The sequence below is a fragment of the Argiope bruennichi genome, chromosome 8 (genome assembly GCF_947563725.1).
Source record: "Argiope bruennichi chromosome 8, qqArgBrue1.1, whole genome shotgun sequence".
Taxonomy (NCBI): domain Eukaryota; kingdom Metazoa; phylum Arthropoda; class Arachnida; order Araneae; family Araneidae; genus Argiope; species Argiope bruennichi.
The window spans coordinates 129,144,333-129,432,690 of NC_079158.1; the positions used below are offsets into that span (position 1 = coordinate 129,144,333).

General features: G+C 31.6%; 1 protein-coding gene across 1 annotated transcript; it reads left to right on the plus strand.

The window, feature by feature from the left end:
* Window positions 1-44,027: 44,027 nt before the first annotated feature.
* LOC129980571 (uncharacterized) lies at window positions 44,028-235,577 on the plus strand. Its single transcript, XM_056090928.1, has 3 exons — window positions 44,028-44,666; window positions 130,030-130,174; window positions 234,065-235,577. Exons 1-3 carry the CDS (start codon window positions 44,525-44,527, stop codon window positions 234,489-234,491), a joined length of 714 nt encoding a protein of 237 aa, XP_055946903.1. The 5' UTR covers window positions 44,028-44,524; the 3' UTR covers window positions 234,492-235,577.
* Window positions 235,578-288,358: the final 52,781 nt, after the last annotated feature.

Consider the following 288,358-nt stretch of genomic DNA (forward strand, 5'->3'; position numbering starts at 1 on the left):
GATGAATCAGTAAAAAATTTTATTGAATAGTTTTTCAAGATGATGTATAAATTATGAAAATTATTCTGTACTGCACATGACATTTCAATCGAAGCGACTCTGTTTTCTGTACCCATATTTAAAAAGGAAAACTTGGTTGCACCAAAAATTGATTTTGTGGTATTTAAACCTTAATCACTTGCATTTTAATTAAAAGTTTCAATTTTAAGGAGCTGACAATAAATTAGAAAGAGAGAGATACTTAGCATTTCGAACAGAACGGTTTAAGGCCACCGTAACAGCATAAGTGAATTAAATGGCTATCAAAAATAGAAGCTTAAAAATATTTTGATGAAGAAGCTATTAAGAGTCAAATTTACACAGAATTTTGAATTGAAAATTTTAGAGAACCTTAATCCAAGGATGGTCGGCCAAAAGTGGCTGGCGCGCACACACAGCTATATATATATATACAGAAAGAGAGAGAGAGAGAGAATTAGTAATAAATACAAAGTTAAAATGAAAAATAGAATCAAAATTAAACCAAATAAAATAAGAACCCGGCCTGCAGACTTTTTCAAGGATCACCCTCAGACAAGGATTCAAAATAAGGGATTTTTTCTATGAGGAATCAGATTTTGGTCCAACAGTGTTGAGCCGTCGTGAACGAAATTCGACTGAAATTAAGGCCTAAGATATGCACCATTTTTTACCGAAAAAAACAAAACAATAAATTAAAAGAAAACGACCACCAATTAAGCAAAAATACAATATAAAATAAACTATATAAGAACTCTCATAACCATTGTTGAACCAAAAAGGAAAGCACATACCAGTATATATATATATATATATATATATATATATATATATATATATATATATATATATATGCATTACCTTTGCTCCTTTAAAGTTAAAAATTATTTTGGATTTAATGAAAAATATTACCATACTAATGAAAACAAAAGTATAAATTTTTCTTTGGCATTCGTATTCAACATAAGCGTTCTTTTCCTCATAACATTCAACCTGACTAAAACACAACAAAGAAAAGATTGAATGGAAAAATAAATCAGTTTAGTTTTCTATATCACAATAAAAAACATTGTTATGAATCTTATATAAAATTAATTTTCAATCAACATTAAATTGTTCAAAAATAAAATTATTGTTTTTAAACAATAATTTTATTTTTAAGACATAAGTTTTGTATCGTTAATATGTTGTAGAAATGATATTTCTGCTATAATATGCTCTAAATTAATTGGAATAAAACTCGATTATTTCTAAATATGATTATTTTTTTTTTGATAAACTGTTTTGAAATTTATTTTTGAAAAATAATGCACATCTGTTACTCAATAAGTAATTACATGCCAACTTTGATAATTCGTGATATAGTTAAACATTGCTTTCTTCGTCATGATTTCCGTATAATGAAATAAACAGTTTAGTTTGTTGTTCTTATATTATACTTTAGAACGTATGTATTATTCTGTTAGTAGAAAAAAAAATATTATTCTGTAGTAGTGTTATTTCTGAGCAATGCGATTTGGGTTATATAATTTTTGTAATAGTTTAATCAAGCTAAAGGACATAAAGCGTCCTTTTGTGTTTCTATACACAAGGACAAGTAAGGATCATATTTGAAAGAAAGAAACTATCCTGAGTTTAATTAACTTTTTGAAATGTATTTGGATTTTCATATCAGAACAGGAAGAATTCCGTTAGCAGAAAAGGCAAAACTAATTCAATTGGTTTGTCTTGCAAACAGAAAAAGATTCATCAGATGAAATTTGCTCGCTCTTCCTTTCTAATTTAAACATTGCTTCAGCGAGCCACACTGTTTGAACAAAGAAGTAAAAATATTTATAGAAACAGCGGAAACATTTCTTGACAAAAATTCTTTTTATTTAAAAAAATTATTTAAATTCTGATTTGCACGAGGTCAGAGACCATTCCTTAAAGCTTAGTTGATTCATAGAGGATAAAAAAAAAGTTTTTGATTTTCAGTAATCATAATATATTTAATAAGCAGATATATAGAGATAATTTTAATACAAAAATAGTTATAGAATGTTTCTGCAATTTTTAACTTTTAGGGAAAACACATTAAATTAGAAAAAAAAAGCCTTAAAACCTGGAACATTGGTAATTCAAATTGAATCAGAGAACCCCGATTAATGCAGAGTTAGAGTCCATCTGAGCTCCATCGTTCGATGGATCATCAATTTCTTTAAGCACAATTAAAGAAAATATTTTTTTAAAGTTTCAATTTAAACCAGCACATGATGTATGAACGCAAGTATGATATCTCATATACTCTTTTATTTCATCATATTCCTTTGTTTTATTTTCATGACATAAAATCAAATAGCTATAAGTTTTAAACCAGAATTTCATGTTTTTATGCGTAAATAGTTGTTCATTTGCGTCTCCAATCTTTTTCTAAATTTCTGAGGAATACTAGCAATTGTAAATATTTTCATAGTTCTTCTTCTAATTCAAGATAATAATACTTGTTCTTATTTAAACAATTCAAATCAGGTAATTGGATTGTTTATCTTTGATTACCAAACCAGACACCGAATCAGGTAATTAAATTTATACTCTGAGCATCTTTTGGAAAATAACGATATAATAATTCTTCAAATCTTATTTATATTTAAAAAAAATTAATGCAATTATCCTATCATATTACATGAACGCAGATTTCTCTCTGAGAACAGGAAAACATTTTCTATTTCTTATTTCGAAACAAATATAAAAAGAGAAGTTTTAAAAGTAAAATTTAAGGGGTGGCTTAATTTTGATCAAATTATTTAATTAGTAAGTTGTAAATGTAAATGTAAATAATTTTTAAATGTACTTTGTTGTAACATACATTGTCTGTTTCACAACTCTTCATTGTCTTCCCTTTCTTTATCGTAAGAATTAATTTAAACCTATGATTCATGTTGATTTATTATTCCTTAAATTATTTTCCTTTACAAAAGTCCCCAACTGAATTGTGTTATTGAGTAAAGCAAGTAATGCACAAGTCACTTCTGAAAATGTGCTTCAAACCAGACTCTGATGTGCTAAATGTGTTTTTTAACCAGACTACGAGAAAATAAAATGATACATAAATTAGTATAGTTATATACAATAGAAATTTATATATAATTACATACGTTTGCAAATAATAGACAACATTTATGAAAGTTGAATTCTGGGGGTCTCTTTTCGATATTATCGTTGACTTTTACAATTTCCAAAATTTTGTATTGAATATAGCAAAATAATGAAAAACTAAGGATGCATATTTTGTTCTATATTTAAACAATAGAAGCTAGAATTTGATGTCGATTTATACGTTTGAAATCAAGATAGTTTGCCAACTTTCATGTTTGACGTTTGCTGAATCTAAGAACCCATGAAAACAACGATGGAGTGTTCAAACATATGGCTGGCTTGATTCACAATTTGATTCAAATTTATTTGTTTAATGAAATTAGTCATAATATTTCATTTGTCTAGTTTATTGCGATTTTGATCTATCCTGTTTACATCCTCATGAGGTCAGATCTATGAACTCTCTGAGAAAGAATGTGATAGAATTTTTGACGGAATTTTACAACATTGGTATACTTTCTGTATAAAAAAAATGCAGTTTGCATAATTTGCTGAATTTATAACTAATCTTACTCTACAAAATTAATAGCAAACATAATTCAGGAAAAAAATATTTTCTTCCAAACTTATAGAGATAAAATATTGGTGACATTCTCTGAACACTATTTATATTAATATCTGTGCAGAATATTCACTTTCAAATACTTAAAAAAAGAGTTTATAGTTTATGAAATTTTTTTGCTGAAAGTTGAAATCTGTAAGATCAAAATGGTTCAGTGCATGAAGCGTACCTTCCTTTAAAAGAGAGTCGAATTTTATAGTTTAGAGTCAATATACATTTTTAATAATGAATAAAATTCGTGAAAAGAATATTTTTGATATTTCATTTGAGAAAGAAAACAACAGTGATTTCTTTTAGAAGCAAGCAACAATTTCATAAAATAAATGAAACAATTTAATAAGTTTTGAAGTTGTAAAAATTCTGACAACTTCTATAAAATCTAGTGAATTCAGTCAAGGCATTTCGTGAGGGAAATTGTTAAATTCTGTATCGAATATACATTCATGAAGCAGAAATGAATCACTATCCATGCATCAAAATTCCTTTTTTTGAAATTAAAAAACTTACAAGACTCTATCTGGAAAGTTGAAAATTATTTCTTACACTAAACCATTTCCATCTTGTTTTAGGAATTCAAAAGTCAAGCTTAACAGATATTTGATACTATTCGCAATAAAATTCTAATGAATTGATCAAGAAAATAAAGATATGATGGATGATAAAAAGTTACATTGATTTGCTATTGTTTTGGGTTGACACACTTCCTTGAAACTGCGTGATATGAATTGTATCACATAAAATACGACATCTGGCAGAGAAGAGTTCCAAATTTGGCATATATATTTATGCATGCATACGTAATATTATGTATACATAATATATAATATATATACAAGTTTTTATACGTGTTTATTTATGTGAAGTGTGCACATAAATAAACACGTGTAACAATTTGATCGCAAGTCTTCAATAAGAACAAAATTTTGAAATTTTTTTATATTGAAACTGAAATAATTATTAACCAGTACTTATTTGATTAAATTTCAAATGTTTTTCTCTATAGCTACGCTACATATAATTTTTCGAAGATATTTGTGATACTATTTTAAAATATAGAAACGGAAATCCCTTGCAATAGTCCGAGTTACAATTTCGTCTAGATTTTTCTAATTGCATGATAATTTCAAAGTTGATTTTTTGATACAATTCGTAAAAGTACAGAGTTAGCAAGAAATGAGTTACCCACTTTGGAGAGCTCTAAAAAGCATTCTATTGATTCAAATGAGGTAAAATTTGAATATTTGAGTAGGTTTGACGGTTGACATTTAAAATCTTTATTCTTTCTAAAGTTCTATGCAATCTTGTCTTCCGATTATAAATCTTCCAATTTTATTTTACTTTCATTTTTTCTGATTAATTATTATTGAATATGAAAATGTAACAAACGTTTCAAAGACCATGGAATTTTTTCTAATGAAAAAATAAATAAATAAAAGGGAAACATTATTAATAAATAACTGTAAAATAAAAAAGCTATTAATGATTAAAGAAATGAAAGTAAAGACGACCTTTTACTTCTGAAAGCAAGCAAGCTATTTTAACAAAAATCTCTTTTGATTTTTAGAAATTCAAAAGTGTAAAACAAAGAAAAAAAATGTTTGCTACTTAAGAATTCAAGTAAAATAAATTTATTGAATATTTTGCATTAAATTCTCGGAAAAGGTTTTGAAAATTATTTTTAATACATATCTTTTGATTTTTCATCTCATAAAAATAATAGAGAGATTTATTTATAGATTTATTTGAGTGGAGGCACAGTGTTATTGAATTGAATTGTAGAAATGTACATGTATCTGGGTATTAAAATTTCTGTTTCCTATTTAAAGAAAGATCCATTTCATTTGGAATGTTGTATATATAACAAATTTTGCAATGATAGTTATTGTCATTCATTTTTCATTCCATAACATTTTTATTTACTGGTTTTCGCATTTCGCATAATTTTGTAATATATTTTATTGTTTGATTTGAGTATCACATTCATGGAAATACTGAGAAATATTTAATCCGATTTTTTAATTACAACGATATTTCAGGTTTCATTTAAAAATCAACTAGTTATAATAAAGCTGAAAATGAAAAGATACTAGTTTTAACTTTGATTCGAAAAACTTTATTTAGATATATTGAAAACAAGCAAAAATAATTGATAAAAATTAAGTAATTAATATTCATATTTGAACTTTTTGTGTCTTATCAAAACAGTCTTTAATTTAGATTAGTTATTTTATATACCTCAAAATTTAGACTATAGAGATTTTAATAAATTATTGAGATGAATTAAAATAAAATATTCAGATTTCTCCGCATTGAACTACAATAGAATAATGATTTCATTAATATATATATATTCTCAATAAAAGTAAATTCACATGAGTCACATTTACAAGATAAATGTCATTGCGCGTGCCATCAAGCTCTATCAATTCATTTTCTAATATTGTGTAATTACGTTGCGGCTTTCTTTATCCCAAATATGAAATGGGTTTCGGATTGAACTCTGATAACTTGTGTGAGTTTTAGGGACAAAACCCCATTTCATATTATTTGAAATTTTTATTGCTTGAAAAGTAGCATCGTGAATCTTCATATGAAACAAACAGCAATTTTGTGTTTGTAATAGATTACATTTTTTTATAGAATTTTAATAATGGAAATTGACGATTTTTTTTCAAAATATAGTCCCGTTTACTCCATTATGAATTTGAAATTTCTTAAAATATTCCCAAAAATAGAATTAAATTGAATGGAGTTTGAATAAATCAAAGATTTTGAACAGAAATGGGCATCAGTGTTTTCTGCTTGTAGTTACTTTCAATGTTTTAACTCTAGAAAATTTACACACACACACACACACACACACACACACACACACACACACACATATATATATATATATATATATATATATATATATATATATATATATATATATATATATATATATATATATATATATATATATATATATATATATATATATATATATATATATATATATATATATAAACATTTAAATATAACATAAAGACATTAAATAAAGTAAAATATAATTGAAAAAACTGGAATTCATTTGATTATAGACAAATCTTAAATCTACTCAAGTATCAATTGTGTGAACACACAGAATATAAAAATGCATAACTTTTAATTGAATCAAAAAGAACTGAAAAAGTTTTAAATGTCGTTTTCAAATATTTTTCAATTGAAATATACTTTCATCGACATTGCAAACATTGGCTGTGAAGTTAGAATAAATGACGCATTTCTGTTTCGTTTCAACTGTAAGAACGATCCTAGAGAGTCACATTTTACTATTTGGGTCACGTTTCCTTCAAGATCGCCATCAATGGAAATTCCTCCAAGCGGTGGAATGGGATTATCTTGCAAATTTCATTTAACATTGAAAAAGGAAAATACAAAACAAAACAATTCAACTCCTTTCACCGAAAATGAAATTATTAATGAGGATCTCAGAACATCTCTTCTTTCATTTCCTATCTGCGCATATAAGTCTGAAGTTTACAGTCTAAGCAGTTTCGTGATAATCAAGAAACGTTCCTGACAGAATACAAATTCTACTTATTTGATTTCAAGATAATTATACTTATTCTACTTATTTGATTATAGTAGCGTCTATTTTTAAAGCAACACTAAGCCATTTGGGGACGGTCCTCGTAATTTTAAACCGCGGTCAGATGACGAGGATGTCACCAGAGCTGGGAACCCCCTCTCCAAACTTCCACTCCACAACAGCGGGAGGAAGTTAGGTCTCGATGAATATAAATTTCACGGAGCCCCCTTCCACGAGGGTTCTTTTTTGGAATCGGGTATCCAGCCTGAAAACCCTCTGGTTCCGAAACCGAGACTTTACCGTGGCCCCCTAACTTTTATGTAGAATGATATTTTAAAGACCTTGATATCCTTTTGCATTTTAATGTTCTATAATATTGACTCAGCTTAAATTCGAATTAAAAGCGTCGCATTTTGAATTAAATTCTGTAAAATAATGGAAGACACTCGGATACAATTCGTATTAATACAAATTAAGAAGAATAAAGAACCACAAATGGAATTTCATTTATATAGATTAGGGTCTTTTCAATTTATCACATATATCTATGCACCTTCAATTTATCACAATCAAACTTGCATACACATGCATGGATTTTGTTTCAAAGATTTAAAGTTTTTATTTTATTTCTTTATTTTCTAAAAAAACTTTTTATTCTAAATAAATGAGCTGCAGAAAGTGCCTGAAAAATGTATCGCATTTCTTCGATTAAAATTATTTACAAAAAAAAATGCATTACTAGTTAGATATTCTTTTTTTGTTTTAAATTATCGTGTAAAATTTTTTTATAAAAATAAAAATAATGAAAAATAAATTTAAAAATTATTCTAATTTTTATTCCATAAACCTTTATATATATAAGAAAGATAAATCAAATATATTTACAAGACCTTTGGACAAAAGATATATTTACAAGGAAATAATCTAAGAAACATCAGTTAACGTTTTTAATGTTACAGAGATAAATTATAAAAAGTTAAATTTTTTAAAAAATGTAGGTTTTTTTTTTTTAATTTTGGAACGAAACACGATATTTAGAAAAGAGATGAATATGTAAAATACTAGTCAGTTTAAAAAAGTTCTTTTTGTAATAAAGCATTTTTTTTTCTTTAAAAATGTGATAGATTCAGCAGAAGTATCTGCTACAATTTATTTTACCTCCCAAAAAGTAATAAGATGCACAATTATGTGGGCGTGAATGTCAAGATTCCTTGAAATTCAAGAAAGCGCAAAAACCGTGACATATTTATTATAACTCCTAATCAGTGGGAGGGAGTTTTCGTTATTTTATGGCTTTAATAACATTCATTATCGAGTTTAGTTTAGTTATATTAACGTCCCGTTTTTAAAGCGACACTGAGGGATGGACCTCGTAATTTTTAACCGCGATCAGATGACCAGAACGACGCCTGAGAAGACATCCACTCTCCAAACTTCCACACAACACTAAAAGGGAGGACGATTATCCTCGACTGATTTAACATGGACCAGACCCGTTTATATGAAGGATTCAGATCTTGAACCCCAAGCTCTCCGGCTCTGAAGCCAAAACTTTACCACCAGGTTACCGCTGCCTTAATATTTATTAGTGAACCAAAATATAAAGACAATACATCCTTTAGAGACGGTAGCCAGACTCGACCTATTAGGGCAAAGGGTTGACGGAAAAAGAGGTTAGAGTCAGTTTAGAAAGAAATCTTTTCAACTCAATGGATACAAACGTAAATACAGATTTGAAAAGTAGCATAAGTGATTGCAGAATATCCTTCTTGTAGATACATATTTTTTCAAAAAGATATATATATATATATATATATATATATATATATATATATATATATATATATATATATATATATATATATATATATATATATATATATATATATATATATATATATATATATATATATATATATATATATATATATATATATATATATATATATATATATATATATATGCTGAACACGTTCCAAACTTTAAATCTAGAGAATAATAGAACCTAATATTCGTTAATAAAAGAATACTAATATTGGGTGATTCAAAATGTCATGAAATATTTTACTACATTATCCTGAATTATTTTTATCTATATAATTATTTATTATATAGATAATATTAACCGCTCAATATATGAGTGATATAGCATTTGTTTTATTCAAAAAAAAAAGAAAGAAAAGAAAAGATAGAAAGAAAGAAAGAAACGAAATTGTTTAATGAATTGCACAATTCATCATTTGTGCTAAAACGTATTTTTATCGCTGGTGGCAAGATTAAGATTCGGACTAACAACATCATTCGAATCCCATAATTCCGCCGGACAGTTGCATTTTGCGCATATTTCGTGCCAGCCTGCATCGGAGTTTTAAAACAAAGCAAGGATAAGAATTGAATTTTTTAAATCACACGACGACTATTGAAGACAGATCTTAGAATTATGAATTCGTTTGTCAGATCCCCTAATATATTTGGTTAAAACGAAGGTTAAATTTTTAAAGGTGAACTGTTTCCTTTAAAAAAAACCCACAAAGAAGGTATCTGAATGGATTTCTGATCTCCGATCGCGATTTTGTATTATGAAATCACTGCCGAGAAACTGAATTCAAAGTTTCAAACTATCTCTACATGAACAATAATTTGTATTCTAGAATTTTAAAAGTCTAATAACATGAAACATTATTTTTGCCATATTAATATTTTATTAATATCATAATGCACCAACACATAGTAATTTAATGCAGACGGTTTGCATACTTAATAATAATTCTCCATTAATATTAAATATATCTATATATATGAATTGGAAACATTCACCAATTCTTCTTAAAACGAATTAGATGCAAAGTACTTCTTAGAAGCCAATTTTACATAAAAAAATTTACATAAAAAATTGCCATAATGAGACTTTTTAATAAATCTTATTAATAAATAAAACTATAAAGCCAAAACGATTCATTTTAAAGACCTTTGGAGTTATCACTTAAAATGTATAAAAATGTATGTCAATTTCATTATTTTTGTACAATAATTTTTAACAAGCATCGATTTTTTGGATAATATAGGAGATTTTGATAATAGTTTGATATTGCTATTTATATATCATGTACAATAATATAAAAAAGTACAATCAATCAATCATTAATATAAAAATGAATAATCATGTACAATAATATATAATCCAAAAAGGGCAAAAGTTCGATTGCCTTTTTACTGATTGGAGCTACACAGATAGTACAGTTCCAAAAGTGCTAAAAATAATCCCGTTGTTAATTTTCAAACAGTTTTTTAATTTTTATATGTTGCCACTAAAAAAATTTGTCATTTCATTCTGCAAAACTGCTGTTGAAATGGAAATAAAAAAATAATCATTAATCTCAATAGTTAACTACTATCTGCCTCATTTTCTCTGGCGAAGTAAGATTTTTAATCACTCAACAGTCTCACCTTTTACCAAATTTTTTAATTACGATTTACAGAGGAGTATTTTATTTTTTCACTTTAATAAAGAATTCTATATTCCATCATTATTATTATTATATAGCAGCCTTATCTCTAATAAGAGAAACCAGGGATGTGAGTGTGTTTGTGAGAGACAATATTAAAATTCTACAGGCCAGACCGTTTGACCCAGAGATACCATATGTGGCACATATATACTTTGGAGAGTGAGAATGGGCATTATAATAACTATAAATTATTTTTAAATTTCCATTATACTTTTAATTACTTAAAAATAAAGCAAAATTTTAACTTTTTTACGCGTCAACAACCGAAACTTTTGCTGCACAAAATCGAGTTTGACATCATAAAATTTCGTTTCAATGAAACTAACATTTTTACCCGAAATAACTTTTATTTTTAATTAGATTTTATAGGGTATGAGATAGAGTTTGTGTGTATTTTTAAACATATATCTTGAAGTGAATGTCAAATTGTTTTTATTGTTTCTATTAATATTACATTTTGGCTTTTTTTCATTGTTAATAATCAAGATGTAAAGTTTCAGCTTCATTTTCTTCTTTTCAATGCTCCCATTTTTCAGTATTGCTGCTGTAATATAATTGGAGTTTAGAGATATAGACAGGAAATTAGGAGAAAGGATAAACAATGAATTGAATGATGTGACTCTTATAATGGCACGAGTCATATGTCTATCAGAATTCGAAGTTTAAATATATTTTGTTCAGAAATCCATTAAGACGTAATTACACTAGATATATGAAATATTTAGCTGCCATTAATCTTGGTAAACCAACTGATTGCTAAAAGCAGGAAGGTATTAATCTACATTTGAACTAACGGTCTGCATTCGAAGACATCAGCAATTAAAACATTTGAATAAAGTGATGCATCTCAATCACGATCTGAAGAGTGACTTCCCTGGTTTATATATTTCATCTATCTTCATCCATTTTAAATAATAAAGGGATTAAATAATACTCAATTTTTCTTCTTCTCGGTAATTCATTCAGTTTTGAAGATGTGGGTTGTCAGCTTTCTGAAAGAACTAGTTGCAAAAAAAAAGGTGAAAATTTTTCTATTAATTACTTTTTACTTTGAAGGGACTTTTGTTACTTTTTGTAACTTTTTGTTATTGAAAGTAAGGATGATTCATTAGCATTTAATTAAACTCATTTACCATAGTAAAAATACTTTTATAATTCTAAAATGTCTGCTTATCGCCCAAGGGTAAACCAGATTTCATGCCCGGTGAGTTCAAAGAAAGTTCGTTTCTGTCTAGTAAAGTGAGGAATTAAGGAAAAAATTTTGAAGTGCACTTTTATCGGTTTGTGAAATGGCAGGGCATGTCTTTAAAAAATGATTGAAGCATAAAGCCTAAAGGAACATTTTTAATCCAATTGAAATTTTATTCGCTATTTATATTTTAATTTTAGTGAAAGTTTAAGAATTTTCTTTTTCTTATAATACTCATTGAGGCTTAATTTCTTTCATAGAGTTGGCACTCTCGTCCTCAAGATTTTATAAATTTGGTTTGAAAACCTAATCGCGAAAAGGGATTTTTTTTTATTCTTTAGTTTTTATTAAAACACTTTATTTTAAATACTTTTTTACCTTTTGGAATTTGTTATGCTCACTACACTAAATATGAGGAAATTTTTAAATCAGTTTTTGCTACGTATTCTCTGCAGATGATACTATTTTTATACCATCGAAAATGAATTGATATTAATCGAATTATTTCTAATTCGGAAACGAATAAAATTAAACGCATAACTATGTGCAATTTAAGATATCTTGTGCTTGGAAAAGTAAGTGAAAAATTAATAACACAGTTTTATTTTTATTATTATGTAAGAAATTATGCGAATAAAAATTTCTAAAAACTGATGAAAAGAATGACAAGTTTTTAGTCATTTGTTTTTGTTCTGATTAACGATTAAAATTGAAATTATTTTCAATGAAGCAATGAGTTTTGTTAGAAATGCAATGTAATGGGAAAAGTAGGATTTGGGATATGAGGGAATAATGTTCTTTCCTTTGTCTCTCTTTCTGTATGTGTATATATTAGCGATTTGAAATAAACTCATAATATGAAATAATAATTCATAAATATTTCATGGCACAAAATTTGTTTCATGAATTTGAGAATAATGAAATTTTTAATTAAAAATTAAAATAAGCCATTTTTAAGTAATAGTGAATAGAAAAGGGAGGCTTTGAGAGAGAAACAAATAATAAAATATAATTCATAAAAAACTAAAATTGGATAAAACTCTTTTCTCTTAACGATTTTTACAAAATAATATACAAATTCTAAAAATTAAAAGTGAATTATTACTCAAAAAAAAATTTTAATTTTTCCATTTCAGCTTTAATAAAATCAACTTATTCAGTTTTAGGTTCTATCTCTTTTATTCTTAAGGAAATTCTAAATGTATGATATTAAAAATGCAGTTGTCCGTCATCTCTAAGAATGAAGCAAATAAAAATACATTGCATTGAGCTCAAAATGTAATGGTATCCTTTTCAGAAAAATAGAGCTGTATTTGGAAATACTTTTATTAAAAATTTCTAAGTTATTTCAAAGAAGCGTAACTCTTTCAAAGATCTATAAGAAAGTTTTAACGTGTTAGATGTCCTCTTTTGAGTCCTGACAGGATGTATAAGACATACAAAAAGTATCTTTACATTATCAAAATTTATTTAAAAAGAAACAGTGATAAGCATTTATAGTTTCTAGAAATCAATGGATCATCAAATTTCAAGCCTTTATTTCATTCAATGAGTGCAAAATTATTGTAGGTACCATACTGAGTCGATAAGAGATTAACAATACTAACTATATAAAAAGCTGGAGAATTAATAATAAGCGCCATAATTCGATTTAATTATATATCGACCTTAAAGGTAATATTCTATCCCATTCAGTCTGATATTTAATCCGTACCTGCATTTCAGATTTAAATTTTTTAAATGAATGTAAATGAATGAAATATGAAAACAAAATATGATATTTAAAGGAATGATAATATGAATGGCCTGATATCATTCAGAATGTACTTTAAAAAAAAATAACTTTGATTCTTCATTTTTAAAACGTGAAAAACAGAAATATATTTTCTTACAAATTATAAGTTAACAATTTATTTTTTAAATTCCGAAGATACTTTTCTTGTACTTCTGAGTTATGTAAAAAAGTCTATGATTCTTCTTCTCTATCATGAATGTCTACTTTACAGAATTTGTATAAAATAAAAGAGTTGACACATCTTGCACTGAGAGTGAAATGACTGCTCTCTCAAATTCCTTCGATTTGTTCTTTTAAAGATAAAACTAGAAATGTTTAAAGAAAATCATGCATGAAATTAAATTACATTAAATGGTGATTTGAGTTTGGAATTCCTAGCGATATTTATTTAAATTTTCCAAAAAGATATAATTACGATGTTTTATTACAGGAATCATAAAATGCATATAAAACTGTTTTGTAAAAATACTATTCAATCAGTGAGCATTTCTTGTAAAGTCTTATTTCTTCATGATAAGTTTTTTAAATAAAGAACTGGGTGTAGTTTTTGTAAAGGAAAAGATACAATTATAAAAATACATGTAGAACAATAGTTTCTTAAATATATAAAATAGGGCCTAAAATATTGAATGTATAATCACTGTTGTTTGATGTTTATATTAATGGGATAAAATCTATTTTAAAACAAGAATTTCGAATAAAATCTTATTGTATCGATTCTGACTGAGGTGTATAGATAAGTTTCTGATGAAACTATTTGAGCTATTTTTTATGGAACATGAATATATTTCTTTTTTTAAGTAAATAAAATCAACCGATTTTGAAGGAAACGTTTTACTTTACATAGATAATACTACGAAACTATTGAACAATTTGAATTTCAAATATGTAAAGAGGGATATTTATTACATTTATATTTTAATTAGTAAAGAAACTTTATATAAATGCAATTTAAGTTAAATTGAAGATCCCTGAAATAAACAAAATGCCAAATATTTTTTAGAAGAATTATCCTGTCATTGACGTTTTAAACAATAACCCTTGAATTTCTTCAAATTCTCAACTTTGAATGAATAAAGAAACGACACATTTTATTCCGTTTATAAAGATGAACTTGAATATCTTTTTTTTCTATCTGGGACAGTTTTCTTTCCCTTTTTGATAAGTTTTAGTTATATTTAAGTCCCGTTTTTAAAGCAACTCTAAGGCAATTTTAGGACGGACTTCGTAATTGTGAACCCATTATCTCATTACTTTGCCTATCAATACCAAAAAGAAAAGGTTTTGTACTAAAACTCGCTATTATAATACTATCTTCTTACTTCTTATTCAGTACAAAGCCCTACAGTTTTCTTCAACCAAGTAGACTGATGCGACCCGGTGAATTACAGAAGCAGCAGTTGCCAGTTTTTATTGTTACATCAGAGTCTAATCGCTGTATAGTGTGTAATTTCTCCTCCATAATCGCTACACGTTTTTTTCGTTTATCTCCCAATTTGAAATATTCCTTCTGGTACACTTAAAAAACATTTAGCGTTACTCCAAGAACAATTTACAAATATTGTACGTACTGTGCAGTTATGATCAGGAGCAGCAGCAACAATTGAGATCCGTTACAGGCTGACGGAACAATGAACAACGAGCAGAACGTTGCTTTTTTTCTTGTAACAATTTGTAGTTTACACATGACGTGCAGGAGGATAGTCGTGAACGGGGTACCCGACAGTGTACTGTCTTTCCGAAAGAATATGTTTATAATATATGATAACGTAAAATAAATGCCATTTTGATAACATAATCATGCAATAGAAAGTTACATGATTAATAAATTAGTTTTATCCATTATTCTTCACTTTAAAAAAAATAGCACACCATATTTTCAGATAAATAAACTGTTTTGTTAAGTTTTCTTCTTTATATACGCAAGTCTTTACCTGATCTGTGCTGCCTCTGTCAATCCTTAAAGACAATTGAAAAAATCTTTGTTACCTTCAAAGTGTTTTTGGAAACTCTAAACCAATCCGTCCATCCATTAGAGATTCTTTAACCTCTACCCTTAATGCCGGCCATTCATTTCTTTTTTAGAAACAGCGCTCTATCATTCCTGTCGTCCGAAACAAAAACCTTTTCCGCCTTTCATCAGCATTCCATTTTTTTCTTTTCTTTTTGAAAATTTATCTTTCTGTAAAAGGAAAGAATTTCTCAAGTAACATGTATTGAAACAGAAATATCAGAACACAATATACAATTCTTTTACTTTCTCATGAACTCTACAGTCGCGTAAGTGAAATATAAGAGCCGACTTATATGTTTTAGTCTTCACGTTAAACACTTAAGAACTTCAACACTTTGCTATTCCAGGATTTAAGGTTTCAGATTAAAAAAAAAAAAAAAAATCAACGACAGTAATTCGTACTTCATATACATATTGGAGTTTTAAATAAAAGTAAATAAAGGTTTCAATGAAGAAACTAATAAATACTAAATTTGGCCCAAATATTTTAACTTTTTTTTATATGAAGTATTCAAAGAGGAAGTTGTGAGGAAAATACTGTCTTAAAAGTATAAAAGTCTCAAGTGAACGGCCTGGAGCTTTCAGTAATTTCTGTTTTATTTTATCTCCCAAATATTTATCTTGATGCTTATGACAACTGTTTTCGCAAATTTGTATTTTGACAAAATAAATCCTTAAAAAGGACTCAGAAAAAAAAGTTTTGGCTTGTGGTGTGGTGTGTGTGGCTTAATTTGAATTGGAGACTATTTCAAAGTTCTTAATTGAATATTTTTGAAGTTCAAGAAATTGGATAACTTTCCAGTCAGTAACAAAAGTATTGTAATCTGAATCGAGTTCAGAAAATTCATCGAGATTTTAGCTAATCTCCATACTTCAGATCTCCCTGAGTCTGAGTAACATATTTTTTGGCATCATGTATGTTTGACTGTCCGTCTATCCGTTTGATTGTGCTTTCTTTAGTTTTTAATAAGCTCCATCTGCTCGTGCGTCTGTACCAAACCGGAAAGGTACCACATGAGCTCTAGAAACCGAGGTGTAGTGTGGCGCTGAACTTTAAATATGAGAACTCAAACGTGCTTTGAGCTGAATGGGTAAACTTTTGTATATGGATTTAATACTATATTTGACGACTGTCATCTAATTTTGAAAGAAATGCATACTGAGGCTTGTTCGGATTCCGACTGTAAGTTAACAAGCGATAAATACTACATGAAGAGTGCTAGATGGATAAGATTTGGCACACATTTTTAACATTTAAAAGGTAAATATATATCAAATATGGAAACTAAATGCATCAAGGGATTAACCTTCTGTGAGACCCTATTTTCACAAGCATGGAAACACGATAATTCAGTAATGCAACATAAATATATACGTGTATGTGATTTTCAGATTACAATCTCAAATCTTTTTACAAGTAGTTCTGTGTCAAATTTTTGAATTTATTTGGCGGAAATAGATATTCAACACGCACATCTAGTGTTTGTATATTAATTGCATTCTGGCGATTAATCGCCATCCCCAAATCGCCAAATATCACACTCTAAGGCTTTTTTGTAACTACTTATCACCAGTGTCATACGATTAATAATGCAGAAAAAAAATTTGTGACAGTATGTGAGAAACTTTGTCGGAAACCTCTCCTACTGCATGGAAAGCAGGCAGAACTGAGGATTCAAAAATTTTATTTATTAAAATTAAACAAGTTTTTTTCATTTTTACAGGAACAGTTTTAACAAAAAAATAGTATTGCAGAATTCTTATACAACAACGAAATTTACAATTGTGTTTTTCAAAAATACCAATTTAATTCTCCTTCAATATTATCAGTAATTTTAATAAACATTTTTTTAAATTATGCTTAATTTACAGCGGTTCTTTAAACTCTTGCAAAGACATTCAGCCCTATTTTTTGTTTAGGCTAATAAACATATTTTTATATATTATAGCAATGTATGTATATCTTAGCATATTTTGTGAATGTGTTTGTTTGGGTTCTGCCAAATAGATACTTAGAACTGCAGGTAACATAAGGAATACATGTATACAACTGTATTTATAAGAAAAAAAAATTGCACAGTAACGTTGTTGTGTTTTAAAAAGTGAAACCTTTAAATTTTAAATTGGTATAAATTTTTTTCCCCCGAAATAATTCTCTTCGAAGTTTCTGTGGAAAAATGGCAAAATATTCTCTAATTTTTCAAAGTCTCAATCCGCTGCTACCTTCGAATATATGTTTAATTTGCCCGTAGAACTTTACGTTTCTTTTTTTGTGTTTACATTATTGACTTATATCTGCTTTTAGAACATTGCTAAATGACTTCTCTAAAATAAAAAAAGACCTGATAACAAGATATATATATTAAAAATAATGTTAAATTAGGTCAAAGCATAATTTTAATTTTATAAAATTATTAAGAAAATGAATAATTTTTCAAAAGATTTCCGTGAAGAAAAGGTATTGAGAATTGAGATGGTAGAATTTTGAACTTTAAAATATTTCTTGTTGAATATTTTTCCCTGAAGTTGTTGTAAAGGAAAGCGAAATTTTATTAATTTCTATAAAAAGTTCACAGTACTCTTTCTCTTGTCTTAAAGAATAAATTTGTAAATTTTGATAGAAATCGGCTCAGTTGTTTGGAATGAAATGCTGAATATGCATACGTACAATAATTATTAATCTTTTTAAATTTATAATATTTTTACTTAACGATATTTCTATATAAAATAATATAAAAAATTTCCCATTCTTTTAAAATTTTTAACGTCTGCTTTTAGATAGAATATCATTTGAATATTATTATAATCATATCATGTCAAAATTAGGACATCTATTAAAATTAGGACATATTATTTTCAATATTACCGATAACTATTTCTCTCTATAAGTTTCTCTCTTATAAATTTTTGAAATGTGTTTTATTAGTATTGTATATTTTATTCAAAAATACTGAGGTATAGAAAAAATAGTCTATGTATGAGCGACAGCTTTATGCTTAGTTCTAAACTAAGAGTTAAAACTTAGTTCTACCAATAAGAGTTACATCAAAAAACATATTAGAATAATAAAGGAGGAAATATAAAAAATAGTATTAAAATATATTAAAAAAACAAACAATGTTTTTGTTTTGTACCTTAAAAATCTGTCGAAATTCTTTCTCATGCCTTAAATAGTGTGCAAAATGTTGTAATGAATTATGCACTGTTGTTTAGGAAGAAATGTGCAACATTCGTACAACCATACATATTATGTATGCACACACAGTCAGAATGACTTTTATTTACATCAAGATAATTTTACATAAAATAAGCATACATCATAATTTAATTACTGAACAGGGACTTTCGCAGAAACATTCGGAAATAAAACATGGCTTAAATTATACACAAAAATGCAGCTGAGACTATGTTTTTCAATTTCTTGCCCAAAAATATTTCGCATTTCCGAAGAGAAGGCATTCAACTGAAATCTAATTTCCTCCTAGCCGCATACCAAAAATTGTTGAATTGTCTAAGAAAAGGAAGTTGGTTTCGTTTTCCGCTTGAGTTGTGCACAAAAGACGACTTGTGCTGCTTATAAATCCTGTTTTATATTCTTTACAAAAAACAAGGCTAAAGAAAAGTCAATGACATTTAAAAGGAAAAAAAAAACTATAATCAGTGTCAATTTAATTAGTTGACGAAAGTTAAAATTATATTCTGTCATTGAAATCTTCGAAAGGAAGAAAAATATGTAATATATTAGAATTGAGAAAGCAAAAGAATAATTTTGTACATCTGTGTACTGTTTTCGATGCAAACATGCTAGTATATAGTTATTTAACACTAGGTTTACCATGAGTTGGCAAATATCTATTTCTACCAAAGGGGTCAAAATGACCTCTTTCTATATTTAATAAGAAAAAATATAAATTGACCTCTCTATTATGAAGTGAAAGTAGAAAAAGACTTTTATATTTTCAATATATTTGTTGATATGTGGTGTGATGTAAAGGCAGTTTCTCTGTTTTTATTTACTAAAACAGTGCTTATTTTCTAATCTAGGTCTTCAAAACCAACTATTTTTCTACCATCATCTTCTACCAAAATATTGCCTTGCATGTCTTTTTATTAATAACCTATAATAGCTTTTACGGATGGTTATCAAAATAATGGAAACACCTGTGAATAAAAGTGACATTTTTGAATGCGCTTCATAAGCATTAAAATATAATAATAGCCATCAGTTTTTTATATATATATAATTAACAATGAATATTTTCTGGTAGTATGTATTAGCTTTATTAAAGTTCTGTAATTTTTAGATTTTTTTTGTCGGTACTCTCAGATTTTTAAAGGGGCAGATTGTAGGAACATATTTATTTCTATATTTATACCTACAGCCACGTGAAGCCGTCATATATTTAAAAATAAATGTATGTATTCTGAACAATATTTATTCGAATGGTCAAAATGGCTCCTTCGGTAAAAGTAGGTATACTATATACATTCCTCTGAAACTAGAAAAAGAAAAATATAATATTTGTGATTATATGTCATATAAATATAAGTAAAAATTAATTAAAATATTCTCATAAAATACGGCAGTAATTTTCTTGAAGAAAATTAACGAAAGGTTTACTAAGAGAGGTCAAACTGACCTCTTGGTAAAGCCAGTATTAAAAGGAATTACAATCTAATTAACGATATTTCGGCTTTTCGGCTTCATAATGAAACAGTTAAATAGTGTACAAAAGCCTCATTTTTGAATCATCATAAATGGATGCTGAACACTTTTTGAATCTAATATTACGGCACTCTGATAGAGTTATTTATCAATCTAAATAAAAAAATTTATCTTCATTAAAATCATAAAAAGTTTATTTAAATTATTTCATTAATACTATGATTGTGTTTGATTTCTCATAACATATTCTCAAATTAAACATTATTATTAGTTTCTAATTATGTTATTGAATTAGATGTGAAGCAGTATCATTAAAAGTTAAAATGTTGCCCTATTTTGACCATGGATCAAAATTATAAACACTTTCCGAACAAGATCTCTTGATTCTTCAAAATAACGCATTAATATTTCTAAATGAAAATAATTAAATTTTATTTATAAAAAATTACATGGAAATGCTTAAATTACGAAATTCCTTAAAAAACAATCCTATTAATTTCGATTGTTGTAATGTTTGATTTTCGATTCAATTGAAATCGTTAAAAATTTTGTGTCTCGGTTTCGGTGGCTCATTATCCAATATTTATATTGTTACAAAGATTTTTTTCATACTGAAATAAATCGGAAGAAATAAGTATCACAGAAAATGATTTATTATTTGATATACGAAAAGGATTTCTTTTAGTTTAATTTATTATTTAACTTAATAAGGAATAAATTAAAGATCACTAGCAAATCCTGAAAATAAATTTATTTTGCAAAGGCATTTTTCTAAAATAATTCGCAGCAAGTCAAACTATTTTTAATAGTCAGAGAAAAAGCTCACCAAACTAAAACTATGAACACTTCTCCTCAAACTAAAGTTTTACTGTCGCATAGTTCCCATAACAACATCTCATTCATATCTAATCTTCCAGTCAAGTAACTGGTATTTCCTGACTCGGGGCTCCGCAATTAAACCCTGGAATTCAGAAGATGCATTTCAGGCAGGCGCGATGTCAGTTGGGCTGAAACTCTGCTATTACACCGAATACTTCTTCGCTCCTGTCCTGCAAGAAGATTAAAATTAAATTCCATCAATTGTCTGATGATTCTTCTCCTAAATCTAACTTCGTGAATCGCTTCTCATTAGAAAGAAATGGGGAAAAAATGATAAGTCTCACCACTGCGATAAACAATTTCTTTAGATTCATGTACTAATTTATTTTAAAATTGCTAGAAACCATTTTCTTACTTCCTTAGAATAAGTAGTGGTGGAGTAAATTAACTATTTCTATAGAAGGAGTTTTTTTTCCTTGGAAGGAGGAGAATTTGAATGCTGAGAGTATTCAAGCAAAATTATAATAATTTATATGTTTTTTTGGTTCTTATTTTAAGAAAATATATTGTTTTATATATGATAAAACAGCCAGATCTCACTTCTCATATTCAGTATTCACGTATTAATTCCTTATTCATTTTTACATAATAAAACATGTTAGGAATTTACTCTCATAATATTGTACATACTGGGTGGCCATAAAGTAACTTTCTCTGTTTGGTGCAACGAAATGAAACCACATTTTAAATGCGGACTGTGAAAGTAATGGAAAAATGAATTCCGCAATAATAATAATAATAAAAACTACCGATAGGGGAAATACTGGCGCTGCTGTCACATACGATCGAGGAAATTTGCATATTGAGATGGATTACATAAAATTCATAGTGCGGGCTGACAGAAGCTCCATGCATTCTTTCTAAAAAGGGAAGAGCAAACGATCTGTCAGCAGTTCGTTCTTGACCATTGTTGTATTCTTCACTGTTGTTCGTGATTAACTGTTGATGTGTGCTTAATGTGGGCACTGCCTTACCCGGCATGCTTTACCGGTAAAACCCTTCTACTCTAAAACAGAGTAATGCCGTGGCTGCTCTTAAACAAACTTGCATGTCTTGAAACAGAACATAAGACGGGTTGTTATGAACATTGAAACTGAAAGTTCACATGCTGCAGTGAAGAAGGTCATATACCGTATGCAATATGTTATGCACAAGGAAGGACAAAATATTGAAAATGTTGCACGGCGCCCATTGGATCTTAATATTGAAGAAACAAAGAATATTTTCTGAGAATTTCATGAATTCATTCATAACTATACTCCGACTGCACCAGTACTTCCCCTATTGGCAACTTTTGACACTCATTTTTTTTCTGCGGAATTTATCTTTCCATGCTTTCCGCAGTCCGTACATGAAATGTGGTTTTATTTCGTTCTTTTGTTTCAGCTGCAAATGCTGCCAAACAGGGAAAGTAACTTTATGGCCACCCTGGACATAGTATTGATTAACTGAAGCAATTCTTCTTCTGCTGGTGACTCTATAACTAAGACAACTAAGTTGTTCCATCATAATTAGAATCAAGTCTATTCAAAGAAGTACGTATCAGAGAGATAACGAGATGAAGTAGGGCACCCTGGCACAGCTAGGAAGTAAATCTGTTGCAGTGGCTAACTCAAAGAAACTATATCAAAGATTCTTAGCTTGATAGAATACTTCATCCAAACTATCATTTCATGTCACAGAATTGTTTCAGATATTCTTCGGATTTCACATCGTAGAAAAAAATTTGTATACAGAAACTGTGGACTGCATCGACAAATATGTTATATCAGCTGTTATCATATAATTACCAGCATTTAATTTTCGATTCTTGCAATTAACACTGTGCTGTCCGCATTTCTGATTGGGATTCTTTTGTATGGCGCCAGTAGAACATCGGTCGCCGGCGTTTTTTCGAAGTTTACAAGGAATCATAAATTCTCCTTTTCTTACAGAAAATGAATAAATATAAATCATTTTCATAAAATAAATAATAATTAATCAAAATAAAATTTAAAAAATCATAAAATAAATAAAGATCGCTGGATATCAACGTGATTTCGTCGATTAGCATAGTGTTAAAACACACAAGATATGTGTATAATTGAATTATAATAATGAAAGCATAAAGCATACAAAAAATATATTTATAAGAAGCTGACGTTTGCTGTTCCGCTATTTTTTTAATGGGACAGTATTATAATTTTATACCTATCGAAAGAAACTTTTCCTATTAATTTAAATCTTTTGATCTCCGCTTCTTAACTAAATAGTTTTTGGCGGATCATCAACAGTTAAATGCATTTGCCGTTTTCGGCAACTTGCCAAGAAACCCTGAAGAAATGGCTTCCACAAACTTTAACTTAATTTTCTTTCAGCTTTGCATGCAAATTGCAGTTCCAGGGTTTGGGTTTGGATGAGATGGTGGTAAATGAAATATATTTTCATAATTTGATCTTCGCAACAAAGCCATATAAATTTATACACCGAATGCTTATTCTTAATCAGAAGAATAAATATTATAAATAAAATCTTTCTCAGGGCATTTATTTTTCTTGTCATCTCGTTCTATATTGGAAATGTATATTCTTTTATAAAACAAAGTTAGAAATCATTTTGGAAAATTAAAACATATTCTATTAAAGCTATAAACATATCTACAATTATTTGCATTTTATTTAAATTCATAACGATATCATTTAAACGTTGAGATGTTACAGTTAGATGAATATACAGAATAAAAATGAAATCGACGTTAAATATATCTTTCAGTTATCATAAGCCAACTTGAATTTGGATATAATGGTATTTATTAATGAAACTCTTCATTACATCGGGTTTCACTTTACAGATATTCTTGGAAGACATTAATAATGGCAGCCAGTCAAGCCATCTAATTGAAAAATGTTTCTTTACATTTAAGTATTCTTTATACAGTAAATTTCAAATTCCCCGATATTGCGAAGTAGATGGGAAAGCTAATCTGCCCTTACCATTAAAAACCCAATTTTTATTTTTAAAAAACATTTTTATTTTTATTTTGAGATTACTTAGTACTGGACAATGCTAAATAAATGTATATTATTTGCTATTCAGTGCGTTTAAAAAAGTTTATTAAGCAAAATAAAGTTAAAATGCATTTTTAAGTAAATTAGATTAGCCGATGTTCATTATAAAAACATAGATTATTTGAAAAAATCGGATATTGTAGGAAGTATCAATAATGTTATGACGATTTTATATATATATTTATAATTTTTAGAGTGAAAACGGAATTGCTCGCGGATCGCCGAGTCCTGTTTCCTGAGCTGAAATTGTATTATACTGTTTCACTTTCTTGAATCTTCAATAACTTTAAGACCCAATATGTCATTCCCCTATCCCCTCTCTTTCCATTCATGTATTAACTAAGGAAATAGAAGTAGGTGCCCCAAAGGATCACAGAATGAATGCATTTCATCAACGTCCCTATTTAAAATAATATGCCACTAAAATGTCATTTCATTAATTAGTTAAAAGTGGATGCCATTTAAAGGAACTTTTAGAAAGTTGTAATTTATATCAGGTCCATCATTTACATCAATTAACCTAAGTATCATTTTTTTAATATTATCAGCTGTATTCAGTAGGAGAACAAAAATTTTTCTTACTAACGTTTCATTTGTTCTTATCGATCATCATTGAGTTTTACCTCTTCAGGATCCGGCAGAAGAAAGATGGTGTTTTTCCCTGTTGTTAGGAATGGAGTTATCAAAGAGGATGAATGATTTGACAGTGAATCAACATTGTCAACTCTCCATGTTGTAGCTGTATTGGGAGACTTCCTGAAGCGCAGCCTCTTGCAGTAACAGTTTAAGTTAGTTTAAAAGAGTAAGTTCTTACATTACGACAAAAGAAGTTTGAAGATTTTAAGTTATTCAGTGGAGAATCGGCCTTGGCTCTTCTGTGTCCTGAATCCTGCCGAAGGAAGATGATGCTTTTCTCCAAGATTAGGAATGACGTTATCAAAGATGACAGAAGACTTAACAGTAAATCAATATTGTCTTCATGCTGTATCTGTATTGAGAAGTTTAACTCAAGAGCAGCCTCTTGTATTAACAATTTGAGTTTTTAAAGAGCAAGTTTTTATACTATGACGAAAGAATACTTAAGATTCTAGTTGTCCAGTGGAGATTTTGCTTTGGCTACTCTATGACCGGAATTCAGCAGAAAAAAGATGATGGATTAGGAATGGATTCTCCAGGATTAGGAATGATGTTATAAAATATGATGAAAGACTTGTCCCTTTAAAGTAAATCAATAATTATTAATTCTACATGTTTAAATAAATCGGGAAGCGTTTTGCTCCTAGAAGCCCAACCTCTTGTAATAACAATTTAAATTTGATTCAAAAAATTTATATTGCTGGAAAATATTAACTCTACTTTAGCAATCGGAGGATTTGAATTGGCTGTTCTAAGTTATTTTTCCTTCTCGATTGGAAAATGAAAATACTCAAACTAGAAAGCCCTTTTAATGTGAAGAAATATTTTCCATATATTTATACAAACTAGATACAAATGTGGTTCAACAAATATGGACGTGACAAATTAGATACAATTATGAAAGGCCCTATATAAGCACAGTTGAATTCTCCTTGATTCCACAACAACTTGTCAGTTTAATCTGAACGAGCTTGTAACGATTTAGCTGTGCTGCTTCGCATGCATAAACTCCACTTAGTAACGCTTTTCTCCTTAAAGATTGAGTTGGTTGAAAGGAAGTTTCTGCTCAGAATAGAAGTTTTATCCTTACCTAAAAATTTCACATTATAAAACTCAAAGTTTTACCAAATGAGGTATTAATTTCATTGTAGTGATGCAGTTATCATGAATCGAATGATACCCAAAGTTCTAATATAATTGACACAAAAAGGATGGTTGGGAAAACATCGAAACTTTTATTCATATTAGATATACAGGTGGTCTCAATGCACAATTCACTTCGTCAAATATTTATGGGTGAAGAATATTAAACCCAGTAACTCAAATTAGAAAAATGAATTTGGAGGGAATTCTTTGATATTATAGCTGTGATGATTATTAGGTAAATCTAACGACGCTAAAGCCACCACTGAAGATGATTCAAGATATCGAAAAGATATGTAAGAAAAAACATCATAAAAACTTTTTTTTATATATTAGATATGTTTTTTTATGTTTTATCTCCAACCAAATAAAAAAAACCAAACAAAAAATATTCTTTTTAAGTAAATAAAACATAAAGGTTTAAAAAGTAAACCTAAATTTCATTAAAAAATTTTTAACTTTTTTTTAAGTATACTAATGTGAGAAAATAGACTTAAGAGATACAATTTAAAATTAACAGTTCAGGTGTTAGGAATATGCAATACCCTGAAAAGATAATTTTCCCCTCACATTATTAAGGACTATTATTTATTTAGCCAGATCAGATAGTAAAAAGTCTGTTGTATTTTGTATTCTCCGTGTTTTGAAAACATCTTTAAGAGTGATTTTACTGCATTTGTTTGTCTAAATGTGAACCGAAAAAATAGGAATATTTCAAATTCTGGTAGAAATAAATTGAGGAAGAGTAAAAAAAAATCCATATTCAATTTTCTTCATTATGATACGAAACTCAGCAAAAATTACCGCTTTATGCATTTAATGAAGAAAGACGAGGACAGAATTCTTCTCCAGTCCGTCGTATAGAAATGGATTTATGTAAAAAAGGAAAAAAAAAAAAATTAAGGGAACACGATAAGTAAATAACGGCAATAAAAAATTTTTATTCTTATAATCTATCTACCGATAAGTAATTGATAATATTAACCTATGAGAAAAGATATAAACACAATTTATTCATATTCAATAGCTGGTGGAGCCTCCACCTGAAGCAATTACAACCTTAACATTACGGGGCAATAGCTTTCCACTAGTGTTTGGATGATGGATAGTGGTACATTCTTCCATTTGGTTTGGAGTAGACGTGAAAGTGCTTTGACCGGTTTTGGACGGTTCCGATACCCCTTAATTAAGGGATCCAACTCGTTCCAGAAGTTTTCTATAGGATTCAATTCTGGGTTCTGGATAGGCCAATCCAATAAATTCACCCTATTGTCATCATACCAATCCATGGTGTATCTTGCAACATGACAAGTGGCGTTGTCATCTTGGAAATAATAATTACCCAACTCATAAAATTGTCAAAAAGTAGTAACCACATCGTTGTCTAAAATAATGGTGTAGGAGTCGGTGTTGAGCTTACCCTGAATTGGGATCAAGAGTTTCAGTCCATATCACGAAAAACATCCCCAGATCATAATTTCAAATCAGTCAAACTTTACTGCAGGCACAATGCATTCTGGTAAAAAAGCGTTTTCTATGCATATGCCAAACCTAGACTCTGCCCTCCGATTGGTTAGATATTGAACCTTGATTCATAACTTCAGAGAACCTCTTTCCATTCATCTACGGTTCAATTTCGAAGTGCCTTGCACCAACTCAACAGCGTGGTATGATTTTGTAATCGGAGGCTTTTGGGTGGCAGCACGACTATGGAAACCGAGCAAATGTGCATCCTTGCAGTTGGTATTTATTGAAACAACAGTCACGGATGCTTGTCGGAACTCCTGGATTATGTGGTCTATCGGTTTGATGCGGCCTTTTCGAATTTCTATGGGCAGCACTCGTCGATCTCTATCGCTAGGTCGAAGCACATTCCAACAATCACCATTCATCTTCCAACTTCTTAATCAAGAAAAAAAAATGCCGATTTTGGAATGTTTAACTCACTGAATATGTCCCTTAAGGATTTAAGTCCTCTTTCTATGACATCCTACAATTATGCCTTTCCCGAAATCATATAACTCTACAATTCGAAGCATCTTGCATGCGACTAATGCCAATGCTGTTTCTTACACAATATTTATGTACAGAAGAAATGAAGTAGATCAGGACAGCAGATATACTCATTTGCATGGGTGACCATATACTTATTGGTAGATAGTGTATATATAATCATTTTTCTATCTCAAATGTAGAAATTCATTTCATTATTTTCATACAAGTAATAGACTATGAAGTATCCTATTATATTATGCCATAACATTTAATTTTCCATAAAATTAAAAAAAAAAACAAATATCTTAACTATACGCATGACTATTAATTAATGATTAGTTCTACAATATTATAATAAACTAATTACTATCAAAAGTATAATTTCGTTCTTTTTTTTTGTTTCTTAATGAAATTGTAGCCTAATTCATTCAACTGAATCAATTGGAAGTCATCCAAAACAATTGAAATAAATTGGTAGAACAAAAATTTTTGCGATTTTCTTTATAGAGAAAAGCAGAACCTTTATAAGGAAAAAAGGAAAACTGATAGTAAGTTTCCACAAATAGTTTGCTCTACCAGGCTGAAATATTTTTTCAGACACAGTGGAACGTGTTTCTTCATAGACCGAATATTCTACAAAGATGTTATCTACGCCTATAATATTTTATTTTGTACATTGAACATCAGAAAATCGAGACTAATCTAATCTCGATTTTCTCATATATTCCTGTAACAGAAGATCACTAATGAATCTGCAGGGAAAAGGTTCCGTCTATTGCGTAAAGCAACCAATAGCTCTCGATTAATAACAGTAGAAATCTCTTGAAAGTATTAAAAATCAATGAACCGCAGAAGAATTTCCACATTTATGCTGGATGGGCAGAAACTGCACCAACAAACTTCTATGAGGGATCACACAAATCAATACCAACAGTTTCTGCAATTCAACGTAGTATTATAAGAAAAAAGAAGGAGAAAAGTTATCTGTTGGTGAATTAAGTAAAAGTGATCTATACAACAAATAAACAGCACAGAACAAATTTAAAGGTTATTTAATAGAGACGAATAATAGACGGGATCATAGATGCATAAACAATAGTAAATCTTATGCAGCGCAATCAACACAGTGCGAAGACTTTCTGTCGCCGTGTGACAGACTTTTGATGTAAATAAAGTATGTGTTCAAAGGACTTGCTATAAGGAGCAATATATAATTTGCATGCTAATATTCCAGAAATTGTGTTGGTATGAATTTGAATTCTATTAAACTATATTAAATACTTTAACTTAACTTGTGTTCCATAATTTATTGGTAATGAATCCCTTTAGCAATCTCAGTTTGTTTTTGGAAACTCATGCGTCATGGCAGAAATTATTTCTTTTCAATTTTACAAACATCCTAAATATCTGTAGAAAGAACTCCTGCACGCCCTCAGTTTTGATTCCTTAAATTGCAACACCTTATGGACTGTATGTAGATTTTGAAATGGCGTACACGAAAATGGAAAGAAGTAGAAAACGAGACAGAAATTACTAATCCATTTTAAAACTCAAACAGTTTTCCTGTTAATTATCCTTGCTTGATATCATTTCATTTCCTTCAAGGTTTGATTCTCTGATTGCTGTTTTTACATTATTTCCTTTCACAATGCGAAGAGGTAACACATGTAATATAACAGTATAAAATAAATTGTTTTTGAAAATATTTTTAAATGCAAACAAAAAATGTTTAACACTTTATTAAAAAAAACCCGGGGGGGGGGTCGCCTCAAAATGAGGATGAGATGCTTCCGGGATGATGGTTGGATCTGGTCACCTTGGAGGTTACTCCTGCCATCGAAGATGGGACGTACTTCCTTAGGGAAGGGTTTACCACGGCCGGTGGGGACCCTTAGAACTCAACCACAGTTCCCACCAGTGTTGCTGTTGCGGCGGTCCAACCATTCAGTATTATTTGTTCGTGTGCTTTAGGGTGGATCGGAGAGTCAGTGATACGACTTAACACTTTATTAAGAATCAGAGATTGTAAAAAAAAAAATATTTTTTTTTATTCATGACAGGTAAAAAGATACAAATATAAAAATTGTGTTATTTTAATTTGTATACATTTCATTCGTATATAAATTTATATTCAAAGGTATAAATTTGTATATAAAATTTCTAAATGATTTCTGTATTTGTATAAAAAGTTTTATATATAAATTTTTATATTTGTGCATACTTACCGTATACAAATATCAAATATTTTGATCTATTGATTATTCAGTGTACATATAAGAATTTTTTAAATGTACCTACAACTTAAATTCTGCTTTTCTTATATCAGATTTAAGGCATCTCTTTTCTAACCATTTATTCTGAAATGCATTCAACCCAATCCAAGATCTTCAGTGTCAACTATAAAGGAGGACAAGAGATGTCTATTGCGTAAACGACGTCGACCAATCAAGTCGTTCCGCAAAACATGCATAAAAGAGGGGGTAAACACAGAACTGAAAGGTCCCAGTTTGGGATATCTGCCAATTAGGTCAAGTACACCCCTTTGAAACATCCCTGTGTCACTTCTCTGCAAAGAACTTTGCCAAATCTTCTGGCCCGTGTTTACTCGAAGAGTTTTTATCTGATCTTCTTAGGATCATAACAATTAGTTAGAGAGGATCTGGTTGTTTGTGACTTCTGCCGGGACGCAAGCTGAACATAACATTCCAGGAAGTTCTCGATTCGGTTAAATTGTAGAAGGAAAAGGCTGAGGGAAAAAATAATTCGAAGTCTGATTAAAAAACAACTTTCTTCCTTTTCTCCTTTCTTGGGATGGATTCATTTCCGTTACCGGAATAAAAAAATAAAATAAAAAAGAAGTACAGCTTCGCCAGCCAGAATTTAGCTCTTGATTTTATCCTCATCTACGAGATTTAAAAACCAAAGAAATGTAATGGTTGAAAATTCAATCTTGATAATTGCTAAACTTTTGGAATTCTTGAAATCTAAAAATCAACAATTTCGTAATTACGATTCAGTACGAATAAAATTAAAAACAATAAAAATTCTCTACGGATTTTCTTCAAAATTTGATTTATATTTGTAATTTTAATGATATATCTATGATGAAAATCTTAATTTATCTAGCTGCTTAACTGTTTTTTTATCCATCTTGCATACACGTTGATAGACCGATAGACTTCTTTCAATGGATTACGTCAATTCAACAATTCAGTTTTCCTTAATGGGGCGTTTTCGAATTTTTCTATTCACATAAACACAGCCATCATTTCAAAAATGTTTTTTCGTATTCAGGGACGTCTAAAATGGGGAGATTCATCTGAATCTCACGGTAGGAGATTTTATAAATGTTCATAAAATGCAAAGTGTCATATATGAAAAAAAAAAAACAACATTGATCACCCATATGCATTTTTGTTACATTATATGCTTTTTAACACGGAAGCCTATCAGATTATGAAAATTATTTAACTAAAAACATAGCATTATGTAAAAAAAACAATAACGACAGCTTTCAACTATCGTTGACTGGGAAATATCACAACCCTTATTTTCCTCAGAAAAATGTAATTATTTTACAAATATTTCAGAATAAAAATCTTTGATTAAACAATTCGTTACTTACTACATATGGCAAATGAGGTTCAGTCAATTATTCATCTTATAAATTATTTAAATATTTTCCATTTTAGCACATTCCACTATATACAATTAAAATGGATGCAAGTACTCATTTAATTTTTTTTTAAATTTCAACATGACCGGACATGCTGATTGTTTATGAGTATTATGATTAGCATTATGAAACTCATTTAATGCTTTTTCTCTATTTTTCGACAGATAAAATAAGTTTGAAATGCAATCTTTAATGTCATAAAATCATCAATGTGAAATAAATGTACTATTAATATTCATTTCAAAATGGCTTACTTTGCTTTTTCTATAAGCATGGTTCCCCTTTAGTGGAAATTTTATGCTTAACATTTGCGCTTTTCATGAGTCAAAAACTCTTCAGAAAATTGCCTTCTTTCAACATTTTAGTTCCTTAAAGCAGAGTTCCTCTGAGCTTCTGCCTTATCCTCGATTTTTTTTCTGTTATAGAACAATAGTTTTCAAAATAGGGATTGGAGAATGAATTTTTTCTGCTTATTTTGCTTTTGTTGATCCTCTATTCATGATATATTATTTTAGAATTTCTTTTAATGAAAGTGCTTTATTTTGGGACATTTTAAATTTTTAAGAAACAAAGGTATTTTTTAAATTTCTGTAGAAAGGTATAGGCATTCAAGAATAGTGTTCTTATCAGACAGACGAGTAGAATGAGGCGACTCAGAATGGATCCTCCAGTTTCCTCTCCACTTCTAACCATGGGATGTTTCACGTCCCTCTTTCTTTATTTGAAAGTGAGAAAGATAAAATATAGTATTTCTCCAAATTTTCAAGGAAAAGAAGGAATGATGTAGAAACTTCCAGAATTTTAGAAAGGTATAAAAGTATGAATTTAGTACTTAATCATTCCGATGATTAAGAATGACTGAAAATTATGATGAAATGACACATGCATAAGAAATGTACACACAAGTCTCAAGTGTTTCTTGCTTGTATAACAAAAACCAAAGAAACTCTCAATATAAATAGCGTCTTACCGAATATAAAATTGAAATAAATTCACTATTAAAATTTAGAATAAATATTTGTTAAATATAAAAAAAATTTTTTTTTCCCTTATTTTTATACAAACAAACAATTTTTTCATTGCTTTCAGAATGATGTGAAGATTAAAATAACTTTTATCTTTCAATTGATAATATGAAGTTGATTGTTCTAGTACCGTATTGTTTTGCACTGATTTCCATGACCTGGAAAAGAGAATTTAGACAGGAGTCACGCATTTTTCTTTGAAAACAGCTAATTTTTATTTTTTGTTTGTTTGAGCGATTACAAGAAAATATATATTTGTTGTGAACTTAAATGGAAATATCCAAGAAAAATAAATTTTATCATCTATATGATTAATATAGCCAATTATACGTCGTTGAATAGTGCCAAATTAAGATAGAAATCCCGGTCTCCAAGCATTTTTGTTACGTTTTTAATAAATATTTCGTTTTTTTTACCACACATTTTACTTGCCATCAACAAAAATTAAACAAAGACACACGGTTTATCTATACAAACTGTACAATGGGGAATTCATACATAGAATTCTCCACTGCACAAAACCAGTGGCCTTCCTACCTTTTCTCCCATGAAATATTTTTCTTCTGCTACAATGTGTTTACTTGGGGAAACACAAATGGCTTCAGTTTCACACTTTGAAACGGCATTAAGGAAGGTTTGTATGTCTAAGTGGATTAATTTATAAACAGAGAGTCCTGAACTTCCTTTACTTACTCTTGCCATATCTGGGACAAATATAAACATTGTTGTCACAATTAATTAATGATCAAACGATCAAAATCAATTAAAACGCTAACTGCGGTTACATTGCAAACTTCTCTTACTGTATTTTTAATATTTGTAAGAGTAAATGGTTTATAATGGACAAATAATACAAGAATGATTTAAAATTTTTTATAATAATTGAAAATAAGGAATTCTAATAAACGAACAATATTGCAGCAAATTGCTTAATAATATTTTTTTTTGAAAAACAGTATTATTTTTTTTATTTATTTAGTTTATGATGGTTAATTCTCTAATAGATGGATAAATTGTATACTAATGACTGTTAAATTAAAGCAAATTTATACAATGGTGATTTATTTAGGCTAAGATATATGGACTTTAAGCATCAAAAACCTTATGAGGTTAAATTCATTGAATTTCAATGAAAAATGTGCTGATTTATTGAGATTGAATTATTAAATGTTATGTTTAAATTACCTTATATACTATCTTATTAAAATTAATTACATGAACATCAACTGTTATTTTAGTTAAACATTAAATTTATTGACTAAGTAGCTATTAATTTTATTTCGAGTGTAATTTGTACTCGCATGAAATAAAATATAATATAATTAATTCAGAAGTAATTTCTATCATAATGAAGTTGAAAATAAATATTGAATACATTTAATAAGAACTTTAAAAAATTATAAACTTACTTTTAATAAAGGTAGAAATTTTAGTTTAATTATTTTTTTTCTGCTTATCCTTATTATATATATTATGGGATATTGAAATCATTTTTTCTCATAATCATTAACAAGTGGCATCATCACTCCAATTAAGTTACGAAAATTTTAAAATAGCGTATTCTTATAAAGAAGTCACAAAATCAATAATTAGTCAAAATCAAGAAATGAGAGAAAAACCAATTTAAATATTGATTTCCAGAAATATGAAACAAGTCGAATTAAAATAAATGTTTTAAAAATACGCTAGAGTACATTTCATTTAACACTATAACGTATTTGGCATTTGGCAAGGAAAAATCTTATTGTTGCGTATATATGTATACTGAAAAAAAATCGTTTTATTAGTCAGTTTGACTTGTAAATGGATTAATTTAATTGATTTTGTTTCTGCACGTGCTTTATCTAGCTTGTGTCAGACTAAACATCCACCAGAAGAACCTATTGACATGCATTATTATTCTATAAGGTTTCTGTACTGTGTTCACCTCCAGAAACGAAGAAAAACTAAAAGTAATCTCAAATTTTGTTATTTCATGATACTATTAGCCTTAAAGATATGACACAATTTGAAGTAATTTAGAGCATGGAAAAATTTTCCAAATTCTATCGGGAATTATGTTGAGGTTAATAATTTTTCATTTCTCGTGCTGTTCGCATTCTAGGAACTACAATTTATTTGTTTCTTTTTTAAATAACGTTTTTAGATAATTCAAAAAGATTTTTTTTCATTTATTCCAAAACTCTTGAATATAAAAGGTTCCTAAAAAATTATCAAATTGTATTCATTATGGGTATACGGAATTTGTTGAATACATAGAACGGAATCATAAGCAATACTATAAACTCTCATCTAAATGGTATTCTTTACATAGAATTTCGAACAAATCTCTGTGTCTGCACAAAACTGAGAATATTTAATCAGCGATGAAATTATTTACTAAAGGAAACAATCAGCATAGAAAAATATTTTGATAAAGCTAAATGTAAGTGAAAAAAGAAAAAAAAAGTAGTTGTGGGTCGTGCACTTCTGTACGAAATGTTGAAAGAAAAATGAAACACTTTTTAATCAATCCGGGAAAAACGACATACGAAAACCTGTGGAACTAAAAATTATAGCATTCGTAGACTATATAGCAAGCTGAATATAAAATAGTAGAGAATGTATTATGGTCAGAAAATGTAATGAGAAACAGGTGAAATATGCTTATCCAAAGCTGAAAATGATTGTGAAATTTCGTATCATATTTCAATAATTATTTACAAATATTCGTAATCAATGCAGTCATATTTTACTATTTCACAGCTTGATAGACATGAAACACTTAATATCTTAAAGGCTCATTGCGAAATGCATTCCACATTTTCTATCAGCTCACCTAAAACTTTAATTTGAAAATTAGCAGTAATTAAATTTCAATAAATACAAATATTTCCTTGTTGAAACTAAATATGTTTATTTAAAGCAAGAGTGCACAAATTATAAACATTTATCAATGACATTTTATGTGCACTACGCAGTATATTCTCTAATATATGTAAGAAATCAGAGGATCATTTAATAAAAATTCTTCTGGTACAACAAAAAAATTTAATGACTTTTCTGTTTATTCAAGAATAAGATAAATATTTTCCTATGTAATATGCGCAGCGTTAATTTAATTTGGTATCCATGGCAGTTTTGATAAAGAAAAGGTCACTACCTCTTTACATATTATAGTACAAATATCTGTTAATTTGATGTTGAAAACCATGTAAAATTATATTTTCGCATTCAAACTTCACATAAATGGACTTCAAATTATATGAAACATTTAATCCAATTTTATATACATTTTAAGGCAACTAGTATTTAGAACACCTTACTGAATTTTGTGATAGGATAAAATAATGCTTAAATTTTAGTTTCTAAATAAAATGTATATGATGTAGATTTTAACACTGATTGTTTTAAAATTTGGTTGTAGAAAGTATTTTTGAATCATGTTTTAAAAAAGTGTGAAAACGTCCACAACCCATCCACTTTCTCGGAAGTTTACGCCATTGGGTGAGCCGCGATGACCTGGTGGTAAGATATCTGCTTCAGAACCGGAGGGTTTCAGGTTCGACATCCGATTCCGCCTAAGAACAGTCGTTTAAGCGGGACTAGTGCATGTTAAATCCGTCGGGGCTAAGTTCCTCCCGCTGATGTGGCGTGGAAGTTTGGACAGGAGGTCACTAACCCAAGTGTCGTCCTCGTCATAGCGCCAGGGTTTAAAATGGTGAGGTCCATCCCAAAATAGCCCTTGTGTTGCTTTAAAACTGGACGTAATATAACTAAATGAAATAAACTGAACTACACCATTCGGCATATTTCTTGATCATCCATTGTTGTTCAGTTTCGTGTGGGCATCTCTAAACAGTAAAGGTTTCTGACTTATTCAAAAATTAACAAGTTGAATGAGATTAACAAGTTGAAAGGTCCCCTATTAATATTTCTTATCTGGCATGTTGTATTTTTTAGTATTTCTTTTGCATCCATAGAAATAGATATAAATACAAATAGTAAACAGTGTGACAAAATTTGATAAGCATTTACAATTCTAACTATAAAAGAATAATCCGAATTTTACTTATCTAACTTGTTTCGTTTTATTGAATTATACTTGACATGTCCATGCTAATACATCCCTCTGATCGAAATAAGCAATATACATATTTTGGTATAAAAACCTCATATCAATTTTTTTCACTTATTTCATTCTGCTTTTATCTTATTATTTAACCGACTTATTAACTAGCTTATTGAAAGAAAAACCAACATAAGTTTTTTTTTTTTGTTACAATATTTTTTTATAGTTTGGAAAGAGAAGTAACAAGTCAGCACAACTTACACAAAAAAGTTAACTGAATTGGCAGCTGAGAAGAGAAAAAGAAAGATAAAAAAAATAGGGAAACGAGTGAGCTTCTCCTTCTGCTGAAACTGTAAGACGCCTAATTGCGTTTTCGCCTACTCGTTCATGGTTCGATTTCCACGCCACTAAGCCATAAGGCAAGCAATCGAAACCTAAGAGCTCGCAGAAATCGATTTTTCCGTCAAGAGATCCGGTATTTTCTTTTCAAGCATAAACCTCGCTTAAGTTCCGCTATCGATCATCTATCACTTCTGAAATTTCTGTAGGACTCGCAATGCTTTCAAGGAAAACATCCCCAAAGATAGGATTCATTCTCTATCTCACGAATTTTCCTCGACCATTTTGGAGTGAATAATTTATTTCGAATACTTCGTGTGAGTATTCCGAAATGGAATGTCTGTTATAAGAAGGCATGAATCACTTAAGGCTCTCTTAGATGGAATCATTTGTCTCTTCTAACGTGCTTTTCTATATTTTCCATTTGTCTAGTACGGCCTTCACACAGAACACCCTATAAATGGGATAACTTTTTTTTTGCGTTTTTGATGACTTCCCTAATATTTGTATAGATAAAAAAAAAGCTTGTGACTAATTTTTCATTCCTTTCATGAAATTTTCCATTGTGTTCGAATTATAAAACGTCGACTTTTTTTCACTCTTTGATGATAAAGAATGTTTAGAGTCAAGTTATCAGTTCACCAACTAATTTCAATCATAATTTTATTCCTTACTAGCTGGTACCCGGCGTATTGCTGCCACAAAAAAAATAATTTTGGAAAAGTCGTTCGAAATTTGAAATAGCTATCTTGTTTAATTTTTATTCTATTATTCAAGTATACTTTAGGGTAAAAAATTTTTTTCCCTGTCTTCAGAAAAAAATAAATTTCTTGCCTGTCCAACATCGGAGCGTTCAACATATAACTGGCCATGTGAAAAACATGAATTTTATAAGTTCAAAGCAATAAGTTGGCAAAGTTCTATCGCCATCGGATGAATGGTACGGCAGTACATAAAATAGGAACAAATATTTATCTTTATTTAATAAATGAATGGTGTAATTTGAGAGATTCGGGAAAAAATAATTTTTAGATTCAACAATACTATTTTAATGAAGTATGACTACATATAAATGACGGGCGATCTGTTTTAAACAGCAAACAAATTTAAACTTTTCTGTGTTCATTTTCTGATTTCTTGTTTACTCATTGAACTTTTGTATGTATTTATAAATAATATGAAGAAAAAGATTATTTGTTTTTGATCAAGCGTTATTGAAACTATAAACGTGTGTTTAGAAATATTAATCGCTGTTACTTTGACCATGGAGCAAACATCGCAGTCTACATTGTATTTTCCAATTCTAATTTTTTATTATATCTACACTATTCTTCTTCCATTTTACGGAGATTCGGATAGAAAAGGGTGCAAATAAGTGAAATCAGGAGAGGGCTTTAAAAACATCATGAACCATTCATTTTATGATTGAAAGCATCGATATTCACAACATTCGATGTCCTTCATACATTCGGATATAAATTTTCTCTCGTGTTGTCACAAAGAACAGTCGACAAAAAATAGTCAGAAAAAGGATTTTTGCTAGTGTTGCAGAATTTATTCGAAATCATTTATAATTCAAATGGAAAATTTTGATTTATCTGAAATCAAAAATCATTCTAGCGATGAAAATTAACCATCTTCGGTAAACGTTCTTTTCTTTTGTAGGATTACAGAAATGATTCAGTTTGAAATTCGAAGCACAGTAGAATGTTAAAAACAAAAAAAGTCAAGAACAAACATTTTTTCTCAAAATGGCAAAAATAGGTGAAAAGAAAGAAAGAAAAAAAAAAGAAAGAAAGAAAGAAAGAAAAAAGAAAAAGAAGAAGAAAAAAATGATGCAAAAGTGTGAATTACAATTCTTAAGATATTCCTTCTTTAAAAAAACGGTAACAGCAGAATATATTGAGATAAATCTATAGACCCAATGCTTTTGCCTTAAAGCATGCAACGCTTTAGAATTTTACAAATGCAAGGAGACACTTTATAAAAGAAAAAAAAAGTTTATCATTTCTTTGTTTCAGAACCACATTGGAGTTATATTTAAACAAGTCACATTCTATCAATTTTAAGAGGAAATTATTTTACTTATTAAGATATATGACTAATTTGGGGAATTAAAAAAAAACTCTCTAAAATGATTAGATTTTTGCTTAAAAAATTGAACAAACATCTATAAAACCAAAATATACGAGTTAAATAAAAAAAAATGTTATAAAGGGGCGAAAAGATTTTTTTTGGCTAAAAAAAATATTAAGCAAAAATTTTGAAGTTTAAAAGTTTACCAAGTGATTTGCTTAAAATGTTGTAGAAATCTTAAGAAATATATTACCTAATGCCTGAATTGAAAAGGAAGTTTTATCAGCTTTTTAATTTTTGAAGTTAGATTGATAAATAAAATGATTTTTTTTGTATTGTGAAGTATTAAATTAAATAGAGTATTTCCTAAGGAATAGATTTTTTTTCTTGTTCAGGAGGAACTGGACATATTAAGAAATTATTATAACAAATTGGAATTAAAAATATGCATTAGATTTTCATTTATGAGGTTTTTTGTAAGGGAATTCTTCTAAAGATTAGAACTGTAGAAAATAGAGTTAAAAGTGAAATGTCATTCAAATGTATTTGAATGCAAATATAAAAATCAGTGTAAATTCTCCCTCAAAAATACACTGAGAAATAAAATTAAAACGGTTTTAAAAGGAAAACTGTTCAAACATTAAATTAAAAGATATATTTTCTCAAAACTTCATCTTTTTTATGTAATAAATTGCTTTCGATTAACAACTTAGTATTCTAACTTGCAGAACTGTATTTGAAATCTATCCATTTTTTATGAAATAATGGCTCAAATAGATTCAAAGAAATGATGTAATATTTCCTACTTAATCTGATGTAAACAAGCATCGTAAGTTTTCAAATACAGTTCTGGAACAAACTTATTGAAAACTAGCAGCCTTTATCGACTATTGAATGTCTTATACGTAGAGTAATGTTCATGAATTTTCCAAGAAAATAATTTAAGCGTCAAATTGGGACAGGCATCAAAATCAGATTATTTTAATAGTCTTATATTTGTCAAATTATTGTTTTTTCCTTTCCTTTTTTCATTTGTTTGATCGTATATCAGATATTATTTTGAAGTATTCTTAGTAGGAATGTCTTTGTTTTTGGTAGCATATGTAGTAAATTTAAATAATCCTGAATCATTACTATTTGATTATCTTCTTGTTATTTCATTGATGTCGTAGCTTTTGACGATAAACATATGAAAAGCATTTAATTCGCACTTACTTCCAATGTTATTTGATATAAATATCTTTAAGTAAGTTAACAGACAAGTCAAATGATAGAAGAAATACTGAAAACATTCGGTGACATACGCATAGCTGATGACAATAAATATAAATGAAAAGCAAGAAAACTATAAAGAAAAAAATTTCAAAATTCGAATGTTAAAAAATGAATTACATTGTATAAATATAAGAAATAGCCAACAAATTTAGAAAACTAAAAAATAAAATCTTTTTTTTTAATTTTATTTAGTGAATTATTTTTATTTTTTTCAGTTTAATAAGTTAAAAACATGAACTTTATATTATTTTTCTCAAAATGTGGTGTTTCAAAAAAATTTCATTTTTTTAAACATTCATATGACTAAAATAATATTATGAATATATCTCTAAAATTTGACATACATGTAGTTTATAATACTGTCTAGGGAATGAACCAAAATATAAATTCAATGAGTTATTATTAAGTTATGCATCTTTTAAATTTTGATAAAATGTCAAAATGTCCAAAAATTCTATTACTTTACATTAAATATCTTATAATTTGTAGTAGTTTTGTGCTATATTTAATCTTTTACTTCAGTCTCTGACCAATGCATCTGTCATTATATATGAGGAAGTATAGAGCATTTCTTTAATTTGTTTTTAATTAATTTAATTTAATTCTAAGTATCCTTAAATATTTAAATAATAATAAAATTAGAAAACATTTTTGGATGCTTAAGTTTTGTTATAAATGTCATTGGGAAATAGAAACATAGTGCTTCAAACATCATTAAAAAAAACCCCAGAGCTTTACCAGATACATTAGAAAAAATACCTGCTGTAAAAGCAAATTTTGTGCAATAGTAGCTTCGGAATAGTAGATTCTTCTAAGATTTCGCATATTCTTTAATTAATTATGGTTTTAATGGCATTTACAAAAACGCTTAGAAATTTGCATTTATATTTTCAAAAGCATATTTGTGACAAATTTGGTATATCTTGGTCAAACGGTCTGCTCCGTAGAAAGCTAAAATACTTACCCACACACTGAGACACACAGATTCTTCATTACTATTAATAGGGATTGACATTGTTTACTTTGCTATGCAAGTCCAAAGGCTACGGTAAATGAGTAAACTCTCCAAGGGTTAGTACAATGCGCAAAAGAAATTCCGATAAATTTCAAGATAAAATTCTGAATAGTATTTCTTCAAAAGTATTTATTGAATTGCTTTTTATATTTAGAAAAAAGATGGAAATAAACCCTTAATGCAAAACATGAATCCTACCGCTTGGTAGAATCATTTTATGTCACTTGAAAGAACACTGCAACTTGCATTTTTTTTAAATATTATTATTACATTAAGTCTGCCATTAATTTCCGAAATGAAAAATGCCATTGCCTTTATGAAAAGTATAAAATAAAAAAAAAAAATATCTGAATCATTCAAGCTCAGAAAGGGAGAACAACATTTAAATAAAATTCTCACTCGCATTTTCTTTTATATGTAGCTCATATGACATATTAATTAAAATAGTAAAAATATAAAATTTAATAAATAATAATATTTAAAAACCTATTTCTCCAAATAAATCTTGAAAAAAAAAATATAGTTTTAAGTAGAGCTTTAAAGTGATATATTCTAGTCTTTTTAGGTATAAGGGAAATGCTGCTTTAGAAATGATAAAGATTAAAAAGTACCAAATATTCATAAAAAGTTTTTAAAAAATCCTTTTTATCAATTTTTATCAAAAGGCTTTTATTTTTAAACGAAGAAAATTACATTTTAATTTAAAATGAGGTCTTCACAATGAACACTTAAAAACATGAAACAATATAGCAATTAGAAAATTAAGCAATTTTTTTTAATTTAATGTCTTGATTACAGCAGGTGTGAGATGAATAATCGGCTTGTTCGGTTGTGGTATGTAAGTATCTTGTAAACTGAGTGGTTTTTGATATAGTCTCAAAATCCTTACTTCAGCTTTATTAATGCCAATAAAAAACAACGCAAATTTGGGACCGTGGGTTAGAAGCATTGTTCCATTAATGAGACGTTTGAGATTCTCGATAGATGACTGTGTATAGGAACAAAGCGGCGTCAGAGATGTGAGTGAAACACTACACATATTATAAAACATCGTTTGTATCAACATACGATTGAATAGATCCGGTTTTCTCAAGATTCAAATCGCTGCATTGCTGGTCATATATCCAGTCCCATACACATCCGAGTACGAATGCCAGTTTTATTAACACATGCTGCTGACAAGGATACTTTTTAAATAAATCCACGTTCCATTTTTTTGTCTCTTTGTTTCATTTAAAGAATTACCGATATTAACCGATTTGGATCACTTTTCTTCTAATATGCAGCCATCTAACGATATTTATCGCTGTTCTGGCATTTGAACAACCTCCACACTATCATTTGGGAGGCCATATATATTTACTGCATATAAGAGTTTTAGCTTCTTTTTATCTCGAATATATGTCGCATTTTTAGTTATGCTGTTTAGTTGAGAACATATTATAAAATATCAAGATTGTTATACTAAAGAAAATAACTTGCTAAGAATATAAAATATTTACACATTGATTTTCATTTTTATAAAAGTTGTTATTTTTATTGCAGGTTCGTTGGACGGATATCCTGGATGAAATGACGAGGCGAATAAAGGTCCGATCATAAATTAACAACATAATTCACAGAGATTTATTTTCTGTCTATCTTCATAGTTAATGTATCGTTAAAAGTGGCACTCAAACACTGGGTGATAAATAAAGTAGAGGGAAACAAATACTGTTATTATTACATCGTAGAAAACTATGTTGTTTAAATAATTTTTAGAATATCTGAAAGAAATTCTAGGATGATTTTAGTTAAAGAGTTTCAATTATGAAATAACATGCTATTATACATATTTATGAGATCCCATAAATAAAGCAGATGATGCGTTTGACATTTATCTTCTTTCATTAATGCAAATTATGCGGAAAGCTTCTTTCAGATTCCGAAAGTTCAAGAGAATTTATTAAAAGAAAATATAATACAATTTTTCTGTAGATGCAACATTTCTAAAGATGTATAATTTTTGCTCGAATATACGAAATGTATTCAATATTTTGTCCATTTTAATTTAGAAAATAATTAGCTGTTTTATAGCAATATATTTCTGAAGGAAAGACTTATTTGGAATTCAAAATATTTGATTCAGTTGCTGGAATAGAATATCAAAGTTTCCTCTTCTAAATGTTTAAACGAAAACTGTTTAATAATTATATTCAATTCCTTATTATTGAATGAGAAATTCATTTTTATTGAAATTTATTCCTTATTATTGACGAAGGAACATTTCTCTCAATTCTGCTCAGAAATTTATATAATAGAATATGTATTTATTTGGGAATGTGAAACGTGATATAATCGGAAATCTTTGAAAATTCTAGATTATAGAATGCTGCACTGACTCTGTTTACTGTAACCATCATTTGCAAAGCAAAACCCAAGAAATTATTCTGTGTATTATAATTATTGGAGTACTTTTACCATTATCATACTTGAATAAGACTGGTATTACTTAATAACAATCTTTGCATTAAGAAGTGACAAAATAAACTTTTGAGACTCAGATTTGTCAGAAAACAATGTTTGAATTCAAGAATATTTCCGAATATCTGAACTAAAATTTAATCCATTTAACGAAATTCAGTTGAAAAGACGTCATTAAATAATACAATGAAGAAATGTCAGTGACACTTCAGCTGATTATGAAACTCAATTTTAATTAATTTCAGCAGTAGAGTGACAGGACTTTGAGAAAACATTCGCATACTGTTAATGCAGAAATGTTCTTAGGGCCATTTGCAAAAAAGATATTTTAAACAGCACTCTACAACTGTACGTGGTACAAACAGTTTGAATGCTCCTGATCTTGCGCGTGATCGACAATGTCGCGGGTCGTGAGACACGCCGGGCTTGATGCACAGCAATGACTGCATTGTTGAATGAACTGGAGCACATCAATAGTTTCAACGGTACGCATTCGTTCCAGGATTTCACAACAATGCCTTCTTACGTGAACGTCCGCAATCCCATGGGCAGAATGCACCCGCCTCATCCACGACCAACAGGTAAGAAAATGCGGCAACTTCATTTTTCTCTCTTTTTTTTAGGACACATAACTCCAGAAACTCCAGATGTGATGTTCCATGTCACTAAATGAGTACTAAACAAACAAAAGTTAAAAGCTGTATGCACTAATTTGTAAAATCATTAAAGGTCATAGTGGAAATGTTAAGTTGTTCATAATACGTTTTCTAAATTTAATAAAATTCATACAAAATGAAAGAAAAATTCTTAATATAATTAAATTTAAGAAAAAAATTCTCAAATCAAATACGATTTTTTTCTGCAGTTGTTAGGCTCAGCGCAGTGACTGATGGCTATAACAAAACAACAAAACAAAAACAATTAGTTAAGTCATATTCAAATTTCGAAATGTCGAAACGTATTTTGCAGATTAGATGAAGATTATCTTTAGAACAAAGATAATTTGGCTTGCAAAATCAATAACGGGTGGAAATTATAACTCCTGTAAAACTGTTTTTATATATTTATGGTATAAATAAAAAATAATAAGATGTAAATATTCAAGATTTGAATCGATAATGCAATACTATCAGAGCCATTAAAGCTTATTCATTAGAAAAGTAATGAAGAAGCTTAAACATAAAAAAATGAAGTAATTTATAAGTAAACTACAAGGCATAAGAAAAAAGTATCACTTTTTGCTTTATGCTAATCTGGGTAAGAATATGCTTAATCGATGTTACGCATACATTGCAATGAGTCAGAAACACTGTCATCCTGATTATTGAGATACTATTTACATAAAGAACAGGATGATGATTAATCATCAATGACTATAAATGCCATTATGTTTTTCTAATAACTATTTTTTGTTTTATGTAAAAAAAACTCCAAACTTCTTATACGCTTTTGAATCATTCCATCTATATATATATTATGATAAATAAAGGATGGTTTTCTTCTGTTATAGTTACGTATTTAATTTCCAATTATTGTTATAATAAAAATTGTTTTATTTTATTTTAAAATCTTTTCTCTGACTTTAATTTATAATTAATTCATTGTTATAAATATTACATAATCACATGCCCAATAAATTTTCAAATTTCTAGAAGGGGTCACCACTTATTTTTAAACAATATTTAATTAAGTTTATTGATTAACACATTAACAAACTTTGAAAATATTTATGCAATTTATTTTTATCTTATACAATTTATTATATTCTTTTATTCATATGTATAAAATTATTGAAATCGAACGCATCAGGGATTAAAAAAAATTCTAAAATATTCTATCTCAGTAATCTGAAGCAACTAAAGAATAAAATTCGCTAAAAGTCAGCAGCAAAATGGATTATAAGCGAAAAATAGATATATTTGTATTAAGAATTGATACAAAAATATAAAATGGCGTGGATTTCTGCAAAAACAATGATTTTCAAATGTAGCATCTTCAATTGGAAGGATGAAATATTCTAAATTAGGAAAACAATAATTTTGCAGGGAAACTGCAAGCGGTATAATCAGTGAAGATATCCGAATGTCTGATATCTCGGTGGTCAATACAAAAATATTGTTTTTATTTCAAAACAATAATGAGTTTCTTTATCATTATTTTGTAGGGCATGTAATATTCAATTCTGCATTTGGAAAGATTATTATGCTATCTTTTGACGCTATATTTTCATATCACTAATATTTTCTTACTTTGATTACAACTTAAGTTGGAACCTTTGCTGCTTAAGACGTGAGACTTCATTGCTTAATACAAAATATTTAATTCCAAAATGAATATTTTCCCCTCCTGAAGTTTATCTATGCAATTTTATTGAAATTATTATTTAATAAGATAAATACCAATAAGAAGTAATAAAGATGCTAATTATTTTCTTGAAATCAAATTTATGAAGAATAATCTTTAATTCCCACTGCTTAAATTTATTACAACTTACTAGTGTTTTGTGAAGTGATGTAACTCATTTTAATGACGTAGGTGAATCTTTCTAAAGCTATAATCAGGTTATTAGAATTGTTTCGAATGGAATTCTGGGGAAGAGACATATTTGATTCTAGTTCTGCAGAATGTATTTTTGTTGAAACACACGTATTCAATAAAACTTATTTGAAATACCTTACTTTTTAAATCAAAGAATGATGAAGTTCAGGGTTATAGAATTTACAAGGAACTTCTTTTTGCTTTCTAAAAATTTGATCAAAATAATAAATCCCACTTAAAATTTTTGAATACATAAAAAAAGAATATCTCTAAAAGGGAATTTTCATGTGCATTTCTGACAAAAACATGTTTGATTCTAATTTTAATAACTAATCTAATCTTAATGATTTACCTCATTTCATTGATTTTCTTATTTATCTGAAAGTAATACCGAATTTATAACAGAATATTGAACTTATTGAAGACCACTTATTTGACAGGGCAAATCAAAAAATTCTTATAAAATTTTTTAAAGTTAGTCAAACATACATGATCATATACTGTACAGCAACGTGTGATCAGAAATGCAAAATACGAAAGGATCACTCTACAGGCTACAAGACCTATCCTCAACATGTTTTGGCTTGCATTTATTTCTCGTAGAAAGGAACCATTTTCATTCAAAGGAACAATTTTAGTTGGAAAAAAAATTGAAATTTTGTCAACAGATTTTTCCAACAGAAATACGAGAAATAAATGCATTTAATCGTGTCATTTAATGGCCATTTACAAAAGCATTTGAAGAATTTGCAGATGCTTCAGCTGTAGCAATTGCAACTTTCTCCACAACTGCTGGCTCCGTTGCATGTCGTCCCCTTCCCAGTGAAACATCCCAGGTAAATGGTTTCTTCAAACTTTATTGACATCATCTATTTAACTGCACTTAACGATATGAGTCAATTCCTTAAATTTTTCATCCGCTGTTAGGCACAGAGTGCTTTTGGAGCATTGTTTGAATTCTGATGAAAGAATTTTCGGGCTCTTTCTTGGTCAGTGGTATGTTTACCTCTCGCGAATGATTTCGTCGAACCATATGCATCGTTTTTATAACAAAACTAAATTAGTTATTCATTAACGTATGGTTTTTAAGAGTACGACGGAACCATTTGGCAAAATTTTAACTAATTTTTTTTCCAATGGAAACTTGGATCTCATGATCTAAGTAACAAATACCCATTGATTTCTATCCTGTTCTTTAGAAACAGAGCTTCAAATCTCTTAGGGCCATTCAGTATAATTTTAACCACCTTCTATATCATGTTGTTATTGACAGAGCTGTATTCCGATATTGTGAATTTGTATCACACTATGCTGTGTTGTACCTTTTACCTAATCATTTTTCATATTATGTAATTAGTTCTTCCCTGTAGTAAAAACGGTCACTTCTTTGCATCTGGGGTCAAATGTATTATTTTACAAATGATCTGTAACTGTACGCTTGAACAGTTATAACTTATTATATAATCACAACTTAGGATAAATCCTTTTAACTCATTTTTTTCATTCTTTTCTGGATAATTTTGCGATATATCTTCTTCTTGGACTTGACATAAAAAGTTTAGTTTAAGGTTGAAATTGCGTTGCCTATTCATTTTGGCGGTTCTCCTTCATCAAATTCTCAAAACAATTATTAACTTACAGAATACGTTCAGAAGTAAATCCCGAGAACTAAAATTTGATTTGATCCAGAAGTAAGAAACCCTAAATACTCTCCGTGACATGATCTCCAATAAGACTTGACGCAGTAATAAGATCATAGTGAGGATTACTCTTCCACACGCCCACGCGGGAGAAAACATTCGTTCCATTGATCGCCTAATCAATGTCCAGAATCGTCCGACTCGCAGCTACACGTGACAGATGCTGGGGGAAGAAAATTAAAATCCCATTTATCAGACTTCAACATCGGGTTAGAGCGGTGTTTTATTATTTTCTAAAATTCAAGGAAGACTCGGAAATTTCCCTTTGAATAATTATTAAAAGCGCATTGCGTTATTCAGCCCATTTCTGCCATTTCAGATATATTGAACGGGTGTCATGGAAGCATTTACTGTAAAAAATTGTTTTATACTTTAAATTTGCGAGAAAACAAATTGTTTTATGAAGTACGCGAATGAAAGAAACTGTCACTTGAAACTCTAATGTAAGGAGACGTGAATCATTAAACGTCTCTTGGAAGGGATATTAAATTTGCTAAGGACGAAAAGAGAATGTTTTAATTTTATTCAACCTTTAACCTTTCATGAATTTCCACGCTTTGGTCTTCCTTTGAATCAGAAAAACTGTTTTCGAATATCAGTTTATGAGCAAAATAAAAATGGTAGAAATATATATTTCAAATTTGCTCCTAATATACTGCAAAATCTGTCTGTAGTAAGATCGTTTAATCATTTGAATGTGAATATAGTTACACGAAACGTTAGAAGCTGAATAAATCAGTTTGATAATTCAACTTTTCACCAAAATTATGGATTGAAATAGAAATTTCTACCCGATTATAAAAGGAAAAACATTTAACAAGCGTACTTGTTTTCAGTTCCTAGCATTCGAAGCATACAAAATAAAAATTAAAAAAAATCATGGTCAAAAATTTTAAAGATTTCACGATTCTCCACTTCCAGAGATCTATGAATTAAACACACACACACACACACTTTTAGAACTATACATGTCTGTCTGTGAACACGACACCTCGATGAGCTTTAAACTAGATGAATGGAATTTGGTTTATGGTATTTCCACTAACTCCGTAGATTTCTATCAAATTCAGTGTCATTAATGTTGATAATTCTCTATTTATACATTTTAATTAAATCTGTTCAGAAGAAGTTTATACTTCCGAAATGCAAATAAACGCAACAACTAAAGTATAAAGTTGTAGAGAGAAAAATAAAGTTAGATGAATAAATTTTGTTATATAGATTTACCCTTTAAAATGTAGATTCGCGCCAAAATCCGAATGAAAAGCATAAAAGGTTTAACAGGTTGTTGGTATGCGTTTTTGGTTGTATGTAAACGCGATAATTATAACATACAATAATTTAAATCAAAGATATTGGATGTGATAACTTGTTGCAAAAATTGTCACTCCATGCCAATCTGTGGTTTTAATGAATCGGAAAAAAATACTTCCACAATGTACGTTCGGTTTTCTTCATTACATTGCGAAGCTCAAAACTTTCATCCACGAATATTTCTTATTGAAAATATGCTTTTCATTATATATTTTTTCAAATACAGAATTTTCAAACGTTACATTGAAAGCAAATGAGAACAATGACTCTTTATTTATCACGAGATAAATGATAATGTGCGGTCATTGCTTCTTAATGGTCATTAACTCTCAAAATGTAATTTTTTTAGTTTAAAAATTGTCTTTAATGATGGAAATATTAAAAACTATTTTTTTTCTATATATATTCTATTTCTTTCAATTTCTAAAACATTCTTTTTTTAAGTTTCTACAAGAAATTAATTAAATATTAAAATAATGTCGGTCCATTAATTTAATGTGATTAATAAATTATCCAAGGTATGAAAAGAATTATTTATAAGATTTAATAAAAGATATTATATTTATTTCATTCCGCAAATTATTTTTAGACAGAAAATTAATCCTGATACTAGTTAATTTGTTTTCCACAGAAGTTTGAATGCAATACATAAGTTACAGTGAAAAACAGATATCTGACAAATGTCAACTTTCACAGGTGAATATCAGCATTCAAGGGTTAGAATGCCAACACTCACTGGAGAATGGCGGCATTCTCTTATTTTAATCTTACATGTTAACATATTCTCTGTGACCATAAATTAAGAGATAAACATAAAAAAATTAAGTAGTTTATAAGTAAGCTACCAGACATAAGAAAAAAGTATCACTGGTTGTTTTATGTTAATCTAGGTAGGAATATGCGCAATCAATATTAAGCATACTTTGTAATGAGTCAGGAACATCCTTATTGTTGAGATAAGATTTATAAAATAACAGGATGATGATTAGTCATTAATGACTATAAATGCCATTATGTTTTTCTAATGTTATGGACTATTTTGTGTTTATATTTTTACTTTTAATATTCTATTTTTTATTTTTTTCAAAGTTTCCGTATTCTCCATTCTTACTTTTTTACTATCTATAGTCTGTTGTTTGAATCTTTCAGTTTGAGCTGATCATCGGTTTTACCCTTTGATAGATTCCATTTTTCTCGATACTTCCTTATCGGTTGTGTTACTTTGTAGCGACCAATCTTCTCCCGTTTCGTTACAGGGCTATTAGTATCTTGTTTGATTTGCACACAGTGGTTGACGCATACTTCACGGATATTTCATGAAATGAATTTTAATTAATTCCTTATTTTCCCTTTACTCATTGTTACAAGTGCAATAAATTATTATAGTTACTTTCTTGTACCCTAAATTTTCAGAACATTCTTATAAATCTATTATTTTTGCATTGTATTTTTACTTTAAATTAGTTTGTATTTTGTATCTTTTGTTTTTATTAATACAAAATCGTATCAATGATTTAATTGCAAATTGTAGCAATAGTTTAATTTAAGAATATCAGTGTATAAAAAATTTAAAAATTGTTCTGTGAAAACATAGCAGTTCGTTTGCTGTATGATGCATATCAATTCCTTCCGCTACCCACTTCTAATTTCTCATTTTTGAATGTAGTTTGTCTAATTTTAGAGTAGTTAATTAAGCTAATATGTTAAAGAATTTCACAGTTAGTAGTTTTAAAAGCGTGAAATTTCGCATTGAATGAAGAAAACTCAAATAAAAAAATTTCAAACAATTGCTAAGCCTGACTTCATCTTCAATCCTGTTCATTTATTTAATTATTTGCATACAAAATTTATCATTTTGATGTTGTCAAAAATACCTAAAGTGCCTAAATGTTGCTTTTTGATACTAAAACCTGCTTGCAGATGATGCATTTTAAAAACAATGCTTAATTATAAAGAATATATCCGATGAAGTCTAAGTTAAGTTTTAAGCTATTTATTTAAATTAGACTATAGCATTTCTTCCATTAAGTCTCGTTTTGATATGTCAGTCAAATTGAGACGCTCTTATAAAAACAGAAAGATAGTCAACAGCCTAGCTTTTATTTATTTAGTGAATAAAATTATGATAAAAAATAACTAAAATTAAAATGGACAGCAATTCTTAAAAATATCTCTTTAATATTGTGAATTATTTACTTATTATTGCTGATAGAATTTAAATTCATTATCATCTGAGACACGATAATATATTATCAAGATTATTTTTCTTTCTTTAGAGGAGCTAAGAAATGAAAGTATAATGAAATATTTTTTAAATATTTATTACAAATAAGCAGACTTTAAATTCTGAAATACTTTTTACGTCTTTTTCAGTAGTAGTTGGGATTATTTGTCAGAAATGAAAGCAAGTCGAGAAAAAGTTTTCAGTTCTTAAGAATTAAAGTCACAATGAATTTTTTTTTTATTCTTTGCTAATCAACAGATGCAGCGTATGAATAATAATTTTCTTGCTTGGAATTTCACATAAAGAATTTTCGATTCTTCTTTTATTATGGAAATGTTATTTCATCATGAAATGGGAGCCTGAAAAATTAATTAACATGTGTTTCTTCTACATAAAAATCTAAAATATAATTACATTATATCTCATGTTTTTCGAGAATTAAGAAAAAGTAACGAATAAATTAATCAGCAATTAATTTATGCTCAGATGCTCCTCTGCACTTTAATTCTGGAATTCAACATCAGACACGCAGAATGTTAAAGGGTGTGCCGCCACAGCATCTTTTATTACAATGTTATTTTTGATTTTTGATTTCGAACATTTATATTTGCTATGTATTTAGCATGTCAAGGTATTCTATAAAAATGATGAAGAGAAGTGAAAAGGAATTATTTCAAAAAGAATTGTGCTAATATATTTTAACATACAATAATGAATATTACTAAAGGATTTATTGTTAAAGAACAGATTGAATTAGAAATATTACATTCATTTTAAGTGCAAAATCCACAGTTAATTTTACTAACAGAGAACTAAAAGAAAGAATCATCGAATAAACAAGATTTTGTTTCATAATAAGTCTCTATGAGAATAAATATTTCGAATCTCCCCTTCTGTGAGATTCGATATGTCCGACATAATTCTTGAACTTCTTTTATTTACTTTATAAATAAAAATAACTATATGACATGTTCTTAGGTGATTCTCTATTTTATAACTTTCAGAAGAATTTTCGTTTCTAGCATGACATCATATATTTAGTTTACCTTAAATATGTTAGTCCTTTGTAAAGATAAAACCTTCTTTCGGAGTATTTAATCTTTATTTATAACCTAAAAGACTTGTAAAATATTTAATACTTCTTCGTTAAACATTTCTCATGATCTCTGTCTTAATTTGGTCGAGAACTTCCGTGCAAAATATGTCTCACTGTATAAAGTTTGGATAAAATATGCTCACCGATCTCAATAATTTAATGAAATTTGTGTAACATATTTCAATGCCTTTCTTATTGTTGCTATTGAAACAATGGTACTTCCATATGTAAAGAATTGAAATTTTTCATTTAATTATTTTAAAATAACTTTCTTTGGTCAACAAGTGAGAAAGTTAACTTTTTAATTAAAATATTTGAGAAGGATTATTTTGATTTTTTTATATTAATTGGTCTTTGACAACTGTTGAGATAAAATATGCAATGTCACGGAAATTTCATATCATTTTCAGTTCAAACTAGTACTTTTTAACAATGAATTTTTCAATAATTCGTTAACAATCAATCACATAAAGTATTTCAATAAAGGAAGCACAATAATGTATTTTTTCCTCTAATTGCAACTGTAGTTTTTTTTTAAGTAGTTAATAATCTTAAGCATGTTTACGAATAGATTTCTTAAAACAATGCAAGAAAATTAAAAATAATTAAAATACCTGAAATTGTGAAGAAAATTATCTACATTACAATACTTTATTAAACGTTTTTATTGAATGCAAGCCTTTAAAATATAATAAAATTTTGTAAATGAAACGTTCAAAAATAAAGTATTGATATCATCAAACAATTTGGCCTTCAGTTTGTGATGTATCTCCATGGTTCAGATCCGATTGAGTAAGAAAACATCAGTTTTGAAGTCATATCTCTTTTTCTGTGGATACGACAACCCGAAGAAATAATCTTTTAGATTGAAATGAAAATGAAAAAAGTAAAAATTATGTAAAAAGCCGTTTGTAAGTTTTAGAATTATTATATATATGGACACGATAATTCTTAAATTTAAATAAGCTCCATACATTAAATTTAGCCTGCTACTTTCTATTCAGAATGACAGTACCAATTTTTGAATCAAATCTGACAATTTATCGGTTGTTATTGCCACGTGAATGTTAAAATCTGCATTTATTAACATCTTGAAACGTCATATATTTTACCTCTTTTTTTATTTGTCTGTTTCAGTTTATTCTTATTAAATTTATTTTTTTCAGAATACGATCTAAAAAAAGATAATAGGACTAAAAAAATAATTGTTAAGAGAAAAAAAATATCCAAGATAAGCGACTGTAAAAGCATTTTACAAAAGCACATTTCTTTCTTCTTTTGAAATAAAAGAATCGCCGTATTACTTTAAAAACCTTTTATTTAGCTTTACTGGTTGACTTCATATCAAAGTACATTAAAGATTTCTTTGTTATTTGGTCGATCGCTCTATCAGAGTGCTTCAACTTTTAATATAACATTTAAAAGTTCCACATTTTAGCGAAAGCTCTGCACAACTTTTTATAAAAGTTAAAAAGAAAGAGAAACAAGAAATCAACCGGGCATAAGATCCTGAAAGTCCCGAATTTCAAAATCTTAAAAGCACCGGAAGACCATCGTTTCAGCGGACTTCAGACGAATCTAATGGATTCTGAAAAGCAAAAATGCTTGCTTTCAAAATGCGTACTGTAAAATGACATCCTAATTGAGATTTTGTAATTTTTATTTAGTAATTTAAAATCTTAAGTGCATTAGAAATTATAAGTAGCGAGATCTGGTTTGAGTTTTACTCGTTTAAATGCAACCTTAAAAACTCGTACATTTAACCGCATTCTATAGTTTCAGTTCGGAAAGGGTTTTAATCCTAGCAGTTGAACAAAAGCGCATTATTTTTTCATACCATAATCATAAAATACATTTACGGAAAATCGATATAAATGCATTTTTCAAAATTATATTTCATTCTTTTTTCTTCATATGTTGAAGAGCCTGAAACGAAAGATAAAAGCTTTTAGAATAAATAAATAACATTTTAAATTAATTTAAACTCCATTTCTTTTTTATTTTCTTCTTTCTCTCTTTTTCATGAGGGGTTTTTCAATTTTTTGCTGATATAGACTAAATGAATGTCCATTGCATCAGCAGTTTTGAAAGTAAACAAATCATAAACGTTGGTATTATTCTGTAGTTTGATGCATAAATAGATTGATATTCATAATGAAATATACATCGTTCTGATAATTTATTAAAGAAAATTTGAAAAAGGAATTGATAACAAGCGACGCGCTATTTATTTCATGCTTCTATATTGAAACTTGTCCGATTCGAGGATGGCGTGAACGCAATTAAAATTATAATTAAGAATAATTGGATAAACAAATTTAAAGAAACAAGACAAAAATGATTTTTTTTGTTTTAAAAATGACAGTAATAATATATTTTTATGTTAATAATTTTATAAAATGTAAATAAACAAAAAATAAGTAAATAAATAAACAGTAAATTATTTTTAATTATTATTTTTATTTGTATACATATATAAATGAATGATATTTGTTAGACTCCATCTTATACAATCCCACACTCCTTGATTGGTTTCTGAATAATTTCGAGCAAATGTTCGTTTGCAGCTTGAAGATTTAATTACGTTATGTAAAAGTTCCAAGCTCCTAACATCTAAATAACGAATGAAATGAGAGTAAGTAGTGGAATTTTTGAAGTTATTCCTTCATGACTTTGGGATATATAATCGCTCAAAACTATTTTAACATTATTCTAAAATGCAAAAAATTAAGCTTAATATTGTGACAACAGCTTGTTTCAGTATTAATATTTCTCTAATTTTTAAGCAATTTTATAGTGTTTATTTAACTATTATTTTCAACATTCCTTCTTTTATTAAAATATTAAACATATTTTATTGTTTAGTAACATCTAGAACTTGTGCACTCTTACCAGTGTTTCTTTGAATGTTTTTGCTCTTATTTTGTAATATTTATTAATTTACAAAAAAGTGCGATATAGAGAAATTTCCATTTATAGAGTGCTCTAAAAATGAAACATGAAAAGAACAAAAACAACGGCGAGTAAAGTAACAAAGAGAAAATACATTATTAAAAAAAGTTCAACACATTGAATACATAAAATAATAAAATTTGTTTAACCGAATATGCAATTTCAAAGCGAAAATACATCATAACGAATACACTAAAACATTTAAAACAAACAAGGGATTCTGTATAAATATTATTTTTCCAAAATTAAGAAAAAAATTCAAAACACACATCATCGAATTCGTTAAAAAATCCCATGAGTTTAAAAGCCCCAAAAATAAAATAATTAAAACTATGACAGTTTTGCAAATACAGCGATTGAGCTTGAACGTGCCAAAAGAAAACGGTTTATTTTACATATAGATTAAAACGTTGAGATGAGTTTCTATTGTAAGAACACTGCATCTTTTCAATTTATTTATTCTGTTGATCATGATTCACTTAAAAAGAGAATCAAGATCCAGATCAGTTTGCAAAAGAACACCATCTAAACTGGAATGAAATGAAATAATTTACCAACATTTGCGGCATAAGAAAGCTAAGAAACATAAAGCTCAAAAAAAATTTTGCTAAGGAGTGTGGCAGAAGACTTTTTAAAGAGTTTTTAATAAGAATAAGAGAATAAATTAACAGAAAATAATTAAATAACTACAACAACAATTGAAAATGAAAGGAAAAGAATTTGCAAACCTACTTCCATTACACAATAAGAAATTTAGAATTATCTCTGAATTTTTATAAACTGAGAAATTAAAAATAAGAAAAATGGTAAAAATATTAAAATCAGACTTAATGTACTGTCAAGGGATGCTTTACTTCTTATATTTATAGAAGAAATTCAGTTTATTTATCTAAGTATCTACTCTATCAAGTAAGTAATACTCTATCAAGACAGAGCTACAATTCAAACTTCAAAGAACACCACCTGTGTCGCTTGGAAACACTAATACAGGTATTGCATGAATACTTTTTCAACTGTTCCGACCAAGTCCTCTGACATTTCACTTGTAGGTTATTGTACCTAATCCTGTCGATACTGCCTCATTCAATGTTGGTAGGGTAGTCATATGTACACAAGAAGAAGAAGAAGACTTTTCTTTTGAAACGATATCTTTATATCTTTATCTATCTATCTTTTATATCTTTTTTCTTTTGAAACGATCTCTTTCTAAACGTAAATTATTGATGATTGATAAACTCTGAAAATTAGTAGAAGTGCCCATCTATCATGGGAGTCATTTATCAATTGCACTCTTACAGTCCATAAAAAATGGAATAATTTTTAAAAGTAGACTTCAAATTTTAAACATTAAATAAATGACCCCAAAACTACTTAAATGTGTAAACACCTTCTGTATAAATTGGTATTAATGATAGAGTTCTCGAGATTTGCCTTGCCTTTTGACATGAAAAGTAATTTCGAGGGCCTGCTACAGAAAGAGAGAGAGAGAGAGAGAGAGAGAAAAGCGAATAGAAAGATAAATTAAAAATAAGAAGAAATGATTGTTGATTTAGACAAAAACGGAGTAAGTTGAATAAAAAAGAACATCGTGAAAACAGAAGAAAAGCACAGCATTCAAATCACTCTAATTACATGCCAATAAATGCTGTGAATTTCAGCATTAACGATTACAGCTATGTTAAGGATTTTGATGATATATCTGCTTTCTTGAAACTAATCATAAGCATTCCAAAGATCGGTAAATTAGTACATGGCCAAGGTCTGATAAAAGATGGGGTTTTCTCACCGAGTACTATCTATTTTAATACCAAAATTATAAAACTTTACCTTACTTTATAATGACAGCATGTAATTTCTATTATCATGAAGTTTTATAAAATTCAGGGCGAAAGTAATTTCCAGAAAAATTAGAGATGCTTTTCTAACTCTGTAATGCTCATAAAAATAAAAATAAAAACTGTTTTTACTATTTAAGATAATGCAAACAAAAAAAATCTGTCTAAGAAGGTGCAAAGATTAATATGAGAAAAATAATAACCATGCTTAATGGAAGGTGACAGACAATGCTATAAACAACATTTCTTCAAAATATATTTCGAAATATTAGTTTAAATTAAATAAACTGACAGCATTGAAAGAAAAATCGAAAGACGAAGGCCAAGCTACTACTACTACAAATTTCCCTATTTTAAGCTTATTCGCTGCTTTTCATTTTATTTCCATAATAAAAATCAGTATAATTTTTTTTTTCATTACTCTCTATCGATTAAAAAAAGTAAACCTTATGTTATGAATTTCTAACTGTCATGAAAATATCTCTCAAAATAAAAACTTCACAAATTTTCCTTTTGGAATAAAAAACGAACTGAGGATTATTAGAGTGTTTTTTCTAATGATTTTGAATGTTTGGTTTCTTCCAAAGTTATCAAACTATTCTTTAACAAACCACTAATAAATTCTAATTAATGTTTAAAGTAAAATTCTTTGAAAAAAAGTCATTAAACTAGAGCCTTTAATCCGGAACATTGCAGTATGAGTTCGTTAAGTTAGATTATTAGAATATCTTGTTTTGGCCTGATCGTTGAATTCGGTATAATAAGATTTTATATCTCACAATTTACTGTAAGGATTGTAGTCTAAAAATATTACCGTGCAAATAAGAGTGAAAGTAGATATTTTACTTTTTGTTTTATATCTCAAAATATTAAATAATTTTTTATCATCAAATGACAGTGGCAAAAATTTGGTGAAATAATAAAATTTATTAAACAGCATTCTACAAAAAAAACAAGGAAAAAACAATTGTGATTAAAATGAATACAGAAAATTTATGAATGTCTATTAAATCAAAGAAAATATTTCATAACAATAAGAAATAAGTAAAAAGAAAAGTTTTCAGTTTTAAAACGCATGAAGATAAATTTTGTATGAATGTATGTAATATGAATTATTAAGAAAAAGTATTAAAAACTCCAATTATTTCAATAAATCAAAAATTTCATAACAATTTTGAAACTCTTACCTTAGCTTCTACTACAAAATATGTCATTACAATAAATTACTATGCAGCTCTACCTATTCCTATTTTGCAGCCCTATCTTTTGCAAATACTTTAATATTCAGTTTGATTTCTTTTCCTAATGTTAATTTTCGTGAAGTCACATGAAGAATTAGGATTGTGCACATATTTATTCTATAGGTAGGAAGATTATACATTTGAATATATAGCTAAGTAAGACCAGGAATCAGAGAAGGAAGAGAGTTTATTAAAACCTAGAAATTATAATATATAAATAGCTAGATTCCCCATATTCATCAAGCACTGAAACAATAAATGTCTTGAGAGTTTTTTAAATCCATTCCATTCTGATTGCCAAGTATTTTTACAGTTTTAAAGTTTTCTTTTCAGTCAAACACTACCAGGAAGGCTGAATTGTAAAACAAGCTATTATTGGCAAGTTATCATCATAGACAACATCCATCATTGTTTGATGAATATATCATTATTCATATATAACATCATATATATATATATAATATCATATATAACAAGTATTTTAACTTAGAAGGAAATTTCGTTTAAGTATAGTATATGCTATCTTCATTCTTTAACTAAAATCTATTTTATTCCATTAAGGTATCCCTCTTTAATTGAAGCTTACTCCATAGATATCATGAATAATTTTCCATATACATCAAAATTAAAATAATATATTATTATTCAGGAATGAGCAAATAAAAAGTTTAACGGCAGCATTTTATCAATATGCTGTAATGCATATGAAATTTTGATGCAACATCAGGAATCATTAATGATTTACGGAATTTTGTGTCAAGATATAGCTATTAGAGTATATATATAGCTCATCTGTTTAAGTTTCATGTGTAACTGAAATGTTTGGAGCAAGCAACTCTTTTCATGACAGCAATATTTCTCTATCTATTTGTTTCCATTTTCAAATTGTCATAATAACGATGATATGTGTATAAAACAAGTTCTAAAAAAAGAGAACCTCCGTGAATCATTTGATAATAAAATGTTAACTTCCATTGAAAGCTAGGAAGTTATCGAAAGGAAAAAGCATGCAATGTCAAATATTCAATATTAACTAATTCTCAAATGATATGTTCAAAAATATTTCATATTTGTTATTATAGCTTTTATATTTAAAGATATTTTCATGTTTTTTGCTTCTATTAGAATTAGTTTAAAGAGTAGGGAATGAATTTGCTATTCGTATGAAAACAAAATTAAATTTTTAAATTCATTTCCATTTCATATACTGGTCCTAAGTAAAGAAAGTTCCCTTCAGTATTGGATTTTAAGCAATGAGTAGCTTTGATTCAATAAATCTGAATATTCCAAGCGACGAATGCCATCCATGAACTGGAAATGCTGCAAAGAAGATGATCGACAGGAGGATCTTGGCCAAGTGGTCGTATCTGAGGATTTGGAGGGCTTTAATAACAGGAGCTCTGCTTCTGACTTGATGTCAGAGCATTCATTGATAGCGCATTTATCAGTTTCTTGATGACGTCGTTCACTTCATAATAACATAAAAGGAACCAAAAGAATAAGGAACATTATTTAGAGTTAAAATGATTTTCTAGAGGATGGATATGAAATTCGTTAAGACTAGGTGGAACATCAAGAATAAAAAGCGATGAAAAGTAAAACATTATTCAAACGAAATCTATATCAGTTAGAAAAGTTATTTCTTGTGGGATTTATATCAGGATTTTCCCAACAACAGTTATTCAAGAAATAAATAAAATTTTTGCCAGAATTCTGTTTTAAAAAGAAAAATAACCTTTCTAGAAAATTCTTTATTTTGCCATTGTGATCGTCTGATACATAAATATTTTTAATTTTTCCCAAAGAGTCGAAAGATGGAGTGTTGTAATCTCCAAGAAATTTTACCTCTAAATTGTGATGAATCTTTATATAAAAACAAAACGTAACATAAAGAAACCTTTTATTTTGGAACCATATTTCTCTGTTTGTGAACACAAAACATAAAGAGTGAAATAAATTAAGTTTAAGAAATTAAATGGTCTTTATAACGAATTTGGAGATTTCTGTCGAAGTTTGGGAAGACGGGTCAATGGGAAGTATATTCGTTAGAGTCGATGTGGGCGTGATAATCCAAAAACGGAAAAATCTATATGCATGAAATTCGGCATGTGATTTAACTATCATAGTTGTTAATGCAAACCCGTCAATGGAGTTTACTCTTTGGTTGGAGTTTTTTTTTTCGTTGGATTTTCGAGCGAGTTAATGAAAGACATGACAACTGTTTAAATGAAATTCTGTGCGTAATTTCGACATTAACAGACATTATGAATTTGCATTATACTCTGAACCCAATGAATGAAAGTTGGACAAATACATACTTGCATATAAGATGCAGAAAGTCAAATACATAATCGACTTTTTTCAAGCTGCATCATATTGAGTATCAAAAAATGAAAATTGAAAATACCATTGCAGATGAATGAAGCAGTTTTAACTGTTACTATTTTATCAACTCTTCTAAATTTTCAGATATTATTCTTAACAAAATGTATAATGAAAAAGAAGAAAAGAAAGGGAAAAAGTATTTTATTTGTCTCTTTTACTATTTATTTATGCATCAGTACAAGAAAACTTAACAGCATTTCTAGAAACGCAATGAAAAGATTAATTATTGTACAGACGAATGATATTATAAAACATTTTTAAATATTTATTATTTTTAAGGAAAATTTGTTGTCGTCTTTTTTAAGTATAGTGAAAGGGACCACTATATAGTATAGACCACTTTATTAAACTGATATTACAAGTATGTTGTTAACTTCTCTTTGTAATGGAGATTTTCCTGCTTTAGTTTCAAATAAAGAAACAGAAATGTACATCACATTGAAAGTATCTGAGGAAATACTGAAATTAAATAAAAATATTTTTCTTAAAAGCTATCAAGATGCTGTTTTCAATGAGGTGCAAAAAATCAAATATACTCATATTGATTAATAATTCTATTCAAAGGAAGAAAATTTAAAGATAACCGAAGTATGTTCAAATTTATAAAATAATACTGCATAAGATTATGTCAGTTTTTATAAAAAGGAAAATTGTAATTTTGATTTTAATGTCTTTTAGAATTAATTTGTCACATAATTTTTTCAAGGATTTACAACTATTAGAAAATTTAAACAAGTATTGTAACATTTGACGGGAACATGAATAAAATAAATACTATATTTAAATAAAGAATAATATTCAAGATTTCTCATCTTATTTAAAAAAATGTTTTTAACATTTTTATAATTCATTGGTACTTTTCGTTTCCCTAATAATTTTTAATGAAATTAAGTATTTTGTATTGAATATTTAACAATCTAATGGACTTTTTGTTACATTAATATTATATAGATTTTTATAATTTTAAGTAAATAAATTTCTAATAAGCAATAATTTTGTTTATTTCTTTTATTCTTGAACAAACCAAAAGTCCAGTTAATGAATACCAGACATTAAAGAATGTACTTTTTCATTGATTTTGATTTGTGCTTTCTCTTAACTGCAATGATATTTTTATTGCAAGCCAATTTATTATTTAGGAAACTGCATCGAAAGTGTCTATGAAGAAGTAAATAAAGAAAAATAACGCAATAATACTAGTTTTTTTTAAATCTAATTAATACTTGGCAGCCACTTTTAATAATTTTTATCTTATAAAATATATCTGTTTTTTAATAATTATATTTTTCTTTCTCGTAATACGAGTTTTTATAACACTCTAATGGTTTATATAAACTCAAAAGGAAGAATAAGGATTTTCGAAACTGGATATTTGTCAAAACACACAGCTTGCTAAGAATGAATGCTTTGATTGTTGGAATTTGGTTAGAAATTTTTATTACATAATTACTTTTCAAAATGCTATATATTGAAAATGCGGCATTCCTAGAGAAAGGAATGTATATACTTATTATTCTCCTAAAGATTTTTTTATTATTTAATAACATTTTCATGCAATCTCAAGGATAAATGAGTCGCCAGCAACAAAAACTAATAATATATATATATATTTTTAAATTTCATATACATTCAATGGACTTGTAGTATGTGAAATTATTAATTTCGCAAGCAGTTTTATTGCTTTTGGAGAACTGCTGGAGATGACAGAAATAACACTGAAATTATTTCTCAGAATTTATTTGGGATCGAAGTTTTCTCTAAATGTCAGGAACTTCCTGGGCGATATGCTGAGTCATATTATAAGTCCCGAGAAATCAATAAGAAATTTACATTACCTTCTTTTTTTCCTGCGGTGACTGACGTAAAACGCTGGAAATTAGATTCCTTTCCGAGAAATATGAACGTCGTTATTTCAAAAGAAAAAGAAATTGATCTTTAGATTAATAATTAATAACAGAACACATTTAATATTTGCATAACTGCTATTTAAAAATGTCGTTAACTTTTTTAATAGACTAGTATGAAATTAATAAATTTAATATGCACTTATTTATATTCAGATTTGTATAGGTTTATAACATAAATTTAGCATTTATGTAAAATTTAAATTTATATACATAACAAAACTTCTATGCATCTTAATTAAGGATTAATATTTGATATCTGGCTGCTGGCACTTTGTTTAGTCACTCAGATATGAAATACTTCCAAAGTTCTTTCCCTTTTTTCGAGCTTTATTAGTGCTTGGAATAATCAAAACTTGTTCTATTCATTTGCATGCATTCTGAGCATGTGAGAAAGATAAATCATTTCACTATAACGAATCTGCCCAAGAAAAATAATATTTTCCACGAAGAATTGAATATTTTTCTTCATTATTGTTTTTTATTGTTTGAAAGCGAAAAAAATGTACCTGATTACATAAAAACCTTTTTAAAAACGTTCTTTTACCAGTAATAAAAAGCAGATAATTATTTTCTTTTTTAATTTTTAATTTATAGTTTATAATTCATTATTATAAATAATATGGATTTTTCAAGTTATTATTTTATTAAATTCCTTAAAGGGTTATGCATAATGTATTCTAAATTTAAATAAGTTCTGAAAATATCAAATTAAAATATTATTATAAATAGTAAAATTTCTTAATGAAATCCAAACTTTCCAGCTTTACCAAACATGAAACGGGTGTCATAAAAAGAAAATGTATTAAAGGAAAACCTGTTAGGGAAATAATAACTCAAAAGCACAATCATTCGAGTTTATCTTGATTCTTGACTGAAAACAATGCATAATCAAACCATTTCGAAAACCCCGTGTATACCGTTAAGCATGAATGCGAGCATCCCAAATCTGCTGATCCAAAATCTGTATTTCTTTGATGTGGCTAAAATGGTTATTCCAATTCCTTTGTGAACGATTACAGAGTAAAAAAAGGAATACACTATGTGAGAAGATTGCTTTGATGAAAATGGGCGTGTTCATTTCAAGTGCTTAAACGTCTCTTACGCAATCTCTGCTCTAAGCGTGAATCATTTCACTTCTCAGTTTTTAAATACAAGTTCCACTGAAGGATATTTTTAAAGTAGGAAAATATCTCTCTCTACAAAAACTTTTTTTGCTCATTATTCTGGGGAATGTAATTCACTCAGATAAGCATCTTTACGTCCTGAGAAGCACATTCGTCTTGTGCTTTCTTTAGAAACAGGACAGCCAACACTTAGTTCGAAATGTCAAGAGTCAGTGACGGTTTGGGACACCATTTCTGACACGAAATAGGGCGTGTCTCACTTCAGGGTTGATTTAATAGATGCTTGTGGATTACAATGATACATAAGCAAACTATTAACCCTTAACTGGGGACGTGCGGTCTGTGAGACCGCTAGCGATGGATTTTCTGTCACCCCTATTCTATTTTTAGCTCAATTGAATGGCTTGACTCTTTAGCTTCCTGTTTTGTGACCTTCAATACACGTGCACTTTTTCAACCCATTTCAGCAGAGGCTTTTTAAAATTATTCAGTTATTTCTTCGAGCGCGGTCTCTAAGACCGCATCTCCCTGTTAGTGTTCCAGTGAAAAACAAGACTTAGCAGATGGCGCTAAAACTTGAGACCCGAAATATCATCTAGTTTACTGATCCTATTATGAAGCAGTGCTCCAGACACTTTTAAATGAAGCAGAAAGTGATTTTAGTGATAAGGATAATTGTACAGAAAAGTTTTTCGATGAAAGCTCGCATTCAACTGATTTTGATATGTATATTCAAACATAATTAATTTTTCAAGTGATAATGCATTTTGAAAAATTTATAAAATATATTAATATACCAAGAGATATATATACAGAGTTTATAGGTTGATTTTAATACTAGTTCTTAACCTGTATGTTTAAAATGTCCTAGAAAACTGTGCTAAGAAATTCACACAATCTGATTAAAAAAAGAGCCAATTTTACCCATTGTCATTTTTTTTATTTTTCATATAATTGTTGAATTTTACACTATATTGTCTTCTATATACCTTCATATACTGCAGAAATAAATAGGATTTAAAAAGTAAAAAGTAATATGCTTTTTCAAAGTAATATGCAAGAATATTATTTATTGTAACCTGTCATTTGAGAAGAAAATGTATGTTCCAACGCATTTACTTTTTTCAATGATAATATAGTATGAAAAATTTATAAAACATATCTATATATCAAGAAAAATATCTGCAAAATATATTGGCAATTTTTTATACTAATACATTTATAAGAAAATTTAATTTGAGTGTAAATGAAATGTTGTATCGTAGACCGCACCTCCCCAGTAAAGTCCTAAAATTTCACCTCCCCAGTTAAGGGTTAATGATGCCATGAAAATAAAGCAATCTATAGTAGCTTAAAAATTTACAACAGGTTTCACAAATAATGGTATGTGTACTATAAGTGGTACATTCAAGTATTACCCAAAAAATGTAAATGAATGGTCAATGAGTCCCATTATTTGCAATAATATATAGTATGGTGTTATCTTATGATGTTAAAGTTTAATTTACGCTTTCAATTGAATAATCTAACCTTAAAATTCTTTATTATTTCATGGTAAATATTTTATTGCGGCTATATTGTTTTTTACCCTATTTTTTTATGTAGATAAATTATTTTTGATATTTATGTCTTAGCTGTAAAATAAATTTAAAGTATGTGAATTTCTGTTTTAGAATATTTCCAAGGCGAAACAAGGCAGTGTATTTGAAAATAATATTCAGACGCATTTTCCTTTCTTTAAACTTCAAAACATTAAAATTGAACAAAAAGTTATCATCTCAACATGAAAATAATTCAGCCAGCAGAGAGAGAATGTTGAAGGATAGAAATAGACTGATAGGATGGAAATGATCAGTCACGTTTAGAAGCAGTTGATAATTGCATATTTATTAATAGTCCTTTCATTTTTTTATTGTTAAGGCGAGTGAGTTTGCTTAAAACATTTATCCATTTCTGGAATTTTCTTTCATAAACTAAGTTAGATGCAAAATGTTTGTATAATGATATCTTTCATAAATTATTTTTCAAATGCTTATTATATCTAGGTATTGTAAACTGATAATTTGCATAATTTTTTCCATTATTAGCTGACTGTACTTATAAAAAAACAATTTTTAAGGTAAATCAAGTATGCATAAACACCCTATGGAGCTTGAGATTGCATACACAAGTGTAAGTTCTTTGTCAAATAATTTAATAAAAGGAATGGATACACAATGCCAAGGTATTCACTTCAAATTTCAGTGAATACCTATTTAAAATAACACAAAATTCTCTTTCAGTGAAAAGCAATAAACATATAAGCTGAAAATGATAACTCCTTAAAACATTTTTTTAAGTATTTAAAAGTTTGTAATCTTTGCTGCTTCTTTCTTATCACTGCATCTATAATGTTTCTCTCAGCGTGTAAATCATATTACTTTGTTCTTAAGCTTTTACGAAGTTGAAATTCTTTTCATTCTGTACTACTACCACTTTAATCATTGAGGTTATATTAGCACTAGAGTGATACTATAGACGAAACAAATCGATTACTTGAAGAGCAGCTCTGAACCAGGCGCTGTATGTTGTTCATGCCACCGGCTTCAAATCATTACCATCTGAGATTTTAATAATACCCCGTTGGAGCTAATTGGAACTCCGAGTGGAAATTTGCTGCGGTCTCTAATTAGAGCCGTTTCTTGTTGGTGCCAGTCCTAGCCATGTGCTTATTAGAAAAAGACAGGTTAGGTGCTTGGACGCCAAGCTGCCTATGACGTGGAGACACACCAATAGTTAAAGTTTGAGGAGAATTTTTTATGCAAGCAGGAGCATTCTTTTTCTAATCACTTGTTCACCAAACATTTTTCCAACAGGCTAAAGTTTATCTCTGTGCTCCTGCTGTCAATCAGCTTCCTTATATGATGTTAATATCCTGTTCGTTTGGCCTACAAGATTACTAAATCTATCTCCTTACGAAAACAATATTGAAGACAAATCCAACGTCCTGCACGATCAGTGTGGATTGCTGCTGATTTCATTGACTAAGTGAAACAAGTATGGAACATCCCATAAAAGGATATTCGTAGACATAGTGCATATTCCTTTGAATGCTTGCATCCAGAATCATGTCTGTTACAGCGATTATTAAAGTATAAAAATTTCACATTTGTTATGTTTTTTTTCTGTTTTTGTAGTCACTTTTAGTTAACTAGAAAATACTTTGTTTAAGTTTCACTTCTCTAAATGAATTTCTTCTTGTTTTGGGTCTTAATTTTTTTTGACAGAACATTTGTAAATTGAGGTGGAACTGCTACAATTGAAACTATCACCCTAGTCAATTCCATGAAACTTCTGATTATTTTATATTACGAAATAATAGATCAGTATCTTGATACAGTAAACATTATTTCTGTTATGTTCATAGAGTTGCTAAACGTAATGCGAAATATAAATTGCTCAAACTTAATATTTCTAAATTGGGATTTAACTGGCTTTGAAACAATGATTTGATTTGATTTCTATAGGTAATAATTCACAAAAATTACCAATAGTTTGATATTGCGCAAGTTTTTATCTTAATTTTTCAGAAATTGTTTGAATATAATGTATTTGTTCATTTAGTTCTTTGAAATTTTCATAAAGGCATTAAAACCACATTTTAATAATTAATGGTTTAATTTTTGAATTAACCTGTAGAATTTCATGATTTACAAAGAAATATGCTATATGCTGCTAAAACTAGTACCAAATTTTGGTGTGTTTTTTCCGTTGTAATGGATGTTTCATATTTGGTTCACGTCGTCATTTCAGTATTCAATATTTGATATTGAATACTGAAAATTTTGAAATAAAAATCTATTGTTGGTTTTTCTAAAATCAATAAGAAAACGGGTACACAAAGTAGCAGATTTGAAAAACAGATTTAGGAAACAAGAGAAACACATAAAGGGAGCTCAAAATATTCGTTTAGGAATTTTTATGTGTTTGTCAGACACACATGAATAAGTCAATTTAACTATAGATCTATTTAACTAGAGTCAATTATATGATATACAAGTACAACAAATAGTGCACTATTTAATATTACACTGATAGGAGAAATAAAAATTCACATTAGATCGATAACACAATGAAACGAATAACAACATTACATGTCGTACATAGTATGACGAACAATAACATGTAGAATACTGTAACGCACAGCGAATATTTGGCTCAAAAGACTCGTTTCCCTCGTTTTTGTCTGTGTTATTCACAACTGTTGTAATAATATAACTGAATTGCTATATTATTATAATTTGTTTTTAAATATGTGTATAAAACTTAAAAAGTGTATCATTTTCCCTTTTTTAATGTTCGTACTAAATGTCCCTTCAGCGACGCATTTTTTTCGGGTGAGAATAAAACCACTTGTTCTATAATATAAATCACTCATTGGCTAAAATAAAACAGATTGTATTTGAAAACAACATTAGGGTAACCTGCATGCTTTCAGCAATACAAAGAGTCAATCAGAATTCAGTAGTGAATCAAAAATAGGTAATGATATCGGGAAGGGGTCATATGATATTTTTCAGTCATGAAAAATTATTTTCCAGTCATGAAATCTGATTACCCTCATTATTACACAGCAACCATTTCATATGAAAATGTCAGTTTAATCTTGTTTAGATTGTTTACAATTTCAATAGATTTAGGATTTTAATTCATGATATAATTTAATGCAAATTTACTCTCAGATTAATATTACTTTAAGCTGTTCTATGTTAATTACATTTATCTTCCAATTCATTCGAGAATTTTGATACACTTTGTGACACATGCGTAGGACACCAATGATTCTAACAGCTGCGGTCGTCTTGCACTTCAGACACATTTGGGAAATTATTGGCCAACTCGAACATCGCAACCGGGCTTATGGCTATGGACCAAAATGCATAATTACGAAGTGGTGTGTTTATCGAACTCCTCTTGAAATACCGTCAGAGGATTAGTCAAATATGACAGAATACAAGTTTGAAGGCCAGTTACAAAACAGAAATGTTTAAAATTATTATATAGTAACTGTTTAGTGATGATCAAGATTAAAATACAAAACAAGTGAGTTTTTATCTGAGAACATCACCTATTAATAAAAATATACTTCACAAAATTTTATAATTACGAAGAAGCCATTAAAAATTTTCAAATACTTTTATAATTGTTTTAATTTGAAAATGCATTATACACAGGTTGTTTCAAAATTCGCGAAAACTGTGTTAAAAGATAATGTTAGATAGATTAACATAAATCCTTATTTAATGTCTGACAATCAACTTAAGAACAGTTAAGGTGACGCTGTCTGTTCCAATTAACTTGTGAACTTGATAACTCGGTCCATTTTTGATTTGGTTTCGAACAACGAGTGATATGTTGCAGGGAAGATGAAAATCCAGAAGGAATTTGTAGATGGATCATCCGTTTCTCTTCCAGATGTTCCATCCAAGTTGTTTCCAGTTCCATTTCCTTTTATAATCCTTCACATTTAAGATAGAAAACTATTCAAATTAAAAGAATGATTTCTTCATCATAGTGACCATTTTCCTTATCGAAATTTTCTTTGTAGGTGTTTTTACCGATGCTTGTGATGCTGTTTTCAAATATTTTCCATCCATCAGGACCCATTGTTCTTCCATGGGTGCGATATGCAGAGAAAGTGCCAGCTCTGGTATCTTTCTCGTCATCTGACCGCAGTTCAAATTTACGAGATCCATCTCAAAATTGCATTTGTGTTGTTTTAGAGCGGGACATACATGTAACTAAACTAAAAATTGAAATCACTTCTTCATTATGAAACCTTAATAAATTCTAAACTGGTGGTGGAAAGAGAAATTAATTCGAATAAAAGAAATCTTTCAGCGGCAACATTTTTTTGAATTCTATTTTTTCGAGCATATTACTGAATGTTTAGTGGATTAGATTTAAGATAAATGTAAAGAAATATTGCGGATTAGTTTAACTGTTCCTTTTCTTTTATCAATTTTTTTTCTGAACGAATTCATTCGATATTTCTGATTCCAGATTTTATATCACTACCCGGTTAAAATGGAAGCAGAATCACTCTTACAATCATATTCAGAAGGTATCATGAACAGATTGCTGAAAAGTTCACTCTAGCGCTTCACATGTGGTGGAATATGGGATAATGGAAAATTAGGGATATAAAAACAAGTATCTTTTTCGGTAGGATATTGGGTAGAAAATGTGACTACATAAATATTATAGTAGGTACTTTGTCACTGAATTAAGTAAAAACAAATGATACACTAGAAAAATATGCATAAGTTAATAAAATGTAAATAAGTGATTGATAGATTTGTAGAATGCGTTCAACATCAAGGATTGAATACCAGCATGCGGAATATGAATAAAATGAGACGACAAGTTTTCCTAGTTCTTACTTTAAGTACATCGAAAATTTGTTATTGATAATGTTTCGTGTTTGCCATTCTATTTGCCATAATGCATATGAATTTCAATGTTGTTTTCCGTACAAGTTCGTTGCTACACAATTAAAAATTTGTTTTCAATTAAACCTATATTATGAATGCCATCTGGTGTATCCTTTTTTTATTCAATTAGCTAATCGGAAAAGAATCTTTTATGTTTATCGCGCTTTAAATGATAAGCACTCCTGGAGCCCATGCTTTGATTGAAAATGAAAAATTTTCTATATGACAAATAGTTAAAATTTATTAAGAGCTCTTGGGAACATATTGTGCATGACCTTAAAAATGGCAAGACATATCTTTGTTACTTTTTTATAAAATCATAATTAAACATCTAAAATCTGCATTATTAAATTAAAAACTTTAATAAACTAGGGCATAATCGTATGTTATAAATATCAATGAATAGAAATGGAAAAATGTCTATTTCTAAAACATATTATTAGATAATAATTTTATTGATGATAATAATTCTAAATTTCTTTATAATATAAAACATGTTATAAATAAAAATTACAAATAACCTTTAATTTATCAAAAATAATGTATAAAATAATATTTTAAATTAATATAAATTAATCTATTTATTATATTTTTATATGCCAACATTATTTGGCTTCGCGCTGAAGATTGAAATTGTCAATAAAAATATGCGATCTATATGTCCTTAAAACTTTAATGATCGTGGTTCATAAAAATTTTTGTCAAGCGAACGCATAAGAACAAATTTTAATTTATTTAAGAGGAGTTCTACATTTAATTATCTTTAATAATTTTTTCTTTGAGTTTCTAAAAGAATTGATAAAAAATTTTCATCTTTCGATTCTATACAGAATTTAGGTATTTTGAAATTAACCTTTTAATGCCAACAGCATTTATAATGTTTCATTAAATTCCTCTAAAAATAACTGAAAACTTTTAAGCAAATTGTTATCCATTTAAGGCATATCTAATTAACTTTTTTTCTTCTTGCTTTAAAATTACATGTAGTCCGTTAATGTGTTTTTTAACGTTTCCAAAATGGAAAGATGTTGACTTTTTTCCTTCAAAACGAGTTTGATATTTGAAGACATCATCATTTACTTTTCTTTTCACAGAAATTGCAGACTTAACGTAACCCTCATTTCAATCATTGAACAACAACAATTTAAATAAAAAAGATTTTCTCGTAAATATTCTTTTTTGTAAACAAAATGGAATGAATTAACTGGAGCTTTGAGCGCTTTTGCTTAATGGCTTCATCATGGCTTGCTGGCTTTTGGATTTCGCAGTCGGAAAAAGTAAGCAATTTAATGGAATACGAGCTCACGCATCTCAAAGCCATGCTTTCGTGCGGATTCTGTTTTATCCCTCCAACCGGAAAGAAATCCAAGTTTAGAAATTTACTTTGCCATTTTTTATCATTTTCTTTTTTTCCTCCAGAAACGCCTAGAACAATAACTGATTGTTAAATATTCACTTCGTAACTATATCACTTAAATTGTTTGAACTTGAGACTTTTAAATCAATTCTTGCTGATTCCTTAAGAAATATTAGCATGAACTGAGTATTTATCTCTATCAATGCTTTCTAAATTGATTTTGTGAAGTAAAATTAGGATTAGAGAATCATCGAATGAGTTATTTTGATTTTAAAATTATTTCTGAAACGCTAGTTAATTTGTATCACTTTTTGACTTATGTTTCTAAGCGAATTTCCAATAACTATCTTGCTATTTGTTGTTTAAAAGTGATTGATTAATTAATTCATTTTGAGTTTAGCTGATTTGATTATATGGGAGAAATGAACTAAATATTCTAGTGATAACTATTTGGGAATATTTTAGTTATATTTCTGAATATCTATGAGAACAGTTTTCATCGACTGGTTTGAAATTTCAATGAGTAAAAATCATTGAAAAAAATAATAATAGAAACAATTATTTTTATTGCATGATAGAAGATGGAAAGTAGAAATTTTCGATGTTGAGGAGGACTTTTTACTTTCTCTTATCTGAAATATACAATGAGAATGTTCTATCCTCGTCAAAAAATTTAAATTTGAGATTCAATCGCACCTCCACGTTTTAGAACTACATAAATCCTAAAACATATTTTTGGAATTATGTCTGTCTGTGAGCACAATAACTCAAAAAGAGCTATGTGCTATATGGATGGAATTTGGTGTATGGTTTAAATTTCGAATTAATAGAATTTTATCACATTTTGAATGAAATCCCTTCTGTTTGTCCGTACAGATAAACGAATATAAGTTAACCCTATAAATGCAAAATAAAGGTGGATCAAATTTGGCACACAGATTTAATGTCCAGCGTTTATATATGTAATAAATTTAAAATTATATTTGTCAAAGGGATGACCATCTATTGATATGCACTTTAACTAGCATGTAAACGCTATAACTTAAAGCCGATGTGACTTAAATACAAGAAAATTGGCACGTGACTACGTTTGCAATTCCGCATCAAAATTGGGTTTCAGTCTGTAGAAATAGAATTCCGAAATGCATGTTCAGCTTTCTATTATTTATATTTTAATACTATTTCAGCAAATAATGGCCAAAAAAAATTCTACACATCACACTTGAATAGACTCGTCCGTGACTTTTGTTTGCTTACAATTGAAAGTACGCAAGAACATTTATTAAAGAGTATTTAAGAAAGTTTTCAAAACACCATTCTCACTCGTTTTATTTTCAAAAATAAATTTTATATACATCATTTGAATGTCTGTGTACTATTTATAAGCCAATTTGCTGGTTTGAATTTCATACAATTTTCCGCGCCCCTTTACGCAGCCAACTTGGTGATCTTGTTCCTTAGACTCTGGAAGATTAGTAATGTTATTAAAAAGTTGATGCATCCCCTTAACATCAGAAATTTAGGGTTAAAAGAACAGGGTAAGTTTCTTCACCGGAAAATATATATTTTTTAAACTGAAATTTTAAAAAAAAAATAGCTTTTTAGACAACAATTCATTTCTGTTCAATCATTTCTTTTATTTTAATCACTTTTTCAAAATTAATTTAAACGCAATATATAACTATTCCATTTTTATGTTTAAATATTAAACCGTTTTACGGTCTAATGACATCTATCATTCGTGTGATTTTGCCAATCTTAAAGTTCCTTTCTTCAGACATTTTGGTTTCATTTTTATTTTGTAGAGTAAACATCGTTTAATATGGTAGGGTAATAATTTATTTTAAAATAATGTCTCTTAAAATTCGTGCTTTTTTTTCTGTTTGCATTTTTTTAATCTCATTTAAAAGTATGCGCCCAGTAGTAGTATCATTTTTTTTCTTTAGTGTTTTTTTTCTCTTTTTGACGTTCCAAACAATATTCTATTTCATTTGATAATTTCATTAGTTTTTATTGAATATTGATATACTTTTATCTCCTGCTTTAGAGTCATACATTTTAAAATGCGTCAAATACACAATCTTTGGGTTTGTATTTTCTGATTAAGAATTTTCGGATCTTTTTTTTCCAATTCTTCATTATCAGAAATTGAAGTATTTTTTTTTATTCTTGTAACCATTACAGCTATATCATTGGGTCTCAAAATCCAATTTTTGGATTTTGATATATTTGATACAATGATAAAAGAAAATTTTATGCCACTTTCTCTAAAGCAATATGAAGGTGAACGCACAAATTCTCTCACAAAATCATGAATGTTTCGATGAAAAAATTAACACAACAATAGATATTTTTGGAAAATCTGGTAATTTTCATCCGTGCTGGCTTTCATTTCATTGAGAGATCTTGTATCCTGTTTTATGAAAATTTATTTGAGTTTTGTGACAAATATATTAGTCTTTAAGTAGACACTATATAAAAACGTCTATTTTTATTATTTTATTTCTAAAACGCCTATTTCTTTAAACACGAGAAGTATTATCTAATATTGAAGAGACTCTAAGTTCCCTCTTTTAATCTTTTAACTTAAAATTGAATCTATTAAAGTTGTTAGTATAAACCAAGGTAAAACTGAAAGATTTTTCTTATTTTCCCCCTGATCCGATACATTTTACCAAGTTCTGGAATTTTAAATCCAAGTGTTCTTCACATTTATGATCCACGATGAGACTAAGAAAATTGTTTATCCAAAGGCTTTACATTAGTAATTGAGTAATTATATATATATATATATATATATATATATATATATATATATATATATATATATATATATATGTAATTGAGTAATTATATATATGTATATATATATATATATATATTATTTCAAATTATAATATATATTATTATTGAAAATTATTTAACATTAAAATAATGCAGCAGCTAAATTTCTAAATTTTAATCCCATCCGATGGTTTAGAAGAAGATAAAACAGTTTTAGAGTAAATCTGCATTTCTGTCTAATTGTCATTTTATTTGAGAATAATCACCTAGTATTTACTATTGGTATTACTATTGTAATGCTCACAGTACGTAGAACGCTGTACGTACGTACTCTGCAATAAGACTCTCGACAGCACAGTGTCCATTCCTCCTTGCGGTTTCAGGAGCCTTCAGGACAACATCACTAGCAGCTCTGCAAGTAATAATAGGCATATTTCCTCTGTACTTACAACTCTAAAGGGAAGCGCGCGCTACTTCATTGAAAAAACTTAGATTTCCCATTCTGTCAAATGACATATCCAACAGGCCAATTGAAATTGAAGAAAAGCTTTAGATATTTGTTGGTTAGGGCATCCAACAGAAATCTAATATCAAATCAAATATTCCTTGAAGACGGAAGCAGAAAACGGTGTGGGAGCATTATTGTATGTTTTGACTCATGATAACGTCACTCAAAAATGGTTCCTTACGCTCTTTTCAAAGAACACATCCTCCTCGGTAGAAATTCCAATACTTTAAAAAGCAGTGAAATAGGCCTGAACCCTCCCTACAGAAAAACTAGCTATTATAGCGGACAACTCAGCCACCATTCAATCAGCAACCAATCCAAAATGCCACAATAACACTATTTGGAAATTCTTCAGGCTACTATCTCTTCCCTCACATCAAAGTGTCATGGATCAAAGTCCATATTAGCTACACCAGAAGTGAAGTAACAGGCAGACTGGTTGAAAATGCAACAGAAAATAAAAATTTATTTGAAGTAATTTTTATTTATTATTTATTACTTTATGAAAATTTATTTATTTTACTCGACTTACCAAATTTTTTCATCAAAATATTGAGTCAGAAGAGACGATATTACTTGGCAAATGGCTTGGGGTGATGGAGATACGAGAAGGCTCATTTTCCTAAAGTAAGCCTGTAACCAATCAACTGGACACGAACCAAAATATTACTTTTTACAGGGTAGTGGCCATTTTATCTTATCTTCATAAATTCAACTTGACCGAGAACACATGTTGCTCTTGTTGCGGAACAGGCATCCCTGTCTATTATTCATGGAATATCTGCTCATGGTGTCTTATCATTTGACACTACTCAATGAGTCTGTCTGGTTCCGCAGGCGGCCACGAATGCAAGATCAAGAAGAAAATACACGGCATCTAATTAATCTACTCCAAAACGAATCCTATCTTATTAATCTGATTCCCATTTAATTCAATAAAAGTTTCCCCTTTTTTTCTATTTTCTTCGTTTAATTCGTTTCGATCTAGACTTAAATTTTTTGCTGGATTTCATATTTACAACTTCTTCTGAAAGATGATAACTCGTTTTCAGCATCAGCATCCTCTTTTGATTAGAGAAAATAAAACCAACCTAGAATAAAAAGCTCTCCTTGCATTTTCACCCCTTTATCAACTCATCAGTGAAAGTAATTTAGATTTCCTTCACTTCATTTGCAGAGCTTTACTATAAGGTGAAGTACAATTCGCCTTTCTTAAAGAGAACCTTTTCACTTCCAAACATTTCTTCAGAATCTGATATTTGAACTCGCTACAAATCAATATTTTTTTCACTTCGTCTTGAACCTTTCAATAAGTCCTACTTTACATCCAAACTACATGTTTTTTTTATCAAAGTCTTGTACTTATATTACTACAATTATTCTTATTTTGATTGCATAGTTTTTTGCATTTTTTTTATTTTCTTTCTTTTTGGCCCTTGTGGATTTGTGGATTTTATTGGCACAAGAGCCATGATTTTGGCTATGCTGCGCCAAACTGTATACTTTTTGGCCCTTATTCTACATTTTTAAAATTATCCTCTTTATTATATATATATATATATATATATATATATATATATATATATATATATATATATATATATGTATATGTATAATAGGATTATCCTTCTTATTATATAGATATATTAGAAATGCATTTTTGTCTTTCTCATAAGACTTTCTAATAAACTCTTGAGAATTCTCTTTTTTTTCTTTTGATAGGGAATTAATAGCTAATTTAAAAAGTTTAATCATGTTTGAAATGTAATTTATTAAGATAGCTATAGAAAATTAAGCGTTCTATACATTAAAAGATTGGTGATCTAATTGAATTTTTTTTCCCGTTTTCTAAATAGCATTTATTCTCCACCTTCAGTTCGCTCGTTTTCTGTTTTCATTAATCTATTGTTTTTGTCATACACATTTGCGTAATTTTGAGTCTCCATTGTTTATGTTACCAACACATTTTTTTCCAATATATTTTACATAGAAGTGTAATCCAACCTCGTGTATCCGATACTAATGAATATTTTCTTTTATTTTAAACAATTAAAGTTAGGCGCTGGTTGGCTGGCATGAACTAAGAAACATCACTATCCTCAGGAAATTATGATATATCTTCCACTTCATGTTCTCGAAACTGTTTAAATAGCCTTATTGTTAAAGCCGCAGAGGGATTGAGTGGCGTTATATTATGTTTATATGAGAACAGAATAGTTTAAAAATTCAATTTTCTATAGAAGTGAAAACAGGGCCACAGTGCTTGTACTGAAATGACAGATTACAAATATATTTTTTATCTAATCTGTCCTGCAGAAAGAATCTTTCTTGTTTATAAACAGGGCAGTTCTCCATAAATTCGTATAAGCAGCAGCACAAATCAGGATTATATAAATAGGCTGATATTTTTAAAATGTGCCACTACATGCATATTGAAAAGAGTAATGTATAAATGTTTAATGATTACATTAATTTATATCGCTTTGACATCCACGTCTGAAAATGTATTCAATACATTTTTTTTTAATCTGAAATTTAGAATGGTTGCAGATAAAAAATATTTTGAAAAACTGTGGAAACCACAGAGATAATTAGTTAGCAATCTGTCAGATATTGTATTGTTTTCGAATTCAAAGAAGATGTTATTTTCTTTTTCCTGCTCTTTTATTTAAATAAATTTCTTAATGTTGTATTTTATGATGCATTTTTTTTTTTTGATGGACTTGTGTTCTTGGTGACAGCATACTTTTTAAATATCTTAGCATTTTCTTTAATTCTAGAAATAAATGATAAAATAATTGATAAATTTAATTGTTTTCATACGATTGGAAATAACCAAATTCTGAACTTGAAAAAAAATCTTGCTTTCAAAGTGCTTTATACTTTTAATGAGGAATTATAAAGACTAAAAAGCGAAAGAAAGATTGAAATTCTAAAATTGCAACTATTTAGCAAACTGATATCTTTAAAAAAAATTCTTATCAAATTTTCTTCAGATAATAGCTCCCACCCTTTTAAATCATTGAAATTTATGAGTCTCAATAGTATTATAGGAAAAAAGATAATATTGCTGGAATTATTGTCTTTAATTTTTAAACAATTTCCTAACACGTATTATCTATCGGTTTGAAAATTCAAATGTGGAAACAGCATTTTTAATCTTTTATTTATTTACTGTAAGTAGTTCCTGTATCGGAGAATAGTTCATTCAATATCATTCTTCTAGGGGTTGCAATGGCACGACTTTCTCTTCACCATGAAATTAATAAAACTTAATTACACAGGAGAACAAAGTTACAATGTTCAACACAGAATTTAACCAACAGAGTTAGCGTCATTCATTTATTTAACCGTGTTGTTGCCTACAACTCTCTTCATTTGTCTGCATTCTCGGAACTCAAAAGCGGAAGTAACGGATTCCAAAATGTCATGAATGGATCCTTAATGCTGTTTGAAAAGTAGCCGGATGCGTTGCGCATTGCAGGGCATTTATAATACTTTAACTGAATATAATTTACATTATAAATGGCATGATTCAAAATTTTTACTATTCAAAATAGGAATTGTATGCATAAGGAAAATTAACGATAGAAAATTTATGCATATTTATTACGAAATCTTATCAAACTCAATTAGCTATTTTAGAAATATTAGCTACAATGCAAACAATACTTAATGCAATGCATTAAATGTTTCTTAGGAAACATAAATGTTTATATATATTTTTCGTTCTTTGTGTGTTTAGATTACTTCCTACTTTTTTTCTTTTAGAAATAATCCAAAATTTATTTAGGTTCATAGTAACTAAGGGATCGTTCTTTAAACATAAAATTTTTAACATCTTAATTATAGGTTTTCATTCTTATAATGATGAAAATATGACTTGTGTATTGTAAGTCATTATTTAATGAAGGTTTTATAAATTTCCGAAAAATGCGACTTTAGAATAAAAACTTTTTAGTGTTTATTTTTTTAAACCTAGCATAAAGTTTTGAGCAATAAAGTTAGACAATTTAATATTCATATGAACATGAAAATGTCTACATTATCACTTAAATTAATCACTTTACAAAAGCGAAAAAGAAATGAAATTGAATAAAACATACATCAATTATTATGTTTCAATATTTACTTTAGTGTACATGAACTCAAATGGAGATATTGCTTACATATTTGATGACTGATGATTCTGAAAGAGTTTTGAATGATTTTGACTGAACAACAATTTTTTAATGCTTAATAACCTTTGTAATGTGTCGCCTTTCAGATAAATGTTAGAACATAAAAAACACTAATATTTCTTAAATATAAAAAAGGACTGCCTAAGTTCATCACGAATAATCTCTTTTCGGAATTCTTGTATATCTGGGCTCTAGAGAGATGACCGATGACGAGAATCAGCATCGTTTCATATACAAGAAGAGCGACGTCAATTATTCGACGATTCAAACTAATAACACCGCATAGTCTCTTCGCATGCCTTCTAGTCGGAACAAGATGCAATGAGGATAGCAGCTAATAGGGCTGAGTAGCCCTTTCTCGGTGTTTGCATTCTAATCAAGAGAGACGTGAATCTTTAGTCGTAAAGAAAACCAGTAACGAAAACAACGCTAAGTCCGTCCTTTCTTCATGTATACATGGCACTCCAGAGTGATGGAAATGTTCTATTTCCTGAATTTCCCTAAATATGCACAGGAGTCAAACAATGGTGATGGGGACCATTTCACTGTTGATGAGAATGACTTAATGAGAATGACATTACTTCTTAAGGAAGTTAGAAAGTTTGAATGATATCACAAAGCCCTTTCCTACAGGGTTCGTGAACCGGACAGAAAAGAACTGCTTGCTTGGACATGGGTACAATTTTTTCAGTATATAATTATGAACTACTCAGTAAGAGTCTACTTTCATTAATTTATATATATTATCATTAATTTATATATACATGTTTCGGATAACTGTTATATAACATAACTACATTTCATAATTCACATTAATTGTTGCATTTATGAAGTATTATCAGTTATTAAAAATCCACAAATTGACCGGTAGAGTAGTGAATAGCCGGTGTCCAAAAAGTAAAATTTATCGCCGTCCCTTTCCTTTGCTTATCTTGATAATCACAGATCAAATTACCAACCTAAAGCAAAACGGAGCAAATTGGAAAAACCAATCACCGGAAACACATAGCGACGCCATATATTATTATTACATTAAGGGAGAAGATGTTGGTGAAGATCTATTCTGTAAATAATAGCGTATTCTCCTTCCATTTCTTCCTGCAAATAGTCTTGAGTCGGGAAATAAGCTTAACGATACTTTCGCTTTCATCTGAGTCGATACATTCCGAATTTCTCAGCTTCTTCTGTTCAGGCCTCCGGTGTTTGCAGGGTTAGAAGGAAGCAAATAGCAATGATTCTCCGGATAGTCAACCACGCCACCCCTCCTCCCGTGGATCCAGAAGCAAAATTCATGAATTGCCTTCATAATAGAATCCGTGCAATACGTCTGAAAAACATTAAGGTATTTTCTGCATTTCTGTTTTTAGTAGTATGAAAATAATGAGTTATATTGTATTTTAGGCTTTTTTTCCACATTTTATGCCTACGGAGATATAAAAAAACAGCAACGCATTTATCCGGAAATTATTACTAACTTCCTACTTTTAAAAGGGCAGAAAATAAACGCTACATAGAAAGTACAAGGAACCACAGGTTTCATATAACCGTTTTTAGTGTCGGTTTTTATCAAACTGTTCAAACAATCGTCGCCATGAGCAAAAAGAAGAATATTCGGAAGTATGTGGATTATAGATATTCCAGTCTCAAGAAGCATTTCCTAAAGCTTTTTCAATAATTGAAGTTCCCATCCTGTTATGCGCAATGCACAACCAAGTCTATAAAGGAATAGTGTCTTCTTTGTCTTTCTTTCTTTTTTTATGAATACTGAACTTGCGTTCTTCAGTATAGTGGGAAAAATAATTCATCGACTATTTTAATATTAATCTACATCGAGTTCAAATTCATTTTATTCCCATTTGAAAGCATTGTTTTCTATATAAATGTTTCAGAACTAATGGCCATGCAGTTAAACCATTACGTTTTCCATATTACAACAAATTATGATATATTTATGTTGAAAATTATTTCTAATTTGCGTTTTGGCCTTTTGCTAGTTAATAGAAGTAATGAGAATAAAATAATCAGTCGTTAAATTGATTAAATGATGATACGTATTATTTATTCTTCCTTTATTTGAAAACGTTAAAACAGAATAATAAGTGTGTTCACAGAAAAATGTTATTAAATCAATTCAAAATGCCCCAGATGCAATAACAAGTAGTGAAAAAAGTTGCTGAAGAATAATATTGATTTCCGGCAATTTTTGCCCAAAGTTTGCTTATATACGTGTATTAAAATAAAATATAAATACATTTACTTATTGAAACAAATTATTTCAAAGTATTTGTGTTGTAATTTACAAATTTTTTCACAAAATTCCTTTTCTAAATTTTTTTTTGCAATATAATTGATTATTACACAACAAAATACACAACAAAAGCCTTAATACACAACAAAATATCCCTCGCTTATTAAATGAAATTTTCTTAAGTTTCTTTGAATCGAAGCTGTTTCTAAAACAGAAACACTCTTTCCACCTCTGTTTTCAGTGGAAATTTTGCACATGCATACAAATGATGTAAAAAGTAAATAAATCTTTATTTATAATGCCTCATTAAGAAATGAAACTTTATTTACAGAAGTTTATAATTGAAATCATTTAACGAATTTGAAAAAAAAATTATAATACTTCGTTTCATTTCTATTCTTTCCATTCTGTTTTGATTCATTTTTTTTAAAAATGATAATAGTTCGATTCTTTCTTTTGTTTTCAAATAATCAAGAATTCGATTGATAGATTTTGTAAATGATTAAAAAAAAACAAAATTTTTGCACTGTTTATTTTTAGATGGTAAGGCAACGATGATGATTTATGATCCTTTTAATACAAAATTTGAATATTCAAAAATTATTTTAGCATAATTTATAATAATTGTTGATTAAAATAAGTTTTATCTTATCCTCGTCATATTTTTTACTACAGTCTCGCTTTGGAATTCTTCGAGCATCTCCTAGATTCAAATGCGTGCGACAACAAAGCAAAAGTGAGAAAACTTTAAATTTGTTGAAGAATTTCATCTTCAGTTCCATTTATTACGTGATTTATTTTATTTACTCAAATTGATTCAATTTTTATTAATTTCATAGACTTGATGTTTACACATTGGTACGGTAGGTAAAAAAATTGTACATGAAGGTGAATAAGGTAAAATCTGTATATTACAGAGATTTTACTTTATTATTACTCATAGTTTTATTAACGTTTTATAACGTGAAAATAATTCTTATTTTATATACAATATCGAAGTAAACCAAAATCTAACGTATCTTCTGTCGCTTATATTATATAATCCTAAAAAATAAATTTCACCACAAAATATAATTTATCATATTTATTATATGCTTTATTTTTTTATAAAAGCTCAACTGCATCCTTACTTAAGATATTTCCTGTGGCATTATTTCTTAATTATATTCATTTTAATGTCTTTACAGTTCATAAGCATAAAAAATAAATATTTCCCAGTTCATAATACGCTAATAAGAATTATTTGAAAAAACTTTCCCTGATTTAAATTATTTTAGTGCAAATATTGCTATATTACAAATTTATTATTAAAACAATTATATAATGAAAACCTTTTAGAGCTCTACAAGATTTCAACAATTGCTTGAAATCAAGATGCGTTCAAATTCATTTGATTTGCTGATAATTATGTTCTAAAAATATTGAAGCATTCTATCTTTGGCAATTTCAGAATCCTAACTTATCAGTATACGAGAGAAATTGAATATAAAGGCCAAATTATTATAATTCGAGATAAATAGCTATAACTAATTAAAACCACAAATATTCACATTTCAAAAAAAAAATGTTACACATATAAAGTAATATGCTATGAGTAGTTGAGACACTTAAGAAGAAGGCTTTACTTATAAAAATTTCAAAAGATATTTTTGAAATATATTTATTTCGCAGCTACTTTAATCTCAAAAATATTTTTTAATAAAAAAAACTATTTTATTTTAAAACAATTTCTTGTGTTTTTTTAAATGTTTCATTAAAGAGAAATTTTGCAGAAAAAAGAGCTATCAAATTGATATTTAAAAAAAGTTTCAATATAAACTTTAAAGCTTCCTATTTTAAATCAAAAACTGATAGAAAAAATAATCCTTTCCTTTTTAAAAAATAGAAAGTAGAATATTTGAGTATAGTCATTGCAAATTAAGATTTTATGAGGAACTTAAAATGCTTCATCAAAAATTACCGCCTAAAGTGTTCAAGATTTTCAAGCATAAATTAATTGCAACATTTACTTTGGGAAAAATGTTATGTACTTAGTAAGTTGTTTAATGTCGAGGTTCCCTTGTAAACTTGTTTTACTTTTAAGCTAAAGTGTTTTTGGAGGGACACTCTTTTAGCTGTATTGAACGTTAATAAGAAGAAGAATTCGAGAATTGCTTTTTTAAATGTATTTATTTTCAATAACTTTAAACGTGATGTTCTGAAATAATTTTAGTAAAATTTTAAACATGAATTAAATAAGAAGCATATTAAAACATTATAATATATAATAATTTTTTCAATGTGAGAAAAAGTCATAAAATCTTTGTTATGTATATCATAAATATTTTTAAGCGAAATGTTATTTCTAGTATCTTATTTTGATCCATTTCTATTGAATGCTTTCAGCTATTTTGAAATACCATGTCTTTGGCTGTGAACCAAAGGGTAGAATGAAACCCGGCATATTCCCTTAAAATTAAAAAAAAAGATAATTTCATGTTAAATTTGGACAAAATTTGTCTATAAGAAGTCTATTTGTTCTTCTATAAATAAGAAATGCGATAAATTAAAAAAAGTCAAAGATCAATTAAATTTAATATTTGGTATTGCCATTTGCTTACCTGCCTCAAATTTTTAATAAAATCCTAAAATAATTGGCAGTTCGTCTTTCTGTGCTTTTATTTGAATGCGAAGATGATAATTTCAAAACACAAAGACTCAGGCAATTAAAATTCGATAAGTTGCCTTCATGACAAAATTGCAGATCTGCATCAAAATTTGTTTGTATTCGGTGAAAAAAAAAGATGCAGATTTTAATCTCGGTTTTATTAATTAAGCCCTTAGTGTATGTATTCCGTAGCAGTCAGCGAAAACAAATCCTGTCGATAATGCTACGTTCAGTGGTGGTGAAGTGGTCGGCTGTATGCAAGAAGAAGAAAAGTATGTATTCTATAATATCGTAGGAAAAACTCCGCTACTTATTCGGATAAGATATTAAAATAAGATATATATAAAACATCGTTTTAGAACTCTATTCTGGATCTTTTGTACACATTAGTGGTATGTGTTACTTCCTTGATAATTTCTCGCAGTAGAATGTTTTTTTTTTTATTATATAACACTTTCTTCCTCTAAAAGTACTCAACTAGACCACTGATAGCTTCTATAAATCTTCAAACATTTTAAGTATTAGAAGATCCAATACATATCCAACTACTACCTTCGATTTACATACAGTTCAGCTATACAAAACAGCGAAGTGCTCTTATCATCCAATTATCTTATTCGCTAAAAAGTAAACTCGATAGTGGAATCGTCGATAGTATCAATAGTGGATTATTATGCTTACATAATCAGTCGTTTGTTTTCGTATTGAAAATGATGATAAATCATTTGTTGGCAATAAATAATGGTTTTATTAAACCAATAATTCTGTGTAGTGATTTTTACGTCATCTCATTAAAAATTCATCTGACATTTTCTTACAATAATTGCCAGCTATATTCAAAAAGATATGTGTTGAATTATTATACTTTTTTTAATTTATTTAATTTTTCTCTGATTGAGAAGAGAATAAATAATTGTTAAACCTGCTCCTTTCTGATGTTCATTCTACTTGCAATAGTTTCATTTCATTTGATGCATTAGAAGAAAAATTTTCAAATAATAAATAATGTTTCAGCATATTCCAAGTACTTAGCTCACGTCATTGTAATAACATAATGTTTTTGAATTGATTCGTCTATTTGCCTTTACCTGACTCAACCTTTACATTCTTACGTTATACTGCAGAAAGAATGCCAGTCGAGAAACATTATTTAATACATCAAAGTATTCTAATCTTTCTTTTACTTTTTTCTCTCATTTTTGGCACTCAAAATTTGGGGAAATTGGGTAATACTTGTGACATTAATATGTATATTTATTTTTAAGAAAACATTTTTTACCGTTAAAGAGGAAATTAAAGAAAATGTCTTATATGATTTCATTTAATTATTTACTGCATCAGGAGGGATTTTTAAAACTAAGAAAGAGTTATCTCTTACATTCAACTATTTAACCACTGTTCCTGCTTTCCATATTCTAATACAGATTTATTTATCAAAATACATTACTTTTTTAAAGTAGTATCTTTGTATTATTTTTAGACAGTAACTATTAATTACACCACGAAAACATTTGTCATTCGAAGAAATTTAATAGTCATATGCATTCTTTCGTATACGAATTCCTTTTATTATTAGTTTTCAATTTGTGGCAATATTCCAGTTCTTCTGCTGCTTATCTTACGATTACCTTCAGGCAAATAGTAATGAAAACATGTACAGACGTTTTCTATGCAAAAAATATTATAGGAATGTTTATATTTAAATGCCCTGATTAGTTAGTATTAGAAGATTTAAAAATAAAGTTTTAATATGCAGGATAAAGGCATGGTTAAATCCGTTTTACATATTGATTTTACATCTGTTTACCCATTTTGAATTCACTTAATGTAAAAATAAAAACAATTAATATTTTTTCAGACGAAGTATTCAAATTGAAAATATTGTAATCCTTTAAAAAAAAAGATGAAGAGTTTGAGCTTTTACTTTAAAATCTCCCTTCAACTGGAGATTCTATTTTTGGAATTATTTTTATCTATCTATGAACACGAACACTCCGAAACGGATCAGGCTAAATAGATGAAATGTGGCCAGCACAGCGAAGCTGTTAGTTTCCATTTAATTTCAGACTAAAGCAATTCACTGGAAATATGCCGATGTTTCTGTCAACATGCGTTGGAACACAATAGCTTGGCAACTATTTCTACATGCAAAATTTTTATATGTTTTTATATTTAACATTACAGATTGTGAAATTTTGAACAGAATAGGTACATTGGTTGACTTCTACCGGTTTTTTGCTTCATCCAAAATAGAACATAACAATTCAAAACCACAGCAAGTCAGAAAAAGGAGATTTGATATGTTGCTACGGTGCCAATATTGAAAATATGTATCAAAGTTTGGACTGATGTGAAAGGTTCAAATTCCCTATTCAATGACTCTAAATGTTTTATTCTTTTCATTCTTAGTCATCCAATGACTTTTCATCTTCATACTCGCACTGCATTTGTTCTGGAGAAAATAAAACATTTCGTATTGTGAAAGTATAAGTTGAGAGCGGAGTGTGCTCTCTCCAATTGTTTTTTATGCAATCATATTTAGCAAGCTATATATTAAAATGTAAAATAATAAATGATTTGCCTCTTTGGTTCTCTAAAAAGCTTCTCAATAATGTATTCAATAAATTGTTTTAAAAGCTTTATGAATATACGTTGGTAGATTTGCTATCAAAAGACGATAAACATTTTTAGCTGCACTAATTTTATTTCTATTTATCTGGACTCTTTAGACGTCATTTTTTTTATATTTTAATCAAAGAAATTTTAAAAAAGGCACTTAAGAAAAAAACCCATAAACAACATGCAGCAGAATTTTGAAAAAAAAAAAAAAAAAAAAAAGAGAGAATTCAAGTTCGCATTTGTGAGAAAAGCCCCAAACGGGATGGATTAAGATTCATTTTCTGAATCAGAGTATTGCAGTTCTTGAGGAATTTCACTAAGGTGCTCACAAAGAGATGAAATAAAATCAGAGGAAAAGAATGAAATCGTGTAATATATATTATTTAAACAGCGAAAAACTGCTTTCGCAAAATTGTGATATATTCATAAATGAAATTGAAAATATTCATATCTCTATTTCTTGAACACGAGTGCTGAAACTCTTACATATTTTAAGAAACATCCTTTAAATACACATATCTTGTGTAAATTAAATTTTATACTTACGGCAAATATATACAGATACGTCTTTGTTATTATTAATATTTATTTTGAGTGCTACTTCTCAATTACTAATTTTTTTTCAAAACTCTTCGTTTTCAAATTAAATTGAATTAAAAAAATGCTGCCATGTAATTTATCTTCTCTTGTTAAATACATGCAATAAACAAATGTATTTGCATGAATCTAGCTGTAACAGCATTTCATAGATTTTCCTATCAAAACTAGCCGTTTTAATCGACTTCTTTTTAGCACTTCATATTTGAATCTTTAATCGTTAGTTTTAACAGATTTATTCAATGGAATGGGTGAGGGGATAGCTTCGAGTTGAATCTCGACAACAAAGGCTTCCCTCCAACGAATCGAATTCGGAAATCAGTACTGATACTGAAGCATCTTAATCCACTGCGCCAAAACATAATATTCAATAATTGCCTCTGAGGTGTAATCGAACGAGGGTCTTTCTGGAAATAAAGCGCGTTCAATCCCCATAATATATTTTCTATTGGAACTGCAAATTGAAATGAGTCTCCCCCTCCCCATGTCTCCATGAATCATTTAAAATTTTGAATCTGTTTTGTTCGTGTTATTGGATGGAATGACCATCCTCAAAGACTTATTGGAAGAATTTAATGATTTAGTGAAATGAAGTGGATGTTTGTTCTATTGAAGATGTCATTTATGTGCCATTCGATTTACCTGGTGAAGAGAATAATACGTTGCTAGAAATGCAATTTATTGAGGCAGGGCGATAAAACAAATTATATTTATAAAATTGTAAGAAAATGATTAAATCTTATGAATGCACAATAGACAATCCGTTATATCACAAGTTAGAAGGTTCCTTTTTTTCAAACTGAACACCGTATGATTAAATTTATATACGGATAAGTGAAATGGGGGATCAAACGTTAGTTTTGATTGAATAATGGCTGTTCTACATAGAATTTTGATATTACATATATTCCCTCTAGGAATTTCGTAAAAGTGATTGACTTAGTTTAGCTACTCGATTCTATAATCTAAATGCAATTTTGATTGCGCTAGTATGAGAAAAAAAAATAGTCTGCAAAGTTTATTTCTTTTTGGAATTTGATTTATATTTTATTCTTGAATTGTGTGGCGCCCCTACTTTGTGCGTCGTAAACCAACGCTGATATATATCATTAGGCATCACATTAGAGATATGAAGTTAATTTGACACCATGCGGAAAGTTGGAGTAGTTTATGAGAATAATGTTCATTTATTAAAAAGAGAACAAAAAATGTGTGAATTACTTTTAACTGAACTCTTGGTCGCGATTTTTGGAAAGAAGATGCAAGTAGAAAATCTATCTATCAATGGTATGAAAAATGAAAAACTACGGGTGGTTTGTGCAAAGGTTAATTCTGGATGACTGATTGTATCGTAAGAAGTCGCCGATACAGTTTGCACCGCCATTCAAAGAAGACCATAAAAATCAACGCTGAGGGTGAGTCGTAATGAGCAGAAGAATTTTAAGAAAGAAGGTGGAAATGATTTTCTGCAAGTACAGATCTGTACAGCAAAATCTGTTTGACTTTGACAAACAAAAGAGTTTTGAATTTTGTGTTGATATGCAGCTTGGGTTTGAAAATGACAATTTTACCAATTGCTTAGTTTTCACCAATAAAATACCATTGCATGTCAATGGAAAGGTACATAATGTTTGCATTTGGAGAATTTTTTCGATATGTTTATTCTTTGTATAATGCCATAGTTGCAGGACGGCAGTGATACATTCATTCTTCAATTGGATATTACACAACCAGACTGGATGCCAAAGTGCGAGATTAAATCGATGAATATCTCCCTCACCAATGGATTGGACAAATCGCGAACTACATCACGCCACTTATACCATGGGCAGACCTAACACCTTGCTATTTCTTCCTGTGGGACTACATAAATATGGTACACATCCCTCCCTTTTCTGTTGATCTAGCGGAGCTGAAACAACGTATTACAGCCACTTTTGACTTGATTCAGATACCCTAACACGCGTTTGGGTGGAAATAGGTTACTAGCTCGACATGTGTCTTATGACTAAGAGGTCAGTCATAGAACATCTGTGACTGTCTCTAACAAAACTCAAAATAATCCCATACAATTTTGTTACACATAACGTATAATATCTTACTTTTTTATTTATAGTGCATTGCAACTGTATACTTCTTTATGAATCACTGTGTAGAGTCATTAAATATAGATGTGTTATAATATTTTAAGTGCAGCTAAGTATCTGTTAACGAACAGTAACGCATCAAAACTACCAAATCAGTTTTTAAATTTCACACTTCATCAAAAATAAATCAAATATTAAACCACATTTTAGCCTTTTCCCCTTCAGTAATTCATCATCAAGCCACAATCGAGAATAAAAGAAAACATGACCGAGTCTCAGTATTTAGAAACGTATAAAGAAAAACACTTAGAATACATTGCAAATTATTGTCTTGGGGACATTCGGGGACAATTAGGGAAGGGCGCTGCTGTTGGGATGGATCAATTTTCATTAAACCTTAACTATTCTCCTTTCGCCTCATAAATCAAAAATCAAGAAAGTGGAAACACGAGATGCGCCATTGATTTCCTAAGATTAATATTAAACAGAGACAGGAACTTAGTTCTGAGAATACGAGAGCTTTCAATCGATCTGTATGAAAAAAGGCCCTTCTCGATACATAATGATACATGAGGTGCTTCATCTGAAATACGACTGCAGAGGACAAAGCATTGAAATTAATAGAATTTTATGAATGCTGTTTGAATGCAAGATTTCCGTAAAATTAAAATTCTATAGTTTCGTCGTCAAGTTTTATTTCCAGCTTTGAATATCGGCATTAGATAAAGAAATTTAATGATTGGATCTGATTGAAAAATTTCCCTTTTGCATGGTAAAATTCATTCAGAATTATTTTGACTCTATAGATACCTATGATTTTTTAAAGTATTAAATTATATTTATTTACCTATTTTGTTAATAATGCTACTTTTTTTAATTTGAAGGTTAGTATTGTTTGACCATAATGCAGAACAATATTTCATTATATCTGTTAAAGTTATCAACTTTAAAGAAGTCAATAGAAAAGTAATATTGTATATAATGCAAAATGTATTCAAGTCTTGTTTAACTTTAATCTACTGACGAGAAATGCAAATTTGAAAATTAGGACTTGTTAAGCAGTTATCATTTGTCCCGCATTTACTAACAATATTAAAATTTTCAATTTTAAGGTCCAAGCAATTTTTATCTTATTTGAGATGCTTAATTTAATTTGTTAAAGGTAGGTTAATTTTATCAAAAATTTATTGTTATATCAGCATTAAATTTTATGTTCTCTAGTCACATAGGCTGCTTATTTCTCTGCCGTTTTACAAATCAAATTCTGATTATTTCAGCACGTAAGTTTAATCGAACTGTGGTTGCAGTTATTACGACAAAACTGAACTCTTAGCCTTGTTCTACATTATTAAAGGAACCAAGCGAATAGTGAAGCAAAACGTAGGAAATTCAAAATTCTTGAGACACTTGTGCATATAGTTTTCCAAAATTGTATATTAAGCATTGGTTTCTTTAAACATTTTACCTAGACATGCATTTCCAGTGAAGAAATTTTAATAAAAAAGATAGACAATTGTGTGAATACCCTTTGAATTCCATAAAAATTCATTATAAATGTCTTTATTTTACATTATTCAAGGAAAAAGAAGAATAGTGGAATAAAGAATAGGAAACAGCAACTTCCAGCGAAACGTAGGCATGCAAGATTTCCAAAATTGTGGATTAAACATTTGTTTCTCTACGTACTGTAACTAGACATACATTTACTGATACGACTTTTCACTGATCAGGATGGCATTTGTGTGAAAATACTTCCTATTTTATAGAAATTCATATAAACAGTTGTAGAAATGAATTTTTATGCTGCCCCTTTATAAAAAGAAAAGTATCGATTAGTAAGATACTTATCGTACATTTATCTATGTACATTAAAGTTTTCCCATCTTTATCTATCTTTATCGTTCTATATATTTACCTTTAAATATAGAGGTTCTCATCACAAATTCAGATATAGCTCTTTTTTAGATTTCCAAATTTATTCAATACAAAAAATTATCATAAAGTACTGTTTATCTTAACAGAACGTCTTTCAAACACCGTGAATTAAAAGAAATTTCCTACAGGTACTGCTGTACTCACGTACTGCTGTCGTTCATTTTGAAGTTTTACAAGTGAAACTTCGACTTAATAAAAAAGGATAATTCCTGTAATTGAGCATTAAAGTGATATTAAGGCTCTCAATCATATGCGTGATATTATCAAACGCTCTAAAAATGCATTTTAAAGGTGATAAACATTTTGAAATATGTGACATTTATAAGACGGATCACATATCCGTATTGAAAATATGTATTTTTAAGAAGTTTTATTAACACTTCAATTAATGTATTTATCATTTGATCATTTTTTTTAAAAATTTAATAAGACTAGCAAAATTCCAGGAAATGCTTGACGTGACGTAAATATGGAAAAATACTATATATGCCAAAATGACCCATCTAATTTGTTGAAGTTTTGAGCTACCGTGTTCACAGGCAGACATTTTTTAAAGCAGTTTTTCTGACTCCATAAGGTTATACAATTTGGAATATGAAAATATAGAATTTTTCAACAAATTAAAGGGTACATCTCAAAGGCTTTGATTACACATGCACTAAATTTATGTCGATAGCTCTCACATTATTAAAAAATCACACCACAAGAATAAATTTGGACTCTTTTTTCCTTTTATTCTGGTCATCATTGCTTAGCAGGAGCTGCCCTGCTACCGCACACACACTCGCTAACGCTACACGATACACTGAAGTGTTTTTCCCTTTGCCGCAAGAGGGCAGCACAGTGACAGGTCGGAACATACCGCCCGCCTTGACATAATGTTGTCAACACACACACACAAGGAAAAACTATGAAATATCACAATTCAATGCACAATGCTGAATAAAAACACACAAATTCAGATTTTAAACACTACACATTACAAGGTAATAACATTAATCACACAATAAAGAACACTAATATAAGATTACACATCAATAGGTAAAATACAAATTTTTGAAATGGGTCTTTTATAAACTCCAGATTGAGTTTTAACTTTTACAACTCTGACCCTTTTATCTTCACCCAGATAACATTCAATTATTCTACCTAATGCCCATTTTTGAGGGGGTAGGTTTTCATCTTTAAGAAGCACTAACTCATTGATTTTTACATTATCTTTTTCTACCTTCCACTTGGACAAAGCTAGAGAATAGAAAATATTTAATAAAGTAAGTAATATGCATAACAAAATAAATATATTTTTCTATATATTATTAACAGATATTAATCTCATATTCAATTTTCACATGAGTTTGATATAAATAGCTGCATGAATTTAAATCAGAATTTCTTATGCAATACTATGAAGCAGTTTAACAGGTAATATATAAAAATTTCACAAAATTGCTATAACAGAATAATTTCCATAAAACAGCAATTCTATCACATTACCATAATGGTGAAACAGAATCTAAAGTTGTATAATTTTCATCAATCCATAATAATATTAAATCTTTCATCCGGTGACATACTTTTGCCAAGAACAGGATTATTTTTATTTAAACACCTTAACTCGTCTGAAAATTCCCTACTCTGGATTTCCTTTATTATGAAGGTTTCAGCCTTCCTAATTTCCTCTGTTTTCAAGGGACCCAGTCTCCTTTCAGTTGGACTCCTCAAGTTGTGGAGAAATCTGAAAACATAACTTATTACATGCAATATTTTAGTATAACTATTACAACAATTAATAATATCTGTAACACATGAATTGTTCAATGTAGTAACTAAAACACTTTCACAGTCAACTTTTTTGAGTTCACAGTCTACATCGTCCTTTATCACAGAGTCAGAGATTTCTCTGCACGGATACTCACTGTCTTTTAGAAAGGCAGGGCCTTCCCACCACAAGTTACTCTTGAGCATTTTGGACGGATTTACACCACGACTGATAAGATCAGCTGGATTATCTCCTGACGAAACATGTCTCCACTGCTCCTGACACGAAAGGTCTTGAAGTGTGGCTACACGGTTTGCCACGAAGGTTTTTAACTGGGACGTCTCTTTTTTAATCCATGACAGCACAATCATACTGTCGCTCCAGTAATAGGTATTGGACACTTTCAATCGAAGAGCCGACTGGATACGCTGCATCAATTTCACCAGCAGCACAGCAGCGCAGAGCTCCAATCTCGGGATCGTGAGCTTCTTCAGTGGAGCCACTCTGGATTTACTGGCCACCATCTTGACAACAACCTCACCAGCAGGTGTTTGGGATTTGCAGTACACAACAGCTCCAAAGGCAGCTTCAGAAGCGTCGCTGAAACCATGAAGCTCTATAGCTTCGACGTCGGAAAATGGAAGAATACATCTGCTCACCTTGATGTTGTTAATGCACTGTAACTCGGTTGAAAACTTCTCCCATTCACTATGATTTTCAGGAGGAAGCTGATCATCCCATTGAAGATTCAGAAGCCACAATTTTTGTAGAAAGATTTTCGCTAGTGAAATCACAGGACCAAGGAGGCCCAGAGGGTCAAACAACTTGGCTATTGTGGATAGAACTGTTCGTTTAGTATGAACATCCGTTGAAGTTATGGACACCTTAAAACAAAAACAGTCATTAGTATGGTCCCACGTGACACCTAAAGTTTTGTTATCACAGTCTGCAAAGTCGTAGTTGCATCCAGAAGTGGTAGAAAACTGAGGATGATTGCCTCGCCATTTATGCAAGTTCATGCCAGCTCGTTTTAACATGGAAGTGAGCTGCTGTTGCATATCTATGCATACGGGTAAAGTCTTAGCACCAGATAGCACATCGTCCACATAAAAATCTTTCTCAACAACGGGTGCTGCAAGGGGAAAATTGTGTCCCTCATCCCTTGCAATTTGAATTAGCGTTCGAGTAGCTAAAAATGGGGCACTAGTAGTACCGTAAGTAATTGTCGACAGTTTAAACTTTTTCACTGAACCAAACTCACTGTCCTTCCAAAGTATTCTTTGTAGGTTTCGCTGACTGGGATGAATGTAAATCATCCTATACATTTTCTCAATGTCCGCAATAAATGCATATGGATGTTTGCGGAATCGCATCATAATTGAAATTAAGTCCTCCTGCACAATTCCCCCATTAAATTGTAAGCTATTGAATGATGTTCCATTCGTGGTTGCACTAGAGGCATTAAATACTACACGAAGCTTAGTGGTCATTTTCTCTGGTCTATATACTCCATGATGAGGCATGTAATACACTGTTTCTGGTTCTGTCTCATGCGTCACGTCTCTCATATGTCCCAACTTTTCATACTCATTAATAAATTCTTCATACAATTTTAAATAAGTTTTATCACGAGATAGTTTACTCCAAAGTGAATTTAACCTTTTTAATGCTATACTTTTAGACTCGCCTAAACAACTAGGTTCCTCTTTAAGTGGGATTGTGACTACATATTTTCCACTAGGCTCTCTATAATGAGTTTTAACAAAATGTTCCTCAGCGATTTTTGCCTCATGGGATTTAGGGGTCTCTAACTCAACAGTTTCTAGTTCCCAGAATTTTTTCATGGTATTGTTTAAATCTTCATCCATAATTAACCCACAATGATTTTTTGGGGAATCAAATTCCATTACACTACCGCAAGCCAAAAATCCAAAAACACTATTTTGAAAAAATAACTCTGCATTTGATGAGTAGATCTTTTCAGGCCTCAACAAATGATAGAACGATTTAGCACCTAGGAGACAATCAACTTTTTGGGGAACCATAAAATTATCAGCCAAATTAATATTAGAAGGAATTTGTTCTTTAACACTTAAATATTTAACTGGGGTTAACTCAGTGATTTTATCTACAACAAGAAACTCAAAATTTTGCTTAAAGCTCTTATCAGCATTTGAAATTTCAGCTTTAATAAATTTGGTAACAGTCATTGAGGAATTATTTAAACATGAAATTGTTACATTTATTTTTTCTTGTTTTAACCCTAATCTGTTTGCACACTCCGAAGTCATAATATCGGACTGACTTCCTACATCCAGTAACCCTCTAACACATTGCAGATTCCCAAATTTATCTCGAATATAAAATTTAGCCGTGCTTAACAATACAGTTCTCATTTGTTTATTTTCAACCGTACTCGTAGCTGAAAATGTCGATTGCACATTTTCATTAGTTGCGCAAGAAGTTGGATAAAAGGAATTAACTTCCGGGTTTAAAGTTGAACTTTCCCCTTTATTAACTATGGTACTAGTTTCGTTTTTACCACTCCCACTGAAACGATCAAACTCTCTGGGATAATGAAGTAACCTATTATGAGGTTTATTACAAAAGCAATTTCTTGCAGAACACTTTTTCACATTGCACATTGGTGAGAGGCATTTAAAACATAAGTTTTGGGATTTCACAAATGCAACTCTATCACTAACAGAAAGTTTTTGAAATTCCTGACATTTAAATATTGAATGGTTGTTCTGGCACATAACGCATTTAGAATTAGTATTCGATAAGAACACTTTAGAAACATTTCTATTACGATTCTCAAAATTTCCTTTACCGAAATTCCTTTGCTCATTTCTATTCGTAACGAATGCGCGGGAAAACTCAGTTTTGGTTCCGGTTTTAGAAGCCACAAATAAATCACATTCTCTACTTAATTCCTGCACATTAAAAACAGATTCTCCTTGTTTAATACTGATATGACTTTTTAAATCTTGAGGAAGAGTGCTAAAAATCTGATCAGAAACCATTAACTCACACAATTTAGAAAAATTATTCACATTACGAAGTTGAATATAATACTCAAAAACAGATCTAACTCTTGAAGCAAATTGCGCATAATTTTCTGTTGGCAATTTTACTGCACTTTTAAAATGTTTTAGACATTCTTGATAAGTTGGTTGAAATTGTTTTAAGACAATAGATTTAATTTTTTCATAGTCACTCAACTCTTCTTCTTTGATATAAACCATTAAATTGCCAATTCTATCCCCTAAAAGATTTAATAGAATTTCCGCTTTAAATTTATCACTAACTTCTTTTGTTTTGAAAGCTTTTTCGAGCGAATTGAAAAAGAGATTAAAACATTCAGCATTTTTGGGAACAGGAATCGTCAAAACTTTGATACTCTTAATTAAATTCTCTAAACTAAAACTCTGTTCATTATCGTTAAGCTCACACGATGAGGATTTGAGCTTTAAAAGCTCTATTTCTTTCTCTACACGCAAAAGCGAAAGCCTTTCAATCTCCAATTTTTGTTCTAATAAACGCCTTTCGTTTTCGGCTTGATCCGAATTTTTACTTCTTTCGTCTGAAATCTCTTTAATTAAATTTTTCACAACCTCAATTCTTTGCTTATAAATGTCACTATTCTCAATTATACTTATCAAATCTACAACTTTAGCGGAAGATGCAAATTTAATATTTAATTCCGTACACAAACTCTTTAATTCGTCTTTCTTCAAACTAGACAAAGACATAACGAAAATTTAAGTAATTGAACACTTACCCACAATAATTATCCTTGAGAATTGGGACGAGAGAATACGCGAAAACACAGAGAACAGAAACAAAAAACACCACTCAATCACAAGTTTCGTTTCCTAAGCCTACGCTAATCCACTTCGCATATTTTCACACACAAAAAAAACGTAATACATCGCTGATCGCTATTTCAACTCCGGCTCGACGGACCATATGATTACACATGCACTAAATTTATGTCGATAGCTCTCACATTATTAAAAAATCACACCACAAGAATAAATTTGGACTCTTTTTTCCTTTTATTCTGGTCATCATTGCTTAGCAGGAGCTGCCCTGCTACCGCACACACACTCGCTAACGCTACACGATACACTGAAGTGTTTTTCCCTTTGCCGCAAGAGGGCAGCACAGTGACAGGTCGGAACAGGCTTGTTGACTCTGCTGTAGTTTTTTAGTCCAACTCGTTTTTCATTTCGACATTTCCTCAAATTAAAAATTTTAATCTTTTCAGGGGTATTAGGGCAATGACTGTTCCTCCCTTTTTTAAATATTTCTTTTGGTAAAAGTTGTTTATGTCATCTTATCATCAAATTATTTTAACAGATATTTGAATAGTTCTTATTTTTAAGAATTACATTATTATAAAAAATTAATCAACATTTTCTAAAAATAATTTTTCATTCATTCTGAATGAAAAATAGGAAATTCCTTTTCATTTATAACGGGAAAAGGGTTTGCCGAGTAAATAGTTGCTATAAAAGAGATCTTTAAATCAGTGGATTTATCAAAAATAAACTGAATCATCAAAAATGCAATTTATATATCAGCTATGAAAATTGAAAAAGTTGAGACAAAAAATGTTTCTTTACCATTCAAAATGTTGTCGGATTGTAAGATGTAATCCTTGATTTTATAGATAAGTTTCGTCTGAATGCTATAATTAGATTATCATTTCACTAATAATAAAATGATATATGTACAACGAAATTAAAAAATACAATTCAAAGAATAAAATAGAAATAAAACTATTTCAAAAGAAAAATAATTTTTGTTGTTGTTGCTTATGACTCTTCGATTTTAAGCCGAGTTTTAGCGTCTCTTGTTTCGTTAGTGCCATCTAGGGCCAAGAATACGTCTTAATTACTCATATATCACAACCCTTTTCACAGGGTGGACTTCATTCATATATTTCCTTCACTCATCCACAGATCGTAATGCAGACCTGAATCAGAGAACGATTACCTGTCATCCAGTACCTCCAGTAGTATTGTTTTGACTTGGAGGACACGACAAATTTATAGTGCACCACTCGCCTTGTACACGGAAAGTCTTCGGCAGGCAGGATGCGAAAGAAAAATAATTAAAACATAGATCCCTTTTTAAAAAATTTCTATGCTGGAATTAATTTTGAGCGGAAGTGACGAAATATATACTCCTGTTTTGTATCTCAATAGATCATATAAAAACCAAATTATTAGGATTCATTCTTCTTCATTTTATCTATTTATTTCTTCTTCTTTCAACAAAATGAACAGAGATTTCTAGAAATGGCTGAGTGTCCCTTTCGGGTGATCGTTTCTTTCTGCTTTACAAAACTGTCCTAAAGTACACTGTATTGTATATAGTGTATGTGGGATATGTGAAAAAGTCCGCGCTACTTTTCTTTGTATGACAATTTACAACTACAACGAAGGGTTGTAATACGGCTTTTCATTGAACTTAGTATTTCTAGTGAGTTTTGAGTATAGTTTCTTTAATGTAACTGAATAATGGAAACACATGTGCTGCTAAGGAATTCCCGTTTCTACTGTACTAAAAAGCGAAGTAGAAGGGAATGATTTTGCTGATAGCAAAATCCAGCCACCTTGCTACATTAAAAATTTCTATTTTGCTATAATAGAAATAAAAAGTTCACTGTTGTTCTTTAAAGTAGAAAATATCTTTTATATCAAAGAGTACATATTTCAGAATCTTGAAACTTTACAAAGAAACATTTTATGAAAATTGAAACCTTAAACGCATTGGAATTAATTTTTGATGAATATTTAAGGTTTTTCTTTCTTATGATATTCCTTGTAATACAATTTTCTTATTGAATACATTTCATCGTCCCCGGCATTTGTTTGATCAAATGTCGAATGATTTGTCTTTTGTCTGATTTGCTACAAAAAATTAATTCTACTTTTTAATTCCCAAACAACAGAATGCTTTTCAAAGCTTCTGTTTATTTTACGCTTCTATATATTTTTATCTTTACTTTATTGTCATTTTATATATATATATATATATATATATATATATATATATATATATATATATATATATATATATATATATATATATAAGTAACCAATCTAAAGTAAGAAATATTTAGAAAACGAAACGAAATAGTTTCGGAATCGCAACTAAAAATTATTTCTTATTCAAACTAAAACCAAAAAAGGAACAGGAAAAACTTCATGGTATTTAGAGAGCGCAAATGCAGCTACTTCTAAAACGTAGATGATTTGAGACAAAAGTATTAAAATCAAGTTAATAGGAAAATCATATAAACCAAATAAAAAAAAAGAATCGGGCCTGAAAACTTTTTCAAGAGTCACCCTCAGGCAGGGATTCAAAAAAAGGGATTTTTTCTGTGAGGGAATGCAGACAAAAAATTCTAATATTGATTCCTCGTGACCCGAAAATCCCCTGAAATTAGGCCTAAGAGATATACCATTTTAACTGAAAGGACAAAACAAAACAGCAAATTAGAAGAAAAAAATCCACTAATAAGTAAAAAAAAAAACAAAAGCAAAATAACAATAAACACTTAAAACACTTAAACCATTAAAGAAAACAAAAAGGAAAGTACATACCAGCAGCAGGCAAGGAAATTTTACGCTATCGATTGTAATTCCCGCTTTTTAAAAACACAAAGCTAACGTATTAAAGGTAAATAATAATTGTATTCTCCCAGCGTCATCTATTGAGTGATCTAATATAAAAGGAGAGTTCTATTTTTATTTTAAGTAAAGGATCAATCCTAAACCATACCTTGTTTAAATAAAAAGTTGACCTTACAGTAATTTTTCGGAAATTCATTTTTAATTAAATTTTTAATGAGTTTATTTGATGCATCAATATAGGAATTTTTATTATTGCAAACCTTTTTAATCCTGTTAACTTGTGAGAAAATTAAATTTTTGAAAATTTTAGAGTTTAGATTGGAATGATAGTTACAAAGTTTTGTAATTTTAAAGTTGAATTCATCCCTTTTATCGTAAATACCAACTATTGTTTTATCATTAGCAATTTTGATTTTTAAACCCAGAAAGGTAGCCTCAAGTTGATTTTTATTTACTTCGGTTAGAATTAAATCTTTTGGATAGCAATATCGGTATTGTCTAAGTTTATCAAAAGTAGGTCATCAATATACCTCCACCCGTTTATTAAATTATATTTAATTATTTTTTTCTCATAGTAATGTAGGAAAATATTAGCTAAAACACTTGAGAAAGCTGTTCCCATTGGAATTCCCTCAACTTCTTTATAAAAATTAATACCATTAAAAACGTACAGTAATATTAAAATTACATAACTCAAGCCAGTTATTTTTAGGAATGATATTTTCATTTAAATATTCGTCATATATAAAAGTGCAGACCTTTATTAATTTTTCATGAGGTAGATTAGTGTATAAATTTTCGAAATCATAAGCATTAAGTTTATTAATGTTGTTATTTTTAAGAAAATCCAGAACTTCTTTGTTACTAGAAATAATAAAGTTGTCTTCATCTTTGATCTTGTTTGGGATAATTTTTAACTATTTAAAGAAATGTTTATCCATATTAATTATAACTGCCAGTTCTACAGGTAACGAATCTGAATTTTAATGGATTTTTATGAAATTTAACAGTTGGGAATAAATAAGGATTGTTTAAAAAGCAAGTCTTAATTTTTTTTTTTCGAAAGGTAGCATTCTTTTATCTAATTCTTTTTTCCCGGTGTTCTTTACCGTATAAGTTGCGCTAGAGTTATATTCATAAATTAAAAGTTCACAAATTAAACAGAAATTATTTGCTGATTTATCTATTACTGTAATATTTTTTTTAATTTTTTATTTCGTTTTTTAATGTTTTACTAAAATAAATCCCACGTTCTTAAGATCTGTCAAAATCAGTATTCATTTTTATTTTAATTTCCTTTAAAATTCTCACTTTACATTCTCCGAAATCTTCCGCTGTTTTAAGTGTTCCGGTTGAAGTGTTTTAAGTGTTTATTGTTATTTTTTTTTTTACTTATTATTGGTTTTTTTCTTCTAATTTGTTGCTTTCTATAGTCCTCTCTGTTAAAATGATATATCTCTTAGGCCTAATTTCAGGGGATTTTCGGGTCACGTGGAATCAATATTAGACTTTTTTGTCTGCATTCCCTCACAGAAAAAATCCCTTTTTTTGAATCCCTGCCTGAGGGTGACCCTTGAAAAAGTCTTCAGGCCGTATTCTTATTTTATTTGGTATATTTGATTTTCCTATTAACTTGATTTTAATACTTTTGTATATAACTTTTTAATGGAACTTACTACGATTTGTCCTCATTCGTTGGAATAAATATGGATTTAAAATTCAACAAATAGCATATATTTAAATTAGGAAGACATTAAACTCTTGCTTTTTGCATCAGGCACATTCAAATGAACAAAATATCAGAAAAATATTAGTTCATAAGCGGGAATTTAATTCCTAAGTTCAGTTCATGGAAGAGAAAAAGATTAATCCTAGCTTTACAAAACGTGAAATAACTCCAGATAAATAAAAATGTGTTAAAATAGACATGAAAGTTTTATATTCCCAAACGGAATATGTATTCCTGTTTAGAAGGTATTTGATAAAAAATTATCATTCTATAGAAAAAAATGAGTCGTTACAGGTCTTCTGAGAGTCGTCCAGAGAGAAAAGAATACTCTAGAATAGGTGTTTTCATTTTTGGACAACATGGGTTTCTCCTTTCCAATCAATCTCTGAACTCATCGCACTGAATGAAGACTTCATCGTGGAGTTCAGTCACGGAAAAAACGATCAGCGTCAGCAACAACTGCAGATTTCCTTCTCATTGTGAAAACTTTAAAACCATCTCGTTATAGACGACATCGGTCTCGGCTTTATTGGGAAGATTAGTAAGTGGAATCCAGAAGTATCCAGTCTTCCAGGAAAGATAAGAAGTTTCTTTTTAAGAACTCATTTCGAATACCATTTTTTATATGATGCTCTTTAACTTGACGGTTTATGCTCGTGTAGGTGGAATTTCTTAACTGATTTTTCACTCCTCTATTATCACTAATTTTCAAGAGCTCTGAACTTCAGTACAGATAAGTGTTCTCATTATTTTTCAGTCACTACAATTTTTTCTTATAATTTTCTTCACTTAAATATCAGTTGATCGATTCATTTTAATGTTTTTTTTTGTTTGTTTGTTTTCTTTTACATAAAAGTGTTTACTTCTGATATTGAATTTGAGAAGAACTAATTTAAGATTCTTCAGTATATATAATATAAAAAATAATCTACATTAAAAAGTAGGAAATAATTAAAATAAATACGGTTTTAAAGGATGCTTTTATTTGAGCATTAAAATATTGAAAGCATTTTTTGATATATACTTTATCCTTAGCCATCGTAGCTCTATTGTAAAGTATTGAATAATCGGAATTAGATTACACAAAGTTATTCAAATTCCATTTAATTTTTGGAATTCTTTTCTTTTTTATTTCCTCTGTAACAGCTTATAAATAGAATACAAGCTCTTGTACAATTTTTCTAATAAATAGAATTTGGTTCCACGAATTTGCAATTTCATTTATATCATCCTGATATTTTTAATTTTATTGTAACAAATAAAAAAAAATATGTCTAATTTCTGATTTGGAAGAAATGAATCAACCTCTAAAGTATTAATTTACTTTTCTTGTTAAAATAAAGTCTAAAGATTACTGATTTTTCCTTTATGTATTTTTCAAAGTACTGAATCTTATGTAACATGTTTGCTAAGTTTCGTTTCTACTGAGTCTTTTCTCTGCAATTATTTAACTATTTCCAAAAGAAAAATGTCATTCAAAAGTTACTCAATTTCGGTGATTGAAAGTATTCAATATTTCATACATGTGCAATTTGCTTTTACTTTTCTGGTTTCTAAAACTGTTGTGTAGAAAAATGTAATTTATAAACAATAGTACTGAAGGATTCACAATTATGTTGCTTATACAAATATGGCAGACAAATATATATACAAATATGTATGTATATGAATAAAGACATACAAATATGTATGTCTCATTTCCGTCGTGCTTTTTAGAAAAATTCTGTATTCTGAAATTGCATAAGTTATCTTCTCTAATCACCCTTTCTCAGTGAATTCTTGTTAATATTGCTCCAATTTAAAAGTTTACAATAAGCGGAAAGCTGCTTATGAAAGATATCAAAGAAGAATTCAGCATTTTAAGCAAACCAGCAGGTTTAGAAATTTAAATGCTAATGACCATTGTTATCAACGGGACCTAAATCTTTTAAAAATAACAAACTGGTCTTCAAAAACGTTTATTTGAACATAATACATTCTCTTTTAACTTAAGGATACTGTATCTGACATGTTTTATCTATTAAGTTTGCAAATAGGAATTGCTTTTTTATTCAATATTTCTCTTGCTTTTTTATAATTCGAAGTACCTTTTCTCCAAAGTTGAAACTTCAAGTGTCATGCGGAATCTCACGGTTTGGATCAAAACATCTAAAAAATATTCTTTAGAAATTTAATTCTAATCGGCAACTTTTAACCCAGCGAATGAATTGAATTTAAAAAGTGTTTTGGTCTTTCTTACTTTTTGAAAATCAAAATTATTTAATCGTTAACTGTATTTTAACATGACCAGCTTTCTATTATTGTACCGATACTTTTATCTCACTTTATGTCTGAAAAGGTACTGCTTCAAGCTCAAATATATATAACTAAAAAAATTAGGCTAATTGCCCTTTTTATGACCACAATTACATTTGCATTTTCTTGATCTGATTGGCTAATATGAAAGACTTCTTCAGAATTTCTTAAATCATGCTACATGTGCCATGCTCATTTTTTAGAACAATACTGTATTAGTAATGGCAATAAATTATTTTTATCAAAATAATTTACTGGTTATAATATTTATTTATTTATTATTGTATTTTAATATTTGTCTTTGAATTCTACTATGGTAATTATAGCAAATAAATAATTCTAAAATTTGAAATGTGTAAATTTATTATACAGAATGTTTCGCGTTGGACTCTGAATTATTACTTTCTCGAATTTTGATAAAGGGAGCCTCGTCCAATTGGCTGGAGTTGAAAAATGCATGACATTTATGAAACGGTTGTGAAGCTCAAGGACTGCAGTATTATCAAGTAGAAACATTTCTGTATGAAAGGACTTTGACAATAATTAATATTATAAATTAACAAAAAATTTTTTAAAAAGATCTTTTCAAAACACAGATTCTATCTAAAAGCACAAAAAACTGTTCTCTTCCTTCCCAAATCATTTGAAGATATTGTCTATAGTCACTTTGAACATCTCATAACATTGATTATCCTCATTTCGTTTTTGGTTAACAAGCAAATTAATTACACACGGAGCAAAAGATTACGATGGAACAAAAAAAATAATGAAGGAATGATTAGAGGAAAAACGAATCAGATCCGTAGCAAATCTATCTCTTCTCGAAATCTTAATGATAAGGCTAAAGTAATACAGCAGTTCGATTTCAAATAAATGTCAAATAATAAAATAAAAAATGTCCTTCGCGCAGCTTCATTATCTCATGTTAAAATACATTTTACGATTAGATGGTTTTGATTTTCAAAAAGTAAGAAAGACCTATTACAAATTTATAATCCAACGTTTCACGAAATTGACATTTTAAATCTTAGTTATTGAGTTGGGAAAAAGTTTTAAAATGATTATATCAGCGGTAATTTGATACTTAATGCAAAAGTCGAAATACTGCAAATAAATGTTGCTATCTATCACTTTCGCATGGTTTTTACAGATTCCACTTCGATCGTATAAAAATCAATGGCCGTTTCCCTTTTCTCTAACTCTTAGATTTTAAGAGACTTCTAAAGCCACAAACAAAAGAACGATGTCTTTAAGTATCTTCCACGCCATTGCATTTCAAGAAAAGTAAAACCGCCCAAACAGCGGGAAAAAATTTCCACAAAACTTTTAAATCTGTAAAAATCGGATCAACGGTGCACAATTCTTTTCTTCCTTCCTATTAAAAAAGATAAGCCGAGAAGATTGAGCCTGAAATGAAAATCGGAAAGTACACGGTATCTTCTTGGCGGTCTCCGGAAGTTAGCCTGATGCTTCCTAACAGGCTTATGTTTCCATCCGCAAAAGGACGATCTCCGGAGAATCGTAAGTCCACATCCCTAGAGAGGGAAGGATTTATGGAGGCTCCTAGAGCGTCCTGGAGAAGTCCAACGGAAGATAAGTCTTTCTTCATTGCGCTGACCCTGGGAGTGGGCATAACCAATAATTTTCATTGTTGAAAGTTATGATAAAACGCTGACTTGTAAGGAATTAAATTCCTTCGATATATTGTATAGGGAGGGTTTTTTTCTGATATTTTCTGAGTTTCATTTCCTGAAATTCAATTAAGATTCTATTATCATATTTTGTCCTACTAAACAATTTGATTTCTAGGTATACAAAGTGGTTAATTAAACTCAAATACATGTTGGAGTATTTCCAGATGATCTTAAGATGACCAAATCTCCTTAGTCTATTAATCCATTTAATATTAAGTTGCTTAAATCAAAAGATTAAGCAACTTAAAGGAAACTTTATTTAAAAATGTAAATGCGAATGTGAATTGTAAAGAGTTGTGAAGCACAAACACTACTTATCTTAAAAATAACTTAAACCTTTTCCATGATGTGTATAGGTGCATAACAAGATTTACCAATTATGAATGTCCATTTAAAATACGATTGTTGCAATATAAGCACAGTTTTTTCTATATTCGATAAGCTTTTTCTTTCAATTCGGAAAGTCTTTTTTTTTCTCTCTTTTATCGTAAACTTATAATTCTATTTCCTAAGTAATAATAAAGTATATAAACATATTGGTAGCGATCATTGCACAAATGGACACGTTCTTGGAATCCATTAATGCGGTTGAATGACACCGAGGAAAAAACTAAATTTTATATGAATTCCTAGATTTGAAGCGAATTTCAACGAATTGTAAAATCGGGGATTAAAAAGTTGAAAAGATTAAAATAATTAGAGTTTTTCCTTTCAGTTTACTTTGCTAAAAGTTTGCTTTAAAAGCATTCCATTAAATTAATTATAATATCATCGCGTATTTAAAAATGGGTTTTATTCTTTCTTTATATTTAAAAAAACAAATATTAAATCATTGTTCATTCCTCATGAAATTTTCCAAACTATAAGATCTACGAACTCAAATACCTGATTACATTCATTCATGCGCCATAGGTTCTCTCTAGGAAATCCTCTTTCGAAACTGTAGTTAGAAAGTTTTAACAATTAGATTTTTTTTGAAAGAATTTCGGCACATAGCGTTTAAAAAACGATGCTGATGTCTTTTTGCATTTTGAAATTATTTATCAATGATATCGGTATAGTATCCATATTATCTTCAAAAATGTTTCTAAATTAATTTTAATTATATTTTGTAACAAATCTTTTTATTATTGCAATGACATTGAAACTAATTTCTGCGATTTTGCGTCCTGTTTTTCGTAATACCTGCTCATTAGTGAATTTTATGATTAGATGAAGTTTAATGTATCCTATTTATGATTATTTTTAAATTGCAGATATTGATTTTTCATTTCTCTTGCAATGTTTCTAACAAATATTAATGAAATAATTACTCAAAAATGATTCTAGTATATTTTATTAGAATAACCATGTTACTATATTATAATCTAATGTACATTTATTTTTTATTCTTAATAAGCGATATAAGCCTAGTTTTGTATGTTTCTATATGTATAGAATAAATAATGATTTTCTTGCTTTATTAAAATCGGACCTTGTTTTAGAAAAGAAAACAAATTCTTAATCGGACATCAGCTAAATCTAAATAGAGAAAGTAAATGATTGAAGGTGCAAAATATTGATATTCTTTTGTACAACGTGGAATATATATATAAAAAATGCACGTTTTGGAAAAAGCAAAAAATTCAGAACTTCCCATTCAACTCAGGAAAAATAAAAGGTGTAGGAAAAAAAATCGATTTTTTTTTTCTATTGTTCTTGGGAAATATGTCCCCTTCTCCTAGTATTACATTGATATTTTGCATTTGCACCCACTATGTTTCTTAATGGATCTTTTCCTTTCATCACAGCCCGACTCTTAAATCAACAACCCCTCAGGGTCTCACCTACTTTAGGTGAGTAAGGGTGTCCCAATCCCGAGATACCCAGGGATCTTCACTCCCTTCATGTTCAAACTCCCCTACGCCTTTTGATTTCTGCTGTGTTTTCCTTCCCTCGACGGCAAGAGAGGGAGTTCTCCATAGGAAGCTGTCGCCGCACTGTTTGCTTCTTGCTTCTCATGGACAGCCAAAACCCCCCACTTGTTGGCCGCGCGTGGCGACCCATTAGACAGTGGTGCACTGTGGTCCCTGGTGTATCAATTTGCTGGTACCTAACCACATGAGTGGTTAGGTTTCTAGGGATCAAGCGAAGGGGTAACTCCTTGGGCATGGCGTTAAGGGTAGTCACTGTCCCCGAGGGTGACTCCCAGCGTATAGGTTCCGGCTAGCACTAAGGTGTATGCCGAGGCAGGAAATGACCAGAGCCGGTAACTGCTTTCCCTTGTTGGGCTCCGTGGTGGGTGGTGCCGTCGGACCTGAATCCTATTCTATATCGTATGGGCTTTCGCAAGAAATCTCCCTTCAGTGGGCAAAGAGTACCAATATTTTCAAATAATCTAGAATACTTTGATAATTTTTTGTGGTAAAAAGAGTGTCTTAGAAAGAAACATTTCATACCATTTCTCCATTTCTTGTTCAAAATTCAATTTCTGCGACCGTTGGCGAAATTAAATCAATAAAAAAAATGCGTTCTGGTGATTTATTAATAGAAACCGACTCCAAAAAACAGTCCAACCACCTTCTAAAATTGAAAACACTTTCACATATACCTATTTCTGTGAGTCCGCATTCATCTCTGAACTTCTCCGAGGGTGTTATAACCTGCGGAGAACTATATAATGTTCCTCTTGAAGAGATGTCTACCGAATTAAAGAAGCAAGGAGTGACTCAAGTTCGCCAAATAACAATCCGACGTGATGGGCAACTCATGCCTACCAAGCATTACATATTAACATTTCATAATCCTAAATTACCGGAATATATATATGCAAGCCATTTGAAAGTTAATTGCCGTGGGACCCTCACTTGTGCCCGCTGTGCTGAAAAAGAGAATGACAGCCAGCAGTGCACTTCACAAGAAAAATGCGTAAACTACGGTGGTGACCATCCCACGTATGCTCGAACTTGCCTCCGCCGAAAACTGGAAAAGCAAGTCACAACTTTAAAAATAAAAGAAAACTTAACATATCCCAAAGCCAGGCGTATTGTTGTAGCTCAGACACCTACTACTGGTGTTAGCTATGCTTCAGTAGTACAAAAAATCTTTTGTTCAAACTGTAACTGTGAAAATTGTGTGAACCAAACAAAAACCAAACATTCTAAAACATCAGATTCAGATCAATCCATAAAATGCGTTCCGGAACCTAATAAAATAGAACCAACTACTTCAAAAAAAGGTTCAAAGAAAAAACTGAAGAACTCGCAGACATTAAAGCTCGCTAAACGTGATCTTTTGCAAGAAGATTTCCCGATAAAACTTAAAAAGTCCTCTCACGAAATTCAGTCGCCCTTGGGCTGGCGACAAAAGGTATTGTCCACAAAGATTTAACGTCCATCTTTGGGGACAAAACAAGTAGCCCCGATATTAAATTGCATCCCTCAGAGGATGAAGATGAACTGGAGATGAGTTGCGAATCTGAGGAAAATCCAACTAATCCTTTCAATTACTATCCTTCAAAAAAACGTTCTTAATGGGTACCTTCCTCTCGTGGAATTGTCGCGGCCTTCGTTCCAAACTTCAGGATATCAAGTCAATTTCGAACAAATTCCATCCCATTTGCTTTGGGGTTCAAGAGACCCTCTTGACGCCTACCATTCCCATCAAATTACGCGGATATAGTTGTGTTCGGAAAGATGCAGGCACTGGATATCATGGTTCTGTAGGTGTCTGCATCTTCACATCAAACCTTTATCCGAGCACACCTCTCAATTTACATACCTCTCTTCAGGCTGTGGCTGTACAGGTCCATATACGATCTTTGGTCACGGTCTGTTGTATTTATCTTCCGCCTCATGATATCATACGTCAATAGGATCTTGACACTTTAGTGGCCCAGCTTCCTAAGCCATTTAATATACTCGGCGATTTCAATGGACATAATATTCTATGGGGCTCGGATAGTACAAACTCTCGAGGGCAACAGATCGAACAGTTTATTGCTAATAACTGTATGCTCAATAATGATGAGCAAATGTATTTCCATGCGGCCACACGTAGCTTCCATTGTCTTGACCTAGCTATACGCACTCCTGAACTGCTACCGTTGTTGAATTTGACAGTAGGGGAGGATCTGCATAATAGCGATCATTTTCCCCTAATAATCTCCCACGCTGATAGTGACGGTGCGGCTATATGCCCCCCGCGTTTTCTATTCCAGCGGGCAGACTGGACTACATTCTACCAACTAGCAGTAATCAATGAGGCTATGGTCAGTGATGCAGATGTTTCGAAAACCGCACAAAATGTCATTGATACGATAATGAACGCCGTTAAAGCCACCATTCCAAAAACTTCCCCACGTTTAAGAAAATTTCATAGACCGTGGTGGAATGAAGCTTGCCGCGATAGTCATAAGAAACAGAAAAAACTCTGGAATCGTTTTAGAAGGTACCCTACAACTGAAAATTCGATTGCTTTTAAAAAAGCCAAAGCGCTAATCCGCCGCATTCGACGTCGTAGTCACAGAGAATCATGGACAAAATTTGTTTCATCCATCACATCCTCTACCTCCAGTAAACTTTTATGGAAGAAGGTAAAAGCTACTAATGGGATCTATGAAGAAACTTCTATTCCTGTTTTAAAATCCGGTAATACGATGTATTCGAGACCATTAGACTTTGCTAACATACTTGGCCAAGCGTTTGTGCAAGTTTCCGCAACCGATTTTTACAGCCCTGATTTTTTGGCAATTAAGAATCGCGCGGGACGGTTGCCTTTGCGCTTCGATGCCCGAAGTGCCATTCCATATAATTGTGAATTCAGGATGTATGAACTAAACATGGCTTTGTCTCAGGTCCATGATACCAGACCTAGACCAGATGAAATCACGTATAATATGCTTCGCCATTTGAATACCATTTCCCTTTCCAATCTGTTACTGCTTTTTAACAGAATATGGAAGGAGCAGAAATACCCTTCACAATGGCGAGAAGCTATTGTGATTCCCATCTTAAAACCTGGCAAAGAACCATCTGTCCCTCTGAACTACAGGCCGATTGCTCTTAAATTGCCTTTGTAAGACATTCGAGCGTATGGTCAACAAGCGTTTAACTTTCGAATTAGAGAAACAAGGATGCATCTCGCCGTTACAGAGTGGTTTCCGTAGAGGTCGATCTACTTTTGACAACCTCATATTATTGGAAACCCAAATTCGCAACGCATTTGTTATAAGGAACCACCAGGTTTCAATATTTTTCGACATAGAGAAAGCGTATGACCGTGCCTGGCTCTGGCATACTTTCCACACTTTAAAAATTAGGTTTTAGAGGTAACTTGCCTATATTCGTACAAAAATTTTTAACATGACATTCTTTTCGAGTTCGAGTCGGTAACTCTTATTCTAATAATTTTATTCAAGCTAATAAAGCATGTCACTAATAACAAGGAAGTGTCCTCAGTGTCACACTTTTTATTATTCATCTTAGCCAAATTTTAAATCATTTGCCTTCATCTGTAAATGGAACCCTTTATGTTGACGATCTGCAGATATCATGCCAAAGTAGTAACATGTCACTAATATAGCGACAATTGCAAAACGCAGTAAATAGAGTGGTAGCTTAGTGCAATAACAATGGCCACACTATCTTCCCAGAGAAAAGCAGCTGCATTCACTTCTGTCGTAAAAGAAACATTCACCAGGATCCTTGTATTCGAATTAAAAATATTCCAATTCCTGTGGTGTACGAAGTACGGTTTTTGGGAGTAATTTTCGATCGGAAACTCACCTTCCTTTCGCATATATTATATATGCGGAAGAAGTGTGAGAAATCACTAAATATTTTAAAGATTCTCTCAAAAACATCTTGGGGTGCCGATCGAACCTCCCTTCTCCGTATTTATCAGGCAATCATTCTCTCCCGGATAGATTATGGATGTATGGTATACGGTTCCGCCCGCTCATCTGTTTTGTGGCGACTGGATACCGTCCATCATTCTGCATTGCGCATTTGCTTTGGTGCGTTCCGTACATCTCCAGTTTAAAATCTATATATTATATGTCACCTACTACCCCTTTCTTGAAGGCGACATAAATTGTCTGCCACATTTTATTTTCGAGCGAAATCTGTATCGAAACATCCATTGAGCCAAATGTCATTGCCAGTAAGTCTTCATCAACTTTATAATGCTCGACCCTCTCACATTCTTCCATTTTGTGAGAGAGCCAAATTGCTCCTGCATGACTCGGAGCTTAACACGATTCGTGTTAAAGCTGTTGACATCTATAGTATCCCACCCTGGGATATTGCATTGTTTTCTTACTTCAATACTTTCATTGGATTCGAAAATCCTTAACTGCACCTGTTGTTTTCCAACAGATTTTTTTCTAGCATCTCTATCGGTATTCTTCTTTTGATCCAATTTTCACGGATGGCTCGAAATCAGATGGTTATGTCGGCTGTGGCATAATATTTCCATCTCATACACTGAGCCATCGTCTTCATAATTGTTGCTCTGTTTTTACTGCTGAGTTGGTGGCAATTTTCTGTGCTCTACAGAAAATTTCACCCTCTACTCAGCGTAAATTTGTTATCTACACCGATAGTATGAGTGCTTTGGAGACACTTTCGCATTACGACAATCGGATACATCCGATTGCTGTTAAAATTTTATTTACTTTGCGATTGCTGCAGAATGATGGGTTTCAAATAATTTTCTGTTGGATTCCGAGTCATGTCGGCATCTTGGGAAATGAGAGGGCAGACTTGGCTGCAAAATCTGCATCGATCTTTTTGTGCATGGCTCTTCCCTTTTATGATGTCAAAAGGTCCATTGTTCATCACTTCTCTTCCAACTGGCAAAAGTTATGGGATCTGCAGATCGGAAATAAATTGCATTCTGTTAAAACGAACATTGCTTTGTGGCCTGTTCATCCTATAGGTGAGATGGATGTTAAATTGACTCGTCTCCGTATAGATACCAGATTCACCCATAAACATCTCATATTTAGAGAAAATGCGCCTATGTGCAACAGTTGCAAATTTTCTTTTACTGTTCATCTTGTGTTAATTCAATGTCCTGTTTTTAATTCTAATCGTGTTCGTGTCTTTACCTCGGCATCTTTAACATTACAAGACCTGGTGGGTGAAAAATACCACCCAAATATTTTTAATTTTTTAAAAGCTATTAGTTTTTTCACTTGCGTTTAGCATTTATTTTCTCCTTTAGTGTTATGAAAGATGAAATGAATTACTTCTTTATTTTGTATTCTTATGAATCATAGTTTCGATTCTATTCGTTTTCGTTTAATCTTTTTCCATGTGTTTTTATCTTTACACCCCTGATCTTGTTTTGTTTTTTTAATAAATGAATGTTTTATAAACTTTTTTATAATTTTACCATTAGATTGGGGCAGAATGGCCAAGCATGGCTCTTGCGCCAGAAAATGCAACTCAATCAATCAATCAATTTTAAATCAACAAGGTGACGAAAACTTACTGTCTCGCAGAACCCCACGCTTAAAGCTCCCCTAAGATGATCAGATGCATTCCTCTCCATCCCCCCGGGCAATCCTTCTACAGCGAAAGACACAGCGATAAATTTAACTAAGGTACTGCACAACCTTAAGTATTAGCAATTATTAATCCAGTGTTAAACGTCACGAATTGTTCTGGGATGAAGTGCTCCGTTTGTTATTAGCCTAGAAGAGTGGAAGATTCTCCGATCGTGCATATCTAACTTTCATTAGAGACACATTAGTGGTGCAAGCAGGCATGCTCCGATGACTGAGTAGAGAAACATTCTTTTGTCTTATGTAAGCAGAAAAATTAGTATTTTGGATTTCTTGCAGCTTAAAGAAGTTTTAGTCGAATTTTCAATGAATTGTCTTTATAAAAATATTCATGGATATAACAATGATAACAAAAATTCAATTATGATTTTCAGTTTAATTAATAGCTAGAAAATTGATAAAAAGCAAACAATTATACAAAATATACATCTTGAGAATTTATGCGCAGTTAATTTTGTTCCATATAAACTTTATGTATTTATTTAAAATCTTTAAAAGTTTTTAGTATTTTAGAATCGGAGAAATGATTCAGGTTTGTTTGTTAATAATTGAGTTCGAAGGAAGGTAAAAGTACGACATAGGATATACAATACATTTATTAAAATATTTTCTCCTCGACATCACACGAAGGGCAAAAGTCATCCGTCCCAAACACTGATAGTACAGTGTTTGTCACAGCATTTATTAAAAGTAAATGTAGCAGGATTGCAAATAGTCAACCGATGGGATTCTAAATTAAACATGAATATTCCCTATATACTTCAAGATAAACGAAAGGCAATATCGCACACATTAATCTATAGAAAGAAAAAAAATTTCACATTGGCGAGAAATATACAATGTTATGCCATTATTATCTAGAATTCTTTATTCTAGCGGAATTCTACATTTCGAAACTTGATAGTTAAACCAAATTGAATGACCAAGTTAAATAAGAATGATGCTTTTCCAAACACTTTATGAACCCTCATTTAGTCTAAACAGTCGAAATAATCGATGCCTTTACAATGACTTGTCCATGAACGGTATTCAATATCGCTTCCTAATAAAACTGTCCGTTTTAATGGGCCTATTCATTTTAGCATTAACACTCCATATTCTAATCTAGAAACATTGATGAATCAGATAGACTCTGCAGGGACGGAAGAGACTCCATGTTGAATTCTGCCAACCTAAGCGAGAGTCTCCTCCCCTTCAGTTTCAAAATCAGTTCCGATCCTCAAGCACTCCGATAATGCATCGCTCCGGAACATAATATTCAGTAATTGCCTTCGAGGTACAATCGAACGACTCGAGGATGAGGGTCATTCTGGAGATAAAGGTGGAGGGCGTTCGGTGGCATAATGTGTTTTCTTTGGAGAATGCAAATTGAACCAACCCCTCTATTCAACGGATGATTGAAAATTCTCAATCCGCCCGCTCCGAGTTATTCGATGAAATGACATGCATGAAAGAGTTATTGGAAATGTGTATCATTTCAATGAAAATAAGTTGGCGTGTGACATTACTTACGGAACTATTGATGATATAAATGGGACAGTACAAATATGGATGCATGTCACTTGTCTCACCTGGAGTAGAAGAACATCAATAGAACAAACCAATGCGTGAAAGATGTAAATAAAATTATCTTTGATGCACCATTCGGTGTAATATTGGAAATTATATTCCTGAAATTCTATCAAATTATTTAAGATAAGCTGCTTTTGTCGACAGACTATTTGCTTAACGATAGATTAGAATCAGTTATATTGTATGAAATTGAACTACGTCTCCATACATATAAGATAAAGTAATTGCCAAAGAGTAGTTTCGATTTTTTAAAAAATCCAGTTTATCCAAAATTTTCAGAAACAAAATTAGATGTTTTCAAAATTTTGTTGATTAAAATTATTTCCTATTATTCAAAGTAAATTGCCATCACATGTATTTTTAAATATTTTGAAAGGAATTTAATTTTAAAACTAACATCATATCTATCTAAAAATATTACTAAAATGTAATATTAAGAATTTATATTTATATAGAATTACACAGAAAAAAGCAGAACAATTTACTATTTTCTAAATTTTTTGCCTGTTTCTTTTAGAAATCTCTATACTATGTATAAACGTTTATTGCCCATACAAAAGATGAAAATATTTTAAAGGCACAAAAAAGCATATATTTTCAACAAAAAAAAAGTATTTTCTTAAATATCTTATAAAATTTTTAAACCTTGGTTTGAAATTCTTAAAATCTTAAAAAGTAAGTCACGTTTTAATGCATCAGTAGTCAAAATTATTTAATATTTAAAGAAAAGGAAACATAAATATGCAAATATGTTAATACTATTCATCTTAATCTGAAATGAGAGAGTATGGAACTTTTTACGAACTCATCATCGAGGAAAGAATGTTATAACTTATTATCACATACGATATACAGGTGGTTATCAAAATAATGGAAAAACCTGTGAATAAAAGTTACATTTTTGAATGCGCTTCGTAGGCATTAAAATATAATAAAAGCCCCCAGTTTGTTTTTAATAAAAAGCAATGTATATATTCTGGTAGTAAGTGTTAGATTTATTGAAATTTTGTGATACTTGGATTTTTTTAAAAACTTAAAATGACAGACCTCTAAGATTTTAAAACAGGCCAAATTGTAGGAGCCCGTCAAGTGTGACCGAATCATCCCAAATTTCAGGCGTTTCTAGAAGTACGGCGTGTAAAGTCAGGACAGCATACACACATCGCGGCAATACAAGCTCAGCAAAGCAAAATAGTGAGCGGAAAGAGAAGTTCATTGAAAAAGACCGACGGGTATTGAAGCGGATTGTAATATCTAAAAAGCGAACAACTGCAGCAAAAGTGACACGAAGCTCAATATCCATCTGGATTCTCCAGCGTCAGTGATTACAGTTAGAAGGCTCTTTCATAAACAGAACATTTATGGCAGAGCAGTCATTCTGAAGCCACTTGTCACAGATGTTAATGGTAAACGTCGCCTACATTGGTGTCACAATCAAAAAACTTAAATTGATAAGTGAAAGAAAAAAATATGGTCTGACGAATCGCGTTCCATACTTTTCAATACAACAGGATGGGTGCAAGTTTGGAGGACACCTGCACAAGCGTATGATCGCAATTGTCTCCTTCCAACTGTCAAGCATGTAGGTGAATCTATCATGATATAGGCAGCCATGCCGTGGTTTTCTGCTGGACCAATCGTAACCCTGAAAGGAAGGAACACTGGGGAGAAATATAGAAAAATTTTAGCTGACCATGTCAATCCTATGAGAAAAACTTTGTTTCCTGAAAGAGATGGAATTTTCCTTGAGGGTAGTGCATCTTTGATGAACACGAAAATGAAGTGCCTTAAATGAATCTGCCTTGGCCCCCAAAGTCACCCGACCTCAATATAACTGAACCGTTATGGTCTGTTTTAGAGCTTTCAATACGGAAGTGGTATCCCTCACCGGTATCTCTCCCAGAACTTTCACAATAACTCCAGAAAGAATGGTAATTGCAATATTCCTCTAAACACTATTCAACAGTTGCACGAATCGATTCCTAGGCGAATCCAAGCTGTATTACATGTCAAAGGCGATTCTACACCATACTAATAAAGGATTCATTAAAAATCTAAGATGTTTCCATTATTTTAATAACCTTCTGTATATTGCATGAATTTCTATACATCACATCACATTAAAGAAATTATATACGTATTAAGCGAAATAAATCATTTAGATTGCGAGAGGGTAAAATTTACGTAAAATCCTCGTGCATCAAAAAAATTTGTCCAATAAATTTAAAGGCGCCACTTGGATGCGCATAGAAAGTATTGCAAGCAATTATACACTGTAATAAGAAACTTTATTATGTAATACTTACAATTACCTTGCCAAACTATTCTTTCCATGTCCGGGTAATTACGTTTATCTAAAACAAGAAAAGGTTTCGTTATTACTTCGAACATTATTCTCTAGACAATGCAATGCTTTAAGTGATGTCGCCAAAAGAAATAAACTGTTAAGCAATCGCAAGTGATTATTTCTTTACATTTCGTGATAATATTTACTAAGATGATTTTTAATCTTTTTCATGGACAAAATTCTCGAAAAAAACATAATGTAATCTTCAGAATGAAGGAAAAGATTCTAGTTCTAGAATCTATTGAATTTTCTTGTTTCAAAAACTCCTTCGGGTCAAAGAAAGATGGCCTCGGGGGACAGGTGATAAGGATTCGAGTTTCAGGTTCGAGAACCGATTCCACCAAAGAACCGTGATGTAATCGGGTCTGGTGCATGTTAAAATCCGTTAGGTCCAAATATCCTCCCTTTGGTGTGGTGTGGAAATTTGGAGATGGGATGACAGCTCAAGTGTCGTCCTCGTCATCTAACTGTGGTTCAAAGATACAAAGCCTGTTCCAAATTAGCTCTAGTGTGGTTTTAAAACGGTACGTTAATATAACTGTACTAAACCAAACTAAACTCGGATCGGAAAGTGGACATTTTTAAAATTATGTCCATCTTTTGAATGATTTGTATATAAATATGATAGCTAAAAAACAGACGAAATATGTTGTCATTCCTTACAGAAAATGAGTTGATTCCTGTCAAATTTTTATGCGTCATCTGTCTAACTGTCTATTTTTTTAAAATTTTAAATCTCAAAGTGTAAACCAGTGTCAATCTGACCTCAGAATTGAAGACCTTCATCAATTGTAGTCCAGATCCTTCAGATGACTGTAGATCTATACAACACAATAACTCTAAAACACAGACATTTATATAATAAAATGTTGCATGTGAGCGGAAATAAAATATTAAAAATATTTACCAAATTTTAGATTCACTCGGTAAGCTCACAAAACGATTGGAGTGTTGATTCATTAGTATATTATTTTATGAATTCTTTTGAAATAACAGAAGACATTCTAACTGATGAAAATATTAATTAATTAACACAATTTAATTAATTTATTTAATTAAATATTCGATATTATAAACTTTCAAAGATGGAAATGTCCTGTATTTAATTGAACTTAACAGAAAAGACAGCTAGAAAGAAATTCCCTTACTTGATAATCCAGGAAAAGAGGATTTATTTATATAAATGCAAATTTTTGTTATAGTTGGTTTCTGCATCAATTTTCTTTTATTTTGATTACAATTTTTTTAAAAAAAATTTTGTTTAGATTTTATTGGTGATTTGGATCATCTCGATAACTGGTTTCTTTTTTTCGAAAATTCTACTGTTTTTTTAAACTTAAAAAATGCAAATACAATTATTTTCCCCTCTTTATATATTTTTTATTTAACTATCATAAAAAAAATTGTTTAATATTTGAATTTTCTATGAAGCCATTTTATTCCTTAAAAATCTTCAGCTTTATATTTCAGATTCTTGATTCACTCCTTGATGAAATGAATAAATGTATAATCAATCAATAATGAGTCATTAAAATTATTAGTTAATATTTATCAAAAAATATGTCATAAGATAAATCAATATATCCTGTGCCATGGAATCATTAATTATCACTCCATCAATTGGCCCAAGAGGTCATAAGTGACTATATATTCACCCTTGTACAAGTGATTTCAAGTCGGACATTCACAATCATTCTATGCCACTCTAATCTTTTGAGCAACGTGCGCCCAAATGCGAGGTCTTGTCCCTCATTCTTACAGTAACCGCAAAAGAGCATGGTGTAATGTAAAACAACGAATATATTTTCCATTTCCTTCCTGATTTCCCTTTTTTTAACAGGATTTTAATAAGTCTTAGAGTAATTGATTTCCTTGCATAATAGTTATTTAAAGTATTGTTTTTTCAATATAAAAAAAAATTCTATATATGTGAATCATCCTTTACTTGCGTCAGCTTCTACTTTCAGGCATCCATTGAGGCAATTATTCATTAGAACTGCATCTCATCTTATCTCGGACCTTCTACCTGTCAGCACACTCACGTTGCCTTTTTGATCCCGGTATTTTTCTCTTTCGCAGAAATTCTAGGAAAATAAATCGTAACAACTGCAGTAAATATATGTTTGGTATTTTTCAGGCTTTCAGTTTAGCATAAAAAATTTTGGAACCATCACAAAAATAGGAGTCTAAGACTACTGTCCTTTAGTGGTCATTCTCCTCTTGTTGAATGAAGATGAAAAAAAAATTACTTATCCAATTACTCAAAATGTTTTAATTTTTTAATTAAATGGCAAATTATTTCGAATATAAGTAAAAGTAATGCTGTAATATTAACTAAAATTTGTTTTTGGTTTATACATCTATTTACATTTTAAAGAAATATTCATATGTTCTAGTTTTTTTTAATTCAGTTCAAACATCGTCTGTTTGAAGTCAGACTAAAATATTTCTCTCTCTCAAGCTTTGACCTTTTAAGATTACTATGCTTCTTCAATGTTCCATTTTCTCTAATATTTAACATTATCCGGCATTTTATGTTATATTTTGTACTATAATTCGAAGTTTGCTTTTTGTATCTCTTTCATTTGCCAAGGGCTTCCAAACATTTGTACATATCTGCAATATGATTACTGACAGCACATGCTGAATTTCGTTTATATTGTCACGTAGATACTTTAGTATGGAACTCGATGATACACACAAGAAGTAGAACTAAACCAGTTTATTAACTCAACTCAGAACTGAGAGCACAGTGACTAACAAATCTTTTGCTTTTATACTAGCAGTGAAAGTTCCCAAATACTTTTCTGGAGACAGTAAGAAAAATCCAGAACACTTGTCTGGTAAACTAAAGAAATGTCCAGAATCTTCCGGAACATGAAATAAAGGCAAACATAAAATCAAGGAATTAAATATTTACACAAACTGTGAATCGCATTGTCTCTAGCAGGATTCGAACTTACAATCTCTTGATTATGAGATCAGTGCTATGACCATTCGGCCATCGGGAGTCGAGTACCTCTTTTCCATGCGGCAATATTGCTTTTTTTTGGATTTCTGAGTTATTGTGTTTACAAAGACATGAATATGAAGTATAATAAATAGTCTCTCATTTGGGGTTCTGGACTAACATTTATTATAGAAAGTAAATTTAGTTTTAGAATCATATGCTGGATTTACATAGCTCGTTATACGAGAATTTTCGTGATATCAAGTTTGTTTCGTTATCTTTGGCTTGGGCTTTCATTTTGCTAAGAACATTCATTCTTTGGATTCAATAATCTTTAAATTGTTCATAAAAATGCGTGTGTTTTTTTTTTTCGTTTTTTTTAAGCCCCTCCTTTTTCCTTCACTTAACATGCCATTATTTTTTTTTACTTGTTTTCTACACATGAAGATGGATTTTTTTTGTAATTGGTTTTTTTACTGAATTTCTGAAGAATCATAGTTCGAAATTTTTATAGTTTTAGGAATTATATTATCAGTTCATTGATTAATTGTAATCGAACTTCGATATGTTGATCAATTTTAAATAAGCTATCCATTCGAATAGTGCCATTGAATAGTGAATAGAAGATATAAATTTTTCGCATATAGACCCCTATTGAGTTTCGTAAAAAGACTATTCCTATATATTTATTAAAAAATATAAATATTTGAAATATTTCCAAGAATTGCATTTTCTTAAAGTATGTGAAGTATTTTAAAGTATTTGTAATAGTATGGAATCAGCGCTTTCCTGATTACTGCACGTTTTTCAGACACAAATTCATTCGCATTTTCAATATTGCCATTATCCAACTTATGCTCAACTTATAAGATCCATCATCATCCATTTTTCACTTCATGTACAAATTTGCAGCATGAATTCTATTTTCAAAACTATATCACAGCAAAGTTTTCAAAAAATTGTTTTTTATTAATGCGAGTATAAAATAATAATAATAATGCGAGTATAAAAGTTTCGTTTGTACAAATTGACTCAATATATTGTATTTTTCAATTGTTTTTTTTTCATTTATCTTTATTATAACAAATGGATATTTCCAGAAACAAAAAGTGCATTGATTTCGATAATACTTTCATATTTTACATTGAAATCTGAATCATTATCAATTGAATTTAGACGCAGATCGAAACTCCAGGATCATACTCGAGAGTGCAAAAGTCCCACAGAATTATATCAATCTTAATTATTCCCTCTTTCTGATAGAAATATTTATTTTCAGGGTGGCATTGCCTTTTTGGTGATATTTGAGCGATATTAAAAATTTGATCAAAATGCAAATATATTAATATATTTAACCATAATTGCTTTATTTTCCAGAATTTTTAAAATTCCACTATCTTATTTGTGATTTATTTTTAAAAATAATGTGATATTCTCAATACGTCACACGTGTGGACTAAAAATTCAATTAATAATAAACAGAAACTGTAAATTAAGCTTTAACACATCAGGAAGGAGCGATATCCGTTTATAATGTTTCTTATTCACAAATAGGAATCAAGCCGAATAAAAAATGGGATGATAAAAATAATGGTACTAAATGATATTTTGTATTTTCTTTTTCATCAGCTTAGCTTAGCTTAATTATATTAACATCTCGTTTCTTAAAGCAACACTAGGGCTATTTTGGGACGGACCTCTTAATGCTTAACCGCGGTCAAAGAAGGAGGACGACGTCTGAGTTGGAACCCCCTCTGCAAACTTCCACACCACACCTGCGGGATAATGCGAAGGATCTGACGTTCCTATTCATCAGAGTTACATGCTGAAATATTTAATAGAAAAATATTCCCATATCCTAAAAACTCTTATTTTAAAGCTCTAAGAATGAAACGAAATTATCGCATTACATTGATTTATCTTTAATTGCATTATTTCAAATTGCTATGAAAATATCAACATTTTTTTGTAAAGAATTAAATATTTTTATTTCAACTGAGACTTTCTTCGATATTTCGGAATTGTTCAAAACTTCTTTCTATCAGAGACAAATAAAAGTTTCGCAGAAAAGCGAAGTAAATGCAGATGCTTTTTTTCGATGAAATATTAATCAGATAGGGAATAAATGGGAATATATATTTCAAGCTAACGGTATTTTGAAATACGGGTATTTAAAAAAAAGCCGTTCTCTGATAGATTGTCAATGATAGGATTTCTGAAGTTATGAAGATCGAGAAAAATCGCAAAAACATACATTTATTCCATTGTTAATGACTTCACTTCTCCAGAATCCAGTAAATGTTTAAATAGTAACCACAGAATTCGTTCTTCTGAAACAAAATAATGTAAAATGAGGAATAAAAAAATGATAATGGATATCATTACAATTGCAATGAAATTAAAATTATTTTTCGAGAAGCGGTAAATAGAATCCATGGTAAGAAATGATTATCAGTTCAGCATTTATGAAAATATGCATTGATGTTTTTTTTTCCTGTACCCTATGTCATTTACATTTAGAAGCGACTCATTATTGTCCCACTTATTTACAAGATTTAACTAAGATTCTAGAATTCCGACTCTATTATTTTATGAAAATTAGTATTTTTTCAGAATTATATATCTTTCGCTATGAAAATGAAAACTGAAAGGTTGATTTGAAAAAAAATTCCCATTTTTAGTTTAAATTTACACAACTTTCGTATGATTATTATAAGGCAAAATTTCTTCGAATAAAAATTAATGATTTTTTTCACCTCTCTTTAATTCTAAAATGAAAAAGACCACCGTAACCAGAAACAAAAAGGTCTATAAAAATCTTTAAGAAAATAAAACCATTCTAACTGTATCTCCAAGAATTTCTGCTAAACTTTTATTCCACAAAATGGCTCACTTGTTCACAATTCTATTCTTTTCTGTTCAAAAAGCAAGCTAAGAAGATCCTGTCATTTTCGTAGTTTCCCGAAGTTTGTCTGATACTTCTTAACAGGCTTATGTTTCCAACTACAAAAGGGCGATCCTTAGAGAGCCACATAAGTCCACATCCCCAGAGGGGTGAGGATTTATAGAAGTGTCTTGGATGCCGTATGGAAGTCCAACAAAAGATGTAGATCTTCTTCATTGAGATGACTCCGGGGACTAGAGTCATCTCAAGATTCTCAGTCGCAAACAAGGAGGAGTGATAGTCATTTTTTAAAATTATGATGAAATGATTTCATGCGAAATATTGGAAAAAATCACTGCAAAAATATTTGCAAAGTGTGGAGAATGTTTATGTCATTTTGGTGGAAGAGGAATAATTTATCTATTGAAATTCTTCAAGCACCAATAATATATCGAGCTGCCATGACAATAATAAATAGGTCTGATTTGTTATATTTTATCGTATTTTTATAAAATGTGAAAGGATCATGGAACATTATTATATTAAATTATGATTAAAATAGTTTAATTTGTTTAAGAAAAATTTATAATCAAACATTTTATTAAATTGTGCTCATGAAATTGATACAAGTAAAAGCAGTAAATATAAAATCTATAGCTCATTCCTCAGATCATTCTCCTTCACTCATGTGGCTGCGGTGGCAAAGACTTGGCTTCAGAACCAGAGGGTTTCAGGTTTGAGACCCGAGTCCACCGAAGAATCGTCGTGTAAAAGGGTCTGGTTAGCATTAAATCCACCGAGGGCCAAGCGTACTCCCGCTGGTGTGGCGTGGAAGCTTTAAGGGTGGGTGCGAACTCAGGTGTCGGCCTCGTCATCTGACCATCAAAATTACGGGGTTGTTCCAAATTAGCCTTAGTGTTACTTTGAAACTGGAGGTTAATATAATGAAAATCTTTGCTCCTCTTGAAAGCATTCGGAGAGGACTTCATACTACGCCAACCTTCATGTTTGGAGATAACGGAAGAGTGGAGGTTAACGAAGTGTGATTTAAAATCAATCTTTATCGATCTTCCAAGTGTTTTGTTCCCTTTATTTAATGTTACATATTTTAAATTGCTATTATTGCAACTGAAACAATTAAGTTGGGTTTATTTTGACAATGAAACTTTTTGTTGGGGTCGGAAAGTATTCTGTAAAATGGATAGTATCAGTTTTAAGGTTTTTTCCCCTCATTTCTTGAAGTTTTTTAGATGATACAATTTTGAGATTTAAAGGATTTGAAAAAACTCCGTCATTCATTTTGTAGTATTGAGAAAATAAAACAATATCCACAAATATAAATATTATTTAGGATATTTGGAATTATTAACTGCTTTTTACAAAAATAAATATACTTATTTGTAAAAATGAATGGCCAAGTCTTTACTGAAAGATTAAATAGCATGTGAACAGAGAAATCGCACTCGAATCATTCCCAATACGAGTACTTTAAATGTCAGTATAATAGCAAAAGTAGCACAAGTTACTTCTTTTATCTTAGTCTATACATTAAAAAAAACATTTCTTTCAAAAATACAGTAATCAGTGAATCAATCAAAAATAGACATAAAAATAATAATATCTAGTACATTGAAGGAAGTAGAAGCGTGAAAAATAGTCATTCTTGAAAATCCATTAGATAGCAAGTGCAGCCTTTTTAAAGTTCATTTCCTGTTATAGGAAAGGATACTTTTGAAATTTGTCCAAATGAAATAATCAGTAGAATGAGAAAGTAATATGGCCCCCAATACACAAAGCAAAATTGAGCACATATGATGTAAGAAAGCACTCATATATTTGACGCAAATTTGAATAATAATGAGTGTGTTCTTCTTTGTTCACAGCATTTTATTTCAGCCAATAAAAAATGAACTAAATAATGGTTATGGATTTTACCTAAATTATAATAAAGAGAAGATATAATTTTATATTTAGAGAATTATTGTAACGTGTCATTTATTATTATACAATTTTTAACCACTTAGCTTGATATACTTACTAATTATTGGGAACTCACTTTTAATTAATATTTTGTTGTGTATAAAAAATTAAAAAACAAATAAAAGCATCATTCAGAGACGCTTTTTTTCTACTCATCACGATCATACTAGACGCTTATTGAATTGGGTGTTCATAAAGATGAAAAAGGGTGATAGAGTTTTTCCTATTTCTCAAACGTTAGAATTTTGAAATATTGTAAATGTTCTGGATGGGAAAATTAAACTATTTTAATAATTAAAAAAATTCTTCAATCAAAACGATTCATATAATTAAGTATTTATCCATTTGAGGGTCATCTCTTGTGAATTTGAAAAAAAAATGTTATATAATTCCATAACGTTTATAACAATAAAACTTTCATTTTATACAAAAAAGTAAAAAAATGTAATAATTAAAATAAAAAATTCTTCTTTATAATTCATAGTCTAAATGACCTGTGGTTATTGGTTTTATTGATTAAAAATCATTTTTACTATAATACTTCTATGCTTTTAAAAAGTTTTAAACTTTTTAAATACGTGTGAAAAGCGAATTCTATTGGCTGTCTGATTTATGGCGAAACTCCCCAAACATTAAAGTTAGAAATATGAAAGTCGGAAAATAATGAGTTCTTGTATTGTAGTTGAGCAATAATTAAATTTTTGATTCATAAAAATTTTGCAAGAAGAGTATGAAAAGTGAGATGAGGAAGCAATTTTTAAGTCATTTTTAAATTCAAAAAAATATTATTTCTTCGATGAGCAAAATAGTATTGGTTTAATTCAATTTCCGTATTATTATCTTCATTTATTTTAGCACATTTTTGAATAATACTTTTAAATGTTATTCGTAACAATAATTTTCATTACCTATATAAAAATTGATTTTTTTTTCAATTTATAGAAATAATGAGCACTGATAGCGGATATTCTTTGAGAATTTTGAAGGCAGGCATTATGCAATTTATCCTAGACGGAGCATTAAATACTGTTGCTTAAGAATCTGAAAATAATGCCGAAATTGTATTTACATTCGGATGCGACTTTAATGTGGGATTAACTTCTTTCTCAGCCTCTTTTTATTTAGGAGCTCTTTCTTAAGGTCTTAAAAGTAATTCTGTTGCGAACCCTTTATAGGGTATCTCTTCATCAGTAAATCTCTTTTACTTCAGAAGAAAGGAAAATTTTAATGATAAATCTTATGTAAATATTGCAACGGCATATATTGGCCAACTCGGAAAGTAACAGTTCTGTTCGTAAAGATGATTGATTCAGTAGATTCAGAAAGAGTCAGTAGATTTGTTTCGAGTAAATGGACACTTTGTTCTCAGATTTCAAATCCCTGAGAACTCCGATTATAGATATTTTTGAAAAGCAGCATCACTGATTTCTTTTTAAAAATGAAAAAAAAAATGTGATTTGCCATTTTGATGAATTTCTTAAATATCCCCCTCATTACTATTGAGCTCTTGAGAAGCCGTTTGAAAATGTAATGTAAACAAGTTTAATGATGTAATTAAAAAATTTGCAATTATGCTTCTTTTTTTTTATTATAATCCATATTTTTACTCTTGTACAAAATTTAAACTAGTATTCTTCAATGAAGGATACGTTCCCTCTTGGGTGCATGTAAAAAATTTTAACCAGAAATGTTTCGCCCAGCTATCTCAGTAGGTTGACTTTACTCATAACCACTCTGTAATTAATTCAATAATATCTAAACGGGAGAAAGCATCGAAATTGAAAAAAAGACCTTTTGCATCTTACTAACCCAATGCCCATTTACTCTGTAAAAACCCAGATATGCAAGCAAACAATAATTGATGTTAGAATTATAATGAAGCATATTATATTGGAAGGAACATTATAAGAGACTGACTAGTGATTTTAAAATGCACTAGAAAACTTTAAAAAAACCCAGTAAGTCACAGATGAAACAGTTTTTATTTTAAATTTTACGTGTATCTGTGGAATTAAAAAATTATAAAGATTTTAGCATTTTGACAGATAACAATTAAAAACAGACTTCAGAATGAAGAAGTCAGTTATGCGTTTTTTTTTCTTTTTTAATCTAACAAAAAAGATAGATAACAAAAAAGATAGATAACAAAAAAGTTAGATAACAAAAAAGTAAGTAAGCTGCTCTCAACTTAATTTAAATTACAGATCGATGTAAAATATTCTTTTTTATTTAATCAACAAATATCTGCCAGTCATATAAATAATTGAAAATATTTATTTCTGTTACTTTTTTTTATAGAAAATGGGCCATATTGAAAAAAAGCAATTCGAGGTTTTATAAATATCAATAATCAAGATCCTCCTATCTAACTCAAAAGAAATAACAAATGTCGAAAATAAAATTTGGCAAGGAAATTTTCACTTTTTCTTCTGCTAATATTGTGTAATATATTTCCCATACCCCACTGAATTTTTCTATCATCACCCACAACAATTCTTATATTAATAAGCTTCTTCTTTTTTATAAGAGTTACATCTTATATCAACTGGACGGAGACATACCGGGGTAATCCAGAACAATCTCTAGCTGATGCCTCCCAGGGGTTGTAAGAGATCGATTTTTCCTTCAGGGTCCCCTATCACAGCGTGAGCCCCAAGCGATAAATTTAATTAAGGTATTGCATAGCCTTAACGATCCCCAATTATTAATCCTGTGTCAAATGTCACGACGCAGAGCACGCAGAAGTGCTTGCCTTTTAATTAGCCTGGCGGGGCGGAAGGCTCTCCGTTCGTGCAGAATTGTCCTTCATCAGTCTACCAGACGTGTATTAGTGGCGGAGGGTAGGCATGTCCCACTAACTCAAGAGATATTTTTTTTTCAATATATTAGCATATTTTTTTTCTTTCTTTTTACTTGATGCAAAAGTATCCGTCAAATTTCTAGCAAATTCGCTCTTTACCAAATATTTGGATATGATTAACCATTTTGCCGTCCTCTCCTGTCCCCGAAAATGTCTGTTTTTTCTCAGTTTTTCCCCGCATTAGAACAAACAAAAATATAATCTCAAACAAGTAAACATTTATAAAGCGTTTTAAGCGTTTAAAATGTTTAAATATAGAAGATCGTTTGAAGCGCGATACGGCAGTCCTGAAGAAGTTTCACTTGAACCCGCTAGACGCGTTAGGGACGACGAAGAGATTAATGATATTACAAATTTCTTAAAGTTTATAACTAACTACCAATGTTGCAGGAAAAGAAGGGGTGGAAATACATACAATAAAGTCACGATTGAGTCATAAATTTTTGCTTACATAAATTGTTCAACATATAATTTATGAATCCTTCATTTTGCTTAATGTATGTTTGTAAAGTTATGTTTTTCTTTCATTAATTAAACTGAAATGGCAAAAAAAAACAAAAAAAAAAACGATTCCTTGAGTGTCATCTCACATCCCCATCCACAACTGAAATACCAAGAATTTTCGCTTACTGTTACATCATAATCTTTGACGATTTCTCAATTTTACTGAAATATTATGATATAGTTATTTTTTTTAGATATAAAATTATTAATTGTCATTTATACTAGCGAAATAATAAACTTTAATGATAATTTGTAAGCAATTCAAAGGTGATGTTAACAATTCTGAGAGTCACAAACATCGCATTTAACGTTACCCCGCATATATACTTGATATTAGTTTGTTACAAATTTTCGATAAAATGTGATTAAGAAATTTATAATGAAAACAAAAATTAAAATTTTATCTTTTATTTTGATATTTAAAAATAAAATCGCAATTTGACGAGAAGATATTTGACTAGGAAATATTTTATTGTATCCAATTTCACGATATTTGTTGAAGGTGTTTTGTTGTTTTCTTTTAATGAAACTTCTTTTAAAAATGAAATACAATAATTTCAATAAAAATACGTCCGTATATTACCGTCTTGAATGCCCATGACTTGCCGAATGCCGAAATCGAAGACAAGATTATAGCACCTTTTATCAACCTCCTACTTTCTTTTTCTTTCACTAAATTCATTTTTGCTCGAATTTAAGAATTGTTCTTTATTTTTGTAATTTTCAGAGGTGCTACATTTTCGAACGTAAAAGTGTGGGCTTATGAAATTAATTTCCGAGTGTGAAAAAGTGAACTTAAAAAAATGTGGAATACAATATTATATTTAGAATTCTTTTCTTCAAATTACGAATCGTCTTTGATAGCTGTTTTTTCATTGTTGTCAAGTAATTTGCACCTAATGACCCCCCCCCACCACCACCACCAATTTTTCCAATAAAATGAACAATTCCATTCTATGAAAAAAAAAAATTCTCGTGTTCAGAGAGATTGGAATCCACCCTCTCCACTTTCTCAAATAGTCAAACTATAATTATTGTATAGATCATTTTTTGCCTTTTAAAATGTTATGTAGATCATTTTTTGCAGCTATTATATCTCGAGTTACATCAGTGAAAATTTGGACAAAAAACAAAAATAATTAGATCCATTTTTATATTTAATTAAATATCTTAACAAATAGATGTTACGAAAATTTAAAAACCACTTATTGAACATAGAAACGGCTTACGAAAAAGCATATCCAATTTTTATGCTACTTTTATGCTACTATGTTACTTAACGTTGTGAAAAATGCATGCGGAATAGAATATTGAATCAAATTTAAAATCTTCCGATTTCCCAAAAGTATTGATAGTTTCATTAAAAAATTGTTTCTATAACATTCACAAGTTTTCTAATATTGTATTTGTTTGTTCTAGTGTCTCTGGATCCCCGTCCGGTGGTTATTCCAATCCTGTCTTCTGTGATCGGGTTTCCTATCGTCGTGTTTGCTCTCATTTGTGCACTCCGCCACAGGGCAATGAAGCTGCGACGCAGGGATCAACTCAAGAAGCTGCAGTCGGGGTGAGGATGCTTTCTTTTCCTATTTTCTGCTATTAAGTGCAGGGAATGGTGGTTACCTAACGGAGCCTTCATTTAAACATGATAATGTGGAACGAAACGAAAAGAGAGTGGATTTTTAAATTGTATATAGGCAATCCCGAAGTAATAATTGAATGTTTAACACAGCATTATATGTCTGGCTGAGGGCAATTAAGATACAGAAAAGTAAGACATTGAGACTCGCTAAATTCTACGGAAAGAGTCGAATCATGAGAATACAAATGATATTTTTAAAAACTGAATATTGTTAAATTCACTTGTATAAGGGACAGAAATATCACAAGTACTCTCGAATGCTATCAAAGTAAGAACTTAATTTAAACCGAATTAATTCAAACATCATAAATAACAAAAAAATTACATCATACCCTTTATTATCACACGCATTAGAATTATATTTTGACATACATTATGAAACCGACAGCTTCTGAATAAGTTCATGGTTTGCTTACTCTGTAAATGCTTCATTTAATAATTTGTAGTTACAACTACAATGTGAATATATATATACTTTTGAGTGGAATTGGAACGTTGAATGAAGGGTAGACCACAAAGCCCATTTAGAAACAAAGTTTACTGACTTTCTTTTACTGGAATAACGTATAATTATTTCACTAACTTTCTAAAAACTGTTTAACAACTTTTCTCAGATAGAACCAGACACTATCACAGTGACAGGTGGTACCATTTCATACAAGTAATGAATTCAGTTCAAGGATAAGAATCTCTTATGTTTTAACTTATTAAATCCCGATGAGGCGATGCAAGAATTTTCCTCCAATAAACGAAGAATTGTAAATTCAATTCCACTTCTTTTGCCTAGAGGCGCTAAAATGCATTTAATTATTAAGTGCACATGAAGTTGAACAATGTCACTATTTTAAAGCTTGTTCAAATCGTTTCCATAATATTGCAAATGCTTTGATCTTAATGATGTCTAATTTATGGCAATTTAAATGAGATATTTAATTTATAAATATGTACTGATAATGTAAATATTTATTGTTGCAGTAATATTTTTAATATATTTCTGACATTTATATCTTCAGTTAATTAATAACTCAAATAGTAATGTTTAAAAAGAATCAGTTTGTAGAAAAACCTCAACATTTAGATTTTCCTATAAATCATCTAAAATGGCACTACCTTTGCTGTAGATATATTTTTTTTAATTTTCTGATGATGTCTGATTAGATCATGATTTTTCATCATCACAACAGTTATCAATTGTATCTGCTTGAAAGAGATGTATTTGGTCCATTAAAAATTATACATCTAGGCAATGAACAATTGGATTTTAACGTCAAGTGATTTAGGTAGTATTTGGTTCGCTAAATTGAATTACTAAATCCGATGATAATATAACAGAAAGGTAAATGTAATTTCAAAGACAATTACAATGTTACAGACTCTAAATTTTGTTAAATTTACTTTGAATATTTATTATAATGGTGACTTTTTACTTTCATATGTATATGATAGACTGAGGATTCATCAGTATCTTCTGCATCATGCAGCTATTGTAGATTTGTTCATACAGATTCTGTTCCAAAGTGTTGTCAATCTAAATACATCATTGAGCGCCACAGTGATACCTTCTAAAATTGTGAGACATTTCTCTAAAGCTCAATAAAAAAAAGAAACAAGCAAAGAAGAATTAAAAATTAAATCAAATGTCATTATAGACCATTCTGTAAAATTAACCATAGAGGCATTGAAATCAAATGATGCTCCAGAAACTAAAAATGCAGATAGGTACTGAAAAGAAACTCTGCTTCTTTAAAAACAATGTGCTTATAAAATTTAATTCTGAAGGTATGTATGTATTTTTATTCTTCAAATTATAAAGTCAGTAAATATTATTTTCATTCTTTTAAAAGCAAAACATGAGTGCATTTTTAAAGGAGTACACTTTTTAAAAACTACACAAATAACTTGTTTCTAAGTGTAAAAATTCCAGGTTTAATCAGAGATTACTATCTTACTATTAGATAAAACTCATTTTCTCATTTATGTTTGGCTTTACTATAAGTGCGGATCAAAGATACAGGACTCTTGATTAAAGGTTCAACACTTTTTTGTACCACCGTGTAAGGTTTAATTCAAAAAATAATTAAAAAAATATTGAAATTGAATTATTTTGAAAAAATGAATGCAGAACTAATAGAGTTCAAATTAGCATCCCCAATTTAATTGCAAATTTAGCTACTAATCCAGTACAAAATTTAATAATAAAAATCTGGCAAGGCACAACTTCTCTCCTATTTTGCACAGCTAACAAATTGAATGATAAAAGTTACAAATTATTGACAGTTTTCTGAGAAATGGAATGGACCCAAATTATTTTCCTTATCATCCACTAAGTGATAATTATGCATTTATTTGTCATCTAAATGTCTTTTGGCTGAATCTTTTCTGCAAAATAAGACTACATGCATTTTCTTCGAATAGTCAAAATTCAAAGGCATTTTGTCCAGAGTTCCTGGAAAAATAAAAATAAAATGTATAAAGTAGAAAGTTTCCGCATATTTTTGTTCAAACAGTGTATTTAAAAGACTTCTAACTTCAAGCATAGGAACAAGAGAAACTTTTGAAATAATACTTTTTTTCGGTGAAAATTTTGCAGGTTAATAAAAGTTCCATGTTACGATCTCGTCAAAGAAACTAATGCTTGTCATATCGACATTACTGCAAACTTTTAGAATTACGAACCATATCACCAAAGGAAAATTCTTCACCCTACGACGAACAGAATTAGCGTTCCATAGAATTTGCACTGAAATATTTTGAAAATTTATTATTATTCAAATCTTTCTCTAAACAATCTCTGTTAAATTATATATTTTCAAATATAGGCATATATAGTTCATCTCCATAAAAATTTGCCATAATCCATCTTCCAATAACTTCCAGTAAATTGACACTTAATTAGGGACGTGCAGTCTGTGAGACCGCTAGCAATGGATTTTCAGCCCCTACTATTCTATTTTTAGCTCAATTGAATGGATTGACTCAGTAGCTTCCAGTTTTCTGACCTTCAATACACGTGCACTTTTTCAACCGATTTCAGCGAATGCTTTTTAAAATAATTCAGTTATTTCTTTGAGCGCGGTCTCTAAGACCGAACCTGCCTCTTAAGTATGGTATGGTATAGTTAAGGTTTTCTGGCACGGTGTCAAATTTAGGACAAGCTGCGCCATCCACAAGGATATTTAAATAGTTCCATCATAAAAGTGTAAAATGTCTAAATAAAACAAGGATACATTGTAAAACGTCAAAAGTTTAGAAGGTCTATGATTTATAATGATTTGGCACAAGAATAAAAATAAATCTTAAATTTTAAGTGCTATGAAAGAAACCAATGGCTTTTAAAAAGTCAAAAAGTTTTAAGTGAGGTTTCTCCCCCACCAGGTCATGTAAATTTAAAATAGGCGAACGAAAGTGAGTTAAATGATCAGAAGTAAAATTAGAACATTGAGTAAGAATATGTGCAATAGAATTGATCACTCCACAGTTCGTACAATGAGGAGCTCGTTCACCAAACAACAAATGTCTGTGTATACCTTGTGTGTCCAATGCGTAGACGAATCAATTTTACATCTGCGAATCGGTTTGGCAAAACTGACCACATATTTATTGTTGGTTGAATAGCATGTAGTTTGTTATGAACCTGCATATCTCAAAATGCTTGCCACTTTTCATCGATATATCGTTTGATATAGCTTGATACATCACAAAAGGGAACAATGAATGGATTTATATGAGAAATGCATGATGTATTCCAGGGAGGAAAGCAGAAACGGTCAATAGACAATATGCTCACTTCAGAAAGTTGGGTGTCTGAAATGAAAGATTTCATGTGTTCATAAAATGAACAGATAGCCGTTGGACAAGCATTATAAATTCGCTCTAAGAATTGACTGAGAGTGGTGTAAATCAAAGGATGCTTTGGTGTGGATGAAATTTTAAAATAATATTGCAATGACAATTTCTGGCGACGCAGAGATAGTGGAAGTTGATGGCCCATCACATATAAGCTTTGCACTGGGGATGTGCGGAAAGCTCCAGAGCAAATCCTCAGAGCAGAATGATTTTTGGTATTTTTGGTATTTTGGGGATTTTTTGGTTCAAGAGTTCAGAGCAGAATGAAGGATAGTATCAAGTTTTTTCAAAGCAGTATTGCTGGTCGAGCCATATGCTATACAGCTGTAGTCTATTCGAGATAGAATCAGAGCTTCATAAACTCGGAGTAATGATGTCCTATCAGCCTCCCCCCCCCATCACCAAGATGTGTTGGAGAGAACCTTTAGAATATTTAGAATTTTTTCACATTTCTTTCGTAGAAAGGAGATGTGAAGATGGAAAGAAAGCTTTCGGTCAAAAATTACCCCGAGAAAACGTACTTCTGGGACAACAGGAAGAACTCTATTGCGTATATAAATTTCAGGTTCAGGGTGAAGGCTGCGTTTTCTTTAAAAGTGAACGCAACAACTTTTACTTGATTAAAACTGTGTATCCATTCTGATCACACCATTTGACAAGGCTATTCACAGCAGTCTGCAGCTGCCTTTCAATCAGTCTTATGTTTGATCCCTGACAAGAAATATGCAAATCCTCAACGTATAATGTGCCTAAAACTGATGAAGGAAGTATCCCAAGCAGCAAAAGATCGTTGGCCAACCATCGCCCCACGGAACGAGCGAGATTGGGGCGAGCTCGGAGGCGATCTCGCCCCGACATTGATCATGTCCCCCGGCGGTTCACCGCGCGATGGTCGCCCCGACTTGTTTTCGACGAATTTGCCGATCCTTTGGCGACTTGTTATTATCACGGGCGACGTTATACCAAGCATTTCGCGACCTGTTTTATCAATGGGCGACCCAATACCAATCATTTCCCCATGTGTTTTAACAATCGGCGACCCAATACCAATCATTTCCCCATGTGTTTTAGCAATGGGCGACCCAATACCAATCATTTCCCCATGTATTTTAGCAATGGGCAACCAAATGCCAATCAATAGGCAATTTATTTCCAAACACTTGCTGGTGTCAAATTGAAATATTAGTTTAATGGTTATTCAATTTTCTCAAACTCTAGAAACTAGTGTCATAATATTTAAAACTATCATACTTTCAAAATTTTGTCAAAAGACTGAAAATACGAGATATTTTGAATAGTTTACTTTTCTTTTTTACCTATTAATAATAGTGTTTGTTACTTATTTTGATAAATTTAAAATTCCATAAAATACTTATTTTCGATAAAATTCATGGAAAATGTCATTCTAACAATTCTTCCAACTTTTTTTAACTATTATTATAGCATAGATTTTACAACAATCTTACCCTATAAAATGTTTAAATGACATTTTTTTACTGCTCTTTAAAAAAATAAACAAGTGTTAAAATTATCTGAAATAATTTTAAATTTGATCCCCTGAACATCTATCTACATATAAGATTTATTTCCTTCATTCCTATTTATTTTCATTGTTTAATGGATGGGAAGAAATAACAATCATAGTTTCAATTACATAATTAATCAGTATGATTTTAACTGATATTAGAAATGTAAAAGTAGATGTATTATATATATTACCTATATCATCTGTTTTTAAAAGCTATTTTATAAAAATTCGAAACCGAAAAATATATAATTCTTATTAAAAAAATATTTTTTTTTTACTATACACACTTTTATATTGCTTAATGTGAGCAATAAACAAATAATTCCTAAAGAATAATGAATAAAACACAAATTCCTATTTTAACACCCTAAAATTTAATGCATTGGTTAAAAATAGTTTAAAACACTAAATTATATAATTCCTATTATATGTTTCTTCAATAGAAAATATTTTACAAGCACAAATTAATAAGTTACTTCAAATTTCTAATATTTTCATAATTTATGTTTAGTGAGGTTTAGATTCGTAGCAAAATAACCAAATTTGATCTATGTTAAGCCCCGAATATTTCACAAATATGTTTCATAAAAATTCCATATACAAAAAATGTAACGCTTCTTTCAATTTTACTGATTCTATTTACTATTGACTTTACAAAATTACTTCATGAAGAAATTTTATACCTCATTATAAATTTTAGTGTTAGCTAATGTCCAATAGATAACATTTTACAAGCACAAAATAATAATTTACTTCAAATTTCTAATATTTTTTTATTATCTATGATTAGTTTGGTTTTATGGCACAAGAATTAAATTTGATCTTTGATTAACACTGAATATTTCTCAAAAATTCCATACACAAAAATGCAGCACTTATTTCAATTCTACAAAATTCCTTATATTTACTATTAACATGCAAAGTTTCTTCAAGTTGTAGAAATTTTACACATTATAAATGTTAGTGTCGGTTGATGTCCAACATACAACATTTTACAAGCACAAATTAATAATTTACTTCAAATTTCTAATATTTTCTTGATCTATATTTAGTTGTTTGGTTTTGTAGCACAAGAACCAAATTTAATTAATGATTAACACTGAATATTTCACAAAAATTCCATACCCAAACATGGAACACTTCTTCCCATTATAGGAAATTTTATTTACTATTAATTTACAGAGTTACTTCATATTGCATTAATTTTAAACCTCATTATAAATGTTAGTGTTAGCTAATATTCAATAAACAACAATTTACAAGCACAAACTTACTCCTTATTTAATAACTTACTTCAAATTTCTAATATTTTCATAATTTATGTTTAGTGAGGTTTAGATTTGTGGCAAAATAACCAAATTTGATCTATGATTAACTCTGAATATTTGAAAAATATGTTTCACAAAAATACAACACTTCTTTCACTTATACGAAATCTTATTTATTATTAACTTACAAAGTTACTTTATGGTGTAGAAATTTTATACCTCATTACAAATGTTAGTGTTAGCTAATGTCCAATTGATAACATTTTACAAGCACAAATTAACAATTTACTTCAAATTTCTAATTTTTTTAAAAAATCTATGATTAGTTTGGTTTTGTTTCATGGCACAAGAACCAAATTTGATCTATGATTAACTCTGAATATTTCACAAAAACTCCATACCTAAAAATGTAAACACTACTTTCAATTATACAAAATTTCTTTAGACAAATATTTTTTTAAATATTATTTTCCACTCTTTATTTTTAGGAGAAAAGAAAAACAACTATGCAAAACAATTTATTTACAAAGACCTTCATTAAATAGTATTTTAGAAATACAAAGTAAAATAATAATTTACTTGAAATTTTTTACTGAATTTTCTGTAATGACTTATACACCCAAGCAAAATCCTGAAACTATGACTTATAATTTAGAAGAATAAATAATATTGACACAAAGTAATTTATAAAAAATTTATTTAAACTTTATTTATTATGTAATACTTGAAGAGTTTGAAATTTCTAAAAATCCACACACATTTATATAAATATTATATATATGTATAACTGAATCTTCAGCTACATATAAAAAATTATACATTTCATTTTTCCTGAACCTAGAAAACAATTATAATAGTAATTGAGATTTCGCTTCATTTAAAAGTACAAATAAAACATTTGTTGACAATTGGAGATGAGTAATTAACAAGCAAAAGTCTTATAGAACTTCATAAGCATAATATCTTTGTTCTGATACTGGACTGTGTAAGCAAACTTTATAATAATGTTTAGGATAATAAAGAAAAAAAAACTCAAACTAATGGGTGTAAAATTTATGTTACTGTTTTATGAAATGCGAAATACTTTGAAACTATTCATATAAGAGAACTCAAAAGTGCCTGCATAATCTCAAGTTTTAAAGAATTTTTTTTTTTGAAGTTTAAAATAAATACATTCTGCTAAACTTTTTTTTAGCCTTATGTCAAAATAAAAATAATTACACAAATGTTATTTCAATACCAAAATATAAAAATGTTATTTAATACTTTATTAACTTCTTTCATAGAAAAATTGTAAATGAAAAGGAAAATTAACTAAGCTAAATAGAATTAAAATCACTTGAATTGTCAGTCTGAAAAAATAATGAGGTTGCCATTAAAAAAAATTTATTCAAATTATATAGAAAAATAAAATTTGAACAAAACAAAATTTATGCCTTTCTAATTAAGGCAAATAAGTTTTCAGATAAAAAAATCAGAAATTAAAATTTACCTACTTGTCATTCACGCCTATCACATTGCAACATTTTGAAGTTTTACTACATTTTTCACGAAAAGACATTACATATTTTGGCACTTAAACACATACATCTGATAAATCCTTCCACTGCTCTGAGTAATTGCAACTGACCAGAGAGAAATTTTGTGATTTGGAATATCTTCAATTCTAAACAAGTTCTTAGGATATTAAGTGAATTGGGACATATAATTGTCTCGCATATAATTGTTTTAAATTTCCTTCTGATGTTCCAAGTCGGTAGAAACCATACTCCGTCACATTAATTGTAACTTCCAATATTTTGCTCTTTTTTGAAGTCCGGAATAGAAACTTGCACAGTAGTTTCCAAACAAATAGTGAGAAATTTTTTTTGTTTATATTTATAGATCAATTTTAAAATTTATTTTATCTTTAATTGTATTTTCAGTTTTGAAACAAAGGTTGCACAAAATTTTTATTTCATTGAATGAGAGATGTATTTCATACTTTGCCAGGTTGTCATTTGGCATTCTATAGAATGCTTAGAAAATGTATGAAATACAAATTATTTCATACATTACTGACTTGTTTTAGGCATTATATACAATGCTTGGCCATTCTATAGAATACTGGATTTCATATTTTGCTGGTAATACATATAAAGAATTATACAAATACTTTTCTTCAACTTCACTCTTCTTTTTGCAGATTTGATGAACCTAAAAAACATATTCCTTAATTAGGATAATGATTGAGCTTTCACTTCTTTTAAAAGTACAAATAAAATATTTGTTGACAATTGGAGATATGTAATTAAGGAATAAAATAGATATATAGAACTTCATAAGCTTGATAATGTTTTCAATCTGATAATGAACTATATAGGCAAATATTATAATAATGTTTAGGACAATAGAGAAAAATAATATAAACTAATGGGTGTAAAATTTATGTTACTATTTTATGAAAGGTGAAATAATTATAAACTATTCACATAAGAGTATTCAAATATAACTACATAATTGCAAGTTTTAAAGATTTTTTTTTTTTTTTGAAATTTACAATAAATATATTCTGCTAATCTATTTTTTTAGCCTTATGTCGAAATAAAAATAATAACACAAATGTTATTGCAAAACCAAAACATAAGAAAGCAATTTAATATTTTTTAAAAAACTTTTTTCATTAGAAATTGTTGTTAACAAAAGGAAAGGCATTGTAAATGAAATGGAAAAATATCTGCAATAATTTAAGAACAGACACACAAAAAAGATAGGAAATAAAATCACTTGAAAAGAATACAAACAAGAAAAGAAATGATAATGGTCGCTTACGCCTAACGTTAATAATATCACGTGCAATTCCATGTTTCAGGTAAGCAACGAGTTCGAACGGCTTCAACAAAAATAATCTTTTTTATTCACTATTTAGAATAAATAATATATTATTTACAAATATATAATAATAAAAACTTTACACTTACCAAGTTTCTTGAAATGACAGTATTCGTTGCTGGTTGAATTTCAAAATCCAATACACGCCAGGTGATTCATGGGAAATTTCTAAAATAGGTTCGCATAGCGCCGCCTAGGAAAAGCAACTTTCCAGACATCGAGGCGAATATGGGCCGATTGCTTTGAGCCGGTCTTTTTCACTAAGTCGCCGTAGGAGTTCGCCCCGATGAAAAAGCGATCTTCAGAGGCGACAGAAAAAAATATTGTCAAAATCCGAGGTCGCGCCAATGCAAAGGTGACATTGGCAAAATACGGGCGGCGTATATCAGATGGCTGCGATGCTTGGCCAATCGTTTAGCGACTTCTCTTGCTGCTTGGGTATTAAAAGAATTTTAGAAATGTGAATAATAAAAACCTTTCTCTTAGTGTCCCAGTGAAAAACAAGACTTAGCAGATGTCGCTAAAACCTGGGCCCTGAAATATCATCCAATTTACTGATCCTATTATGAAGGGTGCACCAGGCAATTTTAAATGAAGCAAAAAGATATTTTAGTGATAAGGATAATTGTGCAGAAGAGTTCTTGGATGAAAGTTCGCATTCAACTCCTTCTGATATGTATATTCAAACATAATTAACTTTTCTATTGATAATGTATTTTGAAAAAATTATAAAATTTTTTAATATAACAAGAGATATATATAGGTTGATTTTTATATTAGTTCTTAACCTGTATGTTTAAAATGCCCTAGAAAACCGTGCTATGAAAGTCACACAAAACGATAAAAAAAGACCCAATTTTACCCACTGTCAATTTTTTAAAAAAATTTTTCATATAATTGTTGAATTTTACATTATATTTTCTTCTATATACCTTCATATACTGTAAAAATGAATATGATTTAAAAAGTAATACTGTTTTTCAAGAATATTATTTATTGTAGCATGTCATTTGAGAAGAAAATGTATGTTCCAACACGATTACTTTTTTCAATGATAATATATTTAAAAAATTTCTAAAACTTATCTATATATGAAGAAAAATATCTGCAATATATATTGGCAGTTTTTCATTAGAAAATTTAATTTGAGTGTAAAGGAAATGCGGTCTCGTAGACCGCACCTCCCCGGTTAAGTCCTAAAATTTCACTTCCCTAGTTAAGGGTAGAAGCACTTTATTCAGCATTCTCATCAATTTTAACTCAAAATAAAGGATAACAATTGAGTCGTTAAGTGAAGGGCAATCGAGTCCTTCGAAGACACTTTCCTGGGATTGAAGCCTCAACTTATTGCATACTGAGATTTTACATAATTTAAAGACCGTAATAACCCTGGCTGTCAGATCTTGGTGTTAATTCCATGCTAATCGCGTCGCTAATGAGCAACTAGAGGGAGCGATTGAATCGATTTTGCTTCAGATCTCCCAAGTGTTTGTAAATGCACTCGAAAATGGAATAGTTACTTTGTAAAAGCTTTATGTAGCATAGTTTCGATTCTCAAATCTAATTTTGTTATTAGTGCATATCAAAGAATGAAAAAATAAATAACTAATTTTATAATTCAAAAACTAATAATTAAATCAGAGTTATTAAAGTTTACAAGTTGCTTTTCGAAAATTATTCCAATTAAAAATTGAAATTATTTCATTCCAATTATTCATAAATTAGAATTATAAATATTTTAACATGCTTTTCTTACTATCCCGAATCAATAGTAAAATAATATTTTAGAATAATATACCAATCAAAACAAAATCAAGAAAGAATAAAAAATATATTAAAAGAATGTGCTATCAATAGTGAAAACTACATGAGCGAAATTCCAAATATTCTTTAAAAATTAATAATATATTTTTACTTATAATAAAAATTAATGTGTGTTTAAATTTTGACGCTTTGAATTTGTGTATGTATATAGATTTTGACACTCTACAGATTAGACCTCTAACGAAGAATTTCCAAACATGGCATTTACATACTTGGGAGGACTGAAATGTGCCTCCCTGAAGAAATTTCCGAAATTTTAGTTAGAATTTTAATTAATTAAAAATTGAACGAAATTTTACGGTGTTTCTAAGATTTTCGTCAGTAAAAATATAATTGACGAAAATTTAATATATATATATATATATATATATATATATATATATATATATATATATTCAATGGCTTCTATTATTTTATGTGATTTCTTTTTCCATTTTTAGTGATTTTTTTGAAGTGTTAAGTATATTTTTCAATGATATAATTCTCACAAAATAAAAACAAAATTTAGCTTCCAAGAGTGCGTTCCGCTTCTATGAATAATATCAACTTTCATCAACGTACTGCCCACCAGCTATCAAAAGTTTAAAAAATATATCAATTTCACTCTTATAGCAAACAAAATCTCGGAAGTGAAATTTTTAGCACTTGTCTGAATAAAACAAAATAAAATATGACACAATATATTTTCTAGAAAAATAAATACAAAAATAAGTTCGCTGTGAACTTTTAAAGTATCCATATCATGGATATTAAATAATTATGCATAATTTAAGGAAAACATGGTTGATATACAATCTAATTGAGACACAAGAGCTAATTTCTAAATTTTTAGAGATAGACATATAATTCTAATAAGAAAAATGGTCTACATGAAGTAAAGAATTGTGTTTTAAGCAGTTTGACTTAATGTATATCATTTAACAATTGTTAAATGATATACATTAACGATGTTGTAATATATATCATTTATTGATTATTTATCATTCAACAAAATTGCATGCATGTGTTTCGTGAAATGTCTCTTCTCGAATAATTTCTGACCAGATGTATCATAAAGTTTATGCAATTGAAAATATGTCGCCGCAAAACTCCCTTTTATTTATTTTTGTGGGGCAAACATAATAATAAACGTGCACTTTCAAAATCTTAGAATTCGAAAAAATTTCTTCGGTCGTTTTCTGTTCTGTTTCGAGGATGAACACGTGATGAAGTGAGAATTAAATCTCTTTGCATTGATCCGTCTTCTCTCATTACTCTCTCAATAATTCAATGTAAAACATTCCTTTGTTCGCAGATATTTATCATCCCGTGTTGCCAGATGAATGTGTTTCAGTAACAAGACGATGCTTCAAAAATGCTTCGTGCTAATGTAAATGCCCCCGAAAATAAAAGTTTGAGCTTAGATTCTTGCTTACAAAAGATCTGTTCTCGTGGTTAATATTTATCGTAAAGAAGGGATTATTTGTTATGAGTGACTTCATGGTTATTTTGAATTCTATTGGGATAAGAAATGTTACAAAATATTAAAAGAATTGCAAAAAAAAAAAAACCCGGCAAATCAATATTTGTGTACATGAATAATACGGTTTTTCTTTTCTAACATTGAATTGCTTGTTGTCCTTAAATTGTTTCTTTGTAAAAGAAGATGTTATTCAAAGTTCAGAAAATTCATTGGATGATGGTATAATATGCTTGTACTTTGGAGTTTGATGATACAATGGAGTTACAATATGTTTCGAAGAAAAATTTTCTGAGATTGGAAGTGTATGTCAAAATGCTGGCAATTTACATAGATAGGAAACTGCTTGACATAAAGTATAGAATCAGCTTTAGTTATAAATGAGTTCTAGCCCTAACCTATTATAGTTACACTAAATTCATCTATTTAAAGCTACATCAAGTGTTATGGAGCATAGTAAAATGTCGTATCTTTAAAAGCAATCTAAATTTAATAACCCTATCCATTTCAAAAAAAAAAAAACATTTTACAGCATTAGTATGTCGCTGAAATATATTTTGTGAGAAACGTTCAGAAAAATATATCGATGATATTTTATGTAATGTCCTCTTATTATACCGCATGACAATGATCGCCAGTAAGTAGCATATCTTTTGACTGATTTATTTCTTTGCTTGAATTGGGAGTACACTATATTGCTCTATAATCCGCGGATTTGAGACCCAATGGTTACGATTTAATTCTAAATATGATTAAATGATTTATTACATTTGCAATCAAACTATTGTAAAAATATTAAAAAGAAAAAAAAATTCCGTTTGAGCCATGAACAAAACGGGTATTTCTTCACGTATCTTTTGATCACAATTAAGGACAACAGGTTGTAGATAAAGTTGGTTATTACATTTTAGAACAATTAACGTTTTAGCTGATACGAAGGGGTAAAGTCAGTAATTAAATTATTATTCACCATTGTAATTTCAATTCATTTGTAAAGCATTTTTCTGACACTACAAGGTTTTATAAAAATGGGTACTCACTTATTTTGACCAAATTTCCAGCCAGTTATGGAAATGACGTATAAATGAAAATAAAATAGATCGTATGGAAATTAATAACAGATGAATGCAAAAAACATCTCTACTAAACAGCCAATAATTTGGAGCTCACCAATTGAATGTGGGCAGTCACAAATGCTGAGTTGTTTAAGAACTTCACAAGAATCCCATTTCTTATCGTTAATTACTTTTCGAACACTTCTGCTCGATTGAATGTGAGTTGGGAAGAACATCGAACTTTTATGATCCCTCATCCCCCCCGCAAATCAGAGAAGTAAAACGGTCGCTATACTCATACTGAAAGCTGGTTCCTTTCAGACCTTTGTCCTGCCACTGGAGAAAATGCTGAGTGAAACAACCACTAATGACGTCAGACTCAGTTGCGGGCCGACAAGTCTGTGTGTGCGAATTGATTGTGGCATCACATTGCTTGTTCGATATTTTATCACGTGTTATTTGTCTGCCAAATATCGGGCATGTGCATTGGGTCTTAGAATTTATGTGGTTTGTAAGAATGAAGTTTTTCACGAATTATGATTCAGTCATCATGTCGATGAAAGTCATATGTGGCGATTTATTGACAGACTCATGTGAGTGTGTATGTTAAGGGCAAATGGGTATTGTTCAAATTCTAAAAATAATTTCTTAAAATGTTATATCATATGTTATCTAAATAATTTGGAACTAAATTGTATTGTAGATCATGGCGGGGAAAAACAAAGAATGACTTACTTTATGTTCATATAACTCAGACTTCAGCATTTTATATATACTGTTAATGCTCCACTCCACGAGACAATAAAATAAATTCTCAAAATGAAGTCACGGCCACCATTTGATTGTTACATGTTGTTCTTGCATTTTGATTAACATATTATAATTTTCAAAATTCCCAACTTAAGATACTGCTTTCTAATAGGGAATAAATTTTGTTATTCCTAAATTTGTTATGCATCATTATCCTAAATGATACAATTTTCTTAATCACAGTTTATTTATAGCTTATTCTTCATAATCTTACCAAAAGACTGAAAGACTTTTAACTTTTTCAGTCAAGCAAAGTTGTTCAAAGTAATCGTATGATTTCACCATCTATTCGCAAGTGCTTCTTATTGTTGTTTTTTTAAATATTTATTCATTTATTGTTTATTTTCGCATGAATTTCTTCATCAACGTTATACACAAGCCGATTGAAACCATATTATAGACTGCGTAGACCTACAGGTAAAATTTTAGTAATTAAAAATCTCATTTTTGGAAGAATGCTACAATAGTTCAAAAAGAAACACATAAAGCACAACAAGGTCATTTAAATAAATAAAGGCAGGAGTCTAAAATTGAAAAAAAAAGGAATCACTATTAAGAAACTAAAATTTGCTTTCTGGTACTCATGACCTGAACTGAAACTTCCCAAAAATTACGGCGTAGTTCTTGCTGCGAAATAGGTTTTAATTTTCCATCAGGAATCCAGGATAGAATGTTGCAAAAACTCCCAAACGAGGGACACAATGACACGAAAGATGCTGAAACTTAGGTGGAAAATTTTTGGTTTAATTTTTGATAATAAAAAAGCATAAAGATTTGAGTAAATTAATTTACTATGAGCTAAAGTTTACAGTGATTCTTATGCGTTTCAAACACATCGATCCTGTCACTACATACTATTCCAGAAAATGTGATTAATATTGTTTAAGTAATCAATGTACATTTTCTATCTTCTAAGAATAAAAATATATTTAATTGTTATCAGAATCGACAATTCTCATCTTGCCTCGGCATCGATATTTTTACATTCTCTTTTTAAAGAGCAAAAACAATATTGATTATATTAAAATAAAAGCCTATAAAAATATGTGCATTTCAAGAAAGAGACATTCTAATATATTTAAGCAAAGAAAATAATGTAGTATTTCTAAAATTCGATTTATTAAAAATGGTCATCGCTTTAAATCGTAAATTTGTCCTGGTCTCCTCAACATTTTTAGGAGAGTGTATCTGTATTCATAGTATTTTTGGAGACCATGGTCTTATATACACACATACATCGCCCCCGGATACAGTTGACAATCGGAATTCAAATACGGTATTTTCGTCAGGTCATACATTTTGCCTTTATCATTACCATTCTACTGTTAATTTGGTTTAACAAGGAAATCAAAATTTAGCCACCGAGAAAATGTATTTTTATGATTTTTCTGAATTTCATTCGTGCCCCTTCTAAATTCTATCATCGACAGCTTTCTCATACATTGGTTCTATTTCATAGGGGGAAATGAAACATTCATATTTCAAACGCTTTTCAGGTGTTGAAAAATGTATCCAGAACCATTCCCCATCTGATTTATATTTAATCTAAGAATCACATCTTCGGCTACTTCTCCCTTTCACGAAACTTTTCTGCTTCCTTTTTTCCAACTTTTCTTCGTCTCTGATAAAAAGAGTTCAGAAAAGGAAAATATTCCTCTGGCCCTCTTTCGCGTCTTAAAATCCGGGTACTTTTCCTCGAGGAAATCCGCCACCAACCCGAACGTTCCTTCCGCGTCTCAAAGTCTCTGGCTTCTGGACATGTTACATTTCAAAGGATTTAACTTTTTAAACCATTTTATTTAGCTTGACTTATTTCAGGTTCATAAAGATGGAATTCTGGAATCCAATTTCCCCTCACTGACAGAAGCTACAGCTTACGAGAATGTTGCTTATTTCTATTTTATAAATGATTCTACATATTTTTTAAATATTTTTTTTATTTTTATTATTAGAAAATTCATTTAATTAAATTCTGCTGCCATAAACATTCATATAAAATCAGAATTTAATAGGAGCACGGTATTGGAAGAAAAATTGTATTTCCAGCTTCCACAATATTAATAATGTTTTATAAATTAAAGGTAGAAAATAATTTAATTTTATATAATATATTCTTTTTTTTAGTACGATATTAAAAGTGCGTTTTAGAAACCCATTCATTTAAACTATTTATTAATTTATATTAAACTATTTATTAAATGTTTCAATTTTTTCAATTTTTTTTAGAAAAAAATTTAAACAGCATGGAAAAATAATACTTGAAAGATTTTGTTGTTTTTAAATTTTGATTTATTATAAGAAAAAAGAAAATTATTTTATTTATTATTTATAAAAAGATAATGTTGTTGTTGTTTATGGTATTTAGTGGCGCAAGGGCCATATTTGGCCATGTATAAAAAGATAATGATTTGATGCAAATGAAATTTTAGTAAAGTTATAAAGATCGAACCTAGTTAAAAAAAAGGTTTATGTTAATTTTTGTCTTATTTAAAGAATCTTGAATTCAGAGCTCTTATTTTAAAAGATTTGGACAATTATTTGCATATTTGCTGCGTGAAAGGAATAATAATATTCCTTTTTCCCTTATACGGAAGAATTTTTTCAGACCTGCAAAAGCAAAGTAATTTTCCCAGATTCTATTAAACATAATGTCTCTCAAGAAAAGGCGGGGAGCAAGTGACATAATAATAATATTATAAAAATCAAATATTTTGAAAATAAATGTTAGAGATCATCCAACTGCATAAATCATGCAACTGTAATATAAAGTGAATTGGATTTATGAGTGCTTTTGGGTAAATAAGATGATTAGGTGACAATTGCACAATTTCTTATTCCAAATTAAGAAATGTTCCTCAGGTATATTTGCAAACAATTCTCGCTGAATAAGGTTAAGATAAAAAGTTCTCAATAATCGATGGAATTATTTGTAATGTAACATAAAAAGTGAAAAAAAAAACCCTTTCTCAATATTTTTTTCTTTCTCTTCTTTTCTTTTTTTGTAGATAAATACCTGGAATATTTAAAGGTCAATTTTAAAATACAAATAAATGATTTTCCTCTCTACATTAGAAATAGGGGGGAAATAGAAGTTTTTCTGTTATATATTATTTATTAATCAATTAAATTAAATCCATTTGATCATTCTTAAGAATGGATCTTTAAAAACGTAGCAGTAATATTAATAAACATGTAATGGAATAATTATGGCATAAAATCAAAATTTTAAAAACAATTACTAATTGATTCATTCGAAATGAATCAGTATTAATTGGATTATTTGTTTGTTAGATATATCTTGTGTCTTTGTGAAATATTTTGTAATTGTTTGTTAGATAAAAATTTGTCCTAGTATTCTGTTAGATAAGTCTAGAATAATTGCAACAAATAATTGATGTTTATAATAATTTCGTAACGTTTCTTTTGGGATTTTTCAATGACATGTCAAGTTTATGGCCTATTTATTTTTCTTTAAGAGTTTGATAAGCTTTTCATTTTTTTTTTTTCGTTAGAAAGAGGATTTAATAAATATTAAAATTTCGTTGTAAAGTTTTTTTTAAATGATACATTTTTCAAATCACCATATTTTTTGCTATTTATTTCGCTTATCAATTAAAATAAAATATCATCTGAACACTGAAACTGGATTAGAAAGGGAAAAATTGTAAAAATATAGCCCATTCACCTTATTTGCATCCATCGGTTTATTGGTCATATTCACATCACATGAACGGAAAAGTAAACTAATGCCTAACGTAAATTCTGACTTAATGAGGACACATTTCCGCTTATTTGGGAAATGAGCAGATGCATTTAGAAATAAGATCTGGCTGATTTTGAAGTGACACAGAACTGCATGGCTGAAGAGGATGGTTATGCATCTTGAGACCTTTAATTAGATTTGAATGGTAAGTCATCTTCCTCCACTTGTGGAAGAAACAAGAGTGGTACTGGTATAATCGCTGTACCAATTCGCGATATATAATACGTATAATCTAATATCATATACTTACTTTTCATCTGATATTTATCTATGTTAGAATGTCAAGTAATAAATTTATACTTTTACATAAAATCAATTTATTCGATTAAATGAAATCTCAGCCATTCATTAATAATAATACAAGACGTTGTACGCTTGCTGTACAAATTTACTCGTGAAATTTAACACAACGCGTATTCACATTATCTTATTAACATCAGTAAGCAATCAAATTATCTTTGCAAGTGTTTCAACATAAATTAGTTAATAAGTGACATTTCTATGAGAAATTATGAAAGAAAGTCGAAGTTCATTCACTTTCGAGTTTTGTATAAGCTCCTCACTTCGTAGACATCGTGGACATGAGATGAGTCTGTTGGACATACGAAGTACTTTTATAACACGCATTTCATAATGTCTAATAGACGCACTTAGTGGAGTTATTTATTTTTATTTTCCTTCTTCTATTCATTTAAGCATTTATTTATTATTTTCCCTCTCCAGCCTCGAATATAATTTGTTAGTCGAAAAATAAATATTGAAGAATATTTAGAAATCGTTATTGCTGGAAATTTTTAAATCTCATCACAAAGAATGATGAAAGACCCCAAAAGCAGTCTTAAATGCACCCCCTTTCCATCCAAAAGAGATTTCTTCAAAGCGTTCCGCCGCAGAGAACTGAGAAAAGCTCGACGGTCACCCCGAGAGAGAAGCCATTATTGCTTTTATCAGGAGTGATTGGCATTTGCCTCAATAAAACTGGAGCAATCGGAAGCCCGAGTTCGGATTCCACAAGCAGTGAGAGGAATATCACTCCTGATCTAGTCTCCGGACATCTGACGCTTGACCTTTGCATAGATTGCTGAAAGAATTGACTTTTTTTATTGGCTCATTTAAATGATTATTGCAAGAAGATTTAAAAATTTACCACAATTTAAAAAATAAACCCATAAAAATAAAGGTAAGAATTCATAAATAGTTTACGCACTATTTAATTGAGTTCAACTGAATAGATTTTCTCTGAATTATGCTTGTTAATAATAATAAGATAAAGGAATATCTTAGTGGAAATTTTGTGGCAATTATCTAAGTAGTTGACTTTGAAGAAATATACATTTTGCTTCCATATAATATTTTTTATTTCATCTTAATTGTCAATTTTATCTAATGGAAATGTTAGAATTATTTTAGGTTATTTTGTTTCTGCTCTCATTGACTCCTTAAAATTTGTTTCATTCGTTAAATATTACTAAGAAAAAAATTACTTCATGAGTTTCTAAATGTCATTTGGTACAGACTATAATCCTTTGAGAGGATGAGAAATTCAAAATGTGTGTGACATCGCATATATTTTTATTCTAATTAATATTTCAATTGAATGAGACAAAACGATTTTGCATATTGCAGTGCTTTATGTAAAATAATATTTTACATTAAAAGTTTTATAGAGATTTAAATAAATTCTTTTACTTCCGCTTATGTTGGTATCCAGGTGAAATCTAATATGAAACATGTTTTTATGAATTTTTTTTTTATTATTTATTTTTATGAACCTAATATGAAATATATTTCACTTTCTCAAATATAGCACTTACATCATGCATTATAAACTTATCTTTGTTAGGTATTAACTGTAAACTTTGTTACATTGTTAACACTTCAAATGTTGCTCGCAGATATTTCATTTTATAAAGAAACACGATAAAGGGAATATATAATTTTTGCTTCTTTAATTAATTTGACTTGTTTCATATTTATAAAGATGTAATTTAGTAATCTATTTTTAAACCTTATATGTCATAAATTTTTCAAACGTTGTGCAGTTATCTATTTTTCATGACGACATATGATTGTAACAGTTTCAGAATTTAATAATAATTGATATATCGATTTATTTAAATACTGATTTCATACCAGCTGTAACTTGTAACGATTTCGATTTCGAAAGAGATAGGTTTCAGTATTTCAAAATGTTTATAATACCGAACTAAAATTAAAACTAAAGTGTATAAAGTGCTTTTAGTTCATTAATGAAAATCTGCTTTGCAAGGCCTGTTATTATTAATTACTTTTATTATTAGAAACATGAGAATATCTTCCTTAGGAGCAACTAGTAACCGGTATAACCAAATTCATTCTCAATTTGAGAATATATTAAACGCACATTTGATTAGACGCGGTCTTCCTCGCGCAAGTCTCTGTTGAAGAATACTAATTTTCATTCAGGATATACATACGGTTATATCAGGATTAAAAATTCACTTCAGCAGTAGAAAATTCTCAAACAAAATATCCCTAACCTTGTAATAACTTGAGATTAGGGATATTTAGTTTTGCTATGTGACTCATTTCCAAGTTCAAAGTCTTTTCTGAAAATTTTAGAAATAGGTCATTGACTGTAAACCATGTTTGAATTGTTGATCAGAAAAATAACCGTTATATTACTAGTCAGATCGCAATTGGCGAAAAACCCGGAGGGATGATAGTAAGCATGAAGAGATAATTAAAAAGTTACAAATAATTAAAGTAGCATTTATTTTGTAGCAGGATTATATCATCAGATTCAATGTCCAACACAAAATATCAAAATATATACAAAAGTATATAATAAAAAATAGCTATTTGTTAGCATTATTTCTACATAATTTTTTATCTGGAGTTCGATATCACAATGGGTGTCGGGATTAGTTCCCCTTCCTAACTTCAGATGGCAGTACATTTCCGTCTTGAAAGTTTTGCAGAAAAGATTTCTTGTTTCCTTAGCAGTCAAGAAAAGTAGACGTTCACGTGGAGTGGAGTTCGCGAGGAAATGCAGAGCAAATTTATTATAACTCCCACGTTGAAACCCAGTGAGTTTCTAGTGAAATTATTAGTTTATGAAAAAAACAATTTTTATTGTCTTTAAGAAGTATTCGTAACCATGATATGGAATTGCTTATCGGAAAATGTATAAAAATAAGAAATGTTTCGATGTGAATAAATGGATGACTAGTCAAGAATGCTGTTTCCTAATTTCTCTTGAGTAGGATTTCTATTATTTTTTTTTTCAAACATGAACACAGGGTGCTTTTATACTTAAAGAATTCTTAATTCCTTAAGAAATATGTATGTTTCATTTAACAATAGCAAACAAAACATTCCATTTTTATAAGCGGTATATATTTTTCTGTACATTATTGGTTTTTCATTGATTTCCAACAGATATACTACGATGCTCTTGAGTGCTATCATATCTTATTTCAAAACTTTATGAATTACCGAGAATATTTATCAGTTATGAATAGTTTTCCATAAAGTAATCTTATTTTATATACTCTGAAGAATTTTTGACGGAATCAAATTTGACAAGGTTTGCAGGGTGTCAAAAAATAGGACAAGATAAAGCAATTTTAGAAGTGATTCTCTTCTAGATTTCGTGATGAATTAGAAATATGAAGACAGAAATCCAACACCAGTCTGATGGAAAAGATCTCAAAGAGAGCAGTTCGTCAGGCTTGGCGCCTTATCACCGCCCGCGTAACTTTTGCGGTGCGCGAGCAGCGATGCGGCGCCAAATCTGGCAACCGTACAATCAACGGAAGAATGTGAAGATCTGGACATGGCCATCGACTAGGTCGAGAGGACAAGGAAGACGATATAAGATCTCTAACAAGAAAAATCTCTTTGTATAATTATCTTCTTTTAAGTTAATGTTCTTAAGATTAACTTAAAATAAACATTATTGTCTAGGAATATTGTTTCATTTTATTAATTATGTCTGTATTTTGTATGCGTAAATTTCACCGGAAATATCTTATAGTGATTATACAGGATGATTCAAAAGATGTAAACTATTAAGAAAAAATAAGTGAGTTTCATAGAGGCCATCCGGAAACAATAGAGGATGCATGTCAATACAAAAATTACACTTTGAATGAAAACACTTTATTCAACGCACTCTGCAATGGGATAATACACATTTGTTTTTAATTCTATACAAATTATAAAATTCTTTCAAATTACAATTTACATGCTTTTCAGTGATTGTTCCGCTTTGGAAAGCCATTATTACTCTCTGAGAATTCCATTCCACATCAGAGCAAAGGAATGCTGGATTAAAGAAATTACAGTGTTATGGAGGCTCATTTCAAAAAGGTGTTTTTCAATAGTAAAACATATGTTTTTCGTACGAAATTATATTATATGCAATAAACATTTCGAACTTCATTGGTTGAATATCACCCCATTTTTTTCTGTTTATTGGCATGCATACGCAATGAACATTAGCATCCATCAACTTCCCCTTTCTATAAACTTCGAAATACCTGTGGTGAGATTCGCAAAGTGTCCAATTAAAACGATACCACTGTATGGACGAACATCGCGCACAATCATGCCTTTGCCTTTTTGCAGCCATCAGCTGTTCCGTACAAAATGTCTAATATTTCAGCAGTTTATTTAAATAACAATCCATAATTCTCACTTATAGGTTCTAAACCTTTTATCATTGACCCGCCATAAATAACCGTCCGAATTCCTTACTGGTGGGCCGGTTTCTGTCTCATGCGAGGAGATAAGAGATGTAAACGAATTATCACTAAAGAGGTCGCTTTACATTTTGCATTTATCGATTCAAGCAGAAACTGGCCAGCCAGTATAGAAGCTGGTAATAATAGTTTCAATTTATCATTAACTTTTTGAAATATTTTTATATTACAAATTATTCCATTTCATATTACAAGAAAGACACAGTTTTCCCATTAACAATTTCACTATAAATATTATTCAATTTAATCTTTGTTGTTTTGTTTTTTTAGAAACTCCTAAGATATAAAGAGTGGTAAACATTTATCTCCACTTATTTTTTTCTTTTTAAAAAATCTAATTCCTTCTCATCTTATCTCATTCCTCAACTGCAACACACGAGAGTTTCAGTAGCGAATTTACTTTAGGGAACTTTCGTTCCTTTCATGTGGCCGATAGTTTATCTGTCACCAGCCTCCAGACACAAAGGATGATCGACATCGTGATTGATGACCATTGGCCACTTCAGCCTAGATGCGATAATCAATCTACGTTTTCCATGATCACGAAATACTTTTCACACTTCCTCCAGTTACGCTGATCTATGATGGAGGAGGAGGGCCATTATGGAAAAGGCTGCACAGTCTTCGGATAAGAAATTATAGAAGAATGAAAATCAACTGGGCATACAGCAAATATTGAAAAGGAAAAATGCGTCCTTTCTTAACTTAATCCTTCAGCTTAAATACATCATTTTTACTCGAAAAACATATTATTAAGGACGATATTGTGTTGACAAGCTCTTTTAGAGTAGGATGATTCTTTAATTTCTTCTTGAATTGAAACGAATATCTGATTTAAGTACGAAATTTCGCAAGTTCTCAAGTTCAAATTGTCATGATTTTAGTTATATTAACGTCTCCTTTTAAAACAACATTAGGGTCGTTTTGGGACGGACCTTGTAATTTTGAACCGTGGTCAGATGGCGAGGACGACACCTAAACTGTCTCCCCCTTTCCAAGTTTCCACGAAACACCAGCGGGAGGACATTTAACATGTATCAGACACGCTTATACGACGGTTGTTTGCTGGAATCGGATCACTTACTGCAACCCTCCGGTTCCGAAGCCGAGAACTTACCATCAGACCACCCTGGTCCCAAACTCTCATAAGAGTTGCACCATTAATCCTTTCAGTTCATTAATAGCTAATTATATATTTTACTTGATTTTTCATCAATTACAGCTAATTCTTTATTTGCTGAACTATAAGTATTCAATAATATATATATATATATATTCAATATTTTATATATTTCATATATTTCAATATATTCATATTCAATATATTTTATTTTAAAATGAATTTAAATAGAATAATTGCTTTCTTGTTGAAATCATATGTTTATGGATGGTTCTTTTTTTCACAAATTTGAACAATATCAGTTATAGTTTTTTTCAGCGGCAGCTTTAAAATTAAATTTGATTCTTGATTTATTGCTTTCAAGGACTCTCTAGAATTGACCACAGATTTATAATGATTTGGTTGATATAACCTCTATAGAAATTTAAATTAGAATAGAAAAATAACTTATTAATAAGATTAATTTTTTGAGCCTAATAAAAAATTTTTAGACCTGCGGAGAAATACGTTTTTGTTTTTATTCAACATTTATGACTTAAACTTCAAATGTTTTTAGCACTCTTTAGATGCATGACTCCCGGCTCAGTGAATGAGAATTCTTGAGATTTTTCTTCATTAAATATTTATTTCTTTAATTGATAAATACCTCTTAATCTGAAGTGGAAAATCTTATTTCAAGAGTGTTTTTTATAGTATGAAATAAAAAAAAGTCTTCTTTTGTAAGTTTTTTTTCTTAAACCGTGATCAAGTATTTTCTTTTGTTCCACTCCTTTCTTGAATTTATTTTTTTTACGTGGAAGAAATCCAACTATTTTAAGCGGTTTCAGTGGCACACAGATAGTGGAATATAATATTTTCTATCTATATTTTCATTTATTCATGAAAATCACTTGATTAATTTCTAAATGTATGAAAAATATAAATAAACAAAAACGAATATAAATTTTTCGTTGAATTATTTTTATAACAGTTTTTATCTTTCTTTGACAATCATTTAGGCAATCCAAAGAAGGTAAAAAGAAAAGGCTTTTAAAAATTTTTAATTTGATAATATTTTTAGACTGACATTCATTTTGTAAAATCTGCGACCTAAGTAATTGCCACGTACAAAATGCAACAACTGCTAGGAACTGTTTAACGGGATTAAGAAGTACGTTAATGATATCATTTAAATCGTATTGCTTCCTTTATTGTTTTTAGTACTATCTAATATTATGCTTCATCATTAGAAACAAAATTTGAGTACAGAATGCAGAAAAGGGAACGAAACCGGGTGTAGAAAAGAAAACTGTGATATTATTAATCAAGAAGTCCCGCAATATAATATGTGGAACATGCAGTTTTTGAGGCCTTTTATCAAAAATGAGCGTAGAAAAAATATATACAATATAAATAAATATAGTAAAAAATTATTAGAATTCTTTTTTAAAAAACATATTAGAAATTTGATTTCATTCATCATTTTTTACATCGTTATGACACTGAGAATATAGCAAAAAACAGAGGGCTACTTTCATATCTTGGCTTAGTTTAGTTATATTAAAGCCCCATTTTCAAAGCAACACTATGGTTATTTTGGGACGGACCTCTTAATTCTGCACCGCGGTGAAATGACGAAGTCCGTACCTGAGTTGGCACCCCTCTTTCCAAGCTTACACACATCACGGAAACTGGAGGACGTTTGACCCGACAAATCTCACGTGCACCAGTTCCCCTTACACGACGCTTCGTCAGAGGAATCGGATCTCGAACCTGAAATTCTCCGTTTACAAAACCGAGACCTTACCACCAAGCCACCGCGGGCCATTTTGATTTCTTAGAGAAAACTCCTAGTTGACACTTAAAGTAGAATTAATACTGTTTTAATATATTTTAGAACAAATTTCGCACAACCATTTTCATCATGCACATTCCCTCACAGCTCTCATTAACAAACCAAATCCTTTGATCAAGTGTTTTGATAGGTTCATACTTCAACCTCAAAAATGAGCAAATTCATATCAATATTCATATTCCGTAGAAAGAGGTTATCCTAAAATGACGCAAACGAGAAGGTGCGTGAGAAACAATTTCATGCATAGTGACCTGAAAAATGATAAAGCTAATCCCTCATTCAGAAACTAATCCCTCATTCAGAAAATACTTCTTTGATCAAGTATTTTCATCGGTCCGTACCTCAACCGCAAAAATGAGCAAAAATTTCGTAGAAAGAGATTATCTCTAAACAAACCATTTAAGAATTATTCAATTTTATTTTGAGTCATCCTAACGCAATCTGCAACTGGAAACATTCTTCGCTACAATGAAAGGTGTGTAAATGGAAAATGATCTTTCAAGTCAAAAACCACATTAAATTGAGACAGTTTTTTTATTGTTGTTGTTGCTTATGGCACTTGTCACAGACAAGATCGCTGACGAAATCATCGATTTTAAGCCGAGCTTCAGCGTCTCTTGTTTTAGTAGCGCATTCATTCATACATTTCATTCGTAGATAGTAATTTAGTCCTGAATCAGAGAACGATCACCTCTCATTCAGTATCCCCAGCGATATTGTCCCAACTAGGAGAACTTTGTGGATGCCACAGATTTATACGTGTACCACCATGTACACGGAAAGTCAAGATAAAGACGTACAAGAAAGTCGGCCAGAGGAGTTCGAGTTCACAACCCAAGGGATGCGAATCCAGCACCTTTCCAACCAAGCTATCCAGGCCAAGTCGTAATCTCAAAATTCTAATTCTTGCTAGAAATCCCCTTAAGCTAAGTTTACAAGGTTTCCACGTCTCTTTTTTAATTACCAGTTTGAGGAAAACTGTGGAATGCGCTTCAACTCAAAAGAATATCAAAGAAACTATACATTAGATCAAATAATAAGAAAATAAAAGAATACCTAATCCCTATTTAGTAACTGTAGGTAGTCACTCGTTTTTTAATTAAATCCTAAAAGTGCAAAGAGACTTCGTTTACACTCTGCATTTTCGCCTTCTTTAATTTGTGTACGAGGAAGTAAAAGGTAGGACCAAAAAAAAAAAAAAACTCCTTTACTACTGACATTTGATTCGACACTTAAAACACAGTAGAAATTCTATTCGTTAGGCAAATACGAATCTCTTTTATTTTTTCCTCCAGTCCTTATAAAAAGTACTCCAAATTTTGTGAGTTCCGACAATTTTTCTGACACGGGGAGAAAGAGGGATAAAGAAAGAGCCTCCTGTGAAGTTAGAAGAAAAAAAATATTCTCTCCTCCCACGACAGGATAGAAAAGAAACTGTCTGGAAAAGAAACTATCAGTCGAAGTTACCACTTTCAAGACGATATTATTAAAGTTTCCAAAATAGGATACACAGGGCAAGGCGGAATGAAATGAATTTTTACTGTTGGTTTCTCAGAGAAAATGGTGTAACACCAGTAATATATGTCGGGATGAATCTTGATGCAAATAATCGTAAATTACATCGGCGCGCAAATTGCTTTCTTTGTCTGCAATGGAGGATTTCGATTGTATTCCAATGTGACCATATTCCTTTTCGATACTCATTTTATTATTTTTAGTATTTTCAGTCATCGATCCTCTGTTTTCTTTTCCTGAATATCGTATTTTTTGAAAACGACTGTGCGTAAAATTTATTTACTGGTGAAACATTTTGTTTTTAAGATTGAATGAATGTTTATTATTTAATAATGCGATGAATTTCCTTTTTATACAATTTGTAATTATATTTCACTTAATAAATTGTTACATATTAGACGTAAATCTATACTGCCAGTTAAAGGCTACAAATTGTCGTTTCCTTTTCTTGTCATCACACTTAATGAAAAGGAGATTTTGCAAATTTAAAAGTGGCAGTATAGATATAAAAGTAATATTGTATCGATTCAATATGTAAAAGAACTTTAATATTATACTATTTTTAATATAATATTACATTGTGAATATATTGTATATGCATACAATATTGTATAATATGCAATAGAACTATTATAATGTAATATTGTTTGTAATAGAAATCTGTATTATGATGTAATAATATATAATATGTAATGTAAAGAGAAATTAATTTGTATAATGGTTCAACTTTGTTAATTTTTATATGAGCTTTGGATAAATCAAATTTTGATCCCTTCAATTCCGAAACATTTAATAATTATTAACGCATTCCTTCTTTATGATTCGAGCATTACATAACTAATTTCTTATAAAAATTAAATTAGAATCTCTAGTACAAAACATTTTAACATGATAATGTTCTGGGTTTACTTCGTTGCATAAAGCCTCACATTATTGCGGTCTCTCTTCCTCGGACGTGATTATGTCAGCATTTGTATTCTGTGCATAGGTGTGAAGCAATTTACAGCTTGAAGGCCACAAAAATTGAGTTAATAAGCGCAAAAATGAAAATGCAACTTTAAAAATTATCAAAAGAAACTGATTTTATTAATCACCAATTTAACATAATAAGCGAGTAAAATAAGCGAGTAAAACACTGAGTGACAATAAAAATTAAAAAATCTGAATTATAAATTCTGTTTAAAATCAATTTGCATAAATTTAATCATGTAATATGTCATTAAAAAAACTTTCTAAAACCCATTCCTAGTGAATAAAAGCAAATCTAAGAATTAGTAAAGACACTACAGTACACTCCCGATTATCCGCGGAATTGGGTGGCACGGCCGCCGCGGATAACAAAAATCGCGGATAATCCGAAAAAAGCTAAAAACGGGTATAGCAAAAGAGAAAACAGTCATTCCAACTTTGAAAAATCGTTTTATGTACAATAAAACGTAAAATAAACAGCAGGAAATGTTTCACTAACGCTTAATATTTTAGTATATCACTGAAAAATAACCTAAATTGCATTTTGTTAATGAAAACAGAAAAGTGCTTTGTATTTACGAGAGGCGTCAAGGATACACAGAAAAATTAATACATATGTACTGTTTTAATACTGTAATGTATTATGTAATTACAAAAGCATAACTGTAAAACTGCACCTTTTTGAAAAAATCAGTCAAAAAAAAAAAAAAACTTTGTGCGGCAGGCGCGGATAATCCGCACCGCGGATAATCGGGAGTCTACTGTATAAAAATTTTTTTTTAGTATTTTTAGCTTTAAAAAAATTCAACACAGTCATTTGAATTTGTTTTTAAGTTTCATTTGCTAAACTAAATGGCCTTGTATTTTTCTAACAAAATGTGACAACCACATCTTCAATATTGACTTTTCCATTTTTATGAACGATAGCAACGTTTTGAGGTTTTTAAGTAAGTCTCCAAGATATTTAATACATAATTGATTTGCTTCTACTCAAAGGCATTGTTCCCAATATTACACAAAGAATTTTCTCAATGAAAAAGTAGGCCCCATCATACTCTTTGAGAGTTCCAACAGTTGTTTCTTGTTTCCTATACTCGCATTTCCCTTTTGCCACAGTTTAAACTTCAAGATTTGTTGAAATTCTGAAATGAATCAGTTAGGATTCAAATCTCCTTGATTTTTTTTTTGGATTGCATTATTTGCAAACGCCTTGCATAAGTAAAATTCCATCAAAGGTCAGTTATGCGTACAAAAATACAAATCTAAAGAGCACAAGTCTGGAATATTCTCCATCATAATCTTTTTCTAGCTTTCTGCTTACCCTGTTTTAGAAACTCTCCTTTCTAAAACTGAATTTCTTTATACTTGTTTTAAAACAATACCCACTGTCTTTGCATTGATAAAGACTGAGGAAATGTCCATTTAACGCATTATAGCTATTCATCAAATTTCAAAATTAAAGGAAAGCTATTTAATATCACGTCAAATGCGATAATAAAGTTCCTATCTTCTCATATTTAAGCTATAAATTAGTTCCCATTAATTGATTCTTTGGGAGTTAGCCTATTTATTAGTGTTATTTTAAAAAATAAGTTTATTATAGGAATGAGCAAACGCAGATTATCATGCCTTTCCTAATAGTAAAAAAAAATTAATAAAGTTCTTACAATACCCTCATTATATTGCAATGCATTTAGAATATCATAAGGCAATGCGGGGTTATTAGATAGTTGCCTAATAAAGTATCCTTCATATTGCTGGTCTGGTTGTTTTTAGTTTTTTTCAGTGCTTCTGAACTCGGCAATTACATTTTTGTAAATAATTAATCTATTAACTGAAGATGGCATAAAAACATGATGAAGAAAAGATGAAGAATTGATGAAATTTTTACTGGAAATTCCTGACATATTTTTGAAACTGACATTCTGGGAATAATTCAAACAATATATAACGGAAAAATATTTATGGCATGAACATAAATACCCAAAGGCTGTTGAGCTAGTAACAGATGCTATACATCTACAAATTTTCCAGCCATGAAGTCTCCTAGTTCCATTAAAAAAATTACCATTTAACTGTTATACTATCGTTTGTTGCAGTGCTTCGGAAAGAGCATTCGCGGGGAATCTCCATGAAGAAAAATCTAGAATTATTGCTAGCTGCTCAGGAGAAGAAAAAATTAAAAACAGTAGTTCAACTTGTCAAATATTCTGGGATGAAAGCATCTCTCCTCTCTCGTCCTCGTAAATAAGCACTACACCTTTCTTGTAACTATATTGAATTTATTTAGTACTTTTCTATAAAATTTGTATAAGAAAAGTTTTTAAAAAATTCAGTGCATATCGTTATTTACAATATGATTTCAAACTCGAAGAAATGGACTTGAGATCCAAAGTTTTCTTAAGTTGGCTTTTCAGTAAGCACTGTCGCTATAAAAGTAGCTACAGACCAAATTCGAAATTCATGCTTTGTTTTTAATAAATAGTAGTCTTTTACAAAGATAATGCAACTTAGATAAATTATTACTTGAAAAAAATGAGTTGCATTTCCAAATTATTGTCGAATTTCCATAAAGATCAGGGATATACAAATTTAAAATTCTTCAACATCACATTTTTTTTCACAACATCAGACAAAGTCAAAAATAAAGAGAAAAATTCCGAAAACCGTAAAACATTCCACCTCTTTAAAATATAGATCGCTCTTCCAGACGAAATTTAGTGTCTTTTGCATTATATGGATAGGGAAAGTCTGGAAGTAGAAATATCTTGTGGCTTTTGGATTTCAAAAGAAATGTGAGCTCACTTGATTTCACTTTACTTCCCTCTTTCTCACATGCAAGATTCTCATTGTATGGCTGCAAATCGAAATCAAGAAGCGAGACAGTCGAAACGAATGAAAGTTCGAAAATTCCAGAACCCAGGGGATTTATGGATGTCCTTTTCTTCTGAATTTCTTTGTCGCAATTGCATGAAACAGAGCGTCCTCTCGATATTGATGATAGCAGTTTTGGAATCTGTCAGTAGGAAATGCGGTTGATTGCAAGAACGTCAGCCAAGAAATAAAGAATGATCGCGAAATAGAACCTCGAAGATCACTTGTTTGGACTTGAGTTGCGTTTTTCAGATTAAATTCAACTTTGTTAGCTGAAGAATCCTATTTTTTTTTCATTCTACTTTTATTTATTCGCGTTTCAAACTACTTGTTATATTTTCACTTGTCTGTGTATATTTTAGCAGGGAACATCAATTATTATGAGAGGAAAATTTTCTGAGATAGCTTTTATAACAAAATAACAACTTCGCTAGAAATGTCCAAACTTTAATTTTCACTGAATTTTATGTTTTTTTAAAAGAGATTGTTGTGCCTTATGTTTTTCTTTTCTTTTCTATACGCTTGTATCTAAACGTATTAGTATTTCTCAGTTGCCTATCACAGAGAAAAAATAATAGAAAGTTTTCTATCATAAGGCCTATTCCTATTTCTTTAATCTTCTCTTGTTTTATCACCATTTATGATGACTAGATTATTAGCTAACAATAATTTTATGAAGTTTGGATTTGGCAGAGGAAAGAAATAAGAATAACCTATTCATTGAAGCTCTTTCACTGGCCATCTAAAACAAGCCATTATACATCCTACATTGTGCATAAATCAATTTCCCAATAGGAACAATTTTACAATAGAAAAATTGATATTAATTGGGAGGATAATTCAAGGATTATAATAGAAACAAAATATTAAATCCAAATTAAGTTTATGTTATTTTCTTTAATCCATGAATCCAGACAATTCGAAAAGTTCGTATAAGCGTTTCTCGGTAGCAATGTTGCTTTAGGAAAATTTTAATTTTTCACAAAAATAATTCAGATATCAGTATGAAATTTTCGCCGGATTATATCCTCCAATATAGTAAGTAAAGTGGAATAACACAAATTTTTTTAGATACTTTGGAATCATCCTGTCGACTATATTCATACTTTGGGATTATCTCGTCGACCATTTTCGCCAAACTGGATATTATCGCCAAAAGGTAGCTTTGCTCCAATAACTGCAAATTGTTTTTCAGTATGATGGCGCTAAAGGATTGGCGCTTTTCGCGAGGATTGGTGAATTTTCTTTGACAGGTCAACGGAATAATACCAAAGTACCATAACGTATTTTTCCAAATCTATGTTTTTTTATTGAATTCTTTTTTAAATTTAATCAGGATTACAATAATGGAGTTGCTATTGGGTAAAGTCTCATTTTATAAGATTTTTAAAAACCTTAGTGTATTTTTTAAACTTTGTCTCTAAGAGCAATAGTCTTTTTTATTTAAGCAGATCATTAGCAATTAGTTGATTCACCAAGATTAATGATTGCAAAATATTTCAGCTAAATATTTTGTGTAATTATGCTTGCACAATATTTCTAAACTTCAAATTTTGGTGAGCATACTAATTTAGAAGCCTTTAATTGCACTACAAATGCTTTTCATTTCTTTATGTATCCGATTATATCTCAGGAAGGATCAAATGGACACAGCTTAAAAAGGTTTCAACATCATTGATTCTGAAGAGAAATCTTAAGCCTAAATAGAACAAAATTTCACAAATTCTATTAAAATCATACCTTGTATTGAAACGTACTCAACATGGAAAAATAAGCCAAATGTACATAGAAAACAATAGTAAAATCCAAGATTAATAATTGGTAGCAACAATGAAAACAAATTCAGTTTCAAATCAATAATAAAATAGATTGTTGTGAAATAAAGATAAAATATTTTTAAACATTTATTTAAAAATAGAAAAAAGAGACAGCAAAAAAATATCGATATCACTGAAAAAATAACATTTTGAATTTTAAGATGATGCAAAAATCATTTTTGTGTTGTAATATTTTTGCAAATTGTCGTGCAGAAACAGCAAATCTTACAGGTGTCCTGTAGGTGCAAGACGTTACAGGTTTCACGCATATTAGCATTTATTATTATTAAAGATAGGAATGAAAATTTGTGTTCCAACTTTCCTCTTCCTCTCTTATCCTTTTTGGCATTTAGTCTTATTGCGCAATAAAATAATTTGGTATTTTACAAGTTTTGAAATTAAAATAATCTGGTATTTTACTAGTTACCAAAAATAAAATATACTTGTTACCAAAAATAAAATAATCTGGTATTTTAGTTTTTGAAATTTTGCTATTTATTTTGCTGATCTGACCGGGGGAAAGTAAGAAATAAAACAAAGATGAGCGTTGGACAATCGAAAGGAACTGCTCATTTTGTAAACAATAATAATAATAATAATTCTATTAATTCAAACGGGGAGATATCGCAGACCACTGAGGATGAACTTTAGGTTACCTTTATTATAATTTTAGATAAATTGAATGAATTGACCTTGTATCTATGTGTTTCGTGACTTTCACTACACGTGCACTTTTTTAACCCGTTTCATCAAACACTTTATTTTAAATATTTCAGCTATGTCTTTGCGCGACGTCTGTGAGAACGCACTTCTCTTTTAGTATTCCAGTATTAACCGAGGCTAAGCAGATGATTCTAAAACTTAGTCGAACTCGAAATATCATCCAATCTACTTACTGGCCCTCTTTTAGAAACAAAGCTCTAGAGACTTTTAAATAAAACAAAGTGATTTTAGTGATACGGATAATTTAACAGACGAGTTTTTCGATAAAAGTTCGCTTTCGACTGATTCTGATATGTGCGTTCAAATATAATTAATTTTTCTCGTGATAATGTATTTTGAAAATTTTAAAAATATATTTATATACCGAGAGAAATATCTACAGAATTTATTAGACTGATTTTTGTATTTGTATTTAATCTATATGTTAAAAATGCATTCGAAAACCGTGCTACGAAAGAAACACAAGCCGTTAAAAAAAGGGTCAATTTTAACAATAGCCAATATTTTTTATTTTTTATTTTTCATACAATTGTTGAATTTTTTATTATATTGTTTTCTATATACATTTGTATGCTGGAAAAAGAAATATGATTAAAAAAGTAAAAGATAATATGTTTTTTCAACAATATTATTTGTTCTTAAATGTAATTTACGAAAGAAATGTATTTCAAACGCAATTACTTTTTTTTAATTATAGTATATTTTGAAAAAATTCTGATACATATTTTTATATCAATGAAAATATCTGCAGAATATATTGGCGGATTTTCATACTAATACTTCCATTAGAAAATTTAATTTGAATGAAGAGAAAAGGCGATTTTTTTTCTTCATTCAAATGAAGAAAATGAAAAGATTCATTTCTTCATTCAAAAACGCGTCACAATGAGTGAGTCATGTCTTATTAGATAATATAACTACTCGTTTGTATATATAGGTTTTGTGTACCTAGATGCATTTTCTCAAAAACATAATAAAACGCACACAGAAATTCAGTAAAAAGTTTTGAGTCAAAATGTCAGGTATCTATTTATGTTTAAACTCAACTGGTCTAGATTCAAAATACATTCTTCGTATTCTGCAATGTACAGAATTATTTAGCTCAAAATGCTCCAAATTGTTTCAATACAAAAAAAAAAATACTTCTAAATTATGGATTTTTGTTATTAAATCTTTAATATTCATTTCGTTTATTTTCATGCCATTTGATCTGCGGATAAATAGCCACATATATTGTTAATTTTTCAAATACATTTTCTTCCAGATCACTTTCTAAGTACTGTTTCCCTATTTTTTTCATCATTCCTTCTGCGGGATAAAAACAAAATCAATTTCCAATGTAATATGCGACATTCTACTGTAATGCTATAATTCTTTTAACAAATATCTGTTGTACCGCTAACAGTTTCTACATTCTTTTCCGAAGGAGTTACCCTCTGTCCCTCTTTTATCTGACCATAAATCCTTGTAAAACAACCCTCAGCGAACGTCTTTCTAAAAACTTTTTTACGAATAAGATTTCTTGAACAAATCTACTTGGCTTATTCTTCTCTAAAATCAAACATCTGCTGGATTCAAATTTAATGCATTTTAGTTAAGAAGAAACTGGTAATAAATCTTATGCAGCGGAATTCTTCTAATTGCAAAATTGTTAATCCGAATTTGTCCTTTCGTCACAAAAAATTCTTAAGTATTATAATCATAATGTTAAAATTCATTCATTAGCATGGTGATAAAATATCAATAATTACATTCATTTATTTTAGTTCATTCCAAATTGAAATTAAAATTTGTCGAAAAGATGTTATTCATTTAGAACTAACCCTCTTTGGCGACCCGTCGCTTCTCCAGATTAGTAGTAGTTAAAATTTTTGAATAAATATTTTATATAACTTGGTCTTAATGGCCAGGTTATCCGGATTTTGATAATCACACAATTCATACTATTTTCGAAGACATACGCTCTTTTGTTCATTGTATGAAAAAAAAATTGGATTCTAAATTTTATATAACTCCTCGTTTCTATAAATCATACTCACCATCTTTACACTCTTTTAAATTAAAAAAAAAACTTTCAATCATCTGCCACCAAATATGATCATGAAGAATATCTTTATTTTCGGAAAATCAACAATTTCATTATTTTAGATAAATGAGTTTTGAAGAAACTCCGTGAGATTATAGGTCATTTTCTTACAGACGCTTAATGGGTAGTCTCAAATTGCGCGTTTTTGTAAAATTGTGATATTCAAAATTCCATAACTCAAATCAATTTTGTAACAGCGGATTTCTATTTCTGTTCCCAAGAATATTTTATTCAGTAAAACTTGTAGTATCTAATGTCTGAATAAATTTCTCGTATTCTGTAATTATATGGAATATTTATTAATTCAAACTACATAAAATGTAATTCTTTTCTTCATTTAGATATTTTTCTTAAAAGGTGAATATTTTTATTACTAATGGTTTATAAATTAGTTTTATGTCTTCGATTATAATGGCTATCCTCCATATATCAAATCATGATTGCCTTAAATTGCAGTTACGCAATTTATTAATAATATAGATAGTTTAAATGGTCGCAAAAACCCTTTTCTTGCATTTATTTCTCTAGAAAATAATATGTGTCCTTTTTATTTTATTTCATACAGAGACACTCAAAAATTATATATTTCTTGATTTGGTTTGCAGTTAATCAATATATATATATATGTGTGTATATAATATAAATATATAATATATATATACATATACACATATATATTATATATTTGAAATATATTTATTTCGAAGTATATATACGGCAAAATAATAGATATCACTGAAAAATAATTTTTTCAATTTTAAAATGATATAAAAGCAATTTGAACTTAATATTTCCGAACGGAAGAGCAAAATTTTGCTTTATTTTAAACAATTAAAATTTCAAAAGAATTCTCATTGAAGTGCGCATTTCCGCCCTCCAAAATATATATATAAGCCAAGTTTGACGGTTTTATATCAAATGGTTTATCCTATAGAATACCAACGCACACATTCTATTTTTACATCATAAGAAATGACTCTATTCTTTAGCTAATCACATCAGCATCTTGTGCACTTATTAATCATAACTGAAAATATTTTACTTGAAGACTTCGTTCTTCTTAACATTTTATAATAAATAACTAAAAAAAGCACTAAAAAATTCTCCCTTTTTAAAATGTTTTGAATATGTTACATGTCAAAGCTATAATTTATTTGTAATTTTAATGTAAAAGTTTTGCATTCAAAATGATAAATTCATTATCTTTAATAATATTATTAATATTAAAAGTATTAATAAAATTTCAATTTTAATTATTATCGTGTTATTAATTAAATCTACTGCTTTTTAATTATCAACTATTTATTACATATTAATATTGATAAATATTGCATTTTTTTTTTTTACTTTAAAAACTTTCGTTTCCTCTTGAACTTATTTTTAACTATTTTCTTTCTTAATTTGAATTTTTGAAAGCAACCAAATTTGTATCGTGGCCTTGTATTCTCTGAATGAATCAAGCATCATTGCATCTGAGATTACCCATTCTTTTTTTTTTTTGTCATACATTCAATTAAGAGCTGAAATTAAATTTAGAATTCCGAAATGCTTATCTATAGATCATGTTAATTTTCTGAAAAGAAAAGGCATTTTTTGAATGGCATTTAGATTATTTATTCATTTGAAAAAGTTTTACCATGTCTTGAAAAAATTATAGTTTTTTTTTCAATACATTTTGTAAGAATGAATTAAATGAAAGATTTTTCAAATCCAAAACTACGAAGCAAAATTAAAAAAAACTAATCTCCAAGATCTATTTTCAAACAATTTTATATGTTTGTAGTGAAAAAAATGTAATGTGAAATCCTTCTTCTCTATTCTCGGAATCATCCCTGCCATACACTAAAATATTTGTTTTTAGTCATACTCCTTTTTTTGTGCGTGCTGGAAACGAGCATCACAAAAGAAATTTTATTCGAAAAATAACTGTCATGACCTTAAAATTGGAAAGAAAATTGTAAATCCTTTAAAGATAATAAACCAAGTTTTTTTTTGAAAATTAATTTACTAAGCAAAGAAAATGTCATAAATATATTTTATTTTGATAATAAATAATTATAAGATCAAGTGCCTAATTCTATTCATTGTATTTTTGAATCATCATGTTCAAGGACTAAAAATAACACCCCTTCTTGATTGAAAGGATCTGACATTTAACTAAGATTTATAATTCTGATGAAAAAATTATGTACTGTAATTCTATGATCTAACTCATTTCTGCTTTTCAACTATTATTTTTGTCTCATTTTGTGTCAATTATGCAAAGTCATCTTTTTTAATCGAGAAAGTAAAGTTTTAAAAATACAATTTTATTGTTTTCCCGCCATAGTTCGTATTTTGAAAGACCTTTTGAGATTTTTATCCTTTTGTAAGTTAATAAAATAACAAAAGTGAGATTTTCTTGGAAGAGTTACGATGGCATTGTCTCTCATCTCAGCTTGCCACACAAAATATGGATTCTATAAAACGGTATATATGATTATGTTCAACAAAGCCAATATGAGACCGAAGGATACAAGCAGTCTGTCATTCCTCCTACCCACATCTCGATCCAACCGTTCGCAGCTGCTCTCTCTGAACAATAGAAATATTTCTTTTATGTATTCGCTGCACAATTCAGAAGAAGGAAAAAACAGAGTAGCACCGCTATTCAGTCCAAAGGGGGTTTATTTATTCGCATCAACTAGTAAGGGAGTGACAAATTGATTGCGGGACCCGCATGTGTGCTGCCGCACTTTCTCTTTCGGGATAAAACAAAAAGCAGATGTTGACATTTATATTCGGGAGTGCGCGACAAGCATCGAATGGATGATTTATTGGCACTGTGGAATGTTAGGTTCAAGTTCAACGGTAGATGATGGTTTCTGTAAATAAGAAGTAGGAAATAAATAACTGAAATGGATGTTTATTTGGGAGCTGTTTTTCAAGTGCTTCTGCTTGCTAAATATTTTCTTTTCTGAGATAAGATGGAATTAAAATGGATTGAATATTTGATCATTTAAGAAAATATAAAAGGTGGAGAAGTGTAGAAAATGTTTGAAAAATATCAAGTCATTAGATATCCCACTGGACACGAAAGGCTTCAGATTTCGGTTCTGAATTTGTATCTGAAAAAAAACATCTCCAGCAGACTCAATATCCAAAATCGCCTCGTAGGATATCTTGTACCTTTTTCGTATTTAAAAATTTTTTTTTAAAAAAAATATCATTAGCTTTTGAGTAAAAATGAATTTTGAAGATATTTTTTCCATGTTTTCAAAATAATACCGAATTCATTCCCTCTTTATAAAGTGTTAGATTACAATAACTAATGAATAAATGAATATAGTTGTTTATTTATTAGAATTTTAGCCGGTAAATATACTTGCGCTTCAGGATTTCATTCATCATCACACACCAAATCTATAAACCTAAAAGTTAATCATAATTTAATTATTAGCGTTAGTTAAGGAAAATCATCGAGCATTTTGTGGTCTTATAAAAACAATTTCCTCAAAGTTATATTATGACAGATTTAACCCATTCATTTTTGATAATGAAACTTTAAAACTTGAGAGAAAGAACTGCAGAATATGTATCTACTATTAAAGAACACCTAATGGTATATTTTTAGGCTGTGATTACTAGTAAAATTTCAAATTAATATAAAGATAAACCAAACATTATTATGCTAAAATATTTCAGATTAAAGACTGCATTGCCTTTTAAATATCCAAATCTATGAAAGTGACAACTTTGGAAAGTTCTCTCATAACTCCCTTCAGTTAGAGAATAAGGGTGTTTCTCTTCTTTTCATCTTAGCCCACTCTTCGCCTTCGGTGAGCTGAGAGCGAAGTATGTTGACCGTTTTCGGGATGCATCATTTTATATTTTCATAGTTTATTTGGAAACGCATAAAGAATTCTCGAATTCTTGTGCGGCCGGTGGAATTACTTCAAAAGCTTTCCTAGGCGATACCATAAGCTTCAGCATAGGTTTCGCCAAAGTTTGGACGATACTGTGATGCAAAGTCTGTGCCTAACTTGCTCTGCTCTTCTGAAATAATTCTGCCTGCAGCATATTTCACATATTATTCAAGAATCTACTGGTGAGAAAAGGCAGATGCTACAACATGGAAATTTTCGGAGAGTTCAAGGTCAATATTTTACAACCATCTCCTTTTAGATTTTCGGTTAGAACATGAGACCTAATACCTTTTAATCATACTTCGAGTGACATTCCCTATAGGATGTCACGTGTATTTTGATGAAGTTTTTATAAGCACGTTTGTTATGAATTAAAAGAAACTAAAATTATTCCATCTGGAAATGAGTTCAATCTCATTCATTCTCTGTTGGATAAAGACATTGAAAAATATCAAACAAATGGATCACCTAGGATGAAACTTTTATATCTAAAATTTCTAAAAGGAAAGTTGAATTTCATCGGGATTAAAAATGAATGAAATATATCATTGTACGATCAAATGATAAAAAATAATATATATATATATATAACGTTTCATTGGTGAATTGTAATCTCCTATTAATTTGTGCTCCTATTAATTAATGAATAATATTTTATTTATATAACATTGAATGATTTATTGTTCCCAGCGAGGACTGGGAAAAGATGAATGATATATTAATTTCATATAAGAGTACATACTTGAAGCTACATAATTACACGAAAATACACGAGAAAGTTAAAGAATAAGCATTCCTCCACTTTATTTCTAAAATATATGAGAAAAATATTATGCAATTTCTCTAAAATGATTTATCAAGTTTTGTTTCATATGTGTTATCCACTGTAATAGTGTGCTTATAAATTGCTTAGAAGTAATTCATTTTAATATACTGCATTTTAGTTTACATACATTTCCAACATTTAGTATGAATGAGGTTCAAATTCATCAACATAACCCAAATTTGGTTTCGCTACAAGTCTGCGTATCCTTCTAGCAACAAACAAGCCCTACGATTTCCGACTTTCGAAACTTAAAATCTTCCATTGATTTAAATTCATTGTGTCTATAAAAATTTTAAATACTCATTTTGATAACTTGAATAACCAAAAAAACATTAACTCCAATTCACTCTCAAGAGAGGTGATGTCAGCATCTCATGCATAAAAGTATCATAATTTAAATTAAAAGTGAATTTAAACAAGATTATGAAAACATTGCAAGTATTTTTATAAAAACTAAATTCTATTTGACAGTTTCAGCTCATTTTATATCCAGCTCAATTTCAATTTTTATATGGCGGATCTCAATGTATAATCAATAATGGAAAATCGTCATTTGAAACAATTTCACCCAGAATTGAATAGATATCTGCAATATTTGTCCCAAGACCACATATTTGTTTCACCCTTTCAGATGCTTCACTCTAGAATTTACATATTCAAGCACGCATCACACAAACATAGAGAGTGTTTTCGTGCTCTCTGCCGCCTTCAATAAAGAGATTTATCAGAATCATCATACTTCATTCTTTGGAGATGATAGCGCAGTCTCTTCATCATATCACATTCAGGGATCGTATAATTAATGTATTAATGCAGAATAGTTCCTTCCGAATGATCTTCCAGGGAAAGAAAGAGCTTTGCTTCACTTTTGAAATATTTCTTCCAGTAATAAAACTAAAGAATTAGTAAAGAGTTTTAATTTTTCTCCTGAAGGTGGAAATTCACTTTTTTATTTATTACATCATGCATTTTATTTATTTATAGCATGACTATAAACGAAAGTGGAATTAAAATAATAATGGATTTTCCATTAAGTCCTAAATATATTGACAGGATATGATACTGATAAAAATATTTCGTATGCCATAAAGTGCAATATTGAATAAACGGGTAGCATAAATTATTTTCGCTTTAGGTTAGAAACTACACTAACTTTTAAAATCGTGTGCTCGTGTCACCATGATTAATCACGCGCCATCATTTTACGACAAGAACAATTATTTTTCTGTAAGTAATTCAACGTTATTTTAGAAAAAGGACATTACTTTTTTATACCATACTTAAACAAAACATGCTATCCAACAACAATGCGGTGTATACCGTTTTGAAACATCTGCCAAAATAAAGCGTGAAAAGCATTTCCTAAAATTAAAACAAAAAAAACCCTGCCACCCTTTTATTTTTTGAAATTAATTAAGATTTATAAAGGGATAGGCTTCATAATAGTTAAATAAGATATCCTTAATAACAGCTTTCAAGTTTGTAATATCAAAAAAAATGTTGTTTTTTTCTTCTTGATATTGAATCCATATCTTAGCATACATGAATTAGCTGATTACACGATATCTTTAACGGTATCCTTTATTTCTGTAACTTAAGTTTTAGTATATTTTTCTAATAATTAAGGTTGAAATAAAATTGATTGGACAAGAAATTTGATTCAATGTATGTTTCTAAGAAATTAAATGTATTTTAAAACTAAAGTGTATTAAAATATTGAAAATATACAAGCGAATATTTTCAATATATTGAAATTATACACGTATCAAGAAAATGCGTTTTTATAAAATGTTTCTAAATATCATGATTTTACTTCAGGTGCAGCTCATTTCTCGGATCGTTTGTACATATTTTGCACTTCTTTTTCACATCCATTTATATTTTCTAAAGATTTTTAACTATTTTCTTTCCCATTCAAAAAAGGATAACAAAAGAAATTCTAGTTCCAAACACTTATTGCCAATAGCTGGAACTGTCTATTCTGAACTCTAAAAGAAGAAAAAAATCTGAAATGGCTACTAAATTGCTAGGTAGAAACTCTTTTGCCTTTCCTCTTACTTATCAACTAAAATATAATTGTTGCATACGGAAGACTGGTCCGATGAGCCCAGACCTACAATTTTAGGTTAACTAAGAGGTTAGACCTGCGTCTTCGCGCTGGGTAGGGTTGCTTTGCGGCGGCCCATCATTATATCCGTATGGCTTCGGCCGGGTCGGAGTATTGGTATGACTTTCCTCTTACTTGTCCCACGGGGGGGCACCTCATTTATGAGAATAGAAGCTTCCGGTAGAGTCATTAGTTCTAAACACCCAGGTGGGTACTCGAATGGCGTGAAGTGCACTACATCCTGTCGATAAAGGAAAGTGCTTCCCATGGGAGGGATGTACCGTGATCGGTGATGGCTCATAGGGCTCAACCTTAGTTCCTACTAATGCTGCCAAGGTGGTCCGGTCATTCAGATTTCTCCGTGAGTTTTAGTGGTGAGTCGGAGTAGCTAATTTGTGATTTTCCTCATGCTCATGTTTATTCCCGTATTTAAAGTTACTTCATTACTAATTAATACAACATGTAATTAAAATAGTAAGTTTATTTCTTTTAGAAAATGCAAATTCTGGACTAAAATCGGAGCTATTAATATTAGAACTTTATTTATAATATTCTGATTGCTCTTAAAATGTGCATTTCTAGCAATGAGTATGACGTGCAAGAATTCGTATAACATTTCGGTGCCGCGATGGTCTGGTGGTAAAGTCTCGGCTTCGGAACCGGAGAGTTTCAGCTTCGAGACCCGATCTATCGAAGAACCGGCGTGAAAGCGGTTCTGTTGCACGCTAAATCCGTCGAGGCGAAACGTGCTCTCACTGGTGTGTTGTAGAAATCTGAAGATGGGTGCTAGCTCAGATGTCGTCCTTATCATTTGACCGCGGTTCAAAATGACGAGGTCCGTCTAAAAATAACCCTAGCGTTGCTTTAAAATGGGACGTTAATGTAACTAAATCTAGATGCCTCAAGAGCTAAAATTATTTTACATTGTGATCGAATTGTTTCCAGAAATAATATATCTGAGAACGTTTTACCTGTTTCTTCTGGCGCATCTACGAATATCTCTCCACCCCTGTTATTGACAGTTTGCATTATTTTAACATAAATAATCTTGCAATTTGCCGTACGTGAAATCAAATATTCACCTGTGTTTTAATTTTGTAAATGGCGCAATTCTTCATCGAAAGAATCTTTAACAATCGGATTCTTTAACAATACGAGTTATATGACAATCAAAATTTAAAACTTTAAAATATTCTGCTGAAGAATCTATTAAGAGATGAAGTTACATAAAATATATAATTGGAAATTTCAGCGTACATTAATCTTGGTGAACCAGCTAAAGCGGTAAGTTTTCATTATATAGAGAGAGATTGAGATTTATGTCTATATAATATTGATTTCATCATTGCTTTTTGATTGTTCTTTAACATTTCTTATAGATTATTTTCATATTTTAAATGCGGGATGCAGCTTAAAAAAATTTCTTATTTTGTTTTGTATTTAATAGACTTTAACATATTTCATAATCAGTTATTATGGCTGCTAAAGACTATTGTAATAATAAATTCTTCAAATAATCTACTAAGTTGCACATAATATATGAAATAAAAAAACCAATTTAAATTTATCAGTACTTTTGACAACTAAATCAAACAATACTTAGATATTACCCGAAACTGCTCCAAATTTCAAACATCTAGCTTATAGTTTATTCAGTAAAAAATAGATTATCGAATTCTTTCTTTGCAAATACAAAGCAATCCAATTAAAAAAAAATTATGCCTTCAAAAAAATTGCAGCATTCAAAGTATCTCCCAATCTATTTTTTATGTCTATTAAATAATTTTAGTTATCAATCGGGGAGCTAGATTATTCAATTTGCAGAAACTAATTAGAGGTCTAACTGAATCCGTAATCACAGATGCAAATCTTAAATCATAAAAGTATGAAGAATTCCATTCTCCGGTTTCCCTTATTTGTACGAAGAAAATTAATCTTATTTTTGAATCATTTAATCGGAAACATTCTGACGACATTGAGTAAAAGAATTTGTTTCCGGATTCCAAGCAGTAGGATGTTATCAATAGAAAACTTTTAAGCGGTGGAATTTCTTACGCTTAGCTGAACCATATAAGGGAGGCCGTTAAAAAAAGTTCCCCCGAAATGTATTAAAAGCACATTTGAAGAAATAAATAAAAGCGATAGGACAGATCTACAAATAAATAAACCAGACCTTTGTTTTCTTTTGTAACGAGTGCTTATGGATCTGAGTTTTTAAATCCATTTTATGCCCGAGTTTTTAAATCCACTTTTTATAAAGATTTTTTTCGTTTGTTTGTTTCAGTGGAGTGTTACGAATGAAATATATTTTGAAATAAGTTTATGGCCGAAACATTTTATTAATGATTCATTTCCTTTGATTCTCAATTTCTGAATTGTTTTAATATGATTTACATTCTAGCATCAGTTCATTTCTCAGATAATTGCTCTTGTAGTGAATTAAGCAGCAAAATATTTTTAAAAATTGAATTATAAGAAAAATTACAATTATTATCATTATTAATGGCTAAATTAGCATCATTAAATTCTTCGAAATTTAAGTTGGCGTAAAAATAATTTATTAGAAATAGTATTTCTAGAAGAAACTGACAAAAAAATGTAAAAATTTATTTAATAAAATATATAAAAAAAAGTTCTAGTACATTCCTTCGTCTACGTACAAAAAAAGTTCTTCCTATTCAGGTACCATCCTAATGGCCTATTTCATCGTTCTACATCAAAGGTTTAGACTAAAACATCAACACACTCACACAAATGTTTTTAATTAAATGAAAAACACAACGAATTAGAAAAAATTACTTACATTGCTTTATCTATACTTATATAAAGCTCAATGTGCGTGTGTGCGTGTGTTGGCGCTCTACAGGCCAGACCGTTCGACCTATAGCTACCAAATTTGGCACATGCATACCTTGGAGGTCGGGAATGTACACCTGGGGTCCCTTTTTTGAATTTTTAATTAGAATTTTAATTATTAATTAAAAACTAACTTTCCCGTCAAAAAATCTTTTCAGTTCCCCACTGTCAAATGAGTAAGGCTTCAATTTTTTCCCCAGGCAAAAGAGGATAGGCTTAAGAAATTTTCGGCAGATTATTTTAAAGGATTCCGTTTATTTTCTTAAGGTTTGATGCATTTAAAGTAAAACATTGTTAATGAATCGATCTTTCAGATTCATTCTGAAGTACTTTTGAATTAAAATAAAACAGAATAACGGAAATTAAAAATTTCTTATCTGCATAGCGTTACCTCAACTGACGTAGAAAATTTACGCATTTGCGTTACCATAATTGGCGTTAAAAAACCACGCATGCTCATTGTGTTCTGATTGTTAACATCGGATACGGACTTGGTTTTGAAGGCTTAATATGTTTTCGACAGATTATTTCAAACGATTCTGTTTATTTTTTTAATGTTTGATGCATTTTAAAACTAAACATTGTTAATGAATCGATCTGTTTATGATGAATCTGAGAAAATGTTTTTGAAAACTTCTTGAGATATTATATAAATTAAGAAAAATATTCTTTAGTGCCCATAACGTTTAAATACTCAGCGACTCTGTTTTCAGTACTCATATTTAAAGAAAAATGCTTCGTTTCCGTAAAAAATATATATATATATTATTTTATTTATTGCAGTTTAATCATTTCCACTTTAATTTAAAGCATAAATTCTACGGGAGCTAATAGAAAATTAGAGAGATACATATTACATTATGGCTGAAGGCCTTTATAATATTATGAGTGAATTATATGACTATTAAAATTTGAAGTTTTAAAATATTTTAATGAAGAAGCAATTAAAATGGAAGTTCTTTAAAATATTTAATTATTAATAAAGTGAATAAAGTTCCTCTTATTTCCGCAATCAATGTACATCAAAGTACCATCAATGTACGCAAATATATCTGAAATCTTTTGAGATGTTAAATCAACAGTCAGACATCGTACGTCAAACCACGCTCATGATAAATCTGAATTTAATGCTTCCCCTAGACATCACAAACTTTTAGTAATCTAATCAAATGAATGGCGTATTTGCAAGCTAAGCAACTACCGCTTGGCTGTTGGACAAATCAATTCAAAACAATTGTTATTAAACTAGTTTCCAGGTAGATTAAAAAAAAAAGTACAGATTTTTAAGAATTATGAAATACAAGAATATTACTAGCGCCTATTCAAGCATAATTAATAAGGTTCCTTATCTATTTTGGTCACTTAGTCAATATATTAATTATAAACACCAGACTTCTTAAATGATATTGAATACAAATGCCACTGATTCATGAATCATAATAAAAAATAAAGAGTAAGTTCTCACAAAATTCGTAAAAAATTATATATAATCTGAAATAAGTAATACACAGATGGGTTATATTAAAAATGTGCAGTACAAAAACTAAAATAATCAAGAAGTGATGTCCCATTATGTGTATGTCTAAGCCTGCAAACCGCCTAAATCTGTCCCTAAATAAAATCGAAACGGGCACATTCAGTGACGATTTGGTTTTAGACACAGAGATATAATGCATTAAAAGTTATAAGTGGAAGTTATAAATATACTTTTGTGATTAGGAAATTTTAATAATGATGATGATGATGTCGTGTCCATGTTACCACGGAAAGTGAGTGCAGTAGCTTCTGAGGGTAAAGACCTCTGAGCACCCGACGGCAGAAGTCTGACTTCTAGCTCATATGAACATTTGCTTGCACAACCCCTTTTTACAGGAGAGGGGGGGGGGCACATTCACACACCTCACAGATTGAACACAGATGAAGAACAACCATGCCCGAACCGGGATTCGAACCAGGGATGCCCAGATCACGGGGAAGATGCGCTATCCCTATGCCAGAATGCCGGCAGAAAATTTTAATTAACGTTGAAATAGTATGAATATTGCTACGGATATTGCCGCCGGATTCGTCATGATAGTGGGTGTGTGGTTTGAAAACACAATCGGCAGATTTCAGTAGAAAACCACGACGACATTTATTTACATAAAGACACAGACGACAAGCCCACAGATGACAAATATTTACAGCCAAGACGAAAACTGAACAGCATACAGCAAACAGTAGCCCACAAGTAATAATCGACGACAGCACACAAAGCGGCCAAACAGAATCCAGCAAGAGATGGAATCCTCGGACCTTCGCTCTCCAATGGCTGAAACTTCTCACTGTCTCCTCGATTTTGCTGTCGACTTACTACTGGCTACTACACACACGACACGACGTTGCTTCCACAGTAGATAACATGACTCGGCACACCGGCTGGCACTCCACCGTTGTTTCGGTTTCCTCTCAAAGGCTCGTTACTTGTCTACGACTCCGCTTCCGATCACGATTCAATTCACTACTCCTTCAGCATAGTACTTTCGGTATTTTATAGTTCCTAGGAGGCGAAGCGAGAACCTTCTTCGCCAATCAAGAGTATCCTAACGTATCTCAGTTCCTATTGGTTGGATCGTGAAAATTCCTGCATTATCCATTTCTAGCATTATCCATTTTGTCACTAAAGTCATCAAATTCGTCGCCCAGTCGCCAAATGATCGCCAAGCTCTCAGGTCACTGACACGAAATCCGGTCAGCACCCACAAGGCTGATCGTATGATGGTTTTTCTTACGATGACACTATTCATGCTGGGAAGCAAAATAACACGATAACAAGGTTTGTAATATTATGATATTTTTGTTAGGGTAATAAAACCATCAGAAATGATCTTCTGTACACTTTTTCTCTTACTTTCTAATAAAGATATCCTCCCCTAACTTCTAGATAAAATTGTGGTCTTTGGATAATGCTACGGATGACTTGCATAGTACTGGGGAACAAGAATTCTTGTTTTTTTGGGTTTGTGTGTGTGTGTGTGTGTGTGTGTGTGTGTGTGTGTGTGTGCGTCTAACAAATGTAATTGCAAAATCATACTTCAAATTTTATTTATTTTAGCCATTGCGATTTGTAGTGATCGCGCGTACATGCATGAGAAAATACAGACCGACAGACAGTCAATCTTATACCAGATGTGCTTCAAAATTTGATAATAATTTACATTTTAGATTTTAAGTTATAATCACCTACTCTTAAAGTTTTCTAGTTACCGTATTCATTTGCTGGTAAGGCAAACTTTCTCTAGAAGAATTTCATTCAAAATTTGATAAAAATTACTAATGTGGTGTAAACGCCAAGTAGCAAATTTTATCCGTCTAACTCAAAGCATTTTTGAGTTGTAATGTTCAAAAAATACAGACAGTCCTAATGGCAAAAATGTGTCTTTCAGACTTAGAGCTGTCTAAAATGGGGATGTTCTTCAAATTCTTGCATTTTTAACAGCTATAATATTTTTTCTTTGTATGCTTTGTATAGAAAGAAGCAAAAAACAGAAAAATATTTTCATTGCTTTTGATTGGGAGGAAAAATGAATTTCTGCTTTCAGAGAATAGACAAAGACTTTTTTTTTCATGTCCCATTTGCATCTATTATTATATCTTCTTGTATACAAAAACATGCAAAGGAAAAAATGGGAAAGATAAAATAAGAATGACATTTGGTGAGTAGTCTTAAATTTAAATTACAGATTAGGATAATGTTTTGGACGAAATTTGTCAAAATAAGTCTATTTATTGGCCCATTCTTGTGTACTCTTGTGTACCCTAAAAATAGTAGTAAAGGCTACAGATGAAAACTGATCAATAATTTTATTATTAGAATTGCAGCAACACATCAAACTGGGTATCAAATGCATTGGAAGGATAAATTGTCTGTCATATTTTCTATTCGTATATATGTGAATTTGATAATTGAGAAATTCTGGAAACTATTGAAACGTGGTCAAGTTATAAACGTGGTCTTGTAATTATAATTGTAATCTAAAGGAAATTTTGGGACTCATTTTCCAGTGTTGTTAATGCATATTCGATTCGAGTCATTATACTTAGGAACTTAATAGTAAGCACATTAAACTTCGAGAAAACAGAAGGAAAGACAAACCGATTATTTTAGATCTTCTTTCATTGTGTCTTGAGTATAATAAGAATCCACAAACCTTCAATTTGCAAAAGGTTCCTAATTCTGATGCAGAGGAAACAAAAAGAGAAAAATCTGAAGTTTTAGGTGAAAGTTAATTAATCTTGTGCAATATCATCGTGTCGGAGCCTTCACCTTTTGATGAGCCTATCCACATCGGACGGCAGGCGTATCTTACATTGCATTTGTGACGTCATCTCTTGATGGATTAGATCTGAGGGCGAACAGTGGAGAAGCTCTTCATTAGCGATCCTCGCGGGAAGATCGATTTACTTAATCCTGGTGAATACTTACCAGGAAAGAATCCATCACCCCCGGTCAATTTTGAGAGAAAGTTGGCACCCAAGGATGATACCAGTTTGCTAACAAGAGTCTTGGAGGTCGATTAATATAAGGTGTTAGGGAGCTTAGAAAGTGCAGAGAAAACAATTTAACACTTTCTATAGTGCGATGGATTTCGAATTTATTATTTATCCAAGCCGAAGAAATTGGTTTAATAAGGTAGTTATGGCTGGAATGACATTTCTCTTGTGTTAAGAATTATTAACAAAAGCGGTAATATAAATATGGAGAATTTTACAACTATCCATAATAAATAAAATGACTGCAGTTTCTTTTATACAAAAATATTATAATTGCTTTCAGACAAGAAATTCATTATGGCAAATATTCCATTTAAAGATCTTTTTATGATGCTTCGTCGTCACATTGATGTGTATTATGAGAGATGTAGAAATATAAAAGAATTTTGTCAGAAAACAATTAACTATTGCAAAAACATCAAATAAAGTAGAGACATGCCCTTTTATTAATGAAATGTTAGTAATTTATGAGCAAATGCTATCATTCTTACAGCCGTAAGAATGATAGCAACAGTAAGTGCACAACTGTAAGTGCACACAGTGCATACAACTGTAAGTGCACACAAATGTCTTTTCTCATACTGATTTCTGAATCTGGTGCTCCCTGTGATTGTGTGTGTAACTAAAAATTGATGCGCAACAGAACGATCTTGTTTAAAAAGTTTATAACTCCCGCTGATACATCGAAAGAGAAACAATAAACAAATGCAGGGAAATGGGAAAAATGAGAGATCTTTGCTCTAGGATGGAAAAAAGAAGATGGAGATGAACCATCCAGCTAAAAAAACATGCCTTATAAAAATTGCTTCTCATTTTCATTTTGCGCTACAGTGATCTCATAACAGCTATTCAAAAATAAAAATTCGTGATTTTTTTTATAATATCATACAAAATACTGCGAGAAATTGGAATAATATGAAATTCATCTGAAAACAAAGCACAAATATCACTAGTTTAGAAAAAGAAAACTTATGCAAATGCGAATACAGCCACAAAAAATATAAATATGTCTGATGATTTTAATTTATTTTCATAATTTAATTGTATGAAATGAAAATAAATAAAAATTTTCAGCAAATTGTAACAATACTCTGTTGCTAACTTTGTTTAGTTAACCTTCGCGAAATATTTGAAAATGAAATTCATTTTATACAGACGAAGCCAGAAGAAATTTTCACTTTCAATTCCAATGAAAGCATATTTAATTCCATCCCTAGAGAATTGGTCCTAATTAGCACTTCAAAATATGAAAATAAGTTCATGTACCGATTCCTGGGTTCTTGAACTCTCTCAGAAAATTTATGAAATATCCAGGATAACTAACTGTATTAAATTGTGTTTTCAAATCCGAACAGCAATAGATTCCAAATTTCATTTATGTGTGTATGTTTAAGCACTGATCTATTGGGAAAAGGCAAATAAAATTTTTTTCAAAGGAATTAAAATCTTCAAACTTTATTTCAAATTGATTTCTAATGCTAAAAATGAAAAGCAGGAAACTTTAAAAAATATTTTGTTACATATTATTATGGTTACTGAGATGCAAGTATGCTGCTATATAGATCAGTGTGGATAGTGCAAATAGAAATGTTGTAACGGAAATAGAAAGAAAATATAGTGCATGATTATTTTTATTTTATTTATTTATTTGAATTTGGTGAACTTTATTAATGCCTTTACTGGAAATCTGAAAGTTGTTAGTTATGATTTGAGAAAACTTGGTACATTTAAGCCAATAGCCAAAGAAATGTGAAAGAAAGAAAAGCAATAGTATAATTGTATAATATCATGATTTTAATATATATATTTAAGAACATACATTTTATTACGAAGTAGGTTTTTTTTTAAATTTCAATTACATTCTACATAATAATCTTTCATTTATAATTCATTATAGGAGAATCTATGGAACCTTGAATTTTTTTAATCCCTTACTAGTTAGTGGCATGCATAAGAAATCATAGTTCTATTAAGTTTAAGTATGTGCTCTGAAATTATAAAAAAAAAAAAAATGAACTGTCATCAAAAACACAGATATGTAAAATATTTTTAAACTTTACTGTACCGGAAAGTGAATATAAAATCGATCATAATATGTGATTTTTTTAATAAGAAACAAATAAAGTTAAATAAGTACATAAGAAATAGATTTTATTAAACACAAAAAAGTTCTATTCATTTTCAGATGCTAACAAAACTGCTCTAGAGTTTCTCTTTACCACAAATCCGAAGAAAGAAATTAACATTAAAGCGAAGTGAGTAAATTTCAGTCAATTTATTATGTTATGAAAAGAATAAAAAATTTTTCCGGTTCATTAGAAATTTTAAAAAAAACATGAGTTACATTAATATTTTAAATTATTGCAGTTTTACTGCTCTCTATTTTTCAATTTCCAACCATGGCATCTAATAATGTCCCTTCATTAAATCCATATCCACGGTTTTTTTCATATTTATGCCAGGTAAAAAAATAATTTCCATTTTTCATCTGAACTTGTTGCTCAAAATATTCTCTATGTGATATTCCTGCATTAAAAACTCGCAGAGAAAAGCTTCGAAACTTATTACTGTTTTAATTTAAATAATTTCCTGTTCCCCAAAACACTTAAAAAATTGATGTTGAAAACGAATGTCTGTTTTCAAGGAATTTAGATTATTCTTATGCTTTTTGTTAACAGTTTATAAGCTTTGAACAAGAAAACAGACATGTGATTGCCATGAAGTAAAGAGAGTATAAAACAGAAGGAGAAAAATGACATCAAAAATTAATATTAATTAAAAAAAAAAAAATTGGCTTCGATCGTATCTTCGAATTGCTGTTCAAGGCTATTAAATGATTCTTTTGAAATGAAATGGTTCCAAAATACTTTTTAAATACTCCGAAAACAATGTAAAAATGAAAACTTCAAATCTTTGCTTCTGAAAATTGTTTAAAAGTCAGAACATTTAAAAGTTTAATGATATTCGATTATTTCTTTAAATTTCAAAACTTTGATAAATATCCGCTTTTTAGAATTGTCTGACCTTGAGAAACAGCATTCTTGTCTATTTATCTATTAGTGAGCACAAATAATTGGAAGGAAGGAATGGAACAAACTAGAAAGATAAAATTACTCCTTGGTTCATGCAAAAAATGTTTAGATTTATGCAAATTTTTAGAGGAAATTTGTCAAAGAATAATTTTTCTGTTTATTTGTGTCGATACATGTGAACACGATACTTCAAAAATACAAAATTCCAGGTTAATGGAAATTCAGCATGTAATTTTATCCTCGGTGAGATTTGAAGCAAGTTTTATATTAAAAGTGCTCATGAACTATTAATCTGTTCGACTATATATTCGCTCTCATTTGCATGCGAGAGCACCAGAATTAGATAAATAAACTCGGTCTGTGAATTTTTTTCCACTAAAATAGTAAATTTGTGTGAAATTTCGATACAGAATGCATACTGGGCTATCTTTATCTTAAGCCATTCTTAAGATACTGTTTTGATCAATATACGTTTTAAAGAGAAAATATAGTCTATTGTAATAATACCAATGAAAAACTGCCCGATTCGATGAAGCTTGCACCGTCTTCCACAAGCAAGCAATTTCGATTATATTAATATTAAAAGCAGCTATAAATTTGAGCGGGATTATAACGAATGGACTCAGATTAACTTTAATCTCTATAATAATGGATGATGCGGTGGTTCTACTTGATATAGCTGCCAGTGCAATAATGCCTTTGCGTAAATTCATTTTCTAGTAAATTGCAATCATTTTTCTTCCGGGGCCAGATCTCTTCAGTCGTTAACATCAGTTATTAACAGAAAGGTAAAATTCTGGTTTAATATCAGAGTATTTATCTCTTATAATGAATTTCAAAAAAAAATTGAATTGTATGATGGCCTATGATGTTTATAATATTGAATAATGAAATACAATAAAGGCTAAAAGTAAGGAAATAATAATAAAAAAAGAAGTTTTAAAATCCTTTTCATGAAAAAGAGAAATATTATTTTATTTAAGTTTTGGAAGTCGGAACGAAATTACGAATGGTTGGAAACTATATTATAAAGAAATTAAATGAGAATAAATACAAACAAAATTAAAACGAAATTTCCCAATATTTATTAAATATTTCAATTTATATAAACACGTGTAATCAAAAGTTTTTTTTTTTTTAGTCCTCACATTTTTTCGAATATTTTTCGATACTCTTGCTTAGAACTAGAAAATTATTTCCAATGATTATAATATATTTAAAAAAAATTGAAATCTGTTATCGCAAATTTCACGTTATCGTGTGAGAACATTTTTTTCGATGAATTGCTTAGAGCTAGAAAGCGATATTTGAAACTCAGAATCGAAACGGGGACGTTTTGAGTTGAAAACGTTGACGATCGTGATTCAGAATCCAAATATGCACATTCTGTGTTTGAAATTGAATGTTGAGATTGTGAATCTGCAACACATTGCATACGTTTACGCTTTCTTCGTTCCCATTGTAAAGCTATTTTACGTTCATGTTTAATTCCATCAGCTTCTAATTTTAAACTTTCATCATTCGTTTATGTTGATTGAATGTTTTGTCTTTGAAGATTTGATTGAAGGTTTTGTTCCGGCCTCTATTTGCTCTTTCGTTCCCTTTCTTTTTTTCTTTGCGAAGCTTCATCGGGAAAAAGATTAGGACACCCCATTTATGATTTATACGCGATTTCGAGCTTCAAACCCACCATCCAAAACTGCATCATGTTCTTTTTTTATTCTCGTTTCCGTTTCTCGGCTCCTAATAACGTAAGCGACGTAAATGTGGTATCGTTCGATTATTGAGAAAGTGCATCGATGCCAGTCGTAAAGAGAGTTTTTGCAAAAACGAGGTCGAAAACCTCGCTCGAAAATTCAAACTTTTACAACTTTGTGAGCTCGTAACTCCAGAATCACTCGGAGTAGCAACGTGAAACTCGTGTCATTACGTTCATTTTGGCGAGGACTATTCAACAATAAGAGCAAATGCAATATAACTCGAATTTGTAAATTTCGAGACCCGATTTCGGATCCTCTAGAGACCAGAGTTTCAGTAAAAATGTCATTCGACTCTATTGATCGAGACGAATGTTTAGACGGGTCGCACTCGTCTCTACGTTGTATAGAAGCCGAGATATAATTACTACCGCTCTGACCGGAAGTTGACGTCATTGACATCCCGAGACCCATAAGAACTCTATGGTATCGATCCGACATTGATTTGACCAATATTAAGCAAGATCCGTACTGCGCATGCACACTGGATTCAAAATTTTGGGGATCTTAGAGGAACCTCGGGGGTACTTGTAAGTGAAAACCCCATGTCTCTAACATATATAGTTTACGAGATATAACAAATACCATCTGCGCATGCGCAGTAGATGACTCCATGGGGGGTTAGTTAGTTAATTATTTCGGATTTTGTGGCACAAGAGCCATATCTGGCTATGCTGCGCCAAACATATGGTTGAAGATAAAAAATATTCAGTGGAGTTCTAAGAAGTTAAAGTAAAATTTGCAAAAAACAAGAAATGGAAATAAAATTTTACTACTTAAATAAAATGGAAAATAAAAATTTCTTTCAAGAAAGTAAAACCATTTGGTTGGGGATGTTCTCCCACCAAGTCACGAATGTTTGAAGATGATGTACCGAAAAAGCGTAATCGATGAGAATTAAAAATTGGACATTCTGATAAAATATGAATGACAGTTAAATTAACATGACACTCATTACAGACTGGGCATCGCTCACCAAATAGAAGATGTTTATGTGTGAGGCGAGTATGGCCAATGCGAAGCCGAGTCATTTTGACGTCCAACTCGCGCACTGGAACAACCGGCCACAAAGTGATGTTAGGCTGAAGAGAATGCAGTTTACTAGAAATCTGCAAATCCCATGATTCTTTCCATAAATAAAAAATACGCTGTGGGATATATTTTTTTTAAATCTGTATACGGAATAGCTCGTTGTAGAGAAGTGGATGCTGCCTTTGCTGCAGCATCGGCAGATTCATGGCCAAAAATGCCAGCGTGGCCTGGCAACCACCAAATAAAATTTGGTAATTCCGAGTTTGCAAATTTCTCCAAAGAAGTCGGATATCTACAGCTAATGGATGTGTTTTAGTATGAGGATTGCTGAGGGCCTCCAGAGCACTCATACTATCAGAATAAATGCAGAATTTATGGTCAATAAGATTAGAAATATTTTCCAGAGCAATGGTAATTGCCATTAGTTCAGCAGTTAAAACCGAACACAAAGTACTCCATTGAAAGCTGCTTGTGTCCTCAGCAATGATGACAGCACAACCCACATGATAAGCTGTCTTTGAGCCATCCGTAAAAACAGGAATGTGCGTAGAATATTCATTGCGGTGATATAGAAAAAGTTGTTGAAAGACAATAGATGAAGTGGTATACTTGTCATAGGTGAGAAAAGGGTTAAGATATGATATTTCTGGGACGTCCCAGGGTGTCAAAGCAAGATCAGTAGTATTATGAATCTACAGATTTAAAATATTTACATCAGCAAAAGTCCTTTTTATCCTTTCACGAAAAGGTAGGATATTAGAAGGACGTGTATGATATAATCGTCCCAGGCCAATGGGTAGACTCCATGGGGGGTCTTCTATAGCCCCGTAGTATTACTATAATGAAAACCCATTGTCTCTAATATATACAGTTTACGAGATATAACGAAAACCATCAGAGCATACGCAGTTGATGGCTCCTTGGATGATCTTCTATAGCTACGTAGGATTACTATGGTGAAAAGCCCATGTCTCTGACAGCAGGTCAACTTTTTAAAAACGCATCTGCTTTCAAAGCACACATAATAATAATGCAATACTGGTAAAAGCAGGTGAAGCAGATGAAGATGAAAATTGCCATTTATTCTTTATTCATTGCCAACGCGATTTCTAGCTTCAACTATTCGTTGCTTCAATTATTCAAAACCCCGTAACGAAAACAACATGTTCTCACATGATGATAAAAGCACCTTTGTTCTTATAATTTTTCGTACGTTTGATTTTATATTTGCTAGGATATTACACGTACATTGCTAAAAATTATGGATATTATATAGTTTACTTTTCTCTTTATTAATATTTGTAATTAGAATCTCAGAATGATTCATTTCATATATAAAATAAACCAAATCGATCAAAATATTTATGAAAGGAAAATTGAGCTTAGTTTAGAATATTATTAATTTCAGTTCTCATAAGTATGCTCTCTATGTTTATTACAGAGAAAAAAAATAGTTTTCATTAATTGGATGATTGTGAATATAATGTATTATTATTAACTGCAAAGATAAGCAAATATAGAATTTAATATCCAGTTTCAGAGCATTTTGGAGTGATTAGAAAATGAAATAGCGTGAATGAAAAGGATTTCAATACCATTGAAGGCTTAGCTTTTATTTCACCATGCCTAATCAAAACAGGTGAAAAGTTTTCAAGAATAAAAAAATGGCATCATGAAACCAAAATTAATCAGAAAATATTCCTTTCAGTCAAGTTTAAAAGACAGATAATTTTCAACCGCATTCACCTCTAATGATTGCACAAAAGATTATCCGAAAGCCTCTCTAATTCTCTTTGATACTACTCATTAGCGTCACATTAATTAAAAGTGATGAGCTACCAGAAAATAAGCCTGTCTTCTGATTAATTACAAGGGTGACTTCAGCCTTAACAAGATGACAAAGAAGAAACCTAACAAAGGTTCTGATAATAGATGCTATTCATTATATATCCATGTTTTGAAATTGAAATTCGTGTCGATCCTTTTTTTTCAGGAGGGGATATTTTTTTGGTCGTTTTCCAATCCAAAATGGAGGTGGCCGAATTTGAACTGTTCGATCTATTTTATGTGCTCTGAGAAGTAATTTTAATCAACTTTATAGATTTTTTCGTATTTATTTAATTTCAAAACATGTAATTAATTAACATGTAACATTAAACATGTAATTATTAGGGAAACATTTTAAAGTTGAAAAAAAAAACGATAAAAAATAGTGCTATCGATCTAATAAAAATAATATTAAAATAAAATAGTAATAAAATAAGTAATAAAAAAGGGCATTTTTTTTTTCAAAATAAATAAATAAAAATAGAAAAGATTTCAAAATTTATCGTAGTTTTCTAAGAAAAAATTATTCAAATTTCCAGTTCCAAATATTGCAACTTGAAAATGTATACATTCATGTGATGATGAATTCAATGTATTCATTTATGAAATGATACAATTCATGTATCTTGCCTTCGTGTAGCTTGGCAAACCAAGTTAAAAACATCACGAAGGGCAAAAAATCTAATGATTTGAATTATATTGAAATTCAATAATAAACAGAGAATTATTATAATTATTTTCATTAGCTATTATATAGTTTGTCATTTTTATTTGCTATTAATTTATTCATATTGGTTATTCACGATTTTTCTATTTTTTTACGTAATTATGCGACTATATATTTTAATGGATTTATAAATTGTATTTAAAGCTAATTTTGAAAATAGAATAAGAATAAAATTAAAGGGAAAAAATGCCGAAATTATTTTTATGCAATAACGTAACGAGAGTGTTAATGTTCGATTAATTCCTTATAAATTAAAAAAAAATATTGAGAACTTTAAAAATATATTTCTAAATGAGTACTTTTTTTATTCTCGTTTATAAAGTCCTTGTGTGCCAACAAGTATACCACAAGGCTTACAAACGTAAGCCAATACACAATTGATAACAGAAGAAATTTGAAATATAAAGGACGCAGGCACAAATGCAAAGAAAAATGGAGGAGACAAGAAAATACACAAATACTAACAAAAAATAAAACAAAATTGCTCACATACTAAAGGAAACTTACAGTAAGTGATATAATACAGTTGTAGAAGTATGATTAAATAAAAAAAATATTCAAAATGCAATACAAAAGCATAAAAGTATGTATGCAAATATATGTAGACAAACAAAGAAACAAAGTCTCAATAATACGGGGGGGGATAATATTAATATATATACAAAAAAAATGACAGATGATTTCCTCTGTACAAAGGCAGATAAATGAGGCTATGTTGTTCTTTAGAAGGCAGTTCCATCTTTCGGGAATAAATTTGGTGCATTCAAATATCAAATGCTTGGCATCCTGGACTGAACCACTGCCGAAGGCACACCTATGAGTAGGCGACCAATGGTAGCGTTTTTAATTATGTTTTAAAGTTTCCATGCCAGTCATATTTCCTTATATTCCTCCCCCAGTTATATATCCTTTAACAGTTATATTTCCTTAAAGCTGTAGAATGTTTTGCCCGAATTTTTGCACCGCGGATCATGTCATTTACAAGCAGTATGCTAGTTTAATAACGTTATCCTTTTACCAATGCATTACTTTTCAAAATAATTCGTTATTCAACTTCTTTAGTTGATCCCGCCCCAAGAAATGAACTGCCCTCATTTTATTGTGACAAATGATACACGCTGTTCGACCGTTTTAAAAAAAATCCTCCCTGGTTGATGAGATCTGAATATCGCAACAACATTTTATGCCGAGGAAATTTTTTTTTGTGCTTAAAAGCAGAGTACTGTCTTAAAATAATTCGACGCTTTATTAAAATATCGAATATTTTTTATTCAGTATTCTTAATTTCTGAATAGTCTTCTTCATAAAACCATTTGAATTTTGCTTCTAAGCTTATTTTTGGAAGTTATAGTGATTATATTTGCATAATAAATGTTTTAATGCTATTGTATTTCTTAAATGCTATCTCCGCAATTCATATCTTTGGTATTATTTCTTACGAAAATTTCGTAAATTAAAATCTGATGCATGTTTTTTTTTTTTTTTCAATTTCTGTTTAATGCAATTCCTGAATGACAGAATAAGCAATTCATTTGCTTATAAATATTTTACAGTTATTTTAACGCTTGAAAATGCAAGAAAAATTGAAAAATTCGTATTATTTAACAGTTGAATCCCAATGAAATGGATAGAAATAATCTTACTTTTCCAAAACTAGATGATATATTTCTTAAACTGTCTGCACAAATTTAAGCAAATGAGTTGATAAACCTCTAAAGGAGTTTAGCTTTATACCTCTTTTCATCAACCCTCCATTTTTTTAGAAAAAAAGAATTAAACTGTCGATTAATTAGTTTATTTTGGTTTCAAGATATTTTTGTTTAATCTTTTTCATATAAAAATTTTAAAAAATATAACGATTTCAGAGATTTTTTCCAAACATACATTAGAAGGAGGGAATTTTATTTTCAGGTATTCACTTTTTGTCAATCAAGTAGATTTATTAAATCTTTAGGATTATTTTATTATAACGAATATATCAAATTTACAAATTTTACTAAAGAGTTCGGCAACCTTTTCTTTCAATGCTCTAAGCGAATGTTAAATATTTAAAGTTTTTTTTTGATAAAATTATATTAATGAAATTTGAATTTGAGAAAATATTACGGAACTAAAAATGAATGAGTGGAATTGATATATCTATAGAAGGCAAGGACTATAGTCATCACATGAAATGATCATTAGATTTCAGAGAATCTTCAGGCTTCAAATCATTCAAAGCACGAATAGAAAACACATTTGAAATGACTTCTACCTCTCTATGAACACGCTAACTCAAAAATGGAATGGGTTAAAAAGGATAAAAATTACAATACGATCTTTACATCAAAATCCTTCTTTTGAACTTGGAAATTTGGAAGAAATCCATCTAAAAAAAGTATGTCTATTTGTCTATTTAAATCCACACGAACATGATCAATAAAAAAGATAGATTGGTGAAATTCTGTACGGACTTGTGTGTCAGACTGTATCGAATTTTGAAATTCACCTCTATGAGAAATAAAGAAATGTGATGACTCTAGAAATAAAATTCAGTTTATGATTTTGTCACCTAAATTGTTCTTCTTTATCGAATTTTAGATTTCGAAATTTGAATCAATGGAAGATATGAGACTTAAAAAGTGCATTGGATTATTTTTTAAATATAAAAGTTTAAAAGAAGCATATTTCAGCAGCATACGGAAAAAATGTGAAGTTTAGAAAAGTGAATTAGATGATAATTCTTGATGACACTTTCAAATCTTTGTTTTAATTTATTAATATTTTCAAACTAGTATACTGTCTGTGAACAGTGTGATGAAGCGTGAGAAAACTGTTCACTAAAGCAAAGAGGAAAATAAATGAATAATACGAAAACGAACTGCTGCAAGAATGACAGAAATATGGACATGCTTTCAGTTATACAATGCCTCATACGATTCAAACAACAGATAAGCAAATGTAAACGAAATGGCTTAGTGCATTGCCATACTATGATGCTTTGAAATATAAGTATGAAAACTGGTTTTTATAAAAACACAGAGAGGGGAATACTTTATAACTCCGAAGGAAACTATTCTAAAACTATCACCCACCTAATCAAAGAAATTTATGTATGAGTACTTAACATTAAGCAATTGAATATATAAATAAAAGGTGCTCCTCATTTTCTTCATATTAGTATTATTTAATTTACTGCATGATAGAAAACGGTGCAGATTTCCTTAAATGTATTTATTTACTCGTAAACAATAGTTGATAATTATAAGCGATAATAACACAAGGTAGAAATTTATTGTCATGCAATCAAATTTCAAGCCATCTGCGTGAAATAAAAAGCATTTTACAATCAAGTATTAATTGTTTTGTAAATAAATGACGTTATATAAATATCGCCAGATCTGAAAATAAATTTAATATTTTGCCAACTGCAGTTTTCTAACGGCCGTTAAAGCTAGTGTCCTACAAATAGTGGATCTGTAAATACAAATAAATATACTATACGATCCCTCTCAAACGAGTAAGGCAAATCAACTGTGAGAATTTTTTGTGACGATTTTTGTGAATATTTCGAAAATTGTTTAAGCGTGTACACAGTATTTTTGATTTCAAAATTCCAACGTTACAGCTTTGCTTCAAGTAAACATTTTACTATATTACAATATACCATATTTATTTTCGATGTTACATTTACTTATTTTTACTATTCTTTACTATGTTAGATTTTTTTCCAGATAATTAAATATTCATAAAAGAAATATTAATTTATATTAATTATGTATCGTGATTTATTTCATGATTTTATAAAATAAGATAATTTTCTTTTAGTGAGTGGAAAAAAATGTGCAATATATACAGAGTGTCTCAAAAATGGAACACGTGTTTATAACCTTAACTATTGAAACTATGTATGTACTTCCAATTGAAATACGTAATTAAGATACGCAAACATGTGAAAATACATTTGCTTTTCTTTAGATTGTTAATAAAAATTTATACATATATAAAAAATATGTTACACGGTTCGTCTCCCATAATAAAAGAATATCGAAAAATGTCAGAGTGCAAAATATATATTTTTTTGTACCTATCAAAAAGCGCATAAAGTTTACATTTTTTATTCCTATCATTTTATGAGTTATTAAAGGGCAAGCTTATTGACTTTGACATTTTCCCTCAGATAAATATTTCAGCGAGTCTTTTATAGTGCTTTCAATGATATTTTAAATATTATAAAATATCATTGAAAGGACAGAACAATGATATATTTGCATAAAGATGAATTATTATCTTTCATGAAATCATCTCAAAAACATTAATTGAAGTACTTAAAAATTAATTGAAGTACTTATATTAAACGAACTTTTTCGACAGCTGTACAAAGTTGCATTTTTCTACTAATATCTGAGTACACGCAATATAATTCATTATTTGTGATATCAAAATGGCCTTTTTGAATTTTGGCAAATATTTCTGGGATCTATAAGTGACATATCACGCACAAAGAAACATAAGCAACCCCATAAATAAAATTCAGCAACTTCCAAATCAAGTGATGTAGGAGAAAATTTAGCAGATTCTTGCAAACCTATCTACCAGTCAAGGAATTCAATGCCTAATCATAATCTTGCAGAAAGAACATCATCTAGTTGCGATTCAATTGGCAGAATCACTATCGAAGGCTAAAGAGTTAAGACAAAACACCTTTCAAAACTAGTTGAATATATTTATCATCACTCAGTATGGTGTTGCATAATCGAATATCTATATTTATATATCAAGCTCAATGTGTGTGTGTGTGTGTGTGTGTTGGCGCTCTACAGAAAAGACCATTTGACCTATAGCTACCAAATTTGGTACGTGTATACCTTGGATGTCGAGATGTGCACCTCGGGTCCCTTTTTTGAAGTTTTAATTAGAATTTTAATTATTAATTAAAAACTAACTTTCTCGCCAAAAAGTCTTTTCATTTTCCTCACCGCCAAATGAGTAAGGGTTCAGTTTTTTTTCCCAACAGTAATGAGGCTAGGCTTAAGATTTTTCGGCTGATTATTTCAAACGATTCTGTTTATTTTCGTTATGTTTGATGCATTTAAAATTAAACATTGTTAATTAATCGATCTTTCAGATTCATTCTGAAGTACTTTTGAATTAAAATAAAACAGAAAGAAGGAAATTAAAAATTTCTGATCTGCATAGCGATCCCCCAACTGGCGTAGAAAAACTCACGCATTTGCGTTACCGTAACTAACGTTGAAAATTCACGCATGCGCATTGTGTTCTGATTGTTGACATGGCAACCATTATCAACGGATGATTTAAATTATTTTTAGATTAGTTACAGGCTTTTGTAATTAAAGTGTATTTATGTTAGTTATATATTTTTTTGTATATGCTTTAAGTCCATCGTTTTTTAAGTAGCTTTTTTAACCGGTTTTCAACCGATTATTTTAAACGATTCGTTTTATTTTCTTAGTGTTTGATGCATTTAAAATTAAACATTGTTAATTAATCGATCTGGTCATGATGAATCTGAGAAAATTTTTTTGACAAATTTTTGAAATATTACATAAATTAAGAAAGAGTTAAGACTGTTTTCAGTAATCATATTACAAAAAAATACTTTGTTTCAGTAAAAAATATTATTATATTAATTGCAGATTAATCCTTTCCACTTTAAATTAAAGTATAAATTCTACGGGAGCTAACAGAAAATTAGAGAGATACATATTACGTTATGACTGAAGGCGTTTATAATATTAGGAGTGAATTATATGACTGTCAAAATTTGAAGTTTTAAAATATTTTGATGAAGAAGTTATTAAAGTAGGAATTACATAAAATATTTAATTATTAAAATTTTAACGAACATTAAGATTGGCGAACCGGCTGGTCGCCAAAGGCAGCTAGTTATAGAATAAATCAAATATTTTCTAAAATTACCACAACACACGGTTACAAAAAAATTATTGATGACAAGCCTCTTATACGAGGGATGGATTTTTATTCCTAAAGAGTGCTTTCATTTCGATTATAAAAGCCTTTATTTATCCAAATTATATATTTTAGGAAAGAAAAGTTTATTTCTATCTAAAATGGGTCTAATTGCAAAGTTCTAGATGATCTGATGAGAGCTGTTCATGAATGTTATCTATTATTATAGTGAAGTACCCTCTGCACTGTCATTTTGGAATGTTGAGTTCCCAAATGACTGTTTGCACTAGCATAAGATAAATTTAAAAAATAAATCAATCAATATATTAATTTGTGCATCATTTTTATAAAGCTTTGTCCTACCTGGAGAAGTAAGAAAGCTGTAATTTCTAATAGCTAAACCGTTTTATAAACACATTTTCTAGAAGGATGCTAGGAACTCGGAAAGAGCCGTTATTGATCTTCAGCAAAAAGACTTAGCATTACGATTGCATACAATACAAAACATCAACGTTTTTAACCATTAACTGGGGAGGTGAAATTTTAGGACTTAACTGGGGAGGTGCGGTCTACGAGATCGCATTTCATTTACACTCAAATTAAATTTTCTAATGAATGTATTAGTATGAAAAACTGCCAATACATTTTTCAAAATATATTATCATTGAAAAAAGTAACTGCATTGTAGCATACATTTTCTTCTCAAATGACATGTTACAATAAATAATATTCTTGAAGCAACATATTACTTTTTACTTTTTAAATCATATTTGTTCTTACATTATTTGAAGGTATATAGAAGACAAAACAATGTAAAATTCAACAATTATATAAAAAATAAAAAATTGACAATATGTAAAATTGGTCCGTTTTTTATCGGCTTGTGTGACTTTCATAGCACGGTTTTCTAGGGCATTTTAAACATACAGGTTAAGATATGGTATAAAAATCGACATATAAGTTCTGTATATATATCTATTGGTATATTTATATTTTCTAAATTTTTCAAAATGTATTATCACTAGAAAAATTTATTATGTTTGAACATACATATCAGTTGAATGCGAACTTTCAGCAAAAAACTCTTCTGTACAATCATCCTTATCACTAAAATCAGTTTCTGCTTCATTTAAAAGTATTTGGAACACTGCTTCATAATAGGATCAGTGAACTGGGTGCTATTTCGGGGCCCAGGTTTTAGCGCCATCTGCTAAGCCTTGTTTATCACTGGGACACTAACAGGGAGTTCAGTCTTAGAGACCGCGCTCAAAGAAATAACTGCATTATTCAAAAAAAAAAAAAAAACGCTGAAATCGGTTGAAAAAGTTCACGTGTATTGAATGTCACAAAACAGAAAGCTTCAGGGTCAATCCATTCAATTGAGCTAAAAATAGAATAGGGGTGACCGAAAATCCATCGCTAGCGGTCTCACAGACCGCACGTCCCATACGCAAGCTGAAATATGTCATTGTATTGGAAAATTTAATAACACGCAAATAGTTGAAAGCAAAAAGAAAAATATTTTCTCCTTCGATATCTAACTATTTTCTTGAGCTTCCTTAAATGTTCAGTTTCTTAAATTTTGATATAATGAAAGTTTATATCGAAGTTTGAACATAATAAATGCCTTTGTCTAAATCTTTTCACTGAAAATTCACAAACACATAAAGTCAGTTTCAGGAAGTTCTTTTTCTCTATGTGATTTTGCATTTTTTAATGTATTTATGTGGATCTGCACTTGTGCATATTTCTTGAATAAAAATAATAGAATGTTCTCAGTATTTGTTTTTCTTTTCTGAAAAGTTATTGTTTGCTTCTCAAACCAGCTTGTTTATAAATACAAATGCTTTTGTACCTGATATTTGCGTAAGTATTCAAAATTTAAGAAAAAAGGTGGTGGCCTGGTGGTAAAGCCTGTGCTTCAGAAACACAGGGCTTAAGGTTCGAAGTCTGATTCTACCGAGGATCCGTCGTGTATGCTGGTCTGGTGCACGTTAAAACATTTGAGGGCAAACTTCCTCCCACTGGTCTGGAAGTTTGGAGAGAGGTACCAATTCAGTTATCATCCACGTCATCTGATCGCGGCTCAAAATAAGGAGGTCCGTCCTAAAATAGCCCTAGTGTTACTATAAAACGGGACGTTCATTTAACTAACTAAACTAAAATGTAGGACGATGTTTAAAGGAGATTAGCAAATCAATCAAAAATAGCGTAGTAAAATTATGCTGTAGATTTTATTCATCCTTTTATATTATTTCCAAAAAAATTTTTATTGTTATTTCATTGATAAAGAGCGTACAAAAAAATGTCACAAAATGCATGTGTATAAATGTAATATTTTAAACAATGAAAACTATTATTGTAAAATACAGCTTAAAAACATTTTGAAAAATTATTAGGGAATTTTTGCAAAGAGTTGATGTTGGTATTCTCCGTAGAGAAAGTTTTCTGATTTTTTTAAAAATAAAACAATGAAATGAGACATTGCCTAAAAAATTGTTACTTGCAATTATTACTTATTGCAAAATTGTTACTTGTGGAATAATATTTTCCGAGCTTTTGAGAAAAATATCAACATTTCGATTCACTTTAATTGCAAATAAAATTAGCTTAGACAATCCATTATCTTCGGTAAATAAAATCAGAATAATGTGTCAAAGATAATGTATCTAACTAAATATACAAAACAGATTAGATTTTGTACTTTTCCATATATTTCGACATAAATGAACTATCTCCCTTTTATAATTTAGACAAGATAAATAATAATATTTCGGACAATCAAGGTGAATTATAAAGAAAATATATAAGTTTAAAAAGTTATTTTCGCAGAAAATATAGTGCTGCAGTGTTTCACAAGGGTTTACAAATGTTACATAATTAAATTGAGTGAAGAACTCTTGATTAAAAAGAAATCTTTTATCATCAATTGCAGAAACAGTGGCTTCATTTATTCTCTGAGATGCGCCGCTTCCATTTCTTTTGCGCCAGATAATGAGAATAATGGAATTTAAGAAAGATGTCTTGAATCACGGAATTCATTTTAATTTTCAATTCCATTCTATTTAAAGAAATGCTTCGAAACAAATTGTTAGTTTCAGTTTCTTTAATTAAAATGTGACGACAGGAAAATTCATTCAAAAGAAATTCGGTTGACAATCTCTGATCTTATTTCAGAGATAATTAATTAGTTAATTAGTAACTGAAAACATTGTAATTTTTACAAAAATGATCAAAACGTTTAGAAACTCTGAATAGTTCAAATGAGAAGCGATAAATTATGATGCACTCGCATTTTCCAAATTTACTCAACATTTTATTTTCCAGCATTAAAATAATTATCTTTCTAAAGAACTTTAATTTATTTAGCATAAAATTATTAATAATGGGGTGACATTTTTGAAACAAAAATGTATCTCAATTGAAAAAATATTTATTCATTTATTTACAGCAAAACACATTCAATACATATCAGGTATTTTGCATACTCTTATTGAATTTGTCTTATTCGTATTATAAAAATGGAATTTTACAAACAACTTTTCACTCATTTTAAGATACATCAGAATTTTAAAATGTGTACACTTTTGTGTTCGTGATGGCAATACAGTGCCTTAATATTGCCGCGCAGATGAGCCGTGTGTTAACTAAAGTCAAAGATAACACTCGCCATTCTCAACTCGAGACTTTATTCAAGGAACTTACCCTTACATCTGTTTTTATCCAGAAGAAGAAATGACTCGAATTTTCTAGATTTAGAAAGATATAGAAATTATAAGAATATTCTAGAACAAACGAGAAATGACAGAAAGTAAATCAATAACAAAACAATTTTTAGTCAAATTCTGAACTGTCGCTTTCAGTTCTACCACTGAGCCATTCAGTCCGCGCCAAGTTAGGACAAGCTTCGTTATAATATTTTCAGAACTTAAGTATTAATTAATAAATAAATTTAACGAAATTGTCATTCCATACTGGTATCTTCGCCTGCTTGTAAATTTCAGAAGAAAGTGCTTTCCTGATTGTTTAAAGTTATAATAATGGAAATGAAATTATTCCATTATAATAAATTATAATAATGAAATGAATATTCTAAAAGCAGAATATGGACAGGCACCTCCTTATTGAAATGACAGAAAAAATTCTCTGGACCAATGGAAATAATCATTTTCATTTGCCCATCCATGTATACTGTACATTATCAGTAAACATTTGTATTATCTGAAAAAGTAATGCAAATTATTAGGTCCACTGAATACTGATGCTATGAAACCATTACACATTTATATATGTATGTGGATTCTAAAGAAAATTTTTAAATATTCAACGAAAAGACAAAATACAATATAAAAGTATTCAATGAATCAGTGAAAATCATGTATTAAAGTGTAATTTTTTCTATATAAAATAAGGTTTCTTTGAGTTGGCTACATGATGTTGGACCTGATTAATTTTAATATTTTCGCATTTATGTCATTCCGCAACACAAAGAACGCTAACGTACTAAACACATTTTCTGTTTATATATTACTCATGGAGTTAAAAAGAACTGTTTCTCAAAATATAAAAATACTGAATAAATTAATAGATATGTGTGTGTTACAAAAATAAAGCTTGAAAATATATTTGCCCATTTCTTATCATATATGTTCATATTCATCAATCTGCGTAATTACTTTACTTAAAAATTTATCTAACACTAAGATTTAGAAAATTAACATTCTTCTTAATGTGTCCAACTGTAGAGCTTCTTTTGGAAGAAAAATCCATAAATGCTAAGTAATTATATGTTTAATAAATATATATCTTTTCTGAATTCTTATTCATTTAATCACTTAAAAATTTAGCTTATTTTGATATGTCTTACAAAGGTCCGTTATCCTTTAATCAAAAAAATTCCGAATTCAGTGGTTATGTTAAAAATATAGACTAAATATGAAAATAGGATTACCTTATTAATTTGACAATTTTTATTTTCTAACTTATCATATAAAAATTATTATTATTAAACATGTACTAAGGTTTGGTAAATTCAGAATCAATTGGAATCTATAATTTCTCAGAAAGTTTGAAGAAAATACTATCTTTTTTCTTTAAACAAGTTTGAATGTTTGAAAAAAAATACCTTTTCTTTAAGCATGTACAGTAGGGTGGAACAAAAAAAAATCAATTTTTGATTTTTATTTATAATAGTGGGGGAAAATTTGCCTTTTGGTGTAGGTAAAGTAAATTATAAATAATAAAAATATTGAAGTAGGTCTTGAGGAGCCGCAAGGGCGTAAAAGTTTTAAAAAATTGAAATTTTTGATGCATTTTAAAGTTTTTTTACGAAACAATCAACTTTTGATTTTTATTTGTAATAGCTTGGAAAAATTACTTTTTAGTATAGATAAGATAAATAAAAGATGTAAAAAATATTGGTGTACATCTTGAGGTGCTGCAAGGACGTTAAAGTTTCATAAAAAAACATACTTTTTGCAACTTTTTAAGGATTTTTGCTTGCATTGATTATGAAATAAAAGTTTTAAATAGACGTTGTCATATGAATAGAAATATAAAAGCCGCGGAACGTTTTATTATTGCACTGGCAAGGCAATGAGTCGTCGTCGAAGCGATTGTTGAGGTAAAGCAGAGATTTGTCTGTGTCCGGTGACAAGGACAGGCCTGGTTTCCAATCAATAGCTTTACCGAGTTCAGTTGAGTTTGCGTCTTCGCTCCGTCTATTGTGTAACTGAAATTGTTAGTTTGTGCGCTTGTGTGCTTTGCTGTGAATAAAAAGGGCTCAGTCTAAATTAGTAAAAACAAGACAAATATCGGAGCGTTATATTTTTTGGAAATTTAGTGATTTACTTGAACTCCCTACTTATGAATCTGTTATGAAGTTCTACTGTTATATTAGGCATAACCTCAAAATTGCTTCAGAAAAGAATCCTTCTGTAATTGAAATATGTCACACTTTAATTCCAATAATAGAACAAATATGGTCAAGAGCTTCTATTGCCACTGCATCTAGCAAAAGAATTTCACAAATGATAAAAGTCTATCATGCTAAATACAAGAATTTATTAAAGTCTAAAAACAGAAAATGTTCAGATAAGTTTAATTCCAACCTCACAGAATTTAGAGAAAAATCTAAACGTTTATTTGATATTGCTGACTTGTGCAGTATGCAAAAAAAAGTACCAGTTATGGAACAAAAGTTTTTAAACGATCAACGCTGTAACAGGAAAATGGTTATAGGTAACATTGATATTGCTACCACAAGCACTTTCTGGAAGGAAGAAGCAAGAAAAAGTAACTAACTACTGAGAATAAGTTTAATCACGAAGAAATAAAATGCGGTGACTCAGAAATGATTACAATGGCAACGCAGAAGAGCAACAGTGTTCTTTACAATAAGAGGCAAACCAACCAGATCAATTAAATACATAGACAAGAAGAGGTAAAACTACCAGGTGCATGTGTGGTTTAATACTAAGTGAAAATTAGCTAGCAAAGTTAAAACTAAGTTTCAGCTATCTCTCTAGCGATCTCAAGAACGTTATAGACCAGATTATTCAAAGAAATGTGTACTTTGCTGCTTCAGAAAATATTCTTTTGTCCATGGTAAGTGGTGTAAATATATATAGGCTTTTCAAATTTATTTCGGTTTATATATATATATATATATATATATATATATATATATATATATATATATATATATATATATATATAATTAGTTTTAATTGAGAAGCAATTATTACCAAATTTAGATATTTCTGTGCACGCCAATATAAGATACTTCTATTACTAACAAGAATAAATAAAGTAAGGGAGAGTGTTGTATCTTCCAACAATTACAGATTGAATATTTCTATTTATGCCAAATTAGAAAGTTTAGAGTAAGATTATCACCAATCTCTTCATTAATTTACCGCTATTTGAAATAGATATATACTTTAATAAATAAAAATATTTATCTGATTTCACTTTTAAAATGTATGTATTACAAACATGACATTTTGCCTCAGACACGTTTTGAAACAACTAAAATAATGGTACTAATATGTGTCTATTATAGAGGGACTAATAATTTTATTTAGTACAAACTCTGTACTTTCTATTACAATCATAAAATAGTTCTTGATAGATAAATATGAAAATGTGCCATATAATGTATTTGATTATCATAATGTGCTGCCCCTTTTGACCAAATAAGAGGTACAATATTTCTTATTTAGAGGAAACTAGGGTTGGTTGGTTGGTTTAATTTTTCTGGCACAAGAGCCATGTTTGGCAATGCTGCGCCAAGCTTAAAGTAGATAAACAGGTTCATGGTATATAACATATGGTAATACAGGATAAAAAAAGTTAACATTTTAAAAACATTGAAAATTTTTAAGGTGAAATTTATAAATGGATAAAATACATTTTGTCAGCCTTCAGAGTGTAAAAAAGGTAAATTAAATACATGTCTAAAAGATCAAATTTTGGGCATAGGAAAAATATAGCAGAAGTAAAAACAATATAGATATAATGGTAAAATACTGTGCTAGAAAATGAGTTTGGGTTTTAAAAAAATTAGCAACAACTCGTTTAAATTAAAGATCAAAAGAAAATAAAAGCATGTCACAAAGCTACAAATTCTTATATTTCGTAGGGATAATATATTTACGCCTTTCTTTTTTTTTTTGGTTTGGTAGAGGGTGGAGGACTAAAAACTTGTGGTGGCTCTTCCAAGTCCTCAGACATATCATATTCTAATATATACCCTTCCGAAGCAGTGGAAGAACTCATCTCTGCATCTGCATCAGATTCCCGAGACTTTTGTACCCTAGTTCCTCCTGAAGACTGAGCACTTAGGTTTGGTTTGTGCGGTTTATTGGCGCAAAAGCTACATTTGGCCATACTGCGCCAATCAAATGGTAAAATTATAAAAGATATACTAATCTAACAAATGAGTGTTTTAAACAAGTGCGCAAATAAAATTGTATAATGTAAAAAGTGATCTTAGTATCTGAACATTTAAAAACATGGTCCATGAAAAATTGAAACTATGAAGAATGAATAAGAACACAAATAAAATAATTATATGCAAGTAAAAAAGCCAATTGCTCTTAAGAATTTAAAAATATTTAGATGGTATTTTTCAACCACCAAGTCTTGTAATGTTGAAGACGGTAAGAAAACGGAAGAAATGGAGGTAAAAAAAAAGAGCACGATAAGAATTAAAAACAGGACAATCAATTAAGAATGGTGAACAGTAAAATTAACTTGGCAGCTGTTGCACATAGGCACATTTTCCCCGAATATGAGATGTTTGTGGGTGAAGCGCGTGTGCCCTATACGGAGACGAGTTAATTTAACATCCATCTCACGTATAGGATGAACAGGCCAAGAAACAACGTCCATTTTTATAAAATGTAATTTATTTTGGGTCTGCATATCCCATGACATTTGCCAGTTAAAACAGATGTGGTGATATATGGACCTTTTAATGTCGCAGAAGGGAATTTCCATGCTTAAAAAGGTCATTGCCAATTTTGCGGCCCAGTCCGCCTTCTCATTCACTAAGACGCCGACATGACTCGGTACACAACAAAAAAATAATGTGTAACACATCATTCCCTCATTTTTTTAAAAGTTACAAGGTGAATAAAATTTTAATGGCAATCGGATGCATCCGATTGTAATAATGCGATGGTGTAAACAGAGCACTCATGCTAGCGGTGTAAATAATAAATTTACGCTGAGTAGAAGATGAAATTTTCTGAGGAGCACAGAAAATTGCCACTAACACAGCAGTAAAAACCTAACAACAATTGCGAAGACAATGGTTCAGTGTGTCAGATGCAAGAACGATTCCACAACCAACATGGCCATCTGATTTCGAGCCATTCGTAAAAAGAGGCACAAAAGAAGAATACCGATAGCGTTGATATAAAAAGAATTTTGGAAAATAAAAGGAGCAGTTAATGATTTGTCGAATCCTGTGAAAGGATTCAAGTACGAAAATTGTGAGATATCCCAAGGAGGAAAACTAAAAAAGTCAACAGCTTTAATGCGAACAGTATTAAGCTCCGAGTCATGCAGGAGCAATCTGGCTCTCTCACAAAATGGAAGAATGTGAGAGGGGCGGGCATTATATAGTCGACGGAGACCGACTGGCAAGGAATTATCGCTTAGTGGATGTTTGATAACAGATTTAGTATGGAAATAAAATAAGGCAGACAATTTCTTTCGTCTTAAGCTAAGTGGTAGTTGGTGACATATAACATATATTCTTTCAACTGGAGGCGTACGAAATGCATCAGAGCAAATGCGCAATGCAGAATGACGGTCAGTATCCAGTCGCCGCAAAACAGATGAGCGGGCGGAACCATACACCATACACCCATAATCTATCCGGGAGAGAATTATTGCCTGATCAATACGGAGAAGGGAGGTTCGATCGGCCCCCCAAGATGTTTTTGAGAGAACTTTAAAACTATTTAATGATTTGTCACACTTCTTCCGCAAATATAATATATGCGAAAGGACGGTGAGTTTCCGATCGAGAATCACTCCCAAAAATCGTACTTCATTCACCACAGGAATTGGAATATTTTTAATTCGAATACTAGGATCCTGGTGAATGTTTCTTTTCCGACAGAAGTGAATGCAATTACTCTTCTCTGTGGAAATAGTGTGACCATTATTATCACTCAAAGCTATCAATTTATTTACTGCGTTTTGCAGTTGTCGCTATATTAGCATCATGTTACTGCTTTGGCACGAGATCTGCAGATCATCAACATAAAGTGTTCCTTGAACAGAAGAAGGCAACTGATTTAAAATTTGGTTTAGATGTACAATAAAAAGTGTAACGCTGAGGACACTTCCTTGCGGAACTCCCTCAGATTGAATAAAATTATTAGAATAAAAGTTACCAACTCGAAGACGAAAAGTACGTTGTGTTAAAACGTTTTATAAGAATATGGGCAAGTTACCGCTAAAACCTAAATTAAATAGTGTGGAATGTATACTATAGCGCCAAGCACGATCATACGCTTTCTCTATGTTGAAAAATATAGAAACAAGGTGGTTCCTCCTAACTTGATGATTTCTTGATTTTATTGGCACAAGAGCCATAATGTTGGCTATGCTGCGCCAAACTGTGTTTTTCTGGCTTAAAATATAAAATTTCAGCTATAAAAACAATGTGAAATTTTTTAAAGAAAGATGGAGAAAACTTAGATATGTGGATAAAAACCTATTGATTTCAAAAATGCAAAAATTTGAACATGTGGTGTCTTACCAAGTAAGAAGGGTAATGGAGTGTTCGTATTTTGAAAGAAGTGCAAACGTTGAGCATTGAAATTTGGACATTCCGACAATATATGTTGGACAGACATTTGACAGTCACACTGGGAACATAGAGGTGGTTGTTCACCTAGTAACAAGTGGCGATGGGTGAATCTCGTATGCCCAATACGTAAACGGGTTAATACTGCGTCTGCTTTCCGATTGGGTAATGAAGACCACGGTTGTACATGAGGTTTAATAGCATGTAATTTATTGTTAGTTTCCAAATCCCACTGAGCTTGCCATTTGGAATAAAGAAGCCTTTTAGTGTGCTTATTTAAATCGCTTACAGGAATAGATGTGACTGCTGGAATACTTGCCAATTTAGCAGCCTTGTCTGCTTCCTCATTGCCCAGAATTCCTACATGAGAGGGTACCCAACAGAATAAAATAATAAAATCTTGAGAAGTCAGTTTGTTAAAAATATCTATAACTTGGAAAACCAAAGGATGATTATGACGATGAAGATAAAATGATTTTAGGGATTGTAACACACTAAGAGAGTCGGTATAAATAATAAACTTTTTTCCCGGTCTCTCAGAGATTTCTTCTAATGCATATAAAACCGCAGTTATTTCTGCCGTAAAAATTGAACAAAAGGAATGAAGTGTAAAAGAAATGACTCTATCTGGTAAGACAACAGCAAAAGAGACATTATTAGATGATTTTGACCCATCGGTATAAATGGGAAGAAAGTCTTTGTATTGCTGTCTGTGTTCACGGAAAATTTGCTGATAAATAACTTCTGTTGTCCCAGATTTGTTAAAAGTGTTGAATGGGTTTAAAAATTGCATATTAAGATTTTTCCAAGGTGGAAAGCCAATTACCAGCTGTGGAGTAACGTGTAGGTTAAGTAAGTTTTCTGAAAGGAAGTTTTGGACTCTTGTAAAAAACACTGGTGCGGACGACTTTCTAGACTCTTGCAGTCTAACTAAGAAAGGGCGAAGTTTAAAATCAAAAAATGGATGATTCATGTTTGACTGAATTCTAAAATAATAATTCAAAGACAGCATTCGTCTTCTTACATCAAGGGAAGGTTCATAACATTCAATATAAAGGCTTTTCACAGGGGATGTCCTAAAAGCTCCAGAACAAAGTCTGAGTGCTGTGTGATGAACAGGATCCAGTTTTTTTAAAACACTTTTCCTGGCAGATCCATAAATTTCGCTGCCGTAATCCAATTTAGAGAGCACCGTGGCTTTATAAATTTTAATCAAGGATTCTCTATCCGCTCCCCAAGCTGTAGATGACAAGACTTTTAAGATATTTAAAGATTTTTCGCATTTTTTCCGTAATAATTTTACATGAGGGAGAAAGGTTAGTTTTTTGTCAAAGATTATACCTAAGAACCGGATCTCGTCTAAAAATGGAATGATTTCCTCATTTAATTTGATTTCTGGGTTAGAGTGTAAATTTCTTTTACGGCAAAAGTGAATACCCGCAGTTTTTGATGTAGAAATATTAAAACCATTATTATTGCACCATTGTGTGATACTATTAACTGCAATCTGCAATTGTCGTTCTATAAAATTCATATTTATCCCCGTACATGAAATGTAGAGGTCGTCAACGTATAAATGGCCCTTCACCGTAGGCGATAGTTGTCTTAAAATACTATTGATTTTTAAAATAAAAAGCGTCACACTTAAAACGCTGCCTTGAGGAACCCCTTCCTCTTGGATAAAGAAGTCTGAAAATTCGGACTGAACTTTAACTTGAAATTTCCTGAGTTTCAAAAAATTTCTTATAAATATAGGTAGGTTTCCTCTTAGTCCTTGATCATGCAAATCTTTCAAAATCCCGTATCGCCAGGTTCGATCATATGCCTTTTCGATATCGAAAAATATGGCAACTAAGTGCTTTCTTTGTAAAAAAGCGAGGCGGATGTCTGTTTCAAGAGTCAAAAGATTGTCGGTGGTGCTACGACCCTTCCGAAATCCACTCTGAGAAGGATGAAGGAAGTTATTGTTTTCCAGGTAATAAATTAGTCTGCGATTAATCATACGCTCAAGTAATTTACAGAGGCAACAGGTCAAAGCAATGGGACGATAGTTTGACGGATTCTGAGGATCTTTTCCTGGTTTCAACAAAGGAATTATTATTGCGTTTTGCCATATAGTAGGAAAGTAGTGTTCGCGCCAGATACGGTTGTAGAAAAGTAATAAGGCTTTTTGAGATTCGACTGTTAAATGTTTGATCATGGAGTAGCTAATATTGTCCGGTCCTGGAGAAGAGTTGTGGACACTAGATAAACATGATTGCAATTCCAGAAACGTTAGATCGCAGTTGTAGGGCAATGTAATCCGAGAATTAAAGTTTAACGCTTGTTTTTCTGCATTCTTTTTGTAATTCAAAATTTGAGGAGGGTAATTTTGGCTGTTAGAAGTATGCGCGAAAGTTGAAGCAATGCAATTTGCAATATCTTTTAAGGATGAAATTGTATTTGCTTTATGTACTAAAATAGAAACGGCGTTAGTGTGAGAAACACCTGAAGCTCTTTTTACTTTATTCCACAGAGAACGGCTGGATATTTTGGAGGTGATATTAGAAACAAAGTTTCGCCAAGAAATTTTTCGACTGCGTCGTTGAATTTTTCTGGATTCTGCTCTGGTCTTTTTAAAATAGATAAAATTTTGTGTGGTGGGATATCTTCGAAAAATACTCCAGGCCTTTTTCTGTTTTTTGTATGCCTGTTGGCAATCGGAATTCCACCAGGGCTTGTTTTGTTTTCTTCTAATGCCAGACGTTTTTGGGATAGAATTCTCTGCCGAGTCGATTATAGTGTTAACAATGTGTTTTAATGCTTCCTCAATAGTTGAAGATTTAATTATGTAAGAATTAATATTAGCCAGAGAGGTGAACTTCTGCCAGTCTGCTGCATTTAAAACATATTTAGGAGTATGATAAGAGCCAGTGATACTGTGTCTATTATCTGTTAAAATTAAAGGAAAGTGGTCACTATTATATAGATCATTGTCAACCGTTAAATTTAGAAAAGGCAGGAGTGCTGGAGAACAAATTGCCAGATCAATTGAATGGAATGTTCGCGTTGGTAAGTGAAAATGTGTTTTTTCATCTGTGTTTAAAAGGCATAAATTATGATCAACAAGCAGTTGTTCGATTTTTTGACCCCGTGTGTTTGAATTACAGCTACCCCATAAAGTGTTATGACCATTAAAGTCTCCCAAAATAATGAACGGAGTTGGGAGTTGGGAAATTAAGTTATTCAAATCTGTTTGATCAACTTTTTCGTTCGGAGGCAAGTAGAGACTACAAATGGTGATTAAAGATTGCATATGAATGCGGATTGCCACTGCTTGAAGATTAGTGTTCAGAATCAAAGGTATGGATGGAATATTACTCGCTGTAAGAATTGCAACGCCACCAGACGCTCTATTTTGCATTTGGTGCTTACTAAAAATTTGGTAATTAGGAATATTATTTTTATCTGTTTTAAGATACGTCTCTTGTAGTGCAATACAGGTTGGTTGATATTTATAAATGAGGTCTTTAAGTTCTGAAGACTTGTTCATAAACCCTCTGCAATTCCAGGAAATAAATGAAGCCATTAATTACAAACCAAAAAACAGAAAAAGGAGAGACTGAAAGAAGAAGACAACAAAGGGAGCTAGAAGTCACCAGCCTCACTGGTGGACATTTCATCTTCAGATGGATGAACTTTAAAAAGTGAATCACTATCTTCGCCATCATTAAAGTTTTTCTTTCGTGAATCTTTTAAAAAAATCTTGTCGGGTAGGTGATCGATTTGCAGAAGTCTTTAAAATATTTTGATCTCTTTTATTGGCTAATAGGCGAACACGTTTGCTAGATTTCGATTCTTTCACTTTCTCTTTATCATTTGACTTCTTCATCGTTTTTTTATTTTCCCGATCACTTTTTGCATTAATCTTTACAGGGGATGAATTGTTATTTGTTGATAAGGATATATTGGTATTATTTGGAGACATATTTGATGCCGTCTTTATATTTAATAAATTATTTGTAGGAGTTGCAGACGCATTTGCCTGTTCATCACTGCTAATAGTGGGATAAGGTGGGTTTGGTTGAATTTCTGGTACAGGAGTTAAATTGGTAGTTGCCTGTGATATAGCGGGGGACAATGAAGCATTTTCCCAAGACTTTTTAATTGCAAGAAGTTCTAGCCAGTCACTTTTTTTAATTGTTATTAATTCATTATTAATGAGAGTATTTGCTGCTGTAGTTGATGTAAGATTATTTGTGGCAGAGTTTGTTTGTTGTGATGGGGAGACTGATGGATTTAGTGCAGATGCATAAGAGAGGTTTGGTTTGGGTGTTCTGTCGGCGACTATTTTTCGAGCGTCAGGAAAAGAGAGATTTTTTGTTATTTTAACTGTCAAGATTTCCTTTTCTAATTTATAATGTGGGCATGATCTGGAATACGATGGATGATCACCATCGCAGTTATGGCATTTTGCTTCTGTAGAATTGCAGGTGTTACTTTCGTGATCTGGAATAGAGCAACGAGCACAAATTTGTTTTCCCCGACAAGCTGTTATTGTGTGGCCAAACTTTTGACATTTAAAGCAGCGCAGTGGATTAGGTATAAAGTGTTTAACCGGACAGTTTATATAAGCTATTTTAACGGATTTTGGCAGTACAGGAGTGTCAAATGTAAGAATGAGATGTTTTGTTGGGAGGTTCAGACCATTTCGTTTGATTGTAATTCGGCGAACTGCTATGACTTTTTGGTTTTTCAAACATTCTAGTATATCTTCTTCAAGATCTTTTTGAAATTCTCTTTCGGAAATAACGCCTCTTGAATGATTGAGTGTACGATGTGGAGCGACTTTGACATCTATGTTCCCTATTTTTCCTAGTTTCAATATATTTTCCGATTGTTTCATATTCATGACTTCTATTAAAAGTTTTCCACTATTCAGTTTTTTAATTGATTTTACCTCTCCGACGAGGGCAGAGATACTTTTATGAATTAATATGGGAGATATGTTCTTTAAATCATTATTTTCAGAAAAAATTACAAAAAATTTTAAAAAAGCATTACTTTGTTGATTATTATAAAGTCCCATGCGATATGGTGAATGATTCGGGCTCGACGGCACCGCCCACCACGGAGCCCAACAAGGGATGGCAGCCACCGGCTCTGGCTCACCCCAGCCTCGGCGCTTACCATGGTGCTGATCGAAACCTATACGCTGGGAGTCACTCCCGGGGACAGTGACCACCCTTAACGCCAAGCCCAAGGAGTGACCCCTTCGCTTGATCCCCTTGAGCAGCCCAGTTAAGTGTCTGAGATACCGGCCGATTGATACACCGGGGACCAAAATGTACCACCCGTCTAATGGGTCGCCACGCACGGCAAACACGTGGGGGTATTTGCTGTCCATGAGAAGCAAGAAGCAAACAGAGCGGCGACAGCTTCTCATGGAGAGCTCCCTCGCCTACCCTCGAGGGAAAGAAAGAAAAGGAGACAGCAGAAGGCGTAGTGGAGAGTAAATCATAAAGGGAGTAAAGATCCCTGGGTACCTCGGGATTGGGACACCCGTACTCACCTGTAGTAGGTGAGCCCCTGAGGGGGGTTCCTCCTAACAAATGCGTTGCGAATTTGAGCTTCAAGTAATATGAGGGTGTCTAAAATAGACCAACCTCTACGGAAACCATTCTGCAACGGGAAGATGCAGACTTGTTTTTCCAATTCGAATATTAGACGAGCGTTGACCATGCGCTCAAAGGTCTTACAAAGGCAGTTTGTAAGAGCAATCTCTCTGTAGTTCAGAAGGACAGATGGTTATTTGCCAGGTTTTAAGACAGGAATCACAATAGCTTCTCACTATTTTGAAGGGTATTTCTGCTCAGTCCATATTCTGTTAAAAAGCAGTAACAGATTCGAAAGGGAAATGGTTGGTTGGTTGGTTGGTTGGTTGGTTGTTTTAATGTCACAAGAGCCAGTGTAGGCTATACTGCGCCAGACGTATGGTTAATAAAAGTTTTTGGAAAGCGAAATGGTATTGAAATGGCGAAGAATGTTATACGTGATTCCATCTAGCTCAAGGCTGGTATCATGGATTTCAGACAGAGCCATCTCCAATTAATGCATTCGGAATTCACAGTTATATGGAATGTTTCTATGGACTTTGAACCGCAGAGGCAACTGTTCCTTTCGATTCTTAATTTCCAAAAACTGAGGGCTGTAAGAATCAATTGCGGAAACTTGTGCAAACGCTTGGCCGAGAAGGTTAGCAACGTCTAATAGGTTCGAATACATCATATTACCGGTTTTTAAAACATAAATAGAAGTTCCGTGATAGATCCACTTGGCGGCTTTTACTTTACTCCATAAAAGTTTACTGGAAGTGGATGATGTGATGGACGAAACAAAGTTTATCCATGATTCCTTCTGGCTACGACGCTGAATGCAACGAGCAAGTGCCTTGGCTCTTTTAAAAGCGATCAAATAATCAGTCGTGGGGTACCTTCTAAAAAGATTCAATAGTTTTTTCTGCTCTTATGACTGTCGCGACAGGCTTCATTACACCACGGTCTACGAAATTTTCTTAGCCGTGGGGTGTTTTTTGGAAGGGTGGCGTTAGCGGCGTTCATTATCGTATCAATGACATTTTGTACTATTTTTGAAATGTCTACATAACTGACCATAGCCTCGTTGATAAATGCTATTAGGGAAAATGTATTCCAGTCTGCCCGCTGGAATAGGAAACGCGGAGGTCAAAGAGTCGCACCGCCGCTATCAGCATGGGAGATTATTAAGGGAACGTGATCGCTCTTGTGCAGATCAACCCCAACTGCTAAATTCAACAACGGTAGCATTATTCAGGAGAGCATATAGCCAAGTCAAGACAATGGAAGCTACGTGTGGGCTCATGGAGGTATGTTTTCTTGTCATTATTGAGCAGACAGATTACAGCAACAGTTATTAGCAATAAACTGTTCAATCTGCTGCCCATGAGAATTGGTACTTTCCGAGCCCCACAGAGTGCTGTGTCCGTTGAAATCGCCAAATAAAATGAAAGGCGAAGGAAGTTGGTCCACTAAATTATCAAGATCTCGTTGACAAATGACATTACTGGGCGGAAAATAAATACTGCAGACTGTGACCAGCGCTCGTGTATGAACTTTTACAGCCACAGCCTGAAGAGGAGTATTCAAACTGAGAGGCGTGCATGGATACAAATTAGATGTGAAGATACAGACACCAACAGATCCATGCGATCCAGTGTCTCCATCTTTCCGAACACAATTATATCCACGTAATTTTATTGGAATGTTGGGTATCAAGAAGGTTTCTTGAAGACCGAAACAAACAGGATGAAAAATATTGAAAATAGACTTAATGTCATGCAGTTTGGACCGAAGGCCGCGACAATTCCAAGTAATGAAGGTACCCATTAAGAAAGCGGTTTTGAAGAAGAGGCTTTAGAAGCATTTGTTTGAGTTGCTTCATACTCGCAAGTCATCTTCTTCATCAGAAGGGTGTAATTTAATATCAGGGCTATTTGCCATGCCGAATATGGACGTTAAGTCCTTATGGACATTACCTTGCGTCGCAAGCCGGAGAGTGACGGAATTTTTTAATGTTGACTTTTTCAATTTTTGAGGAACGTCTTGTAATGAGAGGCCGCGCTTTGCAAGTTTCAATGTCAGCAATTTTTTCGGTTTTTTTTTCTTTTATTTCTTTTTTTAAACTGCAGGAGTTTCAGGGGTACTACTACTGGAGTTTCAGTATCTCAAGAAGACACTTTTTTGGGTTGTTTGGGTGTCGTGATGTTTTTAACACAGTTTGTGCAAGAACAGTTTCCAGAAAATGACCTTTTTGCAACAGAAGCATATGTTATGCCAGGAGTAGGAGTTTGAGCTACAATTCTACGCCTGGCTTCAGGATAAGATAATTTTTTTTTTGATTTTTAGAGTTATTATTTGTTTTTCAAGCTGCCATCCCGAGCAGGATCTAGAGTAGAACGTGTGATCGCCACCGCAGTTCACGCACGTTTCAGCTGCGCCCCACTGCTGGCTATCATGGCCTTTTTCTGCGCATCGGGCACAAGTGAGTGCACCAGGTCAGTTTTTCTTTGAATGACCAAAGCGCTGGCACTTGAAGCATCTGAGTGGGATCGGGATATATGGCCTTACGGGTAGTTTGATGTAACCTGCATAGATATATTCTGGTATTTTTAGAGATTTAAATGTTATGCTGTGGTGTTTATTTTCAATGATTTCTCCATCACGCTTGATGGTAATTCGGCGGACATGTACAACTCCTTGTGATTTTAACTCATCTGTTATATAATCAACAAAGAGTTTCAAGATTTCACCACGATCCAGCAATTTAAAATATAGTTTTACTTACCAAAGGATGGCTTTGTCTGGATGAGTTCAAAATCGCTTCAATTGAACTTTTTGAAACGGTATATATGATCCAGTCTTTCTTTGATAATAGTCTTATCGCTCTTAAAGCAGTGTAGATGGCAAAAATCTCCGACTTAAAAACAGAACAATGTTTGTTTAGCTTCCTGGATAGTACAATGTGGTCTAATATTACAGCTGAGCCAACATGGTCACCGATTTTGGAACCATCTGTAAAAGCAGTGCCGCATTTTTTAAACGATTGCCTATGATCACAAAAAATTTGTATGTAAACAGATGGTGCAGTTGTAGATTTTGGCAACTTATTAAAATCATCAACAGTAAGAATGCTTTTGCATGTCCAAGGGGGAACTTCGTCTTCTTTAGTTAAAATGTTAATGTTCTTTAGGTTAAAACTATCTGAAAGAGGGCGGATTCTAAAACCAAATGATGGAATAAATGAAATCTTTTTCTCGTATAACTGTCCATAAATCGGATTCACGATTTTGTCATATAAAGGATGTGATGGATTTTGATTTATTTTAAAAAAATTTCGTGAGAAAATCTCTGGCGTCGTAATTGTAAACCTGGTTCTTTAGTTATTATATATAAGCTTTGAATAGGAGAAGTTCTAAAAGCCTCTGATACAAGTCGCAGCCCCTGATGATGTATTGCGTCAAGCTGCTGCAGAATAGACTTTGCTGCTGAGTCGTAAATCACGCTACCATAGTCTAGTTTTGATAAAATCACACTTTTGTAAATTTTTAATAGAGTTGAAGTATTGCAACCCAACGTTGTATTTGACAAAACTTTAAGAATATTTGAAGACTGAGCACAAGTACGATCATATGCTTTCTCCATATCCAAAAAAAATAGATACTAGATGTTTTTTTGTAATGAACGCTTCCCTGATGGCCGTTTCCAGGATTAGTATGTTATCTAAAGTACTGCGACCATGTCTGAATCCAATCTGATATTTAGAAAGCAGTTTCTTCTCTTCTAGAACATGGATTAATCTAGCATTGATCATTCTTTCCAGAGTCTTACACAGGCAACTGGTAAGGGCTATAGGCCTGTAGCTTGATGGAAGCTCTGGATTTTTACCAGGTTTTAGAATGGGAATAATCGTTGCCCGATTCCAGGACGTTGGGAAAACATACTCCTTCCATATTCTATTGAATAAAATTAGAAGCGAATTTAACGAATTGGAACTCAAATGTTTTATCATGTCATGATGAATGCCGTCAGGTCCAGGTGCTGTAGGATGCGAGTTCTGCAATGCTCGCTTAAGTTCATGATGCTGAAAATCAGCATTATAAGCATATGAGGCTAAGGTATTAAAATCTATTTTTCTTTTTTCTTGTTGTTTTTTATAGGTAATAAAACTTTGAGGATACGATTCTTCACTGGCTACATTAGAAAAAGCTGTACCCAATGTATTCGCTATATATTTTGTATCAGTGATGGAATTTCCATTGCTGTGTAAGAATGAAAGTTTCTGATATGATTTATTGTTCCCTAAAATTTTCCTAACTTTTTCCCACATGCACTTGGAAGACAAATGTCCGTGGATGGAGCTAACATATTTTGGAAGGAGTTAAACTGACTCTCTCGTCTAATTCTTCTAAAAAAGGATTTAGATTTTTTAAAGGCAATAAAATTTGGGGTGATAGGATATCTTCTGAATTTATCCCAAGCCTTTCTTTGTGCTTTTTTAGCAGCAGCGCATTTTTCATTGTAAAACCTTGGCAAATTTCCAGGGGATTTCGGAATGGCTATTTCAGAAGCTTTAATCAAGCATTTTGTTATTGAATCTACTGCATTATCAATATTCGGCGGTTTTACTATATCTTCTGTAATTTCGGAATGATATCTAAAGAGTTGCCAGTTGGCTTTGTCAAAGATAAAACGCTCAGGTCTTCTGGGAAGGCTAACATCAGATTTTCAATATTTTAAAATAATGGGAAAATTGAATAGATCGTCTGAAACTGTGAAATCCCAATGGGGAACAAGTGAAGGTGAGCAAATGGCAAGATCAATGGTATGAAAAATTTTATTTGCCTGATGAAAATAAGTAACATTTGAATCATTTAAAAGACAAAGCGAAAGGTCATCGATAAGTTTTTCGATCTGTCGACCTCTTGCATTTGTATCTGTGCTACCCCAAAGCGTATTATGCCCATTAAAATCTCCAAGAATAATAAAGGGAACTGGTAACTGTTTGATAAGATCATCAAGATCTTTCTGGTGAATGGTGTCATTAGACGGAAGGTACACAAAACAGACGGTTATTACAGATTTCATCTGAATTTGTACAGCTACAGCCTGCAGTGGAGAAGGAATATCAATATTCTTGGACGGGAAACAGCTGGGTAGGAAAGTAGCAACACCTCCAGAAGCACGAGCATTTTGTAAATAATCTTTTCTATTTACTTTATAATTTTTTTATTCTCACATCAGTCATAGGGTTGAGATTTGTTTCTTGGATTCCAAAGCAAACTGGTTGGTATTTATTCAAAATAGATTTGATATCGTCAGAATGGGTACGGTAGCCATTACAGTTCCAAGAGATTAAATGAATAGCCATTATTTGGGTTTTTAAAAAAATTTTGACTTAAAATGTTCGGATGTCATGCGAGTAGAATCAGAATTAACTTTGTCCTCATCCATGCTACTTATAGAATCGTCTGATGGATGAATTTTCAATTGTTCTTCCTTTTCCTCGATTTGATATTTTTTATTTTCTTTTTCAAGATGTTGACGAGCTTTTACTTTATTCAAAATCTTTTTCCGCTTAACACTTTTAGGAGGTTGAGAGGAATTTTCTTCATACAATCTTTTTATCTCAAGAAGTGCGAGCCAATCACTTCTTTTAACTGTTACAGTATCTGGGTTGGTATTTGCAAGTGTTACAGGATTATTAACAGTCGGTTTAGGTATTGGCTGCGAATTTCGTTCAGTTGTTGAGTTTAATGCAGCAGAATATGAGAGACCTGGTTTGAGTGTTCTGTCTGTTAATATTTTTCGAGCTTCTGGAAAAGGTATGTTTTTTGTGATTTTAACTGTTTGAATTTCTTTTTCTTCTTTGTAACGTGGGCATGATCGGAAGTATGCTGGATGGTCACCGCTACAATTGAAACATTTTGGTGTTGTCGAAGTGCAGTTGTTACTATTATAACCAGGGAGGGAGTATCGAGCACAAATTTCTTTGTCTCCCCTGCATGCAGTTATGGTAGGTCCAAATTTCTGACATTTGAAACATCGGATGGGATTCGGTATGTATGGTTTAGCAGAAAGTTTATATAGGCTATTTTCACAGATTTCGGTAAAACAGGAGTGTCGAATGTTAAGATAAGGTGCTTTGTAGGCTGGATTTGATTGCTTTTTTTAATCGTGATTCTACGAACAGCTATTACATTTTGTTCCTTGAGGCAATTTAGGATGTCTTCTTCAAGGTCTGTCTGAAATTCTCGTTCCAATATAACGCCTCTGGAATGATTTAATGATCGATGGGGTGCAACAGTGACTTGGGTTTCCCCTATCATTTTTAGCTTTTATATGTTTACTGATTGCTGTTTATTTTTCACTTCTATAAGAAGGTTACCATTAAATATTTTTTTTTATATTGCTAACTTCTCTAATGAGACTAGTTAAACATTTGTGAATAACAATTGGTGAAACAAATTTCAATGAACTTTTCTCAGCACTTATAACAAAAAATTTAGAAAAAGCATTACAATGGTTAGAAATAGTAGAAGCCATGCGACTTAGAGAAGGTTTCGGGCCCGACGGCACCGCCCACCAAGGAGCCCAACAAGGGATGGCAGCCACCGGCTCCAGACATTCCCAGCCTCGGCGCTTACCATGGTGCTAGCCGGAACCTATACGCTAAGAGTCACCCCCGGGGACAGTGACCACCCTTAACGCCAAGCCCAAGGAGTGAGCCCTTCGCTTGATCCCCTTGAGCAGCCGTCATATGTTTAGGATACCGGCCGATTGATACTCCGGGGACCGAAATGTACCACCCGTCTAATGGGTCGCCACGCACTGCCAACACGTGGGGTTTTTGGCTGTCCATGAGAAGCAAGAAGCAAACAGAGCGGCGATTGCTTCTCATGGAGAGCTCCCTCACTTGCCGTCGAGGGAAGGAAAAAATTAAGCAGATAGTAGAAGGCGTAGGAGAGTGGAAACATAAAGGGAGTATAGATCCCTGGGTAACTCGGGATTGGACACCGGTACTCACCTAAAGAAGGTGAGCCCCTGAGGGGAACAAACTATTAATAAATTAAACATTATACTGCACAAAGTTATTTTTACCATTTTTCTGTAGAAACTCAGGTGTTGAATTTAACTTAATGAAGACAGTCTATGGTATTTTTGCCTATATTATCTTAAATATTATAAAATCTGACTCAACAAGATATTTAAATAAGAAATAATTAAATATTTTATCAATATTGTTTTGATTTCACCCAAATGAAATAACAGTATGATTTATGATTTTAAGTAAAGTATTTTAGCTGTAAATAAAAACAAAAAATTAAAAACTTCAGGTAAAAAACTTGGATATGAAAATAATACTTGCAAAATTGAAATATTTCATATTAAACACTTGGAAATGAAACCATAAATGTAAGATTCAAAAATATCTTATGAAAATCTTGGAATTGAAAATAATACTTGCTAACTTAAATGGTTCATATAAAAATTTTTGGAAATGTAAATAAATGCAAAATTCATGTATTTCAAATAAATCATTTGGAACCAAAAGTAGTAATTGCAAAATTCAAGATATTTCAAACAAAACACTTGTGAATGACTGTAACAAACACAAGACTCAAAATACTTTTATAGTATTTGAAAAAAAAAATGTAATATAAAAAAATATTTGGTAATTGAAGGAAAAAAAAACACATTTGTATTTTGTAAAAAACAAGTATTTGGACACAATGATAATAGAGGGCAGCTTAATAACTGTCAGGGGTGTAATAATTTCCCCTGAGGTATTTACTACCTTTGTCTGATTAACATGTGCCATTAATTATTAAGTATATAATAATCTTGGTATGTTTTTTTTTTTTCGTTCACAAGGTTTGTATGCATAATTTTTATAAAAACATTTGAGTTTGATAAATTTATTTAAATTGGGGAAATCATTTTTAGTTATTAATAGCTTGCACATAAATTTCAAATTCAAAAAATTATAATATTAAGAATAAAATTTAAAAACTCAATATTTTAAATTAAAACCCCTGATATTTTGAATAATAATATAAAAAGAATATTTGCAATTATATCATAATAGAAAAATGGAATTCTAAATCAAATCAAAAGTACAGAATATAAATTTTGAATTTAATCAGTTGAGTCAGTTGATGGAAGGTTTTCTTAACGCTAATAACTTTTTGATGAATCATGACACAGGTTGGAACTTCTTGAAAATAAGCAACGAAAACACAAGAGGAAATTTTGAGCACTGATTAACTGGAACTTCCATGATGACAAGGAGCACAAAAACACCAGGGAATTGAGCTGGAGTGTCGGATGATGTCACAGGTTAATGTGACAGGAGTAACGATGATGCGATAACAAAAACAGAAGTAGAATTTCAGCGACATGGTCGGATCTGAAGACGATATGCCACGGGGGTATCCCGGCGAGGGTCGGCAAGCCAGCGGCCGAGCCAACATGGAACATCTTTAGAGAATGGCAAGTTGCGGTGGCATCACAGGAAACTATCCTGTCGACTAAATATTATGTAATATTTTCGAATCCTGTCGGCTAAATAATATGCAATATATTTTGGTTGAGTAGAATGCAGGTTCGAAGCAGTAAAGAGACTTGTTATTTTTAATTTCGTAATTTCGTTTTATTCTCTCTCTTCTCTCCCGCGAGACAAACTTGATTATATACAAGAAGGCAAAAAAGAACGAAACAAATGATCACTCGCCTTATATAACATAGGATTTCTGGCCAGGCGCCAATTCAATACACGTGTGACCTTTGACACCTTTTCAAGGGTACCGAAATATCACTTTCATTTGAAACGTAGTACTGATGGCACATTATTTTTACAGAGGAATTAATTAAACCAAAAGTGAAATTGGATCAAGAAATAAGAAAATATTTTACTATGGTCTAAATTAAGATTTTCTATGGGCTGGAGGTTTATACTTGAGAGAAAGATTAATGGAAAAACTCTTTTTTAATTATAAGCATATTTCAATCTGAAATTTGATACATGATATTGTGCAATATCTTAGAACCCTTTCGCGACAGGCGTGTCGTATATACATCACCAATGAACGTCTCTCACAACAGGGCGTACTACTCGTGCATTTCAGGAAATAGAACTCATGGGACGGTGGTGCATATATGCATTTTAAACTGGAAAAATTTTTAAACACCACTAGATCTCTGTGTCTATTACTTTTGTAATAAATATAGTTTTAGTATCTTGAGCTTCAGTTTGCTCGTATTCAGCCTTTGGTATTTTATTCATCAGCTATTGCGGTGGGGGGAGGGAGGGAGGGAGAGAGTGATGTAAATAAACAGAGTTGGGTTGTGCACCTTTCCCCTTGATAGAATCATTCGCGTTTCTGATCTCCCTCCGAATTCTTTACTTCTTCTTTGTTTGTTTTAACTGTGTAACCGCAACTAGTCTTTTAAGGTTTTATCTTCAGCTCTGTTGTTTTTTATGTAGCTTTTGGATACATTTCGCGCACTTCTTTTTTTATTACGGAAAGCCTTGTTTTCGGTTAATTATGGCTTACAACGTCTTTTTTTTTTTCCTTCCAAAGTTAGTCTTAGCGATACAAAAGCCTCTGGGATGATTCCTCTCGCGTACTCTCCGTCCCGCGCGTGCGTTTAGGATAGAGGCCTCCCGTCCCGATGGTTGATTGGTTTGTGTGGTTTATTGGCGCAAAAGCCACATTTAGCCATACTGCGCCAATCAGATCTCCCGTCCCGAAAGAATTAATTCGAAGTGGTTTCTTTCTATTATTTTTTGCCTGCGATTCTGTTTTACAAGTTAATTTTTCGAGTTTTAAATTGCTTTTCGATATCAGATTACACTATTAATTATTAATATTCAATTACTGATACACTTTATCGACCTCATTCGATAACCACACTCCATGAAAATTTAGGAACAATTAATTGTTATAGATTTTCTTCTCTTGAATAAGAATATTTTTATACCCTCTAAGGGTTCCACACGTATTTCGACGTAGCCCCATAGATGTCTTTAAAGTGCACTGCACGCATTTTAACGTAGGGTAACGAGCGATGCATATTCGCTTTGGACGGAAAATCACGTAGGGGTTATACTGAACCAAAAATGGTGTCGACGTATTTTAACGTATTTCTTTCCCCGTACAAGTTTCGACATCTTGATGAATTGGAGGGGAGACAACACAATGAAGTTTTACGGCCATTTAAGGATGTCACAGGATCTGAGAGCCCGAAGATTCCTTTAGGCATAGGGCATTGTGATGGTGCCGGCGTTATGGAGGAATGAGGGATGAGAAAGGAAAGGGATCGCCCAAGAAAGAGGAACAGGAATTTTTCCCCAATTGTGTCTCCCATAATGGCTCTATGTAGACTTAAATTTAAATTGCTTTTTGTTTCAATAGTTTTTGTTTGATATCGATAGGGATAGGATTTCTTTGATCTAAGCGTTGCCTCAAAGTTCCATTGAGTTATTTTTTCTTAATGCAGTTTTGTGCTTACTTGCGATTAAACATCACATTGAAGTACTAGCAACTCGAAAGGGATATATTTGAAAAATTGCTATCGATATATAGTTAAAATATTAAATATATTTTTCATTCTTAGTTCAACTATTATTATGATTTAAATTTATATTTTTATGCTAATCTCTACCTCCAATTATTTTTCACAAAGTAAACAGATGCAAATGAATTTTGCGCTTTAAAGCAGTCTAAATTTCAAAGTATATAATAAAATATATTATTATATTGTTTTTTTTTTATCTTGTAAAAATTTGGATTAATGTGTCGTTTTTTATAATGCGACTCCTTTTCAAGGTTTTTTTTAAAGAACTGAATAGCATAATTTCATTCAAATTCATAAAAGAAACAATAAAAACATTTTTTAAGAATTATGTCTATTCAGAAAATTATTAATATTTAGTCTTAATATACATTGATGCAGATGAAAGCAAATAGTAAAATAAATTTAATTTAGGGTTTGATTTATTTTGTTAGGAATATTAAGAAACGAATCACATTGTAAAAGTCCTAACATCGTAAACTATCTGAAGATATTTTTTCAAGTTTATCAAATGAGATATATTTCTTAGATAAAATTATAGATATCTAATACACTTCTAAAAAATAAGTAGTTAGTTCAAAAATTATATTCTTATTTTACAGTTCTTTGATTGGTTTGGTTTGGTTTGGGTTTTTGGCACAAGGGCCATAGATTTGGCCATGCTGCGCCAGACTACGTAAAATTATTTCAAGTTAAAATTTGAAATTCCTTGGTATAGGAGACAGCGTGAAATAAAAATTAATAGTAACAGAAAATAATTAATTGTTTCAAAACAGAAAGGACAGTAGACTAAATATGTGAATAAAAACCAATTGATTTTAAAAAGAGTAAAAGGTTATCATGTGGATTTTTTCCAAGTAAAGTAGATAAAAATATGTTATTAGATTTTAAAAAGTGTAAACGCTGTGTGTAAAAATTTGGGCATTCAGAAAGTATATGTTGGACGGACATAATACAGTTACAGCGAGAACACATCGGAGCTTGTTCTCCTAACAGCAGATGACGATGAGTATATCGAGTGTGACCCACTCGTAATCTCGTGAGAACCGTATCCGCTTTTCTGTTCATTTGAGAAGGCCAAAGTTCGATGGTAGGTTTAATTCCATGAAGCTTGTTCTCGTTTTCAACATCCCACTCTCTTTGCCATTTGTTTAAAAGAAATATTTTTATGTGCTTTTTCAAGTCTGTCAAAGGTATAGTAGTATTTTTTGTGGCAGTCGCCAATTTGGCAGCTCTGTCGGCTCTCTCGTTGCCCACGATCCCAACATGTGATGGTACCCAACATAATAAAACTTTAAAATCTCGACACGCTAGTTTATTTAAAATATCCAAAACATTTGAAACTAGGGGATGATTATGAAATTGAGGATGAAATGAGTCTAGAGACTTTAATACACTAAGAGAGTCTGTGTAAATGATGAAATGCTTTTGCAGACTATCAGAAATTTCCTCCAATGCATATAAAATGGCAGTTATTTCTGCTGTGAACACTGAACAGTAAGAATTAATTTTAAAAGAAAGCACATTATCTGGTAAAATGACTGAAAAAGATACACCATTGGCTGATTTGGATCCATCTGTATAAATTGGAATAAAGTCAACATAATGCTGCCGGTGTTCAAGAAAGATTTGTTGATAGATGATATCCGATGTGTCAGATTTGGTTAAGCTTGTGAAAGGATTTAAATAATGAAAAACAGGAATTTTCCAAGGAGGGAACTTATTTTTCGGTTGAAGGGTTACGTTTAAATAGAGTTGATTTAAATCTGCAAGAATATTATGTACTCTCATATGAAATACAGGAATGAAGGATTGCCTGGCTTCGGCTAATCGAATCAAGAATGGGCGCAGCTCAAAATCATGAAATGGATGATTTATGTTCGATTTAATCCTAAAGTAATAGTTCAGAGAAAGCGATTGTCTTCTAGATTCAAGGGCAGGTTCGCAAGTATCAACATACAGGCTTTTAATGGGTGAAGTTCTGAAAGCTCCTGTACATAAACGAAGGGCTGCGTGGTGAATTGGGTCCAATTTTTGCAAAATACTTTTCCTGGCAGAACCATAAATTACAGAGCCATAATCGAGCTTAGAGAGTACAGTCGCCTTGTAAATCTTAAGCATGGAGATTCTATCAGCCCCCCAAGCTGTAGTCGATAATACTTTCAGAATATTTAGAGACCTTTCACATTTTTTCCGTAACTGCTGTATATGAGGCAGAAAGGTAAGCTTTTTGTCAAAGATAACACCTAAAAAACGAATTTCATTGACAAATGGTATATTTTCTCCATTTAATTTTAGTTCAGGGTCCAAATGAATATTGCGTTTACGACAGAAATGAACACAAGCGGTTTTCGATGTAGAAATAGTAAAGCCATTATTGTTACACCATTGAGTAATACTATTGATTGCAATCTGCAGTTGTCTTTGGATAAAATTCATATTCTCTCCTGTACATGATATGTACAGGTCGTCAACATATAACGATCCTTTCACAAAAGGGGATAGTTGTTTTAAAATGTTATTTATTTTTATGATAAAAAGGGTTACGCTTAAAACACTACCCTGGGGAACACCCTCCTCCTGAATAAAAAAATCTGAAAGTTCTGTTTGCACTCTGACCTGAAATTTTCTGAGTTTTAAAAAGTTCTTTATAAAAATGGGAAGATTTCCTCTTAATCCGAGATCATGCAAGTCTTTTAAAATCCCATACCTCCAAGTTCTGTCGTAGGCTTTTTCAATATCAAAAAATATGGCAACTAAGTGTTTTCTCTGTAGAAAAGAGAGGCGAATATCAGTTTCAAGAGCCAAAAGATTATCGATAGTGCAACGACCTTTTCTATATCCACTCTGGGATGGGTGTAACAATTTATTGTCTTCCAGGTAATAAATTAATCTGTTATTTATCATTCTTTCCAGCACTTTACAAAGACAACTCGTCAAAGCTATTGGACGGTAGTTAGATGGATTAGTCGGATCTTTGCCCGGTTTTAATAGAGGGATAATTACGGCGTGTTGCCAAATTGTGGGAAATTGGTGTTCTCTCCAAATGCGGTTGTACAGATGTAGCAAATTCTTCTGCGACTCTATTGTTAGATGTTTGATCATGGTATAGGTGATATTATCTGGACCAGGTGCAGATTCATGCATCTTTGAGAGGCTTGTTTGAAATTCCCAGAGACTAAAGTCACAGTTGTAAGATTGATTAATTTTAGAATCAAAATGAAATTTTTGTTTTTCTGCTTTCTTTTTGTTCTCCAAAATCGTAAGGGGGTAATTTTCGCTACTGCTTGTATGGGCTAAAGATGAAGCGATGGTATTTGCAATATCCTTTAAGGTGGATATTGTTCTTCCATTATCAACTAAAACAGAAACACTATTCGATTGAGAGACACCAAAGATTGTTTTAATTTTATACCAAAGTTTTTTGCTGGATATTGTTGATGTTATGCCGGAAACAAACTTCTGCCATGACGCTCTGCGGCTAAGTCTTTGGATTCTTCTGGATTCTGCTTTTGTCTTTTTAAAAATAATAAAATTTTCGGTTGTGGGTCGTCTGCGGAATATATCCCAAGCCTTCCTTTGTTTCTTATAAGCCTGTTTGCAGTCATCATTCCACCAAGGTTTATTTTGTTTTCTGTAATTACCAGTAGTCTTGGGTATTGATTTATCTGCTGCTTCAATTATGGTTTTGACAATATAATTAAGTGCATCTTCGATAGTGGCAGACCTAATAATTTCAGAATCAATATTGGCTAATGAAGTGAACTTTTGCCAGTTGGCTGCATTTAAAATATATTTAGGTGGCCGGAAATTACTATTTGAATTCTGTCTACTGTGGAATTAATGGAAAATGGTCACTGTTGTACAGATTATTGTCAACTGTTAAATTCAAAAAAGGCAGGAGAGATGGAGAGCAAATTGCGAGGTCAACTGAATGAAATGTACGTGTGGGTAAATGAAAATGGGTCTTTTCATCAGAGTTTAAGAGACTTAAATTATGATCTGAGAGAAATTTTTCAATCTGCAGACCACGAGAATTACTATCAGAATTACCCCATAAGGGACTATGGCCGTTAAGATCGCCAATAATTATAAAAGGAGGTGGAAGTTGATAAATCAAATTATTAAGATCTATTTGACTGACATTTTCATTTGGAGGTAAGTAAATATTGCAAACGGTAATTAAAGATTGTGTTTGGATACGTATAGCCACAGCCTGCAGATTGGTATTAAGGGCCAATGGCATGGAAGGGGTATCAGCTGCAGCAAGTATTGCAACACCACCAGAAACACGTTCTCGGATATTATGTTTACTATAAATTTTATAATGACGGATATTATGTTTGTCTGTTTTGAGGTAAGTCTCTTGCAGTGCAATAATGGCGGGGTGATTTTTGTTAATAAGATCCTTTAATTCAGCATTCTTGTTTTGAAAACCACGACAGTTCCAGGAAATGAAAGAGGCCATGAAAGAAAAAAACACACAAAAAGGGAACACCGCCTGAGACAGAATAAAAACCACTAAGGAGAAGTGGGAAGGACTTCGCTGTCGCTGGTAAGCATTTCATCATCGGACAGATGCACTTTGAGGAGGAGGGGATCTTTATTATGTTCTTCACTCGTTTTTTTAATAGAATCCTTCAAAAAATCTTCTTTAGTAGGGACACTATTTGTAAGAGAATTTATAATGTCTTGATCTCTTTTCTCAGCAAGTCTTCTTGCGCGTTTCGCAGATTTTGATTCTTTTCATTTTACCAATTCAGTAGATTTTTGTTCCAGTTTTTTATCTTCTCGAGCTTTTTTAGAATTTCTTTTTAATGGAGAACCCCCTTTTGAAGAACGCGTATTGGAGATGAGAGCTTTATCTGATGCATTATTGATATTTGATGAAACCGTTGTAGAAGATGCAAGAATATTTGATTGTAATTCTCTAATATTAACGGCAGAGGAAGCAACAGTTGGAGGAATTATTTGTGCAATAGCTTGGTTGGTAGGATTCTGGGACATGGTAGAAGCAGAAGAAGTTTTTTCCCATGATTTTTTTATCTCAAGCAGTGCTAGCCAGTCGCTTTTCTTTATTGTAATTGTTTCATTATCTGCTGAAGGATGTGTGGTTGCAAATGCTGTAGAAGTGGAACCTGTTTGATCATTTCTTAATTTTTTCTCAGAAATTGTTTGCGAGGGATTTAAAGCTGCTGAATAGGAGAGACCTGGTTGGGGGGTTCTATCGTTTACTATTTTCCGCGCTTCTGGAAATGAAATGTTTCGGGTAATTTTAACCGTTTGTATCTCTTTCTCTTGTTTGTATCGTGGGCAGGATTTTGAATAAGCTGGATGTTCTGCGGAACAGTTGCAACATTTTGGTATGGTAGATGAGCAGGCATTACTTTCATGGTCTGGAAGAGAGCAGAAAGCACATATTTGTTTAGAAGATTTACAGGCTGTTATTGTGTGACCAAATTTTTGACATTTAAAACATCGAAGTGGATTTGGTATGTAATGTTTAACAGGACAATTAATGTAAGCAATTTTGACAGATTTCGGCAACACAGGAGTATCAAATGTAAGTATTATATGTTTTGTTGGGAAATTTTGATTATTTCTTTTTATTGATATTCTACGAACTGATATGACTTTTTGTGCTTTGAGAGCGTCAAGGATATCTTCTTCAGTATCCCTGTTAAATTCACTTTGTGAAATAACACCTCTTGAATGGTTTAATGTCCGATGTGGACTGACATTAACTTCAATATTTGCTATTTTGTCAAGTTTTGATATATTTTCAGATTGTTTTGAATTTGCAATTTCAACAAGTAGGTTTCCACCGTTTAGTTTCTTGATAGATTTTACTTCTCCAACCATTGAAAGAATTGTTTTGTGAATTAAAATAGGAGATAAATTATTTAAAGTATTTTTTTCAGCACTGATAACAAAAAATTTCGGATAAGCATTACTAATGTGTGAATTAAAAGTTGCCATGCGACATCAGAAAAGATTCGGGCCCGACGGCATCGCCCACCACGGAGCCCAACATGGGATGGTAGTTACCGGCTCTGGAAAATCCCAACCTCGGCACTTGCCATAATGCTAGCCGGAGCCTATACGCTCGGAGTCACCCCCGGGGACAGTGACCACCCTTAACGCCAAGCCCAAGGAGTGACCCCTTCGCTTGATCCCCTTGAGCAGCCCAGTCACAAGTCTAGGATACCGGCCGATTGATACACCGGGGACCGAAATGTACCACCCGTCTAATGGGTCGCCACGCACGGCCAACACGTGGGGTTTTGGCTGTCCATGAGAAGCAAGAGGCAAACAGAGTGGCGACAGCTTCTCATGGAGAGCTCCCTCGCTTGCCGTCGAGGGATAGAAGAGATACAGCAGACAGCAGAAGGTGTAGAGGAGATTAAACATAAATGGAGTAAAGGTCCCTGGGAACCTCGGGATTGGGACACCCGTACTCACCTATAGTAGGTGAGCCCCTGAGGGGCTACAGTTCTTTGAAGCAGTATTTTTTGGTTGATAAGTTAATGAGCATTCTTCAATATAGAATAAAATTTGAGTGGATAAATGAGAACTTTTGTTGAATCTTGTGCGAAGTACAGAACGAGTTTCAACTACAGGTTTTTAAGGACGTTCTAATACAAAATAGTGCAGATAAGTTCCTGAATGGTGCATGGATAATAAATTATTTTTGAATATTCAAAAGCGTAGCATTCATAGTTATGCATTGAAATCACAACCTGCTATTTACTCGTATCAAATAAATGAATCGGCATTACTTTATTCAGATTTTGTTACTGATGCTGGTGTTACTTATGGAAGAAAACTTCATAAACTGCACACTAATGCAGGATCCACCTTACAGGTTGTCGGGCCCAAACAGGAAAACAATTATTACTATTATTATTAAAAGTAATCCAAGGTTTACAATCAAGGTAAAGATCAATGGTAGCATCAGCATCCTTACTTTCTCCTATTCATATGCTTATGCAGTGTAGCGCTATCCATATTTCTTAGCACATTTTGAATAGAATCAAGTATGCATTTTGTGCGTCTTCCTATCCTTTCAGGCTGGAGCAAAAATTCGACACATTCGCAATAACGATATGAAACCAACTTATCGAATTTCATTTATCTATTTTATGTGTGTGTGTGTGATTTCAAATAATTATTTAAACACTCATGTGTAATAAATCCTTTGTCAGAATACGTTTAAAAAAATTAATACAAATCTACATTTTGATAAAATTGAACAAATATTACTCAAAATTTGACAGAAATCTGCAAATTGTGATGGTGTCGGCGTTAGGGAGGAATGAGAGCTCGTTCAAGAAAAGAGGAACATGAATTTTTCCCCAAATGTGTGTCCCTTAATGGTCTATGTGAACTTAGATTTAAATTGCATTTGGCTTCAATACTATTTATTTGATATAACTTATTTGATCGAAATGTTGTTTTACAGTTCCATTGAATTATTTTTCATAATGCAGTTTTATCCTCACTTGTGATTAAACATCGCATTGAAGTATGAGGAACTCGCAAATGGTATATTTGAAAAATTGCCCTCGATATATAGTTAATACATTAAATATATTTCTCAGTTCTTAGTTCAAGTATTTTTATAACGCAAATTTATACTTTTTACACAAATCTCTACCTCTAATTATTTTGCTTCGCTCAAAGTAAACAGATGAACTGAATTTGTGTTTTAAAATAGTCGTAAATTTCAAAAAATATAATAAAGTATATTGTTATATTGTTTCTCTTTTCAGATTTATATTGTATAAAAACATGGAATTGTGCGTCCGATTCTTTTATAATGCGATTCCTTTTTAAAGTTCTTTAACGAACTGAATAAAACAATTTCTTTCAAAGTCATAAAAGAAACAATAAAAACGTCTTTTAAAAAATTATTTCTATTCGGAAAGGGATTAATATTAGTTTAGATTTAATACTTAGTTAGTTATTCACATTAGTTTAGTTTTTAATACTTAGTTAGTTATTCATATTAGTTTAGTTTTTAATACTTAGTTAGTTATTCACATTAGTTTAGTTTTTAATACTTAGTTAGTTATTCATATTAGTTTAGTTTTTAATACTTAGTTAGTTATTCATATTAGTTTAGTTGTTAATAATTAGTTATTAGTATTTATACCTTGATGTAGAAGAAAACAAATAGCAAAATAAATTGAAACAAATGTTTGAATAATTTTGTTAGGAACATTAAGAGACTGATAACATCGTAAAAGTCTTTAACACCGCAAATTATCTTAAGATTTTTTTTCAATTGTTTATCAAAGAAAATATATTTCTTAGATAAAGTAATAGATTTATAAAATCTAAAAAAAATAGGAATTTCAAAAATTCTATATTTATTTTACAGTTCTTTGAAGCATTTTTTTTTTGTTAATATGCTAATGAGAATTCTTCATTAAAGTCTAAAATCTGAGTGGATAAATGAGATAGCTTTTGATGAATCTTGTGCAAAGTGCAGCAAGATTTTTAATTACATGTTTTTAAAGACGTTCTAATGCAAAATAATGCAGATAAAGGCTTCAGTGGTGCACAGACAATAAATTATTTTTGAATATTTAAAAGTGTAACATTCATAGTTATGCCTTGAAATCACAACATGTTATTTACTTGTGTAAAATAAAGGATTATACATTACTTCACTCAGATTTGTTACTGATGGGTGTGTTACTTATGGAACAAAATTTCATAAACTGCACACATTGGAGCAAGATCAACCTTAAAAGTTGTGGAGTCCAAATTGGAAAACAATTTTTATCAATACTTTATTATTATTGTTGTTGTTAAAAGCAATCTAAGGATTTGCAATCAAGGTAAAGATCAATGGTATTTACCTCTCTACTTTCTCCTATGCATATGCTTGTGAGTGCAGCGGTATCCGTATTTCTTCGCACATTTGAACAGATTCAATTATGAATTATGTACGTCTTCCTATCCTTTTAGATTGGAGCAAAAATTCGATACATATTTGTAATAATGATGTCAAAGCAAAGAACCAAATTTCATTTATCTATTTTTATCTCTTGTAATTTAAATGATTAATCAAACACTCACGAATAGACAGACTCACGGATAATCAATCCTTTTACAAATTATATTCAAAAAAATTAATATAAATCTACATTTTGATAAAATTGCATGATACATTTAACTGATCTAGTTGCTTTTGTTTTGGGGTATCATGTTTACACATTCACGGTCAGATAGATTTCCCATCAGCCAGTTTCATCTAATATTTGAGATAAGACTATATTTAAGTTAATTGCAATTAATTTATGAAAATTGCAATTAATTTAAAAGTTCTCTCAAATACTTTGACTGGAATGATTCCAAGGGTACATGCTCTGCCTTTTTAACCCGAGCTATTGAATTGAGAGGAGGTTGAAAAAGGTTAATAAAGGGGTTTAAGTGGTTAAAAAACGGGGTTAAGCCATATCCAGTATGCTATATTAATCTGAAATTTGAGAAACAATTGTTTGTTTTTTAAGTCAATTATATAAATAAATACTTGTTATGCAAATTTTCCAAACATTTCAACAAGTTTCTAAAAAAGGCTGAATTTTTTAATCTACGTTATTACGTTTAAATATTACAAATTTTTAATTCTTAATCTGTTTTTTAATGTTTTTTTTAAAGTTGCATTTAATTTCCATACATATTTCTTAATTCATTTAAAGTCCAGTGTTTATAGCTTTTTGAATCTCAAATGTGTTTAACTTTTAAATTCCCAGTTCATATTGCAATATTTTCATAGTTCGGTGTTAAAAGATTTTTTTTTTAAATTTTTCTTTTGTATAAAATTAATCAGATTTTTATCTTCAGTGAGCATTTACTTTAAATAAATAAATATATAAAAGTCTACTGACTATGTTACAAATTTTGGATACTTTCAAATCCGCTAATAACTAGATTTCCGCATGATTTCAAAATTTCACCGACGTATATATATATATAATTCCAATCAGCGCCAACTTCAACCACAAGACCAATTTCATTCATTTTTGCTTTATATGAGAGCTTATAAGCAAAGATACATCATCATCAAAGATCGCATGTCTCTCATCACCTTCCTTCAACAGAAATATTAAAAATATATATATTTCTTCGCTGTATATTCACTAGATACGTCATATGGCGGAAATTTAAAATTCCTTTTCAAACCTTTTCCAAAACCTTTTTTTGCTCAAGCTGCCCCAACCATTCGACCGATTCTGCCAATTTTTATTTCATATTAAAACTTTTGTCCATTAGATATATCATCAATGATCGCCTTCTCTCTATGATTTCCCAATTTCGAAAAAATAATAATGATGATGATAAACGTTTGTGGATTATATTGTGGGTGGATATTATTTGTTTTCTTTCAGCATTTCTTTATAATTCCGTTTCTCTGAGTGCTGGGAAATATATGAATACATAATTTCTAAAACTTTCGAATAAATTTTTTACATCAAATTTTGGTGATAAATCTGCGAAAACCAGTTGTGCGATACGTGTAATTTATAAATATCATACAGTAGAAGATATCTTGAATTATTAAGTTTAAAACTGCTTAAATGAAAAGTATCAAACTAGTTTTTCAGATTAGACGAAAATTAGAAAAAAAAAATATATTTATGTACATTGTATTTTTTAAAAGAAAATTCTAAACATTATAAACGTATCCAAATTTATGAGAAATAAAATACTCCTGCTTAATATCTTAAAAGAATTGTTTGTTTGTTTTAGCTGCCTTTGAATGTTTTTGTAGATGACAATATTATTGAATGTTAACATAAAATGGTGGAAATAGATGAAGGAAAATATTGCAATAAATGTCGATAGTTTTAAATTTCACTATCGCTTTAAAGTCACTAGAACAGTATACAACTTCAAAACTAAATTTTAAATAAAAGTATTTGATATGCACTTACACTGGTGCAATTCATAAGGTTTTAAATTGTATATTTCATTATTTTGAATAATTTAAAAACGAAGATGCCACTATTTTTCAATAAGAAATAATAATTATAAACAATCTTGAATTCTGATAAAACTGCTACGAGATGTTTTAGGGCCTGGATAACTAATACCTAAGTAGCCAATTATGTGGCTCTAAAATAATATATTTTTTCAGCTGCCCAACCAATTTGCTGATTCGCACTCAAAAATTGTATGTTTTATTATAATAGAAGATGATGTCATTTCTTCTAAAATATAGTACATCAGTTCTATATTGTTATTTATGCATTTCAGTTAACAGAACTATTTATGATTAAATCTAATTTTAGACATATGCTGCCATATTGCAAATGTTGATTGCTTGATACAAAAATATTGCAATGATTTATTTAAAAGAATAATAAGGGAATATGAAGAAAATTTTATCCTACATTGCCTGCTCTGTCTCTCTCTCTTTATATATATATAATGAAATGAGACCGAATATATAATGAAATTTTTGTTCAACGATTCTGCTGTGCAAGGATTCGTAAAGTGTTATATCAGCGATCGGGGTTAAAAAGAAACTGAACAGTCTCCCCATTCAGTATTCTTAGAAACCCTCTGATTTTTGTAGCCGTACAATATAAACGAAAGCAATAAAATTTGACTTGAATGAGCGGGAACTTGTTCCTACCCTTAGGGACTCTTGACCACACATGACGTTTGGGGGAAAGCAAAAATTCGGCTAACGCTTTCAGTGCATCTCGTTTGGAAAACCGATGCGCTTTTACGACACATTACTAGTCTGACATCTCGCGCTTTTCAGAAGTTTCACACGTAAAATGAAACCACCCAGAGGGTTGAGAAGTTTTTGTCTTCATCTGTAATTCTTTGGCTGATGATTCATCTGTATCTCATACACGACGCAGCGTAGGTTCATCAACACAGATTCTTACCCAAATTCCTGTCATTTGAAGTACAGGATTGACCTCTTCTGTTAGATTCATTGGAGACTATGATGTGTTTCTCTTTGCATGCGACGAAGAATTGAAATGAGTAAATAAAGACCAGAAGTTAAATTAAAGATTATCACTGATAGTCCTAAAACACTAACGTTACAGGTTTTGAAATCAAATGAAAAAAAGAAGTTCTGCTGCTTTAACAGAAAAAGATTAAGAAAAACCGAATTCTGAAAATAGTGAAGGATTTTTAAATTATAATTTTAGATTAAATTTTTCTCATGCACTAAGTAGTTGCATAACTAATATTATATTTTAAAATGTATGAACGAATCTTTTAAAAACTACGAAGTCTTAAAAATTACTTGTTCTTATGCATAAAAATTTGATATTTAATCAAAAATCATTGCCGTATTATTTTATGTGAATAAAATTCATTTTCTCGGTTTTGTTTGCTTTTATAATAAGGACTATTCAAATGTAGGGCACCATGTTATAAGTTTGACCACCGGGTAAAAATTTATTAAAAATATTAAAAATAAAAATTTTGTATTATTTTAAATATGTAATGCATACAACACGAAGCAGAGCTGAGATCAGGATTTGCAAAAATACTATGAACTGACATGAGTAGCGTATAAAAAAATTAATATTGAAAATCAGTTAAAGGTCAATCCCTCTCTCTAAGCCCCTGTCCTCCCCAAAGCTTTTGATAAGTCAAAGAAGCCGCCTTTTCAACTTCTGATTCTCCACAGTAAACGACTTGACTTCCGTTAATTCTTTTTCTCCTGTCATTTCAGGATTCGATCTGTCACGCTGGATATCCCTCCCAGGGAGAAGATATCCTTCTTCTCCGGGGGTTCCTCTCCGGAAATCTCCATGAAAGATGTCGGCGACAGGATGGAATCAACTCAGACGACTTTCGCTGGCGCCACGACATCCCTCGGCCCCAAATCTTCCATCCTGCAAACTACTACCAGGAGGAACACATCCACGTCCAAGAATAACAATCACGTGAAGTTCGTCACTCCCGCTTCTACACTGGAAGCTTCCCATACAATGAAAGTGGATGTGGTGCTGCACCAGATTGCCACCTGCGCTGCCGAATCCATAGGAGCAGATATCCGTTGCAAGTCCTGGCACAACGGAGAGTCACCACCCCTTCAGAGAATCGAAACTGGGATTGAACTGGAATCCGAATCTCCTAAAGCAGAATCGCCAAGATAGCGTTGTGCAAACTCTTCGAAATATTTTTAATGAGGCTGCTGCGAGTTCGTTGCTATTTCTGATGAAATCAAGCCCATTTATGATGAGTATTCAAATAGTATTAGATTTTCAGGAATCTGGTAAATGCAAATTTTATGGAACGTATGAGACTTTGCTTTTATTTGGAAGCAAATACGTGAAAATCCATAACATTTTTCATTCACATCCAGACTTCGCCCTGACAAACAGCAATGGTTTGCACAGTTTTGACGCATAAAAGTTGTTTTATATTGCAATGAGACTTCCAAGGCAAGATGAAAGCTGCATTAAATATACATATTTATATATTATTTCACATTTCTGTTCTTTAGCAAGCACGTTAAAATGCTTATGCCTTTTTAAGTAATCACATAAATCATTAAAGCCAAAAAAAATAATAATAGCATTCATCATGAATGCCAATTACAAGAGTCATAAATGGACATATATGATCTATTTTTGTGGTATCTTTAACTCTTAATTATAAAAAAAATATTTGCTTTTATAAAATACTTCTCATCTAAAGCGTAGTTGCCAGTTTTGCACGCCGTTCTTTACAACAGGGTGTTATTTTGAAAAATGAATACTATTTCTTATGTTATAATATTATTATGTATGAACGTAAATACTGTTTAATGAATTTTAATTAAACTCTAAAAAATTGCTGTCATTTCTACATGCTGATCATCAAAGGAATTTCCTTATTATAAAACCATGAAGCTTCATAAAAAACATATTGCTGTAATTAGCACATAATGATAAATTTAGTACTTTTTATCTTATTAAGAATACATAAAAAATTATCTTGCATAGAAGTTTACTAATAAGTGCACAAGAAGACACTTTATTTATATGACAATAATATCCAAATCAGAATTGCATTAATTATTTTGCAATTAATTTGACAAAAATGCCTAGTTGCCTTCAGCTACCTTATCTTCAAAAGAATGGGGCAGTAGAGTGATTAAGGGAGATTAATGAGAAGTTTAATTGCAAGCATAATGCATTCATGTCATTATAAAAGTGCATAAAAATTCAAAAATAAAATAAGCCCAGAGAAATCTAAAAATTGCCATAAAAAACTGTAGAATTAATTCAAATTACACCCATGTATTAATAATACTTCAAATGAAATTAGTACACCTCCAAAAAATTCAAAATTCAAATTAGATTACTTATAAATTGTTACTTACTTATTTGCTCTTGTAAGACAAAAATGACTTTAATTAAGTAAATGTAGGACATGAAGATACGAATATTTTTCTATAAATCTCTTTAGCATTTCAGTTGTATCATGTTCATATGTGTACAAATCCGATATCTACGAAGTAAAGAATTTGCAAGAAAAGGTTTACAATTATCTTTTACATATTTTATGAGCCTATCCTCGCCCATATTTTTCTTAATACAACGATGACTTCGAAAATTATTTTTGAGTGGTCTTAAGAAATAAAATATATAGGAAGAATATTCAAGCTGAAAGTGGAGTGCTTGTTCTCAAAGAATAACCACAGAAGATTCAGCACTTTTTATGTTGAACCACAAGTCAGTTAGCACATTGCATCTTCTATCTACTTATGAAAATTCATACAATATCCTACTCATTTTCCTTGTCATATTCGTATTCAGTAACCTTCTCAGGATTTATTATTACTAATTTATATACCGTAGATCACTGCTCCTGTATTGCATTATTTGTATCTTATGAATTCAACCTCCATAACAATTTCCTGCTAGAAAAATTCTTTCTTTTCTTTTGGAGTGGTCACATTTATAATGTATTTATAAGGCTACAAATGGAAGTGGCAATGTTATACATTCTGCCAATTTTTTAATAATTTCGATACACGTATACATCCAGATTCAAAACCACAGGAGGCGTTATCTACACTGTCTCTGACAAAAAAATATATACTGCCATGCTATCCATGCTATTATATCTGCTCTACATAATCATCTTACCGATTGATACCTATGTTGCTTTAGTCCCTGAGATGATGAATTCCATCAATGTGAATCCCCAATTTCTTGCAAAATAATTCTATGTCAAAATTTATTTACGCAACTTAATGCTCTGAAGATTAGATTCTACAGTGTGTAATGATCTGGCTACGGTGTGTCATTTGTACTCATACATCCATGATTTGCTTCACTGATTTTTTAAGAAATGGCCTTTTCCCTCATACATATAGACATGCATGCATTCTTTAAACATCAATAAATGTCTATTCTACTAAAACCTTTTATCGAAAAAAAATCGATTTCTGCTCTCTTAGTCTGCTGAGAAGAATCAGGGTAAAAATATTTCTTGCTTTGTTTCATTCAAAATACACCACCTCTAATCGAAAGATATCTCGTAGCATTATATCTCTATTGCAAAGATTCATTAGCATAGCACTTACGTTTTATTTGAAAAAAATAGCTTTGTTCACCCTCGAAAAGCAAGCAGCTTTAAGAACGTTTATTTATCTCAATCATAAATATTTGAAAACCAAAACATATTTATACTAAGATGATAATGACTGAAAAGTATTGAATTCTTGCTAATTTTTCTTTTGCTTCGTCGCTTTTTCTTATTGCTGTTGTAGTAAAGCCAAAGTGCGATCACCGTAATATCAATTTTAAGCACTCTTACACATCTTATAGAATAACTTAACATGTTTCTTGGGAAAAATGTAAATAATCTTTAATTAACCTGTGTGTATTAAAGGGAAATCAAAAGTTTTCTGCAATTATTAAATTAATTTTTAGTGTTATTAATTACCAATTTTTTTATCCAACTTATGTGCACACTAATGTTGTATATGCACCCTCATTTCTAATAATTAATTAGTTATATTTATAAAACCAGTTACTTTTACAAATAACTATAACCACCATTTTCAAATGAGAATGCTTATTTTAAATTTATCTTTTCCTGTGTTTCTTAATATAATTGTATTATGTTCGCTTGAATAATATCTTCCAATTATAAAATACATCTCAAATTTTTAAAGTATTGCACAAAATATAATAGTTATAACATACACTAATTGTATTTTATAAATGAAATGCATTATTAATTTCGAGCAGCTATAGGGCTTTTTTTATATATATAGTATCTACAATTCTTTAAATTAATTTTTAATTATATGCATTCTAAAATGATAATAGACTCAACCTTGATAGACTTTATTATTATGAATCAAGCATTTTCATAAATATGAAAATATTCTGTTTAAAATACAAAATAAATAATTTTAAAAGCAAAAGACACAGGACTTGATCTGCTCTGTGTCTTACTGAATTTTAAGATGATCATTTTCTACTTCATTAACAAATTCTTCCTGAAACATCAAGAATGTTTTGATTTTGTTCTTATTTTGTCACTGTTTTTATTTTAGAAAGATAAACCAGAATAATATTTAAAGACACTATATCAACGTAAAATTTAAAAAATGAAAAAACAGTTATTTTACAATGAGTTTCTGATCACAGGAAAATATTCAAAGATATTAAAAAATAACTTGAATTAATTCTATTTTCAGCAGCAACGATGAATTTACTTTTCGTACCTACAAAGATTCTGACGTCATTTGATATCTCGTATTTCCAGAATATTTACTGGAAAAACAATTTATTGGTCGGCATGATATCAAAGTATAAAGTAACTTATATGTATATATAAACAGAAAACTAATTCAGAGGATGAAAATAGTTTCTTGGGCATGTCTCTTATTTCTACAGGAGCGTAAAGTGATAATTCGAGACAAAAAATATTTTAAACTTTCATATAAAAGATTCCCTTAATTGAAATAACCTTTGAAAAAGAAGCAAGCTGAACCAGTGTTCTGCTACAAACAGTGTTCAGATTGTAAGTGTGTAAATTTGAAGACTATAATAATTAAAGAATGATGTGAAAAGGCTGACCACCCAAGACTTTCCGAGAAAAATTTAATGGCAATATGGCTGTTTTAGGAACTATCATTATCAGAAGAAATTTTCTTCAATCTTATTATTTCTTATACTGACTGTTTTCAAAACCTCGCTTCAGTACAAAAGTTGGACAGTGAAAAAATTATCTTCGGATGAACAAAGCAACTTGAAAAGAAATGTATCGAAATCTTCAGTTTTAATTGCATTTTATTTTAAATAAAGATCAAAGTTATTCTTATTTCAGTGTCTGCATTCTTGCTTTCTCTTGAATCATGTTTCTTCATTTCAAATCTTTGTAACAGTAGAGCATTAACACAAAGATTAAAAGATGTATTGTGGCATTATATTTGCTGATTTTTAAATCATGACACAAAATTTAATTATTGGTGTATAGCTCACAAATAAATGTTTTTTTTGTAAAGAAATAAATATGAAGAAATAGCCTACAGATGAAGAATTGGTCAAAAGAGTTAAAGAATACATCACATTACCAGCAATCCATAAAAGTTAAATTCTAGGAAATTAAATTCATACATTAAAAATGCGATGCTTTTGCTGTAAGAGAGGTCGAAGTTCTTTTTGAGTTTACTGCTAGTAGCAATGAAATAAGATTAAGTAAGAGTGAATGAATGTTAAAGAAATGTTAATATTTATTACTAATATTACTTTACTTATATGCATGCTTATTTGTAGGGTAAAACTTTATAATACATAAACAGTAGTCACTAGTGTATTATTTAAAATAATCAAATCCTATAGAAGCTCAGCAATTAATATTAAATCAAACAAACATTAACTAAATAATTTTGTAAAAAAAAAAAAAAATTGAAAATGTGAAAATGTGTGTGTGTGTGTTTTTCTGAAACATACCATTATAATAGAAGCAATAATAAAACAAAATTACCGCTTCCATGTTTCAGCTTCCACCTGAATTTTTTTTATAATTAATTTATTTTCACCAGAGAGCAAAAGCAATTAATTTATCGAAACATCTTTGTTTAATTTTAATAAAAGGTTTCTTTTTAAAGTCTAGTGACATTGTATTATCCACACACAAGGATTTTCTTTATTTTATTCATAAAAAATTTATTCATTCGTAAATTCAAATTTAGATAGAAACTTTTTTTTTTGATTTTGTATTTTTTTATTAATTAAAAGTCTCACAAAATATTTTTACAGTTGTAATTGGCTCCCTGTTTTAGTTTCCAAGATTGAAGCTAAACTTCTTTTAAATGTAATAGAAATAGAATGGTTTACGTATATCTAGTCTCCCCCCCCTCCCCCACACACACCTTTAAATTTTTAAAAAAGGAAAAATATCTGAATTTAAAGCAATGTTAAAAGATATAGTGTTTAGTGTTATTTTACGAAGTACAGCACACATTTTTTCAGTACAACATTCATTTATTATTTCAGTATGAATTTTTTCCTGCAAAAGTTTGATTATTTCTAAATTTCTAAGAAGTTGCTTAAGGGAAAGGGAATCAAATTCAGAATAATAATATTTTAGGTCTTGCTTATTTAATTAATAAAAAAATGTCAGTGCATTTTTTTCAAAAATTTTGAATTAATATTTTTTAATTAATAATATTCCAAATTTTAATTATTTATAATTATTTGCAACTCATAAGTCGTTTCCTCAAAATTACAAATCGCGAATCGTGATTGAAATCTGCAACGTATGCTTCTTACATTGCTCTCATACATCAAATGATAATTTAATAAATGAAAAATATTTTCTCTGGACTGTCAAATGAACACAGGCTTAGCGATGAAAGGTGTGATTACTTGTGATGCCAGTTTGCAGAGACTTTATACTGTCAATGATTGTGATTGCCCGCCTAATCCAGTCAGAAATCGTGAGAAAAGTAACCAAGGATAATTATTTCAGATTCTTCTTCCTTTTTTTTTTTTTTTTGGATTAGAAGCTTTTAAAACTTTTAATTGCAGTTAATATCATATTCATTCGATAAAAAAATTACATTTTGGCCAATGATTTGGTTTGAAGATTCAAAATATAGAATTTTCATTTCTTTTAAATGTATAGATTTTTTCTTAAAATTAATAATGATGATAAAGTCAACCATTTTAAGGTAATGAGCTCGCCAGAATTAAATATTTGATTTTTATTTAAAATTTAAGATGCAATTACATAACTGAATTCTTAAATAAATATTTTATCATTAAAAATTTGAATAAAATTTATTATAAGTTAGCATTCAAAAATAAACTACAGAAACATCGTGTGCTTCCATAAAAATGTTGAAAAACTATTTCAAACTTGCATCGCGTTCCGTAATTTGATGAATAAAAGAAACAATCCTATAAAAATCAAAATGAAAACACAGACGGTGAAAAAAATTCCTGTATTGAATATTAAGTTTGGAGCATTTTCAAACAACGGTTCATTCTTAGATGCAATATCAGCGAGCAAATAATATGTTTACACAAAATTGAATAGTTCTAGATCCAAAGGTGTGCCCTGTATGCGCTTTGAAATAACCAACCTATAAAACTTTTTTTACCGAAAATATCCGAATTTTTTCCTTCCAGTGTATGGTAAAAATGACAGCAGGATCAATAAGGAATAACATTTTATTCCATATGAAACCCAAATGCAAAGTAGCAAAACAAACGAAGCCTTCACAAGAACATCACCTACCGCAATTATTGACCGATTCTCCACCACTTTATCTCTCGTCTTTTTATGGCTAGTAGAAAGAGCAAGAAAGCTTCTAAAAAATCGGAATTTGTGTCTTTAAGAAGCTATCACTAAGATTCTAGAATATTCTAGGTCCATCAATGTTGTCACCGAAGTCGATAAGTTTGCATCCAAAGCCGAGGTTCATTGATTCTAAATGTTGGAATGATAGAAAGTAATTGGTATGAAAAATAAATAAAATATAGCGATGCACAAATATAATGGAATCTCTGTTTATTTTAGATAAATTAGACAAGACATTTATTTAAGTATAATAAATTTTACTAGCAGGCTTTCTAAAATAAACGTCTCAATTCCTGTTCAGAAAGAAATTTAAAATGTGTTGTTTGAAAAGTTAAACTTTGCTATGTGTAGTTTGAATTTCATCGTCATTTTGAAGTTATTTGAGATTTTTAAATTAATTATTCTAATCAAATTTATGTATTTGCATCAGAGTATTGCTTTGTGGCATGATTTGGAGGTAAATATAATTTCGTAACTAAATGTGTTGATTCAGTTTCAAATTACAGCAATGAGATTATTTTCATACAAAACCTATAAGAATAATCTTCCATAATAGCAGAAGTATGTATTCAGTAAGTGAGATATAAAGTCAACACTGTCATTGTCTTCTCCCAATGCGTAGAATAAAGATTTAGTGTGTGGTATATTTTAAAATAAACTGAATACCAATTAAGTCTTGAAAACTAAATAACAAAGAGTAATATTACTTTTCACTGTATTCGTCATTTTCAAAATTAATGTTCTCGCTTTTCAGGCAACCCAATAAATAAATAAATACATTTTTAATGTCCTTCAATTTTTTTAAAGTCTTATACCTTTAAAATGATAAAAGATTTGAAGTGATGATCTCAAAAAAATTATGGGAATGAAAAATTATGAGAACTGAAAATTAGGAATATAATTTCCAGAACAATTATGATATTTTTTAAATACTATTTTTCAAGGAAGTACTGATCAACTTAAGAAAAAGTAATAAACATGATGTTCAGCAGAAATGTTGCAATGGAGTCAATTCATGCATATGTGAAGCACGTAAATGTTACCCATCTCATTTATTTATGGCGCATTTTGCATTTCCTGTTTGGTACGTGATGAAAATATTTCTTATAATCTGAAGTATTTTTTTTTAATTTTTTGTTTTACATATTCTTCATACAAATTTCTAAATTTCTCTTTCTGAATTTTAATTTATTTCTTCCCATTTTCTTATTAATTGTCTTACTATTTCTAATTTATTTAATATCATTTATTAATTATATTCTGCATTCTTTTTCTTCAACAGACTTAGTAAAAATCGTTACCAAAATTATATCATGAACTTATGTTATAAAAAGCAAATAAATAAAATAACAATATTATAAAAATGATTTTGAAGCAATCAAAATCGGATTATATATAAGACTTCTTCAGGAAAAGATGTTATTATTTAATCTCTCCCAATTTTCCCTTAAAATAATCTGATGAATTATTTTGTTAATTTTTATGACATCTCTCGGATTTATTTAAAAATTAGAATATGTTTAAAAAAGCCTAACATTGAAAAATAATTATGAGCATTGTGATTTCACGCAATACATGCAAGTAAATATGAATTCATAAACATTTAGGTAAATATAGCTAACAGACGAAATGGTCAAAAACTTCATGAGTTATATAATCACAAGACCATTGAATTTGGTGGATGCGCTTGTATTTATGTACTTCCTGTGCTAGTTTGGTAATGAGCTTGGCTATAAACAGCTTGCCAAAAGACAATGACATGTCGTTGCTTCATAGTATATTTATCCTCTAACACAGTGGTTCTTAACCTTTTTAAGACGCGACCCAAATTTGAGAAAAAGTCACAATTTTTTCATTGCTTCATTTTAGATCGTATTTTTAAAAAATCTTCAATCCTACGATGATAATTTTTTTTAACTTACAATTTTTTTATTTATTTTTTTAATAATAAAGATAAAAAAAAGTACTTTTCGATCCAAGGAAAATTTAATTAATAATCAAGTGTTTTTAATAATTTTTATTGACCAAATTAAAATATATTGATAACTTTTTGAAAATAATTGACATTTTAACTTATTCCTAAAAAAAAGAAATATCAATACATATGTTAAGTCTTTTAAATTTTAAATGCAAGTCATACAGTTTTAATGAGAACCTTGTGCTTGAATACATTTTGAAAGATCTTCAAACCTCGGTTGAATGCTTGTCAAGGAGTACCTTATATCTATTTCAGGATTTAACATGTTCCGGTAATTGTTTTTGATTACACACAGAGCCGAAAACCCAGCCTCACACATATATGTTGTTGCAAAGGGCAATAATACTTTTAGGGCTTCTTTAACAATTATTGGCTTTTCGGTTTTTAATTTTAACCAGAAAGTACATAAAGATTCAGTGTTTTTGTAGAAATTGTATCGAAGTGCTTGGTCACTTTCTATTTCAATTAATTGTTCTTGAAATTGATTAATATTAACAAATTCCTCATGCAAATCACTTACATCAAAATTAAATGGCATTCGAACCCAATTATATTTGAAAACATCGTCTGCAGGGAAATATCGATCAAAGTCTGCTATTAGTTTTCCTAAATGATTAATAATAATTTTCCGTATTTCAAAATCAATATTATTGTCTTCAACAAGTAAATTAAGAGTCGGGAATGAAGCAAGTTTCTTTACTTCAACTTTATTTCTCCATAATTTGAGTTTATTTTTAAAACATGTCATTTTTTCAGTTAATTCAATAATAGTATGATTACGTCCTTGCATAGACGTATTTAGGTTATTTATTTCATATAAAATATCTGACAAATGAGCAACTTGAGTAATCCACTTCAACTCGGAGAAATTTGGTGTATTACTAACTTTTTTGGTTCGACTCAGCGCGACCCAAGAAATATGCTTCGCGACCCAATTTTGGGTCGCGACCCATAGGTTAAGAACCGCTGCTCTAACATGATAATTTTGCCAAATATGTTAGGACATATTAATAATAATTTCACTGGCTTTTCTTTATGTTGGAATGTTTCTTATGACTTTATTCGGAAAAGATCCATACATAAATTTATTTCGGATCCGAATTTTTATGGTGTCCTTGGGTTTTTCCAATTCCACACCATGATCTCAAGTAAACAAACCGAATCGAATCCGACCTTTTTTTTTTTTTTGTGCAAGTTTCGTCATTTGTGGTTGGCAGCAACTACAATTGGATACTATTTAAACTCGCCTCGTATAAGGATTTTTCAGACGGAATAGCAGCAGTGATTTAAGCTTTTTGTTCTAGGCGGAAGAGCAGTTAGCTGTGTGCAACTTGTTTGTTGCTTCGCCATTTTAGATAGTTTTTTTTTCTAATTCGTTTAAATGTTAGACAGAAAGGATGAATGGTTCGAATCTGTTGACCAAGGTCTAGTAATGTTAATTTTAAGTTTGATTTTAACATTTATCGTATTATTTTGATTGCTCCAGTAATGAGTACATTGACTTCATGCTTCATATTCTATAAAAGTTATTTTAAGGAAACTGCCTTCAACGTTATGCCTCCTCGACATAAAATTTCACTATCAACTTTGCTAAATTTTGGGTTAGTTTACTCAGAGGAATAACAATTTAAATATGAATTTCAATTCCAATAGTTAATCTGGATTTTATAGTAGCCAAGTTTTCTTCATTGAGAATCTTTGAAAGAGGATTGGAAGGCTTACCTGTATTCTTCTGTGCCATGAAATTTGCAGATTTCTTAAAACTAATTTGTCTGGCCTCTAACTTCTTTTAGTTTTAAATGCAGACTAGAATCTCGTGGACGTATGTCTAGTTACATATATTATAGTGAGACAGATAAAGAGAGTAGAATAAAATATTGTCTGGTTTGGCTTTGTGGTGTTTTGTGGCGCAAGAGCCATATCTTGTAATACTGCGCCAAGCAAAATCGTAAGTTAAAAAAACTTAAAGAAAGCACGAAAATAGAGATAATTACATAAAATACGTCGAAACAATAATGAAAGCATTTACAAAACTTAATAGCAGATGGTAAAAGTGTAAAAAGGAACAAATATAGATAAGAGCGCATAAAACGTGATAATGCAAAAGTTGAAAGATAAACTAATTGTTGAAAACAAAGGAAAGATATGATAAATCTAATTAAAAAAATAATCTTAAAAAGTTAAAAAATGTTTAGGTGGTGTTTTTCACCTACTCAGTCATGTAGAGTCAGTGATGTTGAATCAAAAAAAGCGAATAAAATTTGGACATTCAATGAAAATGCGTTTCACACTCAAAATCAACTTGATATCTAATAAATATTGGAATGCATTTACTAATTGTTTATTTATATTTATTTAGAAGATTTTCAGTAAAAACAAATGTTAATTGATGGAATAGTCACACATCAAGTCTAGAATAATTACATGTTATATAAATGTAATGACGCTTCTTGAATCAATAAATCAATATTGTTGTTGTTGTTGTTAATTCCGTTTTTATGGCACAAGGGCCACACATGGCCATGCTGCGCCAAAACATGTGGTTAGAGCTGTGAATAAAAGGTAAAATTTTAAATATCATAATTGAAAAATGTTCTTAAAAGCATAAAGTCCAGAATAAAAGAATCGGAACAAATATAAAAGCTAAAAAATTTCAAATGTGAGGGTAAAAACCAATGGTCTTCAAATATTTAAAAATGTTACAATGGGGACGTTCTCCCACCAAGTCACAAATATGTGGTGACGATGCACCAAAAAAAAGTAATCGATGGTGATTAAAAGAGTAACATTCGGTTAAAATATGGATAACCGTATAATGAACATTGCATGATGTGCATAAAGGACATCTTTCACCCAACAAAAGATGTCTATGAGTGAATCGGGTGTGGCCGATGCGGAGTCGAGTCAATTTGACATCGAGATCACGCACCGGGACAATTGGCCATGGTTTTATGTTGGGTTTTATATTATGCAATTTATTTGAGATTTGAGAATCCCAAAATGTTTGCCATTGCATGCGTATGTACGAGATATAACTCTTCTTTATATCACAATAAGGAATTGGCCGCCGCAATAAAGTGGATGCTGCCTTTGCCGCATTATCAGCAATTTCGTTTCCAATTATACCGACGTGACCAGGAATCCAACAAAATAAAATCTGAATATTCCTGGAATTCAGTGTTCGTAATAGATGAAGTATATCCCAAACCAAAGGATGCTTAGAATTTTGAGGTTGGTTGAGAGAAACAAGAGCGCTCATACTGTCTGAGTATAAACAAAATTTACGATCATGTAAACTTGAAACTTTCTCAAGCGCGAGTAAAATCGCCGTTAGCTCAGCTGTGAAAACTGAACACGAGTTTCGCAAGCGGCAACTAAATGTTTCTTGAGAAAGGACAACCGAGCAGCCAACATGACCAGTTGTTTTTGAACCATCTGTAAAGATGGGAATGAATGCAGAAAATTTATCACGATGATTTAAATACAGCTTTTGGAAAACAACTGGAGCTGTATTCGCTTTATTATATTGTGAAAAAGGATTATGGAGGGAGATGTCTGGAATATCCCATGGTGGAAATGATATAGAATCTAACTTACAGATTTGTACATCCGAAATTTGAAAATCAGCAAGCATTCTTTTAGTCCTTTCATAGAAAGGAAGAATGTTAGAAGGACGAGCCGTATATAATCTTGACAGTCCAATAGGCATAGTTATATGGCATATAGGATGATTTGAATAACTCTGAAGACGAAAAAAATATTGAGCGCTTAACTGTTTTTGGCGCAAATTCAATGGCATTTGGTTACAAACTACATACAAACTATGTACCGGTGATGTGCGGAAAGCACCAGAACAGATCCGTAAGGCAGAATGATGTATCGTGTTCAAATGTCGTAAGACATTAGAGCGAGCAGTTCCATACACTTCGCATCCATAATCAATACGGGAGAGTATAACAGATTGATAAATGCGAAGTAAAGATGTCCTGTCTGCTCCCCATGATGTTGTTGAGAGGACTTTCAAAATATTGAGGGATTTCTCACACCTCTTTCTCAAATGAAGAACATGAGGAAGGAAGGTGAGTTTTCGATCAAAAATAATCCCCAAAAAATTTACCTCCTGAACTACTGGAATATTAACATCCCGTATATGTATTACAGGATCAGGATGGAGTCCCCGTTTTCGACAAAAATGTACACAACGGCTCTTTTCAGGGGAGATCGTATGCCCATTTCTGTCACACCAAGCAGTAAGTTTGTTGATAGCTCTCTGAAGTTGCCGTTCTATTAAAGCCATATTAGATCCCTGACAGGAGATCTGCAGATCATCCACGTATAACGTTCCATAAACGGATGATGGTAAAACATGAAGGATTTGACTCAAATGGAGAATAAAAAGGGTGACACTTAAAACACTTCCCTGTGGGACACCCTCATTTTGAATAAAAGCATCGGAAAAAGTATTACCAATACGAACACGAAAAACACGAGTGTTTAAAAAATTCTGTATAAAATTTGGTAGGTTACCCCTAAAGCCGCAGTCAAATAAAACCCGAAGGATTCCGTATCGCCAAGTACGATCATATGCTTTCTGTATATCTAAAAATACAGAAACAAGGTGGTTTCTGTTTACAAACGCGTTACGTATTTGCGACTCAAGATACACAATATTATCAAGAGTAGATCGTCCACGACGAAACCCACTTTGGAATGGCGGGATGCATCCATTTTTCTCCAATTCATGAAGAAGGCGCGCATTAATCATGCGCTCAAGGGTTTTGCAAAGGCAACTTGTCAAAGCGATTGGTCTGTAATTTAATGGGTCTTTGGGATCTTTCCCTGCTTTTAAGATGGGAACTACAGTAGCTTCTCGCCACTGGGTTGGAAATAAATTTCCACTCCAAATTCTATTATATAGATAAAGTAGGTGTGTAAGAGATGTTTCATCCAGATGCCGAAGCATACTGTACGTAATTCCATCAGGACCTGGACTAGTATCTCGAGTTTTGGAAAGAGCACTTTTTAATTCATTCATCCGGAATTCGCAGTTATATGGCAGATTCTTTCGGGTCCTGAACTGCAAAATGAATTTCTCAGCTTGTTTCTTTTTTGAAAGAAAGACTGGATTATAAGAACCGTTGCTAGAAACGCCTGCAAAAGTTTCACCAATGGCATTAGCTATGTCAAAAGGCGAAGAGAATGTAGACATTTCTGTATTCAAAACAGGAAAATCGAATTCTTTATAAATGCCATTAGCGGCTTTGACCTTTTTCCATAACTGCGCACTAGATATAGTGGATGTTATTGAAGATACATATTTTATCCAGGATTCTCTCTGGCTGTAACGCCGGATACGACGAGCGTTTGCCCTTGCTTTCTTAAATGCTATTAAATTTTCCGTAGTTGGATACCTGCGGAAAATTCCCCACAACTTTCTTTGTTTTTTATAAGCGTCGCGACAAGCCTCATTCCACCATGGCTTGCAAAATTTTCGTGGAATAGGACATCGTTTAGGTATGGTTGCATCAGCTGCTCCTATAATACAGTTAATTACATTTTGTACAGCATCAGTAATGCTGCTAGAAGTGATCATAGATTCAGTTAACACTGCATTCCTAGTGAATTCAACCCAGTCAGCATGTTGAAAAGCGTACGGTTGTGGAGAATTCATCAAAATGTTACTTTCTGAATGGGATACAATCAAGGGGAAATGATCACTGTTGTAAAGATCACTTGCAATTTCAAAATTCAAAAAGGGAAGGAGTGGTGGAGAACAAATAGCCAGATCAAGGGAATGAAACGTAAGTGTGGGCCCGTGAAAGTACGTCTTCTCGTCATTGTTTAGTAGACAGAGACAGTTATCAGAAATGAGTTGTTCAATCTGTCGTCCACGCGAGTTTGTACTCTCAGAACCCCACAAATTACTGTGCCCATTGAAATCACCTAATAATATGAAAGGTGCCGGTAATTGTTCTATCAACATATCAAGATCCTTTTGAGGAATAACATCATTTGGTGGTAGATAAATGCAGCAGACAGTCATCAAGGTTCGAACATGAACCTGCACTGCTACAGCCTGCAAGGATGTGTGAAGAGAAAGGGTGCAACTAGGGTAGAGATTAGATGTCAGTATACAAACTCCACCTGAATTTGCAGCTCCAATATCACTATCCTTCCTTACTGAGTTATATCCTCGCAATTTTAAATAAGTATTTGGTTTCAAGAAAGTTTCTTGAAGTGCAATACAAATAGGGTGTGTCGCATTGATAAGAGCTTTAAGATCTGCAAGTTTCGACCTGATGCCGCGACAATTCCAAGAGAGGAAAGAAACCATTAAACGGCTTTAGGGGGGAACTTTATTAATGACAGTATGTGGAGTTGCTTGCTGATCGCAACTCATTTGGATATCTTCTTCATCCTCTGAAGGATGGATTTTTAATAGCTCTGTACTTGTCGATGGATTACCAAAACAAAGATGGTAAATCCTTGGTAGCGAGACCAGCTTTTCCCAGTTCTAGAGCAATTGATCTTTTTGATTTCAAATCTTTAAGAGAAGATCCCTGTTTGGAATGTTTTAAAGCAAGTGATCTTTGAGATTTAGACATTTTTTTCTTGTTTACCTTGTTTGGCCGTTGTTCTGCTATTGGACTATCAGGGATTCGATCTGAATCAGTATCAGTTGTTACAATAACAACACGTTTAGTTTGTGTTGCAGATACTGAAACAGATTTTTTAATGACAGATGCATAGCTTTTCCCTTCTGTGGGAGTTTGAGCTTGCACCAGGCGTTTAGCTTCAGGAAATGTTATGTTGTTTTTCACTTTAGTAGTGACAATTTCTTTCTCAAGTTTCCATTTAGGGCAAGAGCGAGAATAAGAAGTATGCTCACCCCTGCAATTCACACATTTTTCATTAGATGTGCATTCAGAGCTCTCGTGGCCGGCTACTGCACAACGGGCGCAGGTAAGTGTCCCGCGGCAATTAGCTTTTGAGTGGCCAAAACGCTGGCAATTAAAGCACCTCAAAGGATTCGGTATAAAAGGCTTTACTGGCAATTTCATATAGCCTGCCTTTATAGTCTCAGGTAACTTGGGAGAATTGAATGTCAAAATTAAATGTTTGGTTGGAAGGAGCTGTCCATCTCGTCGAATATTGATGCGACGCACATGAGTCACTCCTTCAGGTTTAAGCTCATCAGTAATTTTTTCCAAAGTATCATTTAGTAATTCTCTGCAGGTTATCACACCTTTAGAGGAATTCAGAGTTCGATGAGTAGTGACATTGATTTGTATTGTTGCTAACGCCTTTAGTTTTAAAATTTGTTGAGCTTGTTTACGAGAATTTACCTCAACAAGTAAATCTCCAGAACGCAGCTTTCGTATGGAAGTAACTTCGCCAATAGTGCTTACAATGGCCTTTTGAACAAGAAACGGCGATACCGAATTAAATGTTTCTTTTTCATTTGAAACTCTCTGGATAACAAAAAATTTATCAAAGGTTTGAATTTTTAAAGAATTTTCAATGTGATGCGTAAGTTTAGATTTCCCCATATGATATTGAAGATGATTCGGGCCCGACGGCATCGCCCACCACGGAGCCCAACAAGGGATGGCAGTTACCGGCTCTGGGCATTCCCAACCTCGGCACTTGCCATAATGCTAGCCGGAACCTATACGTTGGGAGTCACCCCCGGGGACAGTGACCACCCTTAACGCCAAGCCCAAGGAGTGACCCCTTCACTTGATCCCTAGCAAACCAACCACTCAGGTGGCTAGCTACCAGCCGATTGATGCACAGGGGACCACAGTGCACCACCCGTCTTTCAAATGGGTTGCCACGCACGGCCAACACGTGGGGTTTTGGCTGTCCATGAGAAGCAAGAAGCAAACAGAGCGGCGACAGCTTCTCATGGAGAGCTCCCTCGCTTGCCGTCGAGGGATAGAAGAGATACAGCAGACAGCAGAAGGTGTAGAGGAGATTAAACATAAATGGAGTAAAGGTCCCTGGGAACCTCGGGATTGGGACACCCGTACTCACCTATAGTAGGTGAGCCCCTGAGGGGCAATAAATCAATAAAAAATATTCAGAGCTTTTAAAATTTCTTTAAAATATTAAATAACCAATTTAACAAAACAAAGAAGAAGCTACACAGAAAAGAACAACAGTAATGAAGTACGCCATCTCTTCTTTTATGTAATCACCATCAGGTGCACAAGTGCCAAACACATTGCCATCTATCCATTCCAGTTATCAATCAATCACCATGTATTTTATCAGCGATTTCATCCTGTAGATACAATCCATAAAAGAAGAATGAAAATGCAAATATAGGATTGAATTTAAAATTTGGTTTCACCAGCATCAAATGTCATTGGCATCGGTGTATCGTTTTGACATATGACAGGATGTATTACAGTAGAAAGATTAATTAGTTTTGAATCTACTTATAATATCCTTTAGATAGAAATGAATGCAATTCAATTTTAAGCTTTCTGGTGATTGCTTTTGAAAATATAATGTGCTCTTTAGCGCAACCTTCAGAAATTAATGAAATGTTTGCTTTATTCTTATTATATAAATGATTTTTTTTCTTCTAAAAGAAATGTTGCTTTTTGTTGCATATACATGTTAAATGTAGCATTTTTCTGACACAGGTTGTCCAAAAAATGTTTGGATTACAGATGTAATTTTTTTTCAAAACTTAAGCTTCATCGATATTTTCTCTTTTAAAACACTCTCGTTTGGATCAATACTTCTAATTCATATCCGTTTCCTTTGTCCATTAAACCTCTCACAGATCTTTTCACTTCATATTCAATAGTCATCTTCAATGTCACAATGCCAATATATGATATCACAGGGAACCCTGAATAGGGGAAGAAGGGGATCAAAAATTATGATAAATTTACTATTACGAAGAATCATTAATAAAGTTTTAGAACTTTGGGTTGGTGGGTTAGTTGAGTTTAATGGCGCAAGAGCCATGTTTCGCTAAATTTACAAGTTTAGGATGATTTTACGAACAATTTCAACATTTCCAGATATTGTGATAGGATCATGACGATTTCTTCAAATTAAATTCATCAACAATTAACTAAACAATGCATCAAATATTAGAAAACGCTGATATTCGCCGGTTTTCATAAACACATGAGTTTAGCATCTTTCTAAATTCACTGAAATTCTTAATCCTATAAAGAGAATTTTTTCTTCAATATACTATCCCCCAAAACAATCCTTTACTTTTCGTAAATTTCCCGAGAGCCTTTTCTCCTAAAATTCATCAAAGAACTGTCGAAGTTTTGTTCTGTTTGATCATTAGTTACCATCGTCCACGAGGGCAAAATCAACTGCTACAATAATAAGTATCTGTGGACACACGTTATTACAAGACCACCTGACAGAAAATTCACATACTTATTCGAAAGTTTACGTACGGCAATACATTTCAATTACCAAAAAATATATTTTTCAAATCCATCTATATAAAATTGCTCTAATCAAACTTTTTCAATGGAATCCATTCATGTTCCCCAAATAAAGAGTTACTAAAAATTCAAATGACAGAATTCAAAACCAGTAATTAAAGAAGGAAAGACAAAAATCAATCGACATCACACATGTAAACTAGGACAAAAAGGTTTACTGGAAGAATTGGGTGACTGCATTTATTGAATCTACAAATGGAATTTATTATTAGTCCGACAGCTTGCAGAAAAATGCAACAGTTTCTGAATGCTGGCATAACAATCTCTTCTCAAAAAGCTTCGATTGAAAATGTTTAAAACTTTCTAACTTGCTCAAAATTCAAATGTTAGGTAAATAAAATATCCCCCCACCCTTATTGGTTTGTCATTTTTCTATATTCGTGTATCTCTAGTTGATCCTTGTATTTTCTCTCATACTTTCTTATTTGATTCTATCATTTGTTTAAACTCTCTTACGAATTTTAATACACAGTTAAATTTTATATAATCTTGTTTGTGAATTGACAAAAATTAACCTTCTAAAAGCGATAGTATTTCAATCAAATTAGTTTATGATCATGTACTTGAATCATGATACAATAAACGTGTAACATAATTTAATTTTGGAATGTTGGGTATAATACAGGGTGTCCCAAAAATGTATACACACTTTAAATAATTGTAAATTTGGGGTTTATTATAATTCGAATAATTTTCAACATGTAAATGATTCTACAAGTATCATTCTATTGTCTTGTTATAGCTTGCCGCAAAGACTTTCTTGGACTTCGTTGAAACATTTCCAGTAATTTTTCTTCTTTCTTGGGGCTTGTCGATGTACGTGGTCTTCCGGAACGGTTCTTATGGACGTCCTGAACAGTTCCATCAGCTTCAAACTTATCTCTAATTCGAGTGACGGTAACTCGTGTAGGTGGTTCTTTGTTAAACTGCCTCTTAAATTGTCTTTGCACTTCTACTGCATTTTCATACTTCCAGTAGCATTTTAGAATAAATTTTCTTTCTTCAAATTCAAGTCTGTCTGCCATCACTGGGTTCAATGGGTTCAGGCTGTAAAGAAAGAAGAAATAGTTATCAGCTGCTAAAATGTGTAAACATTTTTTTGGGAACACCCTGTAGTAAATCGAAAAAAAAAACATGCAGTTAATTACTAAAATATTATACTTTTAATGTTAATCTAATGTAAATATAGTATCGAATATATCATGTGATGTGATTTGTGATATTTTTTGGCGCAATAGCCACACTTGGCCATGCTGCGCCGATCCAATGGTAAAATATAAAATTAAAGTAAAACGTAAGTTCAAAGAGTAAATTTAGTTAAAAATCAAACCTGATAGACCAGAAAACAATCTTATAAAAAAAGACTATGTTTCAGAATTTTACAATTCTGGGTTTAAACAGAAAGCAAAACGGTAATTAAGAAAAGAATCAGTGTTTAGGTACTATTGATGAAATTGAATAAACAAATATTGTACATACTAAATACAAGTATAAAATCTAATAGCCTTTAAAAATTTAAAAATATTTGTGTGGTGTTTGTCACCCACCAGGTCCTGCAGATTCAACGAAGTTGAATGAAAAAAGCGAATACGTTGAGAGTTAAAATCAGTACATTCAATTAAAATATGTTTAACAGTAAAATCCACATGACATGTAGGGCACTTCGGTACTTTTTCACCAAAAAGAAGATGTCTGTGCTTGAAGCGAGTATGTCCTATACGCAAGTGAGTCATTTTGACGTCAACCTCACATATAGGGAGAACAGACCACAATCCAATAATTGGTTTGATGGAGTGCAATTTATTTTCTGTTCGAAGATCCCACCTCAATTGCTAAGAAGAAAAAGTGTGCTTAGCCAAGGACTTCTTAACATCGTAATAACGAAGTCACTGAGACAAAAAGTTCACTGCTGATTTTGCCATTAAATCTGCCATTTCATTTCCAGCAATGCCAACATGACGCGGCACCCAACAGAAAATAATTTGAAAGCTCTCATCCCCTCAGGGGCTCACCTACTATAGGTGAGTACGAGTGTCCCAATCCCGAGGTTCCCAGGGATATATACTCCCTTTCAGTTCGCTCTCCCCTACGCCTTCTGCTGTCTGCTTGGTCCTTCTATTCCTCGACGGCAAGCGAGGGAGCTCTCCATAAGAAGCTGTCGCCGCTCTGTTTGCATCTTGCTTCTCATGGACAGCCAACACCCCACATGTTGGCCGTGCGTGGCGACCCATTAGAAAGACGGGTGGTGCACTGTGATCCCCTGTGCATCAATCGGCTGGTAGCTAGTGACCTTAGTGGCTAGTCTGCTAGGGATCAAGCGAAGGGGTTACTCCTTGGGCTTGGCGTTAAGGGTGGTCACTGTCCCCGGGGGTAACTCCGAGCGTATAGGTTCTGGCTAGCACCAAGGTAAGCGCCGAGGCTGGGAATGGCCAGAGCCGGTGGCTGTCTTCCTTCGTTGGGCTCCTTGGTGGGCGGCACCGTCGGGCCTGAAATGTCCCCAGTATCGTATGGGCAAACGCAAATCTGCTCCCTTAAGTGGGCAACAAAATGTTTCTACCTTTCAAACAGTACCTAATTTTCCAACCTTTTTCATTATCAAAAGATCATCTGCTACTAATGATACATTTCATTCTGTTGCTCCGTTTCTTGTTGAAAGAAGTGTAACTGGCAATATTGGTGAAGTTAAAAGTACTAAAAAACTTCGATCTGTCGATTTGCTGATAGAAGTACAATCTCGAAAACAATCTGTGCAAATTATGAAATTAAAATCATTTGAAAATATACCAGTCGTTGTTTCTCCACACTCTTCATTGAACTCCTCCAGAGGTGTTATTACTTGTGGGGAGCTGCTCAATGTACCCATAGAAGAAATAACTAAAGAGTTGCAATTACAAGGGTTGGTTTGGTTTTGTATGGTTTATTGGCGCAAGAGCCACACTTGGCCATACTGCGCCAATCATGTGGTAACATTAGAATAGGTTTAAAAGCACATTTATTTTTTATGAAGTTCACATATGAAGATAAAATAGCCTAAACTATGATAATAAAGTTCTATAATTTGAAAATAAAAGATAGTTTTAACGAACAATTTATGATTCCTCCAAATTTAAAAAAACTAATGCAAAGTGGAAACCAAATATTTAAATACGAAATAGGAAAAAAAAACTGCTAAATGCAAGTATAAAGACCAATCGCTCTTAAGAATTTAAAAATATTTAGGTGGTGTATTTCACCCACCAAGTCTTGTAAAGTCAAGGAAGATGAGGTAAAAAAACGAACACGATAAGAACTGAAAACAGGACAGTCAATTAAAATATGGTGAATAGTAAAATTTACTCGAAATCTGTTGCATGAAGGCGCATTTTCGCCAAATATTAAATGTCTGTGGGTGAAACGAGTGTGTCCTATACGGAGACGAGTCAATTTGACATCCATCTCACGTATAGGATGTACAGGCCATAAAATAATGTCAGTTTTCACAGAATGCAACTTATTTTGTATTTGCAGATCCCATGACTTTTGCCAGTCAGAAAAAATTTGACAAGAGATGGACGTTTTGATATCATGAAAGGGAAGACCAAAGCTCAAAAATGACGCTGAAGATTTTGCAGCTGAATCTGCCTTTTCATTTCCTTGAATACCTACGTGACTCGGAACCCAACAGAAAATAATCTGGAAGCCTTCATTTTCTAAAAGACGTAAAGTAAATAAAATTCTAATAGCAATCGGATGCATCCGATTGTGGTAGTGTGAAAGGGTCTCTAAAGCACTCATGCTATCGGTATAGATGGCAAATTTACGCTGAGTGGAGGTTGAAATTTTCTGAAGGGCAAAGAAAATAGCCACCAACTCAGCAGTAAAAACGGAGCAACAATTGTGTAAACGGTGGCTCAGTGTATCAGAAGGAAGAATTATGCCGCAACCAACATGACCTTCTGATTTCGAGCCATCCGTGAAAATTGGCACAAAAGATGAATACCGATAACGATGCAGTAGAAAAAACTGTTGGAAAACAATACGACAGGTTGAAGATTTATCAAATTCTCTGAAAGGATTCAAATAGGTAAATTGAGGAATATCCCAGGGTGGGAAACTAAATGAGTCAACAGCTTTAACATGAACTGTGTCAAGACCCGAGTCACGTAAGAGTATTTTGGTTCTCTCACAAAATGGTAGAATATGAAAAGGACGGGCATTATATAGGCGGCGAAGGCCAACTTGTAGCGATATTTCTCTTAATGGGTGTTTTAGAAGGGATTGTGTTCTGAAATAAAACGTAGCAGATAATTTCTTACGTCTTAAACAAAGTGGTATCGGATGGCAAATAACGTAGAGGCTTTCTATTGGGGAAGTACGGAACGCCCCAGAGCAAATGCGTAAAGCGGAGTGATGGACGGTATCCAACCGCCGCAAAACAGTTGAGCGGGCGGAGCCATATACCATGCAACCATAATCGATTCGAGAGAGAATTATTGTCTGGTAAATACGAAGAAGAGAGGTTCGATCGGCACCCCAAGATGTTTTTGAAAGAACTTTTAGAATATTTAATGATTTCTCACACTTCTTCCGGAGGTGTAAGATGTGTGGAAGGAAGGTGAGTTTCCGATCGAAAATCACTCCCAGAAAACGTATTTCATTCACAACAGGAATTGGAACACTCTGTATTTGAATGTTAGGATCCTGGTGATGGTTCCTTTTACGACAGAAATGCACACAGCGACTCTTCTCTGGCGAAATATTGTGTCCATTGCTATTGCACCAAGCCACCAATTTGTCCACAGCATTTTGCATTAATTGCTCTACTACATTCATATCACTACCCTGGCATGATATCTGCAGGTCGTCAACATAAAGGGTCCCATTAACAGATGAAGGCAAATGATTCAAAAGTTGACTGAGATTAACAATAAAAAGTGTGACACTGAGGACACTTCCTTGGGGAACTCCCTCAGCTTGAATAAAATGATTTGAATAAAAGTTCCCTACACGAACGCGAAATGTTCGATGAGATAAAAAGTTCTGTAAAAATATGGGCAAGTTTCCCCTAAAACCAAAGTTAAAAAGTGTTGAAAGTATGCCAAAGCGCCAAGCACGGTCATATGCTTTTTCGATGTCGAAGAATACGGAGACAAGGTGATTCCTCCTGACAAACGCATTGCGGATTTGTGTTTCCAGTAATACGAGATTGTCGAAGGTAGTTCGACCCCTACGGAAACCACTCTGCAATGGGGATATATATCCTTGTTTCTCCAGTTCATATATCAAGCGAGCATTGACCATGCGCTCGAAGGTCTTACAAAGACAACTCGTCAGAGCAATTGGCCTGTAGTTCAGAGGATTTGATGGTTCTCTACCAGGTTTTAAGATGGGAATCACAATAGCTTCGCACCACTGTGTTGGGTATTTTTGCTCCTTCCATATTCTGTTATATAGAAACAGTAGATTGGAAAGTGAAGTTTTTTTCAGATGACGAAGCATGTTATATGCGATCCCATCTGGACCGGGACTGGTATCATGCGAATTAGATAACGCTGTTTCCAGTTCATGCATCGTAAATTCACAGTTGTATGAGAAGTTACTTTGATCATTAAAACGCAAAGGCATCTGTTCCGCGAGATTCTTGATTGCCAGAAACCTAGGACTATACGAATCTATTGCGGAAACTTGTGCAAATACTTGACCCAGAATATTGGCTACGTCTAATGGGGCGGAATGTATTTCATTTCCTGTACTTAAAACAGGAATGGAAGATTCACTATATATCCCATTAGCAGCCTTAACTTTCCTCCACACAGTTTTACTGGAAGTATTGGATGTTATTGAGGAAACAAATGATATCCACGATTCTCTCTGACTGCGTCGGCGAATGCGACGAGCAAGCGCTTTGGCTTTCTTAAAAGCAACCAAGTTCTCTGTTGTCGGGTACCTTCTAAATATATTCCACATCTTCTTTTGTTTCCTATGACTGTCGCGGCAGGCTTCATTCCACCACGGTCTGCGATATTTTCTTAGACGTGGGGAAGATTTCGGTATAGTATAGTTAGCGGCGTTCATAATGGTTTCAAGGACACATTGAACAGCTTCCGAGATGTCTGATGAAGTGACCATAGTTTGAGTGATATCTGCCAACAGTGCGAATTCATCCCAATGTGCTCGCTGAAATATGAAACGAGGATGGTGCAGAGTTGTACCATCTCCTTCAGAATACGAGACAATAACTGGAAAGTGATCACTGCCGTAAAGATCATTGCTAACTGTTAAAGTGAAGAATGGTAGCAGTTCAGGTGTACAAATGGCCAGATCTAGACTGTGGAAGCTACGAGTGGGTGCGTGGAAGTAAGTTTTCTCTTCACTATTTAGCAAACAGAGACAGTTATTGGAAATTAACTGCTCAATCTGCCTTCCACGAGAGTTTGTGCTATCTGAACCCCACAAGGTACTGTGCCCATTGAAATCGCCGAGTAAGATGAAAGGTGAAGGAAGCTGGTCCACTAAGTTGTCGAGTTCTTGCTGACAGATGACATCATGAGGCGGTAAATAAATACAGCAGACTGTGACCAATGTTTTTGTGTGAACTTGTACAGCCACAGCCTGTAGAGATGTGCTTAAAGAAAGAGGTGTACTCGGATATAAATTGGATGTAAAGATACAGACACCTCCAGAAGTGCGAGTTCCTGTGTCTGCATCTTTACGAGTACAATTATAACCGCGCAATTTAATCGGAATATTGGGTGTCAAGAAGGTTTCTTGAACACCAAAACAGATTGGATGAAATTTGTTGAAAATGGACTTGATGTCAGGAAGTTTGGACTTAATGCCACGACAATTCCAAGAAATGAAGGTACCCATTAAGAGAGTCTTTTTGAAGAGGAAAGAGAAGAGGCAGTAGTTGGAGATGTCTGAATTTCGCAATTCATCTCCAAGTCATCATCATCCTCAGATGGATGCAATTTTATATCAGGGTTTATATTAGGTGCATCACCAAAGATAGATGATAAGTCCTTATGGACCACACCTTGCGTCACTAACCCTAAGGCGACGGAATTTTTCGCTTTGGATTTTTTAAATTTTACACTAAGGTCCTTATGCGAAAGGCCGCGCTTCGCAAGCTGCAGTGTCAGTGAATTTTGAGATTTTCGTTTTGATTTCGATTTTGGTTTGACAAGTTGGGAAGTTTCAGGTGAACTCGTTGTAGAATTTTCGGTATCGGTATCTGATTTTTTCTCAAAGTTTTTAGATTTTATGGCGATTTTTTTACAATTATTACAGGTGCAGTTTTCACAAAATGATTTCTTTACAACAGAAGAATAACTAATACCAGGCTTAGGAGTTTGTATTTGCACCTTTCGCCTGGCCTCAGGGTAAGGTATACCTTCTTTTATTTTGACTGTTGTGATCTTTTTTTCCAGTTCCCAACGCGGGCAGGATCGAGAATAAGAGGGATGGCTGCCATCGCAGTTCACGCACTTTTCTTGTTCGGAACACTGCTGGCTCTCATGCCCTTTACCAGCACAACGGGCACAAGTAAGTGACCCGCGGCAATTCGCCTTTGAGTGGCCAAAGCGCTGGCACTGGAAACACCTAAGAGGGTTTGGGATATATGGACGGACTGGTAATCTAATATAGCCGGCATAAGCGTATTCGGGTAATTTTGGTGTCTGAAAAGTCAGAATGTGGTGTTTAGTTTCTATAAGCTGCCCATCTCGCCTTATATTTATGCGGCGAACGTCAATTACACCTTGTGGTTTCATTTCTTTCTTTATTATCTCTACGGGGACATTTAATAGTTCTCCGCAGGTAATAACGCCTTTGGAAGTATTCAGAGATTGATGAGAACTTACTGTGATGGCTATTGTTGCTAAGGCTTTTAGTTTTTGAAGCTGCTGGGCTTGTTTTCGAGAATTCACCTCTACTAACAAGTCACCAGAGCGCATCTTTTTGATAGATGTAACTTCACCGACAGTTGCAGTTACGGCCTTTTGAACTAAAAATGGAGAGACATTTGAAAAGGTTTCATTATTATCCGAAATTCTTTTTAAAACGTAAAAAGAATCAAAGTGGTTACTTGAATTAAAATTTGTTGGAACTTTATGATGCCCACTGAAGGGACCACGTTTGGAGGAGCCCATACGATATGACAATTGATTCGGGTCCGACGGCACCGCCCACCACGGAGCCCAACAAGGGAAGGCAATTACCGGCTCTGGTCATTCCCAGCCTCGGTATCCACCCTAGTGCTAATCGGTACCTATACGCTGGGAGCTACCCCCGGGGACAGTGACCACCCTTAACGCCAAGCCCAAGGAGTAGCCCCTTCGCTTGATCCCTAGCAAACCAACCACTCAGGTGGCTAGCTACCAGCCGATTGATGCACAGGGGACCACAGTGCACCACCCGTCTTTCTAATGGGTCGCCACGCACGGCCAACACGTGGGGTTTTGGCTGTCCATGAGAAGCAAGAAGCAAGAAGCAAACAGAGCGGTGACAGCTTCTCATGGAGAGCTCCCTCGCTTACCGTCGAGGGAAGGAAAAACAGCAGAAAGCATAAGGCGTAGGGAAGTTTGAACATGAAAGGAGTAAAGATCCCTAGGTACCTCGGGATTGGGACACCCGTACTCACCTATAGTAGGTGAGCCCCTGAGGGGTGCAATTACAAGGGGTTAGCCATATACGGCGTATCTCTATACGGAGGGATGGCCAGCTCCTAAATACCAAGCATCTGATTCTTACATTTAATTTTTCCAAATTACCCGAGTACATTAAGGAAGGGTACATGCGCCTGTTGGTTCAACCATATATTCCGAACCCACTTCGTTGTTATAAGTGCCAACGGTTCGGACATTCAAGAACTTCTTGCTGCGGGACTCTAACTTGCGCCCGCTGTGCGGAAGCAGGTCACGATAGTACGGAATGCACATCTATGGAAAAATGCTTTAATTGCAAAGGTGCACATAGTTCATTTTCTCGGAATTGTCCTGCATGGCTACTAGGTTAATGGTTAATTGGTTTTTATGGCGCAAGGACCAGATCTGATCATTCTGCGCCAAACGTTTGTTAAAAATGGCTTTCGTGTTAAAAATTAAAACATTTTAAGTAGATACAATTAAATATGATGTAAAATTTGAATATCTTTTAAAAAAGTAAAAATATTTGGATGAGGGTTATCTCCTAAAATGTCATTTAAGTTAAAAACAGTCGCTCCAAAATGAACTTGTCGTTGTGATCTAAAATCTTGGCATTCACATAAAATATGTTTAATCGTTAAAACACAATTGCATTTGTCACAAAGTGGTGCAGGATCAGAGTGCAAAAGATGTTTTTGGGTCAAATAGGTGTGGCCTATTCGAAGTCTCGTGATGATGACATCTTTCTTTCTAGTCAGAATTTTACTTTTGAAACCCTTGACAGATGGCTGTATTTGAAAAAGTTTATTCGTAGTTAGCTTTCCCCATGTAGCTTGCCAGGATTTACTTTGAATTATTTTTATTGCTTGTAATGCATCGGATAATGGAACAAAATTTTCCTTCAACAGGGTTGTGCTTTTTGCTGCCTTGTCAGCGTTTTCATTTCCCAAAATTCCAACATGCCCAGGTATCCAACAGAATTTAATCGTGAAATTATTTTTTAGCGAATGATATATGTGCAAACTATTTAGAACTAAGGGATGACTTTCCGATGACACATTCTTAAAAGCTGCAATGCTACTTTTAGAGTCAGTATATATAATAAATTTAGAGGGGGATGACGTTGCAATTTTTTGAAGGCTTAGATATATTGCATAAAGTTCGGATGTAAAAACAGAACAGAAAGGGTGAAGTCTTTCGGATATTATTACATTACGAAAAACTGCTGCTGAGCCAATATTATTACCGCATTTCGAACCATCTGTATAAACAGGTTGAAAAGAATGATACTGTTGTCTATGTTCATAAAAACATTTCTGAAACATCACGTCTGATGTTGATGGTTTCAGGAAGTGCATAAAATCATCTACAAAACTGAAAGATAACTCCTGCCATGGAGGTGGACCACTAATGTTTACAGCAATCGGGAAGTCTTCAGTTTTGAATGTTCGTAAAATCTCTCCTATACGGAATCCAAAAGTTGGCGTAAAAGACAATCTCTTAGAGAATAACGCTCCGTATATAGGATTAAGAACCTTGTTGCACAGTGGATGGTATTCCACACTTTTAATTTTATAAAAGTAGGATAAACAAAGTCGTTTCCGCCTCAATTCCAAGGAGGGCTCACCACTTATAACTTGTAAACTTTGAATTGGTGATGTTCTAAAAGCTCCTGTAGCTATACGAAGTCCTTGATTATGCACCGAGTCTAACAATTTCAAGGTGGATTTGGCAGCTGAGCCATAAATGGGTGCCCCGTAGTCAAGCTTTGAGCGTATCAGTGATTTATATATCTTCATCAAAGAGGCTCTATCTGCTCCCCAAGAGGTGTTTGAAAGGACTTTTATAATATTTAGTGTTTGAAGGCATTTTATTTTTAAGTTTTGAATATGAGAGCGAAATGTTAGTTTATTATCTAATATCACGCCCAAAAACTTTTTCTCACTAACTGTGGGAATGACCGACTCATTCAGTCGAAGCTCTGGGTCTGCATGAAGGCCACGTCGTTTACAGAAGTGAACACTAACTGTTTTCTGAGGAGAAAAAACAAATCCATTTTTCAAAGCCCAGTCTATCATATTGTTCATGGATGTTTGTAAATGTTTTTGAATGAAATCCAAACTTTCGTTTGCACAATGGATCTGGATGTCATCGACATAAAGTGAAGTATGTACAAATGGTGAGATTTTCGAAACAATCCCATTTATTTTTATGATAAACAGTAAAACACTTAGTACGCTACCCTGAGGAACACCTTCATGCTGAATGAAAGTATCTGATAAAATATCACCAACACGAATTTGAAAGATCCTTGTCCTCAAAAAGTTTTGTACAAAAATTGGTAGATTCCCTTTTAAACCCAAGTTAAATAAATCTTTCAAAATGCCATAACGCCAGGTTCGGTCATAGGCTTTATCCATATCAAAGAAAATAGATATAAGATGTTTTTTGCTTACAAAAGCCTCTCTGATAGCAGTCTCTAGTTTTAGTAAATTATCCAATGTACTTCTCTTTTTGCGAAAACCGCTTTGGAAAGGGGAAATCCAGTTTTTCTCTTCCAAGACATACATCAGTCGGTGACTAACCATACGTTCCATTAGTTTACTGAGGCAACTAGTAAGGGCTATTGGTCTGTAATTAGAGGGATCTTGCCGATCTTTCCCAGGTTTGAGAATAGGAATTATTATTGCTTTTTGCCAGTTGGCTGGGAAGACTCTTTCTATCCAAATTCTGTTAAATAAAGTTAAGAGTACCCACAATGACGAATCACCTAGATGTTTCAACATATCATAATGTATTCTATCAGGTCCCGGTGATGTAGAATGGGATTTTTTTAATGCATTTTTCAATTCATGAAACTTAAAAGTAGTATTATATTCCTCCCCGTATGAAGGTAGAAAATCTAATGCTTGTTTCTCTGTCTGCTTTTTAAAAGCAATAAAATCTTCTGGATAAAATTCTTCACTCGATATATTAGAAAGAGTTTGTCCAATTAGATTAGCAATTTCTTTTGCATTAGAAATTACTCGTCCGTTCAATTTTAAAAAGGATATTTTATCTGTATTTGTGTAACAGCCAAAAATCTTTTTTACTTTGTCCCACATGATTTTAGAAGGTATTTGTCCTTGAATGGAATTGACATACGAATGAAAGGATTGCTCCTGGCTAATGCGTCAGATTCTACGAAATTCAGATTTTGCTTTTTTAAATTTAATGAGATTTTGGGTGGTAGGGTATCTCCTGAAGGTATTCCATGCTTTGTCTAGTGCTCTTTTACAGTTTTCACATTTATCATTCCACCACGGTTTGCATAGCTTTGGTATTTTCCCCGATGTTTTGGGAATACTGATATCTGCTGCTGCAATTATATGCTCGGTTACAAGCTTGACTGCCAAATCAATAGAAGTTTCATCAATCATATCTGGTGTAAGTTGACACATTGAGTTGAACAATGGCCAGTTTGCTTTACTAACATTATATCTCGCAGGTCTTTTAGGAAATAAAAAATCACTGTGCATGTACGTCAATACAATAGGAAAGTGATCGCTGTTGTATAAATTTGAGTCCACGGAAAATTTCCAGTAAGGGGCAAGGGAAGGAGAACAAAGTGCAAGATCAATCGTGTGGAATGTTTTGCTAGCTTGGTGAAAATGAGTAGGATTATTGTCATTAAGTATACAGAGACAATGATCATCAATTAGTTTTTCTATTTGCCTTCCTCTAGTGTTGATATCCTCATTATTCCAAATAGGATTATGTCCGTTTAAATCACCTAGGAGAAAAAAAGGTTCTGGCAACTGTTCTATTAATTGATTCAAATGTCGTTGTTCAATATAGTCATTTGGGGGCAGATATAAATAGCAGATTGTTGTTAGAACTTTCAACTGAATTTGGACAGCAATTGCCTGTAAATTTGTGTCTAAAACAACTTCATTACTTGGCAAATGACGTAAAGTTAAAGATGCAACTCCGCCAGATGCTCTAGAATTTTGTTCATTATCCTTTCTTTGAAGGATATAGTTTTTAAGATTGGGAGAGACACGTGGAGTCAAATATGTTTCTTGTATCCCCAAGCAAACAGGTTGATATTTGTTAATAATAGATTTGATATCCTCTTTATGAGCTTGAAAACCGTGGCAATTCCAAGAGACTAAATTAATATTTGTCATTTCGGTTTCCTGAAGAATTTAGATTTAAAAACTTTTGGCTTGGCTGTGCTTACTCTAGCTTCATCGCTCAGGTCCATTTCGCTGAGAGATTCATCGGATGGATGAATTTCCAACTCAACATCCTTACTATTTACGTTTATCTTTTCTTTCTGTTCATTTTGGTTTTGAATGGAAAGATTCTTTTTTTTCTTTTTATTTTGTGGAACAATTTTTAAAGTTTTTTGGTTTTTTGTAATGTTTTTTTCTTTAGTTATGGAAGACTTGTTCGATTTTATTATTTCGAGCCAATCTTTCAGTTTGATGGTAATGTATTCCTCATTTGATGGAGAGGGAAAAGGCTTCGCGATTGTTTGCGATGGACAACTGTTTTCTTGAATTTGTATCGGTTCAGTTTGCATGCTTGAACAAGTCGTTCTTTTTAAAGCTGTACTGTATGGGAGATTTTCCTTTGGAGTTCGTTTTTCAACTATTTGCCTAGCTTCTGCAAAAGAGATATTTCTAGAAATTTTAATGGTCTGGATTTCTTTTTCAATCTTCCACTTGGGACAGGATTTAGAATAAGCAGGATGACTACCGTTGCAATTAACACATTTTTGGGGCTTTGTGCATGGAGTGTCATCATGGCCAATTTCAGAACATTGTGGACAGCGAGAGGAAGAAGCGCGGCAGCTAGTTTTTGTATGTCCAAACCTCTGGCATTTAAAACAACGCATCGGGTTTGGCACAAAAGGACGCACATCGCAACTTATAAACCCAGCTGTTATCTTTCTGGGAAGCACATGAGTAGCAAATGTCAAAATAACATGCTTGGTTGGAATTATTTTACCATCTCTTTTTAATGTTATACGGCGTGCACTTGTTACTCTAAATGACTGCAGTTCGGAAACAAATTCTTCATCACTAACCATAGTAAGGTCCATACTAGATATGACACCTCTGGTATAATTCAGAGTTTTATGGCCAGATACTTCTATTGGGGCATCACCAAAATTCTTTATGGCTAGAAGTTGCTCTGACTGTTTCGGCGTCGCAGTCTCTATTAACAAATCTCCAGATCTAAGCTTCTTTACAGATGTGACGTTTCCAGCAGTACTTTGAATATACTTTTGTATCAAAAAAGGTGACATGTTTTTAAGTTTATCGTCTTTACCATGTACAACTAAAAATTTTGGAAGAAATTTCGAAAGCTCAGTTTGTGCAACGTTAATTGACTTGTCGGATTCGGTGTGTGAAGAAAGACCCATGCAAAAAAGACAAAAATTCAGGCCCGACGGCACCGCCCACCACGGAGCCCAACAAGGGATGGCAGCCACCGGCTCTAGAGATTTCCAGCCTCGGCGCTTACCATGGCGCTAGCCGGAACCTATACGCTGGGAGTCACCCCCGGGGACAGTGACCACCCTTAACGCCAAGCCCAAGGAGTGACCCCTTCGCTTGATCCCCTTGAGCAGCCCAGTCATGTGCCTAGGATACCGGCCGATTGATACATCGGGGACCGAAATGTACCACCCGTCTAATGGGTTGCCACGCACGGCAAACACGTGGGGTGTTTGGCTGTCCATGAGAAGCAAGAAGCAAACAGAGCGGCAACAGCTTCTCATGGAGAGCTCCCTCGCTTGCCGTCGAGGGAAAGAAAAAACAAAGGTGACAGCAGAAGGCGCAGAGGAGAGTAAACCTAAAGGGAGTATAGATCCCTGGGTACCTCGGGATTGGGACACCCGTACTCACCTATAGTAGGTGAGCCCCTGAGGGGGCATGGCTACTAGAAAAAGAAATAATTAGTACAAAAATTAAAAAAACAAATTTCTTATTCTGAAGCTCGTAAAATTGTTAAATCTCAAACTCCTGTTTCTGGTACTAGCTACTCTTTTATGATCAAAAAGCAATCTGCAACTGATCTGACTCAAAACAATGGAAACAACATACTTAAGGACAATACTCCCGAATCCACTGTTGTAACGTCATTTCCAGTTGCTCTAAATAGTAAAATTGTTTCTCAGCCAACTGGTCATGAATGTGAAACTTCTAATGTCCCATCCAGTGAAATCCCACAGGACCTTCATGAATTTAAAACCGTTACATATAAGAAAAAAATATAAAGACCACAAGCAAAATTCTGAAAATATATCGAGTTCTAAATTCTGGAAGACTTCACCTCGAGAAGTCTCCCAATCTATGGCAGTCGCTAATTTTAGCTCTTCGACCATTAAATCCAAATTAGATGATAAAATGGATGAAGCCAACTCTAGGTTTAAAACTATATCCATAGATAAACCCAACCAAAACACTGATAGCGAAATAGAATCGGATAATGCAATAATATATAATCCTCAAGAAACAATTGATGAAACACCACCTGCTCCGGAACATTCTACCTATTCCAGCACAGTGGACAAAATTGTTTTTAGACAAAGTCTTCAAAAAAGTATAGTTCAATAGGTTGACCCAAAAAATTTTTACAGTCAACCTTCAAATACACCTATTCATACGAAATACTTGAAGAAACATCGAATAAAAAGGTTACAATGATTTTTTTCACTTCTTTCCATAACTTATTGTACATGTCTTTTTATTATGAGAGTTGCATTTTTACCTTTTTAAATTTCCTTAATATTTTAATCTTTTGACATTTTTGGAAAAATTTTCTTTCTGGGATGTAAATTGCATTTTTAAGACCACTGTTACTATTCATTATTTGTCTTCCATATAATCATATTTTTAATTTTAAATTGTATGACTGAATTGTACTAGACACATTTTTACCATTTGTTTGGCGCAGTATAGCCATATTTGGCTCTTCCGCCACTAAACCTCAAAATACCTACCTACCCTACCTTGAAAGCTCTCATTTTGTAATAGACGCAAGTTAAATAAAATTCTGACAGCAATCGGGTGCATCCGATTGTGATAGTGAGTTAGTGTCTCCAAAGCACTCATGCTATCAGTATAAATAATAAATTTACGCTGAGTAGACTGTGAAATTTTCTGGAGAGCATAGAAAGTTGCCAACAACTCAGGAGTAAAACTCAGCAGCAATTGTGTAAACAGTGGCTCAGTATATCAGATGGTAGTATGATTCCACAGCCAACATGATCATCTGATTTCGAGCCATCCGTGGAAATGAAGAATACCGATAGCGATGATATAGAAACATCTGTTGGAAAATAATCGGTGCAGTTGAAGATTTTTCGAATCCTGAGAAGGGATTTAGAAAAGAAAATTGCGGTATATCCCAAGATGGAAAACAAAACAGATCAGCTGATTTAATAGTAATATTTTCAAGGCCCGAGTCATGAAGATATTTTTAATTCTCTCATTGAATGGAAGGATATGAAATGGTTTGGTTTGGTTTGGTTGTTTAGGTTTTATGGCGCAAAAGCCATATCTGGCCATGCTGCGCCAATCAAATGGTAAGAAGCATTTCAAAGATATTTAAAGAGGTTATTCCGATTAAAAAAACTAGGCAAGGTTAAAAATTCCAATCGGAAGCCGATGCATTAAAACGGTATTTAAAAAACATCCATGAAAAAAGTAAAAGTTCATAAATTGCTGACACACGAAAAAGATTCCAAATTGGACAGGATATGAAATAGACGAGCATCATACAATCTGCGAAGAACAGGCGGAAGTTTAATTTGACGTAAAGGATGCTTTGACACTGACATGATTCGGAAATAATACGAAGCGGCCAATTTACTACGTCTTAAATTTAGGGGCATTTGGTGACAGATAACATGCAGGCTCTCAACGGGAGAGGTCCGAAATGCACCTGAACAGATTCGTAAGGCAGAGTGGTGAACAGTATCTAATCGTCGCAAGACGGAAGAGCAGGCAGAACCATACACCACACACCCATAATCGATACAGGATAGAATGACTGCTTCAAAAATGCGGAGTTCGATCGGCACAACAAGATGTTCTGGAGAGTACCTTCAGAATGTTTAAGGACTTCTCATACTTCTTCCGCATGTGAGATGTACGGAAGGAAAGTCAACTTGAGATCGAAGATGACTCCCAAGAACCGTATTTCATTTACTACACGAATCGATATATTTCCAATGTTAATATTTGGATCTAAGGGAATGTTTCTCTTTTGGCAGAAGTGCACACATCGGCTTTTCTCCGGTGATATATTGTTTCCGTTGTTTTTACACCAAGCTACCAATTTATTCACAGCATTCTGTAATTGTCGCTCGATAAGAATCATACTGCTTTCTTGGCATGAGATTTGAAGATCATCAACATAAAGACTCGCTTGTACAGATGAAGGCAAATAAATTAAAATCTGGCTCAGATGAATAATAAAGAGGTTGACACTGAGGACACTTCCATGAGGAACTCCCTCAGCCTGAATAAAATTATTAGAATAAAAGTTTCCATCACGAACTTTGAAGGCTCGACGTGATAAAAAGTTCAATAAGAATATGGGCAGGTTTCCCCTAAAACCAAAGTTAAAAAACGTAGAAAGTATGCCGTAGGGCATGTACGGTCATATGCCTTCTCAATATCGAAAAATTTGGAGACAAGGTGGTTCCTCCTTACAAATGCATTGCGAATTTCAGTTTCCAGTAATATGAGGTTTTCAAACGTAGACCGACCATTACGGAAACCACTCTGCAACGGAGAGATGCATCCTTGTTTCTCCAATTCGTATATGAGCCGAGCATTGACCATTCGCTTAAAAGTCTTGAAAAGGCAGCTTGTTAAAGCAATTTGTCGGTAGTTCAGAGGATTAGAAGATTCCTTGGCAGGTTTTAGAATGGGGATCACAATCGCTTCTCGCCATTGTGAAGGGTACTTCTGCTCAGTCCATATTCTGTTGAAAAGCATTAACAGATTGGAAAGGGAAGTGATATTCAAATGGCGAAGCATATTGTATATAATCCCATCAGCCCGGGACTGGATTCATGGGAATGAGATAATGCTGTTCCTAGCTCAAATATTCTAAACTCACAGTTGTATGGAAAGGTTGATTGATTGATTGATTGATTTTTATGGCGCAAGAGCCACGCTTGGCCATGCTGCGCCAATCTAATGGTAGAATTATAAAAATGTTTATAAAAGATTCATTTATTAAAAAAAAACAAGATCAGCGGTGTAAAGATAAAAACACATGCAAAAGATGAAACAAATACAAATTAGAGTTGAAACTATGATTCATTAGAAAGCAAAACAGAAGTAATTCATTTAATCTTTTATAGCACAAAAGGAGAAAAAAATGCTAAATACAAGTGAAAAAACTAATAGCTTTTAAAAAATTAAAAATATTTGGGTGGTATTTTTCACCCACCAGGTCTTGTAATGTTAAAGATGCCGAAGTAAAAAAACGTGCACGATAAGAATTAAAAACAGGACATTCAATTAACACATGATGAACAGTAAAAGAAACTTTGCAACTGTTGCACTTAGGCGCATTTTCTCCAAATATGAGATGTTTATGGGTGAAGCGCGTATGCCCTATACGGAGACGAGTCAATTTAACATCCATCTCACGTATAGGATGAACAGGCCACAAAGCAATGTCCGTTTTAACAGAATGCAATTTATTTCCGATCTGCAGATCCCATAACTTTTGCCAGTTTGAAGAGAAGTGATGAACAATGGACCTTTTGACATCACAAAAGGGAACAGCCATGCACAAAAAGATCGGTGCAGATTTTGCAGCCAAGTCTGCCCTCTCATTTCCCAAGATGCCAACATGACTCGGAATCAAACAGAAAATTATTTGAAACCCATCATTCTGCAGCAATCGCAATGTAAACAAAATTTTAATAGCAATCGGATGTGTCCGATTGTCGTAATGCGAAAGTGTCTCCAAAGCACTCATACTATCGGTGTAGATAATAAATTTACGCTGAGTAGAGGGTGAAATTTTCTGTAGAGCACAGAAAATTGCCACCAACTCAGCAGTAAAAACAGAGCAACAATTATGAAGACGGTGGCTCAGTGTATCAGATGGAAATATTATGCCACAGCCGACATGACCATCTGATTTCGAGCCATCCGTGAAAATTGGATGAAAGGAAGAATACTGATTGCGATGGTAGAAGAAAATCTGTTGGAAAACCACAGGAGCAGTTGAGAATTTATCGAATCCAATGAAAGGATTCAAGTAAGAAAACTGTGGGATATCCCAGGGTGGGATACTATAGACATCAACAGCTTTAACACGAATCGTGTTAAAGTCCGAGTCATGAAGGAGCAATTTGGCTCTCTCACAAAATGGAAGGATGTGAGAAGGGCGGGCATTATAAAGTCGACGAAGACCTACTGGCAATGATATTTCGCTCAAAGGATGTTTCGGAACAGATTTCGTTCGAAAATAAAAAGTGGCAGACAATTTCTGTCGCCTTAAAGAAAGGGGTAGTTGGTGACATATAATATATAGGCTTTCAACTGGAGATGTCCGGAACGCACCAGAGCAAATGCGCAATGCTGAATGATGGACGGTATCCAATCGCCGCAAAACAGATGAGCGGGCGGAACCATAGACCATACATCCATAATCTATCCGGGAGAGAATGACTGCCTGATAAACACGGAGAAGGGAGGCTCGATCGGCACCCCAAGATGTTTTTGAGAGAACTTTTAGAATATTTAATGATTTCTCACACTTCTTCCGCAAATATAATATATGCGGAAGGAAGGTGAGTTTCCGATCGAGAATCACTCCCAAAAAACGTACTTCATTCACCACAGGAATTTGAATATTCTTAACTCGAATACAAGGATCCTGGTGAATGTTCCTTTTCCGACAGAAGTGAATGCAGCTGCTTTTCTCTGGGGAGATAGTGTGGCCATTGTCATTGCACCAAGCTACCACTCTATTTACTGCGTTTTGCAATTGTCGCTCTATTAGTGCCATGTTACTACCTTGGCATGAGATCTGCAGATCGTCAACATATAGGGTTCCATTTACAGATGAAGGCAAATGATTTAAAATTTGGCTAAGATGAATATTAAAAAGTGTGACACTGAGGACACTTCCTTGTGGAACTCCCTCAGCTTGAATAAAATTATTAGAATAAGAGTTACCGACTCGAACTCGAAAAGAACGTTGTGTTAAAAATTTTTGTAAGAATATAGGCAAGTTACCTCTAAAACCTAAATTAAAAAGTGTGGAAAGTATGCCAAAGCGCCAGGCACGGTCATACGCTTTCTCTATGTCAAAAAATATTGAAACATGGTGGTTCCTCCTAACAAATGCGTTGCGAATTTGGGTTTCCAATAATATGAGGTTGTCAAAAGTAGACCGACCTCTACGGAAACCACTCTGCAACGGGGAGATGCATCCTTGTTTCTCTAACTCGAAAATTAGACGCCTGTTGACCATACGCTCGAAGGTCTTACAAAGGCAATTTGTAAGAGCAATCGGCCTGTAGTTCAGAGGGACAGATGGTTCTTTGCCAGGTTTTAAGATGGGAATTACAACAGCTTCTCGCCATTGTGAAGGGTATTTCTGCTCAATCCATATTCTGTTAAATAATATCAACAGATTGGAAAGGGAAATGGTATTCAAATGGCGAAGCATGTTATACGTGATTCCATGCCATGTTTAGTTCATACATCCTGAATTCACAATTATATGGAATGACATCTCGGGTTTTAAAGCGCAAAGGCAACCGTTCCGCGCGATTCTTAATTGCCAGAAAATCAGGGCTGTAAGAATCAGTTGCGGAAACTTGTGCAAACGCTTGGCCAAGAATGTTAGCAACGTCTAATGGGTCCGAATACATCATATTACCAGTTTTTAAAACTGGAATAGAAGTTTCATTATAGATCCCATTAGCAGCCTTTACCTTTTTCCATAAAAGTTTACTGGTAGTAGAGGACGTGATGGATGAAACAAATTTAGTCCATGATTCTCTCTGACTGCGGCGGCGAATGCGACGAGCAAGCGCTTTGGCTTTCTTAAAAGCGACCAAGTTCTCAGTCGTCGGGTACCTTCTAAATAGATTCCATGATTTTTTCTGTTTCTTATGGCTGTCGCGACAGGCTTCATTCCACCACGGTCTACGAAATTTTCTTAGACGTGGGGAAGTTTTTGGAATGGTGGCGTTAGCGGCGTTCATTATCGTATCAATGACATTTTGTAAGGCTTTCGAAATGTCTGCATTACTGACCATGGCCTCATTGATAACTGCTAGTTGGGAAAATGTATTCCAGTCTGCCCGCTGGAATAGGAAACGCGGAGGACAAATAGTCACACCGCCGCTATCAGCGTGGGAGATTATTAGGGGAAAGTGATCGCTATTGTGCAGATCATCCCCAACTGTCAAATTCAACAACGGTAGCAGTTCAGGAGTGCATATAGCTAGGTCAAGACAATGGAAGCTACGTGTGGGCGCATGGAAGTACGTTTGCTCATCATTATTGAGCAGACAGAGACAGTTATTAGCAATAAACTGTTCGATCTGCTGCCCTCGAGAGTTTGTACTATCCGAGCCCCAAAGAATACTATGTCCATTGAAATCGCCGAGTATAATAATCGCTTAGGGAGCTGTCTCACTAAGGTATCAAGATCCAGTTGACGTATGATATCATGAGGCGGAAGATAAATACAGCAGACTGTGACCAAAGATCGTATATGGACCTGTACAGCCACAGCCTGAAGAGTGGTATGCAAATTGAGAGGTGTGCTCGGATAGAGGTTTGATGTGAAGATGCAGACACCCCCAGAACCATGAGATCCAGTGCCTGCATCTTTCCGGACACAGCTATATCCGCGTAATTTGATGGGAATGGTAGGCGTCAAGGGGGTCTCTTGAACACCAAAACAGATGGGATGAAACCGGTTAAAAATTGACTTGATATCCTGAAGTTTGGAACGAAGGCCGCGACAATTCCATGAGAGGAAGGTACCCATTAAGAACGTTTTTTTGAAGGAGAGTAATTAAAAGCCTTAGTTGGAGTTGCCTCAGATTCGCAACTCATCTCAAGTTCATCTTCATCCTCTGAGGGATGCAATTTAAAATCGGGGCTACTTATTTTGTCCCCAAAGATGGACGTTAAATCTTTGTGGACAATACCTTTTGTCTCCAGCCCTAGGGCGACTGAATTTCGTGAGGATGATTTTTTTAGTTTTACTGGGAGATCTACTTGAGAGAGACCACGTTTAGCCAGCTTTAATACTTGCGAGTTCTTTAATTTTTTCTTTGGAGCTTTTCTTGAAGTCGATGGTTCTATTTTATGGATTTCTGGAATACTTTTAGAAGATTTATCAGAATCTGAATCCGATGTTTTTTCGGGAGGGTTAAATTTAACTGTTTTTTTCACACAGTTTTCACATTTGCAGTTTGTACAGAAGTTTTTTTGTGCAACTGAAGCATAGCTGATACCAGGAGTAGGTGTCTGAGTAAGAATCCTACGTCTGGCTTCGGGGTATGTTAAATTTTCCTTTATTTTGATAGTTGTGACCTGTTTCTCCAATTTCCAGCGGGGGCAAGTTCGAGAATAAGAGGGATGGTCTCCGCTGCAGTTCACGCACTTTTCTTGTGCCGTGCACTGCTGGCTATCATGCCCTTTTTCAGCACAGCGGGCACAAGTGAGTGTCCCGCGGCAATTAACTTTCGAATGGCCAAAGCGCTGGCACTGGAAGCATCTTAATGGATATGGTATATACTGTCTGACTGGAAGTTTGATGTAACCGGCATATATATATTCTGGCAATTTAGGATTGTGGAATGTGAGTATGTAATGTTTGGTTGGGGAAAGTTGTCCATCACGTCGGATTTTTATTTGGCTGACTTGAGTTACGCCTTGCTTCTTCAACTCGGCAGATATCTCTTCTAAGGGAACATTAAATAGTTCTCCGCAGGTTATGACACCCTTGGAGAAATTCAGAGATGAATGAGGACTTACAGAAACAGGTATGTGTGCAATGGCTTTCAATTTTAAAAGATGGTTGGATTGCTTTTTAGAATCAGTTTCTATTAATAGATCTCCAGAACGCATTTTTTTTATAGATTTAACCTCACCGATGGTTGCAGAGATAGCCTTTTCAACGAGAAACGGAGAAACGTTATGGAAAGTTTCTTTTTCAGATATTCTTTTTATTACAAAATATTTATCAAACTGTTCGATATTAAAAATAGATTTAGGTAGTTTTTGCCCACTGAAGGGAGATTTTTTGCGGGAGCCCATACGATATGAAATAAGATTCAGGCCCGACGGCACCGCCCACCACGGAGCCCAACAAGGGAAGGCAATTACCGGCTCTGGTCTTTCCCAGCCTCGGCATACACCTTGGTGCTAGCCGGAACCTATACGCTCGGAGTTACCCCCGGGGACAGTGACCACCCTTAACGCCAAGCCCAAGGAGTAACCCCTTTGCTTGATCCCTAGCACCCTAGCCACTCAGGTGACTAGGTACCAGCCGATTGATACACCGGGGACCACAATGCACCACCCGTCTTTCAAATGGGTCGCCACGCACGGCCAACACGTGGGACATTGGCTGTCCATGAGAAGCAAGAAGCAAACAGAACGGCGACAGCTTCTCATGGAGAGCTCCCTCGCTTGCCGTCGAGGGAAGGAAATACATAGCAGACAGCAGAAGGCGGAGAGGAGAGCGAACTGAAAGGGAGTAAAGATCCCTGGGTACCTCGGGATTGGGACACCCGTACTCACCTAAAGAAGGTGAGCCCCTGAGGGGGTATGGAAAGGTATTTCGTTCGTTAAAACGCAAAGGCAACCGTTCCGTACGATTCTTAATTGTAAGAAAGTCAGGATTATAAGAATTAATAGCGGAAACCTATGAAAATATTTGACCGATGTTGTTGTTGTTAATTCCAGTTTTATGGCACAAGGGCCACATATGGCCATGCTGCGCCAAAACATGTGGTTAGAGCTGTGAATAAAAGGTAAAATTTTAAATATCATAATTGAAAAATGTTCTTAAAAGCATAAAGTCCAGTAAAAAAGAATCGGAACAAATATAAAAGCTAAAAAATTTCAAATGTGAGGGTAAAAACCAATGGTCTTCAAATATTTAAAAATGTTACAATGGGGACTTTCTCCCACCAAGTCACAAATATGTGGTGACGATGCACCAAAAAAATGTAATCGATGGTGATTAAAAGAGTAGCATTCGGTTAAAATATGGATGACCGTATAATCAACATTGCATGATGTGCATAAAGGACATCTTTCACCCAACAAAAGATGTTTATGAGTGAATCGGGTGTGGCCGATGCGGAGTCGAGTCAATTTGACATCGAGATCACGCACCGGAACAATTGGCCATGGTTTTATGTTGGGTTTTATATTATGCAATTTATTTGAGATTTGAGAATCCCAAAATGTTTGCCATTGCATGCGTATGTACGACATATAACTCTTCTTTATATCACAATAAGGAATTGGCCGCCGCAATAAAGTGGATGCTGCTTTTGCCGCATTATCAGCAATTTCGTTTCCAATTATACCGACGTGACCAGGAATCCAACAAAATAAAATCTGAATATTCCTGGAATTCAGCGCTCGTAAAAGATGAAGTATATCCCAAACCAAAGGATGCTTAGAATTTTGAGGTTGGTTGAGAGAAATAAGAGCGCTCATACTGTCTGAGTATAAACAAAATTTACGATCATGTAAACTTGAAACTTTCTCAAGCGCGAGTAAAATCGCCGTTAGCTCAGCTGTGAAAACTGAACACGAGTTTCGCAAACGGCAACTAAATGTTTCTTGAGAAATGACAACCGAGCAGCCAACATGACCAGTTGTTTTTGAACCATCTGTAAAGATGGGAATGTATGCAGAAAATTTATCACGATGATTTAAATACAGCTTTTGGAAAACAACTGGAGCTGTATTCGCTTTATCATATTGTGAAAAAGGATTATGGAGGGAGATGTCTGGGATATCCCATGGTGGAAATGATATAGAATCTAACTTACAGATTTGTACATCCGAAATTTGAAAATCAGCAAGCATTCTTTTAGTCCTTTCATAGAAAGGAAGGATGTTAGAAGGACGAGCCGTATATAATCTTGACAGTCCAATAGGCATAGTTATATGGCATATAGGATGATTTGAATAACTCTGAAGACGAAAAAAATATTGAGCGCTTAACTGTTTTTGGCGCAAATTCAATGGCATTTGGTTACAAACTACATACAAACTATGCACCGGTGATGTGCGGAAAGCACCAGAACAGATCCGTAAGGCAGAATGATGTATCGTGTTCAAATGTCGTAAGACACTAGAGCGAGCAGTTCCATACACTTCGCATCCATAATCAATACGGGAGAGTATAACAGATTGATAAATGCGAAGTAAAGATGTCCTGTCTGCTCCCCATGATGTTGTTGAGAGGACTTTCAAAATATTGAGGGATTTCTCACACCTCTTTCTCAAATGAAGAACATGAGGAAGGAAGGTGAGTTTTCGATCAAAAATAATCCCCAAAAAATTTACCTCTTGAACTACTGGAATATTAACATCCCGTATATGTATTACAGGATCAAGATGGAGTCCCCGTTTTCGACAAAAATGTACACAACGGCTCTTTTCAGGGGAGATCGTATGCCCATTTCTGTCGCACCAAGCAGTAAGTTTGTTGATAGCTCTCTGAAGTTGCCGTTCTATTAAAGCCATATTAGATCCCTGACAGGAGATCTGCAGATCATCCACGTATAACGTTCCATAAACGGATGATGGTAAAACATGAAGGATTTGACTCAAATGGAGAATAAAAAGGGTGACACTTAAAACACTTCCCTGTGGGACACCCTCATTTTGAATAAAAGCATCAGAAAAAGTATTATCAATACGAACACGAAAAACACGAGTGTTTAAAAAATTCTGTATAAAATTTGGTAGGTTACCCCTAAAGCCGCAGTCAAATAAAACCCGAAGGATTCCGTATCGCCAAGTACGATCATATGCTTTCTGTATATCTAAAAATACAGAAACAAGGTGGTTTCTGTTTACAAACGCGTTACGTATTTGCGACTCAAGATACACAATATTATCAAGAGTAGATCGTCCACGACGAAACCCACTTTGGAATGGCGGGATGCATCCATTTTTCTCCAATTCATGAAGAAGGCGCGCAATAATCATGCGCTCAAGGGTTTTGCAAAGGCAACTTGTCAAAGCGATTGGTCTGTAATTTAATGGGTCTTTGGGATCTTTCCCTGCTTTTAAGATGGGAACTACAGTAGCTTCTCGCCACTGGGTTGGAAATAAATTTCCACTCCAAATTCTATTATATAGATAAAGTAGGTGTGTAAGAGATGTTTCATCCAGATGCCGAAGCATACTGTACGTAATTCCATCAGGACCTGGACTAGTATCTCGAGTTTTGGAAAGAGCACTTTTTAATTCATTCATCCGGAATTCGCAGTTATATGGCAGATTCTTTCGGGTCCTGAACTGCAAAATGAATTTCTCAGCTTGTTTCTTTTTTGAAAGAAAGACTGGATTATAAGAACCGTTGCTAGAAACGCCTGCAAAAGTTTCACCAATGGCATTAGCTATGTCAAAAGGCGAAGAGAATGTAGACATTTCTGTATTCAAAACAGGAAAATCGAATTCTTTATAAATGCCATTAGCGGCTTTGACCTTTTTCCATAACTGCGCACTAGATATAGTGGATGTTATTGAAGATACATATTTTATCCAGGATTCTCTCTGGCTGTAACGCCGGATACGACGAGCGTTTGCCCTTGCTTTCTTAAATGCTATTAAATTTTCCGTAGTTGGATACCTGCGGAAAATTCCCCACAACTTTCTTTGTTTTTTATAAGCGTCGCGACAAGCCTCATTCCACCATGGCTTGCAAAATTTTCGTGGAATAGGACATCGTTTAGGTATGGTTGCATCAGCTGCTCCTATAATACAGTTAATTACATTTTGTACAGCATCAGTAATGCTGCTAGAAGTGATCATAGATTCAGTTAACACTGCATTCCTAGTGAATTCAACCCAGTCAGCATGTTGAAAAGCGTACGCTTGTGGAGAATTCATCAAAATGTTACTTTCTGAATAGGATACAATCAAGGGGAAATGATCACTGTTGTAAAGATCACTTGCAATTTCAAAATTCAAAAAGGGAAGGAGTGCTGGAGAACAAATAGCCAGATCAAGGGAATGAAACGTAAGTGTGGGCCCGTGAAAGTACGTCTTCTCGTCATTGTTTAGTAGACAGAGACAGTTATCAGAAATGAGTTGTTCAATCTGTCGTCCACGCGAGTTTGTACTCTCAGAACCCCACAAATTACTGTGCCCATTGAAATCACCTAATAATATGAAAGGTGCCGGTAATTGTTCTATCAACATATCAAGATCCTTTTGAGGAATAACATCATTTGGTGGTAGATAAATGCAGCAGACAGTCATCAAGGTTCGAACATGAACCTGCACTGCTACAGCCTGCAAGGATGTGTGAAGAGAAAGGGTGCAACTAGGGTAGAGATTAGATGTCAGTATACAAACTCCACCTGAATTTGCAGCTCCAATATCACTATCCTTCCTTACTGAGTTATATCCTCGCAATTTTAAATAAGTATTTGGTTTCAAGAAAGTTTCTTGAAGTGCAATACAAATAGGGTGTGTCGCATTGATAAGAGCTTTAAGATCTGCAAGTTTCGACCTGATGCCGCGACAATTCCAAGAGAGGAAAGAAACCATTAAACGGCTTTAGGGGGGAACTTTATTAATGACAGTATGTGGAGTTGCTTGCTGATCGCAACTCATTTGGATATCTTCTTCATCCTCTGAAGGATGGATTTTTAATAGCTCTGTACTTGTCGATGGATTACCAAAACAAAGATGGTAAATCCTTGGTAGCGAGACCAGCTTTTCCCAGTTCTAGAGCAATTGATCTTTTTGATTTCAAATCTTTAAGAGAAGATCCCTGTTTGGAATGTTTTAAAGCAAGTGATCTTTGAGATTTAGACATTTTTTTCTTGTTTACCTTGTTTGGCCGTTGTTCTGCTATTGGACTATCAGGGATTCGATCTGAATCAGTATCAGTTGTTACAATAACAACACGTTTAGTTTGTGTTGCAGATACTGAAACAGATTTTTTAATGACAGATGCATAGCTTTTCCCTTCTGTGGGAGTTTGAGCTTGCACCAGGCGTTTAGCTTCAGGAAATGTTATGTTGTTTTTCACTTTAGTAGTGACAATTTCTTTCTCAAGTTTCCATTTAGGGCAAGAGCGAGAATAAGAAGTATGCTCACCCCTGCAATTCACACATTTTTCATTAGATGTGCATTCAGAGCTCTCGTGGCCGGCTACTGCACAACGGGCGCAGGTAAGTGTCCCGCGGCAATTAGCTTTTGAGTGGCCAAAACGCTGGCAATTAAAGCACCTCAAAGGATTCGGTATAAAAGGCTTTACTGGCAATTTCATATAGCCTGCCTTTATAGTCTCAGGTAACTTGGGAGAATTGAATGTCAAAATTAAATGTTTGGTTGGAAGGAGCTGTCCATCTCGTCGAATATTGATGCGACGCACATGAGTCACTCCTTCAGGTTTAAGCTCATCAGTAATTTTTTCCAAAGTATCATTTAGTAATTCTCTGCAGGTTATCACACCTTTAGAGGAATTCAGAGTTCGATGAGTAGTGACATTGATTTGTATTGTTGCTAACGCCTTTAGTTTTAAAATTTGTTGAGCTTGTTTACGAGAATTTACCTCAACAAGTAAATCTCCAGAACGCAGCTTTCGTATGGAAGTAACTTCGCCAATAGTGCTTACAATGGCCTTTTGAACAAGAAACGGCGATACCGAATTAAATGTTTCTTTTTCATTTGAAACTCTCTGGATAACAAAAAATTTATCAAAGGTTTGAATTTTTAAAGAATTTTCAATGTGATGCGTAAGTTTAGATTTCCCCATATGATATTGAAGATGATTCGGGCCCGACGGCATCGCCCACCACGGAGCCCAACAAGGGATGGCAGTTACCGGCTCTGGGCATTCCCAACCTCGGCACTTGCCATAATGCTAGCCGGAACCTATACGTTGGGAGTCACCCCCGGGGACAGTGACCACCCTTAACGCCAAGCCCAAGGAGTGACCCCTTCACTTGATCCCTAGCAAACCAACCACTCAGGTGGCTAGCTACCAGCCGATTGATGCACAGGGGACCACAGTGCACCACCCGTCTTTCAAATGGGTTGCCACGCACGGCCAACACGTGGGGTTTTGGCTGTCCATGAGAAGCAAGAAGCAAACAGAACGGCGACAGCTTCTCATGGAGAGCTCCCTCGCTTGCCGTCGAGGGAAGGAAATACATAGCAGACAGCAGAAGGCGGAGAGGAGAGCGAACTGAAAGGGAGTAAAGATCCCTGGGTACCTCGGGATTGGGACACCCGTACTCACCTAAAGAAAGTGAGCCCCTGAGGGGGTATGGAAAGGTATTTCGTTCGTTAAAACGCAAAGGCAACCGTTCCGTACGATTCTTAATTGTAAGAAAGTCAGGATTATAAGAATTAATAGCGGAAACCTATGAAAATATTTGACCGAGTATGTTCGCAACGTCTAATGGAGTAGAATACTTCAGATTCCCTCTATTTAAAACAGGAATGGAGGATTCATGATATATCCCATTAGCAGCCTTTACCTTTTTCCATACAACTTTGCTGGAGGTAGAAAATGTGATAGAGGATATGAATTGAATCCAGAATTCCCTCTTTCTACGACGTCGTATGCGGCGAGCAAGCGCTTTTGCTTTCTTAAAAGTGACGAGGTTTTCCGTAATAGGATACCTTTGAAACATGTTCCATAACTTTTCTGCTGTTTGTGGCTGTCGCGACAGGCGTCATTCCACCACGGTCTGCGAAATTTTCTTAGACGCGGTGAACTCTTTGGAATATTGGAAGTTGCGGCACATATTATACTTTCAACGACATTTTTTATTGCTTCCGACATCTCTGATGTATTGACCATTGTCTCCGTGATAGCTGCCATTTGAGAGAAAGCAATCTAGTCTGCCCGCTGGAATAAGAAACGCGGAGGACCATAAGTCGCACCGCCGCTATCAATATGTGAGACGATAATAGGATAATGACCGCTATTATATAAATCGTTGGAAGTTCAGGAGAACATATGGCCAAGTCAGGACTGTGGAAGGTATGTGTGGGTTCATGGAAGTACGTCTTTTCATCATTGTTGAGCAAACATCGACAGTTATTAGAAATGAAGTGTTCTATTTGCTGCCCACGAGAATTTGTACTATTTGAACCCCACAACGTACTATGGCCAAGCAGGATAAAAGGCGAAGGAAGCTGGTCCACTAACTTGTCAAGATCTTGTTGACGAATGACATCATGAGGCGGTAAGTAAATACAGCAGACTGTGACCAAAGGTCTTACACGAACTTGTACAGCCACAGCCTGTAGAGAGGTGTGTAGGGTGAGAGGAGTGCTCGGATATAAATTGGAAGTGAAGATGCAGACCCCTCCAGAACTATGAGCTCCACTGTCTGCATCTTTCCGAACACAATTATAACCGCGTATTTTGATTGGGAAATTTGGCTTCAAGAAGTTCTCTTGAAGACCAAAACAAACAGGATGAAATCTGTTAATAATAGACTTGATGTCGTGAATTTTGGGCCGAATGCCGCTATAATTCCAAGAGAGGAAGGTACCCATTAAGAGAGTGATTTGGGAGAAGAAAGAGAGGAGGCAGTTGTTGGTAGGTAGGTAGGTAGGTATGGTTTATTGGCACAAGAGCCATGTGAGGCCATACTGCGCCAGTCATATGGTTTAATTTAAGAGCACATTAATATGAACTGAATCAATCAATTATAAATTAATACCAACTAAGATAAACTGTATATAGTATAAGCGATGTAGCAATCAACTAATAAAATTTTAAAATTTATGAATCTCAGGAAAAAATAATTATGAAACGGTAAAAGTGTGATATTAATGATACGACTCCATAAAAATGCAATAACAGACGATAAAATGTTTAAAGGCAATTAGATGCAAGTAAAAAGGTGAATTGCTTTTAAAAATGTAAAAATATTTGGGTGGTATTTCTCACCCACCAAGTCGGTTAGTTTAGTTTGGTTTAGTTTGGTTTGGTTTTATGGCGCAAAGGCCATTTTTGGCCATGCTGCGCCAAACACAAGATTTATTCCAACATTTATTTTATTACAAAAAAAAATAATGCACAAAAACGATGTCAAAATTTAAAACTTAGATTTGCTTTTCGATTCCAATATCTTGCAAGAATAAAAAAATATTTTGGTTGGGTTTCTCACCCAACAAGTCATTTAGAGTTACATTGTTGCTACCAAAATGGATTCGTCTAAATTGGTTAAAACTGGGACATTCCACAAGTATATGCTTTATGGATAGAAAGCAATGACAATCTGAACATGTAGGTTGGGGTTCTGAGTTGAGTAAATATTCGTGAGTCAATCTGGTGTGTCCAGTTCTGAGTCGATTTAACATAACGGGTTTTTTCCGGTTTAAGTTATAATATTTAAAGGACTTTACCGAAGAATGAATTTCAAACAACTTATTACGAGTTTGTTCATTCCATACACTCTGCCATTTTTTTTCTAATACATTTTTTACCGTTTGAAGAGCATCACTTAGAGGAACAAAATTTTCGCACATCAATCCTGGAGTTTTTGCCGCTTTATCAGCCCTCTCATTACCCACAATTCCTGAATGTCCAGGAATCCAACAAAATAAAATATCTATTCCTTTTCCTATTAAAAAACAGTAAAATTCTACGCATTTGACAATTAAGGGATGGCTTGACGGCGAAATATTCCTTAGTGCCTCAATGACGCTTTTTGAGTCTGTGTATAAAATAATTTTCTTATAGTTACTATCTGGTAATTTCGTTAAGGCCAGATATATTGCATATATTTCAGATGTAAAAACGGAACAAAACTCATGCAACCTCTCAGAAATTATCTTATTTCTGTTAACTACCGCTGCTCCCACTAATTTACCAGCTTTTGATCCGTCAGTAAAAACAGGTTCATAGCTAGAATACTGTTGTCGGTGGTCATAAAACATATACCGATACACTAGGTTTAGAGTTGTCGCTTTCTGCCATTTTTCGAAGTCATCTATAAATTTTAAATTAGTATTTTTCCATGGAGGGAATTCGTCGGTTTTATTAAGAACTGGAAAATCATCAATATTTAAATCTCTAAGAATTTTCCCGATTCTAAATCCAAAAGTAGGAGTAAATGAGGCTCTCAGTGAGAATAATGGACCATAAATTGGATTTATGACTTTGTAATGTAGTGGATGGGCATCATCACTTTTTATTTTAAAAAACAGATTGAGTGCAAGCCTCTGACGTCTAAGTTCCAAAGGGGGCTCGTGACACAAAACATAAAGACTTAAAACTGGGGTAGTTCGAAAAGCACCCACTGATAGTCGTAAACCTTGATTGTGTATTGTATCAAGGGGCCGCAGTGTAGATTTCGCTGCAGATCCGTATATCATGCTTTCATAATCAAGTTTGGATCGAATTAAGGCTCTATATATTTTAAGAAGGCAGGACTCTTCTGCTCCAAACGATGTGCTAGAGAGTATTTTTAATAAATTCAACGAAAGCGTACATTTTCTTTTTAGATAGTTTATATGACACTTAAAGGTAAGTTTAGAGTCGAAGATTACACCCAAAAATTTAATCTCAGTGACAAAAGGGATTGCCTGGCGGTTCAATTTAAGTTTAGGATCTGGGTGAATTCCACGTCTTTTACAAAAGTGAATTGCAGCCGATTTCTGTGGAGATATTGTGAAACCATTCATTTCCCCCCAACTGTGTATTTTATTTATGGCATCTTGAAGCTTCTTTTCTATAAAACTCATGTCCTCTCCAGAACAATGTATCTGGAAGTCATCCACGAATAGCGAACCATGTACACTTGATGGGAGATTTTTAATGATATCATTGATTTTTATAATAAATAAGATCACACTCAGGACACTCCCCTGGGGAACGCCTTCGTTTTGATAAAAACTGTTTGATAAGACATTACCTAGTCGAACTCTAAAATTTCTCATTTTTAAAAAGTTTTGTATAAAAATTGGTAAATTTCCTCTGAGACCTATTTTATGTATATCTTTCATTATGCCGTATCTCCATACTCTATCATAGGCCTTCTCCATATCAAACATAATGGACACTAGATGCTTTTTACTGACAAAGGCTTCTCTAACTGCAGTTTCTAATTTTAAAACGTTGTCTATAGTGTTTCTACCACGACGGAAACCGCTTTGGAGTGGTGATAACCAATTTTTTGTTTCAAGTACATTAATCAGTCTGGCATTAACCATCCTTTCCAAAACTTTGCACAGACAACTGGTGAGTGCAATCGGTCTGTAATTACTTGGATCTTGTGGATCCTTACCTGGTTTAGCTACTGGTATAATTAGTGCTCGTCTCCATGAATCTGGAAATCTATGCTCTTTCCAGATTCTATTATACGCTCGTAAAATATTTAACAAGGATAATTTATTTAAATGAATAATCATGTTTAGATAGATGTTATCAGGACCTGGTGAGGTAGCTCGAGATTTATGTAGAGCCCTTTTCAGTTCTGTAAAACTGAAATCAGAATTATATTCTTCGTCATTATAGCTAGTAAAATTTAAAATATTATTTTCTTCAATTTTTTTATAATATATAAATTTTTCGGTATAAACCGTATCACTGGATACCTTAGAGAAAGTTTCAGCCAAAGTGTCAGCTATTGCCTTAATATCTGTTATTGTACGACCATTCAGAGTCAAAAAGGTTGTAGGGAGATTTTTATTGCAGCCAGAGACTTTCCTGACTTTATCCCAGAGTTGTTTAGAGCTGATTTGGTTGTTTATGGAGTTTACAAATAACATCCATGAATCCCTTTTACTCCTTCGTCTTATTCGTCGAGCATTTGATTTTGCATATTTAAAGGCTATAAAATTATCCGTTGTAGGATATCGTCTAAATATATTCCATGCCTTTGCCTGCTTTTTATCAGCGATTTTGCATTCCCTATTCCACCAAGGTTTCCAATGTCTTGGAATCTTCCCTGAGGATTTTGGTATTGCCTTATCAGCCGCTTCTAAAATTTTTTTAGTTATACTTTCAATAACATCATTAATATTTTCATCTCCCACAATGTCTTCCGAAATGAAAGCCATCTGTGAGAAAAGATCCCAGTTTGCCTTATTAAAGATGTACCTTTTCGTACTTTCAGGATAAGTTATATCATCATCTTTGTATGATACAATAATTGGAAAATGGTCACTGTTATGAAGGTTATCAGCAACACTAAAATTCCATTTTATGGCTAATGATGGAGAACATAAAATTAAGTCCAAAGTGTGAAAGGTGCGGCTAGGTACATGAAAGTATGTATAAGTTTTGTCATTAAGCAAACAAAGACAATGATCTTCAAGCAAAGCCTCAACTTGTTGTCCTTTTAAATTAAAATCTGCACTTCCCCAAATAGGATTGTGTGCATTAAAATCACCCATTAGTAAGAATGGTCGAGGAAGCTGATCAATGAGATTATCAAGCTCTCGTTGAGATACTTTATCATTTGGGGGCAAGTATATGCAACATATTGTTAATAGAGACCCGATATGAATTTGCACTGCAACTGCTTGGATACAGCTATTTAGAGTGATTTCTTTGTGAGGGAAAGCCTGGGAAACCAAAAAGGCCACTCCACCCGAAGCTCTTGCACCCTGGGTATAGTCTTTCCTTATAATATTATAATACTTAAATTTGAAAGAATCTTCAGGAGAGAGATAAGTCTCCTGTAAGCCGAGACAAACGGGCTGATATTCATTTAAAACCATTTTAATGTCATCAGAATGAGCTTTTGCACCGTGACAATTCCACGAAAGAAGGTTAATTGCCATTTGTTGTCTTATTTTTTTGAATTATTTTTGATATCTGCTCCTCCCCGTCAGTAGACATAAAATCATCATCAGATGGATGTATTTTTATATCATCCTCTTCTTCAGTTTTCGACTCTTTTAACAGATCTTGTTTCGTAAGCGTGCGTTTTTTAACAGAACCTTTTATCTTCTCATCCAAATTATTTTTAAAAGCCTGCATTCTTGCTTTACGCATGGCTTTTGTTTCTTTAAAAAACTTAGATGGCTTTTTTGGTGTCATTACCTTTTTATTATTTGATGTAGGGATGCGAGATGCTTTGTTTGGAGCCAAGTTATCGACGGTATTCATCGGGCTGCTTTGAATATTTTCCTGACTGACAGCATTGTCTACATTTACCACTTCTATTTTAGAGATATTTAGAAGGTTGGGTCTACCATGGATACTTTTTGTTTTGGAGTTTGTGGATTCACTATTGTTTTTAACTGGTGATTTTTCTGGTAATGGATTTGGATTAGCATTAGATGGGGTTTCTTTTTGGACCATTTTGGTTTTGCAATGTGGGCAACAGCTGAGCATTGATGAGTAAGACACTCCAACAGTGGGCGTTCTAGATTTTACTAATTTTCGGGCTTCTGCAAAAGGAATATTTTGTGTCACTTTGATTGTTTGTATTTCTTTTTCTTCTATCCATCGAGGGCATTTACGAGAATATGAGGGATGATCTTCTTTACAATTGCTACATTTTGGTGCAGATGTACAAGATTTACTGTCGTGTCCTATTTCAGAGCAACGGCCGCATGTTTCTTTACCACGACAGGCTCCCATAGAGTGTCCAAATCTCTGGCATTTAAAACATCTTAATGGGTTAGGTATATATGGTTTAACAGGGCAGTTTAAGTATGCAATATGAACAGATTTGGGTAGTATAGGTACATTAAAGGTTAATATTAGATGTTTGGTCGATATTAATTTGTCATCCCGTTTCATAGTTATTCGTTTTACTGACGTAACATTTTGGTCTTTCAGACATCCAAGAATTTCCTCTTCAGAATCGTATTGAAGCTCTAGTTCTGATATTACTCCTCGAGATTGGTTAAGAAATTTATGAGGGTATACAGTAACTG

Bases quoted from the DNA above. Each gene is read 5' to 3' on its own strand.
- LOC129980571 (XM_056090928.1), top strand. From the start codon at position 44,525: ATGACTGCATTGTTGAATGAACTGGAGCACATCAATAGTTTCAACGGT. The intron at 44,667-130,029 runs GTAAGAAAATGC...TGTTTGTTCTAG, and splicing joins GCCTCATCCACGACCAACAG to TGTCTCTGGATCCCCGTCCG. The intron at 130,175-234,064 runs GTGAGGATGCTT...CTGTCATTTCAG, and splicing joins CTCAAGAAGCTGCAGTCGGG to GATTCGATCTGTCACGCTGG.